General features: G+C 37.1%; 1 protein-coding gene across 5 annotated transcripts; it reads right to left on the bottom strand.

Annotated features, from left to right (window-relative positions):
* Window positions 1-1,424: 1,424 nt before the first annotated feature.
* PTPRZ1 (protein tyrosine phosphatase receptor type Z1) lies at window positions 1,425-188,852 on the bottom strand. 5 transcript variants are annotated; one of them, XM_081038795.1, is made up of 31 exons: window positions 188,447-188,852; window positions 122,351-122,416; window positions 82,499-82,678; window positions 81,308-81,459; window positions 70,717-70,812; window positions 70,154-70,220; window positions 64,116-64,273; window positions 63,813-63,963; window positions 55,507-55,691; window positions 54,073-54,199; window positions 47,722-47,768; window positions 42,763-43,504; window positions 42,505-42,681; window positions 34,900-35,044; window positions 26,794-26,885; window positions 24,004-24,089; window positions 21,428-21,448; window positions 21,161-21,257; window positions 18,901-18,983; window positions 17,432-17,566; window positions 16,762-16,896; window positions 15,577-15,740; window positions 13,817-13,952; window positions 12,264-12,410; window positions 10,774-10,867; window positions 10,410-10,483; window positions 9,526-9,654; window positions 8,529-8,675; window positions 4,812-4,954; window positions 3,901-4,036; window positions 1,425-2,329 (listed from the first exon to the last, which is right to left on the bottom strand). In XM_081038795.1, the coding sequence occupies exons 1-31, from the start codon at window positions 188,502-188,504 to the stop codon at window positions 2,189-2,191; spliced, it is 4,311 nt and encodes a 1,436-aa protein (XP_080894921.1). In that variant the 5' UTR covers window positions 188,505-188,852; the 3' UTR covers window positions 1,425-2,188. The 5 variants fall into 5 exon arrangements, with proteins under 5 accessions (XP_080894921.1, XP_080894917.1, XP_080894919.1 ...); XM_081038791.1 differs by having other exon boundaries at window positions 39,931-43,504; XM_081038793.1 differs by having other exon boundaries at window positions 42,505-43,504.
* Window positions 188,853-245,002: the final 56,150 nt, after the last annotated feature.

The following is a 245,002-nucleotide window of genomic DNA, read 5'->3' as shown; positions in this document are numbered from 1 at the left end:
TTCTGTGAATACACAGTAATGATCCCAGTTATCAATATTTCCTAATTGGCCTTAATTATTTTCTAATCATTTCAGTTTTTCCCTAAGTGGTTCTTTGAACCTTTTTATGTATCCCCATGAACTTAGAACTGGACATACTGTATAGACAAAATATAGAATTTGTTTTATTTCACTCTCTAAAAAGTGGTTTTAATGGTCCTGAGTCCATTGAAAGACTTGAATGAAAGCTGCTATAAGAGACTTGTTTAATATTTTTCATTAGGAAACTTAATGCTATAGTTTTCAATACACAGCTTCATTACACATTATTCAATACACATTTTGTGATTTGTGACATTCTACTGCTTCCTATTATTTTCCTATTTCATATCTCTTCATCACTATTGCTTTAAAAAGAAATCTTCAAAAAAAGAAACTCACTAATTTTTGTTCTATTTTAAGGATTTAGTGAAAATCCTGATATTGCTTGAGGAAACTGGAGGCCTCCTGAATTGTTGTTGATAAAGAGCAGTGGTTCTCAAACTTGAACATGAGTTGGACTGCTGAACTCCAACCTTCAGGTTTCCGTTATGGTAGATCTGGGATAGGAATCCAGGAATTGCATCTAACATCTTCCCAGGTTTTGCTGGTCTGGGAACCATACTCTGAGAATCACTGGTTTAAATGCAATTTTTCGTGGTCTCCTGCTTTAGTCCCTGAGCTGGGCAATCCTGGGAATTAGTGAGTGCCCTCCTCATTAGGCATTGTTATAAAACACTTCTGGCTGAGGCAGGGTACTGCTTCCAATGGGCTCGTTACGCATGATTCCCTGTTTCCCTGCACTTCATCTCCACACAGCTTTTGGACCTTGACAGCTTGCTTTAACACAGGACTTCTTACCTTTTTCCATTCTGGGATTTATGTCCTCTTGGACCTTGTCTATTTACCCACTTAGCTTCCAAACCAGCTTACCTTGTCCCTGACTTGCAAATCTGCCTGATTCTAACATGCAGTTTATTTCTAAACCAAAATGTCCCAACATTTCTTGGTAAATGGTGCCCTTAGCTTCTCAGTTACCTTTTAATTGCTCCACTAATCAAAAGAAATATACAATGGTTCTGTTTATTAAGTAATTAGGTCCAAATAATTTAATAGTACAGTGTCAGTATGTGTTAGTAATAATACAGTGTCAGTATGTGTTACTGTGTTGTCCTCAAACGCGTAAACTTTTGTGAAATCCCTGTGTGCCTCAATGCAGTTTGGGAGTCATAACTTTATACACTGTCCCATCCCGTCAACCTTTTTTCATTTCCATTATCCCAGCAGGACCCATGTCCACAATTTGCTGTTACAAATGCCCCAGCACAACACCCCATAGGCAAGTGCAAATTGATGGCAATATTTATATTTATTTTTGCAATACGTTGGATAAAAACCATTTCAACAATGTTGGGTAAGGTTTTATTTTCATAAAAACATCTTTCAAAACAAATGTACTTCTATGTTCCATAAAAGTTAAAACTACATGCTAAAACAGTTAATTGCTGAGATAACATGAACAATATCGGAAGATTTATAGAATAAACCAGATAATGAACTATATCATTAAACTAAACAGTTACACAGAACTAGAAAACTTACTCAGTAGTAAAATATAAAAATCTACAATTATAAATATAAATTTGGTCCATAGACACACTAGAGCAGTATTTACAGTAAGTATCAGATTATTTCTACTTTAGGTGAATACTGCAGTTGTAAAATGTTGAATACCAGAGGGAACAGAGCATTTTATTTACAGTCTACTGTATTAAAAGTTATATTTCTAGCAACCCTGATGAATGCTACAAATATAGCTAAAATTTTGACACTAAAAACAAACACGTTTTCTGTAATTGGGAATTTCTAATACCTATAAATGGAAATTTTCTGTTAAAATCAATACAAAAAAAACCCCACCATAGTTCCATTCTTAGAAATACTGTAAAATTCAATCATTTTAGTTTAAACACAGTAAGTGAATTACAAGAAGTTCTGCAAAAAGGCACACATTGTTAATGATGTAAATTTGGCAGCAGAATCCTGTCATGAAGGTTACTTTCAGGTGATGGGAAGAAAACATAACAGAAAAACGGAACTGATTTTCCTGTTTGATTTTAGATGGAGGAAAACAGTGCTCAGATAGGGACTTTCCTCCCTTCTTTCTGTATCAAACTAAAGACTCTAAGCTCTCAGCTATATTTCCATCAGGCAGTGCTGTGCCATTACTATCCAGAGAGGTGGATGGGTTCTCTTCCTGCCTTGTACTCACAAGGCTGAGGATGGCTTTATAGAGAAACTGGTACTGCTCCTAGAGGACAGAGAACGAGGTTAGAAACAGGAAGCTACATGAAGACATACATTTGCAAACAGAAGCAATATTTTTAGTTGCACTTCAGCACTGTTTGTGGACGGCCTCTGTTACATTCAGCAGAGGCACCTAATTTGCATTAATGTCTCCTTCGGCTTACATCTAAAATAGCTTTGCAATTAGCCAACATTCATTGTCCTATAAAACCTGCTCCCAGACAGTTGCCGATGGCAAATACTCCATTCTTGTTCGTTTACTTCATGGAATCAGGTGACGTGACAGGGTTCTGTTTTATCAATGCGTGTGTTAAGCTTTTTGGCACTAGGCATCTGAAACCACTCACAAATAAGTTAGTCATTCTCCTTTCTCCAGTTATAAAATCTATTAGACTTGTCTGTTTATAAAGAGGTCTCAGAAAGGATGACATTGTCAGCTCAGGAACCCACACAGAATGCAGGCCACTGTTTACCAAGTATTCTTCATTCTCCTCCCGACAGCTGTATACCCAGCTTTGAGCAAAGGTGAGTGAGTGCCTGGCCATGGTCTCAGAGTAGAGACACACAGGAGCATAAAGTGGTTTTCCTCTTACAGATGCCAGTCTGGGTAGTGGGGGATGGGGGAAGGCAGCCACAGAGAGTGTGAGTCTAGCCAGCATCAAAGCGGAAAATTATGAGGACCACATGTGAGCTGGTGCATCGAGTGCATCCGTGACATGGGTGAAAATTTAAGGTCTCAAAAGCAATTTCACATAGACAAGCTTGATACAAGCCAACTGATCTGAATGAGACTCCCCATATTAAGGGGCTCCTCTGAAGTGCAGGTGTACAAGGGTTACCTTGCACCCTGGTCAAGCTGGTCTGGGCTGGAGCTTTGAAGATGGACCTTTGATGAGTCCCTTATACGTACACGACTGGGGAGCCGAAGGTGAGTGTACACTCTACAGCCACATAAGTTTCTCCCATTGGGGCATTTGCACTAAGTTCCCTATTGTCTTTGCAGCCCACATTTCTACAATAGTTACAACTTCTGAATTATTTTCAGAGTTGAGACTGATCTCTCCAGATGCGCTATGTGTCTCTTTTTTGATTGTCTAAGTTTCTTCTTTCTTTTTAAAAGTACCCAAGAATTAGCCTTGTTAACTTCAGAAATTAAATTCAACTTGAGAAAAACGTAAAAACTTCAGACGCTTAAGTATCTGAGGTCTATTTCCTGATGGTTCTCTGAGCTAGGCAGAACTTGAACCCCAGGAAAATAACTATTTAATTGGATAAGTCACAGTAGTTGGTACTTCGACTGAAGATATTTTTCAATATTACAGTAAGTCTTGCAAAATGACACATGAGATTTAAAATTTTGTATCCAGCACTTTTCTAGAAGACAAACTTTAAATGTTTATTGTTCCTGTTCTATGAATTGTGGACAGAATAACTTGTAATTCAGCTTGAAAACTACATGCTAATGCCATCTCTGTCAATGTGATCTTTTTGTGGACACTTCGTAAAATGATTTGGGCAGCCTCTAGGAAGGAAAAAGCACCAGTGAGAAGTTTGCTTCACTGCTTTATTACTTACGATGTCAGCAAAGACTCCCGGCCTCATAAGATTGATCATCTTGGCTACCTGGTAAACATCCACGGAATTTTCTTTTTCTAGTTGGTGCATAAGGGTTGTAAGAGCACAGAAAGTTCCTGCGGTCACTCCTCCATGCCTTGAAGCAAAGGGAAAGGGCAAAGATCCACTCAGAGGCATTGGACTCTCCCATTTTGAGGCTACGGAGCATGTAGCCTGGACAACTTTACAGTAAGAACCCTGACATTTTTAATGAATTGCTCTCTTATTGTGCAAATAACTATGGTTTAACTTGAAAACACTGGCAATTAGCAATGGGATACTTTATAGAAGATTAGCATTTGCTGATTCATTTGTTATTTTTATACTATGGAAAGAGCTGGCAATAAATCAAAATGATCTGACTACAGTCATAATATGTTATATAATATGCATCATCTGATGCATCTTCTAATATGCATAGAACATATAATTCCAGCACCTGCATTTTTCATTTGCTCATACGTAAACCTGGAAAGATCTCGGATGAAGATTCCTGTGCCTAGTAAATGAAAAAAAAAATCACTTCTACTACTATCCCAAGAAGTTAATGGCTGAGAAAAGTCTCTGGTTAACACCTGTAAAAATTCTAGTGCTAAAGCTGAGTCATCATACAAAGTGTTCTCAGCATACAATGTAAGAGCATATTTTTGTGATCATGTACCCATCTCCAGCCTTCATCAGGGGCTCCAACAGTAATTAAAAAAATGAAACAAAACCAAAAAAACGCTCTTTGTTAACCTGGGCCACGAGAAGCAGATAATCCACCCTGACGGAATCACTACAATTAGTCTAAAGCTTGGTTCGTACAATAACAATAGAAATACACGCACACCCAGAGGACGCTAAGGCATGATTTCAAGTGTGGAACTTACTCATCATGAACGATCATGGGCCCATCCCTGCTGGTGGCTTCTTCTTTGATAATACTTATAAGTTCAAAAGTTTTACTAATGGGGCTATCTGGATTTGGCCATTTGGGACACTGAAAATGTCTTACTTCAAGGACATAATCATCCTATAAGAAGAAAGCAAAATTAAGGTTTTTAAAAGAATCAGATTGGTTAGTGAGTAGAATAATTGAGGAAAATCAGGAATTACAGGGAAATCAGGAATTAAAACTAAACACCATGCATGAGTGAGCAGCAGTAGTGACAACCCGTCCTCTGTGTAGACGGGCTGAAGAAAGAAATTGTTGTAATACCACATTCATCATTTACAGACGTATCCCTTTTTTATTTTAACAATCAACCTTACTTCTGGGATTATCATGCCAATCAAATCATGAAAGTACGTACCAAAGGTGTCTCTGTGCTACTACATTGAAACTTATAAGAAAATAAATCTTCAGGGTTAAAACTTATTTTGCAAACAGCACAGGCTTCTTCAAAGCCCAGCATTTCTTAGGTTTACCTAAGGGAAGGATGACGCTGCATGACATGCACAGTGGGCGGAATGCTGGTTCCACTCCAGGCCCAGTTCTGATGCTTGCTTAAGTGACCAACCAGCCTCTGTGACTTTCAATCAGTGAACCTCTGACTACAAGGTCCTAAAGTGTACTCAATAAAATGCTACATTTAAAAATAAGCAGCAGAACCTTAATTTTATATGGAAGCGTAAAAGTCCCAAGTAGCCAAGATGCTACTGAAAAAGAAACCAATTATCTCATTAGATATCAAGAATTCTGATAACCTGTAACAACAAGACCTTATAGTTTTGGCAGAGTGATGAACAAAGAGATCAATGGAATAAAACAGAGATCCCAGTAACAAGCCCATGCATATGCTATGGAAATTTGATTTATGACCAAACTGATATTGCTGAGCAATAAATGATGCTTGGACAATGGTTATCCACATGGAAGATAATGAAATTGGACTCTCACCTCACAAAATATACTACAAAATATTAATTCCATAATTCCATGTGAAGCTATTAGATTGGTGCAAAAGTAATTGCGATTAAAAGTAACTGCAAGACACGCAATTACTTTTGTACCAACCTAAACATCTAGACAATAACAAAACATTTAGAAAATAGGGTAAAAAGGAAATTTTTCAAGGTAAAAAGGGACTTTTTAAAGACACTAGAAGACTTCCTGAAAAAAGTGGGAAAGGAAAAGCTTAATAAATTCAAATGGATTAAACAACAACAAAAAAACAAAAAGAAAAAAAAGTCAAATCACAAAGTTAAAGAAGGTATTTTTAACACGTATAATTTAAAAGGATCAGTATCAAGAGTATAAAAAGACCACCAATAAGAAAATGGTAAATAACTTAATAGAAAATGGGACAAAAATCCTGAACAGAAACTTCACGAAAGATGATGTAAAGATATTTAACTTCATTTGTAACAAGGGAAATGCAAATTACAATCACCAGGAGATGCCATATCATTTCCATCACAACACTGGTGAGGATGTGGAAATTCCACATCATTCATGCACTCCTGATAGGCAAGTAGACTGGCAGAATCACTTTGGAAAAAGAGTTGGCATTACTTAACAAAGTTGCCGAACTTGGATGAATGTCCCCATGACACAGCGGGAGAATGCCTAGGTATACCCAAGAGAAAATTTTGCATGTGTTGAAAAATATTCATAGCAGTATTATTTGTAATAGGAAACCAAACCAAACCAACCAACCAACCAAACACAAACAAATAATAACCCAAATGTAGAATGGGAAAAGTATATTTCTAAACTGGAATGCTAAATAACCAAAGTAAATAAACTGGAACTATACTCAATTACGTGGATAAATCTCAGCAGCATCATGATGAAGAAAAGTGAGAAAACCTCTGAAAAGCACACATAAGATAATTTATAGGAAGTTCAAAAAGATTCAAAACTAAAGAACATTGTGGTAAGGAATACAAAGGCAAAAGGTAAAATTATAAAGTAAATTAAGAAAGTGAGAAACAAGGATCCAGCAAGTGGCTGCTTTTAATGGAGGGCTTGTGAGGGGCTTCAAAGGCAAAGGCTGAGTTCTTTTCCTTGATCTCATTTATAGTATCATTTTTATACCTTGTGCGTATTTTATGAACATTCTTTTTAACCTATTCAATATTTAATAATTAAAAAATAATACATATAACCAATAAATTAGTAAAAGCCCCCAGCTCTTCGTTCCAAACCTCCTGAACACTGAAATGAATTCCGGTCTCTATAGCACAGACCTTCACCCCTCTACCATCCTCAAATGCTGTGTGCTTTTATGGGGTAGTATCTATACGTGTCTGAAGTTATGGAACCGCCCACTTCAGTCTTTCCCTCTTCTTTCACCATTATTTTAGAAATACTGCCCATCCCTATGTTAGACTCCTGGGGATCAAGGTGTTCACAACAGCTGATTTATATAGAGAGGACATACGGACATGGGATCAATCGTGAATGCTTATTTTCTGGGTTATCTTTTGCACAATACCAGGAGAAAAACTGGCTGATTACACAGATCAAGCTAGATATTAGATATGACCAGTAATGAAGGTTTGACAAGATAATGGGCATCTAATGATTATTAATTTCCTAATAAGCTCTTTATGGGAGGAGGGCATGAGAGACTACACGTCTGAATGGGTGTTTCTGAAATGTTTAGGAACAATGACAGGTGGGAATGAGCAAGGAATTTAACAGCTTTCAGGGGCCTTACTACTCTTCTGGTATCTGCCTCTCATCTCACAAATAAGGAACGTGAACCATTCCCCCAAGGCCAGTGCTCATCATGGGATCAGAATCAACGCGTTCAATTTTTTGTTTTAATCAAGTAGGATCCTGTTCCATTACAATGTTTACATTAGTAATCTGCTTGCATTATCAAATATACATGCTTTGTCATTCAAACATTCTGCAGAATAATGAATCTTCTTGTATACCATATATGGTTTACCAGTTTCAGATAAGGGCAGAGTGAAACAGTTCAACCATCTAAAACAGGACTTAATTTTTCTTCTGATCGAGAAGCTATTCTGAAATCTCACATGCCTTACTCATCATTCCTAGTACCTTGCAGTGTTTTAGTGTAGCTATATAATAAAGAATGCACTGTACTGTATTATGTAAATAATTATTGACAAATAATTTAGATTGATGAGTTGTAGGTAACAAGGGTTTAGGAAAGCAATTTTAGTTCATTGTAATGCACATTTTCAAAGCACTTCTTCACTTATCAATTCACTGTACATTGTTAGAAAGAAATTAGTTATTTAGTAGGTAATAGGCTTTCCATGTTACTTAGGAGAATCCCAAGTAAACTCTTGCCTTAACACATCAGAATTAGGAATTTTTTGATGAATTTTTTCACTGTGTTTATTTTTAACTTAAGTTTTGTCAACAACTGTTTTGAGAAATCTTTGATTTCCTGTGTGTGTAGAAGTCATGAACCATGTAGTTTACTGATGACTAATGATTTAATGATTCTATAAGATTTTAAAAATGGAAGTGACAACTAAAGTTAAATTTATTATTTGGATAATCTGTCACAATCTGTAAGAAATCAGATTCCTTCTTTTTATTGCTAGAAAAGATCCTTAAATGAGCATATACTGAACATGTATTTAAGATGAAAATTTTGTCATTTAAATTATATCCATACCTGTGTAGCTTCTAAGATAAAATCTTGAATTAAAATTTTTTCTTCATTAGACAGACATTTGTGTTCTTCAGCCATAAGAGTGACCTTAAAGCTTTCACAATTTATAGGCTCATCTTTATTTGGCCAATAAACAAATTCATCTTCTGCCTGGAGGATTAAAAACCAAAGAAAACTCTATGTTTTAAAAAAATGTCTAACACGTCAGACTGTGAAATGAAGTTAACTGGTTACCATAGAAAATTCAATTGAAATTTTTCTCTGAATTTCAAACTTTAGTCTTAAAATCTTGAGTCTTAAACCCGATCGATCTGCAAAATAAAACTTAAGAACCCAAACTATTGCTTTGTTATTTTGCTTTCCTATCTTTTCAGTAACAAAGACTAGTTGTTGCCTCTATAACTGATAACCGAGTAGAGAAAAATCAAGTGATTTTAAGAGCTCAGCAATTTGTAGCATCATTTGGAACGGTTCAGTGTAACTTTACGGACAAGAAATGAATCCCAAAGTATGTATGCAAAGCTTAAATGCAATATTAGTTTGGCTTTATTTTGGGGGTTCTCCAAATACATACAAAAAGGAGCATAGGGTAGCCATGATTTTCTAATACTAAAGGAAGTCCTTCCAATTCTAGGAGTTCACCTTATTCCAAATTGGTCCCTCTTACACTGAGGGAATATCCAAGTAACATAACAAGTCTTATTAAAAAAAAAAAAAAGCATACGGACTGACTTCATTCATGATTGTGATTCTGGCAGTGCCACAAAAGACTTAGATTTAAATTAATTTTAACCTACCCTTGTTTAAAACTGGCATTCAAGAATTTCAGGCCTGGAAGCTTGCATAACCAAACGAGGCCCAATAGCAGACTAGGTGCCACTCCAATGATATTAGTTGATTAGCTGGAAAACATTACTTTGTTTGTACGCTGCACTTCTGGTGGTTGTGACTTGATATTTGCCTCCTAAGGAAAATACTAAAAGTGACCGGAGGGACTTACCATATTTTGACCATCAGGAAGCATAACCACCATCTGGGCATTGTGGTCCCATATCATCCTCCAGAAATCCTTGATGGTGTGGAGGAGGGGATGCTGGGTGATGATGAATTCATTGCTCTGATAATAACCCTGCAGAATGAAAGAGAAGATAGAACCCCAACGTAGAACTTTCAACATTCAGAAAACATAAGTTTATGGCAATCTCGTTATTTTCAGATTGCATTTATAAGTAATAATGTGATTATTCTAGTCAATGTTTAGGGGGCACTTCCTATATGCCAGGTATAGCACAAAGCATTTTCTTCCCTTCAATCATCTATTCCTCACAGATGTGTTATGGGATAGGAAATGTGATCCTCATTTTCCAGATGATGAAATGGAAACTCAAGAAGCTAAGTGCTATGCCCACGTTTACCCAGCTATAAGCTCTAGGAGCAGACTCATCAGAATGACTTGTGGACTGTGTCTCCTACACTAGATAGGGTGGAAATCTGGAGTAGAGTTTATATTTCTCACTTTCCACAAGTCCCAATGGCAGAGAACCAAGTTTCACACTTCTGGCAACAGAATACCTTTGGTGTCCCGGCACCCCCTCCTTTGACGGGTGGTGTATGTTTTGTATCTCCTCACCAGTCCTGAATGGCGTTTGGTTCCTGCATCTATTTATCTGCTTTGCCTGAGGTTTCCCCAGCCCCAGCATACATAAAAACATCAAGGAATGCTGTAATCTGTTGCAACTGTGGCCTGTGGGTCTGCAGTGATCAGATCTCACTTATGTCCACCGTGGCGCTGCCCACGTCTGCAGCCAGGCCAAAGCACCAGGCACCCCACCCTGTTTTGGGTTCTGGTAATACAAGCTTGCAGCAGTGATTTCTCTGACTTACCATGATATAGGAGGCATTGATGTAATCTGTGCCTTCCCCACTCAGGGACGAAATGCCAACCCTGGATCTCTCCACTGGAACACAGAACATTCAAGGTAAACCATGCTCTCTCAGTGCTACACCTCCCCCCTCCACCCCAAATTGCACCCCAAATCTTTAACCTTTAAGCTAAACTTTCTATGTATTTTTAGATAAAACTTCAGGCTTCAAGAGTCCTGTTAACAGTTACATTATCAGGCATAATTAGAAAAAGATGAGTGTATTGCTTCTGTCCTAAAATGTACAAATGTTGTCAAATAACTTACAAGGCTTCTATTATAAAAGAAACAAAAGTTCCCTTTTTTCAAGATTTAACATAACCTACCGGGGATGATGGAAGAAGTTCTGTTCTTTTCCCTGTTGAATTGCTTTAGGGCTGTGGAATAGTCGCTCTGCTGTATATTTGATTGACTCAGGAGCTGAGAAGGAGTCAAGGAGAAACACAGATTATTTCATTTACGTCACTCAAATACACACACACACACACACACACTGTTTCTGTCTCTCTCTCTCTTCCCTACATTTCCCTAGTTGTGATGTTAACAGGAAAGAGAGTGAAATGTCTCTTTTTAATTGGATCTAATAAATATTTCCATATTTAATATTGGGTTATCCAGTATAAGCCATGTCAATTCTCTTATGTGTGTAGGTAGTAAACCATATTTAACTGAGAATTCTGTTTAAAATGGGTAATACGTACACATATTTTTAATTTAGGGAAAAGTTATCCTAACAACTTAATATTTTCTATTTCTTTACTATCTGTTTCTGGAAGCTGAACCACACACCTTTCTTTCCTTTAAGCTCTCCTTTAGGACTCAGATAAGCGTGGCTGAGTAAAATATTTATGGTTTCCTGACAGCAGGTTCTAAGTTCAGCATTCACCCCTCATCTTTTTCTTACTCTCCTCAAAGCACAAAAGGTGCTGACTGAGAAAGCAAAACGTTAGAGCGAATGCATAATGCTAACATCTTCTGTGTTGTAGGCTGGGGCAGGAGAGAGAGAAAATACTGAAATCTCAAGGTTTGTGGACTCTCCTGGGTTTTCCTCTGGGGTCTTTTGAATTCTTCCTAGATATTCCTTCTCGGAAACCGGCCCTGTTTCTTTAGGAATCCTGGGAAATTAGGTTAGTAGAGACATAATGTGGAGCAAAGTAACAGCCTCCATTGCTCTGGAAAGCCATGACTCTGCAAACTGCCCCCCTCCCCACCGGCAGCTGGCAGGTCTGGTAACATCTGCTTTCTGAATCTTTGCCGACCGAGTTTTGGAAGTCAGAGAGTTAGTGATGCAGGTGGAACAATATAGAATAAAAGAGGCTCTCCTCTCCTGCGCACTGCCTTGTGACAGGGCGAGTGGGAGAAACTGGGGTTGCAGAAGCTATTGTTGTGGTGTGGCCTATTCTAGTTCAGGGGCTTCAAATGAGATAGATTTTTTTCAAAAGAGTAGCATGAACAGCCTGAGCCATAGCATTCATGGTTGAGTGGTCTGGCATTTTCAAAGTAAAAAGAGCACTTGTACAATCTGAATTGTCAGCTGTCTGTTCATTCTGTTGGGCTCGGTGCCCTCCTTTCCTGCACCGAGCCTGCCTTTATAAAAGTTAGTCTAGGGTTTCTGAGAACTTTTCTTCTTGCCACTCACAATTAAGGTTCTCCTTGAAACTTACCACGTGGCTTCACTGTCTGCTGTTAAGGACAATAGAAGCCACTGTGCCAGCCGTGCTCTCTGCCCATCAGCACAGCCTCGTCGACTCCCATGAGACAACGCAGGAACATTCGGTTCTATGGTGACACCCCAGAGGCTTCGAAGAGGACTCACCTTGAATTGCTTCTCTAGCTTTGTTCTGCCTGTTGGTCCAGGAATGAGGAGTGCATTGACGTAGGCATGGATGTGACTGTCCAGCACCTCAGTTTCTTTACTAAGTATGGCCTCGACCAGGGCATCGTGAATGAAGACATACTGTTCCTGGCAAAACAACGACAACAGGGAATATAACATCAGGTTTTTCTTACATGTGTCCAGGTGTAAAAGGAGCAGCTTCAATCCACAGACAAAAAGAGTTTTACAAAGTATGGGGAGAAACCCACAAAAGATTGCTTCTCAGGCCTAGCAGGACACCAGGTGGCGGAAAGGCGGCAGTCAAGACAGAACATAGCTCTCTCTCATCGCTCACCTCTTTATTTCCTGCAGCTTGACCTTTGTGGGAAGGAGGCAGGAAGATTGGGGGAGGCAAAGCAATGCCTTTTCTGCCCATCCTTCAAACCTGAGGCCTACTTCCTTCCACATTTTACACGAGGATTTCCATGACATCTACTCTTCTGATGGGTCTTCCCTTCTGTCCATTACAAATCTCCTTTAACCAGTCATATAGTATAATTTAGTACAATTACCTATACAGTTTTTAAAAGTCATCTTCTCTTTTATGTATGAGACTATTCTCTGGTCTTATCTCACTAGAATGTTATTTCCTTCATGGAATGAAGTTTGGTTTGCTTTGGTTTTAAAGCCAGTCATTTGTCTCAATTGCTTTTAAGCTGACATCCATACATTTCAATTTAAATTCATTATTTAGACATAATGAAAACAAATACAGATGTACAGACTTTGTCCTGTGTCATAGGTGGGTAAAGGACATGGGTCTAAAAAGGGATAATTCATACTCTTTGAATACGAAAATGAATCCATTCATTCTCTATGTGCAGAAAAACTTGAGGATCTTGCTAGCAGAAATGGGCGTTGACTGATCCATTTACTCCTTTTCTGAATCTTCTCTGTCACCATTGTTATTTTAAACATATTCCTCATTTGGTCACAAAATAAACAAAATTTAGCTGGCCCATCTATAAGTTATATGCAATTACCTGGTTTTATGGGTTGAATGGTGTCCCCCCAAAACCTATGTTGAAGCCCTAGCCCCAAGTACCTTAGAAGGTGGCCTTCTATGTAAGTAGGGTCATTGCAGAGGTAAGTAGTTAGAACGAGGTAGTGACTAGTGTCCTTATAAGAAGAGGAAAATCTGGACACACATAGACACAGAGGGAAGACAGCTATTTGAAGATGGAGGCAGACACTGAAACTATGCTACTGTACCCAAAGAGCTCAAGGGGCTACCAGAAGCTTGAAGAGACAATAAAGGATCCTTCCCTGCAGAGGGAGCAGAGCCCAACCAACACATTGATTTTGGACTTCTGTCCTCCAAAACTATGAGATCATACATTTCTGATGTTTTAATTCACCCCGTTTGTAGTACTTTATTATGGCAGCCCTAGCAGACTAACACACCTGTTAACACAAACTCTATTCCACCCAGCTTTAGCATTGTAGTGACATTTCCAACCCGTAGATAGATAAAATTATCCCTTTTCTCATACCTCAGTTTGTACCAAATAATTTCTTTGTGAACGAATGTGTTTTAAGAAGCCAAATATGTTGACAGTTCCTTCGTGTTGAATTTGTTGCAACATACTGTCTAGTACAATATATGTGCCAGTTCTTCCAACTCCAGCACTAAAGAGAACACAAGGAAGAAACTATTTCAATGTCAAGCATAAAATAACCTGAAGATAGGTCACTAGTAACTGTTTTGTAAATTAAAATAATTTCCTTCCCAAGCAAACGAGCCATATAATTAATTAGTGATCCAAAGCTGGAAGCAGTTTAGTTGTTAAGCATAATGCTCAGGTAACAAAAAGTTTCTTTTATTTTTCACTATAGGTCAAACTGCAAAACAAGCCAACTATTTGGGTTGGAGACTTTTTTATTTTCAATAATGATATTTATTATTCATTTTATATCGTACAATGAAAATATCATAATGCATCAGAGCTCAGCAAATAGATAGTTAGTGTGAGAAAAATGAAAGCATCAGCTTCACCAAACTCTGCAAAGAAAAGGTCCCTGGGTCTGTATTGCCGGGTAGACATGTTTGTAAAGGTTTCCACATTAACAGGAAAAAGAATTTGATAAGATTTGCTGCTAAAAATATCATTTCAGTGAGATTGTGAGGAATAAAGCGTAACTGCAGTGATTTCTAAAGGGCCATTATCTATCAACTTCTTCAAAGACTCTACCGGAGAGATAGAATTCATAGACAGAGATTCTTTTCAGACGCTCCAACAAGTAGACAGTACTAGAGTGGAAAATTAGCACCTGCTCTGCACAATACCCAGGTCCTTCTCCATTTGCTGAGAAACAATTCCTGACCTTCAGAGCTATTTTCCTTGTATCTTCCTGTTTCCCTCAGCTTGTCTTCAGGCTAACAGATGAAAAATAACTCTAGATAGGTCTCTCAAACCTTGACGATAACTCATGAGATAGGTAATTAGAATATGTCAGATAAACTGTCTATCAAAGGTAAATATTTGCTTCTCTAAAAACACAGACACTGCTTTGACAAAATTCTGCACGTAGAAATGAACTTGATTTTTGTGGTCATAAAGCCTGGCATAGAGTTAGCACTCAGTAAACGTTAACTGTTTTTCTAACTGAAAAATATTAAATTAAACCTCTACCATATTATTTCTTCTTTCTTTGCTATATCATTCTTTCTTATCATCAACCCAGTCTTGGGAATTAAAATACTGGGCAATGATGAATTGATAACACGTTCAATACGATATATTAGGAAAAACTCAGGAAAATGAGAAAGGGGTTTTGATCTCAAAGCATCTCGAAACAACTTAAAAGTCAAATTCTTACACTCCGTGTGCTTGTTTCTCTAACGTAAACCTGGCGCAGTAACTCTGCAATAGACTGTTTAGTCCTAGGAATAGGAGTAGCATTTCAAGCATGTGTATCCCACAGCATTGTGTTGTAATAAACATTAGTTCAACAACGAAACATTGTTCCACCTGCCCCACATAGTTAGTAAGTTGAAATTCAATTCAACAATCAAATAAAATACTAAATGTCATAGAAACATGTGGTACTTTGAATAGTCAGTCATCAAATTCTGAAACCAGCACACTCATTGCGTAGCGATCGATCCTTTCAAAAATGGGCATGTCATTTCATCCCCCTCATGAAACCACTCCATGAGGTTTTCCACTTTGGTAAAACCTTTGCTCCACTGGTTCCCTTTGTGGGAGCATTAGCAATTCTGTGGGTGTAGAAACCCAGCTCTGAGACTCACCTGCAGTGGACAACCACAGGCCCCACGGCATGGCGCTTGGCGTGGGACGCCTTTCTCACGAAGGTCAGTACGGGCAGTGAGTACTCCGGCACACCCATGTCGGGCCACTGCGTGTAGTGGTACTGCGTGATCACACGCCCACTGGGTCTGCCTTTCTGGGAGCCCTGAAAGAGACCAGATAGCTAAAAACAGGAACGTACACAAACACACATGGGGTTCTGAAACATCGACTCGGCCTTCATAGCGTGATGGTAGTCCATAAAGAAGCAAAAAAATAAAAATAAAAAATACATGGCCACTTGTGAGGGTTCATTTTATGTGTCAACTTGGCTAGGCTACAGTGGTCTGTGGTTTGGTCAAACACCAATGATACCAGATGTTGCTGCCAAGATACTTATCAGATGTGATTGACACATCAGTCAGCCTTGAGTCAAGCAGATGATGCTCCATCGTGGGAGTGGGCCCCGTCCGATTCATTGACGGCCTTAAGAACAACGACTGAGGATTCCTGAATAAAAGGACTTCTCAAGACTGCAAAATAGAAACCCTGCCTGAATTTCCAGCCAGCTGCCCTAGTGAATTTGAACATAAGACGGCAACATTAACTCTGACCTGAATATCCAGGCTGCTGCCTGCTTCACAGATTTCTGATTTGTAGGGTCCACAATCACTTGTGCAATTTCTTAAAATCAATAATAGTTATCTCTCTCTCTCTCTCTCTCTCTCTCTCTCTCTCTCTCTCTCACACACACACACACACACATCTACCTCTCTATCTATCCATCCATCCATGAACATGAGCTCTTAGTTCTATTTCTCTGGAGAATCCTAATTAATACATCAAGGTTTTTGTTTTTTACCCCCTTCTGTCAGTCTCTACTCTTTTCAGTAGAATGTGCAGTTATCACATGGGGCAGAGATTTTCGTTTGTACCTCACATCCATTGCGAACATCGGCACCATGACCAATCTATCCTAGCTTCAAAGCAATGGCTAGCATTTAAATGTAAAGACTAAAGAGATACCTTTGGGATTGAAGTGTGGCTGTGATAAGGGCTCTTAATGCCGTTAATTATGTATTTATTTACCTTTTTACCCTGTCTTGGTTATAGCATCTACCCACTTACAAAAAGAAAAAAACCAGATGTGTCACTCAGTCGATGATGTCCATCATTTGTGAGCTCACCTTTTTGATCTTTGTGTTTCTTAGAGTAAAATTCCTCACAGTATAATAGGCAAGCATCTGAACACTCTTCTGAGTGACCAGAAAGTTCCCATACTCTTCACTACCCTCGGCAGGCCAGTACTGATCACATTTTCTCTGCAAAACAGAAAGTGAAGATGCCGTTTCCATATTGCGAATGAGCAAGGTAAGAGTTGTCACCAAAATCTGTGCAGGCCTGAGACTGCACAGGAATGGATCTCTCACTGTTCTAAATATGCCCTTTTTCTACGTGACTGCAGATGAGCTGTAGAGACCAGGGACAGAATAATAGAACTGAAGGGCACTTAAAATAATCTGGTTCAAACGTCCCCCTTTCAGATGAGGAAAGTGTGGTCCGATGGATTGAGTCAGCACGGGAATACAGCTCTTCTGGAATAAAATTGATTTCACTCTGCATTGTTTTTTAGTGCGTCCCATTTACTTTTTCTCACAGTACGAAGATGCATTTAAATAGCAGATGACATGATTTACAGGGAAACTTTGTGACCTATAATGTTAACTGTTTTCCTTCATTATCGTACAATACAGAAGGGAATCCTGATTGGTTCTCATGACTTTTGCTGCTTCCGAATGCTGACTCTATTAAAAATAATTTAAAGCACCTCTAATCACTATGGTGGGGATGACATACCCGTCCTTTCTCCACGAGGTTTGTTATCATGACGATTACTTCCACATTATGCTCCCATATCATTCTCCAGAAATCTTCGGCCGTGGATTTCAGTGGGCCTTGGGCAGCAATGTAAGCTTTTGGTCTGTTGTAACCCTGAAGAAATGAAGGACAAACATTTCTTACTCACTGATCTGCATGCCATTTTTAACCATATAAGACTTAAGTGTTTAAGGTCAGCACATTTTTTTCTATAGGAGAAAAGCATAAAAATAAACTTGCAAAGCTGGAGGAATGTGACAGCACTAACGAATACAGCAACTCTTCTTTAACTATATTTCTTTGTGGAAGATAAAGTTGTCTTTGTTTGACACCAACACAATTCTCTGCACCTCTACTTCAAGTACATTTACGAAGTCTATGTACCTGCTTACTATCTGGTCCTTCGTTGTGCAGCTCTGAAATGTGTGAGGCACTGAGGCTCCGCTGTCTGCATCAGTTAGGAGACCTCTGGGGTTGTCTCCTGACCCTCTCTCTGCTGGAACTGAGCAATGCTAACCTTTAATAGCTATGCTTCATTGAGCACCCACTGTTGGCCAAGATGCTTTCTAAGCATTAACCCTCATCCTTAATCTATATGCAAAATGAAGGCATCAACCCTGATATGGAGATGAAGAAACGGAAGCTCAGAGGCATTAAGTGGCTTTCCAAACTCCCCCAGTGAGCCAGTGGCAGAGTTGGGAGTCAGAATCAGTTCTGACTCCAAAGCCCATGTTTGACAGGACATAAACATGGCCTGCTCTGGAAGCATGAGGAGGACACCTTTAACCCACTGTTTACTTATGTTTGGAACTGACTTCTTTGAATTCATGTTCCACACAGCGTAAGCCTTCAGACAGCTAGACTGAGAGGTCAGTGTCAGGAAAATGGCAGAGTTCCTCCGACATTCAGTCGACCACAGTGAAAAATCAGTCAGTTAGTGAGTGGTCTGCAGCCCTTGGGGAGCCCCAGTAAGTCCCACAAAGCTGGGTTCCTGAGGGATGCCCAGGATTATAAAGGCAGATAACTGGTTTACTGATCACTTTCAGCTGGTACCACTTTGAACATTTTTCAGTCCGGATTGATTGATCAGCTGCTATGGACACAATGTTGTGCTAAGGAGTTCCGGGGCAACAAAGTTATTCAAACTAAGCACAGGTCCTGGCCTTCACATTTAAGGAGTTACAAACCCCTCTGAATAGACACATTCTACCTTGAACATACACTCCCAGCCTGAATCCCTTTCTCATGCAGAAGATATACCAAATACAATAGCTTGACTGTAATTCAATCTGAAACCCTTCAATCCCAGGATCGCTCACTGCTGATGTGTATTTTTTATTATCTATCATACAACATAAATTAAGTACTAGTATATGTACAGCACAGTGGTACAATCAATTCATAGTCTAATGTAATTTCCATAAATATAGCCATCAAAACATGCTTACGTCAACATAATTGGCATTGATGTAATCCGTCAGCTTGCCGTCTTTCTCAGCAAGTTGTGCAAGCTTAACCCTACTATGATCATCTGTAATAATATTAAAAAAAATTCATTAGAGTACAGACGACTTTTCAGCGTAAAGGTCATTTACTCATTTTTTTTAAATTAAAAATAATTAAAATAAAATTTATATCGTAATTTATCAAGTACAATTAACATCAATGCAAATATAATTTACTTTAGTAGGCTTTTTGGGGCTACAGAGATGACAAAGATAAAGATAAAAAGAAACAAGAGCTTCTGCCTTCAAGAAGTTTTCTAGTAGAAGGTGAGAATAGACATACACACAGACAGGACTACTCAGGAGTCAAGAGAGACGTGCAAAGGAGGAGTGGAACATGAAGGAAGAAATTGTATTAGTTTGGGATGATACTAAATGTTTTCATACTGAAACCTGAACTTGGCTTCTTAGATGGGTCTCTAAAGGTGCTGGGGCTGTGAACAGTGGAGAGCTGCTGAAGGGAAGAGGAGAGTGATGGGGTCTCAGAAAGCAAAGGATGGATGGCAGCATTATGCTCTGCAGAGGAGACTGATGGAGGAAGAGAAAGCAGAAAAGAAAGCAGAAGGGACGAGGGAGTTTCTGTGAATGGTTACAGCGGTGGCTCTTTCAAGGGAAGAACCTCAAAGAGGAAGTACTGCAAAGGGAGGCAGGAGAGTGAGTGTTTGTCCAAGACCAGAGGATGTGGATCCTACAAAGTCTGTAACAGGAGATGAGGACTATGGTAATTTACACATTGTGTACTGTGGCAATTAAAACATGGTGAAACGAGGGGTTGGGGATCGACTTCAGTTCTACAGAGAAACTCTATTTACTTGCAGGGACTACATAAAAAGAAAGCAAAGTGTTACTAAAAGGAAACGTGGTAGTTTCACAGGGAAGACCATTTATTCTTTTCAAGGACGAGGAAGTGAATACGGGCGAAACCATGACAAGTTAAAGAGATATTCTGGGATAATAATACCTCTGAGACAATAGCGGCTTACGAAGGTGCAGAAATAGACGTATGGCAATGGAACGATGGGTTTGGGCCAGGCTGACACTCTTTTTTATTATGGTTCTAATATATTTTGATGGATGTTACTGGGTAAATTTCCTGGGTTGTTTTTCTTCATTTCTAAAACAGGACTGTTATGACCTATCTTGCCAAGTTGTTTTGGAGATTAAACAAAATAATGTCCTTACAGTAAATGTTAATCTCCATCCTCTTCTTAGTTAGCTGGTGGGTGTTTTATTTAGCTTGTAGAGAGAATAGTTTAACAATTTCACCCTCTCCAAGAAGCATCTGAGTTTTTATGTGCAGCTGAGATAGAAGCTTCCATTGGGGAAGACAAACAGGAAGCAGAACCGTCTACTAAAAAACAAAGTGTAAGCGCCATGGAAAGGAAGGCAGCAACTATGCAACTATTTAGAAAAATGTGATAATAAAAGCTCAGTGAATACGTAAGGAAGGATATATGGAGAAGTTTCGGGCAGGGGGAATGAAGACGGATTTCAAGAGATGGAGGGGAGGGAATATAAAAAAAAATAAAAGAGAAGAGATGTAAATAAGAGGTACTGCATACAACTGTTGAATTGCTATGATGTACACCTGAAACTAATAGAATGTTGTATGTCAATTATGCTTCAATTAAAAAAAGAAGGAAGAAAGATGGTAATTTCATAGGAAGAAATAGGTAAACTTGCATTAAAGAAAAGAGCCAGATAGCTGCTCATTAAGAAGAAAAAGAGAGAGAACAGCTAAGAAAACAAAGGGAAAGAAGGACTCTAGCCCTTTATAAAACCCAGGGAGAATGTCAAAAGAGGGAGGAAAACGTCAGAAGGAAAAAATAAAGTCTAAAGAAAATATCACTTGGTGAATAAATTCACATAAAAGTAGGTAGATCTAAAGTGCCACTAGGACCATAGAATACAAATAATGACAGAAACCATAAGAACAAATTTACAGTCCATGGGACCTGAGACGGGACTGGATTAAAATTGAAGTTTGTTTTAATTAAAAAGCAACAGATGTCATTAACTACAGAATGTATTTAAATTGGAGTGATGGAATGCTATGTATTTTCTAACACAAGTCTTATTCCCGGAGAAAAAGGTCCTGAAACAGTTACACTGAGGTCCGCTCTCAGAAGACTTCCAGATATTGTTTAAAAGCATGGCAATGACAATGATTCCAAAATCAGAGCTCAGTTAAGGAAGTACTTACAGGCAACGATGTTTATGTATCGGTTCTTGTGTTTGTTGTCTGGGTGATTGGAGCTGTCTGCTGTAATACCTAAATCAACAGTACAGCTCTGCACTTCCTGTAAAGAAATTGCACGTATAACATTTTAACACATATTCTTTCAAACAAAGTGCCTTAAAATATCATGAAGAAGAAGAAACAAAACAGTTTATCCAAAAAAAATGTATATTTTTTACATGTTACAACTATTTCTTGGCTAAAAGAAAATGCAGTGAAATAATGCCTTACCTGGTAAAACTCTTTCAGTGTCTAATGAGGGAATGAATGCCAAAAAAGTAAAGAAATCAAATTCCACAGCACACGACAAATGAGAAAAAAAAGTGTTCATATTAGGTTTACAATGGAAAACTATGATCATGCAATAAATACATTTGTCAAATAGTAACAAAACAATGTTTCAAACAGTTGCATGCAAATCAAAAATTCTAACAATTTGGAACTTTCGAATTATATAAAAGGAAAAAAGTGACAATTTAAAAAGGGACAGTGATATAAAAATATGATGGATTTAAAAAAAACAACGGAGATGAGAATCACCATAGATTTGATGACACATTTTGTTATGTTAGTTGGATTTGCTATTATCCAAATATAATACTATTCGACCACTCTGGTAAAATTTGAAACTCTTAATTAGTGATACATTTTTTTTTTCTTTGAGTCATTTTAAAGAATAAACAGCATTCTATTAGGTGGTTTGTAACAGATTTAGAGCTATCAAAATATTAAAAATCTCTGAAACTCTTTTTCTGGGTCATTTAGAAACAAAAATTTAGATAGCATTACTTTTTACATTTTTAATTAGTAGACCTCTTTTTAATTTAAACTTCAGTGGGTACAGAAAAATTACTTCTGGCAATTATCTTTTAAAATTAATAAAATTCTTTTTAGAGATGCTTTCTATCTAAATATGTTAGTTTAGAATTTACAATTAGTTAATATTAAGAGCATAACATGAAAGCCTTATAATTTTTGAGGAAGTATATAACCCAAATATGAAACTGATTCATCAGTAAACTGCCCAGCCTCTCTCCAAATAAGCTTTTGAGGCCTCTTTTATAGTAATAGTCATTCTGATTCTAGATTTAAAAACAATTTAATATATGAAGCCCTTAAAAGGCCCAGCATTATTAGTTATTAGGCTAGTTAAGTTAATGAAAAGTTTTCTTGAATCAAACTGGGTTAAAAGCAATGGAATTAAGAAAACACTTTCTGAGGTTATTTTATTAATTTAATTGTTATGAATGGCTTAATAATATTCAAAATGATTTTATAGTTGAAAACTATAAATTGGCCTTTGCACACATGCTATCAGCAACTTTTATTATAAATTGTCTATTTTTTTCTTTATGGTTTTTAACATCTGGAAGACTAGACCTATCCTCGATATAGTATCCCTCTTTCAATTATTATTTTGTTTGATCTGAGCCTGATAGTTTTCATGAGTTTAACATTACACTCCCCAGGAACCTCTATTATAGTAAGAAAAAATAATTTGATGTTTTAAGTATGTAATTCTTTATATTATTTCATTTTACTTTGTCATTCTCTCACACTGTTTTTTTATTCAATGTAGCTGACACTTAGATTTCTTTTAGGATGAAATGAATTGGCTTTTTTTTAAATTTAGTAAAACTCTAGCATATTTCATTTTTGATTGTTTTTGTTTCTTAAAGCTTTCTAGTCTATGGCATTTTCCTTTCTAAATATTCACCTTGGTTAACGTAATTCCCGGGATGAGGTTGCTGGGTGCAATGGAAAGAGTGCACCCTCTGATCAGTATCAGAGCTCAAAACGGGAGTTTAGCGGGAGACAGAAAAGCAAAGTAATGATTCTTACAGGGGAGGGGCCAGAGGGGGCCTGAAGACCCCCAATTTGCTGGCAAGAAAAGGACATGAGTTTTAAAATCACAGACCTAGGTTTGAATCCCAGCTCTGCTATTTATTAGTTGTTAATTAACTTCTTTGAAAGTTGATTTAATCAGTCACAGGAATAGAAATAAAAACAACTTCCAGAGTTGGGTGAAGGTTAAATATAGAATCACTTAGTACAGTGACTGGCATATTAGGGAGTGGTCAATAATGGTAACTTACTGTTTCTGGTTGTTATTTTTCACTGGGAGCTTATGGAACCCTGTTTTGAAAAATCTGCTAAATGGGTAGTTCAGTGAGCCACGATAAATTTGCAATAAATCTCCCTGTCCCTTCTATCTAAGCGGATGTTAAGGGATATTACCAGAAAAATTTTCACTGATTGCAAAGTTTAAATGTTTTTTAGAAATATATTATCTTCTTGAGAAGATGGGATTTTACCTTGTATAATATTTATTATACCTGTACCAATAAGTGCATTCAAGCTGATGTAATACAGTTAAGAGTTTGTATGTACTCTGGCTGAAAATCATGAAATTTAGTGGTTTATTGTAACTTATATAATTTAGAAATTAAAAAGAATCAGTGTTACTAATTCAGATCATTGAAACCTATGTAATTTTACTAACCACTGTCACCACAATAAATTTTAATTAAAAAGAAAAGAATGCTGGAATTCTGTATTTTATGGATGAGTATTAACAATGTTTTTAATTTTTCTTCTAGTACAACATGGCTTTTAACATGGAAAACCAATTTCCTAAATTATATGATAAACACAATGTATCTCCCAAACACATAGTGACTATGGAACTAATATTCTTGCTAAAAGTGAAAATGGTTTCAATGACATTAGGTCAAGAAACAACCTACTGCTGAATCTCTTAAATTTGCTATTTTCCATATCACTTAAAATAGACATTAAAATCATACCTCAAATTCTTCACTAAAGCCACTGCTTGCATGTAAGTCTGCAACATGCTTTGGAAAGTGCTTTATTGGAATTGCTCCCACATCATCTAAATGAATAAAAAAATTAGATTAGAAAGGATAATTCAAATTAAATGGATGTGCCTCTCATTTATAAAGATTTATAAAGTACCTTCTTCTAAAGAAACTTCAAGTGCACTTATAATGAAACATTAAGTCAATGAAACATTAAGCAACAATTACCAAATTTCTCTATATTTATTATCAATCATAACCTGCATTTTAGAATTGTTTTGATCAGGCATCTCTTTTCCTCTCATACTCTAATGAAAAATAGAATTAATTGTCAATGTTAAATTATAAATACCACCAAACCCTCTCTTCTTATTAATAAACTGTATCTCTTTATGGGTAACTTTCTTGAAGATGAGTGGGAGTTGTATGTAAATTCTGGAGGAAAATGTAGACATAAGATAGTTTCAATTTTACCATGGCCTAAACATAATATAGAGTGCAATTTCAGTTTTATAAAATTGTATAGTTTAAAGGCTTACGGTTAACTAGTCAGATTTTTACATTTGAAAACATTTTTTCCTTCACTTTTTAAATAACAAAGAACATTTATATGCAGACTATTCATTTAAAAAATGTCAAAAACTTTTGGGACTTTTAATCTGTAATATTTCAAAAATTCTAACTTGAAAATATGCTATGTAAACAAAGTCATTGGATCTGTTAATTAATAGTGAAGGGGCCAAATTATTTCAACTGGCTCTACTTTTTTTTTCCTGGAAAGACTTCCTTAGATTAAACATATTACTAGTTCACAGTATGCAATTTCACAAGTGATTTCTCCGACAAGGAAACATCAAACACATTTCACTAGAAACAGTTCTTTACATCAGCAGATGTTCAGCATCTAGGCCATTTAATACTTTTAAGCTTCAGTTACCAAGAATTTGTTGATTAAAAAAAAAATTAGAATCCATCTGTTCTGTCGCTTAGATGAGTGTACCTGAATACTAAAATTGAATTAGTCAGTTAAACTTAAGAAACACTAGACAAAGATGTAATTCCACCTTCACACCTACAGAAGGATCTTACCTGGAAGGTTTTATAATTAGATAAGAAAACAGAAATGATTTGTCACATCTAAATCATTGGCTCTTCTAGTAAAAGTCCTTCAAACCCATTGATATTCTCCTGTACAGGTAACCTCTTTCACAAGCAAACTGACTACTTTTTATTTACAGTTGTGTTATTTTGGTAATTTCTTTTATGAATTGATCTTCAAGTAAGTGAGATGAACATATCTTTTTATTTTCTGATTTTACATGAAAATGTGCATATTTAGGTGATCAGGAGAAAATGCCCTTGATAACTGTTCTGAAACTTAGAACAGGGATTTTGGATTTCGGGTTTCATGGACAAGGTCCTTTATTTGATTTGTTGTTAATAATAAACTATGATGGACTTTGGATAACATGATGGTTAATTTGCACCCCCATGCTGCTGGGGTATGTAGAAGAGGTATGTTTCAAAGTGAAGGGAATCAAAAGGCACCAGATACCTGAGAACTGCCAGTCTCCAAATTCTAAATATGTGGATGAGAAATTGTGCTGTACTAAAATAAACACACAGAATTTTAATATAAACTAGAAAAACAGAAATAAAACAGTAGTTGTTAAAGACAGAGTTGATGAAAGAGGATAAAAAGAGCCAAATATTTCTAATTCCTAAATCTATTGAAAATTACAAAGAAAATGCTTCTCTCTCTCTCTCTCTCTCTCTCTCTCTCTCTCTCTCTCTCTCATGTTTTTTAAATCATGAGATCCCAGAAAATAACATCCGGTAGAACTCAGGCCTTTAGCAATAACTTATGTAGTACCAGGCAATTTTAAAAAGAGGCTTCTGTAAAATGGCCACAACAAAATGGCCACATTTCCTTTTGTTTCCCTGATTGGTGACTCTCTCTATCCTTATCTCATCCTCTGACCTCCAATGTTTCTTCCATAGACCACACATTTCTAGATAATTCTTTTTTGTTACCCCTTTCATTCTGAAATGTTATACAATGTTAGTTAAGTAAGTGTCTATGAATTTAGTTATAGTGTGAACTATAGGCTCAATGGGTGTCTTAATCAAAATGACACTGGCTAATTCGTACGTATTGTAACCAGGTACGTACTGATAAAAAAAAAATACAACGTAATATTTTCACAGGTATTTAACTGTCTGATATTTTGATTTGAAGTGTTTCAGGCAACCATGCCCTCTTTGGACTCACAAATTTTTCTACCCTAACCATTTTACTTGTTTATTTATTTTTTCTAATGCAATCAAGAGAACTTTTCTCATGTAAACTCACAGGATCAGGAAGAAACTAAGCTTTATCCTCATTTTTGTTATCTTGTCCTGTCTACTCTACTGCATTGATTTAGTCTGCTTTTGCTGTTTAGGTTTCCATTAAAGTAACTGAAATGACTGAAAGTTAGCATTACTCTTAACTAATATTTTGTTGTTACAATATTTATGTTCTGTAATATTACATCTGAACAATTACGAATTATTTTGCCACGTCGTCTGTATGGTTAAGAATGTTCAAAATTTATGAGAACAAGATATAAACCTGGGTGCCTGATATGTGATGGAATAAATATTTGGGGCAACACAAATATTTACTAATCTATATTTAAGTCATTTGTTAAGTATTCCAATGAGGATAAACCTTCCAATACTGTGCTTCTCCATAAACATCTACCGGCTACTCACGGTCACACTTTAAGCTATTACCTGAAATTGGAAAGACAGGTGTTGGAGGTGTGGATATTACTCGAGGGGAAGTACTGTCTTCTAAATAAAAGTGTGCAGTCTGGAAGCATTTCCTGGAAAGGAAAGAAAGCAATTTATACTACTGGCTGCCACAGGTAATAAGACAACTTCTGAGCTACTTGAAAATTATGACAGAAATCTCCAGAATTGAAACATAAGTGGAAATCAATATCTATTTTATAAAACACAAGGCATTAAAGACATTTATGGCCTCCAAATTTATCTCAGTTTTACCTGTACCAGATGCAGAAGAGTGAGCAGACAGCGGACATACTGAAAGCAGAGATGGCATCTGAAGTAGTTGGTACCAAGTAGTACTCTGAGGAGATAAGACACCTCAACGCCCTAGTTTCTCTTTCACAGTTGCTATATACCAGTGTATCCTGCCATCTTGGACAGGACCAGAGCGGAAAAGAAAGTGTGTCCAAAAATATTTTCACTCAATATTTCAGTGACCAGGTGCTTCTGAGCATATTCAGGGGCTAGCAAAAAGCAGCAAGCTATGATTATGTAGAAATGAAATTTCACAGGGGTAACATGTTGATGAAAAAAGAAGGCAGCTTTATATTGTAAGTACAATGCAGTAATGACAGAACAAAGTGAGGAAATAATGAGCATATAATCAAAAACAGGGGTGATTTTCTTTCCAACAGATCCTAGCCTTGTTGATGAGGGTTTTGAGAATAAATATATTTGGAATTAACGACAACGATGACCTACAATGTCACCTGAATCTATTTTCATTCAGATAATAAGAGTAGCATCTGGTAAGAGCACACTATAAACTGCTGAGAAGAGCAAAGAACCAACTGCTGCTATAAACTAATGCAAACCATCCCTAATTAAAAAATTTAGATAATTAAAACTGCTAATGACACTCTTTGATGCGGGTCATTTAATTTATTTGAAGTATTATTCATGAGTGATTAAGTTGAAATATAACAGAAATACCTGTTTGAGTAAAAATGCCAATATCATTTTCCATTTAAAAGCTTCAGGCTATAAGATACAATCTTAATGAACTTTAACATAACATTTATTCTTATGTGACACACCTACATTGTGATATATTTTCAGTAATAAGTTCCCAGCATTAAATTCTTCAATGGCTTCCCACTGGAATTAGAAAGATATTCAATTATTTCAGGAGAGACTGACCCTCTGTGACCTGGTCCCCTGCCTACTTCAGCAGTGCCATCACCTGCAAGTCCTTCCCTCACCCACTAGGCTCTAGTCTGCACTGGTCTCTTTCTCCCTTGAAGAGGCCCCATCAGCACCATCTCAAGGCTTTGCTCTTTCCGTCTGGCCACCTCCCTCCCTCCCGTCATTTTTGCATTGGCTCAAGTGTTACTTCCTCTGAGAGTGTTTCTCTGACCAGACCAGCTGCAAGTACCACCCAGCCCACCAAGTCACTGTTCTTCGCCCTTTTGTTTGCTTTGTGGCACTTACCAACGTAAGAAATACGATATTGATATATTTGCTTATTTGTCTGACGTGTTTTTAACTGATCCTACTTCATAAGCATGTAAGCTCCACAAAGGGAAAGGACTTTGTCTGAATCATGGTAGTGTTAGTCCTCGGTGCTAAGAACAGTGTCTAACATGTTGTAGGTACCCCCAAAATACATGTTCAATGAATTCACTGCAATATGTAGGAGTAGTATTAAATTATGTAACATATAACCTTCGTTTCACAAGAAGAAAATCCAAAGGCAATGACATGCATAGCAAAAACTAGCCCTGTGCTCTGATGGGACAAGCCTTTGATAAGCAAACCTGTGAGAACACAGGTAACCGAGAGGACATCACAATGTCTTCAAAAGAGAATAGGTGGTGCAAGAAGGAGATGGCAAATTGACAAAGGGAACCTGAGTTAGGTTCTTATCCCAGAAAGAGGAGCGAGTGTAGCAGACTGCGAGGAGTGGAGGCATGAGGGTTACAGGTCTCACGAGCAGGAAACTGTCCTACTGAAACTGTCCTACTGTCCTACTGAAAGTCTACATTCAAGCATAACCAAAAGCAGAAGCAGAAACTACAGGGAAATCTGGCCTATCTGTGCAACCACAGATGGAGCACGTGCTGACACACTGATATGGAAACACCAGGTTGATACTTGCTTTTAAGATCACAGAATTAAAATATCTTCGATTCCTCTAAAATATGGTTACACAATCCAGTAAAACGGATTCTGTTTATTTTTCAATGAATCTTAAAGTTATAAAATACCTTTGGGGACAATAGTACATTATCACAACTAATATAATAATCCCCTCAACAACATTTTTGGCATAAAAGAGAAGGTCCAGTTTGAATACCTTCACTGACAAGTAGCTCACTTCTTTATGAGTCACTTCTAGTTACTACATATTTCTTTCTTATACCTGCTCAAAATTCATTCCCTTCTAAGTTACCTCCAAATGGTACCAGAAAGGAGGTCTTCCCAATCCACTCTTATGCCTCCAACTGTTGAAATCTTTCTTGTGTCAAGCCAAAAATCTATCTCCCTATTATTTTGAGACTTTGGCTCTAGTTCTGTATTTCACAGATTTTTAGATTGTGGTATCCAAGATCTTTTGATATGTACACTCTACCTACCTATGGTCCTCACCCTTTCTGATGTTTATATTCCAGTCATACTAGCAAGTTGTAGATCACGGAACATGCTTTGTTCTGTCCCAACTCAGTATTTCTCCCCCTGCTTTAAACATGGTTCTCCTTCTGATCCAAATGCCTTACTCACTAATATGTCAGGAAAACTCTGTCCTCCTTAAAAATAGCCCAGTGATACCTTCCCTGTGAAACAGCCTCTCATTTCCTAGGCAGATTCTAGCATTCCACTTTCTTTGCTTCCACTACACCCAACGCAAACTTCTATTCACACTCACCTTATAGCGACTGCTTTGAAAAACATGCTTAACGAATCCAAGGATGACCTTTACTTCCTGGATATTATTCTCTATTATTTTAAATATTTTTATTAACTGGTGGTTAGTAATTATTTTGGGAATTATTTTGGAACATATTTGTTTTGTTCCCATATCCTCATTACATTTTTTAAAAAAGATAGATGCATGTTTTTTTGATTTATGTAGACCCAACTTTTAACACAGTGTCAGTAGTACAATAGATGTCAAATAATGAATGATTAGATGGATTTCCAGGAGCAACTATATCTCACCAGCCATAAATGATTCAGCTGCATCCTAGACTCTCTTACCACCTGAGCTTCTAATGGGATAACTTAAAATCTCGATACATTTGGGAGGAAGTGGTGGGACGTATACTGAGGGAAAGATGGATAAATGGAGAGCTAGCTGAATGGATGGATGGACGGACAGATGGATTGATGGATGGATGGATGGGTGGATGGATGGATGGATGGATGGATGGATGGACAGACAGAGGATATGTTGGAGAGAATGGGAAAAAGGTACCATGTTTCCCCAAAAACAAGACCAGGTCTTATATGAATTTTTGCTCCAAAAGAGGCATTAGGGCTTAAGTTCAGGGGATGTCGAAGGCTTATTTTTCTGGGTAGGTCTTCTTTTCGGGGAAACACGGTAGTATCTCACAGAACAGAAAAGGTAAATTTATGTTGGTATTGAGCTTTAACATGTTGCTAACATTCATTGTAGTATCTGGGTATATACTAGCTCTACTCTTTTCAGCTATGTAATCAAACATTTGTTGGTTTTAAAAAATAAGTGGTCCAATAATGTTACCCGCATTAACCAGTAACAAAAGAATCTTATGAATCAAACCAAAAGCTTATAAGTGGAAAACATTAAAACAGCACAGGATAAATTCTGGATGAAAGGCATCTGTACATTGCTTAGGGATAAGTTATAGAAGTTACCTAGAGGTGAAATTCTACTTGAAAGGCAGCTTGGTACTGGGAGGCCTTCCTGCTGGGTTGGTGGCTCCCCTCAATGGTCCACAAACTTAAATTTAAGACCAAGAGAGAATTTGTTATGCTTTTCTTTCCATTCCCCTCGCCAAAACAATGTGCCTGTGGAAAGCTGTTTTCTGTACTGCTTTTGATGGAGTGCTGTTTTGTTGAGTATATCTTTGGAGTTTTTAGAGTCTAACTATTTAAAAAGCTTTCAAAAATTCACCCTTTGTCTTCTTTAAAAAGAACCTTGAGAAAATCTTCCTTATTGAGGTAATTTTACATTTTAAAAACATACAACTTGGCTCATGTAAATTATACCTTAAAACATCTGGAAAACAATTTCAAGGCACATTATTTAATGTATGACATGATTCAGTATCAATGGTCCATCTGTTCTGTATAAGCAGTGAATGTCTTCACATCTATGTGCCAAGTGTTGATAACTGTGTTTCCTGCTAATTATCACTCAGCCATGATGAGAAAAGTGATGACTGTTTTAAACTTGTAGACATAGGTCCTATCAATCAATGTTAATCTGATTATTTAATTTACACCTTTTCATCACAGTATTTAGAACTGAGAGCTAGAAATGCGTAATTATTCTTCCATTTTTTAGAACCTTAGACAAATATGAAACAATATTCATCATGTTGCATTCATCACAGAAACCCTGAAGAAGGTCTGACTGAAATCTGAAAGATGATCTAGTGAACATTACCCCCAAATGGTAAAAAGAGAAACTAATTCCTAGGTGGGTCAGTGCCATGCCTATGGCCACACAGCAAATGCCACGCTGTACTGGGAAAGGGATCCAGGTTTCATCACCTCTAATTTGTTCTGTCTTCCTGCTACATGCTGTCTCTCTAGGTTTACACAACACACAGAAGACCACCTTGAATTAGGGAAGTTAGACAAAAGAGAGGATTTGTTACACCACTTTGAGGTTATCTTTTCTCCTAAAAATTAGCTCAGAAAAAAATTTAAATATATCAACTTGGAAAAACTTATAGGACTGTGTTGCCATTAGGACTCTTGTTGGTATGCCATTTGATTTTTCAACTGTCCCACAGGCTGTACTTTCCCAGAAGGTCTAAAATGCTTCCATCTTGGCTAGTGAAATCATATCATTTACAAATGCATCTACAATGGAATTTGGATAATTCATACAAACCTTGAAGAATGCACTAACACTGACATTTTTGTTGTTGTTTTGTTTTTTTGTAATTTAGCAAATTGTATCCCTGTTGTATTACTGATATAAAAATTTACATTTTGAAGTGATTTAACTTCAAATGGATGTGAGTAGAACAGATACGTTAAATTTTGAAGAGGGTAAAAGTGATGAATCTTATCAGAACATTTGATAGATATTATATGTGTGTGTGTGTGTGTGTGTGTATACACACACACACACACACATATAATACCTATCAAATGTTCTGATATATATATATATATATATATACATATATATATATATATATATATATCAGGGTGCTCATTTTAAAACTAATGCACCCTGTATTCAAAGTACATAAATTGTTATTTGTGAGGAAAAGAGAAATATCTTTTGGTGAAAGTCAAATATATATTTTCCAACTTGTAATTTTATCTTTTTTCTTTATATAATACATATGGGATGACCCATTATTAATAGAAGATAAAAATCACTCCAGATTTTAATTTTGCATGAAATATCAAATCATATTTAATAAGACTCATTTTCAAATTTGTAGAAAATAAAATATTAAGTAATATATTAAGATACTCATTATTATTTCAATATTATAACTATAACCCATCTGACATCTTTATTGGAACTTTATTCTAACACTATTCACTATGAAGTAGAATTTGGTCCCACTTTCCATCTTATTTTAAATTTGTTTAGCCCCAACTCCCATTAATTTCAAAAACTGGTTTGGCAGGAAAAATCAGGTTAGATATAAACCAGTAATCTAAATAAACATGATATCGATGTTGGTAAGAAGTTGGGCTAACAAGCCCAGGAGGGAGTAGGGAGAAAAGCAATATGAATTGTTGTTGAGTAAGTCTTTATGGATTATGTGCGATGTTCACGATACTCTACTGAGCATAGAATCTTCCGTAAAAAGAGTCATTGGCAATTATAGAAATAACTGAAGAAAGCAGCTTTCCTTGCATCATGGTATGAACAAAATGGACTCCTAACCCATGTAAGATAACAAAAGCATAATTTGTTCTCCCTTGCCTACAGTTTACCGTGTTCAGTAAAGGAAGTCAGCTATGAAATACAGTTGGACATGGAAATATTCTATCTCAGCCAACCCATGACAATTCACATGCAACGACATGTTCCAGGCCTCACTGTCTCAGACACACTCAGCTCACTCCCGCTTCCTGGTCCTCCTTCTTGCTGTGTTCTGCCTGGAATGCCCTTCTCCTTTTATCTCCTTTCTGAATTCTATCCAGCTCAAGCCCCTACATTTTACATTTACTCTGTACAGTCTGGCCTATCGAGATCCCTGTTCTCTGACCACCTTCAGCTTTAGAGATTTCGGCTGACATGCATATGCTTTTTGTAATATTTTATATATTTTTCATGGGAAATTATTTCTCCTCAATACACATAAATTTCTTGACAGACATGACTATCATTCATTCATTCATTTTTTAATATTTTCCCATAGTAGTTATCACAGTATTAGGCACATGGGAAACAGTCAATAAACACAGTGAATATTTCTGAATAAAATGAGAGAATGTATTTTGGGATAACATAAAGAGTGGTGATAGGAACTTATAAAAAGATGTTGCTAAGCAATACAGAAATTAATTTTAGATCTTCTGAACAAAATTGTCTTTTAAAACAAAAGTATATGTTAAATGCAGTATGACTCATTGTGGCCAAGACAGGTAAACAACCAAAGTGTCCCTCAACAGATGACTAGATAAAGAAGATGTTTTACATATACACAAGGGTATGTTACTCAGCTGTAAGAAAAGGTGAAATGCTGCCAATTGTGACAACATGGGTGGATCTTGAGACTATCATGCTAAGTGAAATAAGTCAAATGGAAAATGTCCAGAACCATATGATTTCACTCATATGTGGGACATAAAACTGCAAACAACAAACGAACAAGACAAGCAAACAACAAAAACTCATAGACAAAGACAATACTATGGTGGTTACCAGAGGGAAAGGGAGATGGAGGTGGATAGAAAAGCATAAAGGGAGTCAAACACATGGTGACAGAAGGAGATTTGACTTTGGGTGGTGAGCACACAATGCAATATACAGATGGTGTGTTATAGAATTGTACACTTGAAACACAAAATTTTATTAACCACTATCACCCCAATAAACTTAATAAAATGGAAAAAAACCAAAAACAAAACTATAAAGTACTACCCCATGCCCTTTCTTAGTTTACAGATATGATTCCTTATAGCATCATAAAGTCCTTTTTTCAACAGTTATAACACTTGTACTGACTTACATGACCCTAAGAAACTTGCGCATTTGCCATGTGTTCGTCTTGCTATATGATAGGAAGCTTATGATGCAATTTTCCTTGCTCTTTAAAGGTTTTAGTAGGTTATTAATGAGAGTGAAGCTAAATTTTACCCTCAAGGCAAATTATAATAAATGTTAAAATCCCTTGCATCTTAATTAGTCATTAACTTCATTTTCTAATTATATTAATGTTTTAATTGCTTGATTTTTTACTTTGTATATGATTGACCATTTTTATTAGATGCAGTTGATATGCATTTTCTACAAAATCTACTCTTAATAAAATGTTATGTTTTTCGAAATAATAACTTTTGAAGTTGTAACAGCTGGAACATTTAAGCTGAAAAGCTTAGATTTATGTTAAATGCTATGATAATGTTTGAATGTTAATTAGATGAATATGAAAGTGTAATTGTCAAAATACTGTATTATATTAACTGAAACCAAAGGTTCTCCATTTTACTTTTAATTATTTGATTGAAGTATAAGAACAATCAAATTTTTTATTATTACATCTCAGGATTCAAAAACTCACCTTATTCATAGTTACCTGAATAAAGTATTGGTAACTCTCACATAAAAGAAATTTTGAAAGTGCTTTGAAAACATTTCCGCTAAAAAAACTGTCAAAATCTGAGCTTTATGAAATACATTTCCAAAACAAACACTCAGCTTACCTCCAGTAGATGAGAATACCCACAAGAACCACTAGACAGATAAAAGTCAGGGCTGACACGATCACAAGGGGTATAACTGCCTTCTTCTCGGATTCCAACCCCTCAGCTAGACCAATGCGAGATTCATGGCTACTATTACTGGCCTCTGTAGTTGGAGAAAACGGAGAGAGTTGATATTTAAACTAAAAGGAAAGTAATAACATTTTTCAACTGAATAATTGCAACCTTCATTGCTGTTGCTTACCTTTAAAATTTTGACTCTATAATGCAAAGAATGTCTATGATTAGAAGTCAATTAAAATAAAATAAAGTTTAAAAAGTAAGGCAGGCTAACAGAACTTGATAACTTAATATCCTAACAGAGATTGGCACCCAGGTAGGGGTGCCATGGCAGGAAGTGAGTATAATACTACCTTGAAAAGACTGTGAAAATGGAAGTATTAAAATAAGAAAACTACCTAGATGTTAAATAAAATGATCAGGAAAAACATTGCTACTTACTGATTCACCATATATAATTTTGATTTTCCAAAATTAATTTTAATGGAATTATTTTTAATCCTGGAATTAGGTAAATAATTAGGACGAGTTAATAGTTTCATGAAGAGAGAATCTTAGAATAACCCTTCTTACATTAAGATAGCCCTTCAATTTAGCAATCTATTTAAAATTTAATGTACGTTGCTTTTAAAATGGTATTAATATTTTGAATGTCCTTCTTACCAACTGTTTTTCCCCACCCAAAATGAAAATACTGTTGCACGTGAATTGAAGGACTACATACATTTAAGAGATTCTTTTCAAATATGCAAGTGTAAATTATGAGAAAGTCTGAAATCTGCCCTTGGGTTAATTTTCAAAGATGGCAAATGACTGTTTTTGTGACCATATGGGCATGTTATTGTTGTAACACTTTCAAAATTGCTGCCACTGGAGCTATCCTTCCAAGTTGTTAAAGAGTTTCAGGACTGTAGGGTGTCGGTGGCCCGACATCACTCTTCCCTTCTACTTTGAGGTGTGTGCAGTGGGAAACCAAGATGACTGAACATTAGAACTCTTCTAGCTCAATGCTATGCTGACTCTGCTACAAATGCCCTTATCCTGTCTACCTGTAGAAATTCTGATGAAACTAAATTTAGGTTCTCAATGAGAGTCTGCACTGATTCTTACACAAATGGCACATTTGTGTGGTTGTACTAAGTACTGTACTATTAATGATACGAGACAGAGGGATTCAATTTATTTTTAAATCTTTTAAGAATAATAAATTTGAGAGTAACGAATTCATAAACATAACATGAAAATACATCTAATGCAGGGAACTTAAGATTTAAAATGATAGCTTCCTTCTATAATGGGATGATGCAAAAAAGAGTCAATAATTTAATCGAGTCAACATACCAAAGGGGTATAAATGACACCCAAATTTCCCAAGATGTTTGTTCTTATAATTATGGATGCAGTTGGTAGAAAAAAGAGGAATTCAATTCTACGACTCAAAATCGTAAAACTGTATAAACAGTGGAAACATTGTATGCCCACTGACCCCTGAGCTGTAGTTAATATTCTTATGAGAGAAGCCCAAGTTTACTTTTTATTATGTTCATCATGTGCCCTGGTGATTACATATTGTGGTGAGGCTCATATAGAAGCCTAAATAATCTGATGGCAAATGCACTGCAAATTTCTTGTTTTATACATGATTGTCTTCACACGTTTTCTAGTGTAACTACTGTTACCTAAATTGAAAGTCAGTGGGTAATAGATTAAATAATACATTTAGCAACGTTCCTGGTACCCAGTAATTACAAATGGTGATTAATATTATTATCTGTATCCATCATTCTTGAAATGTGGCCCCCAGAACAGCGTCGTCGGCATCATCTGGAACTTGTTAAAAATGCAAATTTTGGGCCCCACCCCAAACACGCCAAATTTACTGAATAAGAAACTCTGTGGATAAGGCCCAGCAATCTGTGTTTTAACAAGTCCTCCAAGTAATTCTGGTTCACACTAAAGTTTGAGAAAACATGATATACATTAATTTATATACGAAGTGAGCTTATTAATTACACATGTCTTCAATGACCACAAATATTCATAACAATATGTATATAGGTACAGATACATACATATCTCATTTATATATGTATGTGCATACACATACATGAGATATGCCTGATCATATGTGATATATATGTAAGACATATAACAAAATGTGCAACAAATTACTATATATCACACACAATATACACATACACTATCCATACACATTCGCAGACAGTCTGGTATATAGGTTCATCTCCTAAATTCTCTGGGAGGTCTGATTTTAAAACAAACCCTTTAACTGAGCAGTCAGAATAATAAATTCATCGTAATCACATATTATGAAACCTAAATGGGATGCTACAAAAAATACATACAATAAACTGGTTGTTTTATATATTATAATGAGGAACAATTAGTTGTATTGATTTTTATATTCATTAGTTTTATATTCATTAATATTTATTTTGATATGACTCAGTAGTGTATATGAATTATCTAAATGATAAGACAAGAAACTACTAATAGAGTATTAGGAAATAAAGAACTCAGATGAATACTTTAAAGTATGTTTTCGGAAAAACACAGTGTAATTTTGGTATTAGAAATTAGGCATTATATGTATTTTTTGTTGTCTTTAATCTTGAAAGCATAATCTCTAAGAAACAGATACTAGTAACACAGGTTACCAGTCTCAGTTATGTATTAATTCCCTAATTGAGCTGGATCAAGGAACCTAGTATCTGTGGGGTTTGATTTACACAGTCATAAATTTCAGATGCTAATATTTGCCTTATCTATATTATTTTGAGGACCATATCTTATGTTATTCTACATTTAAAAATATATAATCAAATTATAAGTTTTGGAATTAGTCCATATGCATTTGGTAAAGAGGCATATTCAATCATAAGACATATTACATATAATTTTATCATGCATATAGATTTAAAAACAGAACAGAATTTTCCCCTAATTTTGTTTTATCTTATTTATTTCATTAATTAAGTTACTTGATGACGTTGGATGCTATATTCATATTGTTTTCTCATCAGTGGGAGAGCTTACTCTAATAAATCTAATTAGTGCATTGAAGGGAAATTGCTAAGTTTTAGTAAATAATTTTAGGTTTGGCATTTTTATATATATATAGTCTTTCCATAAGAGCATACTATAGCAAAAATATGTGAATGATGCCACTACCAGTAAGATAGAAAAGTAGATGGATTCCTAGTATTTTCCTTTAACATAAATCTAATAAAAAAAATTTAAAAAGTACTATAACTGGAGCCAGATAACAATTCATACATCTGGCGAGATTAGTGAATATGGTGACCTGTGGGTTCATTATTTATTCTCACATCTCAGAGTTTAAGTTTTTAAATTGGAATGCCATGTTAAATGGTATGAAGTCTGAATACTCAGAAAACTTCTCTATCAAAATGTACAAACTTTTAACTGCTGCTGTACCGAAAGAAAAATATGCAATCAATTCAAGGGATAAAAATAACAAAAGAGGGAAACTATCCTAATGGGAACCAGTCCTGTCTGTGCCCTGGATTGTAAATACCCACTTTTATGCACCAGTAGTAAAGGATGTAACTATAGCCTGCTTTTTAACCTACTGTTACGATTTAAGTATTTTCATTGTTAATTGTAAAAATGCCTTGAAATTTAATGAAAGTAAATTGTACAATTCTTACAATAAGGTCAATGAAATTATCTAGTATTTCATATGCTTAATGGTATTGAACTTCCCTTTCCATTGGCATTTAAAGCAAACATCTGTATTACAGATGCTGTAAGTAATCCTCTCTAAGAAACATCTGGCCAATAAAACCAATTTTCATAAAATACATTATTACATGAAATACATTTCTTCAGAAAATTTTCTAGTGTTTTGCATCTTGTCATACAATACCTATACATACACTGCATATTAATGCCCATTACTTAACTTCTTAGAAAGGTGTATAACCGCAAGTACAAAGGAGAATGTGTTTTGTTAGTTAACACTGCCCTCTTTAGGCAACATTAAGGTAATCAAACAAAGACAACTTCTAAAAATTGAAACCTTGTTTAAAAAAAAAAAAAGTTACCATTAACTCTCAAAACTTAGCAATAAAACTTTTTCAAAGCTCCCCAAGCTAAGGTGGGTGTGTAAATTACATAATTATTTTCCATGGGGCGGGTCAGAAAGAGGTGCTTATATCATATTACTATCAGAATTTATAATTCATTTTATCATTTGACAGAATTAGTTTACAACTTATTTCAGAACAAGAGTTAATATGAAAATTAAAATCATCTAAAAACAGCACACTCCAATCTATCATTTAAAAAGCAGCATACTAATATATTTAGTAGGTACACATAATTACTTCCACATATAATAGGCATCTTGTAGAATATGAAATATTGACAATAAATAAAAATCACTGTATCTATTTTGAAGAGAATTAAGGAACAAAACAAACATAACAGAAACAGACTCATAGATTCAGAGAATAAACTGATGGTTGCCAGAGTGGAAGACAGTGAGGAGATGGGTGAAAAAGGTGAAGGGCAATAAGAGGGACAACCTTTCAGTGACAAAATAAAGAAAGCACAGGGTGTCATGTACAACATGGGGGATAGAGTCAACAATACTGTAATAAATTTGCACAGTGATACACGATTAATAGACTTATCATGGTGATCACATTGTACGGTATATAAATGTCGGGTCATTAGTTATACACCTGAAACTAATACAATATGACATGCCAACAACACTTTGACAAAAAATTGGGGGAAAGAAAACACATTTTGAGTATTCATTTGAGTAATGAATAAAACCATACTTTAAAACCTGTAAATTGGTTTGATATTTTGATTAAAAAAATAACGTGCCATTTTACCAAATGTCTATCCTTCCATGATTTTTCTATTCTTTGCGAAAAAAGACCACCACACCTCCGTCTATCCCTTTGATCCATAACTAACCTGCCTCTGAAATGTTGAACACTGCTGAGTGCCCGCTAGTAACAGTCGGTGTTGGGGACTGGGGGGATCCAGGCGTTATTTCTGAATCAGCTGCTTCCAAGACCCCATCAACATCTCTCTCGTTAACATCTGGAAAACTGAAATCTGTGGAAGTCTCCTTATCATTAAGGCTATCTGACGTACTGTGCCCTGATCCACTCTCTTCATCACTTGTAAGAACCGCCCATGCTTTAGATTCTGGGGGGAAAGGAAGCAGGGCATTCCCAGTCTGACTGTCATCATCCTGTTTTCCATCATCGTGCTTTCGGGGGAGCACATTGGTTGGTGGTGATTTATCAGGACTTCTGTCCATATCATTCTTACTGTCTGAGGTCACACCTGTGACATTATTTTCTTCTTCAGACTTCTCAGATACTGAATATGAAATTGGCTTATTCTGATCCACAAGACTGTTGTCCTGGGGGTCTGACTCATTCATTACCCTTTCCTGGGATTCTCTGTAGGAGAAGCATGACATGCACTTATATATGGATAAGCCGTCTCTATCTCTGTCATCCTCATCATCATAATCACCAGTATCACCATCATCACCACCACCCACTAACTCAGTGTCCAATCTGGCTCTGTGAGTCAGCTCAGAAGTTGTTTTAGAAGGAAGCACGAACTTGGTTGTGGCAACAGAACCTTCTCTGTTGGGAGAAACAGCTGTAATGGAAGCATACCCATTTCCTAAAGAAACAGAATGGTCAGCAGTTACAAGTGTTGGAATACCAGCAAATACCTCATTGGTAATAGAACCCTTGGGGGAGGTGAAAACGTCATCAGAATACATAAGCTTATTTATAAGTGTATTTGGTGGCACATCCGTCAATAAGACAGGAGTAGCAAATGCATGCTTTCTTTCTGGGGGATAGGAATGCTGAATCTCCACATCGCCAGTCTGCAACAACTCATCATTACTGTGCAATGAAGGCACCCCTTGCTGGGAATTTTCGCTTTTAAGCAAAATTGGTTCAAAATATTTCTTATTTGCATAAGAAATGGTTAAACCTTGAAGTGAAGCAGCGGGCATATTAGAAGCAGGAGATACATCAAAACCTGGTACAGACGTAGCATGCAGTGTGTTTTCACTTGAAGCAGAATTTGATGCCATGAGATGCGACAATGTAGAACTAATTTGATCAACCTTGGGGGTTTCAACCAATTTTGGATCACTAGGTACAGCCGGAAGAGCGATTTTAAGCAATGTGTCAGCATCAGACGCCTGAAAGGAAGGTTGCAGCAATGATACTTCCGTATTAAAAGAAGCTGAGGCCTCGTACAACAAGAGTTGAGTTGAAGGAGATAACAGTCCACTAGAAGCAGGGTCAGAGGATGCTGGCTCTGAGTTTGCACTAAGCACGGGCTTAAGAGAAGTGTCACCAAACGCTTGAGATACAGCATGTGTAGGTTGAAGTGAAAAGTTATTTTCTGGAACTTGACTAATCTCATGATCAAAAGCCTTAGGGGCAGCATAAGCAAGAGAGTCTGGAAGCATGCCCTGTGTGCTAGAAATGGAAACAGGGGATTTGTGTAAAGATGCACTCAATTTATTTACATTATCGTACAGGTCGGGCATGACTGTGCTTTCAGAATGGTAAACCATCCCACTGAAAGAAGAAATCTGCAGTTCAGTCTGATTTCCATCTATTATGTCACTTTTAGGAAGTGTCTTATTATCATCACTAAACACAGATGCTGTATATGTAAGTTCAGCTACAGAAACAGGTGAAGATAGGTTAAGGGCTGTCAGACCATCTGTGTCAGGTAAAAAAAATTCACTATCAGAGGAGGCTCCAGACCAATCCCCATCACCAGACAGGCCCTGAGTGGGCTGCAGCACTGACATGGAGGGGGTTGTTAACGAAGACTCGGGCATTGCTGGGTGGCTAGGGCTGCTAAGTAAGGAACCGTCATGAGCTACCTCAACAGAATCATACACAGGTATTGCGGAATTGTAAGAAACAGTGAAGAGGTGTTGGGGGCCCTCGTTATCAGGTAAGGCATGAGAAGATTCAGGCCCTGAAGAGCTTGCATGCATCGTGACATCACTGCTGGATGACTCAACTGGAGAAAGCACAAGCGTTTTATAAGGGACCCCAGCACCACGACTGCCAAATTCCAGTGTCTGTGAAGCAGCACGAGTAGTGGTCTGCTGTGACAGCACATCAGAATACTGAGCAAGGCTGGGCTCTAGCAGTAAATCACCCCCAGCCACTGGCAGGGAAGCCTGCAGGGACACCTTACCACTCTCAACAGCTGACGTAACTTGTGGAAGGATGGGAGAGACTGTAGACAGATGGTGAAGCCATTCACTACTGAAGGAAGCAGAGAAAAATGGAAGCGAAGGTGCACCCTCATAGGAAGACAGGATGGGCTCAAACACACCGACACTGGGAAACACAGGTGTAGCATGCAAGGCCGAATCACTACTTGAAGCGGCAGAGGCAGTGTTGAGGATCTGATTGTCAAGCAACAAAGGGGTGACTAGCGGAAAGACTTCACTACTGGAGGAAGGTTGAAGAAGTCTCTCACCATTGTATACCGGTTGGGTTGTCTGCAACTGTACCACGTGGACAGTGGCAACCGAATCGTGTGGTCCGGAGGATGGAGTAAAAGCATGAGGTGTTACCTCAGTCGGGAAGTAGGCAAATGAAGAGTAAGATGGCATTTCCATATCTGTGACTGAGGGACGCTGCGACACCAGTGGGCCTGGAGAAGAGGACTCAGTTATCTTTTCAAATTCCTCAATATGTATCTTGGTGTAGTTAGTCTGGAGGAAGCTCTCTCTACCTGATCCAACATCGGGCTGTGTCATCACCTCTGTAGTACCAGGAAACCACACATTTCTATCAACAGAAGGATCCTTGAGAGATTCTTCCGAACCCGAGGAGGCTGAATCTTCTGAAGTATTTCTCATAGATTCGGGCATAAGGACATCATATGTGATTGTCTCTGGGTTTTCTGAAGAAAATACATACCCATGGGATATGTCCTCCGAGATGAATGGCACAGCAGCAGTTGCAAAACTGGAGCCTGAAGAATCATCAGCTCCTGTATCAAGCTTGACATTGGTCAATAAACTCTCTTCCTCACTGATGTCAGTAGATACCTCTTGAGATTCCGTTATAGAAACTACATTTAAAGATTCCGTAGTCCCAGTCAAGTTCTTCTGTGGAAATCTGAGAATAGTTTTAGAGCCATCATTTAAAGAGGCCGAAGTGCCTTCCAGAGAGTGAGGTGGCAGTTTGGTCACAGTCTGTGAAGTCAACGAAACATCTTTTTCTTGGGCTAATTCAGTGACTGGTTGGGAAGTAGAATCTAAAGATGTGTTGGGAATATCACCCTTTCCAGAGAACACACTTCCTCTTGTTGGAGATCGGTTAGTCTTGGCCTCATTGTATTTAGTCCCTACGTGATTGTAGTTTGTTGTGGTAGACATGTGGGGTTCCTTTCTCCTTATTTGGTTTGTGGCACTGTCTCTACCAGGATTCACAATAGTGTCTTCGTCAATGTCTTTTCCCTCCTCTTCCTCCTTTGAAAAGCAAACAAGATTTAATGGAACATAAGGAAATAAGAGAAAAACAAAATCTTAGTAATATTTTATACTGCATTATGTTAATCTTCACTTGTGGGATCTTGGGAACGTCTCCTCATAAAGCACCATTCCATAGAAGCCATGCGTCTATCCTATAACCTTTATCATCCTAGGTAGAGTAATTAAACTAACTGAAAACACCCAATTTTGGCTGGCTTTATTTTAATGCTATGAAACAAAGTAATTAAATGAATAGCTATCACAGCTCTGAAAGGAAGACAGGTTGTATTTATTTATTGGGAGTGTTATTTACCCTAGTATTTATTTTTATGTTTTTCTGTTTCTCTGTTCAATTCATCTGGCAACAAACTAAATAACAACTAGCTTTTTGTAATACGAAATGGTAATGAAACAGTTTATTTCAAAGACCAAAGTAGTGGCGTATTCAGAATATTTCATTGTATATATTCAGAATACATCACAATTATTAAGCCATCATACAAAGGAAGAGGTTTTTATTATTGTTTTTCATTTTGTTTTAAATATTTTCCATTTAAGACTTAGGCAGACATTTTAAAGGCAAGTTGTCAAAATGTGCTTCTAGTGCTAGTTATTTAATTTTGGGTTTTGTTTTAAAATACCATTTAGGTGACCCAGTCTTTCATGAACACTAAATCACTGTAACGGACCAGGAGCTATACGGCTAAAGATAAAGACCCGTGTTTTCCGGTTTTGTTCTGCTTTAAAAAAAAAAAAAAACAACAAAAACTGTTCATTTTATAATATGTCTAATCCTATGTTTAGAAAACTAAATTGCCAAAGGTATCAAGATATGTTATTTTTAGTCCACATAGAACATGATTTTTTTTCATTTGTTGGCGTTGTCACCTATTAGATCTTTTATGTCCATGTCCCTTAGAAGAAAAAAGTGACTGAGTACAAGTTAGTTATTGAGAATTTGACCAGAATCAGTAAAAAGAATATGAATGTTAAACCATGTGTGCTCATGATCATGTGTGTGATACACATGGAAAGCTGCATTGTATGAAACATAAGCTTTCAAGCTTAATGACTGCATCATCAGTCAGAGCTTCATTATTTCATTGATTTTAAGCAGTTTCTAATGAATATGTGACAACTCTGAGAAATGAGTCAGCTTTAATGATCTGGATTGTACTGATGCTAAAAGTTGGTATTCCCTTAGATTCTCCAGACAAATTTCCTCGCTAGTAGTCAGTACTTCTTCATGAAAGTTTCCATTCTGTTTGATACTTTGTTCATAAGGACAACCCAAGTGATCTCACCAAATAATTGCCTGAATAAAATACTCCCTTAATCCACAAACCCAAAGACTTCAGACGAAAGGAAATAAGAATAGTTTGCCTTGACTTCCTCTAACGGAAAACCTGTTGGTGCCAGATATCTCGTCTTTCCCTAGAAGTTCCCAAATATTTATTTTATAATTTGATCCAGAGTTTTGCTGAGGATCAATGTGAAGCTTAGTAATATGGGGGTTCTAACTCTTCCTCATTTTTGCAATTCTGGATATGTGCTTGGTTTTCTGGTATCACTCCACACTCAACCTCTACCAAGACTCTTCTAAATTTTTTTTCCTGCTCTTATCAAACCTCTACTTACCTACCCTTTCCCCTCATTCTCAGCAGAGGGCCTTTCTGCTTACTTTACAGAGAAATTAGAAGCCACTGGACAAAAAGACACCCCTATTCCTAACATTAAAACATCAAAAACCGGGACCAATAGAATCTATCCTCTCATCTGGCTGTAACTGAAGAGTTGTTCCCCTATCTTTCTAATTCCTACATCTATACTTCAAATTCATTCTCTATCCTCTTCTTGGGAACCACACACAATTGAGTATTTCCCTCTTTTTTTGTGATTTCAATGCTGTTTTCTCAAACGGATCATACTTATGAGCTTAAATGAACTCAGGTCTCTCTTATTTAAAAGGAATATAAAGAGAAATCTCAAATTCAACTTATAGTTATTATGCTATCTGTCTCCTTTCCTTTACAAAGAATGTTCCCAAAAGATGTGACATCTAAACTCTCCACACAGTGTAACAGTTTCCAAATCCCACAGTAACATTGCTTCTCTTCCTCTTTGTTTATATTTTCACACAACACAGTTTATCATCTTCCTGCCATAAGCTATGTAGATTTCTATAAAATTTTTCTTAAAACATAAGATTACTCACTTTTTCTCTTGTTAGATCTTTTTTGGGGAAAAAACTATATACAAAAAACACACATATCCTTCTTATTTCTTCCTTTTCTAGCAGATTTTAGACATTGTGAGGTTCAGATACCTCTCAGACTCTGATGATGATAATGGACCCTTCATTAATCTTAACCGACCACACCTTGTAGATGTCTATGAGGTCATACCACCTCATGTCAACATGTCAAGAAGAATATATCATTCATGCTCTTTGATTACTTTATACATATCTGAAACCAAAAATGTTTTAATGGATACTCCTTCATATAATTTCTTACAGAGTTATTGTGAATCTCTCTTCCACTATGGTTTAGGTCTGCGTCATACCTGTTATCCTTCACAACTTCCATTAATTCTATTTATTTATTTTTATTGTAAAGCCTTGATCATGCTGGAGATACTTTCTTTCAGAGTCATGCATTTCTATTTGAAGAGGATCTGAGAAATATCCCCAAACTACTCAGTTCCATACTCAGGCTTAAGAACCATTACAGCTACATCCCAGGTGTTTGTCAATTTTTATCATTTGTTCCTGCAAGAATCAAAGGAAGTGAATAGTGTTATGGACTGAGCATTTGCGTCCCCTACTTTCCCCAATTTATATGAAATCCTACCCTCAATGTTATAGTAGGAGGTGGGGCATTTGAGAGGCATTAATCTTCATCTAATTAAGATCAGATGAAGCAATAAGAGTGGGGCCCTCATGAAAAAGATCAGCGTCCTTGTAAGAGTCAGAGCAGCTTGCTTCTTCTGCTTTGCTCTCTGCCATGTGAAGATACAAGGACAAGTTGGCAGTCTGTAACCCAGAAGAAGTCCTCTCTAGAACCTGACCATGTCCGCACCTTGATCTCACACTGCCCTCCTCCAGAACTGGGAGAAATCAATTTCTGTTGTTTGTAAGCTACCCAGTTTATGGTATTTTGCTTTAGCAGTCTGCGCTGACGAGGACACAAACTAATGATGTGAATTCACAGTGTAAAGTAATTTCTTTTTCCCGCCTTTGACTTGATTCTGGTGATGACTTCCAGGTATATACATGACTACATGCATGTACACACACGTGTGCACACAGGCACACTCACACACAAATAACCTTGGCTGAATTCTGTGAACTCCTGTTGAAAGGTAAACTGGTCATTTTGGTAAAATGATCCTCTGTAAGAGAGAATTGCTATAAGTTATATAAATTAGTGAGGTCATTATAAATGTGAAAACACAACTGAATTGCTATTTATTGCTAGATAATGAGATAACAGCGTTCGTTATCCCACTTTATGAACATATATGTACATATACACACATTCATACTACAGTAACAATAGCACCTGTATTTAACATGTAATCTTAGTTAACTTGAATAACATACTTGGGCTCAGGATAAAATATAAGATAAAGCAATCATTGTCTATTTAAAAAACTAAGACAGTGTTAACATTTATAAATATTCTTAAATACTCATTTTCTTGAAGGACATTATGCTAGCAATGGACACTTATAATTTGAATACTCCAAACACAAATGTTCAAATTAAAAGGGCAAAAGAATATAGAAAATTTGTATTTTGGCTCATAGTTATTGTCAATCTATCAATCATTGGATAAGTTAGTTATAAATAAACTGTAACAATATTAACATTAAGAATTGGTTAAATATTTTTTGTCTGTTAGAAAAACTTGACACTGAAAAAATTCCAATTTATATAGCTCATAACTATAATTATTTTTAAAATTCATTTTTTATTATTAGCAAACTTTTTGTATGTCTCTATTATTTTTATTTTACTAATCAAAGTGTCTTCCAAGTTCTTCATAAAAGAATCATGTATATCAATTACATGACTAAGAAGTAAAGCAACTAACCCTAGCATGAATAATGTAACCCGGGCTTCTATTAATGTAATATCTGAAAACTAACCAATAATTCAAAATAGACTTGGAAATTTTAAAACAGTTGAATATGCAATATAGCTATGATACCTTGATTATTTCTTCAGTTCCAATTAACTCAGGAAAGAGGTCAAGTTCTACAAAATTGAAAAAAAAATATTAAAATTTGTATTCAACGATTTCAGTCCTGTGGTTTACCCTTGGATGGAAAAAGGGAAAAGAAAAAGAAAAAAAGATTGTTAGTTTTAAAAATATAGAATCTCTCAAAATCAAAGTTTCACATATCAGTTTTCAACACTACCGAACACTATATAACACAACATTACATAAACCTATAGGGAAACTGCACTCAAAACCTTCATCTCTATAGTCCACTCCAACTCCCTTCCCCATCCCCACTCCAAGTGTGATTGATGCTAAGAAGGAAAAGGGAGACAGTGAGGCTGATATTACTGAGTATAATCTCTCCCCCTAATCCCCCCCCCAAATTTTTCATCAGTGCAGATTCACTTTCACTTTTAGCAACACTGATAAAAGCATAGCTGGGGGAAGTGCCAGGGATTTAGGGAAGAAATGAAAGGATTTATTCTTGTATTCAGTCATTATTCCTTAAGTTCCTCTTCTGACTGAGGGTCAAATAATTCTTTGTATTCTTCGGCTGTGGGCACATACTATCTGTACACAGGGTGCTGCCCCAGGTAAAATGGAGAGTGTCTTCCAGCAGGTCCAGCGTGGTCTGGCAGCAGGAATGACTGACCGGAGTGATTCCCTGCCTTCTCCCCAGGAAATTCAGCTAAGGCAAAGAATGCAATGACCAGGGTCATCCAAGTCCATTTCCCCCAACTGACTAGAATCAGGGTATTACTAGTCCATGGAAATCTCCATCCTAAAACAAGAGCTGGCAGTAAATGATAGGAAAGATTAGCAGCCGGTTCTGTCTCTCCAGCAAGGAATCTAGCCCCCCTGCCAATTACTGAAGGACTAGAGAAGCAGTTCTCCTGAGTCTTCATCTGAGCTGCCTGTTATCAGAAAGATGGCAGACAGGCGAGCTGTGATGGCTTGAGCACTATTACAACAATGCTCTTCTTTTTGCTATTATTTTATAGCACCTCACTCCATCTCCAAAGTTTATGCTCTTCATGGTCTCAATGCTGCTGATGTTCTCTGTTTCATGCCTGATATATCCTCAAAGGAAATGCATATTCCATAGAATTTCCAAAGGCATAACTGAACTACCAATAAATGTTTATTAAACCCAGACCTGCTTTATAACATAGACTTGATTATTTTTATCAGGAAATTTCTAAGTGTTCAGAAATGTAAAGCCATAAATAGTTACATACATGAACGCTACTTAGAAGAGAATTCAAGTAAAATTTAGAAGTGTACCCAGCTCCCAAATGAATTTAGATAAAATTAATACTCTTCGCTATTTAGCTATTTGAAGGTTACTTACCCTGAATAATTTTCTGTGCTGTAAAAATGAAAATATTCACTGGAAATGATCCCAGTCTTAAATTTTAACTCTTAATTATTTTTTTTCCTTCTTAAAAATGACCATGAAGGAGTTTGGAAACTTTTATTTGGAGTATTAATGTTCTTTTTCTATTTTTGTCTCTAGGAAACCCTTTCCCACCATGTTTTTTATATTTATTATTTTTCAGGTTACCAAATTAAAGTGGTTTCAAAAGTCTGAACAACTGAGTCTCTATAAAGCTCTAAGGAAACCAATACACCATGTGAATTTAAAAATGGGACACAGCTCAACTGTGAGTGACAAACAAAGATCCTCACTATGACTTTCTAAAAACTACAATTTTAGGTTATGCATGTAAAAATCTTCAAATTCAGCACATGGCACAATACCTAATTTTATTTATAATGCTTTCAAATGTAGTGACTCCTTTTCATGTACTTTTAAAATACTTTACTTTTAATAAGGGCAAATCATAATCAAGTATTTGTTGGTGATACATATATCACACTGTGGATTTTTCTCCGTTAAGCAGCTAAGGGGAAAAAAACCTCAAATATAGTCCATTTTCTTCAACATACTTTAAGGAAGTGTTTTAAAATTTAAAAAAAAAATAGAAAAAAAAGGTCTAACGTCCCCCAAGTCTATACTTTTAATGGAAATGTTCTTATTAATTGTCAGGATTGGGGTAGGGTATATATAACGATCACATTGTGGACTAATTTCTTTCTTTTTCAGTATTGTCTGTGTGAAGTGCATTTGATTTATTTGTATCCTTTCATAGAGCATACATTAACATACGTATGGATTATGGTTGCTAATAAGTTACATGATTTTACCCTGACATATCCCTTAAAGAGTATCAGTGAGTTCTACTATAACTGTCTTTGCTGTTTACTTCAACAAGGAGTAAAAAGTTTTCTTTGGGCCCCTTTAGGCCCAAGGGGCCTATATGAAGACCCAAGAAGCCCTCTGACCCTCTTTGTCTCACGGCACCCTCACGGGTGAATACCCCCAGTGTCGGCCTTCATACTGGGAAGTATCAACCCACTTTGAAAGGAGCTTAATTCTGGTTTCCAATTAGACTCAGATTATTTGTATTGACTGAAATTCTGGGGTTGCCCAGCAACACTTCAACACGACTCCTCTAACCCCATTAATCCAGAAGTCTTTTGCTGAACCTCATCAGAGCAATTTTGAAATAAAATAATTTTGGAAGATGGTTTTTGTCTTTCTGGAGATTTGGGAGCCATTCTTATGGGCCTAGATTTTGTAGCACTCAAGGTCTAACTCTGGTGATTGGCACGAGGTCTCTAATACTGGGTATCATTTGACCTGCTATTTCCTCACAAATAATAGCTGATGGGTTAGCAACCACTGGTCTGATTCAGTATATTAAATGTTCAAAAACTATACTGGTTTACAGAATCTTCTCACTTCATCAAAATAGACTTCATGAAAGGCTGTAAAAGTCTGAAGTGGAGACTCAATATCTTTTTTTTTGAGTGAACACTTGAAATTCATATTTGTGTGAAAACTGAACAAAAACTCTTGCCTCATTCTGGTTTTGCCGCGGGCCACATGTAATGCTAGATTTCCTAAAGAGGATGTTAGTAACACATTAATATTCCATAACACAAAAAAGCAACACTGACATAGGTTGGCAAGCAAGGCTTATTTAATTGTTTGAAGGTAAGCCAAGTTTCACAGCGCAAAAAGGTAAAAACAAAGTGGGCTGCGATCTCTTCAAACTCTGATATAAATATCATTCTATAATAACACCCACAGCATAGGATGGTACAGGCAGTGTAAGGACAGATGCCAAGTGATTTAACAAAGACAACTGTTAATACAACTGAAACGCACAACATCACAGAAAACTATGTTGATTTAATCCACCATGCACTTAAATTGAATACATATAATTATCACAGCCCTAAAACATGTACCTAAATAAGGTCTCTTTAATTGGATAATAATTGGCTCTACAGTATAGAACAGAAACGAACACAATTATTTCAGTTACAATGAAATAAATACATTTATGAATTGTTTATTCATAAATATAATTTTCTACGAAGTATTTAAAAGAATATACAGTTCTGTTTAACCTTCAAAAGGGTTTCTTAACAAATTTAAATTGTTTCTGAACATGAACGCATGCATTTATTTAAAAAAAGTAGTTTATAATAATATTTAATGGACACTAGTTTATGGTGATACTGTCGTATGTAACAAACATCATTAAAATGCACAAGCAATAAATGAATCAAATTAGCCAAAGTTGAATGCACAATTTAGAAGGCTGACATTCCCTTCACAGATATGGACTAGAATATTTGAAATTTATGATTGAAAGAAAGGGCAATTATAAATGACCTCCTAAATTTCTTTTTAACAGAAGCAATAAACAATACAGTATTTAGAAAACAGCTTACCCAAAATAATAATAGAATAATTCAATAGGACATATTACAGTGTTACTAAGGTAATGAAACAATATGATGAATAGGATGAGATGGTATTAATAAAAACCATTACATAAATTACATTTATGTAATGTATTACATAAAATAAGAAGCAAACTCAAAAGCCACTTAACATCTATATTAGCCACATAAATCACAAAATTCACACATCTTGTAGGTACCATCACACTGAACCACAAGATAGTACTGCTGTCAAGACTTTTACTGTGGTATAACTACCATAGAAACAATATTTAACATAACATAATTTCAATAATGAATTGAAAACATATGCATTGAAATGCTATTGCAGCCTTTAAGATGAGAAAGAATGAGTTCTAAGAAAACTAATATTTTATTTATAAAAAAAACAGGAAAACTTCAAACTTTGGGTAAATTGGCTTTTGATGAAGAAATTGTTGAAAGGAATAATTAAGGAATAACTGATCTAAGTCTTTAACCCTTGACTTTTAAGAGGAATATCACAGTGAAACATCAACTTAACTACCATATTTTTCTAAAACACCATTAAAGTATAAAATACTTTAAGGGACTGAGACATTCAGAGAGATTAAATGGGGTGTCCACACTAGTGTGTCAATAGTTCAGCAATGTCCTGATCCTTTGAATAAATGGAAATTAAATTGTTATATTTATTATTATGTACAAATGTGAAAGTGCTACAAATGATACAAGAATGTTGTACTTGTGCCAATACAGATTCAGCCTGAAAGGATCACTCAGAAAGCACTTCTGTAGAAAACAGATATTTGATCTGTTTTTCATATGCAATAAGCTTCTCAAAAAGAAAAAAATTTAGAAACTTTAAAAATTTATCATAGTGGATAGAGTAATAAAGAGCATAAATAAATAGCTAACAGTAATTTTTTTGTAAACTACTAGGAAGTTGTTTTATATACAGAAATTACAGTGGTATAATGCAATCAAGAGAGTAAAATTAAGTGAATGTATTAAATATAATTCATATCCTAAAACACACACTATGATGATGAGAGGAGATTTTTTTATATGCCACATTTCATCAATTGACATACGATACTGACGAACACGGCCAAAGTTGCACAGCTAAAGATGTCATTTTTGGGGTGAGTCAATATGGAGAACTTTGCTGAGGGGTGACATTCAATGGAGGAGCACGATACGGTATAACTGAAACCATGGTTAGTTAATTTGACACTGATCTTTCAATAAGACTTAGAGCTCAGATTCCATTTAAAAAATGCCTAATTTTGAAAAGCAATGCTAAATAAGAGCAATAGGAAAGATGGTTACACCCAGGCCATGAGGAAGGTCATAAGAAATGTATTAAATAATGATATTGCCATCACAATAGTAGTAATATTCATTAGTCATCAATGTTTTAACTTGGGAAATAATTTGGCAAGTTTTGTAGCCTGTAATTTGGAAGGACACATAATCTCACATCTAATGCTCTGACACATATTCTTTAACTTAAAAATTCAACTAGAACAATTGTGATGAGTGTAATCAATTAACATGCTCATAATGGACCACAAAGGCAAATCGATATACATCAGTTTTCTTTCCATACTTAAAATTGGAAAATGGTATGATCAATAGAATTTGTAACCATTCATTTCCATTAAAATCGTATAAATATTTCAGTGAGTATTAGTCTTATGATAGGGATAACCAAAGAATATTTACATTTATGTATGTATATATGATTGCATATATTTATGAATATGCATGTGTGATATGTATACATATATAAACATGTACATATATACATACATATATAACTCCATTCTATTACTTGAAAACTGCTATACTAACAAAAGGAAGACTTTACTTAATTTAATTAGGTAAATTTATAAATTGTCAAATTATGATGGTTAGCACTTCAATTATTGCATATGCTTTGAGATCAAAGATTTTCCCATAATACTCAGAGCAGATTCATGCCAATAAAATACAATTAGAAACAACTTTTTTGTTTTACTTTTATGAAATAGCACTGGCAAATCAGCTAAGAAGAAAGCACTTCCACTCTTCAACCAAATTTCAAAAAGTGGATAAAAATATCTAAGACAAACTGTTGGGTTACTTTGTATAAAGTACCTCACATGATCCTAGGATCACGTATATACTTACTACAAAATGCTTTGGGGGCTGAAAAAAGGAAATAAACACACATGAAACCAAATCTTCATTATCCAAAAGAAAAGTCTTTATGTTTACAGAGCTATCTCATTAAATGACCATTAAAGACATAATAAAAGGTTTTACTGTTCTTAGTTTACAAAATTTTGATATTCAGAATAAATTTACTGAGTATATACTGGATGAGAAATGAGTTCCATGCTTCCTAAAATTACCTGGTGATCCAGATGGAAAAGAATCAATTTGTTTTTTGATCAAAAGAATATAAAATCAGAGAGAAAGCACCAAAGCATCCAGTGACTAAATTAGCCTCATTTATTCAGATAATATAATGCTTAACAGGTGGGCACTTACCAGGGTCATCGGAAGGCATGTCGACAATCAGCTGGTCACTGTATTTTCCATATAAGCCATTAGTGCATATGGCTACTATTTGAAGAACATAGCTCATATTGGGTAGTAAATTATTGAGAATAGCACCCTAAAAGAAAGATGTCAGTCATTACACAAATGTGTTATTCTCAAGGAGTCCTAACATACTTGACATTGTCCTTAGAAAACTTTTTTCTCGTTTGTCAATGGAAAATATTTATATTTTATTATTAATAACTTAAGAAAATGTTTATGCGATGTTAAGTTGAAAGATCTACTGAAAAAGTGGGGTTTTTTTGCTTTTTAAAAACCAGATTGAGTTTTAGAAAGTTTCATTTTTAACTAGAACTCATAAAATTCGTAAGTGTCCAAAAACTATAGGTTAACATTATATACAAGTAAACATGTAGCATTTGCAAAAAGCAAAATGTAAATACACAATCAAAAGCAATGTTTGTCTTTATCTTAGCAATATATAAGCCAGACAGTAATAATTATCCTCACATCATTCCGAAACGAAAAATAGTGCATTCCCATAAATTCCACCACTTTCCCAGTCTCTATGTTGTAGTCAGCTGAATGAAAAAAGTTGGTACAAATTTTATCTGTTGTCCATGTGATATCCAACATCGTGACAAGGGCAGTTTTGTTTAAATGCAGGTTCCTAGGGCATTCGGAACTCTAGCTGTCTGAATGCAGAGTTCAGTGTCTTTGACCCGTGGTGGGGCCACACCCAGCTGAGGTTGTCTCAACTAAACCCCAATCTATGGGCAACACTTCCCTACCAATGCCAAGTTGAATACCGAGATGCTCAGGTCACAGAAGGACTCTGTACTTCATTTTCTTTGGTCTGTGTGCATGGGTGGGAAAGAAGAGTAGGTGGATTTTTCCCTAGGGATTACCTGCCTTGTGTCCTTAAAGTTCTGTCTCAATTGACTTCACATGTGCTGCCAAAAAAAAAAGGGATTTTCTAGACCCCCCTACTCTATTTTTCTTGTGCTGGCGTAGTATGGTGGGGGAAATAACACACTGATGGTATCAGAGCATTGGCATTCCAGGCTCAATTGTTTCCACAACTGGGAGATCACAGTCAAAGAATTTAACTGCTCTTTGAGTCCTTTTATTTTTAGAGAGAAGCCACACTGGATGATCTCTAGTTCCTGTCTTCTATATGTGTCTACTGTATAATGTCATCGACAATGTTGTGGTCTCCCTGTCATTCAAAATATAAATAAGAACCTCGTGTGACTCACTTTAAGTTTTGTCGTCATTTAGCATAGCTTCTGCTTCTCCTCCTCCCCACTGAAGAACCTCATACAAAGTCTAGGGCAACCATACACAATCACTTGTGAGCGCTTACCTTGAAAATTCAACTCTAATGTTATCAATACAAGAAACAATTGATCTTATAGTTACCAAGTCTTGATAGCCATCTGTCAAAAATTCATGCTTGGTTTGGTCTTCTCCCTCTAACTGCTGGTACAAAACTGCAAACTTCTCAATCATGGTATCATAAACGACTCGAGGTCTCTCCCATGTAACCAGAAGGCTGGTATAATTCTCTGGGTCAGCTTGAACGTTTTCTGGTTCTGAACTACAAACTTCAAAGAGAAAAAAGAATACAATTATTGATACAACTGTCAGGATTTTAACAAGTAAAACATGTTCTATGAAAATTTTTGTGGTATTTTATTTCAATAGAAGGTAAAACGAAAGTTACACTTACCCGCTGTGGACCTTTTGTTTATGTCACTTCCTGTATATGAAATACTTCTTCCTTGCCGCCTATGTATCTGTGCAAGTCCTACCCCCCCATTCAGGAAAGTTCTTGGCCAAAGGCTGCCTCCTCCGATTTGTTTCACTACTATTATCAAATTAATTGCATATTCTCTTATATTGTTTCTTTCTGAAAAGGTCTCAACTCTTCTAGCAGATTATAAACATAAAAACTTTTTATTTCTGTATTGACTAGAACACTGTCTTAAATATATCTGGCATACAAATTCATTTTTAGAAATAAATGAACAAAGGATATCTTCAACTTTACAATACCTTTATTTCTCTTGTTAGATACCAGACAAATATGTTGACCTTGGGATGAGGAGAATTTCAATTATAAACAATGGTCGATTATTTGACATTTTGTTGACAGGAAATCCGTGAAATAATTCAAAATTTCCAATCAGAGAAAACCATAGGAGAACAAAACTATCATTTCAGAATTTTTCAGATGTGCTGACGAATGTCCCACTTTGGAATAATAAATTGATTAATCAATTAATTTCAGGGAATTAGAAGAATTGTTTGTCTCATCTAAAAAAATAGTATTTTGAAAATCTTTCAGGGGCTTCTTAAAATAAATTCAAGCCTGTGTTGGGAAGGGTGACAAAAATTTAGTCCCATCAGGAAGAGTACTGATACTTTTTGAAATACATTCATAATGTGATCATTTTGACTAATTTTGAGGACAAAAACAATACAATTTTATGACATTGTGCAAATGAAGCAAAGTAATAAATATAATCTCTTCACAGGCCAGATATATTTGCAAACGAGAGGGAGAGAAAGGTCACTGAGGTCAAAAATTTATTAATGTAATATGCGCACAGAATCTGGGTTTTGTTTTCAGGGGACACTTGAAGTTACAAAGCCATTGGATGAGATCATACAGTTGACTCAGGTCATCCAATTGTCACTGATACAAAAACTATTTCAAGGTTTCAGTGAAAACGTCAACAGTAGCAGAATATGCTCCCAAACCCTCTTTCTCTATACTAGTCTGTAGTTTATTTTGTGAACACAAGAGGGCACCCCCAAACAACAATTGGCCTTAAAATTTGAAACAATTTTTACACACCCTATTTAGTACTAGCAATTTTCGCAGCTGTACTCTATGGTAGCAATCTGGTATATGAATGATTAAGAAAAATATAAACATATATATGTTATATACATAAAAGCATGTATAACTTTATATGAGTTAGAGATAGGATTTATCACTGTAAAAACTGTGATGTTATTTTTTGTTTATTGAGGATTGATTGTGTTTATTTGGGAATAAGATGACAATTCCTTCATTATCAGAAAACATGAATTCAGAATAAGAAAATTTTTTCTAATTTAGCTCCAGAATACATCGTTACTCCAGCTAGTGATACTTCTATTAGTGCCCACCAGATGGCAGAAGACCATCAAATCATCTCCAAAGGAAGCTACTCATAAACTGTCATTGGAGGAACAGGATTGCCTCAGTCTTGCTTGTAAAGACGCCCAAATCCATTTTTAGAAAGTTGAAAGAGGTTCTGGACAATAGCATTTGCAGATTTTGTCCTCAAAAAATCAATCCCAGTTTTTATAGAGTGAGAATGATTTAAGGTGAACTATTCTCTTCCCCTCAAATGAAACAATCTTAAAATGCATTAAAAGTTTTATGCATGCACACAAAACATAAAAATCGCTGAAGAATAATGCAAAATTACTAGTTGCAAGATACCCAAAGGACTACTGCCTAAATGGCACAAACTTCTTTGGTCAGAGGTCTATGTTTATCTTCACTTAATAGTAGAAATCACAGGTGCTTCATATTTTAAGAATCACCAGGAATATAAAGGAGGATTCTAAAAAGACAGATAGATTTGTCATCAGGTTTCCATTGCTTTGCTTTCTTCTTTATAGATCTATAAAATCTTACTGGTAATTTTAAAAATAGTTTAAACATATTTTGATTAGAAATGTATTTTAAAAACACCCCTTTTACTTACTAATCATCAATAATTCAGTCATAGGTTATAAAGCTGCAACTAAATCTTGTATTTTAGATACTGAAATACAGGATTTTCTGAGGAAAAGATGTATTTTAGAATGTATTCAAAAGATAAGCCCGCACTTCTATATGGAGTCTATGATCTTGCCAAGGGTTGCTCTTCTGGATCTTTTAAATAATAATCTAGTTAATTCTATATACATACACTATTTGGTGTTCAAACATAAAGCTGGGTAATTGCCATGGAATAAGTTTCAATTTGCACTATATTTTCCAGGTTTTCTTTATGTTTCTTACTGAAATTATTTTGATTATCTTATTAGCAGGACAGACACTCTATAAAGCACATTATCTGGGTTTAAAATAAAGAACATTTTCCAGATCAACATATACTCTGACATCAAATACAAACTACTAAGTGATATCATACACTGGTAACAAAAGTGTAATTTCCTTGATTATGGGGGGTCCAGAACTACGTTGAGGCCCCATTTCCTTTGTCAGGACTGAATTTCACTCCTGGCTTCCTTCCCACAGCTACATGTGACCTGGGTCATAGCTACTGATTCTCCAAGGAATGCTGGCCAAGGATGAGAATTCGGTTTCTGCAAGTCCTTGACTATGAGCCAGACTATGCCAAGCCTGTGGTCCCTGTCCAGTCACAGAGAGGGCAAGTGCTTGCTTTGGTACAGATGCAAAGGATACTCCCATGTAAAGAATGAGGATGTAGTCCCATTGTTCAGGGTGCAATAAATGTTCTTACTTAAAAACTTATTTTAACATTCAATCCTCAACTACTGGTTGCAGCCACTCTTGATATGCAGATAAAGATGCGGCTGTCCCTGCCTTTAGGAAGCTCGGTCCCCAGACCCTTATATGAGTATTTAGTAAGCTATAGAATATAATGGGTGTTTTCAGTCTCTAAGTCGTAGACTCCATTTACAGAGGAATGCAAAATAGAGTTGTACAGGATTTGCCATTTAGACGAAATTAGGTGGTGCTTTTCAAATCATATGTTTTCCCATGAAAAGCTATAAAACTTCACAAACTTTTAAAAGCTGACACAAAGTCATTTATCCTCTCACCACTCATATAAACGTAAGGGAAGAGTGAATACAAAAAGATTAATAAGAGAAGCACTGGGTGTCAAAATGTGGAAAAAGAAAATGAGAAAAGGAAAATGAGAAGTACAAATGAGGAGAACACGACAGTTCTTGGCTATGACAAGTCCCTCGGCTATTCATGCAAATTGATGACCAAGGGCAGATATGAGTTTCCTTCTGCCTTTTCTCTTTCATGCACCCACCATGGCAGAAGAGCAATCAGCCCAGAGGGAAAACGCTCATCCCTACCTCCATGGATTTAGAGTAACAATGTGGATGGAGGTGAAAAGACAAAGTGGTGATTCTGGAGGAGTGGCAGAGAAAAGGTCACAGTTATCTATGTCACTAGGTTTTACCCAATTATTTTCCACTGACTTGAAGTTTGATGCAGTTTAACACAACCCGTGACAAAAGTATCTGTGAACGCACGCTGATAAATCCACCACATCTTTGTTTGCGGTTTATGAGTCTCATTTAAAAACATACTGAGACAGGAACTTTAACTGTTGTGACAGGGGTTTAAAGATTTACAGACTCAGAAGACCACCAATATTAAGGTTCTGATTTCCCCTCAGAGAGTAGATCTTAATAAAACTAACATAAACATTGCCACAACTGTTAAAAGTAGTAACTACAGATGACCTGTTGCTGTTTTGCACCTCTAAATGATTACATCATTAGCTTCAGATTAAATAGCCAAAAGAAATCTTTCAAATTCTACCTAATTCAGTCAATCTTCTCTACAGTAGCTTCATCAATAGTTTGATTTCTAGTAAATAATCTTCTAAGAAGCAAATAACCTTCACAGCACTTTTCTGCATCTAGTTAGAGCAGAGTGTTAACATACATGTGACCTTAATAAATGCTATTTACAACCACTGACCTTCAAGAAGGTGAATCTGCTGATGTATAATTCATCGTGACATTTTTCAGGAAATTATAGAAAATTTCTCATCGCTCAAATACAACATTTGGGTATAAAGACACGCTTTTCATGTTACTCTGCCTTGAAAAGTATTTTATATTTTGTTGGTTTTTAAAATTTTCATTAAATATATTACAATGCTAGCAAGTAAGATTTGAAGTGGATTTATAGTTCTATTCAACAAAAATAAACTCAGAAAACTTGAATAGCACCCTGTATTTGCTGTGATACCATACATACATACATACATATATATATATATATATATATATATATATATATATGCTTATATATATTTATATATGGTATATGGTTTGTATATATTAACATATACACATGTACACATATATACATGAGAGTATACACACACACTACAATAATAGAAGCTATAAGTCTAAAGCAAATTATTTTCAAAGGACTGTTCTGTTTTGCACACTTTAGTTCATTTAAAACTCACAACAACTGTACAAGGTAGCACTTTAACTCTCATTTTATAGGTAAAGAAACTGAGGCTTAGAGAAATTAAGTATTTTTATGTAACTATGAAGTATCGGCACTGAGGTTTGAAGCCCAAAGACTAATGACTTTAAAGCCCAAGCTTTCCCTACTGTGCTTCAAGAAGCCTCTGCTTCTTAGAGCCAGTCTTGCTAGTGGGCTAAGAGAGGAGTGGGAAAGTATCTGGTGCCCAGAAGGCATGGGACAAAGTTGAACTTCACCCACTTTACACTCATGCTATGTTTGTAAGAGTAGTCACACATATATCTCCTTATCTAAAAGACAGCTTTTACTAACTCCTTTCATATCAAATGGTTTTATTAAATCCTGTGATTCTTAGAAGAGCCAGTGTCCATTCTACGAGGCCAAAAAGAAATGCCTTCTAATAAATGACAGCTCCACATAAAAAAATGCAAAAATAGAGGAATGAAGCTTTGGTAAAATATGTATTCATGCACAAACACTTATTGAGTTCCTGCTGTGAATGCAGAAATGATTAAGGCTTGATCTCAACTTTTAAGGAGTTACTTGGATGTACAGACCTCACATGGTTTTTGCAATTATTTGCAATGTATGTTGGAAAATATATTTTTCTATAATGCATTCATTGAGAGCAGAATTCTGACAACTTCCATGCCAACTCTTACTTCTCTCTTGGTCAAAATGAGGATGTTAGATATTTATAATAGCAAAAATATATAAATAAAACCTGAATGTCCCAAACTGAGAAACTGGTTTAATAAGTTATTATGACTATCCAATGAAATACTACATCAAGAATGGTGTGTTAACAATATATTTATATCACTGAGTAAAACAAAATCAACAGGTATATGTAGTACAGTTTCATATGTGTGAGAAATAATATATTTTTAGGAGGTCTAGAAGGATATTTATTAAAATCCTCATAGCAGATATCTATGTGTGCTGACATTTTAGGAGATTTTTATTTTCTTCTGTGTGCTTATCTATATTTTCTACTTTAAAAATGTTCATGTAATACTTATTTTAATAAATATTGAATACTGAACATAAATGCAAATCTCAATTCTTATTCTCAAACTCAGTTCAAGAAAGTGGAAAGGAGATAGTATATTCATTAAGAGAAAAAGCATCACAGGAGTATGCACATGGCAAATGATAATAAGCACTTGTTGAATGCAAATACTCATGATGGAAAAAGCAAAAATTCAATTGCTCCAGTTTATGAAAAAAGCTAATACTATTTTTGTAAAGTTTTATGTCATTAAGATCATAAAATTATGGAAGCAGAAAAATTACGTTCCCTTATAAATATTTAGCATAGTGGAGAGAAATTTGGAAGTCTTTAAAATCAGACAGACTTGGGTTAAATACTGACTCAGCCCTTTATAGCTCTGTGAATTTGGACAAACCACTTAATATCATCTTCCCAAACTGTAAAATGAGGAAAAAAGAGGCCAATGCTTGCTTGAACCCACTGGTTCACATGATACATAGTAGCTATTGCTGTTTTTGCTATGAATTTTGGACGTCATAACTTAACAGTGGAAGCAACAATATTCCACATTAAATCAGAACTGCATATGTGTTTACACATTATATGGTGTGAAAGGTAGCCATTGAGTGTTTGTATTATATGGAAATGGATTCTCTTAGTCATTCAATAAATATTTGGAGAACGAGAGCTTTACTTCAGCTGAGCAATAGAGGTAAAGAGATGAAAAACTTAGTTACTTCCTTCATGGGGTTCAGAGTCAGGTGGGGGAGACAAAAAGTACACAATTATTTGCTAGCAACTGTTAGGCAGTTTGGATGCACAGAACACAGGAGCACCTGGGCCCATCACATGATGCCAAACGGGCATCATTTATTGTGTCCTCTAGGGTAAGGGGTCACCATCAGTTCAGTCCGATGCCCGGGCCTCAGCCAGACTCGGTGGGGATGGAGGTAGAGTAGGGGTGGGCCCCCAGTGGGTGCAGTGGTCAACTTGAGTCTTGAAGAATAAGGAGGAGACAAACAAGTAAAGACAGCAGGAAGGAGCATGTCAGGGCAAGGAAGGAGCCTGGAGAAATGCAACCTGGGAGAATGTGGTCTGCCCTCTTCCGGGGACCTCAGAGTTCAGTATGAGAGAAGGAAGCTAACTGGGGAGGAGCAAACACTAAGTAAGTACTAAACAGGACCTACCATGCAAAGACACACAATGTGGAAGAGTCTTAATAAAATATAACTGACAAAAAAGAATCACATTTATTTAATTTGTTAATTGGTCATTTGTATTTTAGAAAAGAAGATGGTTAAACCCCGTTTCTTTCTTCTACTCAACTGTCTATTATTTACCAGCGAGGATGTTAGTGTATTTAGTATTGCTGGTAGAAATATAATTAAATTCCCTAATTTGGGGGCAATTTAATTTGAAACTGAATATCACATTAAATGCAGCTATTTATCTCTGTTGTCTTGTGTTCTGTTTTTATTGTTGTTAAGGATGAACAATTCTCACAAATGTCACATTAAAATAAGAAAAACATGCTGTTTTAATGCCTAATCTTCAAAAGCAGATGATCATTAAATTAATATTCTACATAGCCAAAAATTCACTGCCGGGCTGAGATCAAAGAAGACCATGTACTTGGAAAGGTTTTAAGTCTCCAAACCAAAGGCTACTTCAAATATTTCTTTCATGAACCAGTCCATCTTCAGAGTAAAATGAAAAGGACATGTCAGTAGATGCCACTGATTGTGTCCTCTGGGCATTTTCAAAGGCTTCTGACTGTTGCGTCAGCTTCCAAAGAAACAGAAGGCGCTGCAGGGATGTCCCCCCACGTCTTCTCCATTGCCTGACAAGGACAAGTTATTTTCCCCTAAAGAAGGCAACTGGGGGAAAGACTAACTTTTTATTCCTTAATTATTCAGAGCATTTGCCTTCAGTCCCTTCTACGGGCTAGTTCTTTTCCGGGAGCTGCCAACACAAAGATGAACACTTCACAACTCAAATCACATGCCAAAACTCAGCTCAAATGTGGTTTTCTCATTGAAGTTCCCTGATCATCCCAGATGTGATCTCCCCAAGCTCTGAACACCTCAGTCCCTCATTCACTTCTTGCTTATAGCTCTTAGCCCAGGCAAATGCCAGAAAGTAAATTTGGAGGTGTGCACGTGGCTTTGCCATCTATTACTGTGTGTTTTACAAAAATCACTTTCCTTATTGGATCTCAGTGTTTCTTATCTGAAAAATGGGGTTCTTCATGTGGGGGAAGAATACGTTTCTTAAATTGCCATTTTTATGAATGCGGTAACTGAGATTCAGAGATGTTAAAGAGTTTATCTAAAGCTACAAAGCTAATAATCAAAATATTTCTAAAAATCGGTCTTGTATGTTTTCCAGTGTACCACAATCATCTCCCACAACACTGAATCTGGGTGAGTTATAGAAAAATTATATTTCAATACATACCTGCTTCATGAATCTCTTCCTTTCCAGTATACGAAGAAAACACCTGCCTAGAAAATTTGTACTGTTGTTCTCGAAAATTATTTTGTAAGTAGTCCATCAGCATGACGTAACCAGACTGTTGCATTGTAAGAACTTCACAAAAAACAGCCAACTGAAAAGAAGATAATTTATCATATAATGTAACATAACTGCTTCAAGGGCATCAGTAAATGTTTTAAAACAGATATTCTGTGGTAAAGCTCAGAAAATCATTCTTTTTAGATTTCTTCAAATTACTTCATTTGTTCGAATTTCCAAGATTACCTGGCTTTCAGAGATGCTAACTGTATCTTTAAAAACAATCCAGTCAACAGTGTCTGTGCAGGGAGGGGATGTCAACGAGCCATTGTAAGTGTAATACTCGTCAGTGGAGTTAGGCAGAAGGTTCAGCAGAATGAATGGGTCTAACGCAGCCTGTTTCCCTGCAAAGTAACAACATACACCTCAGTGGAATCCCAAGTCTGGAAAGCTGTTCAAAACTATGAAACAGAGATATATGCCTTGTTATGTATTGTGTCAGAACTGAAATTTTAACAATGTTTTAGATATATTTCAAAAATGGCGATAGAACTAGCATACTTCAAATTTTCTTTCCTATATCACTACATAGCATTATATGCTTCATCTTTACATCAGCAAAATGCTAGAGAGATTATTTCACATATACAAGATATTCAGAAATCGTGACCGTTTCAATAAATACAGAAAAATCATTTTATGCGATTCAACACCTGTTTGTGGAAAACAAAGTCTTATTCTGAGGATTATCTTCAAAAGCCCATAAATAAACTCAGATTTAAAGATAACTTGCTGAAAGGTTTCCCCCTAGAGATCAAGAATGAGACAAGGATGTCCTGCTATCACCATTTCTAGCATCGAACTGGAAGACCAGGGCAGTACAATAAAGTCGAGAAAGAGAAAAGGTCGTAAAGACTGGATAGGAATAAATAATAACATCATATTTGCCAGTAATATGATTGTGCATGTAAAATACTTAAAAAATGTAAAGACTATTAGAAAAAACAGTCTGTAATAGTCTGTACATTTAGTAAAGTCACTACACATAAAACCAATACACAAGAATTTATCTTATTTCTATATAAAAATGTCAAACAACAGAAAATGAAATTTATAACAATAGAACTTAAAAAAACAAACAACAAAATATCAAATACAAGTAAATCTAACAAATGATGTGTATAAAGTCTATGTTTAAAAATACAAAACTTTCTTGAGAGAATTAGATAAAATCTTAAAATAATGGGAAATACTATGTACATGGATTTGAAGACTTAGTACTGTAAAAGCTTTGATTTTCTCCAAATTAATTTATGGAGTCAATGAAATCTTAATCAATGTTCCAGGAGAGTGTGTGTGTTAACTAACATGGTGATTTTAAAACTTAATTGGAAATACTGGATAGGAATAAATAGTAACATTAGAAAAATAGAAAAGTTAAGGTACTCTTGAGCAACCACAAAGCTGGTGAACTTTTGCTACTAGATAGGAAGACTTATTATATAAAGCTATAAAAATTATGATGGTAGGATCTTTATAAAAAAATAGACAAAGTGAACATGGAAGGGAACAGAGTCCAGACCCACACAATATACACTCACTTGATTCGTGACCGGAAAAATTACTACATAGTTGGAATGGATAGCAATTTCAACAAACACTGCTGTATCAGTTGAATATCTTTATGGAAAAAAAGTGAACCTTGACTCCCTACTTCACATCAAATCAGTTCTAAATAAATTGCACAAATTAATTCTAAATAGACTATAGATCTAAATGTGAAAAGAACAATAGATCTTTTAAGGTAAAACAGAAAAAGTTATCTTTATAATCCTATGGTAGGTTGAGATTTCTGAAATGGCACACAAAAAGTAGTATTCATAAAGGGAAAATGATAAATTTTAACATGTGATAATCAACATCTAGTAATCAATAGTCACTATTAAGAGAGCAAAAAGGCAAGACGAAGAATAGAAAATAAATCCTGGATAATGTATATACATACATATTATATTTATTTTATTATATGTATGAACTATATATAATACAATAATATTGATTTAATTTATATATATACATATATATATAACTTGTACCTAGAATAGAGAATTCCTATAAAAAAATTTGTAGAGCTTTCCTAAGTGGTTCTTTAGCCTTGGAACCCTGAAACAATCCAATTTACCTGTCTCCTTGAATAACCTCATTTTGTTTTTGCATTTCCCACTGATGCTTACCAATGACACTACTTCGGTCAGTTAGCTGTTTGTGTAAGCAGCCATCTACTTACCAGCGAGATCTGTGTCTAACTCACTCTCACATCCTCTTAACTAACCAGCCCTGTTTATGTCCTCTGCTCCAGCAGGTAGATTAGGCCATAAGAAATAGCCCCCAAAGCCAAATTAATCCAGTCTAAGGCAGCACACCGTAGAACAGCAGTTTCACCCCTTATTCAAATCGTACGGGGAGCTTTGTGAAATAAACCAATGTCCTAGGTCTCATCCTAGACCATTTAACTTCAAATCTCTAGTAGCAGGGACTTGGCACCTGCATTTTTAAAAAAAGTGCCCAGATGATTCAAATATGCAGCCAGGGTTGAAAACCCCGAGTGGAGAGAAGCCTTGGCAAGATTTCAGTCTTTATGAACCCCATTTTACAATGCCTGGACTACATGATCTTCATAGTCTAGTCCAGCTCCAAACTCTATCCAGAAAGATTAAAAAAAACCCAAATTGCTTCCATTTAAAAGTTAACTTAATGAATGTGAATTTTTCTTCAATACAGAAACTTTTGAAGGAAGGAAGGATGCCTTTAATATAGTTATAGATAACTGCTTCTAGTATGAATTTAAGACTCCATGTTAGAAATGAAAACCTATTTGACTGAATTGATAGTGTTGTTTATACAAGTATATAAACTAAGTCTAGTTTTCATCCATTAGAAAATTCTAGCTCTGTTTTCTTTAATTAGTAATTTCTAAATAGATTAATTAGTAACTCCTAAAAGAATGTCTTCCTTTCCTCCAATGTCAAGATGAGATTTTCAGAACTCGGACTCAGATTCAAAAAAGTTTATTTTTAATATGCAAATATTTTCAATTTTCACATTTGTTTTTAATTTAAAATCTTGTGATTAAATAATCTCCCTAATTGCCAATGGACTATGATTTTTGCTTTTTCTGCCGAAGATGAAATTTATCTGCAAATGTTCTATGGAAATGTGAATGTGAAGAATACTAATTAAGGAAGGAGCCAGAAACTGACTCACTGATAAATTAGGCGGGAAATAAAATTACACCAGGGGAGCTAGAGACTGCGGGGGGGGAAAAAAAGCTAGAATAGAGATGCTGAAATAAAGAATTTTCTTGAAATTGAAAAAGAAATTAAAGGGGAAAACAGTTAAGAGAAAGAAGCAGAAGAAAGTTTTTGATTTCTCCTTCCTTCACCCCAGTGTGGAATCAATTCTTCCTATCTCTGAACCTCAGGGGCACAAATCCAGTCTTTCTTATGGACATGTTCACTATTTTGTACCTTATTTTTTGTTATTTAGATACATGTCCTAAGTTTCTGTCTTGGGTATCACAAGACTTTCAATTACAATAGTGCTAATTGGATTAAGGTGGGGATGTGTGTGTGTGTGTGTGTGTGTGTGTGTGTGTGTGTTTCGCAAAAACATGTTTCATTGGTAACACAAGAGACACTCATACCTGAGCCAACCCTGCTCTATTTGTGATCAATTATTCATTCCTTCATTCAATCACTATTCAGTTGAACATATGTATTGGTGATTAAGCAATCAATCAAATTCCCCTTCTGAGTGGGGCTGGAAGTGGGAGGAGGAAAGATGAGGTTGAAAGATAGGGGGATGAAGACCAAATAGAGCCAGCACTAAGGAAAAACCATTAAACACTTAAAACCAACTCCTATGACATAGGACAATGAGACTTAAGATGGAGCTACATCAACAAACCTGTGAGGATTTTCCAATATAGAAATTCCTGGGCTGAGTTTGTGATTCAGAAAGCACCATGAGTCATTCTAATGAGAATTCCCATTTGACAATCACTGATAATGTTATTAGAGCTGCGTCTCTTCCTTGAAAATTAAAAATTTCACCTAACAGTTCTTTTATGTGTGTGTGTGGGTTCCGCTTGGGGAATATTAATTTACTATCTTTGTACGGCTGCCACCTCACCCTCCCTCTGAAGGAGAAATGGGTTTTTCCCTTGGAGATAAATATAGGAAACAAGCAACCTGCCCACATTATAATAAGATAGATTTTATAATCTATATAGCTGTTGAAAGGTGTTGTGTTTCAGGTAATTCACATTATATGGAGAACATCGAGCAGGATTTGGGAGGTTAGCTGCAGTTCCAGCGTCACTAAGACAAGCACTGCCTTCAATCATCAAGGTTCCCAGCAGCAATGGCTGAGGCCAACATTGGGACGACGTCAGTGCATTGGGCACTGGGGAATTTTCTAGACTCTAAAATAGATTTAATCCAAGAACTCTCAAAATGGAAATATTTAACTTTAGGAGATTAAGTCATTTAGTTAGCATGGAGCGTATCTAACAACCATTCAAATAATATTGGCACGTGTTTCATATGTGTTCTGACACATACACGTATAGCTAATATAAATCTCCATTGTCTAATGGAACAATCTTTGTGGATAGACTAGGATCTACATTCTGGCTTTATCACTTATCAATCAAGAGTCTTAGGTACCCTTGTGGAATATATTGAAACATTAAGTGTCTAGTGAGTGACTTGACAAGCATGGAGGATTTTATGTTTTGGTAAAAGAGGAGGGAGGAAATTGGTACACAAGTAGCAGGATAGAGAGACAGAAGATAGACAGGTTACCAGAGGGCTGAGTAGTGTGTGCTCCCAGCCAACCCAAGAGACAATTAGTTCTGCTTCCAAGTGAAGAGCCAGGGTGTACACAGAATGCTGTTAGGGACTCCATTTCCTTGGGGAGGATATTATGTGGCAAGCAGTGGCTCTGTGAAGCACCTCTCTCAGTGGCTTGCAAACAGTAGATATTAACAAGTAGATATTAACAAGATATAATCAAGAACAGGAGCAAATTGGTTTCTAAGCTCATGTGAACTCCCGCCTAGAGAACCCCCAGAAAGCATTGAAGAGGTGTCGAGACCCAGGGGCCAAAGTGCCCGAGTGACACATCAGGACTCATAACAAGTGTTGGCATCACACTTGTTCCCACAGGCTGGTGCAAGGCCTGGGAATATTCAGAATTCATTTTTTATACGATTGTAAGTGTATGAATTCATACTAGCTGTCTTAGTCTTGATAGAATCCACTTTTTGACTAAATGAGAAAAAAAATTAAGTGTGGCTCAAGGCATTCAGTGTTAAATTCTGCAATGTGGATGGAGGGAGATAACAGCTTCATTGTGTGTTAGACTGCATCTTTCAAAGAAAGAAAAGAATAAACAGCTGCACCGCAGGAGTTCATATATTCCTGACTCCTAAAAGTTCGGTCAATTCAGGTCTTAACGTGTAACTGACAAAGACAAATCAATCCTAGGTCAGGCTTATGCTTTCAAGAAAAGGACATAAGTGCATTTTGTTTCTGATTTCAAATGTTTCAGCTTCCCAAAGAGGAATAATTATCATTTTATTCATAATTCAGAGTAGTATTAACACCCTGAATGGATGCTAAATAACAATAAAATAATAATAACAGGTTTGCTGTCTCTTGCCACTGTTGTCAAAAGCATTTGTTGTGACAAATTACAAGAGACCTGAAATAGCAGGGAATACACTATCAGAGCATTTTGTATCTTGTCATATATAAGCATTTACCGTCTTCCAAAAATATTATCTTGTCACATTGGTAAAGCAAAGGACTTCCGAAGAAAACTACCAGGGAATAAATTTTAACTTGAGTTAAATTTATCCTTCTACCTTAAAACAAGATTTGCATAATATTAATGGATTTTAAATTATAAATTAGAGTCTTTAATTGTTCTATGGAGAGACAGAATAGATAAATACATTATAAATGCATGATGTAGTGAGATTATTTTCAAGAATAAAATTATGAAACATCAACTTCCTGCTTACATTAACATTTTATGATTTTTATGTGACAAAAATTTATAAGTTGTTTTTTAGTGACAAATGTATAAATCATCAAGTGTGAGAATAGAGAGATTGGTCTTTCCTACTTTTGGAAAAACAGGCTTTTTGAAATATTGTAAAAAATTCATACACATCCAAGGTAGACTCTAGAAGAATGAGATTTCTCCAAATAGCTTACCAAAACGACTAACATTCTCAACTCCATCAATAATTGCTTTATAATCCAAATTTTCTTCTAATCCAACCTGTTAAAGAAGAATACGAAATTCTAAAATTGGGATAAAATATTTGGTTAGCTGTTTAATAACATGGACATATTAGTGATTTCCATTTTAAGTATTCAGAAGTAATGTCCTCCAAGTACACACTTTTTTTTCACAGTAAGGTAAAAACAAAACAAAGAAAAACCTTTTAAATCGATTAAATTTTCTACTGAGAAAAGCACATTTTAAAATACTATGATTCAGTCACTACTATATCATCATGATGCATAAAAATATTAGCAAATCTCGGCACTCAGAGAACAGTTTGCTTGAGCTGGAAGTGATGGACCCAACACATGAATACAGGAGCCCCCTTTAAACACAACCATCAAGGGGTTCTCTTGGAAATTGATCACCACTTATCATTCTACTTGTGAGCTCTTCTATTTGTTACAAAGCATGTTTTGAGATTTCACATTAGTACTTCATGTATTAAAAAAGGAATTAGGTTAGTGTTACATCTATGTATAATGATTACCTCAAATAAAATGGATAAAGCTCTTAACTTTCCTTTTCCTTTAACTGCTTCCTCAAAACTTGAAAATTGGTCCGCATTAAAGCAGTAGATTTGCATCTGTAAATGTAACAATGAAGGCTTTATTATACACAAAGATTTCACAAAAATCAGGAAAGAGACACTAAAACAATTTACCAATTCAATCAATTCTCTCTGAAAAAATTCTATAAACTGTATAATCCTAAATTCTGTATATTCTCAAAATATTTTATCAATTACATGTACATACAAGTGCATTTACTATCATTTATCACCCTCCAAAGAGGAAGGAAATACAAAGTTAGACACATCTAGAACTGAAATTACCCCTTTGAGATCACCAGCTGACACTGAAGTAATCATTTACTACAGCAATTGTCAAATGTAATAAATTATCAAATGTTATTTCAACTATTTTGCTGGAATTCTTTCAAATATGGTTGCATTGTTTCTTGACTGGACATGCCTTTCTTGACAGTCTGAATTACTATTTTTGGACAGTGTCGTCTTGCGCTCCATTGATAGTGAAAATCTCAAGGGCTCTGCTTCTACCTAAAAAACACCAAAAGAGTGTTTTTGTCTCCTCTCCTGCTGTGAGGCTATCCCTTGTTAACTTTTGACTCCAGTTCCCCGTATCTGTCGATAACAGCCTCTACTCTCACTTATACTTGGGTGCTCCTCGTGTAGTGGGCTTGGAAATCAGGCGACTCAGCTAGTTTAGAAGTGTAATTAAGGGGAGAGCAGAAAGGCTGTGAGAAAATTAATGTGTTAGGGCTGCGATCCGTGAACTAGAGAGTGTGAAGCAGAGGGTGGCAGTGATCACCAAAGCCCTTCAAAGACAGGATTTGTCAGCTGACCCCTGAAGGATGAGCAGCTCAGAAGCGACAGATGAACAGGCAGAAGAGACAGACAAGTGTTCAATCAGAGGGACCGGCTTTGGGAAAGGCCAAAGGCAAGAAAATATGAGAAATGTGGGAAATGGGAAGTAGTTTGTTATGATGTCAGCTACGCATATGTGAGAGAAGAGGAAAGAGATGAAGCTGGAGGGGGAGGTAGGGCCCACACCAGGAAGATCTGGGCGGCATCCCTGCCTGCAGTTTGGTCTCTGGAGCAATGGCAGTGGCAAGTCTTCATGCATTTCAGCTAATGGTGGGGTGGGGGTGGTACTGGGAGTAGTGAGGAGAGACTAAGACTGGAGAGAAGGAGACTAGCCCAGGGACATTATTTAATAATCCAAGTAAGAGACAAAGGTGGCGTGAACTTTTTTCTGACCTCCCACATCATTTAGGGACAGAACTGAGAACACTTGACTGTAGAATGTGGGAGCCCAGGAAAAAAAGGGCAAGTCAAGGATGCCCCTATTTCCCAGCTTGCATAATGGCATGGAGGGAGTTACAAACAAACAGATAAACAAACAACAAACAATACCACGGAACAATGATTTGAGGGTCTTTTTAAGTAAGAAAAATATGAGTTTTAGTGCACAGATTCTGTACCATTTATTTTGCTGGTTCAGGACTTACATTGTTAGAGTTTTTTTGTGTGTGTGACTTTTATCTTTTTTTCTAAATAAATAATATTGTCAGAAAGCTACCCTCTCAGAAGTGAGTGTTATGTGTTTAAGGAGTTAACTTATTTCTTTGACAAACCCAATTTGATAACTGTGCTTTTCTTTAAGGATATTTAATATGTTAAAAATAATTTATAAGCTACAAATTTCAATTGCTTTTCCACATTACATTTTTTTAGTCCTTTAAGAGATAATTCACTCTAGTCTTATTTGTTTTATTAACTATTTTGGATTATACACTAATATAGTTTCAATATAGGTAATTTAGAAACTATGGGAATTTTGAAGGAGAAAAGGCACTTATATGCCATTACCAAGAGAAAAATCACTGTTGATGTTTTTTTTTTTTTTAGGATTTTCATTAATTAATTTATTTATTAGTTTCAGGTGTACAAAACAAGGTAATACTTAGACGTTCATCATTTATATCCCTCATACTGTGAACCCCCCTCCCCCCATCCACTATCCCTCCGACCTCACACTGAACCATCACATTATATATATAAAATTATAGTTGGCATTCATTAATGTTTAGCTTCTGATGTACAATGCCATGATCAGGTATCCACAGTATCCCTGAGGTGGTCTCCCAAATAGGACGCATGTCCATCGGATACCCAACAAAATCTTTACAACATTATAGAATACCTTCCCCAAATTAATTTTCAAAAGAAAAACCCTGAGGCCATCTTGTGGTTACCAGCTACTTCCAAATCCCTTCACCTTTCCCCTTATCCCCAACCCCCTCCCACACACCCATCTAACCACTCTCGGTTTTTTCTCTGCGTCCCCAAAACTGACTCTGATTAGTTCATTCACATAGTCTTTTCTTTAGATTCCATATATAAGTGAGATCATATGGTACTTGTCTTTCTCTTTCTGACTTATTTCACTTAACATAATGTTCTCTAGATCCATCCATGTTGCTGCAAATGATAAGATTTCTTTCTTCTTTATGGCTGCGTAATACTCCATTGTATAAATGTACCACAGCTTCTTAATCCAGTCATCTACCGATGGGCATTTTGGTTGTTTCCATATCTTGGCTATTGTGTAAAGTGCTGCAATAAACATAGGAGTGCATACAGATTTTTGAATTGGAGTTTTGGATTTCTCCGGGTAGATGCCTAGGAGTGGAATTACTGGATCATAGGGTAGTTCCATTTTCAGATTCCTGAGATACCTCCATACTGTTTTCCATAGTGGCTGCACTAATCTGCAGTCCCACCAACAGTGCACTAGCGTTCCCTTTTCTCCACATCCGCGCCAGCATTTGTTGTTTGTTGATTTATTGATAATAGCCATTTTGACTGGAGTGAGGTGGTATCTCATTGTGGTTTTTATTTGCATTTCTCTGATGGTTAGTGAGGTTGAGCATTTCTTCATATGTCTTCTTGCCTTCTGTATGTCCTTTTTAGAGAAATGTCTCCCCAAGTCCTCTGCCCATTTTTTAATTGGGTTGTTTGTTTTTTTGGAGTTGAGTTGAGTAAGTTTTTTATAGATTTGTGATATTAATCCCTTATCAGATATATCATTGGCAAATATCTTTTCCCATAGAGTAGGATCCCTTTTTGTTTTATTGATGGTTTCCTTTGCTGTGAAAAAACTTTTTAGTTTGATGTAATCCCACATGTTTATTTTTTCTCTTACTTCACTCGCGCGAGGGGATATATCAGTGAAAATCTTACTCCGGGTAATGTCCATGAAGTTTCTTCCTATATTTTCTTCTAGATATTTTATGGTTTCAGATCTTACATTTAAGTCTTTAAGCCATTTTGAATTTGTTTTTGTATATGGTGTAAGGAGGTGGTCCAGCTTCATTTTCTTGCATGTGTCCGTCCAGGTTTCCCAACACCACTTATTGAACAGACTATCTTTACCCCATCGTACATTCTTGCTTCCATTGTCGTAGATTAGATGGGCATATAGGCATGGATTTACGTCTGGACTCTCTATTCTGTTCCATTGATCTATGTATCTATTTTTATGCCAGTACCATGTTGTTTTGATTACTGTAGCCTTGTAGTATAGTTTGAAATCAGGTATCGTTATACCTCCCACTTTGTTCTTATTTCTCAAGATTGCTGAGGCTATCCGGGGTCTTTTATGGTCCCATATAAATTTTAGGATTATATGTTCTATTTCTGTGAAAAACGTCGTTGGTAGTTTGATAGGAATTGCGTTGAATATGTATATTGCCTTAGGCAGTATGGACATTTTAATTATATTAATTCTTCCTATCCATGAACATGGAATGTGTTTCCATCTATTTATGTCTTCTTTCATTTCTTTCTTCAGTGTTGTATAATTTTCTGAGTACAGATCCTTTACATCTTTGGTTAGATTTATTCCCAGATATTTTATAGTCTTTGGAGCAATTGTAAATGGAATTGTTTTTTTAATTTCTCCTTCTGCTATTTTATCATTGGTATATACAAATGCAACTGATTTCCGAATATTAATTTTATATCCTGCTACTTTACTAAATTCATCTATCAGTTCTAATAGTTTCTTGGTGGAGTCTTTAGGGTTCTCTATATATAGTATCATATCATCTGCATATAATGATAATTTTACTTCCTCCTTACCAATTTGGATGCCTTTTATTTCTTTCTCTTGTCTGATTGCTGTGGCTAGAACTTCCAGCACTATGTTGAATAGAAGTGGAGAAAGTGGGCAACCTTGTCTTGTTCCTGATCTTAGGGGGAATGGTTTTAGCTTTTCCCCATTGAGTATGATGTTAGCTGTGGGTTTGTCATATATGGCCTTTATTATGTTAAGATATGATCCCTCTATTCCCACTTTCTTAAGGGTTTTTATCATAAAAGGTTGCTGTATTTTATCAAATGCTTTTTCTGCATCTATTGATATGATCATGTGATTTTTATTTTTCATTTTGTTAATGTGGTGTATCACATTAATTGATTTGCGGATGTTGAACCACCCCTGCATACCAGGGATGAATCCCACTTGATCATGGTGTATGATCTTTTTAATGTATTGCTGAATTCTGTTTGCTAATAATTTGTTGAGAATTTTTGCATCTATGTTCATTAGAGATATCGGCCTGTAGTTTTCTTTCTTTGTGGTGTCTTTGTCTGCTTTTGGGATCAGGGTGATAGTGGCTTCGTAAAAAGTGTTTGGGAGTCTTCCTTCCTTCTGGATTTTTTGGAAGAGCTTGAGGAGAATAGGTGATAATTCTTTTTTGAACGTTTTGAAAAATTCACCTGTAAAGCCATCTGGTCCAGGGCTTTTGTTTGTTGGGAGATTATTGATTACTGATTCAATTTCCCTGGTGGTAATCAGACTGTTCAGGCTTTCTGTTTCTTCTTGAGTTAGCTTTGGAAGGTTGTGCGCCTCTAGAAAATTGTCCATTTCTTCAAGGTTGTCAAATTTGTTGGCATATAGTTGCTCATAGTAATTTCTTACAATTTTTTGTATTTCTGTGGTGTCTGTTGTCACTTCTCCTCTTTCATTTCTGATTTTATTAATTTGGGTCCTCTCTCTCCTTTTTTTAATGAGTCTGGCTAAAGGTTTGTCAATTTTGTTTATCTTCTCTAAGAACCAACTCTTGGATTCATTGATCTTTTGTATTGTTTTTCTGGTTTCTATTTCATTTATTTCTGCTCTGATCCTTATTATCTCCTTCCTTGTGCTCCCTTTGGGTTTATTTTGCTGTTCTTTTTCCAGATCCCTTAAGTGTGAAGATAAACTGTCAATTAGTGATGTTTCTTGTTTCTTTAGGTAGGCCTGCAGTGCTATGAACTTCCCTCTTAGGACTGCTTTCGCAGCATCCCATAGATTTTGGGTCGTCGTGTTCTCATTCTCATTTGTCTCAAGATATCTTTTGATTTCTTCTTTGATCTGCTGCTTGACCCATTCATTATTTAGCAACATGTTATTCAGCCTCCATGAATTGGTGTATCTTCCTGGTTTTTTTCCCCTGTAGTTCATTTCTAATTTCATAGCACTGTGGTCAGAGAAGACAATTGGTATGATTTCAATTTTCTTAAATTTATCGAGGCTTGTCTTGTGTCCTAACATATGATCTATCTTAGAAAATGTTCCATGAGCACTTGAGAAGAACGTGTATTCTGCAGCATTGGGGTGAAATGCTCTGAAAATATCAATTAAGTCCAACTGCTCCAAAGTATCATTTAAGGCTGTTGTTTCCATATTGATTTTCTGTCTGGAGGACCTGTCCCTTGTTGTCAGAGGTGTGTTGAAGTCCCCTACTATGATAGTGTTGCTGTTGATCTCTGTCTTTATGTCCATCAGTACCTGTTTTATATATTTAGGTGCTCCTATGTTAGGTGCATAGATGTTTACTAGGGTTACGTCCTCTTGTCGGATTGATCCCTTTATTATTATATAGTGCCCATCTTTGTCTTTTAATATTTTTTTCATTTTAAAGTCTATTTTGTCAGATATAAGTATTGCAACTCCAGCTTTTTTTTTGCTTCCATTTGCATGAAATATGTTACTCCAGCCCTTCACTTTCAGCCTGTGTGTGTCTTTTGATCTGAAATGAGTCTCTTGTATACAGCATATACAAGGGTCTTGTTTCCTTATCCACTCAGCCACCCTATGTCTCTTGATTGGAGCGTTTAATCCATTTACATTTAAAGTGATTACTGATAGGTACATAGTTATTGCCATTTTTAGATTTGTAGTAAATTGTTTTCATCTTTCTTCTATTTACAGAAGTCCTTTTAGTATTTCTTGCAATGCTGGCTTGGTTGTCATAAATTCTTTCAGTTTGTTCTTTTCTGGGAAGCTCTTTATCTCTCCATCAACTTTAAATGATAGCCTTGCTGGATAAAGCAATCTAGGTTGTAGGCCTTTGTGTTCCATCACTTTGAGTATCTCCTGCCACTCCCTCCTTGCCTTCAATGTTTCTGTAGAAAAGTCATTTGATAGTCTTATGGGAGTTCCCTTGTATGTAACCTTCTGCCTTTCTCTTGCTGCTTTCAAGATTCTCTCTTTGTCTTTAAGCTTTGCCATTTTAACTATAATGTGTCTTGGTGTGGGCCTGTTTGGGTTTATCCTGGTTGGAACTCTCTGCACTTCCTGGGCTTGTATGTTGGTTTCCTTCATCAGGTTAGGGAAGTTTTCGGACATTATTACCTCAAATATGTTCTCAATCCCTTGCTTCTTCTCTTCGCCTTCTGGTATTCCTATGATGCGCATGTTGTTGCGCTTGATGTTATCCCAGAGGTCTCTTAACCCATCTTCATTGTTTTTTATTCTTTTTTCTTTCTGTTGTTCAGTTTGAGTGATCTCTGCTAACTTGTCTTCTAAGTCGCTGATTCGATCCTCTGCTTCATCTAACCTGCTGGTCATTCCTTCAAGTGAGTTTTTAATTTCGGTAATTGTGTTTTTTAGTTCTAGCTGGTTGTTCGTTAAGATTTCTACATCCTTTTTTAGCTCTAACTGGTTGTTCTTTATGATTTCTATATCCTTCTTTATGTCTTCTCTAAGCTCCTTAAACATTCTTATCACCAGTGTTCTGAACTCTGTCTCTGACATGTTGGTTACCTCTGCTTCATTTGGTTCCAGTTGTGGAGGTTTCTTCTGTTCTTTTATTTGGGACATGTTTCTTTGTCTCCCCATTCTGACTGACTCTCTGTGTTTGCTTTGATGTATTAGGAAGATCCCCTAGAGCTCTTAGTTCTTGCTGGGTTATCTTATGTAGTATGTGTCTTTTATATTTGACTTGGACTACTTCGTTCTTCTCTGCATGTGCTCCACAGGAGGCTCGTGTGTTTAGTATATCGTCCTGTTCAAGAAGAACTTTGATTGCTTTTTGCTTGTGAGTAGGTGGGCTTAACTCCCAGGCCGTCTAGTTGTGAAACTTGGCTCTGCTCACCACAGGGTGTTCTGCTGGGTGAGGGTTGGCCACTTAAATGAGGTTTGGCCTCTATGGGCTCTTGTGCCTTCAGAGAATTCCCTCTGGGTGTGTGACTTGTAGGTCAAACTCGGTAGTACTCTGGTTTGGTCCAGAGTTGGCTTCTGGAAAATGTTGAATCTTGTGCCTCTTAAGCTGGGCCCTGGTAGGGCAGTTTCAGCACAAATCAAGTTACCAAGTACAACAACAACAACAACAACAAAGAAAACAAATCAAGTACATTCACATGTAAAATACAACCAACAATCCCCCCTCAACATAGGCAAAGATATCAAAGCAATAATGACAGAACAAAGCAAATCACTACAAGCAGAAAAAAAAAAAAAAAAAAAAAAGGAAGTACCAAGCAAAGCAAAACAGAAAGCAGAACCAGTCTTGGCTTAAGCCCACCAGGTAATCTCCAGGTTGTCCTCTGCTGTGCCAAAGAGTTCCCTGCCTATTGCGCAGGCAGCGCTGGTCACCTGGTGCCCAGAGTGAATTTGGGAGTGTAGATTTAAATGCGAGGGGCTGAGGGGTCTGGATGACAGTTTTCAGAGAGACCATGCAGTTTCTGTCCTTTCCTGCACAAATGCACGCTGAGAGTAGCTCCACCAGCCCTGTGGTCAGTATTCCTGAGTCTTAGGGCCCTCCTTCCATGGGTGACTTGTAGGTCAAACCCGGTAGTACTCTGGTTTGGTCCAGAGTTGGCTTCTGGATATGTTGAATCTTGTGCCTCTTAAGCTGGGCCCTGGTAGGGCAGTTTCAGCACAAATAAAGTTACCAAGTACAACAACAACAACAACAACAACAACAAGGAAAACAAATCAAGTACATTCACATGTAAAATACAACCGACAATCCCCACTCAACATAGGCAAAGATATCAAAGAAATAAAGACAGAACAAAGCAAATCACAACAAGCAGAAAAAAGAAAAAAAAAGAAGAGAAAGAAAGAAAAAAAAATAAAAAAAAATAAAAAAATAAAAAATAAAAAATAAAAAATAAAAAAATAAAATAAAGACCACCAAGCAAAGCAAAACAGAAAGCAGCACCAGTCTTGGCTTAAGCCCACCAGGTGATCTCCAGGTTGTCCTCCGCTGTGCCAAAGAGTTCCCTGCCTAGTGCGCAGGCATCGCTAGTCACCTGGTGCCCAGAGTGAATTTGGGAGTGTAGATTTAAATGCGAGGGGCTGAGGGGTTTGGATGACAGTTTTCAGAGAGACCATGCAGTTTCTGTCCTTTCCTGCACAAATGCACGCTGAGAGTAGCTCCAACAGCCCTGTGCCCAGTACTCCTGAGTCTTAGGGCCCTCCTTCCAAGGATGAGTGGGAGGGGGCGGGCGGGAGATCTCTAAGCTGCTGAAAGCCGGGAGCTGCGACTGCCGCTTACTGCTGAACTCAGGGATTGCTTCTGTTGATGTTTTCTTGATTTCCCTTAATTATTTTTACATTAGTAATAATGCATTTTCTCATTTAATCCTCATAATAACTTCATAAGGCATATGCTACTACTCGTGTCAATTTCACAGCTTAGGTAAATTAAATATTTTTTACAATGTTATGTCTGTAACTAATAACTAAATGGCGAAGTCTGTGTTCGAATCTAGTCCATTGGACTCAGACTCTGTACTCTGTCAATAATTAGCTTCCATGTTTTACAAAGTTAAAATAATAATACTATGCACACTATTTTATATTGTCTTTTAAAAGCATAATATCGCTAGAAAAGTAAAAAGCATTAAGATATTATGATGAACCTTTTTTTGTGTAAATCATTCAAAAACATGATTTTTACAAGATCTATGTTATTCCATCATAATGTAGTTAATCATTTCTTTTGGTTTCAATGTCGCCATGCAACAGCTTAAACTTTTGTTTCCTTCTCCCTGTCCCCAAAGGAAGGAGAGTCTGTGAGACGGATCCTTTCAGGGACTTTGCTTAACCTTCATGTTTGCACCTTATGTCTCCCTGTTTGGTCCCAGAAAGGTGACTGGACAGTCAATGACGAGTAAGATTCCTCACGGAAGGAACAACTCAAGCCAGAGGCAGTTGTGGGGTCCAAAGGAGAATCCATGGGGTTCACAGAGGTGGGCACAGCCCCCCACCTTCCTCAGGCTAAGGAAAGCCTCAGCCTCTGTGGCTGCATTCCTTCCCAAAACCTACAAGGGAAGTGATTCAATGAGGTGCTCCCCATCTATTCATATGCATATAGGTTTTGTCCCTCGAGGAAGTTGAGACTTATGGTCCAGCTGTCTGCAGGCAAGGGTGATTGACTCGAATAGGTTTTCTATTACGAAGTATAGAATTCACAGATCTTGAGATTGACAAGCTTTATCTCCTTTGCTTCCCCACCGAACTAATAAAAGTTATTGCAGCTGACTAGGTGCCACAGCCCAGACCCTGAGACTGCTGGTCCCTTGGTCTCCACATTTAAAATCTATTCATGGCTGCTGTCTTTACTTAACCCTGTGCCGCCCTACTCACTCCCCACAACTCTCGTAGCGCTGGACGCTACAGTTTCAACTTTTTATTATGGTAACTAAATCTTTGCACATACATTTTTGAGAATGTCTGTAGTTATTTTTTTAGACTGAATTGCTACAAATTGAAATGGTGGGTATTGAGAATGAAATACTTAAAATTCTTGATAACAACAAGCAAACTGCTTCCCAGAAAGTCTACCAATTTAGACCCTCTCCACACACATAGGCAAAGGTTTATTTCAACCCATGCTTGTTATTTATTGCATTTATACTTATTTTCCCAATTTTAAAGCTGAAAAATGTTCTCGTTTTATTTTGCATTTCTTTGATTCCCCAGTATTTTGATGAAATTTCCCGTTATTTTTATACTTGGATATGGAAAAAAAACGTATGCATTCATTTACTCATCAACATTTATGAATCATCTATAATATGGCACTTTGGGTTACCAGGAAGTGGAAAATCAAATACAGGTGTTATTGAGCTTAGTTAGTCTAGTGAGGAAGACAGACATTAACAAAGTAAAAATAACTATGAATTATAAAATTTGATTACAAATTAATCCAATGATATGCTAAATGAAATCTCAATGATTTATAAAATGAAACAGTAACCAGTGGAAGCTGTGACTTACCTCAAGTGGAAATTTTTGTCCTTCTAAACTATGTTCAGACCCATCAGATGACATATTGCATTTTCCCCAGTGAAAAGTTATCTTGCTTGCTTTGAACACTATTTCTGAAATTCCTCCACTGAGATGGTAATCATTAGTGAGATTAATTTCCACTAGAAAAAAAAAAAAAGAAAAGAAAAAATATAAAAGAAAACACACACACACACAATAAAATTGCATCTAAGTTTCTGAAAATAAAAATTACAAATGTCAACCACATTTTCTTCCATTAAAGGTACATTAAGGAAATCATTTATTTGATAAATTAAAAAAAGAAGCTGTCATTCTGGAAGCTGAACTTGTAACTCTGCACAATATACTTAATGTATCTTTTTGCCCCAATATGAACTAAAACGAAAAACTTAAATGCTGTGGGACCCTGACAGCAGAAGACAGCCAGTCCACCTGCCCTGCTTGTTTGGGGTCCTGAGATTGCCATTCCCCCAAAGCTCTGCTTCCCAAGGCATTTGATGATAGTGAGGGGGCAGAGTAAATGGAGATGGAACAGAAGAGGGAAGAGAGGAAAATCTCTTGGGCGTGCTCCCCCCACCTTCTCATTTTCAACTCATTTCTACTCCTTCTTTGCTGCTGCTTTCCTCCCATCTCCTTATCCCTCCAAGCAGCACCCCCGGCTCCATCACGCTCCAGAACCTCTCCTTAGGTTGTGGCAAGGAAGACAGAACCCCATTCCCATGGAAGGGGTTTTAACCACCTCGTGTTTGAACTCTGAGTGGCAACTTTCAGAACCTTAAACTCTCTTAATTTTAGTTCCACAGGAGATATTATCTGACTGTATTTTCTGAGTTGTCTGGAGATTAATGATTCTCTTGAGAGCCTAATGTAAGATTTTAATGTCTCTCAATCAGACTTAAAGAGTCTTTGTTCCATTAGGCAGAAACCACTAGCTGAATCCAACATACTGGCCAGACAACTAGAAATATAAACTTCCGTTAATAATAATAACATCAAACACAAAAGCAATAATGGTTAATTATTTATCACTTTCAATGTTCCACAAACTACACTAAGTACTTTACATGTACTAAACATTTGATCTTCACACCATCTTAGGAAGGAAACACCATTATAATCCCTATTTTACAGATAAGGAAATTGAGACACAGGGAATCATTTACACAAGTAACATTTTACCTGTTTTTCCAGTGTTATGAATGAATGTGTTTTCCAAAGATATTTTATCCCAACCCTGAAATTTAAGTTTCTTAAGATTCACATTTACTTGTGCAAGATCTTCATCAATATTGATAGGAGATTGTTTGGGGCTATTACATATTGGATATTTCTTTCCCCAATTTTTTTGATTCAGGGCTCCTAAAGAAAAGAAACAATAAGAAGTTAGTTTCTTAGATTACCATGCCAAAGCTAAATTTTATATTGTAAAGTAGTTAATTCATTACCTTAAAATATATACAAGTGTAGGAAACATTGGGACAACTTTCAATGAATTCACAAAATAATTACATCTAGATTTAGATTCTGAGTTTTAATATAATACACTACATAAAAAGAGGCGCGTGGAACAACCACATCAAGTGTAGGGATCAGCACGGCTTGCTTTAGCCATCACACTCTTCCAAATCAACAGGAAACCTAATTGTCATATCAGGTAGTCAGTCCTAGCCCAGGGTTCGAGGCTGAAAGGTAGGTGACCAGATGATCGTTGTGACTTCCTGACCATTCTCTACCGGGGTTAGTCCCCTTCAGAGCTTCTCTCATCACAGCCATTGAATGATTTGATTTCATTTCTATCTGTTCAGTCTCATTTATAAAAACATAATCACCAGGCTCTCCTTGAAATAGGAATATCTCCTTCCTTCTCCCCCCACCTTTTTTGTGGTGATAAAAAACCTACCAGATTTTACTGTTTAACAATCAGAAAAATGAAACAGTGTTTTCTATAAAGACGTTGGTTTAGTGAATGCGCACCTGCTTCCACAGAATGAACAGTCCTCCAAACCCAAAATGCCCTGCGCTGTTTTATTTCACCCCGACCTGAAACTACAAATCATCTCTCATAGCCTGATTTCACTGGATATTATGTAGCTAGCACCCAAGCAGCGCTAAGAACCAGTATGTTTTATTTAAAGGCCTGTTACAATATATGAGATGCTGCGAGTCCAAGCTGACAGCCCAATTCTCAGCTTATATGCTTGCAAATGTTTTTCTTTCGCAAAGTATGGATAAGGCCACAATATTACATGGTTAATGTTCAGGGAAATTATAAGTAACCAAACCTTCCATACCATCCTTGTCTGTGCCATCTACATCTTGTGAGAAAGGAATCAGTGAGGATTGACTTCCACGCAAGCTCTCATAATGTGACAAAGCTACCTTTGCATGATGTAGCTCAGAACGAAATAAGAATTAGTCATACCATGCAACAGCCTATATAGCCAAAGAAAACTAGGTTCTTCACCTCCTAGTGAGGCATCTACCAAAGTCAACAGGTCTGAAAACTTTCTTTATTTGAAAACCTATCTCTGTTCCTAGAGAGTGCTTGAGTACCATATGCTTTACAAATGCACAGCGATGCACATTTCAGCTTCTAGGAACAGCTCTAATGATTTGAGTAATACTATGCTGATTTCACTGTAAAGAACACTGGCATATGGACAAGAAAACACTCCTTGTTTTATTAATGTCAGTGCAAGTGAAGCAGAGAGAGAGACTGCAGCACAAATCAATAAGGCCCTTTGTATTGCTTACACATTTTAATACAGTGCAATACATTCCAAGGCCCTCAGGAAGAGTCCCTTAGTTGTGGTGGACAGAAACATAACATTGAAGTCTCTAGTAACGCTACATACGATTTATAAAGCTATTATTTCCCATAGCATTTCGTGATTATCTTTGTTTGGATTCTAAGTTGGCTCATCCATAACTGCACATTCAATTTCTGCCCTGAAACCAGATCCTCCTACAATCCTAGTCATCCCTGAAACGTAGAAGTCATCCTGACACATGTTTCCTCCTCAGCAAGCCCTTCGGGTGTACCTTCAACTCATATCCCGAATTGGACCATTCATTTCTCATGTGCACTGTTACCACTGCACCCGGCCCCTGTCTTCCTTAGCCTATGTCTTGACATTCCGTCAGCAGCACTGCCGTCACCTAGGAGACGGTTAGGAGAGTCAGGTCTCAGCCCCACTGAGCCGGAATCTAATTTCAACACAATTCCCAGGAGAGTCACATATACATTACATTTTGAGACGCAATGGTTTAGGTATCTCCAGTGCCTTCTCACCGGTCTCCAGCGTCTTCTCCTGCTCTTCCCACAATTCTGTTCTTCACTTACAAGGTAGGCAGGATGCTGAGCTGGCCCCACAAATTCCCACACCCTATTGTATGCCCTATGTAGTCCCTTCCACTTGAGGATGGGCAGGACCCGAAAAAATACTGGGATAGTTATTCCCTTATGTTCCATTGTACGGCCATGGAGATGGGGGAGTCCCCGCTGTGATTATGTTATGTTACAGAAGGCTCTGTATTAGCACATTGGAGAGAGAGTAACTCAAAGTGTGAGATTCCCCTGCTGGCTTTGAAGAAGTAAACAATGAGGTTGTGAGAGGGGAAGACCCTAGGAACTGAGAGTAGCCCCAGGCTGACAGTCAGCAAAAACAGTAAGCCAGTCACAAAAAGAAAAATGCTGCATGATTCCACTTAACAGGTGGCATCCAAAGTAGTCACACTCAAAGAGACAGACAGCAGAATGGTGGTTCCCAGGAGATGGGAGGAGGGAGAAAAGGGGAATTGTTTAGTGGGTACAGAGTTTCAGATCTCTGACATGAAAAAGTTTTAAAAATCTGTTTCACAACAATATGAGTATACTTAACATTACTGCACTCTACACTTCGAAAATGGTTAAGATGATAAATTCTAGGTGATGAATTTTTTTTGTCATAGTAGAAAAAATGGTTAGGATGGCAAAAATAAACAACAAATAAACAAGAATTGGAGACCTGGGTGGATCTCAATCTTGCAACCACAAGGAAATGAATTCTGCCAATGACCTGCAAGAACTTGGAACAGGACCTTGTGCTTCAAGTGAGAACACGGCCCAGCTCACATCTTGATTTCAGTCTTAGGAGACCCTGAGCAGAGAACCCAGCTGAATGGTCCCTCCTCTCTGACGCTGAACCCATGGAACTGTGAGATAATAAATGTGTGGTTTTAAGCCACTGAATTTGTAGTAATGTCTTACGCAGCATAAGAAAACTAATACAATCAATATATCAAATAATCTTTTTTTCTGCTTTTTATGAAATTTTTAAATTTATTTATTAAATGTATTGGGGTGACATTGGTTAGTAAAATTACATAGGTTTCAAGTGTACTACATCATCTAAAGAATGCATTGTGTGTTCACCACCTAGAGTCAATTCTCCTTCCATCACTACGTATTTGACCCCCTTTACCCTCTTCTACCTCTCTCCATTCCTTCTTATCCTCTGGTAACCACTAAACTGTTGTCAGTGTCTATGAGTTCTTGTTTGTTTGTTTGTCTTGTTCCTTTGTTGCTTTCAGTTTTATATCCCACATATCAGTGAAATCATATGGTTCTCGACTTTTTTGTCTGACTTATTTCTCTTAGCATGATAATCTCAAGATCCAACCATGTTGTCGCAAATGGTAGTATTTCATCTTCTCTTATGGCTGAGTAATATTGCATTGTGTGAATGTACCACATCTTCTTTATCCAATCATCCATCGAAGGACACTGGTTGTTTCCATGTCTTGGCCACCATGAATAATGCTGTAGTGAACACAGGGGCATATATATCTTTACAGATAAGTGTTTGTATATTAGGTCATGTGCCGCTCCTTGGCTCAGTTCCCTCCAGTATCTTTTCATCTCACTTAGAATAAAATATAAGCCCCTTAGCACAGCCAACAGATCCTATATTATGTCACCACATTCAGCCCCTCTGATCTCATCTCCTCCCGCTCTGTAGTGATCATTACTCTAGCCACACTGGCTTCTTTTCTGTTTCTAGAACATGGGGAGGCAGCTGCAGGGCTCAGCACTTGCTGCCACCTCTTCCAGGAGTGCTTCCTGAAATGCTCCGCCCCAGATGTCTGCAAGGCTTGCTCTCATGCCCTCTTGCTCCAATCAGGTCTCTGCTCAAATGGAGAGCTGCTCATTGGAGACGATTTCCTGAACACCCTGTCTGTAGTGCACTTCCTTCCCTTGCCCAGTCTCAAGTCCCTCTCTCATTTTTGTTCTCCTAAGATATTTTGTGTATTTATTTGTTTGCACACCCCAGAATCCAGAAAAAAGCCCTGATACATAGCACATGTTTAATAAACATTTGTTGAATGACTAAATCAGACCCCCAAAAAATGATGTCTTGTTTTATGAGTATGAGCTCACAGGGCTCTAACATGAAATGGCAACAGGAAAAAAGAAACAACAAAAAAATTTCTAAATTTAACTGCAGGTCTTATTTGACTGTTTATTATATGATAATTTTGTTGAGTATTCCCTACTAAACTTCTGCTGAAGGATATCAAGAAAGACATGGCGTCCAACCTAAATGTTGTCTAACATTTGCCAGCACAATGATTCTGAGTAACGAGATTGTTTGAAGTTCATCAAATAATCACATTGAGTGTGAACCTAGTTTAAAACACCTACTAGATCATGGTGCTAAGTAAAGTACAGGTTCAAAAAGCCTCCTTAATTTTTGTGATAAAAAGACAAAATAAAAGGGCCAGAATAGGGAAAATAATTTTTGTATAAAAAGGTTATAAAGCAGAAAAAGTCCATAAAACAAAATTTTTAGTGAAAAGGTTATAAAACAGAAAAAGTCCACTTGAGTTTCTTTTTTGTGCAAAGGATCCTAGAAACGAGGTTGTTTGAAATCATCCTAAGTAAAAAACCAAAGGAAGTAAACTAATAAAATATTAAAACTGTGCAGAAGGATGAAACACAGATCAAAGAAGCATTAACTATATTTCACCTGTCTTTAACAATGAAAATTAATCTTATGTTTAAACATTATTTTTTAAATTCCCAAATTTATATTTTTAAAGTTGCAATTGGAGATCTCAGTCCATGAAATGGTTAAAGCCAGGATGATGTATCTGAAAGAGCAGGTGTACAGAATTCAAGAGAACTATACTGTATCCACTGGAGTGCCATTAGTGAATGCGGGGGAGAAAGAAATTAGGACGCTCACTGTAGTTGCAACACAAAATTATCACGCTGAAATAAGGAGGAATACAGAGTACTAAATGTCAGCTCTTGAAAGTTAAAATAAATTATTCATAGTTAGCCATTTATTGACTGACTTGAATTAGTACCATTCCTATAAATTTCCTGTGCTTACCTCTATTGGGGCACTTAACAGATTGTGTATTGTTTGTTAACTTCTCTATTTCATCTGTATCTTATTGCCAAACTCTGAGTCTGGCACACAGGAGAAACAAATGAAATGCTTGTGAAATAGTCTTTGTGCAGGTCATGAATGTATTCAATATTTAATACTGTGTACTCTCTATTCCAAAAAGAAAGGAAAGCAATTCTAGGCTTTGTAGGAGACATGTATGAGTTCAAGTTGGTTGGCTTGCTTGTTTATTCTTGCATTCCAGAAGGTCAGGGGCATGTTACATAAGAAGTAGACAAATGCCTAAAGAAGTAGATGGGTTGAAGGAAGGTCAATATGCACATCCAAAGCACACACGTGAGCCCTGAGAAATGGGTAGAACCTTCACAGGCAGAGAGGGGAACTAAGAGCACATCTGGTTGAGTAATAAGCCTGAGCAGACTCACTATGACAGAAAGGGCAGTCAATGCTCAGAGACCAGTTAGCAGTCCAGCTTGGTCCACTGAGAAAACCGTGGATACCAAGGAATTCTCCATATGGAGATGGAAAGGTAGACGGTGAGCAAATGCACCTGGGCAGGCCAATGGGAGGTAGGGAGGCTTTGCAAGAGTAAAGGAGCTCACGGCAATCTTATCAGAGAGGTTAAGCAGGCAGGAATACAGTGTAGGCAGAAATGGAGAGGCTGTATCATTAGTGGACATTTTCACAGGTAGCAATAATACGTCTTCATTTGATTTTTACAGAATCCATGTTCAAGGTAGTAAATGTTTATGTCTCCTCAAAATTCACATATTGAAATCCTAAACCCCAATGTTATGGTATTTCAAGGTGGGGTCTTTGGGAGATGATTAAGTCATGAGGGCTGGGCCCTTCTGAACAGGATTAGTGCCCTTAAGAAAGAAACCCCAGAGAGCTCCTTCACCCCTTCCCTGTGAAGTTACAGCAAAAAACAGCCTAAGAAATAATCTTCACTAGACATTGAGTCTGCTGGTGCTTTGATCTTAGACTACCCAGCCTGCAGAACTGTGAGAAATAAATTTCTGTTGTTTATAAACTACCAGCCTGTGGTATTTTGTTATAGCATCCTGAATGGACTTGGACACCTTGTACTTGTTTGAACTACAATATGTCTGTCTCTTACTCATGTTGTAATTTCAGCACCTTTCTTAGAATCTTCCACTTAAGGATTAAATAAACATTTCCTGAATGAATAAATGCTTCAACAAGATATCTTCAGTTACCTACTCTTCACTGTTCCTGGATTACACATCTTGACCAATTCGTGTTCTAGGAACATATTTGAAAAAAAAAAAATCCTGTGTGGGGAAATAGTACTTCACCAGTCTCTAACATGAAAGTATTAACTGAGGAAAACTAAAGTTTAAAATAAAGGGGGAATGATTGACGAAAACAAAAAAGAAAACCAATGCATGTTTTTAATAGTTTGGAAAAAAAGTGAGAAAATTATTACTATGAAAGGAAAGTAAGAAAATAAAATCATTCTTCTCACTTTTTTGCACTAGTCCTGTTGAGTCTTACCTTCCTGTACCAGAAAAACGGATAAAATAATTATATGTGGAGAGTATTGGATCTCAGGAGAGATCCAATCAAAATTCATACATGTAAGATACATGATAAAAATCCCAACATTGACTTCTTTTCAAAGTTACCATAAATTGCTGTCATTTAACAAGATCTGAATAACAGTAGACTTAGAACTGAGTCTTCAAAGTCCAAGGTATTAAGACATATACTGCCTTTAACCTTAATGAATTTCTTTGCTAATCCCGATTTTGATGTAAGACAATGTTTGCATAGCTAAATATTTACATGTAAAAATATTACTAAAAAGCAATTATAAATGTAATGTTGAAGTGAAGCCTGTAGTAATGATTATAGCATCTATTACAAATTGCCTCAAATAGCTGCATTCAAGATTCCATACACTGGGCCGGCCTGGTGGCTCAGGTTGTTGGAGCACCGTGCTCCTAACGCTGAGGTCGCTGGTTCAATTTCCACATGGGCCAGTGAGCTGCGCCTGCCCTCCATAGCTAAGATTGTGAACAACAGCTCTCCTTGGAGCTGGGCTGTCGTGAGCAGCTAGAGGTTGGTGTAAACTGCCGCAGGCTGCTGTGTGCTATGGGCTGCTGCTGCGTGCCGCCATGAGTGACCGACAGCAAGTGAGAGCTGCCGTGAGCTGCTGTGAGCAGCCCACCGATGACCAACCACCTCAGCTGGGGAAGCACAAGGCTCATAATTCCCACATGGGCCAGGGAGCTGTGTCCTACACAACTAGACTGAGAAACAATGGCTTGAACCAGAGTGGGGGGAGGTGGAAGAAGGGGGAGAAAAAGATTCCATACACTATAATTCACAGCTTTAGAGATTACTGTGTATTGTGGACTTGCTTTACACGTTAACAAAGATACCAAAGCCCACATTAAAAAGTCACCTAAGGAGACGTCATCAAAATGGCGACGTGAGGTGAGCCTCTGTAAAGCTCCCCTGGAATTTACAACTAATCGAACAGTAACTCCACAAAGGACTCCCTGCACAGCAGACAGGCAAGACGAAGAGGCCCACTACTGAATTCACCTAAAGGTGGGAGAATCGCGCGAGCTGGGGGGGGGGGCGAGGAGGGAAGAAGAGAAGTGCAGAGACTGAGCCGAGCATGCGCAGCATGCACACCTAGCTCATTGCTCCGAGAACTACCGGGAAGAACCGGGAACTACCTCGCTGCATCCGGGAACTACTGCAGCTGTGGGAGAGTGAAGAACTCGGACTGCTAGGGCTCCGCTTATGGCCCACAGGGCTGAGGGGGCAGCATATAACACAGCTAAACCCAACGCTCATGGCAGAGACCTCGGAGAAAAGACTGAGGGAAGAACGCTGAAAATGGCGGTTTAAGCCCTCACTGCCGAGCAGAGAACGGAAGGAAGCCTTAGACACTGAGACTAGCCGCCCCCTCTCTACCCTCCCAGAGCTCGCCCTGCCCCCACCTGCCCGGTGCTAGAAGCGGAACAGTAGCAGTGTCAGATCAAAAGGACAGAATATTTGCTGTTCGGAGAACTGTGGACCACAGACACAGATTCTCAACACAACTAGTTCCGGCAAAGGAGAGGGAGCTGTGGAAGCCAGACCGGCTGTGGTGGTGGTCGCTGCCATTGCTTTGGGCCACCTCTCGCAACTCACCCCGCCCTTGACACCATCTATCTGGGTGGATCCTTGCAGGAGTAAACAGAACTGCTGAAACAAACGGGCTCTGAATCTGGTGCAGAAAGAGCTTTGGAACTTCAAACGCTCTCCGCATCCCCACAGGGACGTGGCGCCCTATGACCCAGGTGAACTGTTAACAGAGGAGAAGCCCGTCTCCCAGGGAATCCCCCCATTGTGTGAGAAGCTGGAATATTTCAGAGAAAACATAGCACTACTGTGTGAGAGAGGATAAAAAAAAGTCTGCAGTCAAAGAGAAAATAAAACATTCTATCACCAAGTATTGGAAAACAAAAGAAAGACCTCTTCCTATCAACCTGTTGCAGAAGCCACTCCTGTAGATGTCTAGGAAGAGAAATAATAAATAAGTAATTGCCATGAATAACCAAGGCAACAAGACAGCTCAGAAAGAAAGTGAAAAGTCTCCAGAAAAGGAACTTAAACATATGGAAATATGTGACTTAAATGACACAGAATTCAATATCGCAGTTCTGAAAAAACTCAACGAGATGCAAGAAAACACAGAAGTGCAATTTAATAAACTCAGAAACGCAATCAAAGAACAACATGAGCATTTTACGAAAGAGATTGAAATTTAAAAAAAGAACCAAATGGAATTTCTGGAGATTAAGAACTCAATAGAAGAAATTAAGAATGAAATAACCAGCTTAGGTAGTAGAGTTGACTAGATGAAGGAAAGAATCAGTGACATCGAAGATAGAAAACTGGAAATTACACAGATGGAAGAAGAAAGAGATTTGAGACTTAAAAGAAATGAAAGAACTCTACAAGAACTTTCTGACTCTATCAGAAAGAGCAATGTAAGAATAATGGGCATATCAGAAGGAGAAGAAAGAGAGAGGGGAACAGAGAATATATTCAAACAAATTGTTAATGAGAACTTCCCAAACTTGTGGACAGAACTGGATCCCCGAATCCAAGAAGCAAATAGAACACCTAATTACCTCAATCCCAACAGGCATTTTTGAAAGAAATTGATGAAGACGCAAAGAAATGGAAAGACATTCCGTGCTCATGGATTGGAAGAATCAACATAGTTAAATGGCCATATTACCCAAAGCAATATACAGATTTAATGCAATCCCCATCAAAATCCCAATGGTATTTTTTAAAGAAATAAAACAAAAAATCATCAGATTTGTTTGGAACCACAAAAGACCCCGAATAGCCAAAGCAATCTTAAGAAAAAAGGACAATGCTGAAAGTATCGCCTGCCTGACTTTAGCTTGTACTACAGGGCTACAATAATCAAAACGGCGTGGTATTGGCAGAAAAACAGACACATAGACCAATGGAATAGAATTGAGAATCCAGAAATAAAACCACATAAATATGGACAGATAATTTTTGACAAAGAAGCTAAAACATACAATGGAAGAAAGACAGCCTCTTCAATAAATGGTGCTGGCAGAATTGGATAGCTACGTGCAGAAGTATGAAACTGGACTGCTATCTGTCACCATGTACCAAAATTAATTCAAAATGGATCAAAGAGTTAAGCATAAGACTTGACACAATAAACTGCATAGAAGAAAACATACGTACTAAACTTATGGACCTTGGGTTCAAAGAGCATTTTATGAATTTGACTCCAAAGGCAATGGAAGTAAATGCTAAAATAAACGAATGGGACTATATAAAACTTAAAAGCTTCTGCACAGCAAAAGAAACCTTAGACAAAATAAAGAGGCAACCAACTGAATGGGAGAAGATTTTTGCAAAGAGTGCCTCCGATAAGGAGCTAATATCCACAATATACAAGGAACTCATGAAGCTCAACAACAAAAAAACAAACAACACAACTGAAAAATGGGCAGAGGACCTGAAGAGACATTTCTCCAAAGAGGACATACAAATGGCAAATAGACAATGAAAAAATGCTCAACATCACTAATCATCAGAGAAATGCAAATATAAACCACAATGAGATACCACCTCACTCCAGTCAGAATGGCTGTCATCATCAAGACAAATAGTCTTTCAGGCCACTCATTCTTCATTTCTTTTGGTGCTTCCCCTTCCTTTATGCTCCTGAAATGTTAGTGCTCTTATTAATGTCCTATCAGTGGTCCTTTTCTCACTTATCAACTTTAATTAAAATATTTTATCCACATCCATGGTTTTAACTTACCACTCCTATTCCGATGTTCTCTAGTCCAGACTTTTCAATGGCTCCCAAACCTGCATTTTTGATTGTCCAGTGAGATTCTCAGTCTTCCATGAGAATCTCAAAGTCTGTAGGTCCAAAACCAGATTCAGATTTCCACCTATTTTCCCTAACAATGTGACTGATACCATGAATCACCAGATATGTTCCAGTCAGGATCTTGGGAGTCATCCTTTGCCTTACTTTAAAATAAGAATCCTTTAAAATGTTCTTAAGACTTCTAGTCAAAATGATGGAATAGGTAAATGTTGTGCTTGCCTCCTCCCATGACCACATCAAATTACAACTAAACTACAGAACAATAATCATTGGGAACTGCCTGAGGACTAGCTGAACAGAAGTCCTATAACTAAGGATATTCAGAAGAGGGCTGAGGGGCAGCTTTCTTCCAGGCAGAAATGCTGACATGAGTGTCCCATTAGAACAGATAATAGAGGAAAATAAAGTCTTGACTAATAGCTTCTCGTTCTGAAATTCTTTGCATTTGATCTGCTTTCAGTGCAGCTTTAATAGCAGCTATTATCTATATTCACCAACTGCTTTGCTCTTTCTAGTTCCAAAAAAACACAAACAGGCATGCTGCTTTGTGAATTTAAAGACATCTTTGTTCTGGTTTCATCATGGGAAGTTATCACAGACATCTTTGTTCTTTACTTTCAATCAGCTTATGTGATTTATGTGACATAAATTCACTTCTTGATTGTTATCCAGTACTTTTAGGTTTTAGTTTCTTATTTTTGAGGAAGCACCCCTTTCTCAAGGAGCTAAGTGCTGCATCTGAAAAGTCTCTATTTAATTATATCATCTTTCTATTTTGCTGGAGTTCTAAATTCTCTGCTACGTTTTCATTGAAAATAACACTGATTTATTTCATTTCTATATTTGAATAAACTGAACTTTGAATTCAAATGTTTACTGCTAATAACTTTATAATATTTAAGTGATTTTTTTTCTTTTTTTTAATTTATTGGGGTGACAATTGTTAGTGAAATTACATAGATTTCAGGTGTACAATTCTGTATTACATCATCTATAAATCCCAGTGTGTGTTCACCACCCAGAGTCAGTTCTCCTTCTATCACCATATATTTGATCCCCCTGACCCTCATCTCCCACCCTCCAACCGCCTTACCCTCTGGTAACCACTAAATTGTTGTCTGTGTCTATGAGTTTTTGTTTCTCATTTGTTTGTCGTGTTCTTTTGTTGTTTTTGGTTTATATACCACATATCAGTGAAATCATAGGGTTCTCTGCTTTTTCTGTCTGACTTATTTCGCTTAGAATTATACTCTTAAAATCCATCCATGCTGTCACAAATGTTCCTATATCATCTTTCCTTACCACCAAATAGTATTCCATAGTGTATATATACCACAACTTCTTTATCCATTTATCTATCGAAGGACATTTTGGTTGTTTCCATATCTTGGCCACCATAAACAAAGCTGCAATGAACATTGGAGCACACATGTCTTTATGTGTAAATGTTTTCGTATTTTTTGGGTAGATACCCAGGAGAGGGATTGCTGAGTCATATGGTAATTCTATTCGTAATTTTTTGAGGAACCTCCACACTGCCTTCCATAACGCTGCACCAATCTGCATTCCCACCAACAGTGTATGAGGATTCCTTTTTCTCCACAGCCTCTCCAACACTTGTTACTATTTCAAAAATGTCTTATAGCTTTCAGCATATAAATCCTTCACATCCTTGATTAAGTTTATTCCTGGGTATTTTATTCTTTTTGCTGCAATTGCAAAGGGAATTGTTTTTTTGTATTTCTTTTTCTGAGATTTCATTGTTAGTATATAGGAATGCAATGGACTTTTGTACGTTGACTTTGTAGTCAGCAACTTTACTGTATTCGTTGATCGTTTCTAACAGCTTTTTGGTGGAGTCTTTAGGGTTTTCTATGTATAGCATTATGTCATCTGCGAAGATGATAATTTAACTTCTTCATTTTTATGTAAGGCAAAGGATGACTCCCAAGATCCTGACTGGAACATATCTGGTGATTCATGGTATCAGTCACATTGTTAGGGAAAATAGGTGGAAATCTGAATCTGGTTTTGGACCTACAGACTTTGAGATTCTCATGGAAGAATGAGAATCTCACTGGACAATCAAGAATACGGGTTTGGGAGCCATTGAAAAGTCTGGACTAGAGAACATCGGAATAGGAGTGGTAAGTTAAAACCATGGATGTGGATAAAATATTTTAATTAAAGTTGATAAGTGAGAAAAGGACCACTGATAGGACATTAATAAGAGCACTAACATTTCAGGAGCATAAAGGAAGGGGAAGCACAAAAAGAAATGAAGAATGAGTGGCCTGAAAGAAAATTGCAAATTGTGGAGAAAATGATATCATGAAAGTCATAGAAGGATGGTCTCAACAATGAGAGTTTATCCCCAAGTAGGTATTATACTCATACATAGCGCAGAGCCCACAGAGTCATGATCGAAGTGCAACTTCTGAATTTGGCTATTTCTTTACTCCAAACCAAATAAAAGAATTTCAGCGACGTGATGGACCTGGAGTTCATACTACAGAAGGCAGAATAGTGACTTGGCAGTGACAAAGTAGAGTTAAGAAAGGGCTTTTTAAAACCTTGCTGTGAAGGAAAGAAGACTGAGAGAGCAGCACCCAGAGACAGATACAAGGAAGAGAAATAGGTTTTTCTTAGAGCCAGAGAGAGACTGAAGGGTGTGTAATATATTGAGAGGAAAGAGTTATAGCAAGAAGGGGTTTGAAGTTCTGGAATGCCCATAATCAAGGTCCCCATGGGAAGAGGATCATGGATGGAGGATTATTAACCAAGGAGAGGAAACGAAACATAAGAAAATCAAGGAAACAGGAATTTCTATCTACAACTTTAGAGATGGGGAATAAGAAATCTGATGGTTCACACTACAGAGCTTCAGTTGGAGAGCAAGATCACATGACATGGAGGAAAAGGGGCTTGAGGGTTGAGCAGACTTCAGTTCAATCCCAGCACCCCAGCTTACAGGCACCACTCACCTGCAACTCAGTTACCTTATCTGTAACAGAGATGTAACATCTCTACCTCTCAGACTATGCAATTTAATTGAGAAGTGGGCTGGAAGACAGTATGAATCTCCTTAACCCCTCTCCCTACTTTCTCAGGAAAACTAGAAGCAGGATCATTAGCTGTGGAAGAGAAGCAGGTAGGCGAGTGGACTCCAGGAAGGTAGCAAGGAATGAAATAATGGACATTTAGGAGTGATGAAAAGCACCGAGGGTTCTGTTGATGTGAGAGAACATCAACTTGTAAAAGCCACACTCATAAATGTGTGTGCATGTGTGCATGTTTGGTTTTGTTTTTGCAAGTTCCATAGTCCTGATGGACAAGCAGCATGGGCAGGAAGTTGCAGTCCTGCAGTTGAGATCTGTGGGATGGGTATGGTGGATATATGAAAGGTCAGGAAACTGGAGCTTCTGGCAAAAGGGTGTGGAAGCCCCCCTTTCCCTGCTCACCCCATCTCAAATCGGGTACGGGGAGACAAAGGTAATTTTTTTAAAAAGCTATTACACAGTTACAACCACAGTGTCTTCTGCCATCTTTCATTTTAACGTATAAAATGATAGCGCGATAGAGATGAAACCCAATGCTGCAGTGTTTCTACTCCTGTAGCCTGTAGCAAACATTCAGCTAATCAAAATCAGAAAAACCACAGCAGCTGAAATTGAACAAAGCCGCAGAAACCATGAAGAGGTCTTATTGCTCTACCTTCCCATGCCCGACAAACCACTTCTAAAAAGGAAGAAAAGGCTTGACGATTAGGGCATTAAGTAACTCTGAGATTAATGTTATGACCTTTTTGCCTGCCTGTTCCAAATGAGTCTACTGTGTTTTAATATTCAGGATTCAAATTAAAGGCAGTGTAAGCTGATTAACTGCAGAACTTTTTTGGTAGTATTTGCTGTTAACTAACTAACCTCAATGAAAGGCAGACAAACGATCCGTGGAATGGTAAGAGAGAAACAGAGTGAGATTTCTTTGTTGCTGCATTCTGGCCATCGCTGATGATATAGCCAATACAGAAACTCAAAAGCCCTGGACATTTCTGCTTGGTTTGAGGAATAAAAAACCTCTTGTGGAATAGCCCTGAAAGTGCCTTGAGCCACTATATACTCCCTGGTAGTCATCAACTTTTCCTCTTCTCCAGTAACTGATGAGCCACGCTCTTACCCCAAGGAAGCAGCGGCACCATAGACATTGCTGCAGGTTTTCGGACAGCAGCATGGCCACCATGTCTGTACCCAATGCTTATTGTCCACATACTGGTTACTGACGGGGCATGACAGTGGCTCTGATTTTCACATTTGGTAGAAGGACCTGATTCAGAGTTGAAGTCTGAGACACAGATGTCACCTTCTAATCTTTCCATTTGGGCTAGGACTTCTGATCACTTTTTCTACAGGATTGTTTTATTTTTTTGGTTAAAGAGCATGCTGCCTGTAAGACCAAAGTTGCTGGCTTCCTTCCTGTTCTTCCTTCCTGTATGCATTTATCATGGAATTCTTTCTTAGATCAGATCTCCTACATACATGCTACTGGTCACATGAAAAGACTAAGAAAGAAGCCATGGATAAATAACACTTTCATCGCTACAGCTAGGAATTGTATACTTTGTATTATCTCTAGATCCCATCAAAACTTATTTCCATTGCACGCGGCTTCCACTTGTTCACTCATTCACCAAATATTTAATGAAGTGGCCAGTGTGAAATAGAATATAAGTTTGGCTTAAAAGATTCGAAGACGAATAAAACAGCCTCCAGCATCAAAGAACTCAGGTGCTAGTGAGGACCCAAAACATATCATTATAATACACTCTAATAAGTATGAAGCAGAGATATGCATGGAGTACATAAAAGGTTAATGTTTTGAATCGATTCAGGACATCGAGGCAGCTACAACAGCACAACAAAAGACACTCACGAAAAAGGACTTCCAGAACTGCTTCAAAAAGTGGCAAGAACGATGGGATAAGTGTGTTTGAAGCGAGGGGAAGTATTTTGAGGGAGATTAATGGTAGTGTGTCTTTTACTGTAATAATTTTTATTTAAACATTCACTGTATTTTTTATTATTATTAGTTTCAGGTGTACAAAATAATGTAATAGTTACACATTTCACCCCTCACAAAAAGATAACACCCCCTCCAGCAATCTATTGCCCCTCTGACGTCGTATATATCTATTATAATTCCATTGACTCTATTCCCTATGCTGTACTCCATATCCCGTGACTATATATTAAATTACAGTTGACATACAATATTACTCAGCTTCAGCGTCAGGTGTACAGCGCAGTGGTCAGGCATCTACACCGTCCATGAAGTGGTCTCCCTAATAAGACATGTGCTCATCTCACACAGTACAAAATCTTTACAACATTATTGATTATATTCCCCAAACTGTCTTTCATATCCCCGTGGCAATATTATAGTTACCAATTTATGTTGTCTAATCCCTTCCCTTCTCCCTCATCCCCACCCTCTTCCTTTGTAGCAACCATCTTCACTGTATTTATTGCTCGATCACAACTCGTATATGGGGTAAAAATGGTTACAGAGTTGAGGAAAACTGATGGCAGGTAGATCAGTTAGCAATAGTTTAGGTGAAGAACAGCAAGGATCTAAACCAGGGGAGAGATATGTAAGGAGAGACAGGAAAAGATTTGAAAAAGAGAAAAAATTTAGGACCAGGAAGTTGATTAACTGTGGGGATCAGGAAGGGGGTGGTGAATGATTACTTTAATGACTCTGGCTTGGCTTGGGTGACTGAGGACGACAGTGCCACCAGTCAAGAGGCAATAGTTTCTATTCCTCCAGGGAACTGGTTGCCAAGGTATTCTGCCATCCTCCAGGGCCACTCTGCAACCAAGCGTGAGTTTTGAGGGAAGGAGGGAGAGCCTCAATTCTCTATGGTCTCCACTAAACTCTCTGCAGAGAGCACTGATAATCCCAGGGAGCAGCATGAAAGTGGCCTAACTGAACTCTTTTTGGGTCAATTCTCTGTCATGGGTGTGGCCAGAAAGGCATCATTGGATCCCAAGACCTCTCATTCCCATCTCAGCACGTAGGCTAGTTTCAGGGGACTAAAATAATATTTAAAAAAAATTTAGCCTGATGATTCTGTACATGAGAAATTTCATTTTATACCTTACTCTCTTTGTTTGCAAAGTGGTAATAAAACACTGCTGTCACCAGTAGCAACACAAAGAATAATTTAATGGCAGCAGATTCCTTAAACATGTATATTGCTGAATAATAATAAACATCATGTGACATCAGCAATCATTTTGATCGCTCCTTATAACAGAATAAATCCAGAAATGTTTCTTAAAAATAATAGAAAGGGCTAGAATTGAAAAAAAAATTTCCCAAAGAATTAAAGGCTGGTTTGTTTTCTGCATAAATTTATATTTTCCCAGTCTTGCTATTGTATCATGGTCCTTCCAAACCAAATAAAAGTTCTATAGACAGACAGGCATATGGATATTTGAAGGAAACAATGACATCATACATTTTTTGTCCTCATGAGCAATTTGTAATAAACAATCCAATGAGAGCTAACAGAACCTGTGAAGTATAAAAGAAATAGATGACAAGAAGTTGTTACCCAAATTAAAAGTCTGAAAGAAAATAGTGTTTATGTGATCGTTAAACCAAACTTCTCTTTAAAGATAGCAAATTTACTGCTTGCTTTTTAAAATCTTAAAGTTGACTCAAGAATTACAGTTAATTTTTTAAAATGTGGCATTAAGTAGCTCGTAAGAACCACACAGTCTATTGCTCTGTCTTAATCATTTCTATGTAATATCCACTGATTCTTTAATTAATCTCGGAAAAACTTCTATAAACCGAGTAGACGTCTAAACACTGGCCCTTTCAATTATTTTCTAACTTATTTCTTAGTGACGATATTTAAATATGTTTCAATGCACGTAATTCTAGTACATGACCATTTATAAATCACATAGAACAAGCTAGCAAGTCATTTACATTGCAAAGAGATGAACTGCAACTGCCCAGGAAACTAGCAAGTGCTCCTACCTTTTGAGTATATACATAAAAAGGATGAAGAAGAGACAGGCTTTAGAGTAAAATGTTATGATTTGCTGCCAAGGAACTATCAAGCCTAAATAAAGATGAAATATTAAAGTTGTCATGCAAGTCAACTATAATTGATTTTTAATAAATGGATTCTTAAAGGCTTACCTATTATGCAAAATCAAGATACACTTTAACGGGTTCAAATATATCTTAATGTGTGTCTGGTACCTTGTGTCCCGCCCAGGGGAAGATTCCGTACCAGGCTTTTCAGTAAACAATTTCAATAGATTCTCTTTTTTGGGGGGGAGAGCAGGTCCCCTGTCTTTACATGACTGCACAGAGCAGGGGCACAGGAAGTGACGCAGACACAGGGAAGGGGAGCCACTAGAGACGATACAGATGCCCTAAGGGGGAGTCAGGATTTCCACAGGCAGCAGATGAGGAATGAGGAGGCAGACTGGCTTTTGAGCATTGCAATGAAATCTAGATCTTTGAAAGGTCAGGACGCCCCAGTGGACCTCTGTTTTATACATTTTAAGCTAATTAATACTGAGGAATGGCCAAAATTAAGAAGAAGGTTTAAGTCAACAGTGCACTTGCAGAAGAAGAAATTCCTCTGTTTGCTCTGGTTTGATTAAGGCAATCCCCACTCCTTCACGCAGGCCACTACCCAATAAGAAACACCACACGTCTAGGGGTGGTCAAGACAGTCAAATTCGGAGAATTCTTTGCATACATCATGCTATTTCACTGCCCCAAAACAAAACTTTTAAAAGTTATATTAGTAATACCAAAACGTATTGCAAACAAAGTATTTTTTCTTCAGTGGTAGGTAGCGATGAGGTTGGAACTATCTCAACTCCAAGAAGGAACTGTTATCCTTTGTTTAAGAAATCTATCTAAAATTTTGGGAGTTTCAAAGAAGTTGACTCTATACCATGTCGCTATAAAAATCAACAACTGGCTGAGCATGAAACGAATTCACTGTGATTTCTTTTGGTAGAACTCTAGAACACCAAAAGGAGGAAATCTTTCAGATCTAATTCCATCATAACTCATTGTGCCTTTTACTGAATCACTTGGATTTCATAATCCTTTAAATCAAAAATATCTTTTATGAATTAGTCTTCTGATACCATGTTCAGGGAGCACCTATCTAGGTCCTTGATGGGTTATTGGAAGGTCAATGCTGGCCACAAATGTGTCATGTTTCTAAATTCAGCTTTGACTCTCTGATCCTATTCTCTGGACCTGTAGGCGTCTGCTACTTCTGGTCTTAGTTACTTTTGGGGGGGGTGGGTGGGAGGAACACTTCTAGATCTGAAAACACACATATGAGTTTTCCTTCAGTGAGTCTAGGCTCTAGAAGGAGAAGACATATGAATAAACAAATAAATGCAATGAAAATGACAGGTATTCTAATAAAGACACATATCTATGATCAACTCCCTGGGGTATCAGGATTGGTTTTGAAAAGGAGGTGATGTTGAGTACATGTTCACTAAAAGAGGGTCACTCCTGCTTTCTAGCCTGAGCCAGATCACCAGTCCCCGTGGTAAGTAAAGAAGACAATGGAGTTTTGATATAATTGCGACCCTCTTGCCTGGGATCTTCCTTTGCCTCTTCCCCTCTATGTGGCTCTGGAGATCTATGCCTGCTCTGCCAGGTCTGCCTCTCTTCCTTTCTGATCACAGCTTGTCCATCATAGAATCTCAGGATTTGGAAAAACCACCCTAGTGCAATCAACCATCCAAACTTTGCTTGAATTCTCTATATAACACTCTTACTAACAGGGTTTTGTTGTTGTTGTTTTGTTTGTTTGTTTTCTTGCCTCAGTTTAATACCTCTGATGTGAAGGTCTCTTTATCTCCTCCAATTTTAGATGTTTTGATGTTAGAAAGTCATTTCCTCTATCAAAGTAAGTTCTTCTTCAAAAGTAATTTCTCTCCAAATTGTATCCACTTGGGGCCATAAAAAATGTTTAGTTATTTCCCCACATGGCAGTACTCTAATTATATGAATGCTGATGCTGTAGTCTCCTGAGCCTTATCTTTCTCATGATAGTCACATGTGCTTCACATATGTCAAGACTTTTAACAGTTATTCTCCAACTTGTCTATATTTTTCGGAAGTTTGGCATCAGGAGAGAGGTACAACATTCTTTAAGGAATGAAATATAGAAATACAGATAGATGAGCTTTCCAAGCTAAAAAAAGGTAATGGAAACTTTAGCATAATAATAACAGCAGCATTTTACATTTGTATGGCACTTTCTTTGGGAAATAGTATGGAATAGTATTGGAAGTTCTGAAGTCAGGCTGCTTGATTGAAAATCCTGTGCCCACCACTTATCAGTAGACTAATCATGGGTCAGTCTCTTTACCTCTCTGTTCCTCAGTATTTAATGTGGAAAAATATGGATCATATTAGGATGAACCTCACAGGATTATTGCGTGGCTTAAATGAGCTAATAGATGGAAAACAATGAGCACAGTGCTTGACTCAAAAGAAGGGATTATGTACTCTCTTCATTTTACCACTACACTCTCTTTCTCAGTCACTCCATTCTTTTAATATCTCTGTGCCTTTGACTCACCATGCTGGTGCCTGAAACTTTCACCCCTTATCCCTCACCAGCTGGCAGCTGCTGTTCTTCAAAACTCAATTGAAATGTCCCCCTCTTGGAGAGACCCTCCCCACTTCTGCTAAGCAATTGTCTATCACATCGTTGTGTTTATTCTTTGCACTATACTTCTCATGTTCCACAATTATTTTGTTGACTTATTTGTTTTTCTGTCTTTCTCTCCCTCATAGAATATAAGCTTAATCAGAGCAGATATGTACCTTATCTGTTCTGTCAATTGTATCTACAGAGACTAGTTCTGAATGAATAAATTGATGAGTATTACCTATAATTGTTATAGTATTTATTAGCATTTATCATTTCTCTTCATTCTCATGAGTGCTCCCTGAAGCAGGCAGATAAACGAACTCACATTTCCAGAATAAATAAAATGTACAGCAAAATGCATTTTACAATGTAAGGGGAAACCTGGTCACTAAACTAAATAAATCCACTAAAACTCACCCAGCATTTCTAAGCAGCTACAGAGAATTCAGTTCAATGGAGCATGAAAATCCATTTCATGTGCCCCAGTTCGTCATATTAGGAAATTTCAGCATGCATATTAAAAAGAAACACTTATTTAGAGTTCCGAGTGATGCTATTATGATAGATCTATTTGATTCAGTCTGGATTTGGCCTCACAAACAAAATTCTTCTAATAGATGCTAAACAACAAAATCTTAAAGAGTTACAAAATAAATTCTCCCTGCAACACCCTGCTTTCATTTATTTTAGTTAGAATCCCTGGCAGACTTGCATAAAGAGAAGTTCACATTAAACGATGCATTTCTGAAACCCTTGTATTGTTTTCTAATCCAAATCAGTTCTATAGAAAAAGCATTAAACTCAACGTAGAATTATCAATTGAATTATCTCTGTTTTTCAATTAAAACCAGAGAATAATTCAATGGCTGGAACTAGTGTAATCGAACCCTTGCTTTTGTAGGCATCTATTTGTGGGCTCTGTGACATTACTTTTTCCTTTCTTTCCTAGAAACAATTAAAATTTGCATGTATTCATCATGAGCAACACACACAACTGCAGAGCAAAATATAAAAGGCTCCCTCACCTTCTGCTCCTCTTTTAAAAGGCTAAGTCCTATTAAGTGGTTGTTGTATAACCTTTCCTGTGGAAACAATTGTAAACCTACAGAAAGGGTTCAAGCACAGAACAAAGACGTGTGGTTTTTTTTTCTTGGACCATTTCAGAAGACAGTGCCTCTGTGGAAATGCATGCATCTGCTTTTTTAGGTCTGATACCTGTGCAGAGTGCACCTCAGACCTAAAGCCCTTCTCACCTTGACCTTGCTCGGACATCCCACCTGAAGCTGCTCTCAGTGTGGACCTCCTCCTCATTTCATGTGGATAAACACACCCTAATGAACAGCCACCACCCAGATGACATCTTCCCCACCCTGAATGGGTCCCAACTCTCCACCCCAGGCAGCTCTCCTATGTGGACATTCTCTTTGTGTCACTAGGGCTCCGATTCCCTCTGCCAAGACATGGTCCTGAGTAGATACCCTCCAGATCTCACTTAACATCTGACACCCTGCTCACCATGCCTGGCCCCTGGCATGTGGCTCTGGACCACTATTGCTCCATTCCACTGGCTCATTTATTTAGCTTGGCCATTCTTATGACTTTAAGCCTGAAATGGTCAGGAAGAAATTAAATGGAAGAGAAATGAAGAGGAGAGGAAATACTCCAATCATTACATTTGTACATATGCACATATACCCATGATCTTTTTTGTTATTTCTCTACATAAATGGGATCATGTTACACATGTCAAAATGACTTGCTTGCTGTCTCTAAACAATAATGTTTTGGAGATCATGCAATGTCAACATATGTAATTCTGCCATATTTAAAATAATGGCTGCATGGTATTTCACAGCATGGATATACTATAATTTATTGTAACTTATACTACACACACACACACACACACACACACACACACACACACACACACAAAGAGTATAGTCCTCTAATTCCCTACTCCCTTAGTCTTAGACATTAAATTTGATTCCATTTTTCCTTATTACAACCAATTAATATTTTTGTACACCAATATTTTTAATCTCACTATAGAAATCTCATCATATTAAAACAGTGACACATTTTAGAGAAACTATAATGCAACAAAAACTTATTTGATTTATGGCTTCTAGAAAGCTGCTAAAGCATGAAATAACAAATGGAATGTCCAATCTTGTCTAATGAAAATGAAACTATTCTTTTATCTGGTATGATTCGAAGGACACATAAAAGCTTGCTGACCAAAGTTATCTCCCTCACAAATTGTCCCAGTGCCTGAAATTCTTGTGAAATTATCCTTTTAAGGATTCTACCATAGAGGTACTCTGAAAGGTAAACATCTTCCCCAGAGGGCTTCCATGAACTTATTAGTTCCTATCACTGTATCAAGGTGGACTTCATCAGATCAGTAAAACAATACTTGAGAATAAAGATGAAGCTGTCAAGGACAGAGTCAGCTTCACATTAGGCTTTAGGTGAAAATTTGATAAATGGAAGAGAAGACAACTGGCAGATTCCTGAGAATAGGGTGTGACCTGAAGAGCAGGTCCTGCTGAGGCAAAAAAGAAGGCACTTGGTCGTGGCTGGAGTTGTGTGTGGGATGGCTAAGGATTGGGGGAGGTTGCCAGAGAAGAATGCTGCCCAAGGAGCTGTTTCAAGGACTCAATTTTAAGTCAAAGCACACCTGGGACATGGGACATGGAGAAAGATGCCAAGTTTCTAGGGCATGGAGAAAGAGGATAAATTTAAAAATTCAGATGGCACCACAAGTTACAATTTGCTTTCATTGGTTAACCATAACTAGTTTATTTTTTGAATGATCTCTCTTCTATTTTAAGTTTTGTTATATAAAAATAAGAAATTATCAAATCAAATAAAACAAATATAGTTAATTAACCATGGACAAAGCATAACTATAATCCAATATGCTTCAGCAATGTTACTTGAATGAAAACTTTACATTATTAGTTTTTTAGTGCAGTCATAAGTACTTTTTAGAAATATCAGGGCTATGCTAATGTCAATATAATTTTTAAGAAATTGTGTTAAGTCAATTTAATGAGTGTTGTGATATAATTCTATTAAGGTTTGAAGGTAATTCAGAATTTTTAATTAAATGAAATTATATCCTTGCAAGGCCATTTTTCAAGTAACTAAATATGTTTTAAAATAGACACACCTCTGTTGTTTAAAAATAATTTTACTTAAATTTTATCTCTTCTTTTACAAAGAAAATTGTATAGAAAAATATCATTATGCTATTTTGTAAAATCCAACATCCTTTAGGAATAAGTTAATCAAGGTAACTAACCAGGCTATCACATTTGTAGGGCAAAAAACAAAGGATTGTTTTTGCTTTGAATTCTGTCAGCTGATAAGGTGGGGGCAGTCTGTAAGTAAGAAAGTTACGGAGACACAAGCAGGTGAGACGCTGGGAAGAAAATGACCTGTGTGTCAGATTACAGGGACTGAGCAGACACACAAGGAGACTGGAGTTGACAATTTGGACATCTGACGAATTTGAGGTTGAGGCAGGATAGACTGGGCTCTTCACAATCAAAGTAAGGGAATCATGTATTCTCGAAAAGCTGGTAACAGGCTCTAAAGGCAGTAAAAGTCATACCACCCCCTTTTCAGTTATCCCACCCTCCACTTCCTGTCCCAGGAGGGGCAAAGACAGGGCATGAGTGGTAAGTAAGGCATGCAAGATGAGGCTGGCAGTGGTGAGGATGAGGGATGAGACTACAGGTTGAAGGTATCTGAACCTTCAAGAATAACACTCTCTGCCCCACTCGGCTGCCTTAGCCTTTCAGTGGCTCTGTAGATCCCAGAGTAGATTTAAGATGGAAGATAGACCTGGTTCTTCCATTTCTCAGAGGTCTTACATGGGAATTCTAGGGGTTCTACATGGGAGATGCTGAGTTATTAGTTAGAATTTTAACTCTTTCGTCTCTATTTTATTTATACTCTGGGTTAGTCCTCATTTTATGCCGTCAGGTTGAGACCTAGCAAGTCCAGGTGGTCTTTCAGAGTGCAGCCATTTTACCCATGTCCCTACTTTACCAAGGGGATACCCTTAATTCTTGGGGCAACACCATTTCTAAAACAGGGCCTATGGAACCTTTTCTCCACCCTGTTGGGTGCACTCTCTTTTCAAAGAAACAATTAAAGAGCCATGGCAACTGATTTTAGAATTAGTATAGGAGATAAACAGCTCCTACATTCCACAGGCTCTCATGATGGAGGTTTTTAATGCCCTCTCAAACTTACATTCTCCCTCATCATGTTCTTTACGGTGTAGCACTTAGTCCCGAAGATGTTCCCATTAGAACTGCTATGTCTGTGGCCATCACTACATACAGGAATATCTGGGGGGAGGGGGTAGTTAAAACCCTCCATATTGACCAACCATGGCTCTACATAACTGAACAGTTCCTTAGGGATTTGTAGGTAATCACTGGATCCTTTTCCCATTTCTTTGGTTAGAAGGAAAATGCTTGCTTCAAATTCAGGATACTCAACAATGATTCCCCACTCATGCAGGTCAGAATACCCTCCCCAGGCTTCTCTGTCACTAGCAACCTAGCGTCCTGACCACCATCTAACAACACACACCTGGTGGGTGGGTTGTAGACCTTTTAATGAGTGAAGGAGATGACACAATCAGGATACAGAATTCGACTCTGAAGGTACTTCACTATGCTTCATGACAAGAACTGGACCAAAACAAGTCGCTTCTTACGAACTTTTGAGGAAAATAATCCTTTCACTCAGACTAACATTCTTCCCAGGGTTCTGGACTGCAAAGAACCTACAAAGAAACCCCACGGCTAACAAAGAAGAGAAAATTACTTCTCCCTGCACCGGACGCGGACATGCTGCCAGGGTGCTGCTGAAGGAAAGCAAAGGAGGAGTGGACGTGCAGGTTGCTGAGAGTAGTGAGAACTACGATGTGTTTAGCACTTTCTCGGGCATTTCCAATGTTGGCCAACTCATTTGTAGGCAAGGAGCTTCAGTGGGATTCTTCATATAACCTGGAGGTATAGTAGAAATCCTCCCAAGCCACGGGACAATGTTGATTCGAAGGAAGTTAAAAAAACATATTAATAATTTGTAAAACTTTCAACTTCAAATTGATCAAAAATAATATTTACTTAAGATAAAATAATGGCTTGTCTTTAGAAATGTTGCAGTTGTTTATTTACTGGTAGCAATGGCTTTCTTCCCTGTAATTTTGGACTATCTCCAGAGGATGATAAACTAAAATGACGATACTCAACATTCACAAATAGGGTGGTATCCTCACGCAGCACGGTTTAACAAGTCCTCAGGAGTCATTTCCTTTACCTGTAGATGCTGTTTCTGTGTGAGTTTAGGATACAAGCTCCACGAGGTGCACTTAGTCTTTTTTGTTTTCTGCTGCCAGATAGGGAGTGCTGAATTAAAATGTGTTGAATAAATGAAGTTATTATCCAAAAGTTCAGGCTCTACCATCAGCTGTAAGATTTTCAAACAAGTCCTCTGCGAGAGGACATGGTTTTTTTTTCCCACAATTTCTATCCAAACTTAAAGATTTCAAATATACCCCTCTGAGTTAGAGACTAAATTTTAAGAAAATATAGCCTAATGATGGAAAATGCAATTTATATGCGTAACACTAAAGTAATTTATCCCATGGAGTTGACATTAGTGACTTGGAAAGTGCCTATTACACACATTACTCAATTCCAAACAGCTACTGAAAAAAAAGAATAACAACTTTTAATAAACCCAAATCCATAAATATTTATATTTCATTTTTAAAGTTTTGGAGGAATCACTAAATTACAACAACCAACAATATTAGAAGGAAATCTTTTATTAACCACATTGGTTAGGATGAATAAAACCCTGGAATTTGGAACTTTAAAAAAAAAGGAAAAAAGAATTCAGGAACTGAAAGAGACAACCTTGAAATCATCAGGAGCCAAGGTTTTTTTGGAGCCAGGTCAATGAAAACCAATTTTAAAAAGGTTATGAAAAAGAACTTTTTCCTTAGAAATTGCTAGAGATAAATCTGTCTAGAGTAATTCAAGGTAAAGCTTACGGCCAGACTCACTAGTGAAGGGTTCCCTTTGGACCCACCTAGGCTAGGAGCTTATCTGTGTAGGTAGGAGGCCCCTGTCTAGATGGGCAAATTAATGCAATTCTATTAACAATTGTTCAAAAACTTAGCTCATCTGTAGATAGCAGGTTTTGAAAATTACGTTAAAATGTTATTACATCTTAAATAGAAGCAATAATAACATTCTTTCATGTCAATATATCACTTCCAGAGAGCTAAAGCACTTTCACATATATAAATGTATTCATGCATATTCTTTCTCTTGTTTACTCTGTCACTCATTCATTCATTCATTTATTCCACAAATTAAAGCAATATAAGCAGAGATTGATCTAGATTCTGGTACCGCAATACGAGGTTTCCCGGACCAGTGGCAGGATCACCTGAGGATTTGTTAGATATTAAATCTGCAGTCTCCACATCAGATTTACTGAGTCAGAAATTCTGGAAGTCAGACCCAACAATCTTATTTTAGTAAGTCCTCCTGGTAACCCTGGTGTACACTAAAGTTTAGGAACCAGTGGTCTAAATTATAAACTATCTAGATTTAGTGTTCCCTTTATTCTTTACCTTTATAATTGCTCCTTTGGCAATTTCATTTTCCCAAAAGGGCAAAAATGTACAGTTTAAGAACTTTTCAATTAAGACAATGGAATTCCTTACTAATCCAGTATTTTATTACTTTTAAGATTAGATACAAAATACTTTCACATAGTCACAAAAAGTTATTTTTAGTTGAATTATCTTCACATACTGTGAGCAAATATATACTAAGCTATCTGTGATAATTTAGCATAAATCTTAAAACTATTAACCAGATAAATAAATTTTCATTGATAACCTATGTATGATATGCAATCTTCCCAAGGTATGCAAATTTCAACATGTTTTGTAATCTATTGTAATATAGTCTAAATATGGTGGAACAAATTGATATATTTACTTGGCAAAGTTTAATATTTATCTGGCCAACAGCTGCTTGCTTAATTGCTTAACATTAGGAAAGTGGAAAGTGGTGTGATTGTCTATTTAAGGGCAAATATTAATTAGGATCAAATAAATATAGTTCCTTAGATCTCTGTGGTAGCTAATCTATATAAACCTCTTGCAGTGATAAACCCATAAATGATTAAACAAAGGCCAGATCCATCAGAAGAATTTGCATTATGCCAAAACTTAATTTTCGATTCAATTTACTTTCAAAAATGTTGAAGTGTAAAAACACTTCGGCAAGACTCGGATTTTAAGTCAAACCTTTCTCGTGCTTAAGCATGCACAAACAATCACCATCGATGAAAGTAGAAGTTATTATAATTCACCAAAACATGTACATTTTGGGGGTAAAGGATCATAATTAAAAGTCACAGAACCTTCCCTCCAAATCTACTCTGAAGCCACACAGACATACCTGAACTGGCTTTCTTCATTATCTCCACAAAATTAAACATGTGATAATTCTGCTAAATGGAAACAACCGAGGCTGCCCTCTAAAGATGAAGTGTCCTCCTTTCAGAAGACAATGAACTCTTTCACATCAGCGGAGACTCACCTGGAAAACAGTGACTTGGAGTGGAGAATCCCTTATCCATACAGAAGTGGGTAACATCATTGACCGATCTGCAGAGGAATTTGAGTTCCAGGGGTGGGTGACTGCTCCGAAGCACATTTTGAGGGCATTTCAACGCTATGGGCTACCTGCACCATTGTTCTGATTTCTTTACAAACTATATTTTCTGATAAATGATATAGAACACATGACTGAGCTGGCAGTGATTCAGACAATCAACTATGAGAAACAGATTCTCACTGAGCTGGGATAATGATCCCAGATTAGGAAAGGACAGAGCAGACTGGGCCACAGCAGAAAAGAAAATTAAGTCGTGTGATGCTTGATGTACCCTGGATGGAATGCTGGCTTGACTGAGTCCCGGTGAAGTGCAAATGTGTAATGACATGGCGATTTTTCTAAGAGACTATTACTCACATTTACACTAATTACAATTTATCACCTACTCCTTAAGGGTATAAATGATTAATATAGTATTTCGGACTTGACTGACCAGTAAAGTTCACCTGTTACGGTCAAGCAGATGCAGGGCCCAGAGGCAGGCCTCTCAGATACAAACACCATTAGATCATTAAAGAGAGAGGAAGTATGAAGGGGCAGAAGATTCTGTGATGCAAAACAACTGGCTCATCAACCACAGAATAAAAATTAATTTAAATAATTTTATATTATATTACATAGAAATTTAATCCCCTCACCCCAACTCGACTGCAAAACAAATACATGTATGGTGTAGACAAGGTAAAAGATATGGACGAGCAAAGAGATGATGATAAAAGGCACCCACAATATCACTTTTCAGAAGTAACCGCTCTTAACATATTCCTTAAAAAAGACACATGCAGAAAGCAAGAAAAGACAGTAACAAAGACAGTGGCTTTGGAGCCATCATTTTTAAAATATCTACATAAGAATTCAGAATCTAACAGCTTTATGACTTATGGTATAACCCATATATATCACTGACACAAAAGAATCCGATGTGGCCATCAGGATTCTGGGTGGGGGGGCAGGGGGTGGGGAGGATGGAGGGGGGAGTGCTGGGAGTCAAGATGAAGGTTCAAGTTTCCAGTTTCCTGCTCACGTTGTGACTGCACAAGTGATTGCATCTCTGTTTCTCCAAATATTTGTAAAATGAAAACACTACCTGCTCCTCAGCTCTGTTCATTCATTCCGTGAACACTTGCTGAGCACATACTATGTGCCACAGTCTGAGAAAGAAAGGATGAATAGAACACAGGACCTGCCAGCCAGGTCCCTGTGTCATGTCAGTATCTGAAAACGAGGGATGTGTGCCGCCCCGGGGGGCAGCAGGAATCAGAGAGGCTTCGCATCTTGAAGGAGGAGCACAGGTTTGGGATTCAGGCAAAACAGTGGAGAATAACTGGAATCAGAGAGAACCTGCTTTTGAAAACGCTATTATTGCAGTAGGCAGAGGGAAAGATAATGATGGTGGATGGACATTTACACTAATTGCAATGGACAGGTGGGCTGGAACCAGGTGATGAAAGTCACCACATGCCACTCGAGAGTCCGTTTTTCATTCTGTAGGTGATGCGGAGCAACTGAAGGGATTCCAACAAGATAACATAATCATATCTTTACTTTAGAAAGATAACTGTGTGGTGGACATAAATCTGGTACAAATCTGGTACAAAACAAGCTCTGAATATTACAGAAGACTTATCTGACTTTAAATAACATCTTTATCAAACACTTTTATGTCCCAGGCACTATGTTAAGTGCTATGTAAATACTGACTCATTTAATCCTTGCTTCACTCTTTGAGCCAGGTGCTAGCTCTTTCTACAGAAGAGGAAACTGAAAAGAGATGGAGCGTATGGTGCCCAACTTTGAAGGGAAGCAGTTAGATAGTCTGACTCCAGAGCTTGTCCGTCATCAGACAAACCACCGTGTTTCCCTAAAAATAAGACCAGGTCTTATACTAAGTTTTGTTCCAAAAGACACATTAGCTAAGGCTTATGTTCAGAGGATGCCATCTTGAAAAATCATACTGGGGCTTATTTTCTGGTTAGGTCTTATTTTCAGGGAAACACTGTAGTAAAAGACCCTCCACTAAAAGCTGCTGCCTTAGAATACGGCCATGTCCATAATCTTTCACCGTGAACACCCTGTCAAGTCATGTGATAACGTGGATTAGTCTTGCCTTCTCAAACCCTCTCACTTGGAATCTGTAAAACTTCCCTTTCCTCATACTCCTATCTTTTGGTCTCTTGTACTGGTTCCTCTCCCTTCAGTTTACTAACTAAAATATTGATATAAAATCATGTTTAACATCCCTCAATACAAAGTAACCCAATGACTAAACATATAAGTCATCGCTAATCAAAATATGCTGTAAATTTTCTTATCCAGAATTTTGGATAGGACAAGGATACCAGTTAGGTCAGAATTAATTCATGGGGCTCTCAGAATTTTGTCTCGTCACATTCCTAGTTTTCTGTCCAAAGGCTGGAAGACTGTTACAGAAACTGGAGCACAGTGATTTCTCTCTCACAGTAAGCACAGCTGCTCCCTTTGGCTGGAACAATCTTTCACCCATGTTGGATTAGTCAGCTCCTACTTAGCCTTTATCTCAATTTAAAATCCATTTCTCTGGGAAGCATTCCCTGAACCCCTGAAGTGATGATGGGGTGGGGTGGGGAGGGTCTAGACCTGTGTCACCACAAGCTACCATTTGGGCACTACCACATTTTGTAATCATTGTTGGTATGCCTGTGATGGCTTCCTTTTCTTACCCTATCCTCGGAACCCAGCAGTGTCTGGCTCATGGTTTATACCCAGTGTGGGGACAGAGCCCCAGAGAGCAGTTTCCAGGCTCTCGGCCTCACATAGAAAGGTGCTGGCTCAGGTAGTAAATGGCCATCAACTGTGATTGGCTGGCCATCAGCTGTGGCTAGTTGGCCGTCAGCTGTAACCAGTGAGCCATTGACCACTAATATAACTGCCATGGCTATTGTAGCATAAAAATGGGGGCTAGCAAGAAGATGGTGGCTGAGCCTGCAAGTGATGCAGTGAGGGTTGCTAATGGTGCGACTCCTGCTTCCTGTGCCTCCAACCCAGCTGCCAGCGAGAATATAGTGGTGTGACTCCCCTACCTATGGCTCCATGGGTGTTCCTTTTTGGCCTCACCATGTCCTGCGTTCTTATGTGGGGAGCGGGAGCTGAGACCCCACAGGCTGCCCTGCACGACACCCAGGAAGTATTAGTTAAACAAATAATCTCAAGACTTTAAATTTTCCTTTGTAGAGGATGATATAATAACATTCAGATAGAAGAAGGGCCAAGGATGTGATAAGAAGTTGACTGCTTCACATTCTAACACAGATTAACTGAACCTAAAAAAAATCTCAAGAATATATGAGGGCAATGTACGCATACATGAAACTGATATTTAAGAACAGATATTCGGGGTTTTGGAAAAAAACTATATGTTATTTATGGAAAAAGTGCTACAAGCAGCTCTTATATCCTAGAGATACTCATGAAATGTGAAAGGGTAGGATAGGATAGGAAGCATGTGAAAAAGCTCGATTAGCCATTCCCAGTTTAGAGATAATCATAGTTCAGTTTATGCCAAGTTTTGGATTTGCCCTAACACTGATTTTGGGTGGCTCTAATATTGTTTCAATTTCCAGGTGGCAAAGGGTTACAAAATACAGTCTTTCCTGTTTTCCACTTCACTCAAATTTATAGCTACTTCTTGTATACTAACACTTGCTCCCAACTCACTTTACATTTTTTTGTGTGTATCCCTATTTGTTGCAAGAATGATTTGGATTGGGTCCCTAAAGTTATGTTATTACTAGTCACAATTCCTCCCAGGTGAAATTAATTCTATTTCCCAATGAGACTGAAGGAGGTAGCGTAATAACTACCAAATATTTATTGGGCACCTACTATGTGTGAAGCTCTGCTACAGGCTTGGGATACAATGAAGAAAAACTTTGCCCTAGGAGCTTAGTTCTGTTTCCCTCACCTTGACTTAGATACAATGCATTTACCTAAAAAGTTAGCCACAAATTATTATTGGGATAAAAGCAGATTACAGTGCAGGACATTTAGTAAGAGGTCATAAAAATGTCTGAAAGAATAATTAGGAAGTGTAAGGACAAATAAGCCTTCAAAATAAGAGACAATTCTCCCATTGAAGATAGGGAAGCAACTTCTCCTCCTTTTATTAGAGCATTTACTTTAGAAATCTGATCATTGTTAAGTATTTCCTCCTGCCTTTGAAAAGTATCTAAATCCTTTTGAAAACTCCACAGACCTTTTGTCAGCTTTATGACCCAGGAATGTCTCTGAAGGAGTTGGGAGCCATCTTTTATGAAGTGTAAATGGGAAGGAAGATAATGCACCTGTCTCCCCTTTGTGGGAAGGTAGGAGCCTAATTCAGGTGGCTGCCTTGTTCCAATTTGCAAAGCTACCTCCTCTCATGAAGATATCAGGTTTGTTTTTCATCCAGATAAAGCTAAGAAGCTAACACAGGTGGTCACTCCAATTACCAGGTAAACTCAGGATGAATTATGTGTAACAAAAGATGCTGTCAAGTCCTTACTTGAGAACTAGTCATTGTTTATCTTGAAAACATGTAGGTATATCATGGGTTGTATCTGCTTGACAATATGAGGGGATGAGATTGTCTTGATGTGTATCACATTTTGGTTTAATGCTTATTCAACAATAAAACTGATTCCTTTCTCTACTGCCTTTGTGAAGAGGATTTCTGGGTTGGGAGATTTTATTTTTAATTATATTTATTCAATAGAAGACGTCAATAGCAGTTATCTTTGGAGGGTAAAATTTCAGCCATTTTACATGTATACTTATATATAAATAAATTTAAATATTTATAAATATTTATATCTATAAATGCTACATAATATTTATGTGTTTATAAATATATGTTTATATTTATAAATATTTACATATATACTTATATAAGTAAATATATATTTGACGTTTATGAACATTTGTTTTTATATAATGAAAAAATAGTGAAGTGATTTCCACATGGGGGAAAATAAATATCAGATCTTCACCCATGATGCTCATCATGATAATGGCTCAGATCTGTACACTTTGGAATCATAGATTCCCTGGGGGAAATAGATCAGAAAGGCATCTATAGTCACCACAGTCTTCTCAGCCTGGGTATGGTCTCCTCTTTCACCATCTGTCATCATGGTTGAGTATTCTGTTAGAGAGCTGAATAGTATCCCCTAAGGCAATGAAGTTTATCCCATGTGGACAAGGATCTGATTTGAAGTCCAAGGTTGCTGCTTCTTCCTGGAGACTGTCACTCAACCTCCCTGGCTACGGGCAGCTTCTTCACTAGACTGGATGCCTGTGATTCCACAGGCCTGCTCCATGCATCAGCCTCGGAACCTTTGGGGTCTCCTTCTTCTCATTTTTGACTATTTGAGAAGGAGCCCAACCTTGGAGTGGCTTGGGTTCTGTGTTTCCAACAGAGTGTGGTGCAGGCATTTGGGAGCAAGGGAGGCTCTGGGTGGGGAGTGGCCCAGCAAAGGAGCTGAAGGAGCTGGAAACATCACTTTTAACCTGGTACCTACTTTAGCTGATGCCAGGCTCCACTCTGCACTCAGCTACTGCTGCCGTAGTTCTTCAGGCCTCATCACTGTCTCCGAGGGGCTCCCTACTTCTCTCTCAGTTCTGGCTTCCATCAGGCCAGCTCCCTAGGTTATCAGACACCTCCCTGAACCTACCTCTAAATAGAGTTCAAGTTCTTTTCCCCTCTCTATGAAACCCTAGGCTTATACAATTTGAAAACTGAATCTGAGCAGCTGTTAGAAGTTCCTGCAATATTCCATGATAATTATGACGCTCCTTGCACGGGTTTATAACAGCTGGAGGCTGGTGTGCCAGAGGCCACAAAACTCCAGCCAGAAAAAGTTCTAACTCTGGCCCAGTCAGGGGGTCTCTTACCTGAACAAAAGCACGTGGTTCAAGCAGAAACATAATATTCATAGGTAGCAGAATAGAGAGCCATATTGAGTCAAGGGATAAAGAAAATAAACTCTATCAGTCCTAAATATATATGAATATATTTCCAAATCATTTTTGTCATTCTCTGCTGCAGTCATGAAAATATAACTCACTTAATAAGAAATCTTTCTGAATATAAGAAGTGACTGATTTACTATTTTCCATCTTTTGGCTCTTTGAAAATCTTTGGTTTAAAGAGTCTGAATTACCATACAGAATACAGGAAACTAACTAAATAACTTGCTCTCAGTTCTTTATGATTTATAAAACAGGAAGGTGACATAGGTCAACTTAAAATAATTGCAATGGTATTTTTGTGTAAAAATTGAAAACATTTCAATGAATTTTGTGTGACAATACAAACTGTGGCCTGATCTTAGACGTTTTTATTTACCATGTAGTAATCTCTTGTTTTTCTTTTGCTGGAATATGTATTTTACAAACTGTTGTACTCCAGAGAAAAGAACACAGAGAGTGAGTTAAAAACAAAAATTCCAGAAAAGGAAAGAATAACATACGAGCATGTAGACATGAAAGCCAGAAGTTTGAGAATGATAGAAGAAAAACAGCCTGATTTTGTCATCTTGAGTTGCCAAACGACTTGTCCAATCCATTCAAGGCGCCACTACATGCTACCAAAAGGGAGGCTGGACAAAAATCTACACAATTTTAACTTTGTTCACAGCACTACACTCATTACTGTATAGTTATACTATCAGATGAATTTAGCAATGATTATTTAATTGTGATGCTATTTTGCAGCCACCCTTTATTATTACTTTCAGTTTGATACTAAATGATAGTTGCAGACAAATAAATAATGAGTTTTACATCATTTAACTGAGCCCTGTTCAGCCTCTACAAGGCAGCATACTCTGCTCATCAAATTTAGCATAGGAAAAGTTTTCCCAGAACATAAATTTTAGCTAAACTCTTGGACATCCACAGATGATAGGAAATACAGGTCTATAACGTGCATTCAAGCAAATCAACTCCTTCTAAATCCTTTTGTGAGATTATCAGATACGCCCAAACTTGTTTAATCTGTTTGGGCTCAAGTTAAGACATTGCCAAATAATAATCACTTGGATTTGCAGTGAACCTGCTCAAAGAGCTTTCCTACAACATTTACTTGGTCCATGAACAATTAAGTAGGGCATTATGAAAACAGTTTTTACCAAGAAGAAAATACAGAGCTGTTCAGCGGACTGGTCAGTCTGCGTGTCAGTGATGTCTGGAAAGCCTGACATTAATTGCTCTCTCTCTGCTCTGGTTAGATGCCTGCGACATCCTCTCACAGCAACTCAGCCAAGCAAAGACCCTACATTCTGACTGGTGAAAACCCAAAGCTGTGGTTCTTACCCAACTGTCTTGGCCTTCTGAGCTAAAATGAATCTAAGTATGTTGAAAACCTTTTGTTTCAATATACTTCTTTAAAAACTTCACACAATAGAAACAGTAGACAATAAACAGTGAATGTCCCCTGCCTCTTTTGGCCCTCCATAGCCCCACTCCCCAGGGGTAACTACTGTATTGCCAACAGGTAGCTGGTATGCATCTTTCCAGGCCTTTCTTCTATGCCCTTATGTAGTGTTTTTGTTTCTTTTTCTTTTTTTTACAGAAAGGAGATAATTCTATACATAGATTTCTGGAACTTGCTTTTTCTCTCCTAAGTTGGAAATGGTAAACGAACAGTCTGTTGACTACCTATAAGGAGTGATGATTCAAAGAGGAAAATACAATATGTTAAAAATATTAGTTTCTGAAGTAAAAGAGAGTCTGGATGAGCCAGAAATCAGCCATTATTCTACGGGAATTGAAATTTTCTTTCTGAGTTACATTTAGCCTTCTTTCTCCTAGGTTAAGAGAAGTACAACACTAAATCTAACTATATCCAAAAATCAATGCCAAACAGCAAACCACAGTCTACACGACCTTATATTATGGCTCTTTAGTTTGCCATAAGTAGTATCTTCTAGGCTACATATTTATTGGAATGGAAATACTACTTAGACTGGAAATTCTATTTAAAGAAACAATTTGGTATTCAAAGCCTCTCTCCTTCTGGGTTATTCAGCCACGTGTCTAATAGAGACACATGTGTGGCCTTTCTTACTTTTATTCAATGAAACCCTTTAGCTAAAACTTTAAAACTGTCTAGTTTTAAGAACTTGAGAATATATCAATATAAAATTTTGAATTTCAAGTTGCTTTAAAGTATGGTGAAAAAGAAACAACAGAATATTTTTAGGAGTCCAGGAAATGAAGGCTATACTTCAATAGTGATACTTCTAAGAATGAAGCAATGAAAATCCATCCACTACTGAAGTTCTTATTATGGTGTGAAGTTACAAAGGTCTAATAACTCGAACAGAAGGAAGATTTTAACATCTCGTGACAATTGTGTGCTACGTGGTCATGACATCAAACAATGAAAGACCAAATAACGTAATTTTTACTTCCACTGAATTGTCTTTGTTAAGGCATTGTCATAGAAAATGTAAGCTTAATAGGAAGAAGGAAATTCATTTTCTGAAATCCTTAAGTGAATTGAAGTTACTAAAGAAAGAATTGGATTTTAGTGCTGATATTCCCAGATTTATAATTCACTCTTTTGTCTCAGTGTGACAAGCATGCATTGCTCACCTTGCTATAATAATTTTAAAACTGGGACTGTCAACTGTACTTACCAAACCTGTCATTTCTCAATGTAATTATAGCCTACATCCTGAATAGAAAAGTCATTTTTAATCTATGCAAAACAAACAAAAAAACAACCCCACATGACTGAAAGAGCAATACCATCTCATCTTCCACCCTCTCTTTCTCCACCCATTTTGGTAGCCTCCAGTGATTTCTGTTGTGTTTTCACATATTATAATTGTGTAACCTTTCATAAAGAGCCTCAGCCTAAGTGATTTCATTTCAATAATGTTTGACGTGCTGTCTAATATTTTTAAATGGTTTATGGTAGAGCACTGAGCTCTTTTACGGACATACGTTATGATGGCCCTAGTAATTTTTATTAATAGAATTCTGTATGTACAAATATTCAATGGCAAGTCCTTCCTTCTGAGATTGCAGCTAATCTGACAAATTTAAATGCTAACACAACACAAGGAAGACCAGGAACATGTAACTCAACAAGATAAGCTGTTGTGAATGAAATTAGGACTAAATGTGGTCAAAACCAATTTACTTCAACATTCATCAATTAGTTAAATTTAAAAATCTTAAAACTAATTTATTCTTAATTTTTATCCAGTTAGAATACTTTATCATTTTCTACATGGAATAATAAGCATACAAATTGAAAATACTGAAAAATACTAACAACCTTTAAGTACTGGTATTAAAAATAAAAAAGGGATAATAAACTTTATAGTGAATAATTCGTAGTTTAAATGCTTGGCTTTGGTGTGGTTTGCTTTGGAAAGACATTCATTTGGATAAAGACTTTTTATTGTTTTCTTTTTGACACTGCAGGAATTCAGACAAAAGAATCAATCCACAGTCAGTTTGAGCTAAGCAGTCGTAAAATGTCCTTATCTGAAACTCCATCCTCACCCTAATTCTAGAACATCCCCTTTTGAGACCTAGCATACCTTCCCCCATCGCAAATGACATTTTTTAATGATTCTATCCCTTTGATCACTAGACTGTCCCCTAAAGGCCCTGAAGCCAACAGGCCTTAAATTAGAAGGAGTACAATGCAACTGGATTATACAGCAAAGATTTGAAAGAACTATGCATTGTTTATGCATAGACTCATCCATGAAAACCTGGCCACTCTATAGGTTCCATGCCTACACACATTTTCCGCCATTAAAAGGAAGAGCTCTGTGGCTTCCTCTTAAGATAACAGAATATGCACAGTGGTATCTGCATTGGTAAATAAAAAACCCACTGGTAAAACTGCTATCTTCTCCTGACTGCGTGAGGCACAACCAGCTGTTCAGGGGCCCTGATCTGCTGGAAAACACACAATATTACCGCTCCACCAGTCAACACACATTGGCCTTGGTGGGGAGAACTGTAATCCTCTCTCTCCCTAGGCCATAGATCCTCCATTTTCCGATGCTAGGTTTAGGGAGAATGGAGTATGCATTAAAACTTGTTTTTCATTTTACTCATCCCTGGTGAATATTTGAGTTCTCTGTCTAAAGGTTTATTGTCTAGAGGAATATAAACTGCTTTTAGTTGCAGGGGGCGGAGCCCACCATCCCTTGTGGGACTCGAGGAATTGAACTAGCAACCTTGTGCTTGAGAGCCTACTGGCCCATGTGGGAATCAAACCGGGAGCCTTCAAAGTGAGGAGCATGGAGCTCCAACCACCTGAGCCACAGGGCCAGCCCCGGTTTTTGTTTTTAATATTTTAAATTCTGAGAAATATATAAAAGCAAAAGTTATCCATAATTCTGCATCACTTTTAATTATTTAAATGCAGTTCTTTCTCATTTTGTTCTTTATATTCCACATAAAGTGAAATCATATGGTATTTGTCTTTCTTTTTCTGACTTATTTCACTTAGCATAATACCTTCCAGGTCCATCTGTGTTGTGATTTCACTTTTTTTTTTTTTTTTTTTTTTTTTATGGCTCAGCATTGTTGGTGAGATTGTAAATTGGTGCAGCCACTATGGAAAACAGTATGGAGGGTCCTTCAAAAATTAAAAATAGAACTACCTTATGACCCAGCAATTCAATATCTGGGTATTTATCTGAAGAAATCCAAAATACTCATTTGAAAAGATATATGCACCCCTATGTTCACTGCAGCATTATTTACAATAGCCAAGATATGGAAGCAGGCTAGGTGCTGATCAATAGACGGTTGGATAAAGAAGATGTGGTACATATACACAATGGAATATTACTCGGCAATAAAGAGTGACTTTTATATTCTTCTTTGTGCTTGAATGTATCTTCTACAATGACTATTTACTACTTTTAGAAGAAGAACAAAAACAGAAATAAAATGCATGCCTATCTACAAAACCCATAGTGCTGCTCCCTTTCATCTCCACAATAAAGTTTGAAGTGGTTAGGCTCATGTTAAAGCCCTTCTAATCTGAGTCCATTTTACCAATCCAACCTGAGCAGTACCCAACTTCATCACTCGGCTCTGCCTCAGATGGTCACCAGGCATGTCATGGTCCATCCAGATGCCACCCATGTTCTTCCCATCGGGCCTAGAGCTTCTCCTCTCCCCTCGGGTTTCTGATCATCATTTGTTTGTTACCATTTTAAGCCATTTTCAGATACTCATGATGCTCTAAGCCAAGTCTAGCAATCGTGCAAAATCATTTTAGACCCTGATTCCAATAAGAGTAATTGTAAGACCAGAGCAATTCAGAGCAAAAAACCCATCAATATTTGTTAAATGAATTAAAAAAATCACTATTGTGATTATAACAGCAAGTAACATTGCTTGAGAACTTGCTATTTATAAGAAGGCACTGTGCCAATTTCATTTATCTTAATGTTCAGAACAATCCTCTGTTTCAAAGATGAAAAAATTGAGCCTCAGTTTATGCATATTTCCCAAGGAGATATTACAGCCAGTGCGGATCTGGGGTTTAAACCCAGTCCCATCGATAACAGGATATCTCTACATGAGCAAATTTGCTAGGCCAAGTCCACTAGAAATCATTTTGCATACATTTGTATTAGTTTGTCTAAATAAATATCCACATAGCTAAGTTAAAAAGATGTGTTCAGCTACAAAGTTTCCTCTTACATATAAAAATACATAAAAAGCCAATAAAATTTTCTGCTGAATCTCATATACAGTAATGTTTACCTGTATAGGACCAGCCAATCTCTTCAACAAGTTTTCTCTGTTGTCGGTAGTATCCATAAGCCCAATCTGTAACCAAGAAAAACCAATAAATCAATGTGTGGGAAAACATGTCTAAATTTTAAAAAAATGTAAGATGTGCAAATCGTGCATATCATAAATGGTTCCAGATCACTCCTTTCCATGTTATCTTCCCAATGTCTCTTCCCAACTCCAACCACCACTATTATGGCTCCATTGTTCCTGGTCTCAGAGTTAGTGTAAAATTTTAGGGGGCGCATTTTAAGAATGCTGAAGTTCCGGCAAGGACAAAGCAAATATTCTGGGTAAAGCAGAAGCAACCTAGAGGGGTTCATCCCAAAGAGAGACAGGGGTCAGAAAGGACAGCTTGTCCTATCTTCAAATTTTCTTATCATTCCCTAAGTCTAATGCTTAAAATTCTATTGATTATCAATACTTTTGGGTTTACAAAAATCCAAGTTTTATCTGTAAATGCTTCTAGGAGACCCAGATGTTATCATTTTTCGAAATCTGCTTCCTTTATAATACAAAATTAAATTAGGTGCCTTGAGGAAGTGGGAATTGGAATGTATGTATGTCAGCTGGGAGAAAGGTTATGTTAGTGCAGGTAAGCTTGTCCCTTGGAGGAACAGAGATGCCTGAGTGGGGTCATGGGCTTCGTCAGAGTAATGATGCCTCGGGACTACAGAGAGAGGCTCTAGATTTAGAACATGGGGGAAGAGGTATAGAAAGGAAAGTGGGTGGAAGCCTGTGACACTGATTTATAATAAGATGATATATTTGGTCTATCTCCCTGTTTCTGGCACAGAGCTCCTAAAACCTTGGAATTCCCTGAGAAGAGAGTCATAAATGTGTCTTTTGTTAATGAGGTGACTTTTGGACCCCCACCAAATGACGGGAACTGGTTGCCATGAGAGCCACCCCGTGATTAGAGGGTTGGAACTATCAGTCCCTTTTCCCTGTAACCTTTGGGGCGTGAAGAGGTTGAGCCTCAGTTTATGCATATTTCCCAAGGAGATATTACAGCCATTGCGGATCTGGGGTTTAAACCCAGTCCCAACTGCCAGTTAATCAACTGCCAATGGACAATGATTTAATCAAACAAGTGTATGTAATGTAGCCTCCATAGAAATTCAGAAGGAGAGGATTTGGAGAACTTCTGGGTTGGTGAACACGTGACGATTTAAAAACAGTGGCACACCTGGAGAGAGCATGGGAGTTCTGAGCCCCTTCCCCAAACCCTGTCCTATGCTTCTCTTCCATCTGGCTCTTCCTGTTGTATCCTTTGATAATAAACTGGTAACCTAGTAAGTAAAACGTTTCTCTGAGTCTCTGAGTTTAGCAAATTAACCAAACCCAAGGAGAGTCACTGGAACCTCAGATCCAGAGCCAGTGGGTCAGAACCACAGGTGACAACGTGGACTTGGTGACTGGTGTCTGAAGGGGTGGGGACAATCTTGTAGGACTGAGCCCTAAATCTGTGGGACCTGATGCTATATCCACGTAGATAGTGTCAGAATTGAGTTGAACTGTCAGACACCCAGTTGGTGCCCAAGAATTGTTGACCTGGGAACCCCTGCCCCACAAGTAGAAATTGTTCCCAGAACCTTTTAAAGGCAAAATTTCACTCTGCAAAATTAAAAATTTTGCCTGAAATCATACTGGCACCCAGGAGATGGGAGTGTTATGATTTATCCTCCTCTTTCTTGTGTCATTGTCCCTTAATCCCAGACTGTAGTAACATCAGTACTACATTTCAATTACATTGTGAGTAAAATAAATCTGTTGGAACTAGGTTTGGAATCAATGTGGAAAAAACTGTAGAAACGGCTGCAAATAGCTAGTTAATAAATGAAGTTATAAAGCATTATTCATAAATTGAGGTTCTGTCAATACAGCCCTCATTTGAATGCAATAATTATTTTATACTATTCTATACCATGCCATGCCATACCATGCCATACCTATATTGATCTTTCTTATCAGTTGGAAAAAGAAAACATTTCTTTTTATTCTCAATAAACAGTTGTTTTCTACTTATTGAGAGTTCCCAATTTTAGGGAAGCAAATATCAAAGGACATTTCAGAAACAATTTTCCTCTCTTCCATGTCATATGCTCTCTGATTAGTACATGTCATATACTCTCTGCTGGTAACAAATCACTGCTAAACTATTTTATAAAAACTGAAAAGCAGGCCAGCTACAAGAAATACACATCCTGCAGCCAAAGATTAATTAAAACATACGTTGGAAAAATGAGTTTTTTGTTTTAAAAATTTTATTACATGTAAATATTGGTAAATATTCCATTGGCCATGGAACATATTTCAACACATATTTGTTTTCATAACAGCTTTATTGAAATGAAATTTACATATCAGATAATGCACCCATTAAAAGTATGCAAGTTAATGGCTCTTAACATATTCACAGAGTTGTGCGATCATCACCACAATTTTAAAACATCTTCATTTCCCCCCCAAAAAACCCCATACCTTTTAGCTGCCACCTCCAACCCCATCCCCAATCCCCCAGGTCTAGACAACCACTAATCTACTTTCTCTATAGATTTGATATTCTAGACATTTCACCTAAACAGAATCACACAATATATGGTCCTTTGTGACTGGCTTAATTTAGCATAATTAATGTTTTCGTGGTTCCTCCATGTTGTAGCACGTATCAATACTTCATTCCTTTTTATTGTCTAATAATTTTATGGTGACCAAAAAGGCCTTAAAGTTCCCCTCAGCTTGAATAAACTGCACTGGCTTCTTCTTGATCCTAGGACCCTGACCAACCCTTCTTAGAGTTTAGAAAACTTGTAATTGTAAATTCTCTCTCTGCCCCTTTGAGATGTAAATCATTTTCCACAACCATGGCAGTTTTACTACTAGAAATATACTTTTCAAGGACATGGGAATCATCCCTTTGAAATGCAATCATCAGAGGAAATAACACCTTATCTCGCAGTTTCTGTGAGAGTGTAGGAGCCTAAGTTCATTGGTGCGCATGCTCCAAGTTGCAAAAACTACCTCCTTTTTCTTTGGAGAAAGACAGTTAGCAAACACAGATGGCTTATGATTTCTCCCTGAATGTCCTACAGTTACTTTTCCACTGGGGCTCACTCCAGCCTTTAAAAAACCTTATCCCCTCTGCTTCATTGGAATTGAGTTCAATCTTCATTCTGGCTTCTCTCCCAATTGCAATAGCCTTGAATAAACTTTTCCTTCCTGCTTAACTCTGTCTAGTGTAATTTTTGTTTTGATAATGGATATACCACACTTTATCCATTCATCACAGATGGATACTTAGGTTGTTAACTCTTGTGGATACTTGCTTTTCTACTTAAAAATTAAATATTAGGTTCATTATTTTTCAAATAGAGTTGTCCCATAAAATGATTGCCATTTATGGTTAAATTCTGGGGATGAATGTTTCTTCATGATCAAGGAATATATCCACTTAAATGTTAGAAACGGCATCATTTGACTCAGACTTTAACAGGCTACAAAAAAAAATTCCTATTTTAGAGATAAGGTAATTTATGTCAAAAAAATATAAGTGGCTTGTATAGGTAGTGACAAAAATAGAAATAATACGTGGCTCCTGCCTCCAACTCCACTGAGATTTCCCCAATATCAAGGATTCCTAACTAATATTTGTTAGGAATTCCTGAGCTAATATTTGTTACTCTGTTAAGGTGCTTTGCTCGAATAGGAACCCCTCTAGCATGTAAACCTTCAAGAGAAACAAAACAAAACAATACACCTAGAAATTCACCAGGAGGAATTATTTGGATATATAAATTATTGAGAATTGACTGTACACCTGACTGGAACTGCAATTTTCCTCTGAAACTTTGCACTGACCATAGGGAAAAGATTTATTGTTATCTATTATATGTTTTAAAAAGAAACATTTTTAAAATGCAAGACTTTTTCGTGTAAATGCATTTTGATGATTTCAGATCAAATCCATACAAAGCCTACATTTAAAAAGTATTATATTGAAATAAATAACACAGTAAGCTCTTGTTTTAATGATTCGGTCTGAAAGATGACAGCAAATATCAGCAGATTTTCGCTTTCCTGTAGGGCTTTAATGCTACACAATGAGCATTTGTCCCTGGTTTTTAATTACTTACATTAAGAAAGCTTTTTTCAATACAAGATTCCCAGGTGTTGGTAGTTCTCTTCAGTTCCTTTATGTATTGTTCCCTTAATTGTTACTTCAAACAATCTGTTACACATTCATATGCTAATTACATAGTTCTTGGGCGTGAGAGAGTACCCCACTTTTAAAATTCTGCTCAGTAGTCTGATAGATGAGATGTGATAGCTCCAATGAGCAAGAAAAAAGAAGCTAGGTTCACTGTTTTTTGTTGCATTATATACTTTGAAAACCAGTAAATCCTATATAAAATACAATTTATCAAAGTACTCACACATTTTAAAATCAAATAAAATAATGAGATAGGTTTTTCCCCGTTTCTGTGGGTTTTAGTTTCTTTAGTTTTTATATTTTGTTTCTTTCCATTTAAAACTATTTGCCAGGTCTGTTTTGGTGTGTTTTGTAGTGATAAGACTGAGAAATTTTAGCAATGAATTGTATATAGGAAAATATACATTAATAAATATTTTTTATGGCTATTCTAAAATTTGTCCTACAAATATTCTTCATGAAGTCACTTTATAACCTGCTACAAAAACTCAGAGAAATTTTCTTCATATTATTTCAGGTAACCTTAAAAGTTTCTGTTTCAGCATATTCCGTTTTATACCTACCTTGAGCACCTACGTATATGCAAATATGTATAGGTATATGTGTATATACATATAATCTTTTATTTCACTTTATACTCAGATAATGGAAATCAAAGTTTCGATAAGCACCATATGGAAGATATACATAAACTTAGCTTTTTTTTGCCTCATGTTTTTAAAACAAAGACAAAAAACCAGCGTGCTTATTTCTTACTAAAACTATCATTATAAATATTTCAAATTATAAAAATGCCTGATTTCACCTTTATCCTAAAGATAGTCTCTGCTTCATATTGATTAGCTTGAATCCTACTCATCAGCTGTATCCAAACATATAATCTTGCAGCAGTGCTCAGATGAAATGCACACACACACACACACACACACACGCGCGCGCGCGCGCGCGCGCGCGCAAGGCTACACAGTGGGCAAATATATGACAGGGACAAGAAATAGAGTGGTCCTCAAAAAAAGAAACTTTGGGTAAAAATAACCATAGATATATATATAAGTTTGAAGTCTAGGATTCTAAAACTAGATTTTTCACTTCTCCAAAGTAAATGATACTAGCATATTTCACATCCTTTAAAAGAAAATCACTAAGGAACTTCAGAGGAGGAGAAAAAGAAGTCAGTTGATGGTAGAAATCTGGAAAGGCAGAGAAGAAGAGATAACATTCGAGGTGACTCTTTAAAGCCCTTGAGTACAAGACTCTGATGAGAAGAGATGTGGAGACAGCAATTGACGCATTCAGGTAGAGGAAGGGCATGAGCACCAAGCAATGGCAAATTCTGGAACCAAAGGTGTAAGAGGCCACTTGGCCTCTCGTGTGCGGTCTGCACAGGTCACTGGGGACTTATTCTTGGTGACAGCTCGTCTAATACAAGAGTTATGTCCATTTTCGTAGTTTTCATCCAATTCTGCCCTTTTATCTATTAATATTAATACATTTATTTTAAAAACAGGAAGGAGATGGTCTGCTGAGCTGGCTGAAAAGTGTGACTATATTTCATATATTGAGTATGTTTTAAAGGAAAATATTAAAGAAAAGTGTATAATAGTCAAATAAATATTTCTAATTGAAGTGAAAGAGATTGGGGGTGGGTGGGTGAAGAAAGGTAAGTGGCTGATAACCACTTGGAGAAAAGCCTGGAAACCTCTGGGGACAGTCTAACCATCTTTTACTAGAAACAAAATAATAAAAGTCCCCTTTGAGAAAAGAAAAAAACAAAATCAGAAACATGAGTTAAAGATCAGGTTTGTGTGTGTGTGTGTGTGTGTGTGTGTGTGTGTGTTGTAGAGATAAAACTAAGATTTTTTAGGAATGAATTGTACATAGGAAAATATACCTTAGTAAATATTTTTTATGGCTACTCTAAAATTTGTCCTGACAATATTCTTCTTGAAGTCACTTCATGACCTACTATAAAAATTGAGAGAAATGTGCTTTATATTATTTCAGGCAACCTTAGAAGTTTCTGTTTCAACATATTCCATCTTATACTCACCTTGAGCACCTACATATATTTAAATATGTATAGGTATATGTGTGTATACATATAATCTTTTACTTCACTTTATACTCAGATAATGGAAATCAAAGTTTTGATAACCACCATATGGAAGATATACATAAACTTAGCAACTATATATATAATTTTCACCCTAAATTACTTGTTTTCTAATTTCAGTTGCTTTTCAGTGTTAGAAAGAATTTCATTGGTTTTTCTCCCCTCTGTAAATATTTGAAAATAAATGTACTGTTTACAGTCTCAAAACTTAAATTGTAACTTAATGCCAAACAGGAGGGTAAATTAATTCATATTGTTAAAGGTAGGGAATTCTGGAAAGAGATGAGTTACTAGAGTCCAGGTGACCTCTTTACTTAAGGATAAGGTTAAAAAGAAAGTAAATCCTTGAGACACTATACTAAAATAACAACAACAAAAAAAACAACTGTACACTTATCCAGGGAGATGGAAAGATTGGACATAATGGATAATTGAAAAGCACAAAGGGAACCATTTCTTTCATATGCTTGTTTTGATAGTTAGACATCTAATTAAATACATATTTCTCATAGGACTAAGGGAGAGTTTGGAGGGAAGCAATTCGATTTTATTGTTCCTTAGACACTGAGGACTGTGTATGCTTCCCCAGAGAGGATTTGTATGTTGGCAATATGTCTATTAAACCTATTTAAAGCTTTTCAATAAAACCTCAAAATATTCACAAGATTGAAAAGTAGCCAGTGTATTTTCTTGTACTTAGATATGTATTTAACCTAATGTGATTTATCTATATTCCTAGAGTGCAGGTATTTGTCTGTAAAAAACATATTAATAATTTCAATCTTTATTACATGAGCAATAATACATGCCTGTTTCAGATAAATTAGAAAAATAAAGAGAAATAAAATGATTTTAAAAATCACCTATGGGGTGGCCCAGTGGCTCAGGCGGTTAGAGCTCTGTGCTCCTAACTCCGAAGGCTGCCGGTTTGATTCCCACATGGGCCAGTGGCTCTCAACCACAAAGTTTGCCACTTCAATTCCTCAGGGATGGTGGGCTGCACCCCCTGCAACTAACAACGGCAACTGGACCTGGAGCTGAGCTGCTTCCTCCACAACTAAAACTAAAAGGACAACAACTTGAAGCTGAAAAGGCACCCTCCATAACTAGGATTGAAAGGACAACAACTTGACTTGGAAAAAAAAAAAAAGTCCTAGAAATACACACTGTTCCCCAATAAAGTCCTGTTAAAAAAAAAAGAAAAAACTTATTAGAAGAGCTAAAAATAATACTAGAAGTTGGAAGAGAACTGAATCTGTATAAGAAAAAGCATATAAAAATGGGTAGAAAACACAGAATTCATCAAATTATAAAAATAAAGTACTATCACATTTGAGTTCTGTATTAGTATACAGCATTTCCCCAAAAATAAGACCTAGCTGGACAATCAGCTCTAATGTGTCTTTTGGAGCAAAAATTAATATAAGACCCGGTCTTATCTTACTATAAGACCGGGTCTTATATAAGAATGGGTATAATATAATCAATATAATATAATCAATATAATATAATTAATATAATTAATAATATAATTAATATAATATAATATAATACCGGGTCTTATATTAATTTTTGCTCCAAAAGACACATTACAGCTGATTGTCTGGCTAGGTCTTATTTTCGGGGAAACACGCTACTATTATATACTGTTATATTATTATCTGAACAATAGTGTGTTATTATTTAGGAATCTAAATAACGTTTCTGTTGTGAAGTCTTATGCTAATGTGCTTTCAATGAAATCAGGAGTAGAGCAAAAATGTCTGCTGTGTGGTTCTATGATCAGAATCACTCGGGAAGTTCTAACAACTAGCACACTAAAATACCCAATTAGAGGATTCACTGGGGTTCCATTCACATTTACCACAAAAAGTATAAAACACTAAGAAGGTACATAAACAAATAAAGACATGACTTATTATTAACATAAAAGAAAACGTGAATAAATGGAGACATTCTTAAGTGGAAACATTGCATTTGGGGAACACATCACTTCTTCCCATGTCAATGAACTCAAGGTCAGATCTCAATGAGATGTTTTTAACTTGCAAAGTTATTCTAAAGTTCTGATAGAAATTGAAATGGAAAATAATAAGAAAGTTATTAATAAGAAAGTTAAGAAAAAGAGTGAAGTAATGGGGGCTCTTAGAAGGAGTTCTTAGAAGATAAATTGACAGGCAAATCAATAGAGCAAAGCATATAGCACTAAAATTGGACCTCGTATATATATGAGTTTAATCCATGACAAAGGAAACATCACAGCCAGGTAAAGAAAGTATGGAAGTTCAATTGTGGGGACACTGACTATTTAGCAAAATAAATGAAGTCACACTTCATGCATGTATCAAAATAAAGTTCAAGTGGATTAAAGACTGAGTAAAAAAGGATTCACAAACAATATAAGTGAATATTTAACTTATTATAAAATAGGGAAGGGATTTGTACACATGAATGAAAGGAATCAGAAAGAAATATTAATAGTTTTGATTATACAACATTCAAAACATGTACAGAAAAATGTTTAGAGAAATGCAAATTACAAATGTTAAGCTATTGGTAGCTGCTAAAATACACTGAACAAATATAACAATAAATTCCAAACATATAGAATCCTTAAAAACCAATAAAGGTAAATACATGAGCAGACAAGTTTTAAAAATGCAAATATAATTAAGTAATTACCCTAGAAAGAAATGTTAGACTTTAGTGGGTATCAAAGAAACAGAAATTAAAATAATACTGAGATAGCTTTTTTCCAGTTACCAAATTGTCAAAGGTTTGTTATTTTCGTTTTCTTCTAATATTCACTGATACACAAAACACTTTGATAAGCTCTTTTACATACAGATGTAAGTAAGAACTAGTATAAATTTTCTGGAAAGTAAGCTGGCAAGAGTTATCAAGATTCCTAAAATTCTTCATATCCTTTAAGACAGTAATTCTATTTTAAGGACTATATTTTAAAAGATTAAAAGAACACAGTGCCATGTACAAAGATGTTTACAGCACTAAAACTAACAATGGAAATATGTTAATGTACAAAAAATGGGGGAAGTTTAAAAAAATTATGCAACGTTCCCAATATGAAACAATGTGAATTGTTTCAAAAATATTTATTGATATGGAGAAATGCACATTATGTAAAACCTTATCAATAGTTATGATACAATTTTAAAAATATTACATATAAAGAGGATGTCAAAAAATGTATACATATCTTAAGAAAAAACTATTAAAATTATAATGCTCAATATACACCGATAACAAAAAATGACTACAGGTCATATGTACACATTTTTTTGGCACCCCCGGTATATTCAGAAATCTCAATTTCTCTGCATGGTGCCATTGAGAGTGATTTTAACTTTTTAATGTGTTCTTATGCTGTCCATGTATTTTATGAGTTTGTATTAATTAAATATTTAAAAAATTTAAAGCATATATGCCCTTCTGAAAGACTATCTCTGATTCTACAGCAAAACAGGTTATGGACAAGGGTTTCAAAAACTGAGTAAAGAAAAATGGGTTTTAATTTTGTCTTTACCCAGAAAAAACCTTGAAACCCATTTGTCTTTCTTATTTTGGATTTTAGAATCAAAGTTTTTCCTTATTCCCAAGAGACGGCATGCACTAGCTAGCATTAACTAGCTAGCATTAATAAGTTACGTTTAGGAAATCAGAACCAAGCCTATACATGGGAGGCAACCTGAGCAGTTTCAGTACTGAGAAATTAAAAACAAGAGCCACAGCAAAATAAGCAACACAGCAAACTCTCAGACCATCTGACTATCGGATTGTATGAGTCATCTGTTTTTGGGTAAACTTTGACACAGCCTTATTTTAATTTGTGATTTACTTCTAAAACAAGTAAGATCGATCAAATGAAGCCCAAACACACATATCTACCCATTAAGCAGGAATATCTGGCAACTCTGTGAGTTGGCAACCTGTTCTGAAAGAGGTGTGGACCTCATGACAAAATTGCTGCCAGTGTGTTGACTGATTCATTATGTAGTTGTGTCTGGGCAAGGCAGACACAAGGATGTTCTTGATTCCATTCCCAGGTGGTGACTGAAAAATTCGCTTTTGTCACATGTTTCATGCAGACTTTTTTTTTTTTACTGGTCTAGAAAAAAGAAAGCTTTTATTCATAGGAAGTATATTCATTATAATAAACAGGCTGATGATTTTTCAATACATTTTTAATGATGTTAAATATTTTTGATTTGCTTGGGCAATGCTTCAAACAGAAAACAGGGCAGGCGTGGTAGATCAGCCCAATTTCAATTATAAACATGTATCAATATTTTGCACCTCGTTTCAGTGATTTTTAGGGTCAGAAATCTAGACCCTCCCTTTGAGTGGTAACCTTGGAGAAGTCACGTGTTTGCTGTTATTTCTACAGTTACAAAATGGGGGTGGGTATCTCCTGTCTAGTTAGAAGGATACTGTAATAAAAGGGCATATGTTAAACCATTTTGAGCTCTGTAAAAAATATGCTTCTATCAACTCACATTATTTCCTAAATTTATTTTTCAAGTATTAAGTTTTTTCTTTCAATAGTGAAGCAAAATCCCAAAAAAAGGTGACATTTCTATCATATGCATAGCATATCCTTGTTCAGTCACAGCATTATTCATTTGTTTAATGTTGCTGTCTGATTTTTAGACTAAAGTATTCTTTACTTTTAAAGTATGGACACCCACCGTAAACAAATGGAATATACAAATTCCTATATTCAGATGTTTAACTGAGTCCCACAAGAACAGCGTGAGTACTGAAAAACATAATAATTAATTTTAATTAAACTTAAAGGGATTATCCTTATCTAATTTCCTAGAACATTCCAAAATGAATATATTTTAACAAGATTTTCAGAACATTTAGACTTTCCTTGTTTCAGAAGACTTAAGGCAGTTTAGGATCATTATTTATTTAAAACTTCATATGTTTACATTTTAAAGAAGTTCATTTTAGAACCATTTTCCCCACTAGCAATTTCAAGAAATGAAATGATTTGATGACATCCTTAATCAGTCAGCTCTCAGTTGTTAAGAAGCACTTACCTATATTAGTCACTGATTTTGTTCATAACTGTATTAAAATGATTTATTGCTTTATTGATATAGACGTTTCATTGCCCCTACACTATCAGGTGATAAATATTCATCATCTTAGCTTGCTCTGTTACAAAGCTGATTTAAAGTGAGTAAAAACTGCTCAAATCCTATTGGCTCCATTGCTTAGGACAGTATACAGTTGTTCTATCTGGGTAGAACCATCCTATTTGCTTCCCTTTCCTCTGCTTAATACTCCCCCCACTCCCCACCCCGTCTATGTCTCTACTCTTTGCAAAGCTTCCCACTGCACTCTTGTCTTTCTCGTAGACATGTGCATTCTTCATGGAACCTGGTGTCTCCAGGATGTCCATTCTCTGAACCACCAAAGTCCACTCTAAGAAAAGAGGAGTCAGTTCGATCATCAGTCATGATACACTTATCTTCATGTCTTGCCCTGGTGATGTATCTTGACCAGCAACAGCACAGGGTCTTACACTAGGCCCACTGTTGCAACAGTTTTTCTCAACTTTTGCCTGAAACTTGAAAGTGCTCTGCAATGGCAGGTGTTCCAAGATGCTCATTTAGGTTGTGTAGATAACCCAAGTTTATTGCACTCAGAGGAACACTCTTTTTAAAAAAGCATTCCTGTTCAGCAGACAATTAATAGCCTTGGCGAACACAGCTCATTAGTTACTTTGCACACACAATCACAAATGGTTGGCTGGGGGTTGGATATTATTTATTTTGGAATAGTAAACTCAGTTGGAACCAGTACATCTCTCTCCAGGTTTACTGTTTGTGAGGATGTCAAGAGACTGAACAAGTCACTACAGGGTTTTAAGCTGGATGGCAACCAGGGCTCTGCTGGCATTCCGCCCTGGAGTTACTGGGCCACTGGGACACCTCAAGGTAATTAACATAGTCCTGCGGTGTCTGATGTGGTAATGGTGCTGGTTACATGGAACAAGGATCTTACAACAGACCAGGGGTCATGCCCACACCTAAAGGGAAAAGAGAAGTTCTTTTTTTATGAAAGGATGTTTAAGTCTTAACATTTATATATATATTATGAAGACTTAAGATATTGAAATAGAACTTACGTTTTTCATTCATATATTTTTAAACATCTAAGCAGCTACACTTTTCTGAAATTTATGCTTTTGCTGTTAATTTCATTTTTTGGGTGGCAAATCTTTAACTGATAATCTATTATATATATGTCTAGCCAAACACACATTGATTGAACCTGGAAAATAAAATCTCATATCCACGTTGTGCTCAAGGGAATTCTATTTTATTGGTGCCTTGAGTTTTATTATAATAAAAATAATAATAATAATAATAATAATAATAATAATAATAAATGGAGGGCCTGAATAGATCTATGAATAAGAGAAATGCTACAATCACCACTTCAAGTTTACCTTTAAATATAGAAATGGTAAACTTTTTATTATAAATACTACTTTTCTCCCATATTTACTCTTTAAATGGTCATACTGACTGGATGTAGATTACAGGAAGAAAAGGCAAGGGCTAAATATGAAGCGATCTTACATGTTTGTATTTAGCACTAACATCTCATTAAAGATTTTATGTTCATGTTATCTAGTTTACAGGGACGTGCTTCCTACAATGGCTCAACTTCTCCAGGCAACTTTGCCACTCACAAAGTAAAAAAACTATTTTTCATTTGTGATACTTTGAAATCATAATGGAAAGAGACTGGAACGAGAGACGGGGCCAGAAGTACTAAGGATGTAAATCCTGGCTTTTACATTTCCCAGTTGTGGCCTTTTGGAAGGGTCATTTGTCCTTTCAGAGCCCCAGTTCCTCTATCTGAAACAAAAAGTCTTCCTAGTCTGATGAGGTGGTTTGGGATCCAGTGAATAAATTCATTTGAGTGTTTTTATAAAGGATAAGACAATATATTAACATAAGTAATAATGTTTTCATCTGGGAAGTAAACTGAGCCCTATTTACACATTATTTTATAGAATGAACAAGTTTATTTCATGTATTGATAAGGCAGGAGTTTTTTCTTTTATGTGCCATATGAGATATTACTCAATTATATTGTTTAAAATGGTTCTTATATTGCTTACTATCTCTGTAGGCAAGTCAATGTTTGTCTTTAAGTCCCAATTCCCGTATCTACAGAATGGGCATAATATCAACGTATGATTGGGATAAAGCACACCTAGCTATTAGTCCAGATAAATATTTATTTTACGTTTAGAGTTCATCCTGCGATTGCTTTTTTTCAACTTCATCAATTTCACTGATTCATCAACTTCTTTGTGAAGCAAAAATCTTTTTTTTTAATTTATTGGGGTGACAATTGTTAGTGAAATTACATAGATTTCAGGTGTACAATTCTGTATTACATCATCTATAAATCCATTGTGTGTTCACCACCCAAAGTAAGTTCTCCTTCCATCACCATATATTTGATCCCCCTTACCCTCATCTCCTTGCCCCCAACCCCCTTACTCTCTGGTAACCACTAAACTATTGTTTGTGTCTATGAGTTTTTGTTTCTCGTTTGTTTGTCTTGTTCTTTTGTTGTTTTGGGTTTATATACCACATGTCAGTGAAATCATAGGGTTCTCTGCTTTTTCTGTCTGACTTATTTTGCTTAGAATTATACTCTCAAGATCCATCCATGTTGTCACAAATGTTCCTATATCATCTTTCCTTACCACCGAATAGTATTCCATTGTGTATATATACCACAACTTCTTTATCCATTTATCTATCGAAAGACATTTTGGTTGTTTCCATGTCTTGGCCACCGTAAACAAAGCTGCAATGAACATTGGAGCACAGGTGTCTTTATGTACAAATGTTTTCAAATTTTTGGGGTAGATACCCAGGAGAGGGATTGCTGGGTCATATGGTAATTCTATTCGTAATTTTTTGAGGAACCTCCACACTACCTTCCATAGCGGCTGCACCAGTCTGCATTCCCACCAACAGTGTATGAGAGTTCCTTTTTCTCCACAGCCTCTCCAACACTTGTTACTATTTGTCTGGTTGATGATAGCCATTCTGACTGGGGAGAGGTGATATCTCATTGCAGTTTTTATTTGCATTTCTCTGATGATTAGTGATGTTGAGCATTTTTTCATATGTCGATTTGCCATTTGTACGTCCTCTTTGGAGAAATGTCTTTTCAGGTCCTCTGCCCATTTTTCAATTGGGTTGTTTGTTTTTTTGTTGTTGAGCTTCGTGAGTTCCTTGTATATTTTAGATATTAGCCCCTTATGAGAGGCACTGGCGAAACAAAAATCTTAATGAGTGGCAAGTCATCATACATGAAGATACTTTCAGATATATGTTCACTAAATTCCAATTCAAAGAGAGGTACACATTTTTTCACCTATGTTTTTATATTCAGATTTACTAAATATCATACATAATCAGATTGAAAAGATACAAAGTAAGCAATCAATAATAAACAAATTTTAATTTAATTAAACTGACATAAATTCATTTAAAAAGCTAAATAGTTATAAAAATAGCTTCAAAGCAAATGAGTAATAGAATTCTTCTTCTATCATATTAGCAATACCCAAAGTTTAGATTTTGACATCCTCAACATACACACAATTTATCGTGAATCCAGAAGAAAGTGAGAGTCACAAACACTATCCCACAGAAATGGATCTAAGATAGTCAACTATGTCTAATGTAAAGGAGAAAATTTGGGGCAAGAAACTTCAATGGTGTCAAAAAGTGCCAGTGGGTAGTTGTAGAAATTGACCAAACAACCATTAAGAATCAGAAAGAACCTCAAAAATAGCAATGGACTATTTAATGATGTGAAAAACGGCGCTCATTCTTCAACAGAATCTTAAGGAATTCATACAGATGAAAATACTGATGAGATGTCATTTAAAATAATTATGTTAAAGATATTTTTAACAACGTAGAAAAACATTTATATTTCAGAAAGATTTTATCATAAACTGCAGATTTTTAAAAACATCTTGGTCTTTAAAGGGTATGTTTTAGTTACTTAAAAATGTCAATTCTGTCCCGTTCCATCACAATGGTGCCAAATGGAATGTTTATGTAGAATTCATTTAATAGTAAGTGGCTTTACATTAAACTGTGAGCACTAGAGACACATTACTTAAAACGGTCCTCTTCAAGGAGTTTGCAACCTAACAGCATAATGTCTACAGTTCTTTAACAGTGTCATTCAAGTTCATCAGCAAGCTAAGAAAAACAGTGACTACTGAAATACAAATAAACTACCTTTTTAGACCTCAGAAAAAATAGCTTACAGAAACTGAATTCCTTCCTTTTTAAATATCTACGTACCTCCAACTAACCAATATGTCTCACTTCATATATTTACATGAAAGATATGTTTCCTGTGAGGATGGATTTCCCAGAAGCCTCCCTGGTATCAAAGCAAAGGGCATTCATTGGCCAAGAGGTTTGGCATTTTCCAAGGAGATCCCTGCCTGACCCCTTGAGATTATGTGCTTGCTTTCTACCTGAACCAGTCTAGTTACTCCTGTGGCTGGAGAATCACTGTTCGCCCCTGCTCAGGGAGTGTCTGCTGATTTGTGGTGCTGTTCCTCGCCAGGAGAACTGGCGGTGATACCATCGCCTGGACTTGGCTTTTCCATCTCCCCCAGAGCCTGTCGGTCAGCAGGAGTATGTACAGTACATCATGACACCCTACTGGCCCTTGCTTATTCACCTCTCCTCAAGGGAGAAAGACCACCCCATCTCCCTGGCACATCCAACAAAAATTAATGTGATATGATCAGCCCCTCATATAATGTTGTCCTTAATGCCCAGTCCACCAAATTATTTATGGGAAACCCAGCAGTGCTTTTGGATAGAACAAGAAAACTCTGGGATGTTTTCATCTGTAAAACTAGCATGGTGCCTGGCACAAGAGTGAACAAATGAATGAAAGTTATGAAACTCACATGTTCAGTTCTATAGTCAGAAGAGGTACTGTGAGTATCCAGTGAAAAAACCTTTCAGGACAAAAGGCATCAAGGAATTTATTCCACCGACTTCAACAAACCTAGTATGTTCTGATTTTAATCATATTTTTCATTTTGGTCTTGAAAATACCACTGACCACCCAGGACATTTCAGAAACAAAAAGATTAATAGATGATTTATGATTTTAATGACCTTGTTTCTTTGAATTCAAGGCATGTCTTGAGGATTTTTCACAAAAACAATAGATCCTTTTCATGGCTAAATGCTGCTGTAACTTCCTGCGCACACAGAGCAGATTACCATGGACACACACCCCCATGCCTTCCCCACCCTAGAGCTCCAGAAGTTTACATTTGAGCGCAAGAAGAAAGACCAGTGGTGTCTTTTTATGCATGAAGTTTACTTATGTCTTTAAACAATACACACCTTTGTAAGCGATAATACAAATCACTACCAGAAAGTTCTATCACGTTACATTTTTTTTCCTATACAAATTAAAATAGCAATGCTCCAAAAATTCAGATAATATCAAGCAACCACAAGTCAATGATTTAAGACAGAGGTCAACACATGTGATTTCACAGAGGTGTAACAACCGATGGCTAAGAAAAGCAATGCCAGGTTTTTGTCTCTCTGAAATAGATGTTGTATATAGAGGTAAAGAGGATAAGGATACAATTTAAAAAAATAAATATAGTCTGTGTGGCAAGATAATTCCAGGCAGTAGTTCCAGTGTTTCCCAGTAACTAACTTGGATGATTTTTGCCCAAACTTTATGATTGATTTCCTGAATTGTTTATTTAATTTGTGCAAATAATTTGAGCATTCTTTTGATGGACTACTATATAATTTGAAATTCTACCATGTTTCCCCGAAAATAAGACCTAACCGGGAAATAAGCCCTAGTATGATTTTTCAGGAGGACATGCCCTGAACATAAGCTCTAATGTGTCTTTTGGAGCAAAACGTAATATAAGACCCGGTCTTATTTTCGGGGAAATATGGTACTCTTATTGTATGGTATTGGCAGTACTCAATGAAAAACAAAAAAATGAGAGAAAACTTTCCTCTTTTCCTGTGTCTAAAGTAAGAGCATCGTTCCACTCTCTTTGGATAATCCCAAGGTAAAGTTGCATTTTACGTGCCGTGTGTGTTGATTTATAATATTTATAAAATGAGGGCAGGTTAAATGTAACATCATTTTACCAAATACGTATTTGCTAAATAAAGGAATTAATTCAAAGACTGTATACACAGGTGATATAAAAACATCTTGGGATGTGCCAAATTTGGTATGTGGCCAAATTAAGGTAAACATCCAGATATCTCATCTACTCCAGGTAGGTACCTTGCTATTGATACAGATGCAAAGTTTTCAGGGTCAGGTCCCTGAGTGCAGGGCTTCTCAAGCTTTTTCATATGATGACTCAGTTAGAAAATGACAAATTTTTGCAATGCCCTGGGCTGATACATAAGAGCTGAAAAGATATATTAGACACAGCTGTCACCCACTAGCAACTTCGTACCTCAGAGCCCTTCTCAGCCATTTCGCTGCCATAGCGCTATTCTCTCCCCTCTGCCTCCTTACCCATGCCCAATCCTTCTCATCCTTCGAGTGGTACCTTAATACCACTTCTTCAAAGAAATCCTTTGTCTTATGACTCTTACAAAGTATTTCTCACAATCATAATTGAGTAATAACTTGTGTAATCATTTTTGATATTTATTTACTGTGTGAGAAGCCTTACTGTGTGAACGCCTTGAGAATCGGAAATGTGTCTATTTGTTTTGCTCAGCATCTAACCTAGACACAAAGTAGATACTAAATAAATACTCATTGAATAAATAAACTACAAATTTAGGATTTATTATCTCAGAGAAATGTTCCCTGCCACATAGAATTCATTTACCTCTCTCCAGTCATCATTTTCCAGATCAGTGACTGAGCTAAGTCTCTCCCTTTACTAATAGGAGCTGACCCAACATTCTCTTATCACCAAGAAAACAGAAGCCATTGCACTGGAAATGTTACAATGAAAGGTTCCCTGTCTCCACCCTTTAATTACCTTTAACCCTCACCATAAACCTCTTTTCCCTTGTTCTCTGTGGGGACACAGAGAAAGGGGTCCCCACACTTTTCCACCCTCCTTCCTTCTCTAGGATTTATTGGGCTTCAATCTCTCTTTCTTCACTGGATTGACTTCTTGGACCCTTGAAATACACTCAAGCCTGGTATTCTAAAATTTCCCCTTCCCATGACCCCTCTTTACCAAATACACTAAGCATCTTTGATTGTATACGTTATCCTAATGGCAGCTGTTATACTCTTTCAGTGTATGTACACCTGTCTATCTCCCTTCTGTCTGAGATTCACTGTAAGAAACCAGTGAATTCTTGGATACTCTCTAATACCAGGCACAGAATAAATGCTCAAATATATATTTAAGGCAAAAATAAACAAAGGATCAATAAATATATAATAGCGCAAAGCAGTGCTAAACCCGTTATCAACTTTAGAAAAATCTCTTATATTTTCCATACTTGACTGACAGCTCTCAAAGAACAGTGGATAAGGATGCAATTTGATAATGAAATGCTGAATTTGGTAATTTAGCATTTCTACTTTTTCTCCTGAATCCTTCTGTTCTAACTGGCACCACAACCTGCTGCCTAAGCGGTATCCTCAGGTTTCCTTCATTCTGATTGCTATTTCACTGGTTGCAATCTGAACTCCACGAATCCCCGTGGGTTTCTTCCCTTGCTTTTGGTGAAGCACTGAAGCACATTCCAGCAGCTTCTGAGAAAAAGGGCACGAGATGAAAGTTTTAAGATTCTCTATGATGAGATTGTCTTGTTGTAGCTCCACAATGCTAGGTTGAAAATAACTTTGCTCCCTAATTTTCAAAGTATGTATTGTTCTTTTATCCTCTAATTTCCAGTGTGGATATTAAGGAATTGATGCCTTTTTTATTCTCAGTCCTTTGTATATTGACTCTGCTTTTTTTTCCCCCCAGTGAAACATTCAGAATATTTTATATCCAGTGTTTTGAATTTTCATAACAATATGCCTTTGGTTTGGACTTTTTATCATTGACTATATTGGGTCTATTATGGCTCTTTCAAACTATCCTGTTTTTCAGTAACAATATTTTCTTGCTATTTCCTTTACAAATTTCTCTTCTTTCCTTCTGTTTTTCATTTTTCTGAAACTTCTACTATTTAGATATTTGATTTTTCTGGATTGACAATGTACTTTTGTCTCCTCTTTCTTACTGTTCACATTTTTGGATTTTTATTCTTCTTTTAGGAAAATTTTCTACCTAATATTTGATAGTTTATTTTAACCATTATTTATTCATTATTAAAGAATTAAATTCTAAGGCCTCTTCGTTTTTCTCTTATGCTATTTTTAAAATATCTTGTTCTCATGTTGTGAATGCAAAATCTTCTATTATTTCTCTAAATATATAATTATAGATTTTATAAAATTTCATTCTATTTTCTGCTTTGTCTCAGTTTCTTCTGAGTTTCTCTTTTTTTAAAAAAAAAGATTTTGATTTTATTGGGAAAGGGGAACAGGACTTTATTGGGGAACAGTGTGTACTTCCAGGACTTTTTTTCAAGTCAAGTTGTTGTCCTTTCAGTCTTAGTTGTGGAGGAAGAAGCAGCTCAGCTCCAGGTCCAGTTGCCGTTTTCTAGTTGCAGGGGGAGCAGCCCACCATCCCTTGCAGGAGTCGAACTGGCAACTTTGTGGTTGAGAGGACACGCTCCAAACAACTGAGCCATTTGGGAGCTCAGCGGCAGCTCAGCTCACGGTGCTATGTTCAATCTTAGTTGCAGGGAGCAGAGGCCACCATCCCTTGCGGGACTGGAGGAATTGAACTGACAACCTTGTGGTTGAGAGCCCACTGGCCCATGTGGGAATCGAACCGGCAGCCTTTGGACTTAGGAGCTCGGAGCTCCAACCACCTGAGCCACCGGGACAGCTCCCTGAGTTCCTCTTTCTATGCTTATTTATTTGTTTGTTTTGATCACTTTCATGCTGGTGGCATTCCTTAAATATATGGTCACTTCAGACTGACACTTCTTATTTATAAATAAACATGAAAATCCAGAGCAGATGTATTTGGTGAATGAAATCTGTCCAATGATATGTTTCACTATAGAGTGATCACAGTATAAGATCAATTTTCCACTGTGGAGTTCCAAATATTCATATCTGTTGTCCACACAGATATGAACGCTTTTGGCATTCTGGGAGCAGGATGCAGGAATGCATTACATCTGATGCTCAGACTTTCAGTTAATTCCCCTATTCTTTCTCCATTATTCATCTCTGCCCTCTGCTAGCATGAGTTTCCAAGGCAAGGTATAAAGGGGAAATGAAAGTTAATTAATTTGAAAACAGAAGAGCAAGCAAATTGATTCCAAACAACAAACAACCTTAGCACACATACTTAATACATAGAATAATCAGAAATGTCACAATTCTAAAGCCTAAATATGTCTGCTGATATCCTGCAAATCATTAAAAAATTTCCATTCAAATCCTCAGGCACCAATGACTATTCCATGAAAAATTCAACACTATAGATTTTTTTCATGTACAAAAATAATTTGCTCTATATTTGCACTCTGCCAATCCTTATCCAAGACTATCTGACATTTAATTCAAAAAGATGATTAGCATTATCACTACAATGTTATACATGGTGTTATTCTAGCCTGAAAACTACTTATTGGGGACATTTTTAGGTTCTAAATGGCTATTTAGTGACCTATTTAAAAACCTCAATTTCTTCAAATTTCTAATTTTTAAGAGAAGTTTACTTCAAGTGTTGTCACTTGTAATTAAATGGTAGTAGAAATACAGAAAAAAATCATTACAGAGTATAGGATCCATTCTAGAGCAGAGAGCTATAAGACTAGGGAGAACTAGTCTATGCAGCCCCACTAGAAAGGCTGGATGAAAAATAAATCTGATGCAGAAATTAAAATATGACATAGACAGAAAGGAACATAAATATTGGATTCATCAGCATTTTTAAAAGAAAGAACAGATAAAACTAAGAAACAGATATGTTATATAGTTGATATTCTTTCCCAATACAACTGAACCACACATTTGATAAGACCTGCTATTTACAATGTACTAATTCAACTGCTACATTGGGGGTGAGCTACATCGATATGCAATTGAATACCTGTTGGCTAATCCTGTAAGATTGTGATTACGTGGTCAGATCACAGCCAACTATCACCAACACATTTCACCAAAACCCTGAAATTACTCATAATTGTTCAACTGGAAAATGATTAACCATTCCTAATTTAAAACATGGAAGCCTCTTCCTCTACAGTTCTTTGGCAGCCGTTGACACTTGAATAGAGCTTGATATGACCAAGACCAAAGTCAGGTTCAATTCTGACATCAGCCATTTAACTTCTCCCTGTTCTGTACCCAATAATTGAATGTCTAAATTTGATTATCATTTTGTGATTGAGCAGACACATGAATAGATGAATCAGTTTAAACCAAGAGCATATAACCTTCAAGTGAGGACTCAGTGTATTTTATTTGCATTTGAAAATAGTCCCTCATAAACATGATCTGAAAATTCAAAATTTAATTTAATTAAATATTTGAAAAAGAAAAGTATATTATATTTAATTAACTTTAGTTTTGTGAAGTTAATAAGTTGAAAAGTTAATATACAAATTAAATTAGATTGCTAAATACACTAATTTCTATATTTTCAAAACACCTTGACCTCAGGCATTTCCACAGACTTTAATGTATAGACACTGCAAACCATGAGAGAATTGAGGCTATCTTCTAATCATTTAAAATATTCTCTTAAACTTTTGATTAAATTCATCCGTGTGAAAAGTTAGATACTGAGATCACTATTCAATTATGGTCCTGGTCCATAACTAATAAAATGTAAAATCATTCAGTATATACATATCTCCTAATAAAATTATGGTAGACTTAGGGTTTTCATTCATAAAATATCTGTTCCTAGTTGTCTGGCCAGAAGAGATAATGGAAATAAATATCTTGAAATTATTTTCCATATTTTTTTGTTGTTGTTGTTGGGATATATATATATATATATATATATATATATATATATATATATATATATATATATATTCTCTTAGTTTCAGATGCACAAGACAAGGTAATACTTAGACATTCATCATTTATATCCCTCACAATGTGGACCCCCATCCCACCATCCCACCATCCACTATCCCTCCGATATCGCACCAAGCCGTCACATTATATATATAAAATTATAGTTGGCATTCATTATTGTTCAGCTTCAGGTGTACAGTACATTGATCAAGCATCTACATCTTCCCTGAGGTGGTCTCCCAAATGGGACACGTGTCCATCAGATACCCTACAAAATCTTTACAACATTATTGATTACCTTTCCCAAATTATTTTTCAAAAACCCTAAGGCCATTTTGTGGTTACCGACTGTTTTCTAATCCCCTCACCTTTCCCCTTATCCCCACCCCCCTGTCCATCTAATAACCCTCAGTTTTTCCTCTTTGTCCCCAAAACTGTTTCTAATTAGTTCATTCACTTATTCTTTTCTTTAGATTCCGCATATAAGTGAGATCATATGGTACTTGTCTTTCTCTTTCTGACTTATTTCGCTTAACATAATGTTCTCTAGATCCATCCATGTTGTTGCAAATGGTAAGATTTCTTTTTCTTTATGGCTGCATAATACTCCATTGTATAAATGTACCACAGTTTGTTAATCCAATCATCTTCCAACAGGCATTTCGGTTGTTTCCATGTCTTGGCTATTGTGTATAGTGCTGCAATAAACATAGGAGTGCATACAGATTTTTGAATTGGAGTTTTGGGTTTCTCCGGATAGATACCTAGGAGTGGAATTACTGGTTCATAGGGTAGTTCCATTTTCAGATTTTTGAGATACCTCCATACTGTTTTCCATAGAGGCTGCACCAATCTGCAATCCCACCAACAGTGCACAAGCGTTCCCTTTTCTCCACATTCGGGCCAGCACTTGTTGTTTGTTGATTTATTGATGATAGCCATTTTGACTGGGGTGAGGTGGTATCTCATTGTGGATTTTATTTGCATTTCTCTGATGGTTAGTGAGGTTGAGCATTTCTTCATATGTCTGTTTGCCATCTGTATGTCCTTTTTAGAAAAATGTCTCTTCATGTCCTCTGCCCATTTTTTAATTGGGTTGTTTGTTTTTTTGGAGTTGAGTGAGTTTTTTATAGATTTGTGATATTAGTCCTTTATCAGATATATCATTGGCAAATATCCTTTCCCAATCAGTAGGATCCCTTTTTGTTTTATTGATGGTTTCCTTTGCTGTGAAAAAACTTTTTAGTTTGATGTAATCCCACGTTTATTTTTTCTCTTACTTCACTTGCACGAGGGAATATATCAGTAAAAATCTTACTCCGGGTAATGTCTGTGAAGTTTCTTCCTATATTTTCTTCTAGATATTTTATGGTTTCAGATCTTACATTTAAGTCTTTAAGCCACTTTGAATTTATTTTTGTATATGGTGTAAGGAGGTGGTCTAGCTTCATTTTTCTGCATGTGTCTGTCCAGGTTTCCCAGCACCATTTATTGAACAGGCTGTCTTTACCCCATCGTACATTCTTGCTTCCATTGCCGTGGATTAAATGGGCATATAGGCATGGATTTATTTCTGGACTCTCTATTCTGTTCCATTGATCTATGTCTCTATTATTATGCCAGTACCATGCTGTTTTGATTACTGTAGCCTTGTAGTATAGTTTGAAATCAGGTATCGTTATACCTCCCACTTTGTTCATATTTCTCAAGATTGCTGAGGCTATCCGGGGTCTTTTATGGTCCCATATAAATTTTAGGATTATATGTTCTATTTCTGTGAAAAACACCATAGGTAGTTTGATAGGAATTGCGTTGAATATGTATATTGCCTTAGGCAATATGGACATTTTAACTATACTAATTCTTCCTATCCATGATCATGGAATGTGTTTCCATCTATTTATGTCTTCTTTCATTTCTTTCTTCAGTGTCTTATAATTTTCTGAGTACAGATCTTTTACTTCTTTGGTTAAATTTATTCCCAGGTATTTTATAGTCTTTGGAGCAATTGTAAATGGAATTATTTTCTTAATTTCTCCTTCTGATATTTTATCATTGGTATATACAATGCAACTGATTTCTGAATATTAATTTTGTATCCTGCTACTTTACTAAATTCATCTATCAGCTCGAACAGATTCTTGGTGGAGTCTTTAGGGTTCTCTCTATATAGTATCATATCATCTGCATATAATGGTAATTTTACTTCCTCCTTCCCAATTTGGATGCCTTTTATTTCTTTTTCTTGTCTGATTGCTGTGGCTAGAACTTTCAGCACTATGTTGAATAGAAGTGGAGGTAGTGAGCAATCTTGCCTTGTTCCTGATCTTAGGGGGAATGGTTTTAGCTTTTCCCCATTGAGTATGATGTTAACTGTGGGTTTGTCATATATGGCCTTTATTATGTTCAGATATGATCCCTCTATTCCCACTTTCTTAAGGGTTTTTATCATAAATCATTGTTGGATTTTATCAAATGCTTTTTCTGCATCTATTGATATCTATTGATATGATCATGTGATTTTTATTTTTCATTTTGTTACTGTCGTGTATCACATTAATTGATTTGCGGATGTTGAACCACCCTTGCATACCAGGGATGAATCCCACTGGATCATGGTGAATGATTTTTTAATGTATTGCTGAATTCTGTTCACTAATATGTTGTTGAGGATTTTTACATCTATGTTCATTAGAGATATCGGCCTGTAGTTTTCTTTTTTTGTGGTGTCTTTGTCTGATTTTGGGATCAGGGTGATAGTGGCTTCATAAAAAGTGTTTGTGAGTCTTCCTTCCTTCTGGATTTTTTGGAAGAGCTTGAGGAGAATAGGTGATAATTCTTTTTTGAATGTTTTGAAAAATTCACCTGTAAAGCCATCTGGTCCAGGGCTTTTGTTTGTTGGGAGATTGTTGATTACTGATTCAATTTCCCTTATGGTAATCAGTCTATTCAGGTTCTCTGTTTCTTCTTGAGTTAGCCTTGGAAGGTTGTACCCCTCTAGAAAATTGTCCATTTCTTCCAGATTGTCAAATTTGTTGGCATATAGTTGCTCATAGTAGTTCCTTAAATTTTTTTGTGTTTCTGCAGTGTCTGTTGTCACTTCTCCTCTTTCATTTCTGATTTTATTAATTTGGGTCCTCTCTCTCCTTTTTTTAATGAGTCTGGCTAAAGGTTTGTCAATTTTGTTTATCTTCTCTAAGAACGAACTCTTGGATTCATTGATCTTTTGTATTGTTTTTCTGGTTTCTACTTCATTTATTTCTGCTCTGATCTTTATTATCTCCTTCCTTGTGCTCCCTTTGGGCTTATTTTGCTGTTCTTTTTCCAGATCACTTAAGTGTGAAAATAAACTGTCAATTAGTGATGTTTCTTGTTTCTTTAGGTAGGCCTGCAGTGCTATGAATTTCCCTCTTAGGACTGCTTTCGCGGCATCCCATAGCTATTGAGTCGTCGTTTTCTCATTCTCATTTGTCTCGAGATATCTTTTGATTTCTTCCTTGATCTCCTGCTTGACCCATTCATTATTTAGTAATAAGTTATTCAGCCTCCATGAATTGGTGTGTCTTCCAGCTTTTTTCCTGTAGTTCATTTCTAATTTCATAGCACTGTGGTCAGAGAAGACAATTGATATGATTTCAATTTTCTTAAATTTATTAAGACTTGTTTTGTGGCCTAACATATGATCTATCTTGGAAAATGTTCCATGTGCGCTTGAGAAGAATGTGTATTCTGCAGCATTGGGGTGAAATGCTCTGAAAATATCGATTAAATCCAAGTGGTCCAATGTATCATTTAAGGCTGTTGTTTCCATATTGACTTTCTGTCTGGAGGACCTGTCCTTTGTTGTCAGAGGTGTGTTGAAGTCCCCTACTATGATAGTGTTACTGTTGATCTCTGTCTTTATGTCAGTCAGTACCTGTTTTATATATTTAGGCACTTCTATGTTAGGTGCATAGATGTTTATTAGGGTTTTGTCCTCTTGTGGGATTGATCCCTTTATTATTATATAGTGCCCATCTTTGTCGTTTAATATGTTCTTCATTTTAAAGTCTATTTTGTCAGATATAAGTATTGCAACTCCAGCTTTTTTCTCGCTTCCATTTGCATGAAATATCTTACTCCAACCCTTCACTTTCAGCCTCTGTGTGTCTTTTGATCTGAGGTGAGTCTCTTGTATACAGCATATACAAGGGTCTTGCTTTCTTACCACTCAGCCACCCTATGTCTCTTGATTGGAACATTTAATCCGTTTACATTTAAAGTGATTATTGATAGGTACATAGTTATTGCCATTTTTAAATTTGTAGTTAGATTGTTTTCATCTTTCTTCTATTTATAGAAGTCCTTTTAGTATTTCTTGCAATGCTGGCTTGGTGCTAATAAATTCCTTCAGTTTATCCTTTTATGGGAAGCTCTTTATCTCTCCACCAACTTTAAATGATAGCCTTGCTGGATAAAGCAATCTAGGTTGTAGGCCTTTGTGATCTATCCCTTTGAGTATCTCCTGCCACTCCCTCCTGGCCTTCAATGTTTCTGTAGAAAAGTCATTTGATAGTCTTATGGGAGTTCCCTTGTATGTAACCCTCTGTCTTTCTCTTCCTGTTTTTAGGATTCTCTCTGTCTTTAAGCTTTGCCATTTTAACTATAATGTGTCTTGGTGTGGACCTGTTTGGGTTTATCCTGGCCGGAACTCTCTGCGCTTCCTGGGCTTGTATGTTGGTTTCCTTCATCAGGTTAGGGAAGTTTTGGGACATTATTACTTCAAATATATTCTCAATCCCTTGCTTCCTCTCTTCACCTTCTGGTATTCCTATGATGTGCATGTTGTTGTGCTTGATGTTATCCCAGAGGTCTCTTAAACCATCCTCATTGTTTTTTATTCTTTTTTCTTTCTGTTGTTCTGTTTGGGTGATCTTCTAAGTCGCTGATTCGATCCTCTGCTTCATCTAACCTACTGGTCATTCCTTCAAGTGAGTTCTTAATTTCGGTAATTGTATTCTTTAGTTCTAACTGGTTGTTCGTTATGATTTCTACCTCCTTCTTTAGTTCTAACTGGTTGTTCTTTATGATTTCTACATCCTTCTTTATGTCTTCTCTAAGCTCCTTAAACATTCTTATCACCAGTGTTCTGAACTCTGTCTCTGATAGGTTTGTTACCTCTGCTTCATTTGGTTCCAGTTGTGGAGGTTTCTTCTGTTCTTTTATTTGGGACATGTTTCTTTGTCTCCCCATTCTGACTGACTCTCTACGTTTGCTTTGACGTATTAGGTAGATCCCCTACAGTTCTTAGTTCTTGCTGGGTTATCTTATGTAGTATGTGTCCTTTATATTTGACTTGCACTACTTCGTTCTTCTCCTCTGTGTGTGCTCCAAAGGTGACTCTTGTGTTGTGTATATTGTCCTGTTCAAGAAGAACTTTAATTGCTTTTTGCTTGTGAGTAGGTGGGTTTAACTCCTAGGTTGACTAGTTGTGAGACTTGGCTCTGCCCACCGCAGGGTGTTCTGCTGGGTGAGGGTTGACCACTTGAATGAGGTTTGGCCTCTGTAGGCCCTTGTGACTTCAGAGAATTCCCTCTGGGTGTGTGACTTGTAGGTCAAACCCGGTAGTACTCTAGTTTGGTCTGGAGCTGGCTTCTGGAAATGTTGAATCTTGTGCCTCTTAAGCTGGGCCCTGGTAGGGCAGTTTCAGAACAACGCAAATCACCAAGCACAACAACAACAACAACAACAACAAAGAAAAAAGAAACCAAGTACATTCACATGTAAAAACGACCGACAACCTCCACTCAACACAGGCAAATATATCAAAGAAATAAAGACAAAATAAAGCAAAACAAAACAAACAAACAAAAAACAAAAACAAAACAAAAAACAAAAGAAAAAGAAAATAGAAAAAAAACAAGAAAAAAAAACCACACCTAAAAACAAAGCAAAGCAAAACAAGGAGCAGTACCACTCTTGGCTTAAGCCCACCAAGTAATCTCCAGGTTGTCCTCCGCTGCGCCAAAGAGTCCCCTGCCTATTGTGCAGGCAGCACCGGTCACCTGGTGCCCAGAGTGAATTTGGGACTGTAGATTTAAATGCGAGGGGCTGAGGGGTCTGGATGACAGTTTTTAGAGAGTCAGTGCTGTTTCTGCCCTTGCCTGCACAAATGCACGCTGAGAGTAGCACCCCCAGCCCTGTGTCCAGTACTCCTGAGACTTAGGACACTTCGTCCGTGTGTGTCGGGGGGACGGGCAGGAGATTTTTGAGCTGCTGAAAGCCAGAAGCTGTCTCTGCTGCTTCTCCCTGCCGATCTCAGGGAGTGCCTCCGCAGTTGTCCTTGCCCCGCCCCAGGCCAGACAGAAAAGGTGGGGGCTGGGGATGGAGGGGTCTTCTCTCTCCTCATCCAGTGATAATCCCACTCCTCCCGCCTCTTCCGTGGGTCAGAGCTGGCTGCCAATCTTCTCAGAGCCTGAGCTCTGAGGCTCCTCTGTAATCTGACACTACTCCTCAGTTCAGGGGTCTGTTTAAGTCTCTGGAAGGGTGGGGGTAGAATTGGAAGAGCAGGGGGAGGGGCCCAGGTGTTGAGTCTGTGTTCTTTGTCTGCCCTAGGGCCCACGAGCTGCCCGCCCTGGCGGGCGAGATCATCTGTGGGACACAGGGAAAGAGCCCACCTCTCTGGCTTTTGTGTTCTCTGTTCTGGCCTGGGCTCCCACGCAGCAGCGCACTGCAGGGTCACAGCTCCACCGTGGCGGGGGGCACGGCGCGTTTCTTCTCGCCCTCCTCTCTCCCCCCCGCTCGCCCACTTAGCGTACCCCTAAGCAAACCTTCCACGAGTCTCTTAGCTGTTCTCCTGGCTCTTATGTTCTCCGTTCTGCCCTGGGACAGGTGCGTCCCTGGGGCTTTGGGTGCTGCTGGCCAGCTGCGGCTCCGCCATGGGGGGGGGGCATTTCCACTTCGCTGTCCTGCCTCTTCCCCTGCTCGCAATTAGCGCACACCTTCAAGTAATTCTTCCACGAGTCTCCCAGCTGTTCTGCGTGATGAGCAAAGAACTCCTCGATGGGTTATATATCCTGTTTGCCTTATTTTCCATGTTTAATTCTTTTTGAACCCATTAATAGTTGTTTGTTATGGTGTGTAGTTCTTTAGTACAGGTTTTTCATAAATATGTCACTGTTTAAAAATTATTTTGACCTGTCACTGTGCATTTAACTATGGCAAAATATTACTCCAGTTTTTTATTAATGTGATATTTTTGAATACAATTATACAATTTTTATTATTTTTCTTTCATCCTTTTATTGAATAGTCACATTATTAATTATTGACAAAATTGAACCCCTATGAACAGTGTTTAATTAGATAATAAGATATTTAGATAAAATATTCACACAGAGACTTATTTAAGTTTTAAATTCTCATATCTGCATTATAGAATTTAAATTGGGGAATAATTTTTTGGGAAAATCTCTCTGTAGATATAATACAGAAATATGCCACTATATCAAATTGTCATCTTAAAATTGTAGTAACTCTTTATTTCATTAGCATAGTGAATGTAACCCAAGTTTAACTTCCACAAGTATAGACGATAAATTTCATTTTTCAATAGTGTGAGTAAAACATGCAAATTCACTATTTTCATTGATATCAAGAAATGAAGAGCAAGCAAGCTACTCTCCAGATGATGTCCAGAGAATGCCTTTGGTATGGTTTGACAAGGGTGTCCTTTGATAGATGATTGCATAAAGAAATTGTGGTATATATACACAATGGAATATTATTCTCCAAAAGGAAAGATGAAATAGTGCCATTTGTGACAACATGAATGGATCCTGAGATTATACTGGTAAGCGAAATAAGTCAGACAGAAAAAGTCGAGAACCATATGATTTCACTGATTTGTGGTATATAAAACTGAAAGCAACAAAAGAATAAGAAAAAAAATGGAGAAACAAAACTCATAGACACAGCCAATAGTTTAATGGTTACCAGAGAGGGTAAGGCGGAATAGGGGTGGTAGATGAGAGCAAAGGGGATCAAATATATGGTGATGGAAAGAGAACTGACTCTGGGTGGTAAACACACAATACAATATATAGATGATGTATTACAGAATTGTACCCCTGAAATCTATGTAACTTTGCTAACAGTTGTCACCCCAATACACTTTAATTAAAAAAAAAAGAAAGAGAAACTCTCTAACACTTCCCTTGCCCCATCTAAGAACTCCCCTTGAAATGCAGGGAAAGGGCAACTACCTCAAACCCCAAACTCAATTTTTGAAAACTTCATACCAAGTCAGGTACCCAACAAACAATACACAACAATCTTCAACTTATTTAGAATTCTTTATAAACCATGAAGCCTAATTTGAACGACAAAAGCCTACCTCATGATACTGGATCTAAACTACTGAACTGTATCTCAGACAGCTATAGATTGAATAAAATGGAAATTGTTTCATATAAAATAAAATTCCCTTTACTTAACCTTCAGTGCATTGTAAGAAGACTATCCATATAATTTTATTAAAAACCGCTATTAAATATAAAAATAAAATAACCATTTTGGATATCAGGGAGTGATTAATACTCATTCACATGCTTAAATCTGAAATTTATGTTTTGAATCACAATGCCAGACAGTCTTCAAGTTCTGATAAGTATTTAGTCAACTACAGACCCTGTGCTTTTTGGAATAACTGTTTCTTTTAAATGGAGAAAGAGCCCTTTTAAAACTGTTATCAGCAGGTTAATTTCTAAGACCAGAGATTCATGAATAGAAGTTTCCTAGAGAAAAGTACCACTAAAACATTACAGTGAGGATAAGAGTATTACCACATGTATGGAGCAACACAACTTTTCTTTGAGAAGCAATGTCTTATGTATTCAAGGTCCTTGTGCCCTTTGTGTAGTGGACACAATTAACATAGAAAGGAAACCACTTGTTTCTAGGAGAGGGGTACAACATGGTGATGGGGTAGGGGGAGAGAATGAAAGGGTAATGGTAAAATGATTAGGAGAACTACCAGGAAAATGGTGAAGATTTACTTGTAGCGGGACCACATTGGAAAGGTAATATATTTTCAAAGCAGATCTAAATTTGAATTCATATCATAGATTCATATTTTTTCTTCACATTTTTAAAGCCTAGATGCCCCCCATTTGTGTGTGTGTGTACATATAAAGACTGGAACAAAGAAATCATTGCATACACTGAGTATATCTGCACTGTTGGCAAAACTTTAGATTCAGATCTTCTTATGGATGTGAAATCTTCTTAGGAATGCCAATCTTCATTTCTTGTAGAAACCCCAGACCTTTTTAATGATTCTCATGCCCTCACACCATGTTTACATGGCTCTGTTGTAGCTGAGGTTAGGAAATGGGGAGAAGCACTGGTTAGGGCCAGCAACGTACAAGGCAGTGATGAGTTCACCCCATGTCTCTTTTCCAGGACTCGCCTCACAAAGGTGAGGAAGTAGCACCAAGGGCTACTGGGGTGATAGTTGATTATTACAGAATGTGTTCTCCTGTAATCCCTGAAGAAGGCGCTGCCTCCTATCATTGGTAGTTTTCTATACAACATGGAACTCTTAGGCACCTTTATTTTCACCCAAGGACAAATATCAGCAATTATGAGGCAACAAGAAAAGTCATCCTAGACATCCTGTTGCAGAATTAACATCCTGTTGCAGAATTAACATCCTGTTGCAGAATAGTTTCTTTGGCTGAGTTCACATGTGAAGCATATCTCAGGCTCAAACAGTAAAAGAGCATTATGTGTTTCAAAGGTAGACATAAATCTACATAAATAAAGTTCACTTAAAAAACAACAACTAAATATACTAAACAACTTTAGTAGGCAGCAAAAATAAAATTATTGTGATGCTAAGGACCCACCTATAATACTTAGGTTCATGTGAAAACTGAAATATTATAGTTAATGGAGTTATTTTTCCAGGTAGTTGAGAAAATTGTGCTTGTATTAATTAAAGTAGCCCTGATATGAAAGTTATATTTTCTATCCAGTCAAGTTCTCATTAATTTTAGATATCAAAACATAAATTCTAAAAATTACAGAAATTATTCTTTGAAAATCTAGGAACTCTGGAAGCTATTCTATCATACTTACTGGACAAAATTATCTGAGTACCTTCTGATTACAAATACCATTAAAATTGTACTAATAAGAAATTAAAATGCATCCCTGCTTCATGGGAATGGTAACAAAGTGTTAAAATTATTTAGTGTTCCAATGGAATAATCAAAATACTAAAACTCAAAATAATTATTATAGTAACTATGGTCCCTTAAGAAGAAGCTGAGTACATGAAACCAGCACAGGAAGAAACATATTAACAGTAGATGTTCTCTAAATGTCAGTTGAAGAGTGAATGCATGCATGAAATAAGCACAAGAAATTAAATTCAAGGATTTGCTATAAGTTAATGTGAAATGTATATAAGATGCTGTTGCAGTCTTTAAATTACAAAAAGTAGTAGGTGTCTGGTCTTTAAAAATTTAAAGAAAAAAGAAAAAAATGGAAATTCGTGTGAAAGACCTTTTTTGAATACACATTACTTTTTCTGTATTATTCTGCAAAATGAGTACGCCTTTTTGATAGATCTCCATTGATAGATCTCCAGGTAATTTCCTATTCTGATTGGCTATATGTTTATCAAGAAGGTATGCTTTCACTTCCTCCCTGAGTAAGGAAAAAGGGAAATGGAGAGAAAAGGGAGGGTGAGCTATTTTTCCCGTACCACACTCAAGAGGCTCACTGCCAGTTGAGGGCACCCCAGAAGGAGTAGAGTGTAGGGTGAATCGCTGGTGGTGAGGCCTGAGATGGGAGAAAGAGGACAGAAACCAGGTCTCCAGGTCTTCCATGTCAGGGATCCGTGCAGTGGGGACATGCTCATACGAAGGAAGCAAACACATGCCCCCAGAGATTCAGCTTTTGGACCCACCAACGGAGAGAATTTGCCAGAGAATGAGCAACAATCAACAAAGCTATGATCACTAGAGTAATCCTTCATTTGTCTTCCTCTATGATTCTCAGATTAGAGGAGTGTTTCAGAGGGAGGAGGGGGAAGAAGCCAAATGGCCAATAAACTTCCTCTCTATACTTCAAACTCCTTTGGCCTGAGCTAAGGGATGGGGGAGAAATGAAGTTTGAGATTGATTTTTCTCAATGGAACTAGACTTTTACAAACCAAAAGTGATGACAAAGTTGTGCAATCTTCCCAGGGCTCCTCCATTGCAGGACGTTAAAGGAGAATTCAACGTAGCTTGGCTGGACACGATGACTGGGTAAAAACTAAAAGGCTCACCTTTATTCTCCTCTGATTTGATGCCCCTAAATAGTTACAAATTTACTTAAAAATGAACAACAGAACCCTCCGTTTCCTTCCTCTGGTCTTTAAAATCTAGTAATCTTTAACCATTCAAAGCAGAGAAATCAAGTGCTATAACAATATGTCTATGATGAAATTAATCCCTACCATTTTTTCATTGTTAAAAAATAAAAATAAGAGCTTTTTAAGTACATAAATGATACTGTAGTTGGTAAGTTGTAACTGAAGAATTAACAAATTCATGCCTGCCAGAAAAAAAGAATATGTATTTTTGTCAAATTAAATAAATTCATTTTTGAAGTCACCATAAAATGTATTATATGATAATTACCCACAAGGAAGAGTTGCCTAACCTTAATTAAATGACACTATCATAATTGGCATTGTATCAGTACCACGTATGTACAGCAGCAGTATTCTCCAGAGGCGAGGGACTGGACAGTCTTGTTCCCTTCTGTATTTCCAGAACTCAGCCCAGTGTCTAACACATAATAAGTACGCTGTACTGAATGAATGAATACAGCATTCAAAACAGAGAATTTGTGGTAGGCAGTGGTCACCACTGGTTTTTCTTTCTCCTACACTAATAGGTAAATCTGCTGATTTTTCTACATTATCCTACATGGCTACAAAATCCAGAAGAAATACAAGAAAGCAATATTCTAAGGTTTTTGTTTCACTGTGGGCATGCAAGAAGAATATTACAAACAAACCTTCATAAATGAACTAAATTAAACATATTAACAATAACCTTTTCATGACATTGGATTATAATAGGTAAAAAAAAAATTCAGGATAACAAATTACTGGAACAAAAAAATCTTTCATTCTCTGATAAGCATTTATGATAAGCCTCTTAAAATCAGTAAATAAAATCAAAGACCAAGTAATTGATACTTTTTACAAACACTCCTGCAATAAAATATTAAAAGACTATAAACAAATTCAGGTTTGATTTGTAAAATCCTTCATCAAATTTTAGAATATGATAAATAACAAAAATATTGTTAGGTAACTATATAATTCCATAATATTCATTGAATTATTTCTTAAAGTGACGTTTGTTTCCTATTATATACTAGAACAAACATGCAGAAAAGATTTTAAGATTTCATTGTTAGAGACGTCATCAAAATGGCGGCGTGATGTGAGCCTCTGTAAAGCTCCCCTGGAATTTACAACTAATCGAACAATAACTCCACAAAGGACTCGCTGCCCAGCATACAGGCAAGACCAACAGGCCCACTACTGAATTCACCTCCAGGTGGGAGAATCCCACGAGCAGGGGAGGAGGGAAGGGAGAAATGTGGGGACTGAGCCTCGCGGGTGCAGGACGCAGACCTGGCTCAGTGCTCTGAGCTCGCTGCATCCCGCAACTACCGCAGCTGCGGGACAGGGAAGAGCTCGGACTGCTAGGGCTCCGCTTATGGCCCACAGGGCTGAGGGGACAGCATATAACACGGCTGAACCCAACGCTCACAGCAGAGACCTCGGAGAAAAGACTGAGGGAAGAAGGCTGAAAACGGTGGTTTAAGCCCTCACTGCCCAGCAGAGAACGGAAGCCTTAGGCACTGAGACTAGCCGACCCCTCCCAACCCTCCCAGAGCTCGCCCCGCCCCCACCTGCCCGGTGCTACAAACGGAACAGTAGCAGTGTCAGATCAAAAGAACAGAATATTTGCTGTTCTGAGAACTGTGGACCTCAGACACAGATTCGCAGCCCAACTGGTTCTGGCGAAATGGGGGGGAGCTGTGGAGGCAGGACTGGCTGTGGTGTTGGTTGCCGCCATTGCTCTGGGCCACCTCTCACAACTCACTCTGCCCCTGGCCTCACCTATCTGGGCGGATCCCTGCAGGAATAAACAGAACTGCTGAAACATACGGGCTCTGAATCTGGTGCAGAAAGAGCTTTGGAACTTCAAAACCTCTCCGCATCCCCACAGGGACGTAGCGCCATATGACCCAGGTGAACTGTTAACAGAGGAGAAGCCTGTTTCTCAGGGAATCCCCCCATTGTGTGAGAAGCTGGAATAGTGCAGATAAAACATAGCACTACTGTGTGAGACAGGAAAAAAAAAAGGCTGCAGTCAGAGAGAAAATAAAACATTCTACCAACAAGTATTAGAAAACAAAAGAAAGACCTCTTCCTATCAACCTGTTGCAGAAGCCACTCCTGTAGATGTCTAGGAAGAGAAATAATAAATCAGTAATTGCCATGAATAACCAAGGCAACAAGACAGCTCAGGAAAAAAGTGAAAAGTCTCCAGAAAAAGAACTTAAACATATGGAAATATGTGACTTAAATGACAGAGAATTCAAGATTGCAGTTCTGAAAAAACTCAACGAGATGCAAGAAAACACAGAAAGGCAATTTAATGAACTCAGAAACGCAATCAAAGAACAACATTCGCATTTTACGAAAGAGATTGAAATTTAAAAAAAGAACCAAATGGAATTTCTGGAGATTAAGAACTCAATAGAAGAAACTAAGAATGAAATAACCAGCTTAGGTAGTAGAGTTGACCAGATGGAGGAAAGAATCAGTGACATCGAAGATAGAAACCTGGAAATTACACAGACTGAAGAAGAAAGAGACTTGAGACTTAAAAGAAATGAAAGAACTCTACAAGAACTTTTTGACTCCATCAGAAAGAGCAATATAAGAATAATGGGCATACCAGAAGGAGAAGAAAGATAGAAGAGAACAGAGAATATATTCAGACAAATTGTTAATGAGAACTTCCCAAACTTGTGGACAGAACTGGATCCTCAAATTCAAGAAGCAAATAGAACATTTAATTACCTCAATCCAAACAGGCCTTCTCCAAGGCACATTGTATTTGAAGCTGTCTAAAATCAATGACAAAGAAAAAATCCTCACAGCCAGGGAAAAGAAGATGGTAACCTACAAAGGAAAGCCCATTAGATTATCATCAGATTTTTCAGCAGAAACTCTACAAGCCAGGAGGGAGTGGAACCAAATATTCAAACGATTTAAAGAGAGAAATTATGAGCCAAGAATATTATATCCAGCAAAGATATCCTTTAGGCATGAAGGAGGAATAAAAATCTTTCCAGACATACAGAAGCTGAGGGAATTTTCTAATACACGACCTGCACTACAAGAAATACTAATGGAGGCTATTCGACCACCATCAACAGGGACAATTTGTGGCAACCGACACATAAAAAGGGGGAGAGTAAAGGACTGAACCGGAATATGGGAATGGAGAAAGTAACAAAAATCAGAGTAGAACTAAATGAAATAGAGAACAAAAAGACAATAGAAAAAATTAATGTGACAAAGAGCTGGTTCTTTAAAAAGATTGACGAAATCGACAAACCCTTGGCTAGACTCACTAAGATAAAAAGAGAGAAGACACTAATTAACAAAATCAGAAATGAAAAAGGGGAAATTATCATGGACACCACAGAAATAAAAAGGATCATGCAAGAATACTATGAAGGATTATATGCCACCAAATTCAATAACCTAGAAGAAATGGACAAGTTTTTAGAAACATATAGCCTTCCAAGGCTGAACCATGAAGAACTGGAAAATCTAAACAGGCCGATCACCAGTAACGAAATTGAATCAGTCATCCAAAACCTTCCCAAAAGCAAAAGTCCGGGACCAGATGGCTTCACTAGTGAATTCTACCAAACATTCAAACAGGATCTAATACCAATCCTGCTCAAACTGTTTCAAAAAATTGAAGAAGAGACAGTACTCCCTAACTCATTTTATGAGTGCAGCGTTACCCTGATTGCAAAACCTGCTAAGGACATCACAAAAAAAGAAAACTACAGACCTATATCTCTGATGAATAAAGATGCAAAAGTCCTAAACAGGGGGCAGCCCGATGGCTCAGGAGGTTGGAGCTCCGTGCTCCTAACTCCGAAGGCTGCCGGTTCGATTCCCACATGGGCCAGTGGGCTCTCAACCACAACGTTGCTGGTTCAATTCCTCGAGTCCTGCAAGGGATAGTGGGTTGTGCCCCCTGCAGCTAGTAACGGCAACTGGACCTGGAGCTGAGCCGCACCCTCCACAACTAAGACTGAAAGGACAACAACTTGAAGCTGAAAGGCACCCTTTACATGTAAGATTGAAAGGACAACAACTTGACTTGGAAGAAAGTCCTAGAAATATACACTGTTCCCCAATAAAAAAATAAAAAAAATCCTAAACAAAATTCTAACAAATCGAATACAACAATGCATTAAAAAGATTATTCATCACGACCAAGTGGGATTCATCCCCGGGGCACAAGGATGGTTCAACATCCACAAATCCATCAAAGTGATACATCACATAAACAACATAAAGGACAAAAATCATATTATTTCAACTGATGCAGAAAAAGCATTTGACAAGATGCAACATCCATTTATGATTAAAACACTTAATAAAATAGGTATAGAAGGAAAATACCTTAACATAATAAAGGCCATATATGACAAGCCCTCAGCTAATCTCATAATTAATGGTGAAAAACTGAAGCCCTTTGCTCTACGTTCAGGAACATGACAGGGCTGTCCCCTATCACCTCTGCTTTTCAACATAGTGTTGGAAGTCCTTGCCAGAGCAATCAGGCAAGAAAAAGAAATAAAAGGCATCCAAATTGGGAATGAAGAAGTTAAATTATCACTCTTTGCAGATGACATGATGCTATATATAGAAAACCCTAAAGACTCCACCAAAAAGCTGTTAGAAACAATCAACGAATACAGTTGCTGGCTACAAAATCAACATACAAAAATCCATTGCATTCCAATATACTAACAATGTAATCTCAGAAAAAGAAATACAAAAAGCAATTCCCTTTGCAGTTGCAGCAAAAAGAATAAAATACCTAGGAATAAGCTTAACCAAGGATGTGAAGGACCTATATGCTGAAAACTATAAGACATTTTTGAAAGAAATTGAAGAAGACACAAAAAAATGGAAAGACATTCCGTGCTCATGGATTGGAAGAATCAACATAGTTAAAATGGCCATATTACCCAAAGCAATATACAGATTTAATGCAATCCCCATCAAAATCCAAATGGCATTTTTTAAAGAAATAGAACAAAAAATCATCAGATTTGTTTGGAATCACAAAAGACCCCGAATGGCCAAAGCAATTTTAAGAAAAAGAACAATACTGGAGGTATCGCGCTCCCTGACTTTAGCTTGTACTACAGGGCTACAATAATCACAACAGCATGGTATTGGCAGAAAAACAGATACATAGACCAATGGAATAGAATTGAGAACCCAGAAATAAAACCACATAAATATGGACAGATAATTTTTGACAAAGAAGCTAAAAACATACAACGGAGGAAAGACAGCCTCTTCAATAAATGGTGCTGGCAGAATTGGATAGCCACGTGCAGAAGAATGAAACTGGACTGCTATCTGTCACCATGTACCAAAATTAATTCAAAATGGATCAAGATTTAAGCATGAGACCTGCCACAATAAACTGCATAGAAGAAAACATAGGTACTAAACTTATGGACCTTGGGTTCAAAGAGCATTTTATGAATTTGACTCCAAAGGCAATGGAAGTAAAAGCTAAAATAAATGAATGGGACTATATGAAACTTAAAAGCTTCTGCCCAGAAAAAGAAACCATCGACAAAATAAAGAGGCAACCGACTGAATGGGAGAAGATTTTCGCAAACAGTGCCTCTGATAAGGGGCTAATATCCAAAATATACAAGGAACTCATAAAGCTCAACAAGAAAAAAGCAACCCAATTGAAAAATGGGCAGAGGACCTGAAGAGTCTTTTCTCCAAAGAGGACATACAAATGGCAAATAGACATGAAAAAATGCTCAACATCACTAATCATCAGAGAAATGCAAATAGAATTACCATATGACCCAGCAATCCCTCTCCTGGGTATCTACCAAAAAAATTTGAAAACATTTATACATAAAGACAAGTGTGCTCCAATGTTCATTACAGCTTTGTTACGGCGGCCAAGACATGGAAACAACCAAATGTCTTTCGATAGATGAATGGATAAAGAAGTTGTGGTATATATACACAATGGAATGGTATTCGGCAGTAAGAAAAGATGATATAGGAACATTTGTGACAACATGGATGGATCTTGAGAGTATAATGCTAAGTGAAATAGTCAGACAGAAAAAGCAGAGAACCCTATGATTTCACTGATATGTGGTATATAAACCAAAAACAACAAAAGAACAAGAGAAACAAATGAGAAACAAAAACTCATAGACACAGACAGTAGTTTAGTGGTTACCAGAGGGTAAGAGGGGTGGGGGGAGAGAGATGAGGGTAAGGGGGATCAAATATATGGTGATGGAAGGAGAACTGACTCTGGGTGGTGAACACACAATGGGATTTATAGATGATGTAATACAGAATTGTACACCTGAAATCTATGTAATTTCACTAACAATTGTCACCCCAATATATTTAAAAAAAGAAAAAAGATTTCATTGTTCTGTTTCCCCAACTACTACCCATTTTAACAAAATACATCTTTTTTTTTGTAATAAATTTTATCTAAAATTAGCTTTTATTACATCGTTCAGGAACTTTACATTACTTTGCCTCATTCCTATTTTTAGTTTTGTTTTCCCATGTTGAATAAATTGTGAATATGAAAATGAGATTTCTGGCATGCATGAATTATGGATGGGACTCTTAAAATGGTGCTTTCTTTACTACTTTTATTCTCAAGAAGAAGACACTATGATCCAGAATATAAGAGCATTCATGGTGGTAAGTAACATAAACAGAGAATGGGGTGCATACACAGCGTCACATACTACTGAGATCGTCCCTTTCCTTTGGGCTCAGACACTTTAATCCAAGCTCTCCTACTTACTGGCTACATGGTCCTGGGAAAGTTATTTGACCTCATCATCCTTTGTAAAATGGATCGAACAAATCTTATAGAGTTGCTGTCAGTTAAATTACACGAAAAAGGGAAAACACTTAGCAATGCTTGGCACACAGGTCATGTGCAAGAAACAGTGGCCATCATGCATAGCATTACTTTGCAGGTAGAGATTTCACTGTTTTCATTTTGTATCACAGACACAGATCACAGTGCTTATCAAAAAATACATAAGAACAACTTCTGGCTCCAGGTAGGTCCATATATTCCTATGCCCTTTGACCAGTGCAAAGATTTAGAGCCCGGCAGAGAGCAGCACTGAATGGATTGGGGCAATGTCCCTTCCTTTTATCTGTATCCCAGAATGAACCAATATATCAAGGCTATTTGCTGGTTCTCTCTACAAACAGATACAGAGACCCTCAAGATCTTTTTGCCCATTCAGCATCATTCATGTGTCCTGTGGTGAGCTAGTTTCTGGCACAAAGGAGTTCACAGACTAGATTGGGAAGAGAAATGTGTAGACAATTACCGTACAATGGGATCTCAGCAAGGAGAGGCCCATCTGAACAACACGATTTCACAGAAGAGGGCGTGACCTTCTCTCTCAGGACCGTGAGGAAGGCATCAGAGGGAAGGTGAAGTTTGTATTCTGTTCTGAAGCTGAGAGGCGTCCCATGGGTCTTACTGGTTTCCCAGGTTGCCAGGGCTTTGATCCTGGTTCACACTTACGATCGTCTCTTTGGCATCGAGTTTCACTTCACCCTTTCTATTTACCTTCTCCCAGGTTATGTTTCCTACTTCCTTCCAGCTCCCAAACTTGACCTCTTTACTCTGAAAACCAAATACTTGACACCTGTACCTCAGGTTTCAATGGCTGCTCTTGTGTCCTGCTCTACCTCAGCAAATGGCTGTCTCACCTCTGCTTGGACTTTGGCCATAAAAGTATCTATGGACTGGGCCTGAATTTTCTTCAGCAAATGGATCTGGGTCTGTTCCAAGAGCAGAGCAGGTCCCAGTGTTTACCCACTGAGAAAACAGTCGTCATTGCTGTTACACAACTAGGTCTTGAGTCACAAATGATACTTCCAGAATTTGCCTGTACTTTTAGAGCTCTCTTGTCCCAGGCCCCACACTCGATCTTCAATAATCCATCCAAGGTTCCCTCAGTCCATATACACCTGGGGTGTGTCACGCTCCCAATAAAAGCTGCCCTACCACCCTCGCCCAACGGGCACAGAGCTACAGAGCCTTCCAAACAGAGCTGGCCCTTGCCCAGACCTGAAGCATGAGTCTCCCTTCCCCTCCAGCCCACAGCTGCCCACTGTCTCTGAGCTTCAGCTCTTAGTCCCAAGAGCTCCAGGACCCAAGCTTTCTCAGGAGAAAGGCAGTCTGAAAGAAACCATGTCCAGGCCCTGAATGATCATTCTGTTCAAATGAAATCTGAGCTTTCAGTAACTTTAAAGATAAAATTTCTCATAATGTGAAAAACAAGAAAGGAACTTGTTCTGATAGCAGAATTTATCTTTCCTATATTCAGAGTGGTACATGTAAAGTATTAAGCATATAATGAAGCAAGAAAGGTGCAGGAAATGTATTTCAGAGAAATGGAAATCATGTATGAATATATCTCCAAGAAGTTAAGAGATATTTTGAGGCATGACTGAAAAGAAATGTAATCAATTGGAATTGGGACGTGAACTGCAATGCCTAATAGAATTTGCAAAGAAGAGGAAGAAAATAGAGCTATGTCGTCATCACTATTGTTTTAGTCTAGTGAAAACCAATTGTACTGAAGGGCTTTGAAGCCAAAATGTTTTTAATATCCTGGAACTTGAATGTTCAAACAAGCTGAGAGAAAGAGATAGAGAAGAAAACAGTGATGGCAGGTTTTCATCTAAGAAAATTTGAAACACAGCAATAATTTGAAGCTTCAGGATAATGAACACTCAGAAGCAATAGACTGGCTTTTCTGTTCTCTCTATAGTGTCGCCTCGTATCAATTCCTCATGCTCCTCATTAACTATTCTGTTCCATGCCTTCCTTATTTCTCACATACACGCTCTGCATTAGTTTCTCCCCAGAGGCTAATCAACCAGAACTACTTAACTAAGAACTCCCCGCACTCTTTGGTAGATAAGTATATGAAATACTTCTCTTTGTAGCAAGATGTACTCATGTTTAGAGTAGCGTGGACCTCGTTCTGATGTATAAATCAGCAAACGGAGCATTCAGCAGCACTTCTTGGGCAGATGTGTCAGTTTATTCAAAAGAAACACATGTAAGATGATTCTTCTACCCATAAGAAGTGGAGTAAGATAAGTGAATTTGCACTATTCTCGTAGGGAAGAAAAACAGCAATTAAAAAAAACAGAAAACACAAAAACAAAGGTGGACAGCAAACTTCAGCTTCCCAAGCTCTAGAAAACAATATTTGAAGATTACAGAGATGAGACCTATTATACTATAGTTACCCAAAATAGCAGATGGGAAAACTTTGAAGAAATCCCTTTAAAGCAGATATGTCTTCTAAATATACATGATAATACCCTTTTCTGACTGGGGAAAGATCTATGTCCTGTTTCTTTCAAATTCTTTTATATGGACCATAGAACTTGAGAAAACCCATCAAATAATCCCATGATTAAAAGAGATCTTCTCTGATGGGAATTCACTAACGAGGGTGAAATCCATGAGAGCTTCACATATTCTGGAATGTCTCCAAATGCTTATATGGTTTATTGTTTCAGCACCGGAAGGGGCCATATCTCTTGTTCTACATTTTCAGGTATCACTTTAAACTACTATCGTGTTTAAATATACAACCAATGGATGTTACTCTCCTACTTTACTGGGAAAAAAATTCTTATTGTTTTTTTCACTGAAGCTAGGTCAACCAATGGATCCATTATAATATCGTAAGGTTTTAGGGAAAATAACGAGTTCTCCAAAACTCTAGTGGAGTGATGAGATGAGTCATCAATACACGACATGAATAACTTTGCCTCATATACCATCATGCTACAAATACAATACCATTTGTATTTTTGGCTACGACAGCCACTTAGTGTTTCTGGATTACTTGCTCTTTTTACCCAGAGAGCAGTAACTGTATTCACTGCGTGTTGCTTGGGAAAGCTGATGTGCACAGCTCTAGGTGGACAAATGCTGTGAGATCGGTGGAGAAAGGTAGGAAGACCATGGCTCAGGCTGCCACCTCCATGGGGAAAACGAAGACAATCTTCTCGATAGCTAAAGGAAGGGGTCTTGATGAAATATGGGCATTAAGAAAGGCAGTGACAGAGTGGGCAGACTCGCCAGCCAGACAGCATTGGGAAGAGAGGAATTCGCAAAGGGAGGTAGAAGAACGACAGTGACCAATGTCCACATTTCTGAAAGCACCATGGCAGCGAGAAACCTGAAATCAATAGTATCAATGTAAAAGAGTTGAAGATCTGGTTCTGGAAAAAATCATGCTGCATTTCCCCCCCGCAAAGAGATTAGTGCTTTGAAACGTGTATGCTAAGGTATACGTCAAACCTTAACTCCTCCAGTATTCTGCAGAAAGCCATTTTTACAGAACAGTCCACGGGTTAAAAGCAGAGGCTTTGGAATCAGCCAAGCTGGGTTCAAATCTTAGCTGTGACTTTAAGGAGGCTAAAAGATAAATAAGAAGAACAACAAAAATAATGTCTATCACAGCATTGTAAAGATTACAGGAGCACACAAATATAAAGGATTTGGTACCATGAATGTCTCAACAAACGTTTATTACTAATAATGAAGACATGAAGCAAACTAGTGTCTCTTCACACAGGTAATGTTGACTACTGCCGACCTAGAGATTAAGGCGAAATATCAATGGAGGGAAAAAATAGATTGAAGTCATAGGTACAAATCCTACCCCAGAGAGGCTGTTGCCCCAATCCCTCAAAAATATCTACTCTATCCCAGTTACAGAATCACTGGTGTTAAAATGCTTGTCTTTTAAAACGTACTTATGTCATTAATTTTGGTCATTTACAGACCAGCATGCATTACATTGATCAGACAATCAGTGATGAAAGATGCAACTGAGTAGTCAAGATAAAGAAATAGAGATTTAGTTGAGAAAAGAGGTAGAACAGCTGACTAATTACGAAGCCTAGAACACTTGGCAAAAAGGAAGACCCAAAAGAGAGGCGCAGAAAGAACAGATACTGGCCTTTCAAGTGCAGCCTGAAGTACAACATGTATCTGGGGAGGATGGAGGAAGAATACAAGAAGAAAAAGGAAAGATGCTAAGCTAAACTTCCTTTTCATTGAGATCTGCCCGAGTGCCTGAAACACTGGTTCTTTTGTATTCCATTGAAAATTATTTTCCTAAACAGTTTGATATACAGACTGTAGCTTGCCAATTCCTTTTATAGCCTTTCCTCGGCCAGTGTCAGTCATCACAAAGACTCTGAAGTAATCCTTCAAGACAAATATCTTTATTTCTGAAACCAATAGTGTGTAACACCAGAAGATTCATAGAAGTGTAGCAATGTTTATAATAAAACAACTTTATACACTGAACCTTCACTGCAACATGTGATATATAAAAATCTCTCCTTTCTCCTTAGATCACATTTCCTTTAAAATACCATTGTTTTATATATCTCTCAATAAATATCTTTAACAAAAGGAGCATTGCTATTTTTGGTGCAAGTGGTCTGCAAAATTTCTAAGCGGCTTATGGGATCACTCCATAACCTCCTGGGTGTCCCCATTTTCTTAAATGACTAGAATTCCAATACCTGTCTCCAAAAAATATATAAGTATGCTTATCCACAGTGCAGGACACGGCCTTGGCAAAACAAGACGAGAAGAGAAGAGAGGAGAGACAGGTCTTATTTATTTTTCTCATTAGAGCCACAGCCAGACTTGTTTTACTTCAATGCCTATTCTTATGGGTCCCCAAACCATGGGTGCATCCCGTTTTAGAAGAGAAACAACATACAGTTTCTAAGCACTGGGGTCTCAAAAGAGCCTAAGATAAAAGAGATAATCAATTTATGAAAATTAAAGCCATCAGAGAACATATTTCACTTCAGTCCTCTACACTCTGAAAAAGGGATTATTATTTTTAAAATTAGGGTGATCCTTTCATGCAAGACATTAACTATCAAGACATTTAGGCTCTCTTTTAGTTATAAAATTGATTTACTTTCAGAGTGATAAATCCCAAAAAGCAACATATGACTAAAACAATGAACATAAGCAATACATCCTCCCCCAAATCCAATAAACTGTATCAAACCCAAGGGCATAGGGGAAAATCCGAAAGGTGTGTGTGTGTGTGTGTGTGTGTGTATTCTTAAGATAAAGAGTTTTAACAATCTCTAAGTAAAAGAGAAATATCTTGATGCAGGTGATTTGTGCAAAAAGCAATTCACAACAAAAGAAATATAAATAATAGTAACTACAGACGTAAATGTTTAACCCCATTATTTATCAATATATAAATGTAAACTAAATGCAAATGAGAAAAAGAGTGAGTTTTTATTTTTTATTTTTTTTTGCCCCTTAAATATTAATGGCAAAGGGACTCTCCCATACACCACTGATAGGAGCATCAGCTGTTATCTGCTTCCCAGAGGGTAGTTTGACAGTGTGAATCAACAGCCTTAGACAGATTCATTCACTGTGGCAGAACCTTTTCTTCTGATAATTTATCCTAAAATAATAGATAGTAGGAATTAGGACATGGACTCGAAGTCAGAAAATCCTGGATCAGAATCTCATGTTGTCCAATCATTTATTAGGCCTGCGAATGTGACAAAGCTATTTAACACGTTCTTATTTAACCTTTTAAAGAAAACTTGCATCTTGACTTCCTCATTATACCCCTGAACGAGGATAAAGAATAGTAGCTACCTAATAAGATTATCATATTTAGTGGAGAAAATAGATATAAAATATGAGCATACTTTGTGCCACCTGATTAACATTCAGAAAATCTTGGCCATCGTTAAGAAGCTAATATTATAAGGGAACAGATATAGAAGTATGAAGATGCTCATTAATACACTGTGAATAACAGGAAAAAAATCTGGTTAGAGCATAGTTTAATGGACTACTATTTGAAAATGATTGTTAATTGCACCCCCCAGTAACCATGCTCTCCTTTCTACAGTAACAAAATGTTTAGCTGGGAACCTGGCTATCTGGAATATTCTTTAAATATTCTAGTTTTCCTGTGGCCACAGGGATAAGTTTGTGCAAAGTACAACTTCTGCATTGTAACTTTCACGAAATGTGAAAATGTAGGCCATGCCATTCCGCTATTTCCCTTCTCACTGACATGGCTGTGAGTCATCCAGAACACACAGGGAAGAGGATAATACTCCACAGAAGATAAAAGTACTTTGAGTTTTGAAATTTGGGGGGGCATTTTAAATTTATTGGGGTGACATTGGCTAGTAAAATGACATAGGTTTCATGTGTACAATTCTATAATACTCGTATATCATCCATATATTGCATTGTGTGTTCACCACCCAGAGTCAGTTCTCCTTCTATCACCATGTATTTGACCCCCTGTACCCTCTTCTACCTCCCTGCTCTCTCATTACCCACTGGTAACCACTAACTCGTTGTCAGTTTTGAGTGCAGACCATCCCCACTCACTTTGTAGGAGAGCGCTCCACCAATCTGGACAAGCAAACGAGAAATAAACCTGATTCTTTCTCAGGACACGCAGTCATTTGGGGTTTCAACCTGCAATCCAACTCTATTCTAACTAATTAAGCAATTTAAAATCACAGTGTTTAATGACATGGCAAATTATTCACTTTAAATTCAAAAGGCAGATCGCTAAGCCATTTGTATAGGGCAATCTTTGTTAAACATGTATGCTTCTCTCTCTTTCCCTGCATGTGTGCGTGCTTAGAAAAATGTCAGGGAAGAGGTAAACTAAAATGTGAAAAATACTTATTTATGATGGAATTATGAGTATAATGTCTGAATATTTGCAATGATAATTTTATAATCAAAAAGGTTTTCCCAAAGAACAAGGAAATCCATTATTATGCAGAAAATACTGTATATGTACATTTTAAAGTCTTGAATTATTATTATCTTTATTTGGCAAATCCCCAATGCTTTCTCAGAAAGATTGGATTGTTTTAAGAGTCACTGCATTCACACACATACACACACATACACACACACACACACACACACACACATGAATATATGTGTGTATATGCATGAGAAATGCTTCCAGGACTCTAAGATATGTCAGGCAGAATAACTTTGCCTTTTAAATAGTGAAATAGAAAAGCCAAATTTAATACTTGTGAAATATTCATGTTAAATATTAAAGTTGCAAGTACATAATTTTTTAAACATATTTATTTATTTATTTATTTAATTTTTAAATTAGTTTCAGGTGCACAAAACAAAGTAATAGTTAGACATTTATCATTTATATCCCTCACACTGTGTCAAACCCCCACCCCCATCCACTATCCCTCTGACATCGCACGGAGCCATTACATTTCCACTGTCTCTATTCCTAATGCTGTACTCCGCTTCTTGTAAGTATATACATACATATATATATATATATATATATATATATATATATATATATATATATATATATAAACTTGTAGTTGACATTCATTATTGTTCAGCTTCGGCTTCAGGTGTACAGTGCAGTGATCAGGACAAATACATAATTTTAATGTTTTTAATTATTGCGACTATGGAGAGCTAATCGATATATTCTGAAGGTCTAATGTCTCAATCAATAAGAAGCCTGTGTCCCTTCCTTCTACCAGGCAGGCATTGTGTTTTGAAGAAACCAGGGTACTGCCCCACTCCCATCGCGCTTGCCTTCTTTTCGCAGCCTTTAAATATGCTGGTTCTGGCAGAAAAGGAGTGGGCTTGGCTGGAACTTTCCAATCTTTCCTCAGTAACACTAAATGCCATACTATAAAAAAGCAGAGTCTATATATTTTATAAGAAATAAGGTTGTGATTAAATAATTTTAGATCCTCTAGGTTTCATATGTGAAGAAGAAAAACAGTTCAACATATATGTGTCTTAATACAGAAAACAGTTCACCGACATCTCCTTTAAATGATTACTTCAAGGAAGAAGACAAGAAAGATAAAACTATGATATATAACAACCAACTGTAAGCTGTACAACATAAAAAGTAATCGAGGTATAATCTTACACAGCTGGTTGCTGAACCAATTATGAATGTCCAAAGAAAACATAAAAAATAGTAACAGCATTGTTTTGAATTTAAAACAGATCTGTATGGTTACATGGTTACTGTTACATGGTTACCACACCATGTTACAGTAACAGAGACAGTGGAGGAAGCTAGTTGGTGGGGTGCAAGAAGGCTGTTGGTGGGTAATGCATTTCACGTCTGCTGTGGCAAAGAACTCAAAGGAACTTCTCTCTTGACAATTAGAGAAAAGAGTTTTATAGCATTCTACTAGTGAAAATTAAAGAAGAATGAAAATTATGACCCAGGAAAAGATAAATGCAAAGACTAGACAATGCATAAGGCAAAAACTAGAGTCTGTAAAATAATTAGGAGGCATAAATACGAAATAAGACAAGATGAAGGAAAGATGTTGAAAAAATACATTACGACTTCAGGTAAAACCAAAAATTGATTATATGATGTTTTCAAGGGTTAGTGAAAAGATACATGAAACGTCAAAAACGAAAGGAGAGCTTAAGATATACATGGCCATACAAACTAAAGGAAGACACAGTAATATCACCCAAAATAGAATTCAAGCAAAATCAAACAAAAAAGGGGGGGAAAAGGAGGTTGTTTTATGTATTCATTCAATAAATGTTTACTGAGTGCTACTTTATGCCAGGGATGGTGCTGAGACTGGGGCTAGAGAGTGAACCAGCCCAGAAATCCTCATGGGACTTACACTCTAATGGGGAGAGACAGAGAATAACGTAATTGAAAAATACATATAATGATTAAGTACTAAGGAGAAAAATCAAGAGAGGAAGACAGAGGGCATTTGGGGTAAGGAGGCTACACTCTTACAACAGGGTGTCCAGGAAAGTCCTCAATAAAAAGGTGACACTGAGCAAAAACCACAGAGGGGTAAGGGTGGACGACGTTACAGAAGGGGTACGAGTTACAGAAGACGGGCTTTTCAAACAGAGGGAACAGCAATGGTGCAAACCCAAGGACAATGTGCCTGGGTGGTTTAGGAGCAGCAAGCAGGCCAGGGAGGCTAGGAGGGAAGGAGTGACAGGAGTGCGGAGCAGGGGAGGCCATTAGAGGAGCACAGCTGACCCATGAATAATGTGGGGGCTAGGGGCATCAACCACCAACCACCAGAAAATTTGCATATAACTTTTGACTTCCCCAAAACTTAACTAGTAATAGGAGGCCAGATCATTCAGGGCTTGATGAAAACTGTAGCGATTTTGGCTTTTATTCTGAGTGAGACAGGCAATTGGGGGAATGATGAAATCTGCCTTACAATCTGGCTGATTCGTGAGGCAAAGCAGAGAGACCAGTTGGGTAGCTAGCGCTTAACAACCCAAGTAAGAGAGGATGGAGGCTTGGATGGATGGGAGCAGTGGTTGGAGACTAGAAGAAAATAATGTAGGAGAACTTTGCTGATAGATTGAATGTAGGTTGTTAGAGAGAAGGAAGAATCAAAGAGGACTTCAAGATATTTGGCCTGAGCAACTGAAGGAGAAGTTGTTGACTGAGACCAAGATAAAGTTAGGAATCGGGAAGGAGATCCATTTTGGACAAGTCAAGTTTGAGAGGCATATTAAATACCTAAGTAAGCAGTTGGATATGGGATTCTGGAGTTCAGGTTAAGAGTCTGGTCTAGAGATATAAATATAAAGTCACCCATGTAGAGAATATAAGGATGAGATAACCGGGCAAGTTGTGTAGACAAAAAAGAGAAGTGTCCAAGGAACAAATCTTGGGGACTCTGATGTTCAGAAGTTGGGAGATGAGAAGGAACCAGCAGAAGTGATTGAGGTCACCAGTGATGTAGGTGGTTAGTGAGACAGCCAGGAAAACCAGGCATGTGTGGTGTTTTGGAAATCACGTGAACAAAGCCTTGCCAGAAAGACCAAGTGATAATTGTCAAAAGCTACTCGTAGGTCAATAAAATGAGGACCAATGACACTGACTATTGGATATAGTAATGGCGAGGACACTAGTGGGATGGATGAGGTCTTTGCAGTGGTAGAAACAGAATCCTGGTTAGAATGGGTTCAGGAGCCAACAGGAGGAGAGTGAATGGAGATGCTGAAGAGAAACAACTTTCCGAAAGTTCAGCTGTAAATGGAAGGAGAGAAGTGGGGCAGAAGTTGAGAGGAATTTTTTTTTAATGGTACAACTAACAGCCATTAATAAGAAACACCCATTATTTTAACCACACTTATTAATTAAGTTGTATTATCATGTTAAGCTAATAACTTAAAAGAAAACAACACTTTCATTATGAATGAATATAATGCAAAAAATTAAAATTCTGCTGCATCCACACAGAGCCTTATTTCCAGATGGGAGGAAGTCCTTCCAAAGTCATTCACAGAACTCTTACCTACATTTCCTCATATTATATTGCCCCTTCTGCTTTTGTAAAGAAGATAATTTCTTATCAAAAACTTCTGAAGTCATAGTAAGCTTTTCCAAAAACACAGACTACATACAACTTTATGATTAATATCACCTCCAAAGGACCATAACCATAATGCCTGAATTTTGGCCAAGACTCATTATACTGACTGTTTAACTCAGGTCTCATTTTTAATAACTAAAATAACTAAAGCCTCTTTAAAGAGCAGGATGAAAATATTGCATCCCTTAAATATCAATGTTAAAACCACCCAATTTTTCTCTCTGCTCATCATTTTAAATATTCAATAATTTAATTCATTCCCTATATAATTGTGTTTTTACACCTGATTTTCCCAAAGTAAGTCCCATAGGAACCTTAATCATTACTTAGTACAACTATTTGCCAATTCTTCATCAGATCAAATACTGCTTCTTGTAGCTATAACGTAATAAAACATTAAATAGCTTTTTAAACTTAAATAACCTGTTTAATGTTCCATAAGCATCACTATTTATTTTAACAAGTATTCTCTTTTTCAGTGTCTTTTAATTAAACATCTGAGTATTGTGATTATTGGTCTGAGATGCTTTGTTTTCTCTTAACTTTGTATTTCTTCAATTATAATGATTACATTTTTATCCTGGACATATTAAAACAAACATTTCAAAATAATTTTTAAATCACCTATTATTCGATATTAGTACAATTCACACTAAGTTAAAAACAATGGCTATTTTTTCATTGTAAGTGATTATGTATTTTAGTGGATCCTTTATCCTCCTCTAACCAGGATAAATTTCCCTGAATTGGATTTTCTTATTGTTGGGGCCCAAATGGAGAAATTGCAGAAATCTGTACAAATAATTTCTATTTGCTTACTAGTCTCATAAACAGTTAAACTATTCTTATTGAACAGAACACTAACTTCCATAGTATTCCATTAAATATTTGCCCATCTTGATAGACTTTTGTTTTCAGCAATCTAGTTTTTCCTACTTTCTTCGTGCTTTACATGACTTATTGTGGACGCTCCAGGTACAGTGTAAAGCAGGTCTGCAGTTCAAAGAGAAGAAACTCTGATTCTTGTCAAAAAATATAACTTCAGAATGTCCCCCAGGCAGAGCACTCTGCATTCTCACATTTTTTAAGACTTTAGGTATTAAGAACACAGGCTCTCTTTTCCGAGGAAAATGCCCTTACCGCTACAAATATAAAACTTATTCTGCTGCCAAATTTTAAAGCACTGGACCCACGATACTGGCTGACAATACAGCTATTGACAGCCACAGGTGACCAGTGGCTGGAAACTCCACCGTGCTTTCTCCATGTCTGAATCGGACAGGATCTCACGTATCTCAGATCTTGTTCTTGGTGAAAAAGGGATAAAAGGAATTGAGAGAACTGCTGTTGGCTGGCATGGGCTGGGGTGCTGGAGGGATGAGGAGGTGTTAACGAGAGGCATCCGGTATCTTTTTGTTTCACTAAGACCCTGGCTTGACAGGAAACGGGAAACTTAGCCATAGAAACGGTGCATCAGCTGTGGAGCTCAGCAAGTGGAGTCTCCCACCGCTCCTTAGAATAAAGAAACTTATAGTCCTCTTTCTCTCATGTTTCTGGCCACGGTCATCTTTCTTCCCTTCTTCTGCATTCACTATTGTACTCTATTCCAATCACCTAATTTTCTTTCTTAAAAGTCTCAATGCCAAGAGTAAAAGCCCTTAGAAAGTGGTCCATAATAGTATGCCAGTTAAGTTCAAAACCTATATAAACTCTTGGACTTGCTCAAACGAGAATGTGATTTGATTGACCTACTTTAGTTTTTTTTCTTTTTTTTTTTAAATAAGAGGGACTGAGTGAATTTGAGGGTGAACTGAATTCTAATTCAGAATGCTGGGAACAGGATCCTAAGTTTCTTACTCAGCTGAAGGGAGTGCTGTGTGAGTTGAGATGGGGCCAAATTTCATATGCGATAGATCCTATTGTATTTTCTGTTTTTAAAGTGACTTCTTTGGAAGGAACTTCTTTCCTTGATTTATGACTTAAGTATTTACTGAGCACCTACTAGATAGGCCAGGGGTCTTTAGAGCCCAGTGCTTGTATTTCTTGAGAACAGACTCCTTCAAGGAAGAGAGTTCAGGAGATAACTGAAACCAACGTGAGTCAGTTTTCCCTCTCTGTAGCAGGAACAATGATGTGTTTGTTAGAAGAGGTTTCACAGTGGATGTGAAGGATAACTAGAAATGCAAGGGGCCACAAGCCACCGAAGAAAAAGGGAAAGCTTGAGCCAACTTGAAGGGGCACAGGTGTGGAGGGTCCGGTCAACTTGGACAGGGAGCGGAAGCTCAGGTTTTGAAGCAGCATGAACCCCGGGTAAGAGCACCATATGACATCAAGAGTTATATGAACCTATGGGTCCTTCCCAGTAATGAGTAGGAACAAACAAAATCCCATCTAATGTTTTCTCAGTGGTTTCCGTGGATGGTAGTCCTCTATTGCATTTCATTACTGAAGTCAGTTGCAGAAGAGTTTCTTTCTGAGAATTTCAGAAACACACTATGTAAAAGGAAAGTCCTTCTCCTAAGACACAGGGTCCTAAAAGCATTACAATGTCTGTTGCTACGAACTTGCACAAGCTTTCTTCACATTGACCTTAGATAAGTAGTAATTTATGTTAAGTAATGACTATAGCATCTTTATTGTAGTTTTCACATTTTGGCAAGAGAGCAGGTTGGTTTGCTAGGTTCATAGAATTTTCTAGGTTAATAGAGGATGTATGTGTTGCTATTTTCGTGGTTGCGTGTGTGTGTGTGTGTGTGTGTGTGTGTGTGACATTTAGTGCAGTGAAACTTTCCAGCTGTGTTTTGATCAAATACACATTTGACATGTGTATTTGGGATTTATAGGTGACTGCGCAAGAAGATATGTAATATGCAAAAACTCTTCATTCTTTATTACCGACTACAATATAAGGATCATGCGATGGCTAATCAACAGGAACTTACACTCCAGCCTGTAAATCCTAAATGGGATTATCTGTGAACACATTCACTGAAACCGCACAGTCTGGTATACTGGATTGTAGCAGAATGCAATAAACAAGCATAATTACTTCCACACAAAATGTCTATATATCAATGTTTTTTTGATGACCTATTTTCAGTGAGTTTTCTTCAGTAATTCAATCATCCAAACAAATCTCCAGCACACTGTGTACTGCAGTCTCAAAGCCTCACACTAAAAAAAGCCAGCACTCCCATGTATTTATAAGGGAAAACTCACTTCATGGAGATACACTTTCTCTGCCAGCAGTTAAAGACCCAACCTGCATCATGGTACAAGGGTTTATGTGCTGTTATCATTTGTAGGGAGATTATTTACTAAATATATTCTTATCTTCATTTGCCCGAATGCCATTGAGTCTAATACAACTGAATAGCTCACCATGTTTGTAAAAACTAACAGTTGTTTTATTTTTTCAAAATGACAGATGCTGTAGAATTCTAATTTAAAAAGGTGGAGGAGTAGCTGCCACCTGGTAAAGCTCCCACCAAACAGGGAACTGGAATACTTGCTTGCTTTTTTATGATGAGTGTTTTATCATTTTCTTCGGGGGGTGGAGGGCTTGGTATAAAATTTTGAATAAATTACTGAGGAACAAAGAAGCATCTTGTGTTTCCTTGATATCTTCTGCCAAGAATATTAAATAGCTAAAATATAATGAAAGATTAGGATGAAAGTAAGTTGGAATCACAGGCAACAGAGAAGCATTATGGGATATTCTCTTGTGGGATGGATGATGACAGATTGCGCTGCATCTTAAACTATTTAAGGGCAACATGCACTAGCCATTTTTGGCCAAGTAAAAGTAATTTCATTCTTTGTACCTCTTTCCAGGAACCCATTTTGCAGACAGCATTGACATGTATGTCCAAAATTTGTGCCCCATTTTGATAGACTGTTAGCCAAGAATCATATGCAAATTTACTCATTCTTAGAAATCTCAGCACCAAGAGCTTACCTTTGTCACAAAATAGCAGCTGCCACCACCAAAAATTAAGCCTCAAATTCATACAGATGTAAATATGGAAATTATGTGACATTTTCTTAGCAGTAGGTGTTGAACAGGACATACAAGATGAGTGTTTTAACACACATATTTTGCTTATATAGTTTGCAAAATAATACACAATTATTTTGAATGTGGTGGGGTAGGATATTTAGGAGAACAAAATGCATTTCAGCCTAGAGAGGCAAAACACAGCCAACTTCTGTATTCAAGCTTCTCTTTGAGTGAATCACTTGAAATGAGTAATAAAGGCTTATCTTTTTGTTTCTGTATGTAGCAAAAACAAAAGGGAGGCGACACCAAAGAGGCTTAAATTATTGAATGAAACAGTACATGTTCCAAGTTCAAAAGGTAAAAGTCCTGCTCCCAGTCTCACAGAGACATTTTAAAATGAATTCACATCTTTATTTTGTCTCTCCTTTTTATGATTTTCTAGACTTAAAGTCTGATTCATAGAATCCAATATTTATTTTATTATTCTCTATTCTGGTAGGCTCCCGCCAGAGTTCATGTTATATCTGCAACAAGATGAACTCCTCAAAGAGAAAAATGATTCAAATCCAGCACCGTGTCGAGCAAACAGTAGTTATTCAATGAAGATCTGATGAAATGGGTTTTATTGATCTCAGGTGGACTCAACCCCTTTGGAGAAGGACAGCGCAGCATTCAGGTCACAAAAAGCAGCAGACCTTCCTCTCCTTTCTTTGTACTAGAGGCAGGAAAAAGTCAGCCTCAAAATATCCAGGATAATTCTTCCCATAAAACTTAATGTTCCCAAAGAATATCATCTTTTAACAGTCAAAATAAGGCAATATCAGTTTTGAAAAGCAGAAAGACAGATATACTATATATCCCTATTTATTTACTGTATATAGATGCACATATATGTATATTATATATGCATATATACATATAGATATTTTTATATATAAAATACTTACATACATATATTATATGTATGCATATTTCATGTAATTTCCCCACTCCAAAAGCTATCAAAGGCAACTTTACCATAAGCCAATATTACTCATGAAGAAGCCATTCAGCCTTACTTCTTAAATACAAGTCTTGCACCCAACTCATACAGTACAACATGGCTATATTTGTTCATTACACAGGGAAAAATGCACTTACGTGTCCATCCTTCACATGTAAGTCGCCACGTGATCCCTTTCCTGAACTCAATGATTCAATCATTTACCACTTCATGCATCCATAATGTACCTTACAGGATATACAGAAGATAAAACCCTATCGAATTTTTCACGAATTAAAAGAAAAAAATTGCTAAAAACAATTTGAAGGAAATTCTGGAAAGCCTATTGTACGGACTATTTTCCATTGCGCTGTTTTTATGTAAGACACAAATTGCAAGCAATTACAAAGATACTAGTTTATGCAATATGAATGTGATAGCCTATAAGCAAGCTGAAATTGAGGATAGTAAGAAAGCCTATTAATTGGAAGATAGCTGACTGAAATATCGCAATAGTACTTATGCTCATTTTAAAAAGGGCAAATATAAGAATTTTTAAGATGAATGAGCTAAATAGCTTTGTTTCTGTTTTTTTTTTAAGACTTGATAAAATTTAGCCTGACACTAGGAATATACTCAAATCTTCCCAATCCTCAGGGGAAAGAAAGTTTTTTCTTTTTGGTTAAGCTCTGACGTACTTTCTACTAAAATAGATAAAAATGGATCATTTTAAGCACCAGCATTTCTTATTCTCAAGGCACTATGTTAATCAGTTCAGAGGAACTCTCTAGCTTCAATTCCTATGTCTTGAAATAAATTCAAAGTTCCATCATTCAATAAATAATCAGTCTTCAAACCACCATCTTCTATTTCTCTCTTCTTCCCTTCCAATTATCAACTTCTGCGGAATTGTATGTATTAGAGCTGCCTCCATGTTTCCTTCCTGGATATTTTCTAACTCTATAGGTCCTTGCTATATCTTCCATCGCTTGAGGACCACCAATGACTCACTCTCTAGAGAATGGCACCAAGTCCTAGCAATTAATACTGATTACATTTACATCAAATGAGGTAATTTGAGTACTTGTTATTTAAACAAGTACATTTAAAATGTTTAAAATGTTTAAACATTGAAACATTATATAAAAAGGATGGTATTAATATACCTCCAAATGATGTATCAAATGTCCATTTTGACTGCTGCAATGTAACGGCCTTATAACTGAGTTTCCTGATTCCTAGTCTCAGTCTTCTCCAATCCGCCCATACACTAATACTTGAGTAATCTTCCTAAAATAAAGAGATCTACTCAAATCACTTCACTCCTCAAAACTCTTCAATAGTTTCCCATTATATATTGGACAAATTCCAAACTCCAAACCCTTCAATTAGCCATTGGAAATCATACCTAATTTGATACTTTTCCACTAAGACATCCCCTCCCAACATTTTCCTCCCTCCAAACACCCACTCTCATTCCCATTCCAGGCTTCTGTGTATACCATCCCTTTTGCCACTAATGCCTCCTTCCTCATCAGGGACCCCTGAAGCCTCACCCACCCACACTGCTGGGTCTGTATTCAACCTCACCTCCTCCTAGAAATCCTCTCAGAGGTGAATTTAGTTTATACTCCCATACAACTCACACTTTCATATTCTGCAAACTCTGCTACATATGAAAGCTATTTGTATATGGATCTTTCTCTCTTGCAAAGGCTTAGCAAACCATGAGAGAAATAGTCTCATTGGGCAGATATCTATCGTAAGAAAGGTGCTCAATAAAGACTCACTGAATTGATTTGTGCTTGTGTCTTCACCAATAAGAATATTAAAATAGTTATTTGGACCACCTGACAAAGTTCTCCACTAACTTTAAAATGAAGCTATCAGTGCTTTTCAAATATAATAAAAACAAATAGCCTAGACCTGAAAAATAATGAAAATGTTATTTAAAAATATATACACAAATAAACTGCTTGAAATAAAAAAATCTATAGCTATATTTTCTATCTATCACCTAACAGAAAATAATAACTAATTCTAACCAACTATGCATGGAGAAAGAAAATAAGACACAGGAAAGCAAGAATATGTGTCACCCACAAAATGAAAGATATTATGTGCCTATGCCCTGGTAAGTGCACTTAATACTCCCATCTCAGAGGCTGGTTCAGTTATCCTCCCACCTACCCACAGACTTGAATCTTTGGACTAACTCCAAGACTGTCTGGCCTCCTGAAGTTCCACTGGCTTGTAAAGACTATGAGGTCAATCACTATAGTCCATACTCCTCCTTCTAGGGTTACTCTGAAACTGAACCTACCTTAAGAAGAGGAGAGAGAGATGGGAAGCTTTCCCAGGCCTCTGTTCTGTGGCCCTAGCTTTGTTTTAGGATAGCATGAAACTTGCCACTGAATTAATCAGTTCAGATAAGAGGTCTAGTATCAAGCCCCATCTTGAGGTAAAGATGGTAGAGCTTTAAGATTCAAGAAATAAGCCGTCCAGTCAGTGCCAGTGAAAGAACAGAAAAATTAAAGAGTAAATGCTAGCAGGAACAGCACGGAAAAAGAAGGAAAGAATGATTCTGCAAGAGTGGAAAAGGAACTGCACTCATTCTATGAATATTTTAACAGAAAATCCTTCAGCCTACTAATTAATACATTATTCTTTTCAAATATATAAAGACTATCTTTCCAAGGAAACTTGTAAAATATTTATCTCTTGTCAGTGTGTACAGGAATTGATTTGCACTTATTGAATGAGACCTAAAAGTTTACATTAATGAGGACCTTGAATAATTTCATTTACTTTTAATATATGTGTGCAAATATGAAAAGCGAGAGAGAGAGAGAGAGAGAGAGAGAGAGAGAGAGAGAGAGACAGAGAGACAGAGAGAGAGAGAGAGAGAGACCTGCCCATTTTATCACACTAGAATTTTTAGGCAGAAAGAAATGTTAACCCATACTTTTAAATTATGTTAACTACAAGGCTCCCCAAATTATACCACAGTAAAAATATTTTTAAACAATGGTATCAAAGGCATCAAAGTCCTCCCTCTCAAACTCTTCAAGATGCTGAGCAACATTGAGGGTTTTTAAATCTTAAATTCCTGCTTGAAGGAAGTGAAGATGAAGAAGAATAGCCATAAAGAAAAAAGAAGCAGAAGAAAAAGGAAAGGGAATGAGTGAGAAGAAAATAAAGCAAAGATCCTAATGGAAGAGCAAATCTTTTTTCTGTTTTGAACTCCTGTGAGCATTTCTAACTCACCCCACCCCCGTTCCATTTGAATTCAACTCAATTCGAACATTTGCTGAATATCTGCCATGTTCAGAACTAAGCTAGGTGAAGGACCTCATCTCTGGGATTAATGATAAAACTAGAGACCAATTCCAAACGTAACGGCACTGTCTGTCGCTTATCTGGTTTCCAGAGCTGCCTTGGGACTCCAGCACCTCCTATGGCCGGCTTGCGAGGAGTTAATCCAAGCTGACGGCTTTTGACTTGACTAAAAAGTTGCCATGGGCTTAAGACACTTCATTTTTCATTACTGACCACTTCTTACCTCCACTACCCTGTCCTCCCTAACAGGTAAATATGCGTGTACACACACACACACACACACACACACGCACTGACTTGATGCCCTGGCCCCTGGGACATATCCCAGCTTCACTGGTGCCAACTCATCTAGAAGTAAATGCTCATTCACAATTGCTCCTGCAACTATGAGTATGCATGCAGGATCTTATCACGGGGGCTTTACTTTTAGGGCACAGATAGTGTCTGGATTTAGGTGTTGCCTACGAGTATGCACCTTCCTAGGGAGCTGAGGAAATGAAGGGCTGGTGCCAGAAGTGGCCCTCACGATGGACAGCTCAAAGTGACTGCGGACCTAACTCCTGGATTTGGATCAGAATCAAAGGAAGGAAAGGTCTGATGAAACTGGCTCATGTCAAAAGCAAAAAGCGACTGCTACCTTAGAACCTTCACAGTACTCTTTCTGTATGACCTAGTGCATTAATGTTCCTGAAGCACCTACTATAGGAGCTGAGTCCAAGAACAAATGAAATACAGTCTTTGCCCTCAAGGAGCTAGTCTAGTGGGGGAGATAGACTAGAAATGCTATAGTGAACGTGGATAACGTGCTGTGGGGACAGAGCACTCACTCCTGAACTCACAGCTAATCTCCCCTCTTTGAAGATGGGTGTTGACCTGTCTACAAAGGCCACAGAGAAGCCCCTGAACTTTCTTCACCTACGGCCGCCACAATGTCCCTGTAATTGTTTTGAACAGCTGAACAACACAGGCCAGTAACAACCCACATACATCACCACTACAAACAATTTAAATAACATTAGAAGCTTTCCTAGTTGACAGCCTCTCATCAGTACTGTCAATCAGTACTGTCAATCAGTGCTATGGAAAAGTACTAGCGATGCTTTACCAGCGGTTTCTGACTCTGACGTAGTGCTGTCCAACAGACTTTCTGCAGTGAAGGAAATGTTTTATATCTGCATTGCCCCATAGGTAGTCACTGAGCACTTGAAATGTGGCTACTGTGGCTGAGGCACTGAACCAACTTACTTTAATAAATTTAAAATGAAATAGCCACAAATGCTTAGTGGCTGTGGTACTGGATGGCACAGTTCTAAAATAGAAGTGTTTTTACGATAAACTAAGTTTTCTGTTGATGTCAATACAGTATGCTTAATGTCTCTAAGAATTACAAACACAGATAAAAACTGGTTTTCTTTTATAACCTGAAGTTGCTACTAGGGATTACATTTAAGAAGACGTTAAAAGTTAAAGTATAATTGAAGCATATGCATGTCTTGCTTAAATTGGCTCAGACGTTTACCATGGACCTTTATGATAAAGTGGAAAACGTTCTGAAATATTTGGAAGTTAAGATGCTTAACACAGAGAGATATTTGGGAAAGACTTATTCTCAAGTAGTTCTAAAACAAGACAGTGCCTTAAAAGTGAGATTAAAGAAGGTTTTGAATGTAGGGGTTGAATCAGATCAGCGGATTGCAGGCATCATGAGTGTGAGGACCCTGTACGTTATGCACTGCTTAATTATTACTGTCTAACAGATGTGGGGCACTTAGGAAACACATAATGAAAGTTGTTAAAGTAGTACACATGGAAATATTCTGTATCTGGATCACCATGGTTATTGCATGACCACATGCATTTGTTAAAACTTTCAAGACCGTACACTAGAAAAGGTCAATTATGCCTTGTTTTTTTAATAAGGGGAGGAAAAATAAGATGAGAGCACTTGGGAAAGCCATGAATGGAGATCTGCAGAAAGCAACTGGGAATATGAAAGGCAGCGTCACATCTCACATGAAGCAAACTAGTAAATCCCAAATAGCAAACTGATCTCCTAGGAATGAAAGGAGAAAAAGGCTCTAGCTTGGGAATCAGAAGGAACATATAGGCTGAGACAAGCTGTGTGACGTTAGGCAGGTCAGTTGACTTATCTGTGCCTCAGTTTCCTCTGCTGTAAAATGTGTAAAATGAAAACATAAACCTCTAAGGGTTTTGGGGAGAATGAAATGAGAAAATGTCCACAGAATGTTCAGCACTGGGTCTGGGCCCAGCAAACACTGAGTAGATGGTAAATGAAAATAAAACACAAGCTCATCTTCTTAATGAAGCCCTTCCTTTGAGGTCCTCTGGTCCTGAATGAAGGGATTCCATCTCCATTCACAGTCGGAACAGTTGGACAATGGGTGATCAAACAAAGTTACCAGTTTAGACATAACTAAAATCTCTTGAGAGTAAAAGGAAGGGGGAAACACATTTCATGCTTCCAGAAAAACCTGATTTTTTGCCAGAAGCAAAATTCTCCCCACATTAAATTTTAAGCAAGTCCCCAAATGTCTAAGTGTACACATGAGAGCATAAATGAATTCATCAATGAAATAATTTATCCTGGCAAATTTCCCGGAGTAGAAGCAACCAGAGTCTACAGAAAAAGGACAGAGACATGAAATAAAGAAAGTTGCTACTCTGCAAATCAAAGGTAATTAATTTTCTAAAAGGAAACTAGTTATTATTTGTCGGGGGGGGGTTGGGGGGGGGAAGCATGAACATTTTCTATTCCTGGTTACCATTTGTTTTCCGAGGATAAACAGACCAAGCTGAGTCACAACATACTGGATTTCACGGATTCCATACTTGGAATAAATTAAGCAATTAGTTCTTGCAGCGGAATTGGGTATAATTTGTAGTCAATGTGGCTCTGAAAGCGGTAAGACCTTACTTAAAAGTTCAGAATCCGATTCATGACATATTTAATGATAATATTTAAACCTTTGAATCCTGTGTACCTTGCAGAGCTATAACTCACTTAATTCAAAGGTCCTGAATTCTCATTAGCTGAAAGAAACTATTCCTTAAAAGCTCTTAAAACACCTACCTCTCCTCTATGACTCACGGTTAAGCCTCCTTACAGGAAAGCCACTGCAGTTTTTCCCATTACCTGTTCAGTGGGTCAAGATTAAATAATACGTCGAGTCATACAGTCATTACATTAGTTCTCCACCTAATAGAAAAAAAACTTATCAATTATTTTAGAGAAGGTCCAAATTCACTTAGGGAATTATCTTGGAGTCGTCTTTAATTTCTGCCTCTCTGATTAAGAATCTCCTTCAGCTAAATAATATTAAATATTGTGTGATTCATGTGATTTTTAAACATAACAGTAAGTCAGATATCAGAAATCAAGCCCACAGTAAAAACTTGTTACTAATCTGGAGCCTTTGCTAATATTTAAATGTCAAACTAGCTCAGGAGTTGTCCAAGTGTGGACCTGAACAGAGAACCAGCATATCCTGGGAATCTGTTAGACATGGAGATTTGCAGTCCCCACCCACCCCAGAGCTACTGAAACAGAAACTCTTCAGGGTGGACTCCACAATCTGTGTTTTAACTAGTTCTCCTGGTGATTCTGACACACACTATAGCTTGGGAACTGTGATGCAGCTAGTTCTAGCAAAACAGTTGAGGCCATAGGCCAATCTTGATAGAATTATCCAAACAGATGAACTCACAATATAGTTATCCCTCCCCCCAAAAAAACAACAACAGCAAACTGTAATATTCCTCTTAAGTCCTAGTAGTAACCGAATGAGAATTTTTCTGTTTTGGAGAGTTATTGGAAAGAAGCAATTGGTCTATATTTTCATCCAAAACAACAGGACACTTTGGACACAGAAAGGGGTAAGGTTATTAAGACATTCTTAATTGCTAACTATGAACACCTTAGTGAATCCACAAAATGCTACAGAAAAAGGTTAGAATGCAGCCCAACATGCAAACTGTGCCGGAGCTGTCATCCTCAGTGGACAGAGTTCTCCTGAGTGTCTATCTACTCCATGTGCAGGGCCACTCGCTGGCTCCAAGGACACTGAGGATGAGTAATAACCACACGCACAGTCACTACAGTAGGTGATGAGGGGAAGACAATTAAAGTGGAGGCTGAATTTTTCATGTTAGATAATGTGCCTCAGTTTTTCAAAATGTGCTACCCTGACATCAAGATATCCATCCTATTTGAGGTTGCCAAGGCCCCTAGGTCAGCCTGTAGGCAACAATGGAAAAGGCCAACTTTGTTGAAATGGGAAGGGACAGAAAAGCAGGCACCTGCCAGTCTCAAAACAAACAAACAAATGAAAAACACACACGTTTTGAGTTCTAATACGGGCTTACCTTCAAGATCATCACGTACACTTGTGACACTCCTAAACAATGAGTTTAATTCTTTACAGTTAAACTTTACATCATCAAAGCATTAAGACTATGTCCAATAAACTGAACTCTAACGCCAAACAAGCTACAAACAATGCTTTACTGTGAAAAGCCTTTGCAAAATGTGGCCTATTGGAATGGAATATCATTCGGCCACAAAAAGGAACGGAGTACTAATACAGGAGAGGATCATCCATATAACATGGATGGATCTTGAAAATATTATGGTAAGTGAATGAAGCCAGACACCAAAGGCCATATGCTGCATGATTCTATTTATAGGAAAGGCTCCAAATAGGCGAATCTATAGAAAAAGTAGCTTGGTGACTGCCAGCGCTGGTGTCAAGAGAATGAGAAATGACTGTCCATGGAGTTTCATTTCGGGGTGATTAAAATGTTCTGTAATTAGATAGGCATTGGTGATGGTCACACAACTTTGTGAATATACTAAACTGAATTGTACACTTTAACAAGACAGGTTGTATGCCATGCATATGATACCTCAATTTTAAAAAATGCACAATAATTTCAGGGCATGTGGTTTGGATGGCATACAAAGCAGTACTCTCTGATTTCTTTCCATACTACAGTAAGATTTACTTTAAATGAGAATCTAAGTACTGAAAGGATCTGGCTTTGTTAAGACAGATCTACGTACTAGAAAAGTAAATTCAACAGGTGCGTATTTGAGGACCACAACACTTTCAAAATAATGTCTTCCCCTCTCCTCGATCAACTGTATGATGTTAGAGAAAACCAGGACAGATTTCCCGGCAAGTCTTAAATGTCACCGTGTGTCTCACATCACACCTGAGCACTTTCATAAAGCTTCTGGAATTTAAATTATGGCTATGTATCTGGGGAGCTGTTGGCAATTATCACTATATTTGTGATGCAATTCTCATTAGTTTGAATATAAAAATGATTTCTCTTTGTAAAGATGCCAAGAGCAGCACCATCTATTGGACGAAAATGTAGGTTAACAGCTACTTTATTATGAACAATCTAATATTTAACAACTGGGATCTTCTAACTGAAAAAAGTAAGATATGTACACTCACACACAGAGGTACATTTTCTAGCTCTTAGGTTTATGCTCTAAACCTATTCTAGTCCATCGTCAGAGCAAATCTTCCTCAAGGAAAAAAGACGTTTCTTTTATAAAATGCAAAAATCCAATCCTACAATTCTGGAAAATGACCGGAACGCTCGAACCTGCATTCCATCTAACTGGCTACTTCCGAATGCAATTTCAGTACTAAATGTGTAACCTGAGAGGAGATGAACCCGTGAATAAATACAGCAACCTGCAGCGCTCCTCTGACTTTGGCAGCTGATAGAAATTTTGCTTGAAACAAATTTTGCTTGAAACTTTTTAAGTAACTGCCCAGACTTGAATGTAAATTAAAACGCTAAAAAAACACAGAAAAGTCAGGTTGACGCTTGTTCCTGTTACTCCCTTTCAGGCGTTGTGAGCGAGGGAGCGAGTGTGCGCGCGCGCGCGCGTGTGTGTTTCGCATCAGACACGTGTGTTTTTCATTCAAGCCCATTATATCCATAGCATGAATTTTACAGCAAAAACGGGATGTAGTACGCAGCTCCGCACTACGGTTGTGTTTATTTCCTTACATGTATGGAACAGGCTCTTCGCACACTTTGCAGAGAAGGACAGAGAAGAGCCGCGCACGGGGCTCTCCGGGGGCAGCCGGAGCACGTCCCCGGCGCGGAGAAGGCAGGTGGCGGGCGGAGGTGCGCGGTGGGGAGGGGGCGCATCCTCCACGCGGCAGACACCCACGCTGCCGCCGCCGACACCGTGGATCCCCGTCCACCGCCCTTTTTCCCCCTGCCAGAGGGCGGCGGCCGCAGGTACCCGCTGCTCTGAATCCCCCCACCTGTGTCCCAAACGATCCCCGAGAGCAAACCCCACCGAGGTCTCGTAACTCACCCAGGCGGCAAACACACAGGAGCTGAATGCCCGCGAGGACGCGCGTTAGGATTAGCATTTCCAGACGGTCCGGGGACCCCCAGCACGCGGCTCCTTAGCTTCTCGGGGCGCAGATGACGGGAGCGCGAAGGAAATGTTTTCTCCTCCAGTGTACAGATTGGTGGGAGAAGACTCGTGTGTGTGTGTGAGCGAGAGGGAGAGAGAGAGAGAGATGGGGGAGGAGAGAAAAGGCAGAAGGACGCGAGGTGGTGGTCGCGGGAAGTGGAGTCTCGGGAGGCGGCGCACGTCGGCGGGCGGGCGGACCTGGCGCCCTCCGCGAGCTGCAGCGGCCGCGGTCTGAGCGCTCGGGGCGCCGCGGAGCCCGAGTGCCGGGTGCGCGCCCGGCCGGCTGTGCGCGCCGCGGGGCGGGGGCGGGGGTGGAGGCGGGGGGGGGGCGTGGGCGGGGGCGGGGGCGGGGGGGCGGGGGCGGGGGCGGGGGGGGCGCAGCCTGCGCGCTGAGAGCCGGCCGCCCGCAGGGGTCGCGCGCGGGGGCCCGAGGGGCGCGGCTGGCGGCGGAGGCGGGGTCCCAGCGGAGCGATTCTCGTAGAGACGGTCCTCTGGCCGCTCCCGCCCCCGGCCAGTGGCCTCGCAGCCTTGGAGTTAGTGGAACCCTCTGGGGTTTACTATCTTGGCGGAGAAAAGGTCCCTTCATTAGGACTCCGTCATCCCTTTGGAAGAGAAGAGGCCAAACCCTCATTGTCCTGCGCTGCTAAACGTTGACTTTTGGGGTTCACTCCTGGAAATGTTTTTCATTTTATTGTTGTCCTCCCTACAGATGCTAAGTGAATCCCACCAGAAAGTGGTGGGGGAGCCTGCGTAAGCTGGGTTCCCCCTTTCCTTTCCTTTCCTTTTATTTTCCAAATCACTAAAGGAGTTCGAGACCCTGTTTCCTCTAGGGCAGTTGGCTGCAAACGATCTCCCTCTCTGATTGGGACCAGTCAGACTCTGCCCCTTCCCCGAATTCCAATCAAATTTTCCTGCTGTGCACAGCTACTTGGAGGAATTTTCAACTCTGCAATGGGTCGCATGGCAAGGTTTTTTAATTGCTTGACTGAAGGATATACAAAAGAAATATAATACATGATTTGTGCCTCAGAGCAGGAAACGTCCTGCTGGACCTGCTTGTTCCTGTGGTGGTCTCTCTGAGCGACTTAATGGCAGAAAGTATGCCCCGTTTATTACTATAACCCAATTCCTCGCAAAAGCAGAAATAGTAGTTCCCTGACTATTTACTGAATTAATTTGAAGCCTAAATAAAAAGATAAGGTAACTAGTTTTATCCTCCATGAGCCTGACTGCTGTGAGCCTTGAACATTCATGCACTTTTCCAAAAGATTCTCATTTATATATCCTTTAAGTAGGTACGTGTTTCTACTTATATGAGACCCAATTTGGTGCCTTTTAGGAATCCACTCTAAGGCACAGAAAATCAAGTTCTGGATTTCTCTCTTGTATTCTTAGCAACCATTTGATGTAGGTTATCTGTACAGTGTGTGCTCCTGTCTCCTGTTCTGGTCTCAAAAATAGTATTTTAGCTTTAAATTTTTAAAGAAAGCTTATTGCATACAAAATTGAATTCTGAATGTATTTTGGGTGTTAACCACCTGTTCTCACTAATAGCGGCAGCCTCTTAAACCCAGGTGAAATGTGCAAAACCAGTGATAGAATTTGCTATTGCTTCAGGAATTGACTGTAGTCATGTAGTTATTTCAAGTTGATCTAGAATGGTTATTCAAGAATACATATAAATGTTAAGAAATTGACCCTTGATCTAATTTTTTCCATGAACAAAAATAGAAATACTGCAAGTTTGAAAATAATTATAATGGGAATGTTTAATTGCTCAGTTTTCACTTAGGAAGAAACTTTTTGCTGACCCACAAGTAGTGAGTATACAAACTATAAATGTACTAAGAGGTCAGAGAAAGTATTTAATGTTGACTGGAATAGGCAGAGTTGGTTTCCTAGAGATGTGTAGTTAATCCAGGACTAGCAGGAAAGAAATTAATGTCAGAGAGGGTGGTGACAAGAATGAAAGAGGCAGAGTCATGAGCTGTAAAAACAGTGTGAATTAAATTTGAGCAGATTAAGTGGGGTCAGACTATGGGAAACACTGATTTCCTACTTAGAGGAGCTTATACCTGAAATACTAAGCAAGAGGGAACCACAAAAGAAATTTCCAAGAACTTCAACTTTGTTAGCTTTGCTCAGGGGCATGTGTGGTGCTCCTTAAGGTCTGTTGTCAAGTCTGCCAGAATAATCCAACAATAACAAAAATCACCCAACTCCCCTCTTACTTGGTCAAAAGGTCACTTTACTAGTAGTCACTGTTTTCAGTTAGATCACAAACACAAGGTACTGTTGAAACCAATTACCCTCATAAACTGGGCAGGTGCTTCCTTTGGTCTGCTAATTCAGTTCCACAGTAAAATTACTGTCATTCACCTGGGAAGGCACAAAGGCCACCTTTTGAAGGAGTGGTCAAGTTGCTAGTATTGAGGTCTGTATGGTAAGCAGGACACAACCAATTCAATGTGACTGAGTGATAGCCATGGAAACCTGACCCCGGGAGAATCAGCCAGTGTGGATCCAATGGTCCTGGGGAAGAGGATGGAGTGGGAGAGTCCAGTGCTTCCAGTCTTTGGAAAACAGGTCATTGCAACAGCCCAGGTGTGGGAGAAAAGAAGGCATCAGAAGGGCAGGAACGTCAAAAGTATATTGTATTTCACAATTTTATGGGGGTCACGGTCATTTCTGAGATGTTTTACCCGATCAATACACATTAGTCATTGTGATTTAAAGTTGTAAACCTGTAAAACCACATCAGAATCTGAATTTGTCTATCATCTATTTATATACCTACATACCTGTATAGCCATATGTGGATATAGAGAGCTAAGTATAGATATATTCTCCATATATTTTACATGTTTATAAATCTATCATATATTTACATATTTTATAGTAATATTCTTTATATATTTATGACATGTATATAGAGAAAGGGTGCCAAAAAATGCACACATTTTAAGAAACAAAGACACTGTATTATAGTTACCCTGATGGTAACCACTTTGAACACCTCTTGTAATTGCAGAAGTCAAATGTGACTTGCATTCATCTTTTGTTATCAGTTTATATTGAGTATTACAATTTTAATACAGTTTTTTGTTTCTTAAAATGTGTGTACATTTTTTGGCACCCTCTGTATAGTCTAGATATATATTCTATAATATTATTTATGTGTGTGCATGCTGTTAAAGTTTATTTACATTATGCTCTATCAGATCATTCACATTTAAGTCCTGGAAGTTTGTATTGATGTACAGAGTTCAGTATATTCCTGGAAGAATTTTTTTTTTCAAAAACCAAAAAAACAGGATACAATTAATATGACAGTTGGGTAGGTTAATGACCATCTTGCTTGTTTGGGTTCTTGTCTGGAATTCGAATGGACTGTACCCAGAGGCTGCCATGGTGATTTGAGAGTCACAGAGTTTCTTTGCTTTTCACCATAAATTCTTTGTTTAATTCCTAAATATTTAAATTTAGTTTTGGATTTTCTGGTGGGCCTTCATCTTGGTTTTTCAGCCAGAGCTATGGTTAACTCAAGTGTAACCAATGTTTCACTGGGTATCCAGAAGTCACACCTGCAGAAAGAAGGTTGTGTTCGTTTCCATCCACTGCACAGCCACAGCTGTAGTTAAAAGAGAGTTACAGTTGTGCGTTGCTCATACCAGTTGCCAAAGGGGACACTCTTGTGGCGCTGGAACTCTAGCTTAACTCTTTCCCAGAACCAGTAACAATTATTTTGCACCCATCCATCCATCAATCCTTCTCTATCAATTCTTTATAATTCATCCTTTACACTCATTCTTTCTTTCAACACATTCTATTGCACAGCCATTGTGTGTTATGCATTGCTTTAGGGGCTGACCATTCAAGTATGAATTGCTCCATCACTACCATAAAGGAACTCATGGTCTAAAAGGAGATAAAAGCATTGCTACTACGAAATGTCTTTGCTAAGTATTATTGGATAAAATATTGGATGCCTGGTTGAATTTGAATTTCACATTAACAATGAATAATTTTTAGCACAAAATAATTTTAGTGCACTCTAATGCACTAAATTTAATGAATAAACTTAAGGAATATATATTTTAGTGTAATGAAAAAAATGTTATTACCAATTAATTTTTAGTGCACTTCCAGGCAATATTTGGGACATATTTACATTTAAAAAGAATTCATTATTTATCTGAAGTTCAAATTTAAGAGGGTGTCCTGTATTTTTATTTGCTAAATCTGCCAATCTCACTTTGGTGCGTCTGGGAATTGTGTGATGTCAGGACTAGTCATTGGTGGTTGGGAAATGTCCAAGGTATCCCATAGGTTTCCTTACTCTGCAAATTATTTCCAAAGTATCTCTAATATGAATAAAGATAGAGGCAGATGGGGGAAGGAGGGTATTGTCTCTGTAGAATCTGTGTGGCTCAGAATTACAGAATATCGTATAATCACTGAATAAAACATGGAATTAAGGGGCGAGTAAATATCTGTACTTTTTATACTGTGACAGTAATAAGTTGCTTCTGTTTGGCTCACATACATTATTGCTCACTTTTATCCATTGTCATTGAAAAATATATTTGAGCAGAAATAACTAGTTTGGATCAATTCAATATTTATAGTCTGGGAATGTAATTGTTATGTCTTTACTTGGTTTCTGTGATTATAAGATGTTCATCAGAAGCAGATCTCATTTGACTTGACACCAAGTATTTTAGATTGTGAGGATAGATTTAGCTTGTGTTTTTCACTTTACAAATGTTCCCATGTGACGGACACAATGGCACATACTCGTATTCTTGTAGTGAAATTTCTGAAGAGACTGAAGACTGCAACATAGTCAAATCTTTTATTTGGATTTGTCCTACTAGTAACTTTCTCCCTAAAAAGCAAGTTTCCTACCTGCCTGAGATTTGCATCTTCGTGCCTAATGACCCTTATGAATTTATCGAGATGACCCATTACTGCGTTTTCACACTCTAGGGCATAAAATGGGTGGGAGTATCCTCACTGACAGGTCCAGGGCTGAGTGTGATGTGGTGCTGAGTCCATCTGAAGAGAGATCATTGGGTTTAAGAGAAATAAGTCAGACAGAAAAAGTTGAGACCCATATGCTTTCATTGATATGCGGCATATAAAACTGAAAGCAACAAAGAAACAAGACAAAAACTCATAGACACAGACAATAGGTTAGTGGTTACCAGAGGGTAAGGGAGGAGGGGGCTGATAGAAGACAGGGGTCAAATATATGGTGATGGAAAGAGAACTGACTCTGGGTGGTGAGCACACGATGTGATATGTAGATGATGTAATACAAAATTGTACACTTGAAACCTATGTAAATTTACTAACCTTTGTCACTCCAATAAATTTTAATAAAAAAAAACCACAGCAATCTACATACTTAGCCTTTTAGTTTCTTATCATGATTGACTATAAAATAATTTAAACTCATTATATGCAAAGTATATAATTTAGTGATTAAAATTGTATTAAAGAACACAAAAAAGTAGGAACTATTATTTCTATGTCAGGAACAGTTAGTATATAGTATAAGATTCAGGACAATTCTTCCTCTGTGTATTAGTAGAATAACCTGTTTTTGCATTTTATGTATGTTCAATTTAAAACAGTGATAAAAAAAACATAATCTTTGAAAATTATTTGTGGATGATTTTTGTTTAAATTTCCATTTCACTCTCAAAAAGAAAACATGTCATGATAGCAAAGATTTTACGTGTCTTCTTAAATACTTGATTTGTTATAATGCTATCTTGGTTTGGAAATTTTCATTTGTCTTGTGGATAAGCCCATTTTTGTATATGTTTCAAATTAGGGTGTCAAAGTCTTCTTGAGACTCTCTTTATCCTGAACTAAATGTTTTATTTGATTAACTGACCCATTTTAAAATGATTTAGATTTTTTAAGTAGACTTTATATTTTACATCAGTTTTAGGGTTACAGAACATTGAGCAGCAAGTAGAGAGAGTTCCCCCAAAACACGCACTATCAAAATCCCACACCAGAGTGGTACATTTGTTATAATTCAGCTACACTGAACTAGAGTTCTCCAATTGTTAACATCTTACCTTGATCATTCTCTCTTGTTTCTTCTCTTTCTAGATGTACACATCTATATCTGCATCTATGTCTATAAACTAAAAAGACCTTCTTGGCAAAGTAGTTGGGCTGATTTAAACTACTTCACCCACTCTCCTTCAGGCTATGGTCCTTTGGTGGTTTCTTGAATTTATCAAAGAAGCTTTGCTGATCCCAGGGTATTTTATTAACAGCATGATATAGAAACAGAATTAGTGATTATTAGGAGCCATCTCACATTATTTAAGAATGATCCATGCTAGATCCATGTTGTTTCCTTGGAAAATTTGCTCTTGATTTTGAAAACGTTTATTTTCAGACACAATGCCCTACCCTTCATCCCCCAGTTTCCTTGTTCCTGGCTCTGTCTCTCTTGGATACAATATCACACCTGCCTTCTTACACAGCATCCTGCCATCAGTCTTTCTAGGTTTTAGTCCACATTCAACACCAGAGTAATTTTTCTAAATGAATATCTAATACGAGTACACACCAGTAAATAGGAACTGGCACTAGTGATTGCTTCTAAAGATTTAAAAGTATTATCCAAAAATGATGAATTAGTCTCTAGAGTAGGAACTTTCATTTGAGGAGCTCCTGTAAGGCAGCAGTGTGCTATACTGTGAATTGTTGCTTGTGTTAAGATCATTGTTACTTGGATGAAGAAAACTGTATTGTTGAGAACGGGAGAGGTGATTCCTCTTTTATCCTGTGCTGGTCATAAGCTAATGACTGACATTTCAACTCCTATACACCCTACCCCCTCCTCCCTACCCCACCACCATCTCTATTACAAAACATAATAGAAGAGTCCTATTTTTCTTCCCCCCCTCCCCCAACAAGGATCTGAACTCCATTATTCAGATAAGGTTCAAGGGAAGGTGTCCTCATTGCATTGGATTCGCATTGGATTACAGAGTCATATGGCAAAATGTAGGTTTTTTGCTACTTCCATTTCCTTACCATTTAAAGTTGGAAACATTCTTCTCCCTGTTCTATCAGAGGCAAGCACGGGATTTAAAATCTTCTTACTAGCTTAATTTAAACTCAGTATTTGCCTGCTCTCTAGGCCTTTGACAAATATCCAGGATACAGTTAGAGTGGAAAGCAAGTGTACAAAACAAGTTGTGAAAATCAGAGAAACAGCATTAGACTGGTTCCTTGGAATGAGCTGTTCTGTTGCAAATGCACAAACGTTTCTGAATAGTAGGCATTTAGCTGTGTCCTGCCTACCTCCAGTCAAAACTAACATACAGCCTCTCTAGATGATCCATATACTTTTGATGACATTAAAAACTAGTATGTTCACCTTTCTTTTTAGCCTTGAGATCATTCCTGCATAATGCCATCCACTTGACTTTAGGGACCCTGGACAACTCTCTTCCTGCACTTGTACAAAGAATTTCTGCTTTCCTCCAATCCTAGATGATGAAATTTTCCTTCTCTTGTTAAATGCTCATTCTTTCAAGCTTGAGCTTGGTCAGAACCCACTGACTTATGGAGCCAGGGATCCATGGTTTCTTTGAATCTCTCCCTCCCAATTTATTCTTCTTACCAAGCTATTCAAGTATTTTTCCACGAAAAAAGTCTTCTCTTGACTGCATATCTCATTATAATTACAGTACCAGGTGTGTCTTCCTTCAGAATATTCCTGTAAGAATAGAGTATAATCATCTCCATGTCCTCACCTCTCAATTTTTCCCAAACCACTAACATTAGGTTTCTCCCTTCCTTTTTCCATTAGTAATGGTTTTTAAAAGCTAAAATAAATAAATAAATAAATAAATAAAAAATAAATAATCACATTCTAATGGTCTTGCAAGTACAGTGCACCTGAAACTAAAAACTCACCATTCCTCCCAATTCGGTACTTTCTGTCATCCACAAAACCCGAGATGTCTCTTTAGTCCCTTCTTCCTCACCACCTCACCTAATAAGTCACCAAATCCTACAGCTTACTCTTAAATTCTACACTATTTCTATCATGATTTCTTTAGATAATCAATGGGCCCAGCATATATTCAGTGCTTAATAACTGGTTAAATATATGAACTAATTTAGCAAAGAAGGGCAGCTGTCAAAACAATACCACTAACTGCCTCCCTTGCCTGCTAATGAGTTTTCAGGAAGCTCTGCAATCGTTCAGCTTGCAGCCTGGATGCTTCTCTCTCAGGCCCTGGATACTAATTTGTATGTCCAGCATCCCATTTCTCTTGCCTTACTGGCTGGCTTCTATGATAACAAACTTAGGCTGCTCACAACACATTTGCCTAGACTTAGAATTTACTTGTTGTTTTTTGTTCTTCAACTGACAGTATGGCTAATAGGCCTAGAATACCTGCAGTGCAACCCCAGACTACTGTGATCCTATTCTCTCTTCTTCCCTCACAATTAACTCCCCTTCTGCTGATTCCGTTCAAGCACCGGACCATCCAGGCCTGGGGACTTCAAACTTGACCTGATGTTTCCAGCTGCCATATTTGACCTTTAGTTATTTAAAATTCTGAGAGTTAAAAAGCATCTATATCTTGGAGCTGTTGCAAAACCCTGAAATTTGCCATGGGCCAAATTCTCTCTAAGTATTCATTTTTCCTTACATTATTTCTAGGCATTTTCTCCTGTTCCTTAAAGTAGAAGCTGAGGACGTCCATAGAGCTAGAGGATTCTCTCAGTACTCTCATAACTACATAGGATAATACTACATAGATAACATATAATACAATTGAGAAGCTGGTATAAAGCAAAGTTCTAGAAAACTGATTATCAATCCTCTACTGTATCCCCTTCTATCACAATAGTGATTATAGTCACACTTACACAGCACCTATTAGGAGCCAAATGATGTTCTAAGAGTCGTATATGATTGTTTAATCCTCTAGCAAAACTAGGATGCAGATAATATGGCCATCTTCCCAGTCTCATAGGAGAACTGAAGTAAAAATGATTTGTCCAGTCACACAGATAGTAAGTGACAGATGTGAGGTGTGAACCCAAGTACTTAATTACTCATCTACACTGCCTCTTCCTGAAGACACGTAAACGGTTCTACACCAACTAATGCCTCACCAAACTCAGACCCGCTGCCTTGCAAAGTTGGATACGTGTTCCTACTTTGCTTTCTTGATGCGTAGTACACTTTACAAAGCTTAACACCAAATGTCAGTAAAAGAACAGTGTGTGATGTGAGAAATAAACATCATTCCAGGAATTCAAGCATGCCGTCTGCCCAAATGAGATTATTGTTAACCTGAGGAGAATACTGATTTAGGTTTCTCTTCAGTTACCTATGTAGATATATTCTGGAACTAATCCTTAACAGGATTTGGGAAATCAATATAGGAGAGCTGAGCAAAAAGAGACATCGAGGCTGGAGAACAAAGGGTCACAGTTAGGATCCTGTTTTCTTTCCTGAAGTCTCCAGCACATGGCTGATTTCCAAAAATCTTATCAGGAAAACAGAATATAATTATAGTATTTATCGTTTGTTGACTATCAACTTCCCCAAATGTTTTCCCATTTGTTATCTTTAATTACCCCAAAGCCCCAAATTAGATATATCACTCCCCCATTTTGCAGATGTTTCCAAAGGCAGAAAGAGTTTTGCTCTACTCAGAGTCAAAGAACTTGTGAAGATGAGATTGGAATAAAAAACTGAGCTTCTTTGATCCCAGTGTGTATGCTTTTTCCATAAACACACCTTGAATTTAGTTAGTAGGAAGAACTCTTTCTCAAGCAGTGGAGCCCCGAACGTACCCTAACCCCTAGCAAGCACCTGTGGTTCAAAATGAATTGACACGATTCCTGCTAGCTCTTTAATCCAATGAGATGGGTTCTTTCTAGCCTTTATGCCTAAACATTTTTATATACGTATACCTGGCAAATTAATAGCTGAAGATCCATCAAGCATGTTTAATAACTTGAAAAAGTACCTAAGGATGAGGGCAGATTAAAATAACAAAAGCCAAAATGGAGAAAAAGGTAATGCAAAGTGAGTATGTCAGTCAGTCAGGATGGGCTAGGCCACACTGAAGCAACAAAGAGAAGAAAAAGATCTGTAACTTGACCAGACAAAACTTTATTTCTTGTTCACTGGAAGCCTGTTTAGGGTTTGAGTGACTTGCCAGGGAAGCCGCCTTGAATGTGATTGGTTAGGAGTCCAGGTTGATTCTGTGCCTCTTTCTTGGCATGCACTTTTCACAACTTCAGTGAAAGAAAGTGCTGGTGGGTCTTGTACTGGCAACTTAAGTATCTCCACACAGACAGGACATACGAGGACCATTGAGTTCATGAAATTGTTGCAACGATGTTACTAACATTTTTTGATATCAGAGGGATAACTGGACAAACAGTTAACCAAGTTTACTATTTGGAAGTGCTGAAACGGCTGCGTGGAAAAGTTAGACGATCTGAACTTTTCGCCAACAATTCACGGCTCTTGCATCATGACAATGCACCAGCTCACAGGGCATTGTCTGTGAGGAAGTTTTTAGCCAGTAAACAAATAACTATATTGGAACACCCTCCCTTTTCACCTTTTCTGGCCCCCGATGACTTCTTTCTTTACCTGAAGATAAAGGAAATATTGAAAGGAAGACATTTGGATGACATTCAGGACATCAAGGGCAATATGATGACAGCTCTGATGGCCATTCCAGAAAAAGAGTTCCAAAATTGCTTTCAAGCGTGAACTAGGTGCTGGCATCAGTGCATAGCTTCCCAAGGGGAGTACTTCAAAGGTGACTGTAGTGATATTTAGCAATGAGGTATGTAGCACTTTTTCTAGGATGAGTTCGCCAGTGTAATTGTCAGACCTCGTATATCACTTCCCTTCCAACCCACGGGATTTCCAATGTACCTAGAAGGAAAGGAGAAACAGATCTGGGTAATAGTGATATTGCCTGCATGGAGTAAAAAAAGAGAGAAACGTGGGGGTAGGGGGAGGGAGAAAGAATGAGAGTATAAAATAAGAAGATATAAAGAAACTCAAAATCAACCGAGTACACAGTTTTATAATTGCATACTGGATTTGTAATAGTTTTGCTATCTTTTCTTCATTCTGAATGTTAAAAATTATTCTAAAGTCTTTCAGGGGAAAATATGTAAATCTCCACTGTCAGAGTTGAGTCAGCTCACAAAATGTTAACCCATAACCTCCTTCAATCTGTGACTTTTTTCCATCCCAGAAGGCAGCCGTAGGGGGTTGAAGAGGGTGGATGAATAAAAGTGAAGGGACTGAATATGACAGTAAGGCAAATAGTTTGTATTATAAAAGCAAATCACTTCTCTGATTCTTCCCTGTTGTTTTGTTTGTTTGTTTGTAACCTATGAAAAGAAAATCGTTGATTACATTGATGTACTTTAAAATCATGAAGGTATGAACTCATCACCTGTACACCTGTATTTATAACACCACCAATCATTCTAACACTGCTTAGAAAATGAAAAATGGTTTTACCACTTTTAACTTGAGCCACATTTCTTTCATTTTACAGTGAGAATATAGTTTTAAAAAGATCTATTGCTGGAAATAAGTAAAGAGCCCGAGGAAAGAACATAGTCCTTCAGCTCGGCTGAGGTACGTCGTGTTCCCCTCTGTTGTACTCCCTAGAGCTAATGCAATTGAGGTTACATACAAATTGAATTGGCTTTCCAGATTTTCATTTCCTTGTAACAGGTTGTTGAAGAATATAGACTCATAGAGTAAAAATATGAGAAAGTTGAATTTTTGTCACTAACTTTCCTTAATAGGTACAATGTTGTAAACTGCTCTTCCCATTTCTTAGTGCATCTTGGTTGGCGTCAAATTTTTCCAGACACTTTTGTTGATTAAAACTCCAGACAAGTCCACAATATCAATATTGTATAGGTTCAAAGCTCTTTTTCACCAGGGAGAGACAGATGCATGTAGCTTGGTGGTGGTGGATTCTTTTCATAGGATTCCCACTCCTAAATCTTCTAAAAGCTCTGACTCCTCTGGGCTTGGGGTAGAGATATCATAAAAAAGTGACAAATATCTCCTCACTTATCTGTGCGATGACACAACCCTCTTCTGATTGGTTCTTGCCACTTCTCTAGTATTGATTGGCGGTCTATGCCTTTTGGAGGGTATTTGAAGTCTAATTCTTGATGGGTTGGAAAATATATGGATGTTTGGAGAGCTTCTTCACTTCAGTGTTTTCTGATGTGCATGATCTAGTGTTGTCTCCAGCTTTCCCCCATTAAAGCCTACAGCCATTGGTCTACCCTCCCGCCTAGACCCTTGTGGCTGGTTACCCTCTAGTTTACCAGTGGGAATCCCTCTCAGGTAAATAACTGGCAGAATAGCTGAAGCCCAGCTACCTTCGGAGTTGTCCATTTCATCCCTAGACGTGTTGAGCTAAATAATGGTCTGTCCAAAGATTTCCACATCCTAATCCCTGGAATCATTGAATGTGTCATTGCATGGCAGAAAGGAATTAAGTTTGCAGGCAGAATTAAGGTTACTACTAATCAGCTCACTTTAAATGATAGGCTATGCTGCATTATCTGGGTGGATCCAATGTAATCAGAAGGACTCTTACAAGTGGAGAAGTGAGGCAGATTAGGACAGTGTGGTGTGATATGAAAAGGACCCAATGAACCGTCGCTGGCTTTGAAGATGGAAGAAAATGGCTGAGCCAAGGAATGTGGATGAATTTGCTTTTAGACACTAAATCTGTGATCATTTGTTATGATGTGTAGAAAACTATTGCACTAGCAGCCCTGTATCCTTGTCATGCCAGTGTTGCTACCTGTTCCACTTGGCTGTCTCCTCTTTCTTCATTCCTATACTTACTTTCCTCAGCTCAGGCAGGCAAAGGTACAGATGAGGCAGATGTTTAACCAGGAAGCAAAATGCTACTTTTCCTTCACACAGGCAGTGTCCATCATTCTATTTTTAAGTTTGTATTTGGAGATGGAGCATTTGGAAGATGATTAAGTCATGAGGTTAGAGCCCTCATAGATTAAAAATGGTGCCCTTATAAGGGATGAAGAGACAAACATTTTCCCCTGTCTCGTATGAAGTTATTGTTAGAATAAGGCCGTCTACAAGTTAGAAAGCTGGTCCTGAGCAGACACCAGATTTGCCAAGGTGTTGATCTTAGACTTCCAAACCTCCAGAATGGTGGGAAAAAAATTTCTGTTATTTGTAAGCCATCATCCAGTCTATGGTATTTCTGTTATAGCCACTGAAACAGGCTAAAACTAATTTTTCTTTTTTCTCCTAGCTCCTTTACTTTTTCTTTGCTTCCTGGGAGACTTTTCTCAACTCTCTTCCAACATGTCTACTGAGTTTATCATTTCTTTTATCATCTTTTTCATTTTCAAGAACTCTTTTTTGTTTTTAAATATACTTTACATGTAGTATCCTGTTTTTCTTCCATGAATGCTGCATTTTACTATCTATTTTACTTTCTCCAGAGATGAAATCCTCCAGTCTCTACCAGGTTGGGGAAGGTATCATAATCTGAGTGTATGAAGTAAGTCAGAGGATCTAGAATTCTAGATTCTTCTTAAACAGAGTTTCAGCCAATCTGCTGTTTTTAAAACCATCTTTCCCTCTACTTGCAAAAGCACCTGGAGCTTCCAGCTGTGGTATTTTCAGGGATCAGCAGTGCAAATTGGTTCCTTAATGGCTTTTCACTGCTGGCAGTTCAGGATCCATCTGAGGGCTGATAGATTGTTAACATTCATCCTGATTTTCACATTCTGATTTTTTCCCCATTTGTCTGCTTTTGTTGTTACTTTTCTCCTGTTTTCTTTGTTCTTGCACTATCATTCCTTAAACAATTCTTAGGCTTTATTTAAGTAGGGCTTCTAGGAGAAGTAGGGAGACATGTGTATGTTCATTCCACCATATTTAATATCTTTAATTGGGATGGCACCATACATGTTTATGAATGATTCACTTGGAATCATCCTTCCCATGCTAATCACCTGGCTTTGGGGAAAAAGAGGCACAGTACTTGAAAAGAACCCTCTCAACACAAACACTGTGCTTCTTAGAGAACTGAAGACTCCCCACCTTTCCCTAGCTGGTTCCACAGCAGATTCTAAAGCCGTTTAGAAAATCTTGCATTAAGGGCCTTATCCCAGTGTTTGTTTTGGAGTGACTCTGTTTAGATTTTGACACGTGATTTTTGGTCTGGCCTTAGCTAAAATTCTGAGATAACTGGAAAAATCCCACATATATCCAATTATATATTGAATTAGTTATTATTTATTTCCCAAGAAGTCTCCCTCTCCCGCCAAGTTAAATTGTAGAGTTGTTCTGAGTGCTCAAATAGCTGATAATAGTTATTTTCTTAGATTTATTTCATCTGTGCCTTTTGATGATCTATATCCTGTCCTTAGACATAACAGTATAAACAGATTTTTGTTTTTGTGCTTCCACCAATTTATGCAGGTGTTCAAATGCTAATTATTCAATGCCAGAATGCATGTCTTCCTACATGAATATGACTAGGTATATTTCATAATATATGACTGTATGTGATAAAAGATACAAATGTTGAATTAGGACTTGTAGGAAAAAATCTTATATAAGACCATCAATCAAATAAAAGAGATCACACTTATTATATTTTGAAGCATTTCATTTTTCATTTGTTACCTTTTAAAATACTTAATGGCTTAAAACAACTTTAATACTAGTTCATCGAACACACACGCACGCACACATCATAAATTCTCAGAAAGCGAGGTTAAATGGAGTCATAATCAATGATTTATAACTCTGCAACTCTACTTTTCTTTTTTAATGTCCCCCTGATTCCATTTAAGGAATTTACTCTGGAACTGCATCTATGTTCAGAAATAATAATTTCCATGCCTTCTCATTGTTCTTTTCTCTTACATTATTCTATTATGAAGTAAATTCAAACATGAGTGTATTTTTCTATATGAGAGAAGATAGAGTTATTTATTACTTCGTTTTTTCAATTTTCCCAGTTTTCTCTCTTTTTTTGAGGAAACCTAACAGATTTTCCTCAATGACAAGATTATCCAAAAGTCAACTCCATAGCTTCTGTGCTTAGTGCTCAGAGGTAGTTTTCACCATCACTTTTGGTCTTACAAACTTGCTGCAAGTGTGATGTTAGTAGAATAGAATTTACCTCATCCTACCTGTCACGCAGGGGATCCTGCTCACTGTGCCATTTGTCATTCAGGGCGGCCTGCCGGGTCTCAGCTCCCGCTCCCCACATAAGAACGCAGGATATGGTGAGGCCAAAAAGGAACACCCACGGAGCCATAGGTTGGGGAGTCAAACCAATATATTCTCGCTGGTGGCTGGGCTGGAGGAACAGGAAGCAGGAGCCACACTGTTCGCAACCTGCTGTCCAATTCTCTGCAATCTGCAACCCGCACTCCTCCGTGCTAATTGCAATCTGTGCTTGCCAGCCCAGCCACCATCTTCTTGCTAGCCCCCATTTTTTTTGCCAGCGTAGCCACAGCAGTTATATTAGTGGCCAATGGCTCACTGGTTATAGCTTACGGCCAACTAGCCACAGCTGATGGCCATCCAATCACAGTTGATGGCCATTTAGTACCTGAGCCAGCACCTTTCTATGTGAGGCCAAGAGCCTGGAAACTGCTTTCTGGGGCTCTGTCCCCACACTACCTATCTTGCATATGCCTGCTAACAATATTTTACAATACCATTTTCTACAAAAATGTAAATAGGTTAGGAGTAATATCTGATAGCTAATTCCATCAAAACAAAAGAAAATAAAGTATCTTGTGCTGTATTGCCAGAAATAGATCATTCATATTAGGGTGCTCACATAGCAAGGTGACTCTTCAGTCAGCTCGAGGTGATGATGACTACATTTTGTAGGCGATCAATCAGGAAAGTCACATAATGGGAGCAAGTGACAGCTTTGCCTGGGATTGAGCCATCTCGCCCAGAGCAAAAGGCAAGAATGAACTCCAGCAGAGTGGTGTCAATTAATGAATGTTTTTCTTCACTAGGAGTTGCCAAGATTTTTATAGTTAAAGGTGGATGTGGATTTCAAGGCACAGAGATCCATCTGGACTCTGGTCTGTCATTTGCTTGGTGTGTGAGCTTGGGCCGATTACTCATCTAAACCTCATTTGCCTCCTTGATAAAATGCTAGTATTGTTTATCTTATAGGATTCTTAGGAGGATTAAATGAGAGTTTGTGAATGTCCTTTGTAAATTGTCAAATGCCATGGAAATCCAGCTGGTATGATTGTTTAATGCCTTCTATAGTTGAATGGTAGTTTATATTTGCATTGTAAGACAATCAAACACAGGGTCTGATATAGCATATGTTCAATAAACAGTAGTAGCTCCTTTATCAAAGGAAGACAGGAAAATGTTCCATCAGCAATGAGAAATTATAATACACAATAAAGATTGCAGCACAACATAAACATTTTTTGGGGGCAGAAAGGCAATTACATGGAATATTCTATAGTTCGTAAAATCTGATTTTTCAAGGATTATCATTATTACAAAAAGTAGCAACCATGCATATATGCGATATATGGAACAAGTAAGTAGTTTCTCCTTTTCCTAAAAATAAGACTAAATAAGCAAAACTTCACATGATAAGTCAAAAGCTTAGGTATCGTTGTAATAATAATGGTGAAGTTTAACATTTTTAAGGAATAGGAAAGAAATTTAGAAATCCTCTCTTTAATATTTCAATGAAACTAAGATTACTCAGAGATCTCATTTAAGTAACCAGCTATTTACTTAAATAACTAAATACTAAGCAATATATCCAGTTAGTAAGAAAACCAGACCTAAAACCCAATCTATTGATCCCTAACTTAGTCCTTTTTCTATACCAGGCTGTCAATTTTATCACTTATGATTTCATTAATTTGATAGGCAAGCATTCTATTATTAAACATTCTCTTCTTGAAATAACAATAAGTATTTTCTTCAGAATATGCTATTTCTAGAAATTACACTGCCTAAAAATACCCACTGATCCTATACCTTGTTCCTTATTAGTTCTTCTCACCTATTTAATTGTTAAAACTATGCTACCTTCTGATAACCACTAAACTATTGTCTTTGTCTATGAGTTTTTGTTTCTTTGTCTTGTTCCTTTGTTGCTTTCAGTTTTGTAACCCACGTATCAGTGAAATCATATGGTTCTTGAGTTTTTCTATGTGATTTATTTCACTTAGCGTGATAATCTCAAGATCCATCCATGTTGTCACAAATGGCACTATTTCATCTTTTCTTATGGCAGAGTAGTATTCCATTGTGAAGGGGGGTGGTAGATGAGGGTAAATGGGGTCAAATATGTGGTGATGGAAGGAGAACTGGCTCTGGGTGGTGAACACACAATGTGATATATAAAGGATGTATTACAGAATTGTACAACTGAAATCTATGTAATTTTACTAACCATTGTCACCCCAATAGATTTTAATTAAGAAAAAAAGAATAGAATCATCAAGAAGTTAGTGTAATCTATCAGAACACAGCATAAAGCTTTACTTCTGACATTAAAGAGAACTTGAATAAATGCCAGTTTTCTACATAAAAAAACAAACCCCAAATTATGCTAGGTAAAATGAGCTGTTGATTTCCTAACAGTAGTAACAAATTCTATGGATTACCTCCCTCAACATGTATTTAATCCCCTTTCAGGATGCAGAGGCTAGGAAGCTAAAAACTACATTTCTCAGACTCACATGAAACTAGAATCCACTCATCAGATGACCTGAGGAAAGCATATTTGCAAGTGAGTGTGGTCAGGCAAGTGGCTCCCCATTGTCAGTGGTACAAATAACTGAAGAGGTGGCAGAATTCTGGGACTGATAGCTGTTTCAGAAGTTCCTCATTGAATCAGAGGCCAAAGATTTTTACACTTTATAATCCAGTCCTCATAACTATAATGTACTGTTTGCATGATATGCCATTGGATGACTAAATCAAACAAATTTAAACATTTCCCTGTTTAAATGTTTTCAACTAATCCCTTCCAAGTTTTACTATTATAAATAATGTTGTAGTGAAAGTCTGAATATATAAAGTTATCTCCTTTAAAGTTTTTCTCCTGAGTATAAGTTAATAGAAATGAGATTATGAGTTGATGGACTTGCTCTCTATTAGGCTTTTATTATAAAGAACGGCCTGAAAGCGGGCCTTTTCTAGGCAGAGGACAGAGAAATGAATGTATGTACAAACTGGGAGAAATGTAAATGATTCCCTGAGACTAGAGAGTGACTGTTGGGTCCTGATTCTTTTCCAGATCTACAGGCTGGAAAGACTCCTCTTCATGGAATGATGCCAATCAAAAGTAGAGACAGGAAGCATGGTGGAAGTTTGGGGAACTCTTCCTCTGGATGGAGTAAAAGTGAAGAATGGAACTTCAGCTTGGCTTCTGTGCAGCGCCAGAAAAGGGAAGTTAGGATCTACGGACATGGTTATTGGATAACCCTTATAGAATTAGACATCATTATTTACTATGTAAATATTTATAGAATGTATAACCTTTATAAAATTATAAAAAATTGAAAATTTCCCATGTTTTAAACCATTAAACTTTGTCAATTTTCCTTAGTAATGTTCAGTAAAATGATTAGACTTAACAGGGATACGTTTATGTTTGGGAGCACCAACAAAGGAAAGAAGCAGGGGCAGTGCTGCTCTTCAGAGCACAGCTGATGGTGAGCTGCTTGGTGAGATGAGCTGATTGGGCCCTTCTCACATCTGACCGTTGGATCTAGTGCCTCATCAAGGGTGTCTGGGGATTGAGAGCTCTCTTGTATAAATAGCCCAGCACTACAATGGCGTCTGCCTAAGTGGTACACCTAATGGGACTAACACCCATCAGCGGTATTTTTTTCTTTTTCACACAAATGTTCTTAACTTAATAGCTGAGTTATTTTGTGTCTATCTTCATAAAATTTTTTGGCAGAACAAAAATATCTAAAGTAATGATTAGCACTGGGAACATAAATTAAGTACAATTACGATATATTTTTAACGCAGTTAACACAAAAGCCGATAAAAGCTATCAGATTGAGAAATAAAAATGTTTGCATTATTAGCTCAACTAAAAGTATTTATTAATCACCTACTTTGTACATTGTACTAGACACCATGGAACTGCGGGAAAAGCATGAGAGACGTCTATCCCTGCCTTCAAGGCACTATCAGGCCTAATGTAATGCATACTGTTTGATACTACCTAGTTGAACATTAAGTGAAACATATATTGTATATGCATGCATTTGTTGCATTTTTGTTCTCTGTAAAATAGTGTGGAAACATTGAAATCTTCAGTGCCAACATGCACACATATAAGCAATTGGGATTACTCTTCAGGTATAATTCTCATAATGCTTTTGTTTAACATATTTTGAGAATGGTTGTTGGATATACCCAAGAATGTACTGTCTTTTTTTCATTGAAATGGGTTTTTGATTAAGAATTATGAGCTCTCTATTATCCTGTCTGATGAGTTGACTTTTGAAGCTGTCATTCAGGATGGGAGAGTTGCAATGTACAACGAGGCATGCATAAATTGTGACTGAACAAGTTTAAATACGCATTGAAACGATTTTAGAGCAAATTTCACAATGCTAATTGTGCTTCAAAGTAACCTCTCTTATGATTCAAATCTAACCAAAGAATTGAATGTCATCCAGTTATTATATAAAACAAATGTAAGCTAGACCAAAATGTATTACTATGACATTATGTAGTATTCTACATAAGATAGATCACTTAGACCACGTTGCCTAAATATAAGTTTTTATATCTACCATGTCTTTAATAAATGTGATAAATTTGGAATAATTAATAATTCTGCAGTATTCGTTCCATCTCATAAATGAAGACTGGTCCATGATTTTTAAAAATATATATTAACCTTAAGTAAGATATAAGGTAAACATACTTTTATTATGTATGTAGGGGAAACAATGTATTTTCTAAAAATGTGGTTGTTATATCTCACTATTTTTATACAGATAAGGTGAGAAACCTCATATGATAAGATTATACTTTTATAATTTGTTAAATTTTGTTTAACAAAATTTATTTGGAAAATTATTAATTAACTGTCCCAAACTGATATTCATTAAAAATTTTTATTCTGGAATTTTTGCTTAAATTATCCACTGAAAATAGCTATGCCCATCTGCAAAAAAAAAAAAAAAAAAAACCAAAAAACAACAACAACAACAAAAAACCAGGCAGTATTTCTTTCAATTCATTATACTGCTTTTTCTGACAAATGTAATGAATTTTTAAGCTATCCATAACATAATAGGTTTTATCATGCAATGCTTCATTTTTAAAGTAATGAGATAAATTAAAAACAATATTTGACTTGAGCAGGAATTGTATTATATCCAGTATAAATTATCCCTAAAGTAATGTTTCTAATTTTTGTTGTATTTGATATTATTGAGGTTTTAATAGAATTAGAACTGGGATGAACAAAACTTAACTTTAGTAGAGTCATCCATGCTGAAAGTGCATTTTGTGGCTTGGGTCAATGATGACTTATTACACTGACTTACTAGGGCTTTTGAGAAGAACTTGTCAAACACGGCAATAAATCAACGTGGGCCGGGCCATCATTGCAATTTGTCTTTACACCTTCTGTACCCGCCTACACAGTATTTCACAAAATGATTTGCACTCATGTGATAGTTTTACAGTTAAAGTAGAAATACCAGACTCTTAAAATTATTATACTTTAAAGAGGGTTAAAGTATAGTAAAGTAAAGTAAAGAGGGTTAAAAAGGTTGTTCGTGATGCAGTGCACAAAAGGGGGGAAGGCAAGTGATTCCCTGAGACTAGGGAGCAATTGTTTTGTCTTGATTCTTCCTCTGACTTACAGGTTGAAAAGACTCCCTTCATGGAACGATACCAATCAAAAGTACAGGCAGAAAGGATAGTGGATGTTTGGGAAACCCTCCTTCTGTATGGAGGAAAAGCGAACAAGTTCTGAAATTTCCTGTAAAAATAGCTTATCATCTGTATTAGCTTTCTATTGCTTCATAACACATTATCCTAAAATTTAACAGCTTAAAGCAACTAACATGATTATCTTACATAATTTCTGAGGCTTAAGAATCCAGGAGTGGCTTAGCTGGATGGTTCTGTCTCAGGGTTTTTCATGAGATAGCAGTCAAGCTATTATTGGCTGGGGTTCCAGTCTCTGAAGACTTCTGTGGAGCTGGGGGATGTACTTCCAAGTTAATTCATGTGACTTGTGGGCAGGAAACCTCAATTCCTCATCATGTGCTGCTCATGACATGGATTCTACCAATGAGAGTGATCCAAGATGGACACCGCAGGCTTTTAGAAATTACTTTCAGAAGTGGTACGTTTTCACTTCTATTGTAGTTTATTGGTCATACAGACCAACTCTGCTATAATATGGGACGTGACTACAGGAGGATGTGAATACTAGGAGGCAAAACGCAATGGGAGTCATCTTGGGGGCTGCCTACCATGCCACCCTTCACGCAGTTATTTATTTATACATTTGTTCATTTGTAAGCATTCGTTAAGCCCCTTCTATGTGGCAAGGACTGTGTTAGATCCTGAAGATACAACAATAACCAAAAATGGACATAGTTTCTACACTCATGGAGACAAAGAAGCACCAGACATTTACAGTGATTAAAGCTTTGTTGAGGAAGCTCACGGACTATCCCATAAGATCCCACAGTATTTTTTCAGCATAGCCCTGGTGCTTATCTGACTCCCTGAGTGTAGGGAGCATCCCTACCCCAATTAATGTACTCCTCTTCTCTGGTGATTTTTCACCTCATTCCACCTTACTACATACTCCATGCAGACCATTTCTTCACCTAAAGCCTCTTTGCCTCCACAAGCACTAATTTAAATAATCCATCCCTAATCACAATTGCTATTTCCAGCTTCCTTATTTAACTAACTGTATTAGGATTTTCTTTAACACTGTTTTGATTTCTTGTCCATTTATCTCCAGACTTTCTTCCCATTGGTCAGAATTCTCCTGACTCCGTTTACCTCCCTATACTCTTAGTCTGTACAATTCATCATTGTAAGTTTCCCATTGCCAATATCCCAAATTCATTTCCCATTGTTTGGCAAAACTCCAAACTAGGATGAACTCAACTACGGCATTTCTTTATGACTTGAGGTGACAGCTAGAGCACTACAAGAGAAATCCAAAATAGGGTAAATGGGTTTCACTCTTCATTTATAGTCATTAAACTCAAATGTATACCAAGTGTGCCAGAAACAATCTCATTTTCCAAGTCAGCTTGTTCTTGAACTCTACTATTCCATTCTTTCTCCTTTGTCCTTAAATATCTGACCCATTTTCACCTTTACATCTCAACCTTCAGGAGAAAACTTGCAAAGAGGAAATAGAAGCCACCATCTGGAGCTGCCTCAACTTCCCTTCCCCATATTTCCCAGTGTAATTCTAGCTGTTACCCATCCTGTCTTTCATCATTGTTTAGTGAAGGGAATGCACTGCTCTGTTTCTATCCTCTGCCTACACATGGATTCCATCCTCATTCTAGATCCTCATCTCATCAATTATCATCTAGCTTTTCTGTTACTTTCACCTCTCCCCCATTATTATAATTTTCCTTCAGCATTAACCTTTTGTTTTAAGTTTGCAATAATATTTTCCCAAGTTTAAAATAAATTAAGTGAACCCTTCTTGAACCATGATTCTCTTTTTATGCATGTTTTTCTCCCCTACATTTTTGCACACATTCATAACTCATCCATTTCCCCAGAATTGTCTCCTGCTAAAATTAACTCTGCCTTTCATCTTGTCAGTTCCTATGGATAGTATTTTAGTTTTTCCTGAGCTCTATCAACTTTTGACCCAATTGACTATTCCTTCTCTCTTGAAATGCTCTTTTCTCTTGATTACAGTAATATTGCAATTTTTCAGTTTCACTCTCATCTCTATGGCAATTATTAATCCATATATTTTGGGGATTTTTCACTTCTACTACCTGACTGTAAAATAACAAGGTTCTTGGCTTACTTCTCTTCTCTCTCTAGCTCTAGGTGATCTTATTCTCTCCTCATAGATTAAAATAATGATACCCACTGTAGCACATAAAAGACAAATTTCAATGGCTTAATTCAATAAAAGTTAGTATCTCTCTCATATTATGGTTCAATGTGGGCATGTTCCCAGTCAGCAGTCCAGGCTCCTTCTGTCTTCTCTCTTATAGATAATAAGAGATTTTTCCATTCAATTGGCAGATGAAAAAAGAGACGACAGGAATATTCAACTGTTTATTAACCATTTCAGTCCAGAAGTCACACACATTTTCATGTACATTCCTTTAGTGAGATCTAGTCAATTCTTCTGAGCTCGATGAAAAAGGGCTTGAAAATGTAGATTGACTGCCTTGACTGTTGCTTCTCAATAAACATTCTATACTATGGATGAAGCCTATAAGTCTTTGATGCCCAGATGCTTTCTGATACATCTTCCATGACAAATTATAAATTTGTGTCTCTATCCTGATATTTCCTCTGGCTCTGAAAAACCTACTTTACCTATTCACCTGGATGTTTCATAGACATCTCACACTGAGGTTGTGATCTGATTCCTTCTAACTTTCCCTCTTCCCTTATTCTTCATTTGCATATATGGATCTACCATCTACCTAGCTGCTTACTCCGAAAACTGAGAGTCTTCTTTGACACTTGTCTCCTCCTTAGCCCCTAACTCCCATTGATCTACCACCAAATATATCTTCAAGTCATATAATCTAACCACATCTATTAATACACCCTAGGCCATTTCTCACTGACAGCTACAAGAGCCTTTTACTTGCTTTCTACATTCAATTTTTTCCCCTCCCTAAATGATTCTTCAAAAACTAAGATTTAAATAAGATTATGGAGACTTCTGCTTTTAATTATGACAGAGGAACTGGAACTGCACTTGCTATCTTTCCACAAAGACATACTAGTCAAAATATAAGAAATAACTGTTTTCAGATACTGAGTGATAAATAACATAAGATTGTGGATCCTGAGATAACAGGAACAAACTAGGTGATCCCTACGATAATCCTCGTTTTCTGTCTAGAAACATATTCTACACATATCCTGCAGGAGAGGAATACCCAAGAGAAGCATGGAGATCATGCTGAGTTGGAGGGACTGATCAGAGTTTTGGGAGGCTGAGTGGCTAGAATCTTAGAAGTAAAGTACAGGAGAGAGGGGAGCTCTTAAGAGAATGAGCTCCAGAAATCTGCATGAGAATTTACTTGAATCTGTGGGTGAAAATCAATAAGCCTGGACAAAGAAGAATGAGAGAGCATTAAACTGAAAAATCCCAGTACCCACCCATAGCTGGAAGACATTCAAGTTCCAGGTGAAACAGAGCTGAGATACCTTGAATATTTGTAGTATTCAGTAGAGACTCCACAAGCCATATACTACTAGTAAAATTAACCTCTTCCCTGAATAAAGGCTGTTCTAGACCCAGTCTAGCAAAGCAGAAAACAAGTCTCATTAATGGAAAGTACAATGTGTAATGTAAGTGTATGACAAGGCTTCCTAACCTCATCTGAGGCATGTAGAAAGGCTTTCCTGGGGACATGATTTAAGCTGGAACTTAAATGGTTGTAAGAGTTAGCAAATTGAAGATGGGGGAGGAGAACTGGGTATTCTAGCACAAGTAAGGGCTTGGAGGCAAAGACTTGGGTGAATTTAAGAACTGAAAGAACAGTACATTTAGAACAAGATGATCTATGATGACACCAAAGACACTAGCGATGGCCATAGTTAGTGTCTCAGATGTCATGTTATGGGTCATCATTACACACTGTGTCTGGTTGCTTCTCTTGCTCTTTGGGTGCTAGTGATGCCCAACAACTTCTCTCAGGGATTACAAATGAGACAAAGGAAGAGAGAAGGGACAAAAGGGATATGGGGAAAAAAGGAAGAAAGCACAAAGGCTGGTGAAATCTTTAGAAATGGAGGAGATGCTAAGGAGGAAAAAATAGGCTTTCACCATGTTCCATAATTTTTAAATAAGAATAAAGAAAAAAATAATTATGACTGAAATGCCAAACAAATGAAAGACAAATTTCTGCACAGAGTGATCTCTGTTAATCTGTCCACATGAGCTAAAAATTTAAGATAAAGACGATAGAAAGTCATGCAGAAGTTGCATGTTGGTAGTGTCACCATCAGTGAGAACCAAGAAAGAGATTATAGGTTTTGCTCCAAATTTTTTCCTGTAACAGAAAAAGAAAATTACAGTTTGTCAATGTCACAGAACAAACAGAGCTGGGGCTTATGCTTCACAGTGTACACAGCCAATTTTATGTTCAATACTTCTAGCAGATTTCTTACCATTTTATTTCCTCCAGCTGGAAAATTGTGTGAACAGTGTAGGCGGTGGTGGCAAAGAAATAATCTTTTTCGTTTTGGAGATTTGAGTTTGATACGTCTGAAAGTGACTTGAACAAGTGGAAAGGCACACACTGTTTTTGGATAGACTGAAAACAATAATGTAAAGATGTCTTATTTCCCCCAGATTATCATAATTAGTATAAGACAAAAAATAGAGCTATTTTTGAAACAGGAAAAGATGAATTCTAACATTCATATAAAAAAATAGATGTTCAGAAATAACCAAAAAAAAGTCTAAAAGGAAGAAAAATGAAAAGGAATTAGCCCTACAAGTTATTAAATGTATTATAAAACAACAATAATTTTAAAATTTTGGTATTGACAAAAGATTTGACAGACAGATCAATGGAACAGAATTAGAAGTTCAGAAATAGTCTACATACATACGGGAATTCAGCATGTGAATATAACGAAGATAGCGTTTCTAATCAGTGGTTAGTTATCTAGCATAAGAAACTTAATTCTTGGTTGACCAATGTTTAAAGGTAAAAACTGATATCATGAAAGTATTAGAAGAAATAATAATATAATTATTTTTAACCTTGCAAGTCAAGATCCAAAAGCCTAGAATCTATCCAATGAAGCTAAGTACATTTAATATTAATATTGCTAATTAATTTATGATTAAAATATTAGGACAAACAAAATGGGAGAAATATTTATAACTCACATAAGACTCTAAGAGCTATTTAAAGAAATATATACAGAGCTCATTCAAATCAATTAGAAAATAATGAGGAACTCAATAGGCTGTTGAGCAAATGATTTCAACTGGTTTAGTCCAAGCTCTGAAGCCTAAGTGGCCCTATAGACCAGAGTTGTGGGCCAGAAGCCAAGTGAAAAATAGTTTCAACAGAATCAAATCCTGCCTGAGATCAAGCACAAGGAAGGTTGAGGAGAGGCCACTGGACATTCATTTAGCGTATCATTGTTGACCTTGGACAATGAAGTGTAGGTAGAGTAATGGAAGGTGGAGGCCAGATTCCGGTGTACTGGTGAGTGCAGCAGCTAAAGAAGTGGAGGCAGGAACGTAGACCATTGTCGCGTCCAGCGCAACAAGGGCAGTGAGGAGGAGAGAAGGGGCGGTTTGGGTTAAGTTTTTAAGAAAGAAACAAAGACTTAATGTCGTTAAATCTCTCAGAAGGCCAAGGGACTCTCAGTCTCAGAGGACTGGAGCCCCGAACAAAGCTGACTGGAGGCTTTTATTGACGAGCATACAACGGAGTAGCAATGTTTTATGGCATGGTCTGTGAGACTCATAAACATCCCAAGCCAATTTATCTTAGTCTCTAAACAGCCGAGGTACAAGGTCCCATTATATCTTACTTAAGGTAAATATCTTCTCAGAGTCAAGCCTCTCAGATATTAGAGATAACTGGTCTTCGTTCTCCTCATTATATTTCTAACTGACAGCTGTTAGGGAAAAGTCAGAGCCGGCAACAGACTTTCCCAAGTAAATGAGAAGGGGAGGCAAGGCCCTTTCCCATATTTGTTTAAGGCAGCTCTTTGGGGGTCCCCACTAGGTTCCGCCTGGCTTAGGTTGTATCTCCCATGAGATGTCTTACCCGTCTTTGGCTGCAAACCATCTTTTGGGGATTAGACAGAGAGACATAAAGTGTAAACACAAGGATGGTACAGAGTCCCAGAAAGGCACAATCTCACAGACTCTTCTTTCCTTAAGGAAAGACATGGAGGGACAGTTGGCTAGGCTGTTGTGCGACTACAGACCATTGTCATGAAATTTAGAAATTTAGAAGGAAGGAAAGAGAATGGGAGAACAAGAGGGAGGAATGGAACAAAAAAGGAAGAAAGCACAAAGGCTGGTGAAGCATTTAGAAATGGAGGAGATGCTAAGGAGGAAAAAATAGGCTTTCACCATGTTCCACAATTTTTAAATGAGAATAAAGAAAAAATTAATTATGACTGAAATGCCAAATAAATGAAACACAAATTTCTGCACAGAGTGATTAATAGAAGTTTTTGTTTTTGTTTATTACAATAGGAACAATTAAGCATTTTTGCAGACTGCACAAGAGTCATGGGAGAAAAGCTGAAATTTCAGAAAAGAATAGATAATTAATTAGTGAGGTAAGAAGCTAGAGGGGAGCAATAGGAAATCCTTTGAGTTTTCAGTAAAGATTGAGATGGCATAATTTAAAATGATAGATGAGCAAATTCATCTATCCTAGAGAAATTAACCTAGAGATACAACTAAGTAGGTGCTCCTGCCATGTGCCCATAGCACCCTCACCCTATCTATTCCCTTCTTCCTCCTTTATCACTGTGATTATTTACAATCTTATCTCCCCAGCCTCTTGCACCCCCCAAATTAACAGGAGGGCTTCTCTATTTGAGAAATTAATGAGAATTCTTAACATGACTCAAGTCCCTTACCAAGTTAACTTAAAAGGCCAGGTTTTATGAGAGATGGAAAGTTGTAAAGGCTCTGGGAAGAGTCAACCAAAATAATGCAGTTTGAAAAAACAGAACCTATGTAAGATTAAAAAAAAAATACTGAAAACAGCATACTTCCCTTCTCCCTCCCCCCAAAACACCCAACAATAAAACAAGGAAATCAGTTGATAGTATATTAACGATTATTAAAAATAAAGACTTCAACTGCAGAAAGTGAGTGGATTCGAATGGTTGACAACTTTAACAATTTTCCAAATTATTAAAAACATTGCCCTTCATCCCAGTGAGAGGATTGTTCCCTTTCTTTGGTGGAAGACATATAAAGATAATCATAATTGCTATAAGTCTCCACATGTGATTTCATCATGTTGGAATAAGTTGAAAGAAATCTCATAGGCCCCATTTATTCTTTAGTTGTATGACTGATTTTATAGATGGGGAAATAGAGCCAGGAGACACATGAAAGATGGCTATTTGATGACTTACAGTTCTCTGTGCTGGTAAATTTGTGCTGATTTTTTTATTGCTTTTATTATTTTTTTCTTGTCTTTCAGGGGAATGGATTGGGAAACCTGAAGTTGAGCTGAGCAGGTCTCTTTCATGCTCTGCTATTTGTGAATGGAACATGGTACGTGTGTGTGTGTGTGTGTGTGTGTGTGTGTGTGTGTGTGTGTGTGTGTTGAGAGAACAGGTTTGATGACCCCTTGTTGCCACGTTTCTCCCACCATCCCTTCACTTCCTGGATTTCTGACATAAGATAGTTGGTCAACGTTAAATATAGTTAGCAAAGGCTCAATTTTAGGAACAATTACGTCCACTTAAAAGTGAATAGCGGTCACAAAAGGCTGATGAGATTCATACTTGAAAAGGCAAATATGATAAAAATGATAAAGAAACAAGAAAATGGAAAAAAGTGGAAAACCTGGAAAAATATTTAAAATAAGACAAACTGGCAGTGTAATTGGTGATGGTTAATGGAAATAATTGCAATCCAGATCAGATCTAATGGAAGATTGGAGGCATTAAATTCTAAAATTATTGATATGATGCCTGTTTTTATTATTCTTGAGGAAAAATGCTTTACTGTAAATAAACAGAAGATATAAACAAACAGTAAATTATAATGATGTTTTGCAATGCTTGATTTTATTTTTTTAGCTGATTTTATCTTTTCTCCCAATGACAATGAATTCTGAAAACTTTGTGCTCTATAAATAAATCCATAATAAATGAGAAAAATGTTCATAAAAATAATCATTTAGTAGGTAAGTAACGAATCACTTAAAAAAATATGAGTAAAATTTAAAAACTGAAAATATACAGAGTTGACCTCTAGAGAGACAGGTGATACCAGTGGGGGGAGAGGGGAGGAAAACGAGAAAGAAATCAAAGCAAAGCAATAAATAGGTGCTGCTACCATGTGACTGGTGGGGTTTAGGAAGCAGTGGCTAGAGTTTTAATTCTCACATGCAGAAAAGAGATAGGACCTGGCATGAAAGTGAGCTGGGAAGTGAGAACTAACTTATTCTTTAAAGCTCACAATCTCTAAAAACAGCCTTATTATCTCTACCTGTATCCAGAAGAAATCTAGTACCTATTAGAATGATTATTCATTATTAGGTAATATAAATTGTGACTATTGTTAAATTGATCCTTAATTTCCAAGGCAGAGAATATTAATTAAATTACATAGTGTTCACAGAAAGGGTAGATCTCAACATAAGGCAGTATTTGTCCCATGGAAAAAAATTATCAAATCCTTTCTTTCCTTCTGTTCTTCTTTCCTTCCTCCCTTCCTTCCATTCTTTCAGTCTTTCTTTTTCAAAATGGCACATATCTCTGACTGAAGATTATAATCCAAATTTAATTCCTGTGTGCCCAAAGCTTGAACATGATTCATGATTAAAATCAAATGTGGGTAGAATTCTAGCAAATCGAATACAACAATGCATTAAAAAGATTATTCGTCTCGACCAAGTGGGATTCATCCCCGGGCACAATGATCGTTCAACATCCGCAAATCCATCAGTGTGATACATCACATAAACAAAATAAAGGACAAAAATCATATTATTATATCAATTGATGCAGAAAAAGCATTTGACAAGATACAACATGCATTTATGATTAAAACACTTAATAAAATAGTTATAGAAGGAAAACATCTTAACATAATAAAGGCCATATATGACAAGCCCTCAGCTAATCTCATAATAAAAAAACTGAAGCCCTTTGCTCTATGTTCAGGAACACGAAAGGGCTGCCCCCTATCACCTCTGCTTTTCAACACAGTGTTGGAAGTCGTTGCCAGAGCAATCAGGCAAGAGAAAGAAATAAAAGGCATCCAAATTGGGAATGAAGAAGTTAAATTATCACTCTTTGCAGATGACATGATGCTATATATAGAAAACTCTAAAGACTCCACCAAAAAGCTATTAGAAACAATCAACAAATACAGTAAAGTTGCTGGCTACAAAATCAACGTACAAAAGTCCATTGCATTCCTATATACTAACAATGAAATCTCAGAAAAAGAAATACAAAAAACAATTCCCTTTGCAATTGCAGCAAAAAGAATAAAATACCTAGGAATAAACTTAACCAAGGATGTGAAGGACCTATATGCTGAAAACTATATGACATTTTTGAAAGAAATTAAAGAAGACACAAAGAAATGGAAAGACATTCCGTGCTCATGGATTAGAAGAATCAACATAGTTAAAATGGCCATATTACCCAAAGCAACATACAGATTTAATGCAATCCCCATCAAAATCCCAATGGCATTTTTTAAAAAGAAATAGAACAAAAAATCATCAGATTTGTTTGGAACCACAAAAGACCCCGAATAGCCAAAGCAATCTTAAGAAAAAAGAAAAACGCTGGAGGTATCACACTCCTTGACGTTAGCTTGTACTACAAGGCTACAATAATCAAAACAGCAAGGTATTGGCAGAAAAACAGGCACGAAGACCAATGGAATAGAATTGAGATCCCAGAAATAAAACCACATAAATATCGACAGATAATTTTTGACAAAGAAGCTAAAAACATACAATGGAGGAAAGACAGCCTCTTCAATAAATGGTGCTGGGAGAATTGAAAAGCCACGTGCAAAAGAATGAAACTGGACTGCTATCTGTCACCATGTATCAAAATTAATTCAAAATGGATCAAAGACCTAAACATAAGACCTGACACAATAAACTGCATAGAAGAAAGCATAGGTACTAAACTTATGGACCTTAGGTTCAAAGAGCATTTTATGAATTTGACTCCTAAGGCAATGGAAGTAAAAGCTAAAATAAATGAATGGGACTATATGAAACTTAAAAGCTTCTGCACAGCAAAAGAAACCATCGACAAAATAAAGAGGCAACCGACTGAATGGGAGAAGATTTTTGCAAACAGTGCTTCCCATAAGGGGCTAATATCCAAAATATACAAGGAACTCATGAAGTTCAACAACAAAAAAACAAACAACCCGATTGAAAAATGGGCAGAGGACCTGAAGAGACATTTTTCCAAAGAGAACATACAAATGGCAAATAGACATATGAAAAAATGCTCAACATCACTAATCATCAGAGAAATGCAAATAAAAACCACAATGAGATATCACCTCACACCAGTCAGAATGGCCATCATCAACAAGACAAATAGTAACAAGTGTTGGACAGGCTGTGGAGAAAAAGGAACCCTCATACACTGTTGGTGGGAATGCAGACTGGTGCAGCTGCTATGGAAGGCAGTGTGGAGGTTCCTCAAAAAATTACGAATAGAATTACCATATGACCCAGCAATCCCTCTCCTTGGTATCTACCCCCAAAATTTGAAAACATTTATACATAAAAAACACATGTGCTCCAATGTTCATTGCAGCTTTGTTTACGGTGGCCAAGACATGGAAACAACCAAAATGTCCTTCAATAGATGAATGGATAAAGAAGTTGTGGTATATATACACAATGGTATACTATTCGGCGGTAAGAAAAGATGATACAGGAACATTTGTGACAACATGGATGGATCTTGAGAGTATAATTCTAAGTGAAATAAGTCAGACAGAAAAAGCAGAGAACCCTATGATTTTACTGATATGCGGTATATAAACCAAAAACAACAAAAGAACAAGACAAACAAATGATAAACAAAAACTCATGGAAACAGACAATAGTTTAGTGGTCACCAGAGGGTAAGGGGGGTGGGGGGAGGGAGATGAAGGTAAGGGGGATCAAATTTATGGTGATGGAAGGAGAACTGACTCTGGGTGGTGAACACACAATGGGATTTATAGATGATGTAATACAAAATTGTTCACCTGAAATCTATGTAATTTCACTAACAATTTCACCCCAATAAATTAAAAAAAATATCAAATGTGGGGATAGTTAAATTTTGTATTCAGCAACTTAATCCCATAGAAGAGTACAGGATTTATGAAAACCCTGGTGTATGGACCTGTCCACAATTCAAGTTCTATCGTTTCCTCTCCCACCCCCCCCACATACACACATTATGCTCACAATTAAAAACTACAAACAATGGAAGAAAACAAACAACTATGAGAGAATGCTATCAAAAAATATGAGAAATTTTACCACAAGAACTAGAAACATCAGAACAATTCAAAAGACCTTAAACATTATATGTAGGTAGACTATAGGGACGTTCCTGTGACTCCACCCCCTGGGAATAACCTCCTGCCTGCTGGACGGGGAACCTGTATACCTACTCATGGAGATATAAGTGCTGCAGAAAGTGGCAGCAAGGTCTCCAGGTGTGCCTGTGAAATTAGGCCAGAGGATACCAGAAGTATTCTCTGGAAAACTGGCTAGATTTGTGGAAGGTTCTATTGTAGTACAGTCAGATGACACTATAGTGATCAGTGAAACAAAATCTTCGTACTCTCTGCTCATACCTTTGGTGGTTGACAATAGACAGAAAGCTGAACAGCAGGTGGAATTCCCATATGCTCTCTCAGAAGAGAAGTTGGTTTCTCTGATGAAGAAATTGTTACTGGTGAACAATAGATGGTTCAATTAAACATCTCTTTCTAGTTGACTAGTTTTGCGATATCCAGTTCCTTTGTAATTTTTTGTAGTAGTTGGTGTTAATGAACCTGGTGTCCTAGCAAACAATGGAGCTTTGATAGCCCTCTTGTTATGAGACATTTCTTGGAATGGTATTGTTGGGGAGATACAATTAGGAATGACTGATGGAGAATGTGTTAACGTGAGATATGCATGCAGAAAAATGTCTTCTCATGCTTTAAAATTGATGCATGCTGAAGCACCGAAAAGTCAGATTGTTATGTCGGAAGTGTCTGCAAAATTTGTGGTGCTTCAGGATTCCTGTCACAACATTAAAGAGGCAGGGAAATCTATCCAACAAATAGTTCAGTTCATACAGCAACGATGAAAAGAAATTGGTGTTACCAAGTAGGTAAGTCAGATGTTATTTAATGCTTTATGAGAGATTGTGAAATACTGTTATATGCTCACCTTGGAAAGAGTATTTCATTTTAACTTTGGCATTTAAAAATTTCCAGAGATCAAGCTATCAAGATAATACTGGATTACTGAGGACAACTAAAGGAAAAATTTCTAAAGGTCGTTCTATAGGAATAGAATCTTTCAATGCCATTTTATAGGAGGTTTTTCAAAGTATTATTTTGAACGACCGCAAAAGGTGTGATGGTTGAGATATGACTGCATTTCATAAATGCAACCTTACATAAACTGTAAGGTTGATGTGTTTAAAACTCTTCATGGATCAGCAGTATTTTAAAGAGGACAAATGCTGGCACTTTGTATGGTCGCATTTGATTCATTAGAATTGACTGTGAAGTCTGATTTTATTATGATAACTATATAGGGGTAAAAGGTACATGTTTTATGTTTCACTCTGAGGTTCCTACTTACACAACTAGTGAAACTGACAGTCATTTGTGTAAATAGAAGAGAACACGAACATGGGGCTCTGACAGATAAAGCTTTATATACTGTTCTTCAGAAAAATTTTGCTTTCACTGTGAGATGCACAGATGAGGTCCTTGAATCAAATGGTCATTATCTATAGAAGTGTTCACCAGTAGAGATCTCGGTGATGATTAAAGTATCCTATGTCTGCATCGTCCAACATGCTAGCCACCAGCCACATGCGACTCCTGAGCTCTTGAAATGTAGCTAGCATATCCAAGAAACTAAATTTTAATTAATTGATTATTGAATTTGAATTTAAATAGTCATATGTGACTGATGATTACATTATTGGATGGTATAAGTCTGCAGCATTCACCTACAGTGGGAGTTTAGAATTCATGAAAACAGAGGTCCCAACTTCATCTGCTGTTGCAGGTGAGACAACGTGATTAATTACCAAAAACGCTCCTAGGAGAATAAAATAGTATATTATCATTTGTTGACAGAATTAATGGGGACTGAAAATTACAATGGTGATACAAATTTTAAAATAGCTGACATCAATAAGGGAATTAGCTGTAAAGCAGCCCAATACTAAATTTCCAGGGACACTAATCAAAATTTAATGGAGGCTATTCAACAAGCCTCAGTAGTACAGGAGAAGATATAAGAGGCAAGGAGCACATAATTCCAAGCCTCAAGCATTAAGTAAATAAAACAGTCCTGTTGTGGAAATTGTCAAGAGTCCATTATCAAAAATGATCCAAATTTATTGCACCTGGAAGATGTAATTTTTAAAACTTCAGGTGAATAAAAGGGAGTAATTATTCATCAGTCAGATGAAGAAATATTTCCTGTATTTGCATCAACATATAGTGCCACGCATGACTTCATTACTAATATCAGCAAAGATAACTAGGGGCTGTAATTAGAATCTGAAGCAGTTTACAGTGACACATAAGTGACATCAGAGACACTGGAGCTCTAACCATGCATGATTGCAGCACTTCACAATTTCCAGCTTGGTCAATGAAACATGAAAAAAATCCCACTGTCCTACCATTAGAAATTGGCCAATAAATCCAGGTGAAAGATTTTGGATATTATCTGGCTGAAGGAATGAGACATTATTATAAAGTAAGTCAGTTTTCTGTTATAACTCTTGACAAAACTCGAAATGATAGAAGTAGTATAGTAATAGAAAGGTCAATCCCTTAACTATGATTTAATTTTTCTTTCCCATGATATCATCAATAATTACAGGGTACACCACCCTGAAAAAGACAGCAACATTTCACTTAAAAAAAAAAGTGTGGATTAGTATCTACAATAAACGTGTATTAATAGCTTATTAAAAGTGAATCAGAAGGATTAAAATAAAATAGAAACAAAATGAAAGATCTAGGAAATGGGAAAATAGAACAGGAATATTTGAAACATAGTAATGAATTTCTATAAATGACAAATAATAGTCATTTAATTAAAAATAAACAATGGGTGGTTCAAAGAGCAGACTAAATAGCCAAAAAATGTATTAGTAAATTGGAAAATAGATCTAAGGAAATTTCTGAGGGAACAACACAGAAAAATAAAGGAACGAAAAAATATGAAAGATAGATTAAGAAAAAAATAGGTTAACAACAAATTGTCTTTGAAATGATTCATCCTCATCTACAGTTTAACACAATTTTCTTAGATACAGGCCAAAAAAAAAAAAATGACCTAACGATTCAGTATTTCAAAACAGAAAAGAAAATATGCTACTATGAATAAGCATCAATAGAAAAAACAAATAGCAAAATTAGACCCTGAAGGACCAAGATACAGTGATAATCTGAAGTGCATTATAAAATAACTTATGAAATTTAAAGAAAATAAAAATATGAAACCACAAAAATAAGCAAGCAATAGGATTTAAAATAACAAAGCAAATCTGAGAAACAATGACTGATGGAGAATGTGTTAACCATTCTCCAGAAATGAACCAGAAATTCAAAAGTAAAAAAATAAAATCACTGAAGCTGCAAGATAGAGCTAAAGAGATTATTTAGAAATCAACAAAGAGACACAGAGAGAAGGAATATAGAAAAGACAAGTTAGGTTGATAGAACCTCAATCAGCAGAATAAATGAAAATTGTAATATAAAACCATCATGTGGTTCTCAAGCCTGACCTTAGAACCACCTGTGGAAAGCACATCAGTGCCCCAGACCCACACCCAGAGATTTTTCATTAATAGCTCTGGGATGGAATCTGGTTCAATGGTATTTTTCAAAGTCTCCACAGGTGACTTTAATGGACAGCCAGTGTTCATAACCACGATATCATCAAAGGAAAAATGAGAAGACAGGGAAGGAAAGGCTGTAACAAAAAAAATTAGGATGCAAAGGAGAAAGAAAGTGGGAGATGCCGTAAATGCATTAATTTCCTTACTTTTATTAGCTGAAGATAAAAAAATATAAGTGTAATTATATTTGTCAGCAAAAATGAAAAAACAAAGAAAGATATTAAGATATCAGAATTAACTAAAATCAGATGGATAAAGAAGTGGGGGTACAAATAAAATATCAATATTTTTTCAGAAAAAAATTTAGAAATATATTGCCCAAAAAGAAAATGCTAAGTTTAATATATAAAGTTACAATTATAAAGGTAACCAGTACTACAGAATATAACACTTCTCAATTTTCAGGAGATATATACATCAAAACCAAAGCAAACAGTGAATATTTTTTTAAGATATACAAGCAGAGAATACATCAAATAATTTAACAGGACTAAGACCATCCACAACTGTCGTAATGATAAATATGAACTGCTTTAACTCATCTATTAATTATTAATTAATATTAATTATCTATTAATATTACATCTTAGTTACATATATAACTAAAACCAAGTGATTTAAAAAAATAAAATGATAGCTAAAGCAAATCTAGGCCACTGCAAATAAAATGAAAATAGAGATTTTCATTGATAACTAAAAAGCCAATGTAAGTAGGAATATATTTCATATAAAAATATGCACAATTTATCTGAAGAATTATCAAAAAGCTCTTCAAAGACACTCATACCCAGGAAGTCTAGAATTTTTTTAACAAATAGAAATGCATACCATGTTCTAGATTACAAAGAACCAATTTATAAAGATGCTAATTCTCCCTGAGTTAATACATAGACCAGATAAATGATTCAATATTTAAAAATACAGACATTTAATGAAACCACTATAATACAAAAAAAAAAAAAAAAAAGAAAAAAAAAGAAAAGAAAAGCATAGAAGACTAAACAATGAGCAATACTGAATAACAAGTTTGAATGTTTACCTCTACCCCACAGAGTAGCACAGCTAGGACATTTTACTCTACCCTCTTACTGAGGTTGGGTCAGGTTTCTGGAGAAATCACTCTACAAACAAGTAAAAATACTAAGATAAGTCAGAACATGGAAACGTAGGTAAATATTTTAACACACTAATAGCTTAACATATCATTTTATATGCTGGATTATCAAAATTATATTTGTGTGAAGCCTTAGGAATCACAGACCTCTCTGCCAGAGGACTGGAAAAAACAAATAAAGAAAATGATGATAATATTTAATTTTACATATTATATTCTTTGAGTTGATTTCTCTATAGTCCAAAAATGTTTAACAGAACTTAAAATTTTCTTCAATATTTTGGGTTTACACTGGTTTTGCTTATTGTTCATGTGTTTTCTTCAGTTACTTATTCATATACACCTTCATTCAAATATTTGCAGGGAGTATTTTTATTCTTACAGAATAGAGATAGTAAAATAAAAATACGTTCTCTCCTACCAACTTTTCTGACACTAACTATCCAGAGTTAGTGCAGACCCCAAGGTTAAGGGCTTAGTCCAAGGCTGTCACTCACTTCAGAGGCCAATCAAAAGTCCAGGCCTCAGTCCTTGTTGCCAACTGGCTATAAATCTGGAATTCCCATAACCCCTTCCTGGGGTTTGATAATTTGCTAGAATGGTTCACAGAATTCAGGAAAGTGCTTTACTTACTATTAACCATTTATCCATTCATTTAAAAGGATGTAATTCAGGAGCAAACAAATGGAAGAGATGCTTAGAGTAAGGTATGGGGAAGGGACAAGGAGCTTCCATATTCTCTCCCAGCACCTCATGTGTTCACCAATACAGAGGTTCTCCAAAACCCTTCATTTAGGATTTTTATGGAGGTTGCAGTACATAGGCACTATTGATTAAATCGTGCTATTGGTGATTAAGTCTTCAGCCCCTCTCCTCTCCCTGGGGATAAAGTGCTGGTGCCAAAAGTTCCAACCCTTTAATCACATGGTTGGTTCCTCTGGCAACCAGTCTCCATTCTCCAAGAGTCACCTAATTAACATAAACTCAGGTATGATTGAAAGGGGTTTACTATAAATAACAAAAGATGTCTCTCTCACTCTTACCACTCAGGAAATTCCTAAGATTTTGGTTCTGGGCCAGGAACAGGGGGCAGAGACCACATATATATAATTATGTCACAGATAGTCAAAAATAAATAAAAAACATGGATTCTACATTAATATAATTTAATGGCAGAGGGTGGGAGATAACAAACATGAAACTATGGAAAACAATTTAAAATCCAGAAGGAACTTACTCTTTAATTTTGATTAATATGTGCATACATTAGAATACATATGTTAAGTTTAATTTTATTTACTTTAAAACACTTTTAATAGAATCTTGTAAAAAGATGCTACAATTTTTATCCTGACATTGAAAAATTAAGTAGTAAATTTGGTTATCTTTTCTTCAATACCTAAAATGCCATCTGTTGGTTTATTGTGTCATGCACTGACCAGTTGTTAATTTATATTGAGACAGGTATATTTGTTTAAAAAGAGGAAATTATTCAAAAACTGATCAGAAATATTTCCTATTCATTCCAATGAAATTCCATCTTAGTTCTTTCTGTTAATTTCCCCTGTCTTTGTACAAGAGATGGACTCCATGGCTGAAAGGAAAAAAAAAATGCATTCTAAAGGCAATTTTAATAGATATTCTCAAAGATAAAAAAGGCATGAAAGGAGTATTTGAAGGCAAAAACCATATGACATGTATACATCAGTCTTTGTGGGTCAGATATGAAAATTTTGAAAGTGTATATAGAAATAAATACTTTCCAAAGCATTTGATAATTGTAGGGAAAGACATTTTTAAGTTCATAACTTATCTATAGCTCCATGCTTTTTAACTGTATTATATTCTCTTGGTTTTTAGATTCGTCATTTTGTTACCAACCATGTTTGTGTGAGCTGCATATTTTTGTTGAGGTTCTTGTTCTGTGTTTGGGGACAAGGGCACCCCTAGTGCAACTCAACATTTTCTATTAAAGGATGACTAATCGTGTCCTTTTCTTCTTGTTTACACTTTTTACTAGGTGGATGAAACGTTTTGCAAATTTAGAACATATGCACTTGGCTTTGGTGTACATAATTTATACACTGAAAGGCAGCGTACTTACCTGACTAAAAGAAACCGATCTGGAATCAGATAGGCCTTTCTTTGTCACAGGCTGTGTCAATATGGACAAATTATTTGTCATCTCTGGTCTTCAGCTAAATCATTTGTAAAATGAGGACAATACTTATCTACAAAGTTGTGGTATGGATTAAATCATATAAGCATAGAAAGCCATTAGCCTAAATGTATCACATTACATACATCTTTTAGCATTGAACATAAGCTAGTAATTGGCTTTACTTATATATAAAGAAAACATAATCATTAATCAAAATCCATCCTTATAAAAAGAGAAGAGTTTTTCCCCTCCTCTAATATCTTTTATGAATTGGTGCTAGTTTATATAATGACCATTAGAGGAACAAGTAATGCAGGACATAAAACAGGGGAATGTCAATTTGATTTTGAAGACAATAAAATATTTAAGAAAATATAAAGATGTTTCAATGAAAAAAGATAAATTATTTGAAAAATTTACCTAATTTACCAAACATTCAATCATGTAGACACCAAACCAATAGAAAGGTATTGTGCTCATCCATTTTCTTTTTTTAAAGATTTTATTGGGGAAGGGGAACAGGACTTTACTGGGGATCAGTGTGTAATTCCAGGACCTTTTCCAAGTTAAGTTGTTATCCTTTCAATCTTAGTTGTGGAGGGCGCAGCTCAGCTCCAGGTCCAGTTGCTGTTGTTAGTTGCAGGAGGTCAGCCCACCATCCCTTGAGGGAGTTGAACTAGCAACCCTGTGGTTGAGAGCCCACTGACCCATGTGGAAATTGAACCGGCAGCCTTCGGCATTAGGAGTACAGAGCTCCAACCGCCTGAGTCACCGCGTGGTCATCCATTTTTAAACTCTAGAATCCAGAAATAGACAAAGCTTTCTAATGAGAGTAAAAAATTATGAATTCAATATTCAGACAATTTTACAGGTTTGCATTACATTTTAAAGGGAATGTTTCCATATACTTGTAATGAATTATATTCCTATTTTTTGTGATGTTCTTGTGGTCCCAGGCCTCTTCTCCAATTAGGGGTTCTAGGTAAGTAAATGACTATGTCCATCACCTCAGTTATTAAGGACATTTCTTTCCTGGTGGTCACAGCAGTTCTGCTAATGTTGAGGGTGATCCTTTGGATGTCAGATAACTATGAAATATGAGAACTCCCAGATGAAACATCTCCATGGGCTGCATAAAACATACCAACTGGGCTGCGCAAAAGAAATTAAAGTGGTTTGCTCAGTATTTGCTGCTATATCAAACATTATATATATATATAATATATAAACTAATTTCACATAAGAGAGAAACATATATGTTGAATAATTCAATATACAGCTGACAATAAGTTGCAAGTTGTGACCGAAACAGCTATTGAGACATGAAATATCCACGTAATGTGATTTCACTACAGACATTTTTCACATATTATTCTTCATTTTACCCACTATTTTCACTAATGAAGCCAATAGAAGTCATCAAAATTAAATCTGATAGGAAGTCAGATCACTCAGAATCTGTATATAAAATAATACATACAGAGGGTGCCAAAAAATATATTCATATTTTAAGAAAAGAAGAAAGTGTACTAAAATTATGCTGATGGTTAACCACTTTGAGCACCTCTTGTAATTGCAGAAGTCAAATGTGACTTGCATTCATCTTTCGTTATCAGTATATAGTATTACAATTTTAATACAGTTTTTTCCTCTCTTAAAATGTGTATACATTTTTTTGGCATCCTCTGTATATCAGCACTATCTAATAGGTACACAAAGTGAGCCACGTATGAAATTTCAAATTTCCTAGGCCTACTTTTAAAAAACTAAATAAACAAGCAAAATTAATTTTAATAATAATATTTTAACACAATCTATCTAAAATATAATTTCAACATGTAATCAGTATAAAAACCTTATTGTGATATTTTCATTCTTTGTTCACATATCTTCAAAACATGGTATTTTATATTCATATTGCGAGTCAATCCAGACTAGCCACAGTTCGAGGACTCAACAGACTCTTGTGGGGCTAGTGCTTAATATTGGATAATATGGGGGCATCTGACTAATCTGATTTAAAGAAAACCTTGGTTACACATGATATTTCACCTCTTTAAAACTCAAAACGTGATCACTTAGAGATTCATAACATTAGGACTACATAGTAAATATTGGTGTAATTTCCAATTGAAATTGCTCAGAAAATTCATATCCTAGATACTCAAGAAAACAACATAACTGCTTTTAAATGTCTAAAGTTTTGTTAGAAGAAGACCAACATGAATGCTCTTTGTACAAAGGAAACTAATATTTTAAATGTATGTTGAGAACTCCTTTGTTTTTATTTAAATCTAATGGCAAAATATCATGTTGCTGAGAATTGACTTCCTATATTTCCACCTTGAGGAGAAGCCTCCAACAACGCAATTCCCTTCTCTTGTAATTGTAAATCTTGTGTCTCAATCTCTTTCTGGAAAGAGCCCCCCACTTAAGTATTAGGAAATCGTTAAGAATTCATCTCCATTCAATCTTTGAATTTCTGTGAATGTTGCTACCAGAATGCCAGATAGCTCTTAGTTTGTCGATTTGGGCGGAGCTGAACAGGCAGGCTCACTGTATTTCTCAGTACAGATTCTGAGTGATCTGACTTCCTATCAGATTTAATTTTGATGACTTCTATTGGCTTCATTAGTGAAAATAGTGGGTAAAATGAAGAATAACGTGAAAAATGTCTATAGTGAAATCACATTACATGGATATTTCATGTCTCAATAGCTGTTTCGGTCACAACTTGCAACTTATTGTCAGCTGGATATTGAATTCTTCAACATATATGTTTCTCTCTTATGTGAAATTAGTTTATTCTGATTATTTTTTAATTATCATAAACATATTATATTATATTATCATATAACATATTAAACAGAACAATATTTGGTAGTTTTATTTCTTTATCCTTAACAAGATGTGTTAATCAGGGAGAGAAAAATTGGACCTCGATTTTGTTTTAGCACAATACAATTAATTGATATGAAATGTACTGTTATTTACTGTTACTGTTATTGTTTTCATTGTAAACAATCTCTGTGTTTTCTAGGGTTTTGAAGAATTATACCTATGACAATGTATTATTCAAAATATAACCCTGAAATCTTTCCCTCTGTCCTATAGAAACAAATCATAAGTGTTAAGCAGTGAGTTTATCAAGTCGTATACACCTTAATGATAGATGACCTAAAAGGGAGTGACAGTTCACCTTACGGAGTTTAGAGTAAAAGAGATACAGTTTGCCACAAGTGATTACCTAATCTGTTAATTCCTATAATGTCTCAGCATAAAAATAACTTGAATAAATGCCAAAAGGGTAATAGTTAGAGATGACATATGCTAAAAAATTTTACTTTCGAGGACTGCAGAATGTAATACATATCCAAATGACTGTGAGGATATCTTGTATATTAGGAGAATGTCTTTCACTGAACACTTATGTTCTTCTATTTAATTGCCCCTTTCATCTTATGTGTCAAAATAAAATAAATGAAATACAACTTTCCACTGTATCAGACCCTAGAAATTGGATATTAAGTGGTTCAAATATACTAGTGAAGAGATTAAAAAATTGGAAGAGCTAGTTTGAAGGTGCACTTTTCTTGTGCAACTTCAAAAGAGATTGGATAAGAAAAAAGTCATTGGAATAAAAAAAATGTTATTTAACATACTCAACCCAAATACTTATACATATATAAGTATATGTGTATCTATTAAGGGAAAAATTTATGTATATATTACATATGCATATATTATATATACAAATATACATTTATACATACATATAACGGTGGTGGTAAAAAAGTGTATACAAGTGGACACTTTGGTCAACGTTGCTCACACAGTAGTTTCCCATAATCAGAAGTGTCTGGACCCTGATGGCAACCATTTTAAGCACCTCTTGTAATTGCAGAACTCAGTGACTTGTATTCATCTTTTGTTATTGGTATAGATTGAGTATTACAATTTTAATACCGTTTTCCTTTCTTAAAAATGCGTACACATTTTTTGGCTCCCTCTGTATTTATATTTATACATGTGTATCTATATACACTGTGTCTTCCCCAAAATAAGACCTAGCTGGACAATCAGCTCTAATGTGCCTTTTGGAGCAAAAATTAATATAAGACCTGGTATTATATTATATTATATTATATTATGTTATATACCTGGTCTTATAGTAAAAGAAGACCAGGTCTTAAATTAATTTTTGTTCCAAAAGATGCATTAGAGCTGATTGTCTAGATAGGTCTTATTTTCAGGGAAATACGGTGTGTGTGTGTGTGTGTGTGTGTGTGTGTGTTTGTGTGTGTGTGTATATACACACCACCCCACACACATATTATATATATTCATTTCTCTCCTCCTTTAAAATAATACAAATGATGCATCATGGGCCAAGTAGAGCACTGTATGTCTTTTAAAGCCACTTTTTACGTAGCTTACTTGGAAAATGACTGCCTCTCTTGTGTGACTTCCATGAAATCAGCATTCAGCAAGCCTGGCTTCCCGGCAAACAACGGAACATTCAGTTCCTATGAGAGGAAAGAGATCTCTCCAATGAGATGGGCGGGCAGAGAGTGGGGAAAGTGGCATCTGGTACAAAGGAGCAAAGAACAGTGGTTGAGAAGGATGGTGGGAGCGCAAGGCCTGCCTCCATGTGTGCCACAGTACAGACCCCACAACTGGCACTTACTTGGCAGCTAACCCACCAGGGCATTGACCTTGGCAGCTTTACAGAGGTAACCTTCATGTGAAGAGAAACTGTTCTACAACAATGTCTCTAATATGCTGGCCACAAAAATTCTCTTTTTTCCTCCCCAGGAAAAGGGGGAAATGCATGGAAAAGCATATTTTATTTTTTCACTCTCCCCTTTACCCCTTATTGCAGGGGCAACATTCACGGCTCATTGTGGAAAGTTTCTATATGGACAATGTGTTCTTCATAGTCTGTAAGGACGTATACATGACATTTAATTATAGGACACAATTAAAATGACTTTGATTAGTCACTGCATTCTCCTTTCAATTGAGGTCCATAGAATAATGAGTTCTCGCTAGTAACCTTTGGTGTATGGATAATTCCGTTAGGCGGTCTCATCCCCAGTGGGGCAGTCTCTAACTGAAACACTGCTTTCTGTCTAAGTGGTCCTTTTCTCACCCCATACCCCATTATAAAAGTGGCCATGGTGGCGGCCTTCTCGTTTCCATTTATATGACTATCAACTGCCTGTAATTTATTATTCTCAGTCCTCATGTGCTGACTGACTGTCAGAGGTGCCAAAATATATATGGTACCTTGTGTTCAAGAGAGAGAAAGCCCTTGGTTATGAGAGTCAGGGGAATTTTGTACTCTCACAGTGAGAAGCATTAATTCCATGGGAGAAAACAAAAATGAAAATCTAACCTTGTTTTTTTGATGATTGCAGAAATACCAGGAACTGTCCCAATACGGAGGGGCGGGAGGAAGTCCATTTGAAAAGTTCACATGCCTGTGCACGCACAGTAGGCTGCCAGCTGAGACTGGTGGTAAGCCCATTCAGAAATTTCAGGTCATAGCTCCTTTGGGAATAATAAGCTATTGTGCCTGCTAGCTCCTAGTCAGAATGGCTTTTTCCCCTCCAGCTGGCAGCAGACTTAGTGATGAATCACTTGCCTCTTTATATTTTTGCTCTTCTTATTTTGTTGGAGATTACTGACCATGATCGATGGCTACATGCAACTGGTAAAAGCAGAAAATAACTGCTCTGGAACAAAACAACAGGAAGAAAAGGGCAACACTATACTTGTGCCTTAGATTTGTAGCTAAACTGGTCAGTCATGCTTGCCCGGAAGTGAAAATTTAGTTTCCTATTTTGTCCCTCAGATATTATTAACTTTAATGATAATAGCCAGATCATGCTGTAAATCAAGAAGAAAAATAATTTTTAATGAATTAGCAAATACTTTTAAGCTAGATTGAATATAGCTCCAATTTGAAAGGGTGTTTTGAATTACAAAAACAAAAATCTTATATTTTCTATGTATTTGAATAGCACTATGTACTTTTTATTTTTAGTATTAATCATAATTTTAATTAATGCTCAACCTATTAGGCATTGATCAACAGTCTTCTATGCTAAATTAAACCCTGAGAGATTAGGAACAAATCCATCTTGTTCACTTACCCCATCACCTAGCACATAGGAGGTGTTCAATAAATATTTCAATTCTTTGGAGAAATGACTAACACAGAGATGTATAATGTAATGTCTCACTATATTACATACTTTGTTATGAAAAACCCACCAAATTTATACATGCCTATGGAAATATGAGGAAGGGGAAGAGTAAAAAGAAAAAGAAAGAGTTATAGAAGTTGGAGGAGGAAAAATTTACTTTTGTGACTCAGAGGAGGGGAGATTAAAACAGGCTACAATGCAGGATTGGTGTTTGAAGTCCAATATGGAAATAGAAGAGCAATACAAAGCTTGAGGGGCTGAGAAGCCTTGAAGGTCTTTGGGTAGAACAAGTTCAAGCAGAGGGCTGATTTATGGAACTTGTTGGGAATCCTGTTGGAGAAGACAGATTAGTATCAGGTTATCAAAAGCTTTGCATAACATACAGAGGATTTAGATTTCATTTAGTCAAAAAAGGAGCCAGTGAGCCTTTTCAGCTAGTAAGTACCATGAGCAGAGTGAGGCCCTGGGAAGACCAACCTGAGAATAATAGGAAAGATTTGTTGCAGGGTGAAAAGGGAAATAAGGAGTTGAATGAGAACACTATTCTTACAGTCCAGGAAGCAAATAATAAGAGTATGGAGGATGGTGAAGGAGGGGCATTGGCTTTGGGAGAGTGATGACCGGGAATTTTTAGCCATTAGTTAACAGTCCAGTGTGGCACTGCTACCAGAAAGATGGAAAACAAAATGATGAACAAGGTTGGATGACAAGATGATGGATTTAGTCTTAATCGTGTTAGGTTACAGGTCATTTGGTTAGAAAGTTTGACAATGCAACTGGAAATTTAGAGTTTAAAATCTTAGTGATAGCGCAGTGCAGGATACTGGGGAATACCAACATGAGAAGCAGTGTATGGACCAAGTGGATCGGAGGTGAAGGTCGTTGGAGACAAGCAGACAAAGTTCTTCAGTAGTCTGGGGAAAAGGGTGAGCCAGAAGAGAAGGCAGATAAAAGAGAATTCTTGTTTCCCAGCTCCTGGAATCTGCTTCTAGCCATTTATCCAGGACTACAGTGGTGCCTATGAATGGAATATGTCAACCGCTAAGTGTTTCCTAAACGGTAGTATACGCAAAGCATAGTAATAGGCTCTGAAGGGATAGAAGGAAGTATAATTCATAATTTCCCCTCATAAGACGTTTATAATGTAGTCAGGGATAGATCACTTATTTAATTACTGATTACTCACACAATGAAGTAAGTATCTATGCTGTACTAGGTATAGCTTCTCTTCTCTCCACTCAGAAGTCTTTTGTCCAGGCTACCCATCTCAGTTCTTTCAACTACTGTTTTTCAAAAGGCGATGTCAAACCCTTTGTCCTACTCCCATTCTCTCTTTAATTTATCAGTGCTGCTCTTAATGTGTAATATCAGAATGGAGTGCAGAAGTAAGCTTGTCAGCAAAGGTTGGAAAGTGGCTGTTATTTCCTGTGGTAGAATTCCTTAGATCTTTCTGTTAAGACCAGCAAAGACCATTTTTTGTTTCGTCTTTGCCGTTTTCTGACACTAAAAACAAACAAAAAGACCTTTTATTACACAAACAGTTTATGTTCATTATAGAAAAATTAGGAAATAGGGATAAGTTTTAAAAATGAAAGACAATACAGAATTGCACACCCCGTGTTCCAGTTTTTAACAAAATGGTCACTTTGCCATTGAACTCAGACATCTGTTAGCTTCTTTGTCCAGCAGCTGCATGATGACAGGGCTGAGGTCCCCACTGCTTTCCATGACACTGAGACTTTTGGTTGACACTTCCCACCATCCCTTCTCAGGCCATCAATTCGTGCTTGTGTCTTTCCTTCTGCTTCGTCCCAGGTCTGCATCTTGCCTGTTCTCACATGTCTAGGCTTCTGCCACTGTTGGCACTGACTTGCTGTCAGAGCTCCCAGAGTGCTGCTTGCTCCTGTACTGGTGCCATTTCCGGGCACTGAAGGAACTGTCCGCAACTCTTCCCTAGGGTCCTTTGCAGTTGCTCTGTCTTCATCAGGGTTTGGCACAACTGCCACTCTTTTCTAGAGCTTTCAGTGGATTTCCTGTCTATATCGTATGTGACCACGTGGCATTCAGAGTCATATGGTGATGCCCACACCACAAGAACGTGTGGTTAGGGGAACATGAGTTGTACTCATTGCCGCTGCTCCGGGAACCTCAGTGTCTAATGCAGAACTCCATTTGGCATTTCTTATTAATGCCGACTTGAAATCTAAAGCACCATTCCTGGTGACACAGACCTTGAGTGTTTCCTCTGATCGCTTTCTTGACTCAGGGTCTTCCCAGCCTTTGCCTGGGCTCTGAAGGCCTCCTTGATATTTCTGTCTCACTCCATAACGGAGAACGTCCTGTGGAGTTCCAAATGATGCTGACTCCTTCCTTAACTAGTGTGTGTGTGTGGGGGGGCTGGTCTTAGGGCTCATCAGCATCCTTGATACTAAGCTCAAAACCATCATAAACTTCAGGCTTATTGTTATTTCATCCCACCATATCATTAGAATACTCGGGGTTGTAAGAACCTGAAAGCCCCATTCAGATGGGCAAGCCAAACTAGGAATTCACCAGGTTAAAACAGGTGAAAATTCTGAAGTGTGAGGTAAACTAATTCCAAGTAGAGTTGTGTACAGGGGCTCCAACAACAGCTTCAGAACCTGCATTCTCTCTGCATATCTGAGCTCTATTTCCTCTGTTGCTTCCACTTTCACATAGACTTTCTCATGCCAGTGGAAAGATGGTTACTGCAGAGGTTGAACCAACCTCCTTCCAGGTTCACAGTCAGGGAAGAAAAGGTCTTCTTGCTTCAATCAGAAAGTTAATATTAGGCTCAAATCAGTCCTTTGTCAATTCCTGAATTGATCATTATCTTAGGGTAATGAAAGGTACTAATCAAGTTAGGCTTGGTCACATGCCAACCCCTAGAGCTGGGGATACAGCTGATCCCAGAAGGAATAGGATCACTCTTACCAAAAGAATGAGAAAGGGAAGCTGAATTGCTGAAACCCAACAAACATTTACTACAACTGCTGCCTGCCATTGCACCGTGGTATACTGGTGAAAACACAAATCAGTGGGATATTGTAGGTCTATACCTGCAAAGGTGTCCCATATACAAATACCCAGAATTCTGAGATAACCTGTTACATACACATTTTTGTTTATTAGAAATGAGTCCCTACGAGGTGCACTTTCTTGTAAGCCTGTCCTTATTCTTTTTTTTTTCAACAGTATATCACAGCCATCTTTTCACATATATATATATATTATATAAATATATAGTATATATAATATATATTTATATATAAATTATGTATGTATATAATTATATATATAATTATATGTGTAGTTATATATATATATATATATAATTTATATAAACACTATTTTTGGTGTTATAAGAATCCATTGAAATGATGATTACAATTTATTCAACCATACCCTCGCCTTATTGTTGAATATTTGTTTTTTAAAATTTTAAATAATTACTAATAGCTCAGTAATAAATATTTGTGTAGCTGATACTTCGGGACATATCCTTTATTTCCTCCTTAGAATGAACTAGTAGAAGTGGGAATTTGTGGCTACGGTAGGTACTTTTTGAATGCTTTAGATACATATTGAGAAGATGGTGCAGTTCTCTCTCTGTCTCTCTGTCTCTCTGTGTCTCTCTCTCTCTGTCTCTCTTTCTCTCTCTGTCTCTCTCTCTCTCTCTGTGTCTCTCTCTCTGTCTCTCTCTCTCTCAGACACACACTCATATTCATATTACAATGTTGGCTCATCCTAAAATTTGAGGTCACTATTGCCTTTTCAACATGTAAACTGCTGCTAAACTAGGTAGTATTCCATTTGAGCGCAAAAGCAATCTACGAGATTTCATCTCTCAAGACTTTTATCAAATCCTGTTTCCGCACTATGTCATTTTAGTGACCCAATCCAGGTTTGCATCATCTGAGAATGCCACAAACAAACCTTCAACACCTTCATTCAAACCTCTAAATAAAAATCCCAAACACTGCAAAAGCAAGTCAAGGTCTTGTTGCAGTCTACTAAAGTCTCCTTGTATGTTGACATCAAATTACTAAAACTTCAGAATCTTTGAATTTTAGAGTAAGAAATCAGGTCAGAATTAAATAGCTCAAGGGCTTCCCCCCGACACCAATTAGAAAAACAGACTCAGAGAAATTGAATAATGTTTACAAGGTCACACAGTTAGAATAATAAAGATATATGCGGTTACTATTTTTCATATATAATTCCACTCTTATTTTCCTCCCTACTCTTAATTGTTTTACTTAAAATTATATCATCAGAGGATTCATATACATTTTACTGAAGTCAAGAAGCTCTATGTCAATATTTCCTCTCAACGCATCAGCAAAAATGAATTCAGTGTGACATGCCGTGTTTTTTGTAGTGCAGTTAAACAGCAGTGTTTCCATTTCTTCATTCAACCTACATTTTCTCACTGTGCTATCTATCATTATAATTACAGCTCTTTGGTTTATATATTCTCCTTCCTGGCTTGAAGATCATTCTCCTTTATGAACGTTGGAAACAAATTAGGGTGGATGGGACCTTGGTATCCAACGCCTTTTCACTTGTTCAGATGGCAGGAAACTGTCATGGAGAGATAAGATGACGCCTGACAGTAATGTGGAGTCTGTTGCCTTTGTCATCTGTAAACATGACATCATATTCCCTGAGACTGTTTCTCCTTCTTTTTAATGGGAACACATCTCTAAAGTTCTTTCTGTTGTGTTTAGAATTTTTGAGGCTCCTCTTGTTCAGTGAGGACTTTAGTCTTCCTGATACTATTCATGCAAGTTCTTACTAATCCTTTGGCTTAGCCTTGGTTGTGTGCCCACATTCTGGGGTTTTTCCCAGTCCCTTTCAGAAGCATTCTTTAGTTACCTCCCTCTTTAAAATTTAGAACATCTAAAAATGATTATTAGTTAAGATTCTTCTCCTCCAGACCATTCCAAATTACCCCCATTTTATCACATTCCCTTATAACAGCATGTATTTTGAAATAAACTTTTGAAATATCTTTAATTAAACAGAGGCAGAAGTTCTCATTCCCATGCCTTACTGTTATTTGGTAAGAGTCATTACCATTGTTACGACACTCTTCTCCAGCACTGTCGCCTCGCCCCAACATGGCTATCATTTGCTCACTGTCAATTTGCTCTTCAGTGGTGATTAAGATTAGGGAGAGAGTCTTCTTACCTCTAAGTGGACTCAGTTTTCTGGAGGATTCTTTTCCATTTCTGATGTTCCCCAGCAATGCCTAGTGTTGGATGTGTAAAACTGTTTAAGTCATTGATTCAGCATTGCAAAGCCTGTGGGGCTGCTGACATAACCCATTCTTCACAATCAGTCTTATTGGTAATAATTATATATATATATATTTGTTGCTATTGTTATTGTTTGTTTGTTTTGCATTCTCTGCAGCTCTTCTCCCTGTCCGCTTAGACACAGAAAAATGGATATTAGCTCTTTAGCTCCATCTATTAGCACATTTGGGACCCATGTCTAGTTGTACGCTGGGTACAACTCCAATGCCTGTGGTAAAAGTATGTTACTCCTTACATGGGATCTGTTGTCGCTCGTGCTCCCTGTCATCTCCTTTGTCTGTAGGAGCCAGAAATCTACCTCAGTCTGATGTGGTAGATAAATGATACACTCAACACTGGTTTCTCACCAGTGTTGAGAGGTGAAGGGACAGCGGGGAGAAGTGTAGAGGGGAGACAGTGTGGGATTCCAGACCTGAAGCAGAAATAGTCTTGCATGTGTGCCTGTGAGGTTTGGTAAGGGTGTGGATCGCATTCTCACATTTAGGCACTTCCTCAAGAGAAATGAATAGGAAATGCACCTTCCGAGAGTTTCTTGCTCTTTCTTTCTAGGCTGACACTGTGGAGGCTTAAGGACTACAAGGGACTTTATTGAGAGCTAAATACTATGATTCCTTCCATTTAGGTTTCTGAACTGCAGAACAATGGGCAGGATTCTGTAGTACAGAACAGGCATTGAGGAAAAATCAGCTTTGGCTTCAGGCTACAGTGAGTACCAGCATTGATTTGCTTAATGGGATGAAAATCCTGCTATAGAATCCTCTTCGCTCCTTCAGATCTACAATGTCTATAGATCTTCGCCCATTCAAGTGTGATGCAGCCTGGAAAAGTCCTCTTTATATTCTCTTCTCCCATCTAGTTGAAACACCTATTAATACTGTACCTCTATTCTGGGAGAGATGGACTATGAAAGCTGGTAATAGGATTAAAAAAGCTTGTCTCTTCCATCTCCTCTGTAGATACTCTATGGTCTTCTGTTTTCACCCCTTTAACAGATTCAAGACTGAGCTGGTACTAATGATTTACATCTTCGTGTGACTGAGTTTCATAGACAAGCCCAGGCTTGCTGGGACACCAGCCAGCTTACCCCCAAGGGACCCTGATGCTGAAGAAATATGTGCAATTGAAATGCCAGGCTCCAGTTTTAACAGTGTTGCCTCCAATTCTTTATAATAGTGTAGATATGATAATTTATACATGGACAAAATGGATTTGCTAGCTACCCTGGAAATTTAACCACAAGTTTAACATGCTGTAGAAGTTCCCTCCTATTCCTGCTTCCTGTTTTGCCAAGATATGTATATTTTTAATCAGGAATGGATTTTGCATTCTTTCAAATGCTTTTCCTGAGTCTACTGAGATAACTATGTACTTTTTTCTCTTTTGGTTGTTGATACGCGAAATAATGTTAATGAGTTTTTGAATGTTAAATCAACCTTGCATTTCTGGAATGAACTCTACTTGGTCATCATGTATTTTCCTTTTATTTTGTTATAGTTGACTTATATATTTCCCTTAATATTTTGCTGATTCCTGCATCTATGGTCATGGGTGGTACCTGTCTGTGATTTTTTTTCTGTTTTTTGTCTAGTTGAGGTATCAGAGTAATGCTGGCCTCATTTAGAAGACCTGGAAAGTAGTCACTCCTTTCCCGTTTTCTGGAAGAGTTTGGGTAGAATAGCAGTTCTTCCTTCACAGTCTGTGAAAAGTCAACAGTTAAGCTATCTGTGCCTGGAGTTTTCTTTCTGGGAAGGTTTGTACCTACAAACTCAATGTATTTAATAGACATAGAAAGGCTATGTAGGACATACAGGCTTATTTTTTGAGTGAGCTTTGTTAGTTTGTGTCTTCCAAGTTATTTGTCTACTCTATTCAAGTGGTTAAATTTATTGGCATAAACTTGTCCATCATATTCCCTTATTATCCTTTTAATATCTTTAGAATCGGTAGTGATTTCATTTTTCTCATTCCTAATGTTGGTATTTTGTTTCAGCTTGCTTTTTTTGCCTTGTAAGTCTGGCTAGAGGCTTATTAATTTTAATCATCTCAAAGAACCAGCTTTTGACTTCATCGATTTTCTCGACTGTTTTGTTCCCAATGTTATTGTTTTCCACATTGATATTTATTGTTCCTTTCTTCTTACTCTGTTTAACTTACTTTTCATTTCTACATTTTTTTTAAAGATTTTATTGGGGAAGGGGAACAGGACTTTATTGGGGAACAGTGTGTACTTCCAGGACTTTTTTCCAAATCAAGTTGTTGTCCTTTCAATCTTAGTTGTGGAGGGCGCAGCTCAGCTTCAGGTCCAGTTGTCATTGTTAGTTGCAGGGGGCGCTGCCCACCATCCCTTACGGGAGGCGAACTGGCAACCTTGTGGTTGAGAGCCCACTGGCCCATGTGGGAATCGAACTGGCAGACTTTGGAGTTAGGAACATAGAGCTCTAACCGCCTGAGCCACCCAGCTGAGATTTTTTAATTGGAAGCTGAGGTCATCAATTTGAGACCCTTTTCTCTTTCATATATAGACATTTAGTACTATAAATTCTCTTCTAAATGCTGCTTTAGAGATAGCCCACAAATTTTTATATGCTGTGATTTTATTTTAATGAGTTCAAAACTTCTAATTTCCCTTTGATTTCTTTTTCTGACCCATGGGTTATTTAGAAGTGTGTTTAGTTTCCAAATATTTGGTGATTTTTCCAGAGATCTTTCTGTTACTGATTTCTAATTTACTGCTAATGTGGTCAGAAAAGATACTTGTCTGACTTGAATTCTATTGAATTTATTGGGACATCTATTATAACCTTGAATATGATCTGTCTTGGTAAAAAAATGTGTGCGTTTGATAAGAATATGTATTCCATGGTTGGGCCTAATATTGTATAAATGCCAATTATGCCAATTGGTTAATAATCTTGTTCAAATTTTCTATATCCTTACTGATCTTTTCTATTCATTCCATCAATTATTGAGAGAAGGGTGTTGAAATCTCTAACTATTGCTATGGCTTTCTCTATTTGTCTTGTGGTTCTTTCAATGTTTGTTTCATGTAGTTTGAAATTCTCTTATCATATGTGTAAATGTCTAGCATTATTATGTCTTCTTCATGAATTGATCTATTTATCATTATGAAATGACTTTATACCAGGTAGCATTCTTCATTCTGAAATCTACTTTGATATTAATATAGCCATCCCAGCTTTCTTTTGATTAGTGTTAGCATGATATATATCTTTTATCATTCTCAAACCTGTGACCTATTTGTGTCTTTATATTTGAAGTGCATTTTTTTATTGGCAGCATTGAACTGTGCCTTGTTTATTTATCAAGTTGAAAAACCTCTGCTTATTAATTGGGGTTTGTAAACGACTTACACATTTTGTGTTTATTATTTTGTGTTTGTTAAGATCTGTCATCTTGCTGCTTGCTTTATATCTGTCCCACCAGTTGTTTATTCCCTTTTGAAACATTTTTTTGCCTTCTTTGGGATTAATTGAATACTGTTTGTGATTTAATTTTGCTTCATTTGTTGGCTTATTAGCTATAAATCTTTGTTCTGTTATTTTAGTGGAAGCTTTAGGGTTTATAATATACATCTTTAGCTCATTACACTCTACCCTCAAATGATGTATCGTTTCATCAGTAGTATAAGAACCTTGTAATAATATGCTTCCATTTCTTCCGTTGCAGACTTTGAGCTAACATTGATGTCCATTTTATTTTTACATATGTTATAAAACCCATAATATAGGCGTTTTAACTTTTGTTTAAACAATCAATGTCTTTTAAAGAGTTGTCCATAATAGAAAAATATTTTTTTACCCACATAGTTATAGTTTCTGATGCTCTTTATTTCTTGATGTAGATCACGTTTCCTTCTGGTACCATTTGGTTCTGTCTAAAGGTCTTTCTTTAATATGTCTTACGGTGCAGGTGTGCTTGTGATGACTTCATTCATCCTTTGTATATTTGAGAAAGTTTTCATTTTGCCTGTATTGTTGAAATATATTTTTTGAGTATTTTTCTTTCCATATAATAAAGATATTACTCTCACTTGTATTGTTTCTGATGACAAATCTGTTATTTACCTTATCTTTGTTCCTCGTCCATAGTGTGACACTTTTTTTCTCTGACTGCTTTTAAGTTGTTCTCTTTCTCACTGGTTTTGAGCCATTTAATGACAATGTGCCTTGATGTAATTTACTTCATGCATATCATACCTTGGACTTATTGAGGTCTTCAATCTACGGGATTAGAATTTTCATCACATTTGGCATATTTTTGGCATATTTCTTCAAAATCTAAGAGTCTCATCCTCCCTGTCTTCTCCTTCTGTGACTCCAACTATATGTATATTAGGCTGCTTCAAATTGGACCACAGTTTATTTATACTTTCTTTACCTTTTGTTTGTTTCCCTGTGCTCTGTGTATTTTATCTTTGATAGTTCCTGTTGCCATGTCTTCAGCATACTAATCTTTCTGTCATTCATTCCATCTGTTTTTTTCCAATCTCTAGAAATTTGATTAGAGTCTCTTAAAAATATTTTCCATGTCCCCACATACGTTTTAAATACATGGAATACAGTTATAACTGTTTTACTGATCCTATTTGATAGTTCTAAAGTGTCAGTTCTGGGTTGGTTTTCTTTAATTGAGGTATTCCCTTTCCTGAGTCATATTTCCCTGCTTCTTTGTATGCCTGGTAGTTATTGATTGGATGTCAGACATTGTGAATTTTACCTTGTTGGGTATTCTGCATGTTTGCGTTTTTAAAAAATATTCTTGAGCTCTGTTCTGTAATGTATTTTTGTTTCTTGAGAAATTGCTTCCTTCAGACATTTCTTCTAAGAGTTATTAGGGACTAGAGCAATGCTCATTCTTGGGCTAATCATTTTCCATCACTAAGGTAAAAAACTACTACAATAAACTTGTGTGTACTCTACCAATATCCCTCAACACCAGGTATTTTCAGTTTGGTTGAAGGGAACAGGCAGTATCCTCCACCTTGTGTGAGCATTGGACATTGTGACCCTTAATTATTTGGGGTGGCTCTTTCCCAAGCCTTATGTAATTTCTTCAGTGCATGCACTGATTAGTATACAGCTGAGTACTCGAAGGGGGTGCCCTACAGAACTTCAGATATTGTGATATTCTCTCTGTTTGTAGCTTTCTCCTGGGTGGAAGTCTTTCCTGAGAAATCTAGATACTTAGGTCTCTCCAGGATCTCAGCTCCATCTTGTAAACTCAGGTAGTCTGCCAATCACCACATGGTTTCTCCCTCCCTGCACTACAGTCTGGAAATTCTCTCAAAACTCTCATTTATTTCTCATCTCTCAGGGATCACTGGTTTTTGTTGTCTGATGTCAGTGCCTTGCAAACTTTGTCATACATATGTAAGTGCCTTACATATACTTTGTCAGTTTTTTGTTATTTCAGGTAGAAGGAAAACTCTTGTTCTTTTTACTCCATCTTGGGTG

The sequence above is a fragment of the Rhinolophus hipposideros genome (assembly GCF_964194185.1).
Source record: "Rhinolophus hipposideros genome assembly, chromosome: 25".
In the NCBI taxonomy this organism is placed as follows: domain Eukaryota; kingdom Metazoa; phylum Chordata; class Mammalia; order Chiroptera; family Rhinolophidae; genus Rhinolophus; species Rhinolophus hipposideros.
The sequence above is the reverse complement of the archived record's forward strand: the minus strand, read 5'-3'. Positions and strand labels throughout refer to the sequence as shown.

Excerpts from the sequence above, each read along its gene's own strand:
- PTPRZ1 (XM_081038791.1), bottom strand. The coding sequence starts at position 188,504 with ATGCTAATCCTAACGCGCGTCCTCGCGGGCATTCAGCTCCTGTGTGTT. Across the intron at positions 10,868-12,263 it reads AGCTAGAGAAGCAATTCAAG|CTCCTGAGTCAATCAAATAT; the intron begins GTGAGTCCTCTT and ends ACTCCTTCTCAG. Across the intron at positions 9,655-10,409 it reads TCAATGCCTCCTATATCATG|GGTTATTATCAGAGCAATGA; the intron begins GTAAGTCAGAGA and ends TTCATTCTGCAG.